General features: G+C 35.3%; 9 protein-coding genes across 10 annotated transcripts; 5 read left to right on the top strand and 4 right to left on the bottom strand.

Annotated features, from left to right (window-relative positions):
* Positions 1–39075: 39075 nt before the first annotated feature.
* On the top strand, positions 39076–58970 carry LOC123665991 (regulator of G-protein signaling 7). The gene is made up of 16 exons (XM_045600208.1): positions 39076–39193; positions 45829–45976; positions 46942–47028; positions 49079–49239; positions 49973–50031; positions 50448–50590; positions 51689–51769; positions 52244–52357; positions 53264–53360; positions 53923–54064; positions 55087–55200; positions 55719–55847; positions 56277–56405; positions 56968–57031; positions 57672–57764; positions 58691–58970. The coding sequence occupies exons 1-16, from the start codon at positions 39135–39137 to the stop codon at positions 58754–58756; spliced, it is 1686 nt and encodes a 561-aa protein (XP_045456164.1). The 5' UTR covers positions 39076–39134; the 3' UTR covers positions 58757–58970.
* Positions 58971–75536: 16566 nt separating this feature from the next.
* LOC123666089 lies at positions 75537–89649 on the top strand. Its single transcript, XM_045600297.1, has 12 exons — positions 75537–75627; positions 76815–76862; positions 80787–80834; positions 81125–81220; positions 81932–82027; positions 83249–83344; positions 85421–85516; positions 86542–86685; positions 87261–87359; positions 88025–88072; positions 88893–89033; positions 89597–89649. The coding sequence occupies exons 1-12, from the start codon at positions 75537–75539 to the stop codon at positions 89647–89649; spliced, it is 1056 nt and encodes a 351-aa protein (XP_045456253.1).
* A 269-nt stretch (positions 89650–89918) lies between these two features.
* LOC123666088 (serine-rich adhesin for platelets-like) lies at positions 89919–98197 on the top strand. The gene is made up of 6 exons (XM_045600296.1): positions 89919–89949; positions 90873–90920; positions 91264–91311; positions 91925–91972; positions 92662–97014; positions 97968–98197. Exons 1-6 carry the CDS (start codon positions 89919–89921, stop codon positions 98123–98125), a joined length of 4686 nt encoding a protein of 1561 aa, XP_045456252.1. The 3' UTR covers positions 98126–98197.
* Positions 98198–103756: 5559 nt separating this feature from the next.
* On the bottom strand, positions 103757–157352 carry LOC123665895 (alpha-1,6-mannosyl-glycoprotein 2-beta-N-acetylglucosaminyltransferase-like). The gene is made up of 11 exons (XM_045600126.1): positions 157113–157352; positions 135228–135326; positions 134167–134306; positions 118797–118940; positions 117968–118065; positions 116366–116511; positions 115258–115418; positions 113043–113168; positions 105823–106040; positions 105104–105283; positions 103757–104463 (listed from the first exon to the last, which is right to left on the bottom strand). Exons 1-11 carry the CDS (start codon positions 157225–157227, stop codon positions 104394–104396), a joined length of 1497 nt encoding a protein of 498 aa, XP_045456082.1. The 5' UTR covers positions 157228–157352; the 3' UTR covers positions 103757–104393.
* A 21329-nt stretch (positions 157353–178681) lies between these two features.
* Positions 178682–187877, top strand: LOC123665988 (EEF1A lysine methyltransferase 2). 2 transcript variants are annotated; one of them, XM_045600205.1, is made up of 5 exons: positions 178682–178703; positions 179734–179934; positions 180870–181006; positions 187168–187324; positions 187691–187877. In XM_045600205.1, exons 2-5 carry the CDS (start codon positions 179742–179744, stop codon positions 187855–187857), a joined length of 654 nt encoding a protein of 217 aa, XP_045456161.1. In that variant the 5' UTR covers positions 178682–178703; positions 179734–179741; the 3' UTR covers positions 187858–187877. The 2 variants fall into 2 exon arrangements, with proteins under 2 accessions (XP_045456161.1, XP_045456162.1); XM_045600206.1 differs by lacking the exon at positions 178682–178703 and having other exon boundaries at positions 179374–179934.
* A 4726-nt stretch (positions 187878–192603) lies between these two features.
* LOC123666171 (motile sperm domain-containing protein 2-like) lies at positions 192604–194939 on the bottom strand. Its single transcript, XM_045600373.1, has one exon. The coding sequence runs from the start codon at positions 194821–194823 to the stop codon at positions 193462–193464; it is 1362 nt and encodes a 453-aa protein (XP_045456329.1). The 5' UTR covers positions 194824–194939; the 3' UTR covers positions 192604–193461.
* Positions 194940–199109: 4170 nt separating this feature from the next.
* On the bottom strand, positions 199110–200579 carry LOC123666175 (motile sperm domain-containing protein 2-like). Its single transcript, XM_045600376.1, has one exon. It carries the CDS (start codon positions 200496–200498, stop codon positions 199158–199160), a length of 1341 nt encoding a protein of 446 aa, XP_045456332.1. The 5' UTR covers positions 200499–200579; the 3' UTR covers positions 199110–199157.
* Positions 200580–202310: 1731 nt separating this feature from the next.
* On the bottom strand, positions 202311–213603 carry LOC123665980 (adenosine 5'-monophosphoramidase HINT3-like). Its single transcript, XM_045600197.1, has 3 exons — positions 213322–213603; positions 211094–211287; positions 202311–202811 (listed from the first exon to the last, which is right to left on the bottom strand). The coding sequence occupies exons 1-3, from the start codon at positions 213527–213529 to the stop codon at positions 202785–202787; spliced, it is 429 nt and encodes a 142-aa protein (XP_045456153.1). The 5' UTR covers positions 213530–213603; the 3' UTR covers positions 202311–202784.
* A 33409-nt stretch (positions 213604–247012) lies between these two features.
* On the top strand, positions 247013–250485 carry LOC123666288 (glycine-rich cell wall structural protein-like). Its single transcript, XM_045600451.1, has 3 exons — positions 247013–247090; positions 249331–249355; positions 250148–250485. Exons 1-3 carry the CDS (start codon positions 247055–247057, stop codon positions 250435–250437), a joined length of 351 nt encoding a protein of 116 aa, XP_045456407.1. The 5' UTR covers positions 247013–247054; the 3' UTR covers positions 250438–250485.
* Positions 250486–264253: the final 13768 nt, after the last annotated feature.

Genomic DNA, 264253 nt, shown 5'->3' with positions numbered 1-264253 from the left:
ACAAGTAAAAATAACAAGTGCAAAGTGCAATAAAAATTCCTTTTAAATTTTATCTTATCTCGTTCTTCATTAGTAATCGTGTTTATTCAATCACGCATACCTACATATTAATATTAACGTAGTGATATTTTTGTATATTTGTAAAATTTACTTTATCTATACTTATTTGAATATTTTAATAATAAATAATTCCTAATGGTTTTATTCATTTAAAAGGTCAAATTTCCGCCGCAAATATGTCATTTAAAAAAATCATAATGGCGACGATCTTAATTTATAATGCCTCATTTTTTTTTTTAATTAAAAATAAGTTAAATAGAATTGATTTAAATAAATTAAAATGTTAATAAAATTTAACATAAATGTGGTAATAAGTTGGTAATATAATTTCATTTAATGTTCAAATTTCGTCATGATAATATTTTGTAATGTGCCAATTTTTTTAACCGACTTCCAAAAAAGGAGGAGGTTCTCAATTCGACTGTATTTTTTTTTTTTTTTTTTTTTTATGTATGTTACATCAGAACTTTTGACCGGGTAGACCGATTTCGACAAATTTTGTTTTAATCGAAAGGTTGTGTGTGCCAATTGGTCCCATTTTAATTTATTTGAGATCTAACAACTACTTTTCGAGTTATATCTAATAATGCGTTTTTACTTGACGCTTTTTTCGTCGACCTACGTTGTATTATACCGCATAACTTTCTACTGGATGTACCGATTTTGATAATTCTTTTTTTGTTGCAAAGAAGATATCCCTAGTTTGGTACCGTGATAAGGAAACCAGGATCTGATGATGGAATCCCAGAGAAATCAAGGGAAACTCTCGAAAATCCGTAATAACTTTTTACTGGGTGTACCGATTTTGATAATTTTTAATTTAATCGAAAGCTGATGTTTATTATGTGGTCACATATAAATTTTATCGAGATCTGATAACTACTTTTTGAGTAATCTTTGATAACGCGTAGTTGCTTGACTATTTTTTCGTCGATCTACGTTGTATTACTTGTCGATGTAATTGAAGTCGGTTTTTTTTCGTTTGCGAGCAAACACAATTATTTTTACCTTTTATCACACAAGTAATGCTATAATAATTTTTTTAGCTTATTATTAGTTACTATCGCATCAATCGCTTATCGAAAGATTATTTAAAATAAAAATACAAATAAAAACTATTTCTTTATTGTATGTATTTTTTTTTTTATTGTTTGCTATAAAATTGAATTATTTTTATTTCTTAATTCATAGTTTATGCGTAGCACGACTCAGACATACTGTCTGCATATAAATAGTCACTGATAAGAGCAATGCATAAAACACCATTAAATTTAAATTTTACTTATAAGTAAAAAACAACAACCGCTCTGGTGTAGTAGATAGTCGCCTAAAACACCGACGGTTTGCCGGTTCGATTCCCGCTCGGGATGGATGTATGTATTTGTGCAAATATTTCTTTCATAAATACCTGATAGCGATCGTTACTTATAGGATTAAGTTCCAATCCTGTGTATAATGCTGCAGTGCCGGATTTATATTTTTTATGAGTGTAGGCCACTTTATTTCTGCCGCCCCATGTTTTTCATTTTTAGTAAAGGAGCCTCTTTTATTACAAATGGAAAATTATTATTTAAATAAACGAATTAAAGTTAAATAAACGAATCAATTAGTCATTAAGAAAGAGAGCGTAAAAAGAAACAAGATATACAATTTTTGCCGCCCCTAAGACGCTGCCGCCCCTAGGCCGCGGCCTATACGGCCTATTTATAAATCCAGGATTGCCCACATGGAGATAGAGGTCTATGCCCAACAGTAGAATGTTACAGGCTGAATCGTAGAAGGGAATTTTTTTTCTTTTAAAACTCAAAAAATTCTGAGGTTTTTGATTTTAAAACATTCGTATGACGCATAAACAGGCTGTATTAGATATTTTTGTTGTTTGAAATAATAATTTTGTGTATATACGAATTGATATAATGCAAATAGGAAATAGAAATAAAGATGTTTACACATGTCTGTCTATCTTTTATATAAATAAAAACGAATCAACAAAATATTTGTACATAACTTTCGAACGACTTCATCCAATTGAGTAATTATTTTTGAAGTTTTACTACTTTTGGCACGTTAGGGAAAAATTATGAGAGTAAATTTTTACGATGCGCGCGCACACCGTTATAAAAAACCGACACCCTGATGTTGGCTGGTCAACGAAGAAGTTAGCAACGTGAAGTTAGCTAGCCAATGAAGTATAACTTCTTGCGTGCCTACATAAATACACACACACACTTCTGGACAAGGTTTTTATAATAGAAAATTGAAATAAAATACATTTTCTAATGTTTACGCGAATTTTACTCATTTAATGAAACAACTTTTTTTCGGATTTTATCGCGGTTTATTATTAACTTTTGATTCCCGACGTTTCGGATACTTTACAGCAACCAGTCCTCCCGTGACCATGGACCGCGATAAAATCCGAAAAAAAGTTGTTTCATTAAATAAAATACATTTATCAAAAAATAAAATAAAAAAATATGTTGGTAAAAAGTTAACTGAGACAATTAGTAAGCTTCGAATTATTTTTGGTGAGTGGTTCTGAAAATGTTCTGTACCTAATAATGTCCTGGGATCCTTATCTAATATATAAAATTCTCGTGTCACGGTGTTTGTAGTTAAACTCCTCCGAAACGGCTTGGCCGATTCTCGTGAAATTTTGTGTGCATATTGGGTAGGTCTGAGAATCGAACAACATCTATTTTTCTTCCCCCTACATGTTAAGGGTAGTCTACCCCATTTTTTTTTAATTTTTAGATAAATTATTAATTTTTTATTTTATTATGATTTGGCGTTGAAAAATACATACAACTCTAAATTTTCACCCTTATAGCACCAACCCCTATTTTTAAATAGCGTTTAGCAGCAAAACAACGTTTGCCGAGCCAGCTAGTTACTATATAATAAATTAATAATCTATATACATATAATAAAATGATAGGAAAGTTAAAACTGTACATTGAATATTTTTTTCTAAAGATTACTTGGGGTGTGATCTACAATCGATACCGAAGCCAAAAATATAGTTTTTAGAATTTTTGTCTGTTTGTCTGTATGTATGTCCGGGATAAACTCAAAAAGTACCGCGTAGATTTACTTCAAATTTGGCACGAATATTATTAAGAAGTTGGGTCAACATATAGGCTACATATTATCCTGCTATCACCTACCGGGAACGAGCAGTGAGCCTTTACTTCCTCAACGCATTCTGTAACAACGTGTGATCTAACGACGCATATTTGAATGTTGTTATTATGTTAATAACCATGCTATAAGCTAGCTTCATACTATAAATAAAGACATACTGTAGTATAGTATATATAGTATCTATAGTATATATATATTTCGGGCGGGTCGCTAGTTAATATTATAAATTAATAGAATTTTGATTATTAAATTGGGTGCTTAGGGTATGAATATGTTCTGATTAGATTCCATTTTTAGGCGACTTCAAAAAAGGACGAGGTTCTTCTTTCGTACCTCATAGCTTTTTACTTGTTACATTCTTAATGCGTACGTCCAAAGAACGGAATTCTCTACTAGCGTCTGTGTTTCCGGAAAACTATAACCTCTTCTAACTATTCTCTCTCCTCAGGGATCTTTAAGTCGCAAGTGAATAAGTTACTTCTACGTAAACGTGCTCCATCTAAGACCGCATTTTCACTTATCATCAGGTGAAATAGTGGTCAAACGCAAGCCTATCATTGTATTTAAAAAAAAAGGGATTCTTTTTTTAAAAGAAATCTGGTGCTAGTCGTGTAATCCCATTCAATGCGATGTTGAATTCATGAATTCGATGCGTGTTGTGATGCTTGTCGATGAAAATTGGTGTCGGTTTTTTTTTCGTATGCGAGCAAACAATAATTTTTTCAACCACAATTTTTTTTAAATTTTATTAAGTATTCATTATTAGTGCGCATTATTTTTAATTTATATTTAAAAACATGTTGTTTGGGTAATGACGCCACTAGCGTTTTATCAGCGTATTTAAATTAACTCTAATTATTATTTACTATAAATTAAACCTTATCGAAACTTATACAGAGGATAAATTAGGTGAGGTAATTGTCAAAGCTAGTTGAATTCACCTCTCCACAATTCCACCTACAATAATATTTAAAAGTAATCTTGTCTGTCAAAGACTGTGTAATAAAATAGGGACATACTTGAAATTATGTTTAAGTAATTCATATTATATTGGACTTGGTTTGAAAGAAGTTTGGCTGAGGTAGGGCACTGTAAAAATTTCCTGCTCAAAATATGGAGCAGCCCGACTTGGGTCCTTAGCCTCGACCTTATCGAAGATCAAAACTAAAAATGCTGTTTTTCAGCAGTGTTGTGTTTCTGTTGGTGAGTAAGGTGACCAGAACTCCTTGAGGGAATGGGGGATAGGATCAGCAACGCGCTTGCGATGTTTCTAGTGTTGCAGACGTCTATAAGCTACGATAATCGCTTACAATCAGGTGAGCCGTACGCTAAAAAAAAGTTAAATTGGTTCCAATCTTCAGTAGAAGCATCCGGTGCTAATTTAAAAACATCATCAGAATCGTCTCAAAAATTTTGTCCAGTGATGACCCGTTTTGAAAATTTTGTCCCAAAATATAGTCTTTGAGAACAATGTAAATGTGTTCTAATGTTTACGCGAATTTTACTCATTATAATCAAACAACTTTTTAGGATTTTATCGCGATTTTTTAAGTTTTTAGTTAGCCGACGTTTCGGATACTTTGCAGCAACTATGATTACGGCAGGACTCCCGTAAAAAGTAAAAGCACCAATATAATATAAATGTGGTTAAGTCTTGATCTTCGGAATAAATAATTTTCGAAGCTTCTGTCCTAGAACGTCTATTCTTTCTAATATATGTATTCGTTTTTACATATATGTTTTAATGGCGCCAAAAGAGCTTTCTTTCTTTTTAAATTTGAATATTCTTTTGAATTTGGAATGTATATAATTTTTTATGTAAGCTTAAAAGCGATTTAACTTTGACAAACTATGCATATTTGTTTAAATGTTTGACAGCGTATGCTGACAAATTGTCTATTTGTTGTACAAATTCTATCCCAATTGGTTATATATGGTTATCGAGATTGGTTATTGTTTGCTAAAGTTTGTCAAATTTAATCGTTTATAAGATTTTAAGAAATAAGTCATCATTGCTAAAATATAAGTGATGTAAGATGAATTGTACTTAAGTGATATTGTATAAGATTTTTTTATAACGTTCCTTAAATAATAAATACTCTGTTTATCGAATTTGATTTTATTGTCCAACCACCCTTCCTTACTTCACACGACTTCTCTATATATAGGTATATACTAACCTTCAAACGAGGAAATTGATTTTATATTTGTTCATAATGGATGAACTTCAAAACGCTTTTTTTTAATGTCACTAGGTCGGCAAACAAGCGTACGGCTCACCTGATGGTAAGCGAATACCGTAGCTTATAGACGCCTGCAACACCAGAAGCACCCCCCAGGAGCTCTGGTCACCTTACTCACCAACAGGAACACAATACTGCTTGAAAACAGTATTATTTTGCTGTGATCTTCTGTAAGGTCGAGGTACTACCCCAGTCGGGCTGCTCCATATTTTGAGCAGGAAATTCCTGCTGTGCCCTACCTCAGTTGATTAAAATTGTTTTTAAAAGTTCTTTCATCATTGTTACTCAGCCGATTCAGCCTGCAATAACGTACTGCTGGGTATATTTCTCTGTCTCCGTGTAGGAGAAGGATTGGAGCCTGTAGGCTTACTCTTGACTTCAATCCCAATCTCACAAAAACACGAATTCAATACAGTTCCCGTTCCAATCTGTAATATTTTGGTACTCTTGACCAAATCGAGCTTTCAATTGAATTGAAATTGGAATCGAATTGACGATCGGTTTCCGGTGTAGCCATTATAATAAAAATACTAAGAATATAAAATATAACTCATGAAATTTTGTGTTTTTTAAATTATAACGTGTCTCCAATCATGAATTATCATCTATTATATTGTAATTCCTTAAATTTAACCTAAAACTGATTTTTCTAAGCATAAAAACGCAAGATATATTATACATTCTGGCATAATGGGTGTTGTTGTTAGAAAAAAGCTCACGACGGGCACAATTTTGAGACTTCTAAATTTCAAATTATCTCAATTACGTATTTTCTTAATTTATATTTATAATTAACTTATCTTCTTTCTTTATTTACTTCTGTAATTATTTTTTGCAATTTTACCAGTGTTAAGCTTAAATTAGTGAATAACAATACTGTGATTTTTATTTAAATATTAGAAACATAAATACTGTGATTTATATCTATTAATAAATTACTACCTTAGGTTAAAAGAGGATGAAAAACTAACTGTTAAGTATTTAGTTCTATTTTAATAAATACTGTGATTGTGATATTGTTGATAATATATAAAATAATTTTTAACAAAAAAAACCGACTTCAAAAAGGAAACTAAAAAGTGAAAAATAAATTTACTTAGTAGAAAGTAATTCGTATTTTGATTTAGTTAATCAGAAATAATTAAATAAATATTTTATAATTTTGAAGTCGGTGCCAAGTAAATACTACAACAACCTGGCTACAACAAACAACGCAACGAACAAACGCAATTATTTCTGTAATTATTACGTGAAGTTATCGATACTATCTTTGAAGTCATATATTTTTTTTAATTTTAATGTGATGTGAGTAAACAATGATAATTTTTATAAGATTAGATTATAATCTTTATTGATAAAATTATGAATAAGTACATTTTATAATGTAATTGATATCAGTCGCAAACAAATAACACTTATAATTCAATGCCTGCTATGAGTTCTTCTCCTTTTATTACAAATGTTCCAATGGATAGATCTGTCTGGAATCCAGATAGCCCAGATAAAAACCGATAAAAATTGTATTAAAATTTTGGCATCCCTGTTTCAAACACACAATAGCTTACAATAACTCCCCATACAAATCATAGTTTTTTATTTGGAATTTTCAGCAGTGTACGTTCCTGTAAATCATAATTTTCTGTAAAAAATCACAGCTCTTAAAATTTGAATTAGTTTTAATTGACATGCTACTTCGCATAAGGACGGCTGTAATTTACAATAAAAACATTCTACGAGAAAATTCGTATTCACGTGTGTTTCTTTGCTTGCATGTGTTAGTATTAATACTTATTTTACTTTATCGACGTTTTTTAGGGATAAGAAAAATAGTTTTGTGCTGTTATGCAGAAGTTAAGCCGTCGGTTCCGGTTGTTATCATGTGATATTACACGTGATAGCAATCGGTACTCATAGTAGGTAATATATCCGCCAACCCGCATTGGAACAGCGTGGTATAATAAGCTCTCCTCCTTCTCCTACGTGGGGAAAGATCGAGGCCTATGCCCAGCTGTGGGATATTACAGGCTGAAACGATGCAGAAGTACGTTGCCAGAATAGCTTGTATATTAAGATGAAGTATAATTTAAAAACGCTAGGATTTTTTTCACGCTAAACGTGATTTATTACACTAATAGAACACCCCCCCCCCATTTGAAAGAACGCAGAAGTCGTACACTTTGTTCATATAAAACGTGTTTTGCAAAGTGTGTCTTTCCTTTTAAGGGCATATAGAGGTATATGTAGACATACTTATGTTACATTACTTTATGTTTAGTTTTTTTTTTTGTTTTTATCATGGATTGTCAAGTGTTTGTTATAATTTTATTGTGGAAACTTGATTGATTTGTGTTATTTTTATATTGTTTTTATTGAATAGTGTTGTAATAATTGTTTGTTTCCCAAATAAAAATAAAATAAAATAAAATACCATGACCAAAATTGAAATTGAAAAAAAAAATGAAAAAGTAGGAAATTACAGCATTAACAAAGCGTAGGGGGTGGGGAGACGCCAGACGACGCAGTTGCGGCACGAGGACACGGAGACACAGGGACGACGACAGGTTGAAGATGCGACGACATGACGACACGACGAATGGTTAGGGCGGAGGCAGTAGAGAGGGACTTAGCGTAGGATAGCTAGCGGGGTGAGACTTTCTGAGAGCAACCGGTCAAAAGGTATAATAGAGTTAGAGACTAGTGTACCACCAGAAGTGCATTTTCTTATTTTGATAATTGGTAGCCAGAAAGGTGATTGATTGATTGGTTTAATGGGGCAGAAATATTATTCTCCGTACAACTTTGATAGCGTTATGTAACTGATGTCAGCGCCATCTAGTGATGAGTGCCTTACTGAACAATGTCAATCTTATTTTAATAAGGTTTGTTACACAGCTCATTACTGAATAACTTTAAAATCGACATATTTGAAAAAAAACGCTGTGAAGCCATACGTAAAGAGGATATGAATAACGACTTAACTGTGGAACAGATGACTTGGTCAGTAGTTGTTAGATCTCAAATAAATTTAAATGGGACCAAATGACACACACCACCTTTCTATTAAAAGAAAATTTGTCGAAATCGCTCCACCCAGTCAAAACAGTCGAATTGAGAACCTCCTCCTTTTTTGGAATTCGGTTAAAAATAAATGTTTTTTCAAGTGCATTATTAGTTATTTACATGATACTAAAACACTAACAAACGATTTCAAAATTTTTGTCTGTCTGTCTGTCTTTCTGATTGTCTGGACTAATCTTCGGAACGGTCGGATTCTAGTGAAACGTTTACTAGAAAAAATACAGTCGAATTGAGAACCTCCTCCTTTTTTGGAAGTCGGTTAAAAATAGAGGTGGCTGTGGAGCAACATATACACTACTTTTATCCCGAAATATCTGTGAAATCGGGATTAACGCGAGAAAAACTTTGTTTACCGCGCGCTAGTACCTACCGCCCAGATAGTTAACCAGATAGTTAGATAAGTTAAATAAAATAACCAAACGCTTTCAAAGCAAATCTTGATCTAGATTTATATCTATACTAATATTATAAATCTGAAAAGAATCTGAAAAGAGTATGCTGTGCGGCTACGGCAGTAAAGAATAAAGCCACCCCCTCTCTTCCCGTGGGTGTCGTAAGAGGCGACTAAGGGATAGCACGGGTCCACTACGACCTTGGAACTTAAAAAGGCGACCGATTGCGGGATAACCATCCCACTGCTGGCTTTGAAATACAAAGGCCGAATACGGGCAGCAGCGACTTCGGTGCGACAAAGCCAGCCCTGCGGTGAAAAGAATCTTTATCTGTCTAAACGCGCTAATCTCAGGAACTACTAGTTATAATGAAATTATTATTATATTAATTACTTTTTAATTTGATAGAAAAACGTCTACAATTATGGGATATTTTTTATCTGTTCAACATTTATATTTTTCCTTTAATTTTTTCTTTCACTATTTTTGAAGTTTTCTAAATTAAATCAGCTAAAAAGTGTAAAATTATTTAGTTATAAGCCGGATGGTTTCAACGCGAAATTATAGCGTGACGTATTAATTAATTACAGTAATAATTTTTTACACTATGTTTTATGGCATATTTTTTTAAACAAATTAGAAATAAGTGTTTTTCAACTTTAATATCCAATAATTTCTTTCGTCTTTTTGTAGTGTCAACTATTTACTTTGTTTAACTTCATACGATAAAATCATATTTATATTACGCTTACTCGAAATTAAATGCGGAAAATAAAAAAGATATCATAAACTTTTGTGTTTAGAGTATTTTGAAAATAAATTTAAAAACTCACTTAATTTATTAAGAAATTAACCTACTAACCGAACCTAAAAAATATTAAAAACTACGCAAAGGTACGCGTAGTTAAAAAAAAACTTTTTAACAAAAATATGAAAATATAATCTGTGATTAGTATTTCGGGTGCAAGATGGCGCGCTGACGTAATAAAAAATTGCAAAACATAATTTAGGCGGGATTCCAGTCTTACCGGTTTCTCAAGCGGTGCAGCCATTACAAAACTTATTACAACAGCTGAATAATACTTTCAAATAATGGTTGCCAATAATTTAGGTTTATTGTTCAAAAGTACATAATTTTAATCTACGTTTAAAACCCGGTTTTGTTTAATTCAGATTGATATTAAGCGGTACGCTGTAGTACCTTATTTCTTACCTAAAGAGAGAATATAAAATAATTGTGACACATGAAAAAATAAAATGGCGGTTTTAATAAATCTTAATCGGAGTTTGGTCTAGTGGGTGCCTACTAGTCAGCTGACCCGGATTTTATTGACTCTCTTTATACAGACCCTGTCTTGACATAATTGAAAATAATAATAATAATAAAGATAGATAATATTTTTAAATGTTAATCGTATTTTAAATGATTGTGTTACTTTACTACTTTAGGGAAAGCGTTAGCCCTAAAATAGCATTATGTTACTATTACGCTAGTAATAATAGTTAAATGTAAAATTACTATTTTAACGCTCATCAAATTTCTATTGAGTTTGTAATCTCGACTGCACTTATCAATGACTTCAGATCGACTTAAAAGATGAAATCCATGTTACCATGTTATGTGTTGTCGTCATTTTCTTTTTCTGTCAGAGTTTGACTTTTAAAATCGTGATAGATACATACCTACCTACGCTACGCTACGCCTCAGCCTGTAATATACCACTGTTGGGCATAGGTCTCTTTCCTCATGCAGGAGAAGGATCAAAGCTTAATCCACTACGCTGCTCCAATGCGGGTTGGCGAATATATTCCCTATTATGAGTAACGATCGCTATCAGGTGTACATGATAACAACCGGGACCGAGGGCTTAACGCGCTCTCCGAGGCACGGTGGGGAGACCCACTAGGACTGCACAAACACCCCGACCACGGCAAACATCTGTATAGCCAATACAAATGTTTGTTGTGTGCGGAGATCGAGCCCGCAACCACCAGCGCAACAGCCACAAACCAGTGCTGTGACCGTTGCGCCAAAGTACCTACCAACTTAATCTGATTATACCATTAGTATATTAAACAAGCAGGCTCGAATTAAGGCGTGTGAATCCGCGCGGAACAGCTAGTAAATTCATGAATTTATCTAATTCTATAATTCATTTCTACAAGGCTGCATTAGCGATATACCTACAAAAAAAAATATTACAGTTATGCTACAAAAAAATGTAAAAATTTTAAACAATACGCAATTAAAACAACAATTAAATCTGATAGATTATATTTTCAAACCTATTTCTATATATATTTATATGTTGACTAGTCTATTAGCGCAGTTTGTAGTGACTGCTCTCTATTGCGGGGTTTGTCCGACTTTAATTAAATTTTACGTCTTCGGTGCGACAAAGCCAGCCTGCGGTCACCAACCCGCCTGCCCAGCTTGGTGACTATGGGCAACACATAAGAGTTCACGCCATTTTTTGGCGCGAACTTTTAAAGGCCTTTCTAGCAGTGGACGATAGGCTGAAGTGATGATGATGAATTAAATTTTTCACAGAAATGTACCTACCTGTTTCCAACTTAAAATATACCAAGGCTATTATTTCGATATATATAATTATTGTATTCACAAAAAAATATGGCATTACGAACATTTATAAGCTAGCTGACCCAGCGAACTTCGTACCACCATTTTTTTGGAAATCTATTTTTTACGTGCGTACATGCAATTATGAGATTCCCTTTATTTATGTAGATTTGTGAGGTTAAACAAACAGACATACAGACTGCTTTTTAATATTAATTTATTATGACTAGGTATTGCATTATGAATACGAAATGTCATGCACCGATTTATTCAATAAAAGTATATATTTCGTTGCTAAATGTCAGTAAAATAAAATGGCTTCCTGGTTCTTTTTTCAATTGAAATATAATAGGTACTATCATTTAAATAATTTACTGTCTTTCTGTCTCACTGTGGTCGTGTTGTTTTTTTTTAAATCACCTATCTAAGACCACTCAGTTTATCGAGACGAATCTAGCGATATCTATACAAATGAATAAAATTGGAGTGTCTGTTTGTTATCTTAAAATAACCGCTTTTTACTATATCCATATGGATGTATACACGGTACATATACCAAAATAACATTTTTTACAATTTTTGTCTGTCTGTATGTCTGTCTGTTTATTCCGACTAATTTCTGAAACGGCTGGACTGATTTTGACGGGACTTCCACTGGCAGATAGCTGATATAATAAAGAGTAACTTAACTTACTTTTATTTCAGAAATTTATTTTATAACTCTGCAATATGAAGCAAAAAAGAATATTACATCCATAATAACAAGATACCTACGCACGAAAAACATAACCCTTTGTGTCTGTCATTTAAAAAGCGACCTAATACGTCACTTTACTTTTTTCATGCCACGGAGACAAGATTTTTTTTTAACAAACTGCTTGATAAAAAAAATCTTTAGTTTGCAAAGCCAAGAATCTAAAGCTAGTAGTCGATAAAAAGCGTGTGTACAATTACCGCACTTCAGAAGTTAAACTTCTGAAAAGTCGTATGAAGGTCGCGATTTGTTCTACGATGATCACTAACTCGTGAAAAAGGTCGTAAGCGCTATCCAAAATACGTCGCTTACGCGTTTGAGTAATAATAAAATGTACTTATTATATCTATATACTGCTGTGTGGTTTCGGTAGTAAAAAATATAGCCACCCCCTCTCTTCCCGTGGGTGTCGTAACAGGCGACTAAGGGATAACACAGTTCCACTACAACCTTGGAACTTATGAAGCCGACAGATGGAGGGAAAACCATTAAACTGCTGGTTTTCGAATAAACAGGCCGAAGACGGGTAGCAGTGTCTCCGGTGCGCAGAGCCAGACATGTGGTCACCAACCCGCCTCCTCAGCGTGGTGACTATGGGCAAAACACATGAGTTCATGCCGTTTTTGGCGTGAATTTGAAAAGGCCTATATCCAGCAGTGGACTGCGATAGGCGATAGGATTTATGTCTTTGTTTCTTTATCGTGACTCATTTTCGTTTCATCAAGGTTCAAATCTCAACGATCCTGAAGAAATTTCACTTCAATAATATATTTTAGTGAATGCAGTCTGCCAACACGCAGCCAACCTTTACAAAAGATCAAATACCAATCTTAGGCAATATAACCTTTTGATGTGACACACAGACACCGAAGAATAACCCTTGACATTTATACGTATATAATAAAAATTCCTAAGCACTAGTAAAGATAGGTATATAAAAATTTAAAAAAAAAATCAAGTCAATTTCTTCCATATAAAACTTAATATAGGTAGTTACTTAAATTCATTTAATTAATAATTAAAAAAAAAGTGTGTGTGTGTGGTTGTGTGTGTACTTATGTACGCAAAGTATAACGTCAATAAAACTATAGTAACATCAAATGTCATTCACTACAGTTTTAAGTTATTGATCAATAACTTTTTTTTTTATAATAATAATTATGTTTTATCAACAACAAAAAAAAGACAATCACAAAAGGCAAACTTTAAATCAGGAGCAAGAATCAAGTAACGACAATGCTTCGGATATGACTTCTAGAAGATAAGAGTTGATCTATAATATAATTAACAAAAAAAAAACCGACTTCAAACAGGAAACTAAAAAGTGAAAAATAAATTTACTTAGTACAAAGTAATTCGTATTTTGATTTAGTTAATCAGAAATGATTAAATAAATATTTTATAATTTTGAAGTCGGTGCCAAGTAAAACAATAACTACTCTAGTATCTACTCGTAAGTTGTATTCAGTTTTCTTTCATAATTTGTTTCATTGACTATTAGGTTGAATACTGTTATTATTCTGTTATTGTTTTGACATATCTAATAATATTTTTTTACTTGTTTCTTGTGTGTGTGTGTTGTTTGTATTTGTTATTGTAGCCAGGTTGTTGTAGTATTTACTTGGCACCAACTTCAAAATTATAAAATATTTATTTAATCATTTCTGATTAACTAAATCAAAATACGAATTACTTTGTACTAAGTAAATTTATTTTTCACTTTTTAGTTTCCTGTTTGAAGTCGGTTTTTTTTTTGTTAAAAATTATTTTATTTTACAATTTTTAGTGATGGGTAGACCTAACAAGGATGCTTTTTCTCTTATGTTGGGGGTTCGGAAACATACACAATACACAAGCACAAACACCCGATCATGACAAACATCTATATGGCCAATACAAATGTCTGTCGTGCGCGGGAATTGAACCCACTAACGCCAGCGCAACAGCCGGTGCTGTGACCGCTGCGCTAACGCGTCGACATACTATGAGTAAAGTTCGCTATCAGGTGTACGTAATAACAACCGGGACTGACAGCCTAGCGTGTTCTCCGAGGCTAGGTTGGGAGAACCACAAGGATTAACAACTAGACCAAAAATAAATATTTATATAAACATAAATATCCACTCCGAGCTAGAATAGAACCCGCGACCGTCGGTGTTTAGGCGCCGCCGACACGGCACATGCAACATTATATCAAAGCGGTCGTCAAACAGCAAAAGGTAACTGCTGTAAATTGTTGAGATATTCCCTCGAGTGTTGATAGGCTCCATCATCAAACCTGGTCCTGCGACACAGATGACCAGACAGCAGGTAATTGCTATATATCGTTGAAAAGTTCCCTCGACTATCTTTCGTCTCCATCATCAGACTGTAATGGCACTTGTAACTCATATAGATGCAAAGTTCTCATCAATAGAAACGAATTAAGTTCAAATAGCAGGTAATTGCTATAAGTCGTTGAAGAGTTCCCTCGACTATCTTTCGTCTTCATCATCAGATTGAAATGGTACTTATAACTCATATATATGCAAAGTTCTCATCAATAGAAACGAATTAAGTTCAAACAGCAGGTAATTGCTATAAATTGTTAAAGAGTTCCCTCGACTATCTTTCGTCTCCATCATCAGACTGAAATGGTACTTATAACTCATATATATGCAAAGTTCTCATCAATAGAAACGAATTAAGTTCAAACAGCAGGTAATTGCTATAAATTGTTAAAGAGTTCCCTCGACTATCTTTCGTCTCCATCATCAGACTGAAATGGTACTTATAACTCATATATATGCAAAGTTCTCATCAATAGAAAAGAATTAAGTTCAAACAGCAGGTAATTGCTATAAGTCGTTGAAGAGTTCCCTCGACTATCTTTCGACTCCATCATCAGACTGAAATGGTACTTATAACTCATATATATGCAAAGTTCTCATCAATAGAAACGAATTAAGTTCAAACAGCAGGTAATTGATATAAATCGTTAAAGAGTTCCCTCGACTGTCTTTTGTCTCCATCATCAGACTGTAATGGCACTTATAACTCATACAGGTGGAAAGTTCTCATCAATACAAACGAATTAAGTTCAAAAAGCAGGTAATTGCTATAAATTGTTGAAGATTTCCCTCGACTATCTTTCTTCTCCATCATCAGATCGACTCCAGACCTTTATTAAATAGTAGTGCTTTATAGTACTTAATGAAAACATGATTAAATTTACTAGTCACCCTTACGATTTTTGAAAGTTTCCCTCGATTTCTCTGGGATCCCATCATCAGATCCTGGTTTCCTTATCATGGTACCAAACTATGAATATCTCCTTTCCAACAAAAAAAGAATTATCAAAATCGGTTCATAAACGAAGAAGTTATCTCCGAACATACATAAAAAAAATATATATATATATACGGTCGAATTGAGTAACCTCCTCCTTTTTTTGAAGTCGGTTAAAAATGAGTCGCTGAATGTGTTGCTAAGCGCAAAAGTCGAGAACGGTTGGACCGATTTCGCTAATTCTTTTTTTAAAATATTCCTTGAAGTACGAGGATGGTTCTTACGGAGAGAAAAATTCTAAAAAAAAAAATAATAACATTAAAGAATCGACTGTTAGGCGATACGAAGTTCGCCGGGTCAACTAGTAATAAATAAAAATGATATTATAAAATAAAATAATATTTTATTACATTTAATGGAGCTAAATAATTAAGAATATAAGTTTTTAAACTATAAAACATCGCCACGTAAACAATAATTGTGTTTGGTTGCAAACGAAACAAAGCGAATTCAATCACATCGACAAGTACCTACTACAACGTAGGTAGTCGGTAGAGAAGTTAATTAAATACGCATTATTAGAGATAGATCAAAAAGTACTTGTCAGATTTCGCTCAAATTTAAATGGGACCACAGGACCATCAATCAAGCAAGATGCCAACCTACAACCCTGGGGCAACAAGTCGTAACAAATATAAAGGAATTTTATTAAGAATTAACTATAACCTCTTTGGTACAAGTGGTTAAAAAGATCTTTGCTCCAAAAAAAGAAATTCGTTTTTGATACTGCACGTGTTATGTTTTTTAATTATATGAATTTAGTTAGAGGTTGTTAAACTTAACGGTAAAACTATTATTGGTTGTAAATCTATATTTATAATATGTATAAATGAACAAAAATATATAGGTAATTATCGTTGGCAGTTAATTTTTATTATTTCTTTTTTTTTTCTGCGAGTTTATTATCTGCGATAGATTAAGAAATTATATATCATAATTCATAAATTCAAATTGAAAGAAAATTAAAACTAATGAAATCACATTTAACAAAATAGGTATTCTAGGTGCACAAAAATGATTTTATATTGTAGCGGCCATTAACATTTTAAAAACTATAAAGGTAACATATAATTCATCTTAAATTTTTTTTTTATTAATATACTAGCGACCTCTGTGCGTCCATATTTTTTACACGATAAGTAATCACCAACTTATACCAAAACCTTCTCCGAAACACGCTCCATCTTATGGTGTAAGTATTATTCCGATCGGTTCAGTAGTTTTCGCAGTATAATCGAACAAAAAAACTGGTTCTTCATTTATTAGTATAGATAATTATATGAATACAGCTTAAAAAATCGTAAAATACTAACGTAAGCCAAAATCGTTGGACAATCTGATGCCTTCTAAATCGCAATGCACTCAAAACTGTAGATTTCTAGATTTCTAAGAAATTAACATAATATTCTAAAAATAGAACGTGAAAATAGTAGTTCTTTTTATTTATTTCGTTTTTATATTTTTATTTATTTTATAACATGAACATTACATTCTTGTTATTAATATATATATATAAGTATATAAATATCTTAAATATCTATCTTTAAATATCATAGCGAAGATATAGAATAGAATATCTAAAGATAAACTGTCAGAAGAAGCTTATTATTTAAAATATTATGAGACACACCGTAAATAAAAAAATAAAAAAAAAAACAATAAAATATTTTACCGCCGTATCGAATTTCGCGCGTTTTTCTCAAATGTCAAAATATCTGTCACAAATGTCAAGGTCGTCTGACAGTCTTTACGATAAAGGAATTCGTAAGCGTTAAAGTATGCGAATATATACAGCGACGTGTGTTGTACATAATACAGCCAACTTTTGGTATTAAATGCTATTTCACATTAATATAACTATTAAGATAAGCTATTAATTATAATTTTATAAAGAAAAAAGACTATATTTTTTGTTTGTTAATCGACTTCTGAAATTCTTATTTCGAGTTTTTGAAGTAAAACTTCTTTACGCCTGACTTGAGGAGTAAGTTGGTGACTGCGTGACGAGAACGTTACGAAACGTGTGATCGAGTGAGGCGAATGGAAGTTGAATAGGAGAAGTATATAAGCTAATGAATATAGAAAGAGAGAGAGAGTTACGTTTCGTATATTACTGTAGGAGCTAAAGAAATTTTTACTTCAGTCGTGTTGTCTAAAGCAAATTTGTTTTTATTTTGTGTTCCCTCATAGTTTTTTAGATGTTTTTCAGATTTTGATGATTCTTTCTTTTTTTCGAAAGTTATTTCTCGTGTGGTCAAATTTAAATTTGTACGAGATCTAACAAGAGTAGCTTAGTTGTCCTCAATAATGGGTATTCATTTCAATATTTTTTCGGGCTAGACTTTAGATTAAGAACCGTCATTTGGAAGTTAGATAAGTTAGAGTTATTTTTTTGTAACGAAATTATGCCGATAAACGGTCAAATTTTGAGCTTAGATAATTCGACGATTCTTAATTTAAAGTCTTACCTTTTTTTCGTTTACCTACATTGTATTACTTAACAATATAAACAGCTGAATACTACTTTGTTGAGTGACATAGGCTATAGTTGAAAAACAGACAAAATGGAGTAATCCACTTGGCTGAAACCGCGAGCGGAAAATTAGTAGCCTATAAACTAATTTAGTACAAAAATACCTACTATAATTATATTGTTTAAAAAATCGTTTATAGGTACTCTTGTCTAGTGAATAGTATTAAAAAGATGAGAGGTAAGTATATGAAAGTAGTAACAGTTTTCTTAAATATGAATTAATTATTTGATTTAAATTAGGTATTAATTTTACTAACACTTTTTTACTTATCTTTTTATCGAAATCAGACAAACAAATTAATATCTATTTAATATAGATAACAATAGATAAAGACAGATAATTTTGTAAATAATATGCTTAATAGTAAAAAGTTAAAAACGATTGCAAAGTTGTTTTTTATAACTGCCATATCAGGATACAGACGGCCAGTCAAGGACACGGTGACCGATACTATATTACGTTTTTAGCTATTTATAACACGACTAGCTGACCTGGCGAACTTCGTATCACCTTATTCTTTTCTAAATAATAACATAATATATCAAAATAAAATATAGCCTATCTTTTAAGTTGAATCAAACTGCACACGGTGTTCAAATTTGATTAAAATCGGTTAAGTAGTTTAGGAGTCCATTGAGGACAAACATTGTGACACGAGATTTATATATATTAAGATATATATTTACGATACAAAACTTTCAAAAATTTAAAATCTAGCTGTGCCCCGCGGTTTCAATCACGTTAGTTTGAGGAAAAAACAGATTAAAATATAATATAGCCTACAGCCTTTCTCGGTAAATGGACTATTCAACATGAAAATAATTGTTATATTCGAACGAGTAGTTCCTTAGATTAAGCGTTCATAAAAAAACAAATTCTCCAGGTTCATAATATTAATATAGATAATCTATAAAGTCTCAAAACCAGTCAAATCTACTATTCACATTTCATAAACAACATTGAAATTTGAAAGTAAACTCTTTTGTAATAGACTAATTTTTTTTTTAATAGGGACAAACTTTAAACTATATTTTAGTACTTTAAATTATATTAATTTGTTTTGAAAGGAATTTAATTAGCACTAACACTTCTTAACACTTCAGTAGATGCTTCTGAAATATTTTGTTATAAAAGTAAAATTTCTAAATCACTCATCATCATCATCATAACTTCAGCCTATCGCAGTCCACTGCTGCACATAGGCCTCCACAAGTTCGCGACAAAAATGGCGTGAGCCATTTCACCACGCTGGGCAGGCGGGTTAGTGACCGCAGGGCTAGCTTTGTCGCAACGAAGACGCTGCTGCCCGTCTTCGGCCTGTGTATTTCGAAGCCAGCAGTTGGATGGTTATCCCGCCATCGATCGGCTTTTTAAGTTCCAAGGTGGTAGTGGAACCGTGTTATCCCTTAGTCGCCTTTTAAGACACCCACGGGAAGAAACGGGGTGGCTTAACTCTTTACTGCCGTAATAACACAGCAGAATATTTATAAATATATACATAAATATTTATAAAATTTATAAATATCTTTTGATAATTATCTCCTAAAGCCTGTGGCCTACACTTGAGACATTACTTTATGTCATTTATTGTAATATTTAATAATAACTGGGTAATGTACCCAGTGTTATAAGCGACCTTAACCTAGTAAGAAAATAGTGAAAATTAAGTAACTCAAAATTGAAAATTTCTCGGTAGATATTACCTTCCTATTATATCTTCGGCTTTATTAAATATTGTAAGTTTGTAATGTACCTAATGGTAAGATGTAGGTAATTTTTTATGTTATTGCTTATATTTTGCAATCTTAACTTTTTGTTATTATGGTTGTTTTTTTTTTAATAATATTATTCTGACTTTCGTTAAGTATGTGTATCCAAATGGTGAAATAAATGTTTTATTTCATTTGATTTTGAAATGTGTTATTAATTTAAGGTCGGTAGCCCGCTTGTGATTGTCCAGTATCAGGCCGTCGTAACTCAACCGTACTGAAGGTCACAGACAAATAACAGTGGTCTCGAGTAGTGTTGTGCTCCTATATGAATGTGATAGTCAGAGATTCTGAGGTGTCGAGGGGTATCGGCAATGAGCTTGGAATGCTTCTGCTGTTGCAGGCATCTTATCCTTCAAGCGGATCATACGCTTGCTGGAAGATATCAACTAGGAGTAATTTTAAAATGGTTTTACATTTCCCCGTTGATTCACAATCACGGACAAAGAATAAAGTAACTCATCTATCATGAGTGATGTCATCATGTCAATTATTTTCGAATTTAACTGAGGTAGGGCACAGCAGGAATTTCCTGCTCAAAATATGGAGCAGCCCGACTGGGGTAGTACCTCGACCTTACAGAAGATCACAGCAAAATAATACTGTTTTCAAGCAGTATTGTGTTCTTGTTGGTGAGTAAGGTGACCAGAGCTCCTGGGGGGATTCGGGATTGGGTCGGCAACACGCTTGCGATGCTTCTGGTGTTGCAGGTGTCTATAAGCTACGGTAATCGCTTACCATCAGGTGAGCCGTGCGCTTGTTTGCCGACCTAGTGGAATAAAAAAAAAGAAATCACATGAACGAATGTTTTCTTTTTTTTCTGAAGTTATACTTCTTTTGGCGCGCTAGAGAAATATTATGAGAGTAAATTTTTACAATGCGCGCGAACACCGTCACGAAAAAAGCGACACCCTGAAGTTAGCTAGTCAACAAAGAAGAACTTAGCAACGTGAAGTTAGCTAGCCAATGAAGTGTAACTTCTTACTAGCGTACATAAGTACACGCTTTTTTATATTTTATTTATTTTTTAAAACAAGTATAATTTTAATCATAAAATTTCAATTCAAAAGAGCTATGGAATCCTGCTGGAATGACGTAAATTATAGATTTTTCATTTTGACAACATTCTAACTTCAAACCCTTATACGATGCCAAGAATCTTCAAAAAAAATTTTTAAAAATATTGCTGGGCCACTAAGATAATAATGCCTAATGACATTTTATTGTAACAATCACATAACATCACGAAGTCAATGGACACTTAAAAATTGACAAGGAGGTCGAACTAAAGTGGCTATTGCAACAACGTTATCTTGCAGATAGCAAAAAAAAATCTAAATATAATTATCTATAATAATTGATAAAATAACAATTCAATATCATAAGTAATTTATATGGAGGTCGATACATGAAACATATAAGCTGTACCCGCGGCTTGGATTGTAGTTAAATATAATTTCAGCATGTAACATCCCACTGCTGGATAGGAGAAGGATCAGAGCTTTATCCCCCACGTTGGTCCAATGCGGGTTGGTGGATATATTCCCTACTATGAGAAACGATCGCTATCAGGTGTACATGATAACAACCGGGACCGACGGCTTAACGTGCTCTCCGAGGCACGGTGGGGAGACCCACAAGGACTAACGACCAGACCGGAAATAAATATTTGTATAAACACAAATATCCACTCCCGCGACCGTCATCATTACACCAGAGCGGTCGATTAACTAATTATTAACAGTTTGATTCCTTCTCCCAAGGGAATAGTACGAAATTTTATAATAAAAACTGCCGACTCTCGCTCGTATCTTGGTATGGAATGGAGTATACAATAAAGAGTAATTTATTATGACTAGGTATTGCATTATGAATACGAAATGTCATGCACCGATTTATTCAATAAAAGTATATATTTCGTTGCTAAATGTCAGTAAAATAAAATGGCTTCCTGGTTCTTTTTTCAATTGAAATATAATAGGTACTATTATTTAAATAATTTACTGTCTTTCTGTCTCACTGTGGTCGTGTTGTTTTTTTTTAAATCACCTATCTAAGACCACTCAGTTTATCGAGACGAATCTAGCGATATCTATACAAATGAATAAAATTGGAGTGTCTGTTTGTTATCTTAAAATAACCGCTTTTTACTATATCCATATGGATGTATACACGGTACATATACCAAAATAACATTTTTTACAATTTTTGTCTGTCTGTATGTCTGTCTGTTTATTCCGACTAATTTCTGAAACGGCTGGACTGATTTTGACGGGACTTCCACTGGCAGATAGCTGATATAATAAAGAGTAACTTAAGTTACTTTTATTTCAGAAATTTATTTTATAACTCTGCAATATGAAGCAAAAAAGAATATTACATCCATAATAACAAGATACCTACGCACGAAAAACATAACCCTTTGTGTCTGTCATTTAAAAAGCGACCTAATACGTCACTTTACTTTTTTCATGCCACGGAGACAAGATTTTTTTTTTAACAAACTGCTTGATAAAAAAAAATCTTTAGTTTGCAAAGCCAAGAATCTAAAGCTAGTCGATAAAAAGCGTGTGTACAATTACCGCACTTCAGAAGTTAAACTTCTGAAAAGTCGTATGAAGGTCGCGATTTGTTCTACGATGATCACTAACTCGTGAAAAAGGTCGTAAGCGCTATCCAAAATACGTCGCTTACGCGTTTGAGTAATAATAAAATGTACTTATTATATCTATATACTGCTGTGTGGTTTCGGTAGTAAAAAATATAGCCACCCCCTCTCTTCCCGTGGGTGTCGTAACAGGCGACTAAGGGATAACACAGTTCCACTACAACCTTGGAACTTATGAAGCCGACAGATGGAGGGAAAACCATTAAACTGCTGGTTTTCGAATAAACAGGCCGAAGACGGGTAGCAGTGTCTCCGGTGCGCAGAGCCAGACATGTGGTCACCAACCCGCCTCCTCAGCGTGGTGACTATGGGCAAAACACATGAGTTCATGCCGTTTTTGGCGTGAATTTGAAAAGGCCTATATCCAGCAGTGGACTGCGATAGGCGATAGGATTTATGTCTTTGTTTCTTTATCGTGACTCATTTTCGTTTCATCAAGGTTCAACGATCCTGAAGAAATTTCACTTCAATAATACTTATATTTTAGTCAATGCAGTCTGCCAACACGCAGCCAACCTTTACAAAAGATCAAATACCAATCTTAGGCAATATAACCTTTTGATGTGACACACAGACACCGAAGAATAACCTTTGACATTTATACGTATATAATAAAAATTCCTAAGCACTAGTAAAGATAGGTATATAAAAATTTAAAAAAAAATTCAAGTCAATTTCTTCCATATAAAACTTAATATAGGTAGTTACTTAAATTCATTTAATTAATAATTTAAAAAAAAGTGTGTGTGTGTGTGTGTGTGTGTACTTATGTACGCAAAGTATAACGTCAATAAAACTATAGTAACATCAAATTTCATTCACTACAGTTTTAAGATATTGATCAATAACTTTTTTTTTATAATAATAATTATATTTTATTAACAACTACATGAAAGAAACCACAATCAGAAAAGGCGCACTTTGAATCAGGAGCAAGAATCGACTAACGACGATGATTCGGGTAAGACTTCTAGAAGAGAAGAGTTGATAATAAATAAAAATGATATTATAAAATAAAATAATATTTTATTACATTTAATGGAGCTAAATAATTAAGAATATAAGTTTTTAAACTATAAAACATCGACACGTAGCCAATAATTGTGTTTGGTCGCAAACGAAACAAAGCGAATTCAATCACATCGACAAGTACTACAACGTAGGTAGTCGGTAGAGAAGTCAATTAAATACGCATTATTAGAGATAGCTCGATAAGTACTTGTCAGATTTCGATCAAATTTAATGGGGACCACAGGACCATCAATCAAGCAAGATGCCAACCTACAACCCTGGGGCAACAAGTCGTAACAAATATAAATGAATTTTATTAAGAATTAACTATAACCTCTTTGGTACAAGTAGTTAAAAAGATCTTTGCTCCAAAAAAAGAAATTCGTTTCTGATACTGGACGTGTTATGTTTTTTAATTATATGAATTTACTTAGAGGTTGTTAAACTTAACGGTAAAACTATTATTGGTTGTAAATCTATATTTATAATATGTATAAATTAGCAAAAATATATTGGTAATTATAGTTGGCAGTTAATTTTTATTATTTCTTTTTTTTCTGTGAGTTTATTATCTGCGATAGATTAAGAAATAATATATCATAATTCATAAATTCAAATTGAAAGAAAATTAAAACTAATGAAATCACATTTAAAAAATAGTTATTCTAGGTGCACAAAGAAAGATTATAAATCATAGCGGCCATTAACATTAAACATTTAACATTAAATATAATTCATCTATACATATAATAAAATGGTAGGAAAGTCAAAACTGTACATTGAATATTTTTTTTTATTTTTTTTTTTTTTATTCGAAACAAACAGCACAAAGAATATAATTCGTTCATGAGACATAAAAGAAAAAATAATCAAGCCAACAAAGTTTCCACTTAAAACTTAAAACATTTTTAAATTTTTTTTAAAGAATACTTGGGCGTGTGATCTACAATCGATACCGAAGCCAAAAATATGGTTTTTGGAATTTTTGAAATTTTTGTCTGTCTGTCTGTTCGTCTGTATGTATGTCCGGGATAAACTCAAAAAGTACTGTATGGATTTACTTCAAATTTGGCACGAATATTATTTAAAAGTCGGGTCAACATATAGGCTACAAATTATCACGCTATCACCTACGGGGAACGAGCAATGAACCTTTATTTCTTCAACGCATTCTGTAACGACGTGTAATCTAACGACGCATATTTGAATGTTATTATTATGTTAATAACCATGCTAGCTTCATACTATAAATAAAGACATTCTGTAGTATATTTAGTATCAGCATTGCACCCCTGCGAAGCCGGGGCGGGTCGCTTGTCTTAAATAATTTTACATTACGTCTTAATTGATTTATTAATATACTAGCGACCTCTGTGCGTCCATATTTTTTACACGATAAGTAATCACTAACATATACCAAAACCTTCTCCGAAACACGCTCCATCTTATGGTATAAGTATTATTCCGATCGGTTCAGTAGTTTTTGCAGTATAACCGAACAAAAATCCTGGCTCTCCCTTTATTACTATAGATAATTATATGAATACAGCTAAAAAAATCGTAAAATACTAACGTAAGCCAAAATCGTTGGACAATCTGATGCCTTCTAAATCGCAATGCACTCAAAACTGTAGATTACTAGATTTCTAAGAAATTAACATAAAATTCTAAAAATAGAACGTCAAAATAGTAGTTCATTTTATTTATTTAGTTTTTATATTTTTATTTATTTTATAACATGAACATTACATTCTTGTTATTAATAAATATATATACTTATAAGTATATAAATATCTTTAATATCTATCTATAAATATCATAGCGATGATATAGAATAGAATATCTAAAGATCAACTGTCAGGAAAAGCTTATTATTTAAAATATTATGAGAGACACTGTGAATAAAAAATAAAAAATAAAAAAACAATAAAATACTTAACCGCCGTATCGACTTTCGCGCGTTTTTCTCAAATGTCAAAATATCTGTCACAAATGTCAAGGTCGTCTGACAGTCTTTACGATAAAGGAATTCGTAAGCGTTAAAGTATGCGAATATATACAGCGACGTGTGTTGTACATAATACAGCCAACTTTTGGTATTAAATGCTATTTCACATTAATATAACTATTAAGATAAGCTATTAATTATAATTTTATAAAGAAAAAAGACTATATTTTTTGTTTGTTAATCGACTTCTGAAATTCTTATTTCGAGTTTTTGAAGTAAAACTTCTTTACGCCTGACTTGAGGAGTAAGTTGGTGACTGCGTGACGAGAACGTTACGAAACGTGTGATCGAGTGAGGCGAATGGCAGTTGAATAGGAGAATTATTTAAGTTAATGAATATAGAAAGAGAGAGAGAGTTACGTATCGTATAGTACTGTAGGAGCTAAAGAAAATTTTACTTCAGTCATGTGGTCTAAAGCAAATTTGTTTTTATTTTGTGTTCCCTCATAGTTTTTTAGATATTTTTCAGATTTTGATGATTCTTTCTTTTTTTCGAAAGCTGTTATTTCTCGTGTGGTCAAATTTAAATTTGTACGAGATCTAACAAGAGTAGCTTAGTTGTCTCAATAATGGGTATTTATTTCAATATTTTTTCGGGCTAGACTTTAGATTAAGAACCGTTATTTGGAATTTAGATAAGTTAGGGCTATTTTTTTGCAACGAAATTATGCCGATAAACGGTCAAATTTCGTGCTTAGATAATTTGACAGTTCCTTACCTTTTTTTCGTTTACCTACATTGTATTACTTAACAATATAAACAGCTGAATGCTACTTTGTTGAGTGACATAGGTTATAGTTTAGAGGACAGACAAAATAGAGTAATCCGCTTGGCCGAAACCGCGAGCGGAAAATAAGTAGCCTATAAACTAATTTAGTAAAAAAAATACCTACTATAATTATATTGTTTAAAAAATCGTTTGTAGGTACTTTTGTCTAGTGCATAAAATTAAAAAGATGAGAGGTGTATATAAAAAAAATAACAGTTTTCTTAAATATGAATTAATTATTTGATTTAAATTAGGTATTAATTTTAGTTTTTATATGAGAGAAATTAGAGTAAGAAATTATAATTTTATTTTTGTATCACTTTTTTACTTATCTTTTTATCGAAATCAGACAAACAAATTAATATCTATTTAATATAGATAACAATAGATAAAGACAGATAATTTTGTAAATAATATGCTTAATAGTAAAAAGTTAAAAACGATTGCAAAGTTGTTTTTTATAACTGCCATATCAGGATACAGACGGCCAGTCAAGGACACGGTGACCGATACTATATTACGTTTTTAGCTATTTATAACACGATATATATTTACGATACAAAACTTTAAAAAATGAAAAATCTAGCTGTGCCCCGCGGCTTCAATCACATTAGTTTAAGGGAAAAACAGATTAAAATATAATATAGCCTATAGCCTTTCTCGGTAAATGGACTATCCAACATGAAAATAATTGTTATATTCGAACGAGTAGTTCCTTAGATTAAGCGTTCATAAAAAACAAATTCTCCAGGTTCATAATATTAATATAGATAATCTATAAAGTCTCAAAACCAGTCAAATTTACTATTCACATTTCATAAACAACATTGAAATTTGAAAGTAAACTCTTTTGTAATAGACTATTTTTTTTTTATAGGGACAAACTTTAAACTATATTTTAGTAATTTAAATTATATTAGTTTGTTTTGAAAGGAATTTAATTAGCTACACACTTCAAGTAGATGCTTTTGAAATATTTTGTTCAAAACGTATAAATTTCTAAATCACTCATCATCATTATCATCATTACTTCAGCCTATCACAGTCCACTGCTGCACATAGGCCTCCACAAGCTCGCGACAAAAATGGCGTGAACCATTTCACCACGCTGAGCAGGCTTTGTCGCACCGAAGACGCTACTGCCCGTCTTCGGCCTGTGTATTTCTAAGCAAGCAGTTGGATGGTTATCCCGCCATCGATCGGCTTTTTAAGTTCCAAGGTAGTAGTGGAACCGTGTTATCCCTTAGTCGCCTCTTACGACACTCACGGGAAGAGACGGGGTGGCTATATTCTTTATTGCCGTAACAAGACAGCAGAATATTTATAAATATATACATAAATATTTATAAAATTTAAAAATATCTTTTGAAAATTATCTCCTGAACCCTGTGGCCCGGCCCACACTAGAGACATTACTTTATGTCATTTAATGTAATATTAATAAAGCCGAAGATATAATAGGAAGGTAAAGTCTACCGAGTAATTTTTTATTTTATTGCTTTATATTTTGCAATCTTAACTTTTTTTTATTATTGTTGAGTTTTTTTTTTTAATGATATTATTTTGACTTTCGTTAAGTGTGTGTATCCACCGTATGGCGAAATAAATCTTTTGATTTCATTTAATTTTGAAATGTGTTATAAATTTAAGGTCGGTAGCCCGCTTGTGATTGTCCAGTATCAGGCCGTCTTACCTCAACCGTGCTGAAGGTCACAGACAAATAACACTGGTTTCAAGTAGTGTTGTGCTCCTATGTGAGTGTGACAGTCATATACAGTGATAGTCAGAGATTCTGAGGAGTCGAGGGGTGTCGGCAACGCGCTTGCAATGCTTCTGGTGTTGCAGGCATCTGTAGGCAGGCATAGGCTACGGTATCCTTCAAACGGATCATACGCTTACTGGAAGATATCAACTAGAAGTAATTTTGAAATGGTTTTACATTTCCCCGTCGATTCACAATCACGGACAAAGAATAAAGTAACTCATCTATCATGAGAGATGTCATCATGTCAATTATTTTCGAATTTAACTGAGGTAGGGCACAGCAGGAATTTCCTGCTCAAAATATGGAGCAGCCCGACTGGGGTGCAGTATTGTGTTCCTGCTGGTGAGTAAGGTGACCAGAGCTCCTGGATTGGGGATTGGGTCGGCAACGCGCTTGCGATGCTTCTGGTGTTGCAGGCGTCTATAAGATACGGTCATCGCTTACCATCAGGTGAGCCGTACGCTTGTTTGCCGACCTAGTGACATAAAAAAAAAGGAAAACATATGAACGAATGTTTTCTTTTTTTTCTGAAGTTATACTTCTTTTGGCGCGTTAGGGAAAAATTATGAGAGTAAATTTTTAGAATGTGCGTGCACACCGTCACGAAAAAACTGACACCTTGAAGTTAAGTAGTCAACAAAGAAGTTAGCTAGCCAATGAAGTGTAACTTTTTACTGGCGTACATAAGTAGGTACACACTTTTTAACCGACTTCCAAAAAAGGAGGAGGTTCTCAATTCGACTGTATTTTTTTTTTATTTTTATGTATGTTACATCAGAACTTTTGACTGGGTGGAGCGATTTCGACAAATTTTCTTTTAATCGAAAGGTGGTGTGTGCCAATTGATCTCATTTAAATTTATTTGAGATCTAACAACTACTTTTCGAGCTATATCTAATAATGCGTTTTTACTTGACGCTTTTTTCGTCGACCTACGTTGTATTATACCGCATAACTTTCTACTGGATGTACCGATTTTGATAATTCTTTTTTTGTTGGAAAGGAGATATCCCTAGTTTGGTATCATGATAAGGAAACCAGGATCTGATGATGGAATCCCAGAGAAATTGATGAAAATTCTTGACAATCCGCAATAACTTTTTACTGGGTGTACCGATTTTGATAATTTTTAATTTAATCGAAAGCTGATGTTTGTCATGTGGTCACGTATAATTTTCATTGAGATCTGATAACTACTTTTTGAGTAATCTTTGATAATGCGCAGTTACTTGAGTATTTTTTCGTCGATCTACGTTGTATTACTCGTCGATGTAATTGAAGTCGGTTTTTTTTCGTTTGCGAGCAAACACAATTATTTTTTATATTTTATTTATTTTTCAAAACAAGTATAATTTTAATCATAAAATTTCAATTCAAAAGAGCTATGGAATCCTGCTGGAATGACGTAAATTATAGATTTTTCATTTTGACAACATTCTAACTTCAAACCCTTATACGATGCCAAGAATCTTCAAAAAAAAAAATATTGCTGGGCCACTAAGATAATAATGCCTAATGAGATTTCATTGTAACAATCACATAACATTACGAAGTCAATGGACACTTAAAAATTGACAAGGAGGTCGAACTAAAGTGGCTATTGCAACAACGTTATCTTGCAGATGGCAAAAAAAAATCTAAATATAATTATCTATAATAATTGATAAAATAACAATTGAATATCATAAGTAATTTATATGGAGGTCGATATATGAAACATATAAGCTGTACCCGCGGCTTGGATTGTAGTTAAATATAGTTTCAGCCTGTAACATGCCACTGCTGGATAGGAGAAGGATCAGAGGCTCTGAGCTTAATCCACCACGCTGCTCCAATGCGAGTTGGTGGATATATGACTACTATGAGTTACGATCGATCGCTATCAGGTGTACATGATAACAACGGGGACCGTCGGCTTAACATGCTTTCCGAGGCACGGTGGGGAGACCCACAAGGACTAACGACCAGATTGGAAATAAATATTTGTATAAACACAAATATCCACTCCCGCGACCGTCATCATTACATCAGAGCGGTCGATTAACTAATTATTAACAGTTTGATTCCTTCTCCCAAGGGAATAGTACGAAATTTTATAATAAAACTGCCAAGTATTCTCGCTCGTATCTTGGTATAGATTTAAATCAACCCTACGGTTAAGGTAAGACCCGTTCCACCGGTTACCGTTAACGCTATTCGACAGATGATGGTATAAAACAGATAAAAGTTTTTGGTATATTTTTTTTAAAAATCCACAACCCTAAGTGTTATTGGTACTTCGGTATGCAGTATCTATCACGTGAGACGGAAAAAATGTCTATTTTAGACATAAATTATTATTTTAGTTCCTAATTCTGTCATAAAGAAGTTCATTTTTACTTTTTTTAAACGACATCCAAAAAAGGAGGATGTTCTCAATTCAATTGTATTTTTTATTTATGTTACTCAGAACTTTTAACTGGGAAGATCGATTTTGATGACTCTTTTTTTAATCGAAAGGTGGTGCATGTAGTTATCATGTAGTTCCATATAAATTTAATCGAGATTCTACGGGTACTTTTTGAGTTATCACTAAAACTGCGTATTTGTTTGACTATTAATTCGTCAACCTGCGTTGTATTATACCTCATAAATTCTTACTGGGTGTACCGATTTCAATGATTCTTTTTTTATTCAAAAGGTAGTGCTTATTTCATGATTTTATTTAAATTTGATTGAGATCTAACGATTACTTTTTCAGCTATCTCCAATAACACGTATTTACTTGACTATTTTCGTCTACCTACGGTGTATTATATCCCATAACCTATCACTGAGTGTACCGATAGTGATGATTTTCAAAATCAAAATCAAAAATAGCTTTATTCAAATAGGCTCCAAGAGCACTTTCGAATCGTCATTTTACAAATTAAAACTTTAAAAATAAATTATTATTTTTGTAAAAGTGAAGGTACCACCGATTCGGAATGTAGATTCTGCAGAGAAGAATCGGCAAGAAACTCCGCAGTCTTATTCTTATTCTATTCCGAAACTGGTGCTTGTGTTATGGTCCTATTTAAATAAGATCGAAATATGATGAATACTCTCTGAGTAATCTTCGATAACGCGTATTTACTTCACTATTTTGTCGTCTACTTACGTTGTATTACTTATCGATATAATTGAAGTCGGTCTTTTTCATTTGCCAGCAAACAAATATTATTTAATAAATATCTATCATGTACAGACATCGGCAGGTTAAAATATGATTTTATGTATATATGATAACGAACCGTACTTGTTCATTAAGTGGAAATATTAAGATTAAAATAATTCCAATAAATGATAACACTAAGAAATGATACACCTGTTGGGTTTAACGCTTCCACTTGTTTTGATAACATTGTTTGTTTTAACACAAAAAAACTATGTACTTATGTACGCACGCAAGAAGTTATACTTCATTGTCTAGCTAACTTCACATTCCTAACTTCTTCGTTGACTAGCTCAGGGTATCGGTTTTTCGTGACGGTCTGCGCGCGAATCGTAAAAATGTACTCTCATCATTTCGCCCTAACACGCCAAAAGAAATATAACTTCAAAAAAAAAATCTACTTCAATTTATATACTAATTGCAATAAAAAATTACACGTGAAGTTGATGGCAAAGGTGGAGTTATCCCTAGAAGAGATCTCTTCCAGTCAACCAACGGTCATGAGCATAGCGGGGGACACAGTGCAAGAAATAACAACATAAAGAAAATAGCTTAATAACTGTAATATATCACATATATGTATATATATAATACATAACATAATATCATAGGTAATTATATACTTACATATGCGCTAAGGAGATGATTGTAAATTGACTTGAGCAATAAAATTTATATCAAGAGCAAATACAAAATAGTAGAAAAAATAATCAATTAAATACGTATCATTAAAGCTCAAAAAAAAAACTCAACACTTCTTGTTTAAATTTAACTGGGATCACACGACAAGCACCACTTCTCAATTAAAAAACAAATCACCTAAATCAGTATAAAAAGTTGTGAGGAAACACTGAATAAATAAATAAATCTTTATTTCAGGTAACCATAAAATCAATTCGTCATACAATTTTATTAATAATAATAATATTGTGTTTGCTAGCAAACAAAAAAAATCGACTTCAATTACATCGAGTAATACAACGTAAGTAGACGAAAAAAAAAATTAACAAACGCATTAGTCGTCACTACGATTTTCGAAGGTTCCCCTCGATTTCTCTTCCTTGGGATATCTACTTTCAAACAAAAAAAAAATCCGCAAAATCGGTTCATCAACGATGAAGTTATCTGCGAACACATAAAAAATAAATAAAAAATATACAATCGAATTGAGAAACCTCCGACTTTTTTGAAATCGTTTAAAAAAAAATACAAATAAAAAATTAAATGTCAATTTTAAACAATTTTACAGTTACAATAATAAAAAAGTAAAAAAGCCGACGAATTCAGAACCTTCTCTAAACTATGAGACAGCTAACAATTATCATATACTGCGAGTTACAAAGACAAAGCCATGTAACTATTTACATATCTATATACTGTATTGTACAATATACATAAAAGGCAGGAGGCAGGTTACTGTTACCAGAAAGCGTTAGTAAAATAATACTATAGTATGTTCTAATCAATAGTGTTTTCGATCCAAGGCCTAGGTAATACAATATGTATACAGTTAGGTTTAGATAAATGAAATTCCAGAATAATGATGTATTTGCAAAGAATAAATTTGCAGATGTGCTAACAAGAAACTTTTTTAATAACCTACCTATTTTCAAAAACCGCTCTGGTGTAGTGGTCCGTGCATCGCCGGTTGTGGGTTCGATTCCCGTTAGGGATGGATATTTGTATTCGCACAAATATTTGTTTCCAGTTTTGGATGTCTGGAATATAGATGTTATCTATGTTATATTCGAGTATATTCTACTGCATTCTAATCTGTTCTGTTCTATTCTATTAATCCTTTAAAAAAAACTTAATTTGTGTTGGTGCATCAGATTTTATCGATTTTTAAATATAAAAACTCTTTGTCTTAGTGTATATACAATATTGTTTTGTGAATTGTACAATTTACATCTCAACAACAATATTCGTATACTTCCTAACCGCATGCATATAAAAGTCCGAAGGTGTCTGGAAGAAATTGCTCTTTAGTTCAATAAAGAATATTTTGGTAATATCATTACATTTTATAAATCGGTGACTTTCGAGTAAATAAGATATATATCTATTATTATGAAAGATATCTCTCTTTTCTTCAAAGTAATTCAATCTACGCGTGATTATTACGAAACAATGTTGTAAATTAAAGATAAACTATAGTTATTAAAAATATATATATATATATATATATATATATATATATATATATATATATATATATATATATATATATATATATATTACTAGCTTTTAAGAGTTTTTTATTTAACTAGATAAAGGCAAACAAACGTACAGTCCAGCTGATGGTAAGCGATTACCGTAGTCAATAGACGCCTGCAACATCAGAAGCATCACAAGCTTGATTGATCTTGATCTTTTATAGCTGTGAACTTAAACTCAAAACCTGCATGGTCTAAGATCGTCCGTTATATTTTTAATCTTTGTCGAGTGCATTGACAAGGAAAAGGTTCCAAACGGCCTCGTGTTTTGAAAGTAAATGACCCTCAGAGCACACGGAATCGACTTTAGTGCGACAATCACTTTGTTATTAAAAAATTAATTACGTCAAAATCTATATTAGTATTAAAAAAAAAGTGAAATGTATGTTTGATTGTGAAAAATTAAGTGACGTTTAATTTAACGTTTACTTTTATTTATAAAGGCCATATTTTGTAAATCTAATAATTGTGTTTGCTCGCAAACGAAAAAAAAACCGACTTCAATTACATCGACAAGTAATACAACGTAGATCGACGAAAAAATAGTCAAGCAATTACGCGTTATCAAAGATTACTCAAAAAGTAGTTATCAGATCTCGATAAAATTTATATGTGACCACATGATAAACATCAGCTTTCGATTAAATTAAAAATTATCAAAATCGGTGCACCCAGTAAAAAGTTATTGCGGATTTTCGAGAGTTTCCCTCGATTTCTCTGGGATCCCATCATCAGATCCTGGTTTCCTTATCATGGTACTAAATTAGGGATATCCCCTTTCCAATAAAAAAAAGAATTATCAAAATCGGTACATCCTGTAGAAAGTTATGCGGTATAATACAAGTCGGTCGACGATAAAGGCGTCAAGTAAAAACGCATTATTAGATATAACTCGAAAAGTAGTTGTTAGATCTCAAATAAATTTAAATGGGACCAATTGGCACACACCACCTTTCGATTAAAACAAAATTTGTCGAAATCGGTCTACCCGGTCAAAAAATCTGATGTAACATACATAAAAAAAAAAAAAAAAATACAGTCGAATTGAGAACCTCCTCCTTTTTTGGAAGTCGGTTAAAAAACTATTTACAGGCAAGATTAGCGAATCATATTTTTTTTTAATTTAAAATGAACATCCAAAGGCTCTAAACCCATGCCTTTTTATTAAACATAATGCGTTATAAATATTATAATTATGCTTATCGTACAGGTGATTTATATTTAAGACTACAGATCGACAGTCCTGTGAGTGTCTAGAAAAGCTAGGACGTGATCCGACGCTGACGGTATTTTTCTGTTACAATATCTTGATATTTGTTATCTGTACATCTTTCTATTTGTTTGCGTAGAGTCTATTTACTATGGGCGTCATCATCACTTCAGCCTATCGCAGTCCACTGCTGGACATAGGGCTCCACAAATTCGCGCCAAAAATGGCGTGAACACATGTGTGTTGCCATAGTCACCATGTTGGGCAGGCGGGTTGGTGACTGCAGGGCTGGCTTTGTCGCACACGCCTGCGTAATTCAAAGCCAGCAGTTGGATTGTTATCCCACCTTTGGTCGGCTCTATAAGTTCCTAGGTGGTAGTGGAACTGTGTTATCACTTAGTAGATTCTTGCGACACCCAAGGGAAAAGAAAGGGTGGCTATATTCTTTACTACCGTAACCATACAGCAGATTATGAGCGTATAGTATTTTAATTATTATTTACAATTTCAAAAAGCATGACTATTGAGTTTCTTGTCTGTTCTTCTCAAAAGAATCTAAATGCTAAATCAAATGGTAGCTTTAATTACATAAAGCATTTTCGACCTCACCTTATAAAAATAAGAGCGGCACTGCTCCGTGTTATCTAATAAAGTAATGAATATAGCTGTAACGTGTGCTACACACATAAGTACATTCATATACGCTTCTCACTCAACAAAACTCAATAGGATGTGAATACTTTGTCAACGGTCAGGAAATAACCCCCACACTAAAACAAATATGTATGTCCTATATTAACGATCGAATCCGTGGCCGCAAGCGTAACAGCCAGTGCTGTGACCGCTGCACCAAAGCGCAATTTAAAATGAAATAGTGTTAATGTACCAAAACCAGACTATTACAGTTCACTGTTGGACGTAAGCTCACACAGTGTACACCACAATAATCTCCCGTTTTAGCCATCCAGTTACTACTATCTACCCTCTTCAAGTCGTTAAACCAATATATGCCTCACTCAATCACTTCAGTCTATCGCAGTCCACTGCTGGACAAAAAATCCCGATTTTCCACAATCCTAATCCAGCAACTGGCAATTTTACGTAGATCTTCGGTCCGACTAATATACCTATGTATTGTAGTAAATATGTAAAGGGATCTTCCATTGCATCTGAGTCATGTGTTTACCTCGATCCAAAATATTGTATTTCACGTTTGGTGGCTTTTTCAAGGACGTTGTGACTGCTTACTGCGTTATTTTTAAACTAGTTCTGTGCGCGACTTCGTCCGCGTGGAACAGAGGCGCGCGCAATACTTGATCATTATTTTGCTGCGATGTTATTTTAAAACTGCGATATCTCCTGAGATACTCATTGAAATCGAATTATGTAAAAGAATATTTACATTTTAAATTAAATACTTGTGATGAATAACGTATTTACTTAGATAACGATTAATATCATGTTTATAAAAACATCTTCGTAAATAATGCATTATTTTAGAACAAACTTGGTTAGCATAAAAAGGTTAGGTAGGTTATAGTGAGCGAACCTCAAAAGATAGGTATATGCTGTCACGGACTTTTTTTTAGAACTTTTAAAGAGGATATATTCTGTGATACACGATTTTTGCGAAACTTTAACTGTTTTAACAGCGCACGCAGCGGAAGCTCTCAAAAGGAAAAAATAACCCTCGATTTTGAAACATTCTTCATTGATGCTCCGCTCCTTTTGGTCTTAGCGTGATGATATATAGCCTATAACCTTCCTCAATAAATGGGCTATCTAACACAAAAAGAATTTTTCAAATCGGACCAGTAGTTTCTGAGATTAGCGCGTTCAAACAAACAAACAAATAAACAAACTCTTCAGCTTTATATTATTAGAATAGAAGAGCAATTTTGGAGTTGACTTTGTTAATTTGAGTTTGAACTTTGAAGCAAAACTTTGTTAGGTTCAATTTCACAACTTGCTGATTGAGTTTCAGACAGCTATCTGACATATAACGGTATTCAATAGATGAAATATTATAATTTGTTTTTTTTTTTAGAATCGACGTTACCATGTAACCCTAAGTTTTTTTTTGTTTTTTTTTTTATTATTATTTAAAGTTTAACTTACACATAAGGAACGAAAAGGCTATCAAATACTTTATCAACAAGAGATAATCAAGCCATTCTCATTTAAAATATATAAAGATTAAATATAAACCAGTATTGGTGACTCATGATTAATTATTCATATTTAAAATAAAATAAAAACTGCGACATACAACAATTACGACGAAAATCCGGTTTGACTGACTCGTCGTGACACAATTTTTAAGGTTCAGTACCTTAAACCCTAGTATAGGACCCAGTATTTTATAACACGGATCTTGCATCGTTTCATAAGGAGTCATGAGATTTTATTTTTCAATAGTTTTATACGTGATATATCCCTGTGTATAGACTGTGTATAAGGGCCTGCATCACCGGTTGTGGATATATCGTTTTTAACCGACTTCCAAAAAGGAGGATATTCTCAATTCGACTGTATTTTTTTATATATATGTTGCATCAGAACTTTTGACCGTGTGGACCGATTTCGACAAAATTTTTTTTTAATCGAAAGGTAGTGTGTGTCAATTGGTCCCATTTAAATTTATTTAAGATCTAACAACTACTTTTCGAGTTATATCTAATAATACGTTTTTACTTGACGCTTTTTTCGTCGACCTACGTTGTATTATACCGCATAACTTTCTACTGGATGTACCGATTTTTATAATTCTTTTTTTGTTGGAAAGTAGATATTCCTAGTTTGGTACCATGATAAGGAAACTAGGATCTGATGATGGAATCCCAGAGAAATAGAGGGAAACTCTCGAAAATCCGCAATAACTTTTTACTGGGTGTACCGATTTTGATAATTTTTAATTTAATCGAAAGTTGATGTTTATCATGTGGTCACATATAATTTTTACCGAGATCTGATAAATACTTTTTGAGTAATCCTTGATAACGCGTAGTTACTTGACTATTTTTTCGTCGATCTACGTTGTATTACTCGTCGATGTGATTGAAGTCGGTTTTTTTTCGTTTGCGAGCAAACACAATTGTTAATAAACTGTGTTGTAATATTAGTATTATAAGTTAACAACAAAATTTGAAATGAGCAGGTAAAAAAAAATAAATTTGTTGTTATACCTAATATATCTCTCAAATTATTATAATTCACTTCTGCTCGAGCTAAGACTCGATAAACTAGTTGTATAAAGATGCGAAATAGGGAACCGAAATAAGCAGCTTATAATAATAAAAAATAATAATAATAATGCATAAATACTTCTTGGTTGACGAGTTAAATAGTTCCTTTCCTTTATTAAACATTGCATTATAGAACAAAATCGTATATCGAGAATGTCAAGGTTGAAAGTGAATGTGTAAAGTTTAATAAATTATAATGTCGTCAATCTTATTCAAATTAACTTCTTAAATAAAATCTAGTAAATGTGCTGCCATCTATTGCCGAACTTTGGAACTACACACTTCTCTGCAAGAAATAATATTTTGTTATAATACTATTTACGTTTGTTTAATCAACAACTAATAAATTGTAATAACGAATCGTCATTTTAAAGCGTATAATTAAATAATTCTCCGATCTAAAAATAGCGCTAAAGGCGCTCAATAAACTCGTAAACACATGCGCTATCGGTCTCCTTGCTTATATTGACAAAATTAAGTTGGTACCTTATTCTTTCATATTCTATGATATTTGGTGCCTATTCTATTTAGTCGGATTAAATAAGAGTTAAATACCCATCTCTTTCTATCACTTAGAAATAATTAGTTCTAACTCTTTTCAATAAGTGCACACAAAAAAATACAACTGCTTAATGGCTGTCCTGTCGTACTTTGACATTTCGACGTATTTCAGAAAATGTTTGAATTAGTTGTGGGTGTATGTTCAGTTTTCATGAATTAAACGTAATAGTAAAATGTAATCGACGTAGAACACCATATTTTACGAGATATTTGTATGAATATACTCTTGAAAACCAAAGATAAAATATCTCTAATAATTCCTAGTCAAGTGAATAAAATTTTCATTTAAGATTTTTGTTTTTCTAATGAATTTGTGTTAAGTGTTGTATTATATTAATATAGTGACTACCTGTATTTTTCTACTCATGACTGTATCATAATATTAAATACGTGACTATAATTTATAATCTAATTCCTTCGATGCTTTAAAGTCAATCTATTGACAAAAAAAAAAACCAATATAGGTATTTGTGCTTGAAAAAAGTAAAAAAAATATATTCTAGTAATTTAAATGTGTTAGTGATTTAAATAAGTAAACGATATTATTTAAAAAGTGAATATGGAACATTAATTTATTTGTTTAGAATAGAAGGAAAGTATTTTAAAATGGTTACAATGAATTCTTCGGAAAAGGCGCAGAAAGCCTGTCAGCAAGGCCCTTCCAGGTATTTTTTTATTTACACCTTTGCCTTTAAGAATTAAAAACAAAACTACATTTTTCTGTTGTCCTGCCTGTTGCATCTCATATAGCATTTATGTCTGTGTATGCCTATCTATATAATTTGTTTTTGTATTGATTCTTATCATGTAATAATTAAATAACTGTATGTATACATACACAATACAAATTAAATTAAATAATTTGTATTGTGTATGTATGATTACAGTTATAATATAGTGTATATTAAGCTGGTTTAAGTTTTTTATTACTAGTTTTACATTTAAAGCATGTGAAGACACAATTTCGATAGAAACAATTGAAAATAAATCATATTTTTATTATCACCCAGTGTTTCATCAATTGCTGATAAATTTTATCGTGGACATTAGTTACTGAGTAATAATTAATAAGAGGTTAAAGAATCCTTATGTGTTTCACCTCAATAAACCACAAATTTAAGATTCATCGGTAAAAATCTCTACATTGAAATTTATATTTACCAAATTAACTTCTAAGACTGAATTTTTTTTTTAAAATGTGTGAAAATCAAATTCAAATCAAAATAATTTTATTCAAATAAGGTTCAAGTTCAGTGTATCGTTATTTTACAAATTAAAATTTTAATCATCATTAAATGTGATCCTACCACCTATTTGAAATATAGATTCTGAAAATAAAATCGGCATGAAACTCTGCAGTTACTCTGTAAAGAAAAAAAAATCAACACAGTTCTGGAGTAGAGATGTGAGTAGTTACCAAGTTAAATCAAGGCTCGATTCCTGCTCAGGGCAGATATATGTATTCGGGTCTAACGGACGGACCCTTCTCTCACCCTCTCGTACATATAGAGATAAAGGTTTATGTACATTGAGGCAGTGGGATGTTGCAGGCTAAATCAATCAAAAATTAAAATTTGTGTACTCTGACATCTTCTGAGCAACTGCAACCAATTTCGTAAAACTTTTTCTTTGTGATCATTATTGTAAGGGTTTTTATGTAAGTAAATTAAAAAAAAAAAGTGTGTGTATTTATGTACGCACGTAAGAAGTTATACTTCATTAGCAAGCTAACTTCACGTTGCTAACTTCTTCTTCGTTGACTAGCTAACATCAAGGTATCGGTTTCTTTTGTGATGGTGTGCGATCGCATCGTAATAATTTACTCTCATCATTTTTCCCTAACGCACCAAAAGAAGTATAACTTCAAAAATAGTAAATTAATGAAGAATAAAGAGACCGTATATGTATAAGATTATGTGGCGTCGTGGGACCCCAGGTAGGAATGAAGTTCCTTCGGATAATATAGAAGCAACACGATTTGAAAAAAAATGTTGAATTTTATCTATCTATAATCTATATCTATAATCTATAATATCTATAATATATATAAACGCGAAAGGTCATTCATCACGAAATCTCCGAAACTATAACACCTACAAACTTGAAATTTGGCAGGTAGGCTCTTTATAAGACGTAGGCATCCGCTAAGAACGGATTTTACGAAACTCGACCCCTAAGGGGGTGAAATGGGGGTTGCAAGTTTGTATGAACGTGCTATGATTTTAAAGTAAGAGACTTGAAATTTAAAATGTATGCTCTATAGATGATGAGAAGGTGTTCAAATAATATATCTTTAGAAATCAACTCCCTTTTGGGGTTGAATCGGGGGATGGTAGGTTGACTCACTCATCACGAAATCTCCGAAACTATAACACCTACAAACTTGAAATTTGGCAGGAAGGCTCCTTATAGAGTGTAAACATCCGCTAAGAATGGATTTTACGAAATTCAACCCCTAAGGGGATAAAATGGGGGTTGGAAGTTTGTATGAAAGTCCCATGATTTTGAAGTAAGAGACTTGAAATTTAAAATGTATGCCTTATAGATAATGAGAAGGTGTCCAAATAATCTATCTTTAGAAATCAACTCCCTTTTGGGGTTAAAACGGGGGATGGTAGGTTTACTCACTCACCACGAAATCTCCGAAACTATAACACCTAAAAACTTGAAATTTGGCAGATAGACTCCTTATAGGGCGTAAACATTCGTTAAGAACGGGTTTTACGAAATTCGACCTCTAGAGGGGTAAAACGGGGGTTGGAAGTTTGTATGAAAGTCCTATGTTTTTGAAGTAAACGACTTGAAATTTAAAATGTATGCTCCATAGATGGTGAGGAGGTCTCTAAACAATGTACCTTTAGAAATCAACTCCCTTTCGGGGTTAAAACGGGGGATGGTACATTGACTCATTTATCACGAAATCTCCGAAACTATAACAGCTACAAATTTGACGTTTGATAGGTAGGTTCTTTATAGAGCGTAAACATCCGCTAAGAACAAATTTTATGAAACTCGACCCCTAAGGGGATAAAACGGGGGTTGGAAGTTTGTACGAAAGTCCTATGTTTTTGAAGTAAGAGACTTGAAATTTAAAGTGTATGCTCTATAGATGGTGAGGAGGTGTCCAAACAATGTATATTTAGAAATCAACTCCTTTTTGGGGTTAAAACGGGGGTTCGTAGGTTGACTCACTGATCACGAAATCTCCAAAACTATAACACTTACAAACTTGAAATTTAGCAGGTAGGCTCCTTATAGATCGTAGACATCCGCTAAGAACGAATTTTACGAAACTCGACCCCTAAGGGAGTAAAACGGGGGTTGGAAGTTTGTATGAAAGTCCTATCTTTTTGAAGTAAGAGACTTGAAATTTAAAATGTATGCTCTATAGATGATGAGAAAGTATACAAATAATGTATCTTTAAAAATAACCTCCCTTTTGGGGTTGAAACGGGGGATGGTAGATTGACTCACTCATCACGAAATCTCCGAAACTATAACAGCTACAAATTTGACATTTGGCAGGTTGGTTTCTTATAGGGCGTAGACACCCGCTAAGAACGGATTTTACGAAACTCGACCCCTAAGGGGATAAAACGGGGGAAGGAATTTTGTATGAAAGTCCTATGTTTTTGAAGTAAACGACTTGAAGTTTTAAATGTATGCTCTATAGATGGTGAGGAGGTGTCCAAACAATGTATCTTTAGAAATCAACTCCTTTTTGGGGTTAACACGGGGGATGGTAGATTGACTCATTCATCACGAAATCTCCGAAACTATAACAGCTACAAATTTGGCATTTGATAGGTAGGTTTCTTATAGGGCTTAAACATCCGCTAAGAACAAATTTTACGAAACTCGACCCCTAAGGGGGTGAAATGGGGGTTGCAAGTTTGTATGAACGTACTATGATTTTGAAGTAAGAGACTCGAAATTTAAAATGTATGCTCCATAGATGGTGAGGAGGTCTCTAAACAATGTATCTTTAGAAATCAACTCCCTTTCGGGGTTAAAACGGGGGATGGTACATCGACTCATTCATCACGAAATCCCCGAAACTATAACAGCTACAAATTTGATATTTGATAGGTAGGTTCCTTATAGAGCGTAAACATCCGCTAAGAACAAATTTTACGAAAGTCGACCCCTAAGGAGATAAAACGGGGGTTGGAAATTTGTATGAACGTCCTATGTTTTTGAAGTAAGAGACTTGAAATTTAAAATGTGTTATCTCTATAGATGGTAAGAAGATGTCCAAATAATGCGTCGAAATATATATATAAAAGAGAAAGGTCAATGACTCACTCATCACGAAAATTCAAAAACCGTTGGATGTGGTCCATCCATCCAGAATGGACAAAGATGAAATTTAGCAGGGAGGTAGATTATACTATAGTTAGTAGACGTCCGCTAAGAACGGATTTTGCGATATTCCACCGCTAAGAGGGTTTAATTGGGGTTGATAGTTTGTATGAAACATATACAGCAGCTATAAGTTCGCCTGATAGGTTATTTATACTGCAGCCTGAAAATAAATCTAAAAATGTGATGTATAGAGAGGTTTTATAAAAATAACTATTAAATTATACTAAATTGTGCCTTTTAAAAAGTTACTCAGTGTAATAAGCATTTCAAGTGACTGAAATAAAGATAATAATTTGTGTTAAACATCTTGAATGCATATCTTCATAGCCACGCGGACGTAGTCGCGGGCAACAGTTAGCGTATTAAAAAACAAAGTCCCCAAAAGTGTATGTGATCGATTCTCTCAAAATCTACTGAACGGATTTTCATGCGGTTTCACCAATGGAGAGATGATAATAGCTTCAAGAGGAAGGTTTACGGAACGGCTAAGCCGATTTTGATGAAAGTTTGCCGGAAAAACTTTGTGACACACTGATTTCAACGCGGGCGAAGCCGCGGGCACAGCTAGTATATATATATATATATATATATATATATATATATATATATATATATATATATATATATATATATATATATATATATATATATATATATATATATATATATATATATTCTAGTTCTTGATTTTGTTTTTGTTAATTGGTTTTTATCAAGTACATAAAAGTATTTAGGAAATTTAGTATTTTAGAAAATAACAAATACCGTCAAATAAAATAAATCAAACAAAATAATAATAATAATAATTCAAACTATTAAGTGAATTAAAAAAAACGTCTATTTATTTTTGTCGACAGTATAAAATTACATAAATAGTTTAAAAAAAAGTTTCCTAGTAATATTTTAGTTTTACAAACTTCATTTATACAGTCGTGTGACTGATATTACGTCACTTCCGTTATATATTTTTCTTACGGTTTTAGTATCACATTTTTCTCAGTTCGGTCGCCCAGCCAAATGTCAAAACTGCCGTAAGGAACTTCGTTCCAAAAATATACAAAAATACAATGTTTGCTGGTTCACCTAGTTTATTACGAAATGTCGAATAACATTGAATGAATCAATAGTTTATCTTCACCCTCCCACATGTATTGTCTAAATATGGGTCAAATTAGAAACAATTAGAAGCTTGTAATGAAGAATGAAATTGTAATAACATATATTTTTCCTATAACCTTTCCTATAACTTGGGTATCTTTATGTCAAGAGTGAATAGGCATCTTCTAGGCAAGTACATCACCTTAGGCTGCATCTTCACTTACCATCAGGTGAGATCGCAGTCAAGCGCTAGTCTATATATTTAAAAGAAAAATATATTTTTCCTTTAAATTATTAATAATGGTATACTAGCTGTGCCTTTTGGTTTCGCCTAGGTAATTGCTGGATTTTTTTCTGATCATCATCTATCTAGCCCAGTGGTCGGCAACACGCGGCTCGTGAATGTTTTTTCAGTGGTTATTTTTCTAGCTATAAAGTATGTTTTAACAATTTTAATACCATTTTCATTTTTTCTATGGGATATGACCAATACGTAGGTAATTCCCGCCTTTAGTTTATTTTGCCACCTTGTGGCTCTCGCTTGCCAAAAGGTTGCCGACCGCTGATCTAGCCCAATAGGTTTAGTTATCTAGACTAATAAGCTTATCTTTAATGTATAAAAGTTATCTAGTATAACTAGGATACAGCAAAAATAAGAGATATATAGATTAATATCTTGCTCAAAATCCGTAGCAGCCCGACTGGAAAGTGGTGGGGCGGGTGGGGGTAGTTCGTCCTCACAGAAGAAGATCACAGACAAGTATTACTGCTTTCATGTAGTTTTGTGATCCTCTGGAGAATTAAGTAACTACACTATGTGATGTATTTTGGTGACAACGGGGACACAGTTTACATCACGTTTGTGATGTTCCCATTGTTACTAGTGTCTAGAGATTACAGTTATTGTTTAACGTTATCTATTATTAGAATCGCTTATTAACTTTTTTTTGTGTAAGTTTTGGGATAAATAGCTTTGTACTTTAATATTGTAGACTGTACCGAGACAGACGTCAGACTGTACCTAGACAGACGTCAGACTGTACCGAGACAGACGTCAGACTGTACCAAGACAGTCGCTAGATTGTATTGAGACAGATGTCTGACAGTACCGAGACAGTCGCCAGGTTACACCGAGACAGTCGCCAGACTGTACTGCGACAGACTTCAGGCACACCAACCCACCCACCACTGGCACACCATCACCGATGCCAGTCTATACTTTATATTTTACTGTTTAAATTTTATCTTACACATTAGTTAATGAAAGGATTTATCAGAGGAAGTATACCAGATCTTTAGAGCTTGTAACACTCCAAAATTATAAATAATTGTGTTTGCTAGCAAACGAAAAAAAACTACTTCAGTTACATCGATAAGTATACAACGTAAGTAGGCGAAAAAACTTAGAATAGAATAGAATGAATTCGATACGATTTTCGAGGGTTCCCCTCGATTTCTCTGGGATTCTATCATAACATCCTGGTTTCCTGATAATGGTAACACCCTTGGGATATTTCCTTTCCAACAATAAAAAGAATTATCAAATCCAGCTTATAAACGACGAAGTTATTCCCGAACGTACATAATATATATATATATATATATATGGTCGAATTAAGTAACCTCCTCCTTTTTTGAAGGCGATTAAAAAACAACTTTTGGTTTCGCAGTTGGCGTATAAAAAAATATACAACAAACTTATTTATATGTCGGATTCCTCTATACGACAGTTTACTTAATCAGTAACTGGTGAATTAGGCTAGAGCTTGGTGGATAAGATTTTTAAGGAAGGTTATCAAATATTACAAGTATATTCATGTGGCTATTTTCTTTTCAGGGACACCACTAAAAGCACCAAAGATGACAAAGAGAAAGATAAAAAAGATAAAGATAACATGATAGCCAACTTGCCGCCGAGCGTCCAGGCTCTCATGTCGACAATACCGTCGCCGGAGGAGTCGCCAAACTACCTTGTTTATAAGAAGGTCAGCTGAAGAGCATGGGATTCTTTTTTTTTTATACAACTAGGTCGGCAAACGTACGGCTCGCCTGATGGTAAGCAATTACCTTCAATTATCAGCTTATAGACATCGCAAGCGCGTTGCCGACTCTATCCCTTATTCCACCCTGGAGCTTTGGTCACCTTACCAACAGGAACACAACACTGCTTGAAAGCAGTATTATTTAGCTGTGATCTTCTGTAAGTTCGAGGTACTACCCCAGTCGGGCTGCTCCATATTTTGAGCAGGAAATTTCCTGCTGTACCCTACCACAGCATCAACACATACCATACATGGTGTAAGATCTTTGATCCAACTGTATTTTTTGTGTGTATGTTTTGTAATGCTCTGAAGTTGTATTGTGTTTTTGTGGTGAGTAACAGAGACAGAGAGTTGACAGCGGGGGTAGGACTTGTTTCAACTGTCTCTATGTTGCGGTAACCGCTTACCATCAGTCGAACCATTAGCTTGACATGAGAGTGGTAAAAAATGTGAATCGATCTTTATTATATTTTCGAAGTGAAACTTTACAATGAAACATATAAATGTGTAGGGGGAAACGAGATAGCATACATTACTGCTAAAAACGCGTAATCGACGCATTGTGCTTACGACCTTTTTGACTTTTTAGAGTTAACTCCTTAAGAATCGATTTTCATATAAGCCACCCGGTATGAAAAAATATGATTATTAAAATCTACCGATTGAATGACCTCGTTACGTTTCTCGTAACGCCATCTATCGTTATTCGATTCATTTATTTACCATTTGATATGGTATTAATTTTTTTTTTTAGACTAGTAAGCCTTTTTTGTGCCTATTTAGACAGTCGATCTGAAGGAGTAAACTCCAGTCGTGTGTCGGAGCTGACGCACACACTTTTTTATGGTGTGTTATTTGTCGCAATAATAGTCAAGTTTGTTTACTGATTTCTCTGTTATATTTTAAAGATGGAAGCAATAATCGAGAAGATGCAAGATGAAACGACGGGGGTTCCCGTGCGTACCGTCAAGAGCTTCATGACTAAGATACCGTCGGTAAGTGCTTTTAAGTGTTACTAACTGCACCACGTGATTTCATCCGCGTAATTTCCGATCCCGTGGGATTGTCGGGATAAAAGTAGACCGTGTGTCATGCTAGATCTCCAGCTTTCTACGTACCATCACTTCAGCCTATCGCAGTCCACTGCTGGACATAGGCCTCCACAAGTTTGCGCCAATAATGTGTGTTGCCATAGTCACCTTTTGTCGCACTTTGTCTCACCGAAGACGCTGCTGCCCATCTTCGGCTTGTGTAGTTTAAAGCCAAACAGTTGGATGGTTATCTCGCCATCGGTCGGCATTTTAAGTTCCAAGGTGGTAGTACTATTACGACACCTACGCGAAGAGAGGGGGTGGCTATACTCTTTACTGCCGTAACCACACAGCAGACCAACGTACCAAAATACATTAAAATCGATCCAAAAGTTTTTGTTTGAAAGAATAACATACATACATCCGTTCATGACAAACTTTGACGTTTATAATATTAGTAGTATTAGTTTTACGTTTACTATCATGCGTTGACGTAACGGTCACAGGCTGTTGCGCTGGCGGTCGTGGGTTCGCTCCCGGCACACGACAAACATTTGTACTGGCCATACAGATGTTTGTGCAGTCCTTGTGGGTCTGCCCATCGAGAGCACGTTAAGCCGTCGGTTCCAGTTGTTATCAAGTACACTTGATAGCTATCGTTACTCATTATAGGGTATATATCCGCCAACCCGCATTGGAGTAGCGTGGTGGATTAACCTCTGATCCTTCTATTACATGGCGAGAGAGGCCTGTGCCCAGCATTGGGATATTACAGGCTGAAGCGTTGACACAAAACATCAGTTAAATACAAGCAGTAGTTTAAATTCAACTGTAAACCTATCTCGAATATTCATTGGTTAACGGGTTTCTAGTCAGTTGATAACCATCTTCATATTAACTAATGATCATACCGGATATATATTTATATTCCAATCAAGTCCACAGTAGTCATACTGTGCTTTTATGCCTTGGAATGTTACATTTGTACAGACGTTTAAAATACATACGTCATTGCTAAACAAAACTATTTTTAACGGACCTTAAAAAAAGGAGGAGGTTCTCAATTCGATTTGTTTTTTATGTTCGTTAATCGTAAGAACTGCTCAAACATCCAGACCATGGCAAACATCTGTATGGCCAATACAAATGTTTGTTATGTGCGGGATGTTTTGTGTATATCTTATAAATGGTATGTAGTGTATGTGGTTAAATTGAATGCCTTTCGCTTGTATACGAGTATATACTCACATAGTAGGTACATATCCCAAAAATATTTATATATGTAACGCTGTGCTCGCGGCTTCGCCCGCGTTGAAATCAGTGTGTCACAAAGTTTTCCCGACAAAATTCCAGCGAAACTCTCATCGAAATCGGCTTAGCCGTTCCTTAAACCTTCTACTAACTATAATCTGCCTCCCTGCCAAATTTCATCTTTGTCCAACCTGGATGGATTGGACCATCCACCGGTTTTTGAGTTCTCGTGATGAGTGAGTCAGTGACCTTTCTCTTATATATATATATATATATATAGATTACGATGCATTATTTGGACATCTCCTCACCATCTAGAGAGCATACATTTTAAATCTCTTACTTCAAAAACATAGGAGTTTCATACAAACTTCCAATCCCCGTTTTACGAAATTCGACCCCTAAGGGGTTAGGGGTCAAGTTTCGTGAAATCGGTTCTTAGCGGATATCTACGTCCTATAAGGAGCTTACCTAACAAATTTCAAGTTTGTAGGTGTTATAGTTTCGGAGATTTCTTGATGAGTGAGTGACCTTTCGCTTTTATATATATATAAAGATTACCAGCTGATCCCGAAAACGAACGAATGAACAATGTTCTGTCATATGTGGGTAAGGCCTATCTACTACCTAGCTGGGGTATACAAATACAATTTCATAAAAATCTGTCAAGGCACCCAGGAAGACTGCGGCAACCTTTGTTACTAGTACTGTGAAACGATATTTTAATAAATTAGATACAAAAAAAATCTGATTTCCTTCCCAGGTTTTCACAGGTTCAGATCTGGTCTCCTGGCTCCAGAAACACCTAGCTCTCGATGATAACTCGGAAGCCCTGCATTTGGCTCACCTCCTAGCCGCTCACGGTTACCTGTTCCCTATTGATGACCACTGCCTCACTGTCAGGAACGATAACACTTACTATCGGTAAGTTAAATAATTTACTAGCTGACCTGGCGAACTTCGTATCACCTAATTTTTTCTGAAATATAATAATAACATAATATATCAAAATAAAATATAGCCTATCTTTTAAGTTGGATCAAACTGCACACGGTGTGCAAATTTGACTAAAATCGGTTAAGTAGTTTAGGAGTCCATTGAGGACAAACATTGTGACACGAGATTTATATATATTAAGATTTCTCTTAGAATTAAAACAGTGAGTACTTTTTTTATATAACTAGGTCGGCAAACAAGCGTACGGCTCATCTGCTGGTAAGCGATTACCGTAGCTTAAAGACGTATGCAATACCAGAAGTATCGCAAGCGCGTTGCTGACCCTATCCCCAATTCCCCCAGGAACTCTGCTCACCTTACTCACCAACAGGAACACAGCACTGCTTGGAAGCAGTATTATTTAGCTGTGATCTTCTGTAAGGTCGAGGTATTATCCCCGTCGGGCTGGTCCATATTTGTTTTTCACTTTATACTTTAAATTTATTTTAGTACTTGAGAAAGGTTTGCCGATTCTTCTCTGCTACTACAGTACACACGTAGTTGATAGAATAATCAATGTATGTAATTGATAGCACGTTGTATTACTTGATTGATGTAAAATAAAATCGGTTTTGTACGTTTGTGAGCAAACACAGTTGTAATAATAGATTTAAGTGTAGTTTTATTGTATGATTTCAAATGAAAAATAATTTTCTTCCAGTTTTCAAACACCATACTTCTGGCCGTCGAATCAATGGGAGCCTGAGAACACCGACTATGGTAAGTAAAAACGTGAATAAACACAATTACGACAAACTTATAACAGTTATAACATATGACAATCGATCTGGTATAGTGGTGCGAGTAGTCGCCTAAATCGCCGACGGTTTGCGGGTTCGATCCTGCTCGGGGTGGGTGTTTGCGTTTGTACAAATATTTCTTTCCGGCTTGGATGTCTGCTCTTGTGGGTCTACCCACTGTGTACCAAAGAATATGTAAAGCCATCGGTCCCGGTTGTTATCATGTACACCTGATAGCGATCGTTACTCATAGTAGGGAATATATCCGCCAACCCGGATTGGAGCAGCGTGGTGGATTAAACTCCAATTCTTCTCCTACGTAGAGAAAGAGGTTCATGCCCAGCCGTGGGATGTTACAGGCTGGATATATTTAGTTAAATGTGGATACATTTCCAGCGGTGTACCTCTGCAAGAGAACAATGCAAAACAAGGCTCGCCTGGAGTTAGCAGACTATGAGGCGGAGTCCTTGGCTCGTCTCCAGAAAATGTTCAGCAGGAAATGGGAGTTTATCTTCATGCAGGCAGAGGCTCAGAGTAAGGTAAATAAATGTTTTTTTTTTACTATTCCGAAAATGAGAAAATTGTTGAAAGACTGTTCTCAATTAAAAACAAAACGAGCGTGCTTTAGACCACACGACCGAAGTAAAACTTCTTTAACTCCATCTAACTTATATCTCCCTCTCAACTTCCGTTCGCCTCGTTCGATTACACTTTTCGTAATGCTCTCTTTACGCATAGACCAGCTTATTCCCGAAGTCAAGCGTACGTAAAGAAGTTTTACTTCAAAAACAACATTTGCTGATTGAGATCATAGTGGCTGACTTTGTCCATGTGTCGTAACTGAGGTAGGGCACAGCAGGAATTTCCTGCTCAAAATATGGAGCAGCCCGACTGGGATAGTACCTCGACCTTACAGAAGATCACAGCTAAATAATACTGTTTTCAAGCAGTATTGTGTTCCTGTTGGTGGGTAAGGTGACCAGAGCTCCTGGGGGGATTGGGAATTGGGTCGGCAACGCGCTTGCGATGCTTCTGGTGTTGCAGGTGTCTATAAGCTACGGTAATCGCTTACCATCAGGTGAGCCGTACGCTTGTTTGCCGACCTAGTGACATAAAAAAAAAAAAAATTCAATGAAGGAAGGACACAGATAATAATTTACAAGTCTGCTAAGAGATTGCGCTAGTAGTAGCATTTGAATTTATATTTTGATGTTGACAACACTCACAGTAACTGTAGTGTTTCTTGCCGATTCTTATCAGCAGAAGTGTGCAATTTTTTTTAATTACTTTAATAGTGTAGCTCAAGGATGAGCAAAACGAGGCCCGTTAAACATTTTTATGCGGCAAAACAGCGCCAAATTTCACATTAAAAATTTCAAGTAAATTAGTTTTTCTGTTCTTTTCTTGTTTGTTTTTATCTTGCATGAAAACCTGTAAAGACAACACTTTGCTGAAGATTGTGATATGATCAAATGCATAGTTTACGATTCTAGGAACATCATTCAGAGAACATCATTCATACAGAGAAACATTCATTAATATACAAATCTTCTATATATATCTTAATTAGTTAAATAGCGATTCAAAAGTACTTTTAAAGCTTACAGGAATAAAGTAAACTTTGATTATGATTGCAGGTGGATAAAAAGCGAGATAAACTGGAACGAAAAGTTCTGGATAGTCAAGAAAGAGCCTTCTGGGATGTACATCGGCCGATGGTAAAGTATCAGGCCTTATTAAATACGAGTATATTATTTAATTTCATATCAGAAAAAATTACTTGAGAGTAATATAACATTATATAGGTTATATTATATTGCGTGAAGTTTCCGATTCCGATCATTTGATTATTTGTTCGCAATTATTAGTCAATGTGACTAACATTGCTTACAAACGTTTAAAAGAAAAACTTAAGAATTATATATTAATTAAATTAACCTTACACTAATTACCCTCTAGCCCTTCATTTATTACTTACGGTCGCTTTTCCAACAACAACTTGGCATTTGAAACAGTTTTCGAGGTGATACTTCTTTAGAATAGTTATGATTTGAAACTCGATGAAACGAAAATGCGTCACGATAAACAAACACAGAAATGTGTAGGAGAGAATGAGATAGAATACATTCCACGTTATTTTATATTCTCTTTTAGAATTAAATTAATAACAATTTTTTCTATATATATTTCAGCCGGGATGTGTGAATACGACGGAATTGGATCCGAAGAAGCTTTCAAGGATCAACGCTATGAAGGCGAAGAGACTCAGGCAATGTCAGGAATTATTATTGCAGCATAATTTAAAGGTAAATATAATAACTCTTGGCTGTGTGGCTACGGCACTATAGAATTTAGCCACCCCCTTTTTCATCTCATGGGTGTCGTAAGATGCAACTAAGGGATAGCAAAGTTCCAATACCACCATGGAACTAGCGAAGCCAACCGATGGCGGGATCATCATCCAACTGCTGACTTTGAAACACACAGGCCGAAGACGGGCAGCAGCGTCTTCGGTGCGACAAAGCCAGCCCTGCGGTCACCAACCCGCCTGCCCAGCGTGGTGACTATGGGCAACACACATGAGTTCACGCCATTTTAGGCACGAACTTGTGGAGACCTATGTCCAGCTGTGGACTGCTATAAGCTGAAGTGAGTGATAATACTCTACCGCAAACTCGCAGTGGAGCTGCGTGGTGGGTTAAGCTCTGATCCTTCTCCTACATGAAGAAAAAGACTATGGAAATAATTTCACATTACATGATTGGCGTTCCGTTTTACCCCTCGGGGTACGGAACTTTCGAAATGTGAAAAAGATTGTTTTCTAGGTAGCAACGTGTGAGGTAAGGTGTGTGTTAGCTGCTAGACAGGGTCGGGGGTAGTCAGAAACGCGCTTGCGATGCTTCTGGTGTCGCTGCGGTAATCGCTTACCATCCGGTTGATCGTACTGTTGTTTGCTACCGTTGGATTACAAAAAATGAAATGGAAGGCAGTGTGACTGATCTCTAATCATTCTCCCAATCTCTAACTTCTTAAGAAAATTCGGACCCTCGACCCCTAACTACGTTCCTCCTACAAATGGGTATTCTGTTGGTGTTCTAGATCACGTTCCGTGTGTAACAAAAATTTCTAGCCCGTTTTTAAATATGTCTTATCAGTACTTCCACCACTCACAAAACAAATAATGCTATATATTTATATTAATTTTTTTCCAGAACAATCCTATAGTAACGATAACAAACGCCCAGGAAAGCGAAGAGGCGATACAGAAGAATTCCGAAAAGACAGAAGACAGTAGTGTGAAGGAAAACGGTAATTAATGTTTACTTTCACAGAACAATAAGATGTAAAAATTCCGGTTTTACCGCTTGCTCTTTTTTTTTTTTTGGTCGTTATGGTATATTTAGTGCCCTTTACGCTAACATTAGTGAATGAATTTGAATAAAACTTGATATGATATACCTAGGTCCATATGACGAGTATGTACTAGTACTCTGGATAACTTTTATACCGATATTTAGTACAAATTGTACTTCTGTACAGGCAAAGTGACGCCACGTTGACGCAACGGTGACAACACTGGTTTATGGCTGTTGCTCTGGCGGTTGCGGTTTCGACCCCCGCACATGACAAACATTTGTATTGGCCAAACAGGTGTTTGCCGTGGTCTGTGTGTTTGTGCAGTCCTTGTGGGTCCCCACCGTGCCTCGGAGAGCACGTCAAGCCGTCGGTCCCGGTTGTTATCATGTACACCTGATAGCGATCGTTAGTAGAGCAACGTGGCGGATTAAGCTCTGATCCTTCTCTTACATGGGGAAAGAGGCATATGCCCAGCAGTGGGATATTACAGGCTGGAGCGTAATTATGTTTCCAGGTGAGACATCCCAAATTAAACCACAAGTCGTGGAGCCTGAAAAGTCCATCGAGCAACAGATCGAGGCAGCGAGACGACAGCTAACCGTGCTGAAAGCCCGCTTGGAGAGGAGGAACGTGAGAGTCAGTAAAGTGGCCGAAATGTGAGTGATAGTGTAACTGTATCTATAGCCGAACTGTAACTGTATCTTCTTGATAAGTGATTGTGTGACTGTATCTATAGCCGTTATAAATTTATGGCGAAATGTGGGGATCGTACGCGCGAACGCCAGCGCCATTGTAGTAGGGGAGGAAGAGGGGGTTTAATGGCTTTCAGTTGTGCCAGTAAAGCACGCTTGATTTCGCTAATGTCGCGTTAAGTGGAGAATACACAAAGGAGATTGATACGTACGGCGTTGAGATAAATTTTTGGAGTTGCTTCAGTTCGTCAGTGTGAGATAATAGGGGTGGCCTTGTGAAGTACTCCAACAGTACTCACCCTTTTTTTAGTCTAAAGGAGCCGATCAGATTAGTAAAAAAAATGTTTGTTAGAAAAAATCGAGCGCGTCAGATTATTATGCTATACAGACGCTTCGTCTTGATGTTCTAATCGTTCTGACCCAAAATATGACAATTAAGTAGAGGAAATTCCTAAACATTTTTGAATATCATATCAAAAATTGACCGCTCCAGCGGGATTCGAACCCGCGTCTCCCACTGACCGTGTCGGCGCTCTAGCCAATTAAGCTATGGAACGATATACCCGCGGTGGTTCGCTTAAACCGAATATAAAAATCATCATATCAAAAATTTCGATTCAGCGGGTATATTAGAATCCCGCTGGAGCGGTCAATTTTTGATATGATATTCAAAAATGTTTAGAATTCCTAATGTGAGGGTAACACAAAAATAAAATCGTAGAGGCAATTCCTGTTTAAAAACGAATGCTGGGACTTTTACACGTTCTCCCCACAAGTGACAGGGCATACATCATATATAACCTGTTTTGTCTTTTTAGCATATAACCTTCATAATCTAATAGGTCCCAACGATGCTCTAGTAAATCCCGATTTAGCTTTTTGGCCTCCACTACTATAAGTCGCTTCCATCCATCCATGTCCATCTACTGTGACCATTGCGCTTACGCGTTATCAGTTAATGATTGATTATATTGTGTGTGTTACAGGTTCATATCCTACTGTGAGCAGTATATGGAGTATGATGCGTTCCTCACACCGCCCGAGTGGCCGAACCCATGGATCAGCGATACTACAGAGCTATGGGACCAAGAGAAACAATGGTAAGAAATTGTTGTACTTTTAAGGGTTTCGTAAAGCTAAAGACGTTTATGATGAGCTTTCTGTTTGCAAAAAAAAAAAACTTTAAATGAGGTAGGGCACAGGAGGAAATTTCCCATTCAAAATATGGAGCAGCCCGACTGGGGTAGTACCTCGACCTTACAGAAGTCCGCAGCTAACTAATACTATTTTCAAACATTTTGTTCCGGTTGGTGAGTAAGGTGACCAGAGCTTCTGGGGGGGAATTGGGGATAGGTACGACAACGCGCTTGCAATGTTTGGTGTTGCAGACCTCTATAAGGTACGGTGATCGCTTACCATAAGGTGTGTCGTACGTTGTTTGCCGATTTAGTTATACATATGGCTTAGCAAATAGCACGGATGGCCACTGAAGGGGGGATTTGTAAAATTATTTGTATCTTAGTATGTGTTCCCTCCCTAAGCCTCCCATCTCCCTCGTAGCGAACCTCCGCTCTGCCCAGTTGTGGCACGTCAGTTCACCAGCCATGCCTGCCCGCAGCAAGGAACCGCTGCCACTGCGGCGGGTGCGGCGCTGGTCCTTCGGCCTCAGGGAGCTGCTGAGGGACCCGCCCGGCCGGGAGCACTTTGCCAAGTTCCTCAGCAAGGAGTTCAGCGGAGAGAACCTCAAGTAAGGAAGCATCCATACTTGAAAACTTATTTGGCTTTATTTTCCTATGACCTTTTGACCTTTCATTTTGTATAAGATTTTAAGTAGTAAAACTAGCTGCCCGGACAGACTTTGTTCTGTCAATAGTTAACAGTAAAACAAAATTGTTTTAGTATTAAAACTTTCCGTGGTACTTAAAGAACATACAAAAAAATAAATTAGCCAAATCGGTCGAACCATTCTCGAGTTATACGCTTAGCAACATTCATTTTTATTTATATATAAGATTATTTAAAAACGGGATATTTACCATGCTTTCTTATTTTCATTTTTCGGAGCTCGATATTTCGACATTATCTACGAATGTCTTGTTAACGAGACTCCATGGATTATTTAAATAATTATACCCTCATTTAGTTCGTAGTCGGTTAATAATCCTATACATTTCAGATTCTGGCTAGCCGTGCAAGAGTTGAAGGCACTTCCGATAAGACGAGTGTCTTCCAGAGCGAAGGAAATTTGGAAGGAGTTCTTTGCCTCTGACGCTCCATCTCCAGTCAACATCGACGCCGCTAGCAGGTAGGTATTGTATTGTATTGAATTGTATTGTTGTGGGCTCGGTTTTCCGCATTTAGACTCAAAGGTGGTCCGTTATGCATGAAAAAGAGGGCTGGCTAATTAAGCCAACTCAACTCCTTCCAGAAGCTCAGAAGCCTCCTGGGGCGTTCACAGGCCTCTCGGAGCGTCCTTATTTCCTTAAGGTAGCAGGAAGGTATTGGGGTAGCTCACAGCAGCAACTATCTTGATCAAAATCTGGAACAGCCAAGCAAATGAAGTACCAGTAGAAGATCACAGCTAAATAATACTGTTTTCAAGCAGTATTGTGTTCCTGTTGGTGAGTAAGGTGACCAGATCTCCTGGGGGGATTGGGGATAGGGTCGGCATCACGCTTGCGATGTTTCTGGTGTTGCAAGTATACCTCGCTTGGCGACCTAGTTATATTTAAAAAAAAGTGATAAATTTATTTTATTTTTCAATTAACTGCGTTTTAATACTATATTGATAATATCTTGAAAGAAATACTAAAAAAAAAGAATTCTTTAAATTATTGTAATCATTTTTTTCTTTTATTATTTTCCAGAGAGTTAACAAGAGCGAAAGTGGAGTCTGGTACAGCGGATAGATACTGCTTCGATCAGGCACAGGTATAACGATATTTTTTTATCAAAAAAAAAGTCTTGAATTTACATCGACAAGACTAAAAAAGTACCACACAATTAACACCAGCTTTTGAATAAAACGAAAAAGGAATCATCATTATCGGTGAATCCAGATAAAAGTTATTTATTTATTTCTCCATACATACAAGTTTACAGAGCTTTGCTTCAGACACAAGTAAATCAATCGGAAAAAAAAGTAAAAACATAAATATGTCAAATGGAGACAATAATGATAAATATAGAAATATAAATAAACAATCTAATCGAAATACGATAATAAAAATTTACAATTTCAATAAAAATACATTAATTTCGTTTCGAGTGAATTTCATAAAAACTGACATGAGGCCAAGGAACGTATACGAATATATATGGAGAAAAAACTATGGGTAAAACCCTAGATTGTAAATAATAATACTCTTACATTGTTTTTGACGACATATTGGCGCAACGGTCACAGTACTGGTTTGTGGCTGTAGCGCTGGCGGTTGCGGGTTTGATCCCCGCACATGGCAATTTGTATTTGCCATACGGCTGTTCGCCGTTATCTGAGCGTTTGTGCTTGTGTATTGTGAGTGTGGAGTTGAGTAAGAGACGTTTAATTTTTTATTATTGATTGTTCCAGGCTCACGTGTATCATCTCATGAAGTCAGACAGTTACTCGAGGTACCTCAGATCTGAGATGTACAAAGATTATTTGAATGGATCCAAGAAGAAGGTGTGTCCATAGTATAATTTATAAAATACCTAGCAGCACCCTGCGCGGGTTCCTACGCTTTTTTATTTTATTGTTTGGCCGTACCAACTCGGAAACCTTTGTGGGGCTCATGCACAACACTTTGCTGACGATCATGATCAAATGCATAGTTTACGATTCTATAAAGGACATACAGACAAACATTCATTTATATATATATAGATGATTTGATTGATTAATGAATTATGCTGAAGAGTTTGTTTGTCTGAACGCGCTAATCAAGGACTTTTTGTGTTAGATAATCCATTTACCGAGGCACGTCCCACTGCTGGGCGTATCCTTCTTTCCCCATGTAAGAGAAGGATCGGCTCGTAATCCACCACGGTGTTTACTTGGAGGTTGGGTTATATATTGTCTACTATAAGTAACAATCGCTATCAGGTGCATGATAACAACCGAGACCGACGGCTTAACGTACTCTTCGAGGCACAGTGTGGCATATAGAGGTTTGTACATGTAGACATACCATTGCCGAAATTATAAGTGAAAAAAGATGAAGAAGTAGGAAATTACAGCTCATTACCAAGTAAGATAAAGTAAAAAGTCGAAATATTTGAAAAACAAAACGCTGCTTAGATATAGGTAAAGAGGGTATGAACAACCGCCTTAACCGTGAAAACGAGTGTGTCACACGACTGAAGTAAAACTTCTGCACAATAGCCCTGCACTGTGTGTCTTAGATACACGAAACGTAACTGGCTATGAGAGAACCTCTCTCTCTCTTGTTCCGTTCGCCTTCCTTTTCACACTTCTCGTAACGCTCTCGTCACGCATTCACCAGCTTACACTCCAAGTCAAACGTGCGTTAAGAAGTTTTACTGTTATTCATATTTTCTTATCTATGTAGATATGTTTCTGCAGATTGTGATTCGAATTTTCTTTTTCAGACATCCGTGAAAGGGATACGGTCAATAGTGTCTTTCACGGGAAGGAAAGAGACCTCGGCCAACTGAACATCCTTATACAATGTATGGAATATTATCAAAATTTATATAGTATTAATTTTTTTGCTTATATGCAATACTTTATAAGTTTTTATTTTTTAATTGACTATTGTGTATTATTTCGATTGTTTTTGAATTCAATTGTTAGTTAATTGACAGATGTAATGCAACAAATTGATTTGATAATCATTATGTAAAAAAGGGATTACATTCTCGAAATATACATTATACATGATGACAAGCGACCGACATTACATTAAAACACACACACACACCCACACACTCACACACACACACTACATACCATTTACAAGATATATACAAGACATCAGTCACATAAAGGCGGGAGTTTAGTCACAAGACACGTTTACAACTGAACTTAGGCTACTAGTCCGAGAGCTGGCACCAATTTTTTGGTAGGTATTTGAGGTAAGGTCAATTCGACTTGCTTTGACATGTGAACGCTGTGTCACCTACAAAGGTGCACACATCAGAATTAATTTGAATTTTCTATTACAAATTTTTTATCAAACGTGTACTGCTGGTGTCCTGTTTAGGTAAATAAGTAAATAAGTTAGCTGGAAACTTGTAACATACCTCTCCTATTATACCCCAACCTGCGGACCTGGCTGGTGAGTAGCGGGGCTAAATCCACCCAAAAAATTGTTGCCAGTTCTCCTACACATATATTAATTATTAGCATTTAATTTATAAAATTTATTACATATAATAAAAATGTAACGGATCGCTGTCATAGAAGATTTATGAGAGAAAAAATTATTGATAACTCTATCAACGCAAATAGCACCCAAAACAATGAATGTTAGAATTCTTGCCTGTGCGTTTGTGCACGCTAATCTCAGAAACGGCTTATTCGATTTAGATGTCGTTTACACTAGTATATTTTGGTAAGCTTACACTTCACTTAGTGTTTAGTGTTTGTTTCATGTCAATCGGTTCATAAATAAAAAAGTTATGCCACGACGACGGTGTTTATAATACAAAATAAACAAAAAGATATATCCAAAAAATTGCTGTCCAAAGTCACTATTCCACGCGGACGAAGGCGCGGGCACAGCTATTATTATAATACATATTTTTGTTTAACAAACATATCCGAACGATAGCGGTAGTATACGGAGGATTTGACATTAGCTGTTTCGTGCGATTTTTATATTGACATCTAATTTGTCATTATAAAGGAATGATCCAGAAGGACTTTACCGCGCATGACCGAGAATTTTGACAAGATGGGCAGACGTAATTTTATGATACAAGAGATTTCATTGTTAATAGCGAAATTATTGTTTAATTACTAAAGTATGTAATTATGTATCTTATAAATGGTGTGTAGTGGGTATAACGGTATGTGTGATTTAATTTATTGCCTTTCGCTTGAATGTATACTGTATATTTTTTTATTTTTTTTTATCACAAAAAAAAATTCAAAGTTAGTAAGATTAAACAACCAAAAAGTTTTTTTTAATAATTCTTTTTTATTAATAATTCATGACGTAATTTATATATTATTTCAATTTTACGTGTTTAGGTGTTAATAATAGATATAAAATGTTTAAGTGATTTGGATAATAATCTTTCATTTATTATTAATAAATAAAATAAATCATAATTAATATTAATTTATGTAAGAAATTATAGTAACGTCTCGATTTAATTTTAATTTGTACAGACTATTTATAAGTGCGAAAGTTATGAGCTGAACGGATTTTGATGGAATTTAACGGTCTGGACAATGATTTTATTACGCCAAGAATATGTATGATTCCCAGGTGGATTTTTTTTACTTCGTCGAACTCATATTTTAATGTACTATTAAAATTACATTAAAAAAAAATAAGAATTTGAACGAACAAAAGCACAAAATCGACCTTACGACCCCCGTCAAATTTAGTGAAACAGAACAATAAACTCCTCACATTCAACAGCCTCCACTAGAATTAATTCTTGTGTCGGGGGTCCGAAAACACACAATACACAAGCACAAACGCCCAGACCACGACAGACATTTGTATGGCCAATACAAATGTGCCATGTACATCGAACCCGCAACCGCCAGCGCAACAACCGCAATTCGGCGAAGTGACTATTACTTTAACGCGTCAATCTCTAAATATATTTATCGTTTCCGTAAACTTTTTGTCAATATTCTGTATAAATTAAAATTAAAAATATATAAATTTATGAACATCAAAAACATTGGCTATTAGAAGTTATATTGAAGGCTCAAATAATTGTAAATTATAAAATTAAAAAAATAATAAAATGTGACATATTCCTTATTAATGCTTAGTTTTTAAGAAGCTTATAACCAAAGTTTTATTTTTTACGATTCTATGGAGACTGTAAAAAAGTGCGTGCGTGCAAGTACACATGTCAGAAGTGAAACTTCTTTGGCAATCTTATGTTTAAGTTTCGTTTATATTTATACAAATCAAAAGCTTTAGATTTCCGTTCCAGCGCCATCTAGTTAGTTCGCAATGTAATACTATCGATATTAATGTAACAACCTTTGTAGTTTCTATAGTACACGCTAGGTGGCTCTGTTGTTCGACAAAAACGTTGCACATTTTCGTGACGCTAATATTATTATTGTTGCGTTTCATCCGTAAAAACGTTATTCTCGTGCGTCTAAAGATGTTTCACTGCAAAAATGTCAAGTTTTATTTAGTTGAGATAACGTTTGGTATATATATCTCGTAAATGGTATGTAGTGTATGTGTTTTAATATAATGCCTCTCGTTTGTATCCACCTGTATATTTATGCTGCAATTTCATATGCGGTCTCGGTAATGAGAATTTAACACAGGCTTAATGCTCTCTCTACATATATATCTATATAAAACCCAGCCCTTTGAATGTCTGATTAAGTATAAAAATGTAGGATAAACTAAATAAACGCCTCACACTCCACTGTTCCCAGAATGATCCGACTAATGTGTCGAGATTCAAGAAACAAAGCACAAACACACACACAAACAAAGCACATGCACATTTTTTTCCGTGACCAGAAAAATAAAGAAATACTCTTTAAAAAAAACTTTAAAATAATTAATAATTAAAATTTTTTATTATTATAATTTTTATAAATATATAACTACTAAATAAATAACAATACTAGTCGTTAAGTATCTTCCATTATTAATTGTAATTTGAATCTTTGTATTAAAATTTCCTTTCCGTACCGGATCATAACTAAAGCCAAATATTCTAAGACTGTTTTTTTTTTAACTTTATAATAAGAAATTCGAATATAAAACATCTCAAAAATAAGTCCTATTTTACTTGATTTTTAATTTATTCATTCTGTTTTGGATCATGAGCCAATTGAGATGCCTTTGTCTCAATGTATTTTTAAATATTCTTGAAGTGATCCACTCATCAGAATATTTCTCATTAGAATAATTACATTATTTTACTCAATTTATAATTAAGATAATTAAATTAAAGTCGAGTAAGTTTCAAATATTTCGTAACAATGGGACAGCGTATTTTTTAATCGTAATAATTATTAATTATATCAAAACATATAATATACAATAAATTAAAATAATACCACAAAAAATGCATTTATTTTTCGAGAATGGAATTGATTCGTAATATTTAATCGAATATTATATTTTAATTTAGTATAATTTAGCTCAAAATCTCATATTAATAATTACTATAAAAATAATAATTTTATTTCTTTATTCAAAATATCGTTAATGTAAGTATAGATATAAGTGAATCCAAATTGGATTTAGCAATCTTTATATTGTATTTTAAAAGTAATATTATTAATGTCTGATATTGGTCTTGCAAAGAATTTTGTAATATTCCATATTTTATTTAAAAAGAAAAAAAAATTGGGAGACTCGGCAAATGCCGAACAGCCATACTTTTCTCGTGCATATATCGATTTTTTAAATTGTTTTATACTTTGCTTTCTGGTAATAATGAAACTCGAAAATAATATTGTACGACTTAGTTCAGACGGTGGTACGTTATGCGTTATGTCGGCAATTTATTCTTTGCAAGACAACAATTATGTGCATTTATCATCAAAATTTAATGATTAAAAATAAACTCCACGTTTACATAGATTGTAATAATAATATTAATTATAAAAATCTATTATTGCACTTGCTCATTATATGTATGATATTAATTAATCAAAAAATAAACATAACATATTAAATTTTCGAGAAATCATTAGATGATCCATTTCAAGAAAATTATGAGCCAGTTCATTAAAAAAATAAAACTTAATTGATAAAAAATCTTTATAAGAAATAGTTCTTGTAAATATTTATTATTTTATCAATAATATAGAAATATATGGGTATTGAAAATACATTAAATTTATAGCATAATTTACTTGTGTATATTTCTGGTTTCTTTTGATAATATCGACGGGTCCCAAGAAGATAAGCTTATAAAATCACAGCTAACATAATACTGTTCACAAGTATTGTTGTGTTCCTGTGTGACTATGATAAATAACTCATGGGGAGGGTCGGGAGTAGTATCCCGGTGTTGCAAGTGTTGCACATACCAAATATACAATAAAAAAGTGTGTGTGTCAGCTCCGACGCACGACTGGAGTTTACGCCTACAGATCGACTGTCTAAATAGGCACAAAAGAGGCTTACTAGTCTAAGAAAAAGATCAATACAATATCAAATGGTAAATAAACGAATCAAATAACGCCATCTATCAGAACCCAATTGAGTTCCAATAGATGGCGTTACAAAAACGTAACGGGGTCATTCGGCCCATTTGAAGGAACGGGGTTAGGAGTCGAACACTCACTCTGTGAACAGTAAAAATAACTTCATGTTGTATTGTAGCATTCACTAGATATACCACTAATGAGCAAACGCTTCTTTACTGACGTTGATAAAAGAAGAGTAATGTAACCAAAAATACACTAGAAATTGACAAAAATTGTTTTAAATATTGTATTAGTGGGTCTTTTACAAGTTACTGATAAAACTATCTGACAGATATAAGTTTATTATTATATTCCCTTTTTTACAATCAAACTTCACTGCATCTGTTTGATAGTTCTATTCAAAACCTGTATATCCAAAAGTAGTTTATTAGCTTAGTTCCCTAAAGGCTTGTTTTACCGTCTCATATAGCCTATCAGTGAATTAATTCGTGTCAAAAAGAAAATCAGACATATCTGTAAAAAATTATTATTTTATTCGAAATTATTTTTAGGTCCATTTTCACTAGTCGTGGGTAACGCTATTTGACGGATGACGATAAACAACAGATAAGTTTTTGATGTATTATTCTTTTTCACCGTCGAATTCCCCTATATTTATGAGATATTTTTTTTAATTAATCCAAAAACCGTATTTTATTCGAGGTGAAGCAGGTCGTGATGGCCTATTTCTACGTGCTGTTAACGTCTAATCGTGACTTATTTGCAGGATAAACTTTATCCGTCAAAATAAAATTCCTTAAATTAAATTCAACATTATTCTTTGTCAAACAAACTTTGTACTCCTAAATTTTGTCTGTATGTAAGCAATAACTATATGCTACAAAGTTATCTTATGCCATTTACTAGAATCTTGTGATTTTTGACGCCAAATTGCCACACAATTCTAGTGAAAAGTTTGACAAAGGCATTATAGTTTATACGCATTAAGAAAATAGTAACTCATCGCTGTCACATAGCTTATTAACGTCCGTTTACCTGTTTTGCTGTGTTCCAATTGACCAGACAAAGACTTTTTAATATAAAACTATTTAATTGGCCACAGGCCATGGCTGAGTGACAGCGACGAGTCACTATTTTCTTAACGTAAGTAGACTAGATATTTGTTTAAAATGTAGTTAAATTAGTAATTGTATGGTAGATGTGAGAAATCTTATTTAAAGCGTTGGATGTTTTATTTACATCTATATAATTAAGACGTGTACTTATATCGCGTTCCAGTTGATTGTTCAAGCGATAATTATGCAATAATTACTGTCGAATTGCAATTAAAAAATTGCTATCTCTTGTGAGTAATACGTTAGGTTAACTAAACTGTTTATATTTATTTAACTATCTATTTATAGGTACTGAATTTGAAAATGATAAATTTAACAATTTTCAAGCGATAAGCGAGCAATCAATTGCTATATCCTGCTTAGAAGAAGTGTCGGAACGCGCTGTATGTACGTGTCTTTTAAATGCTGCTTCATAGCAGAAGTTTTTAAGGAATTTGTCTGCGATCTTCTCGGAATTGCTTGACTGTGTTTTGTCGAAGCAATCGTTGATTTACCTTTACAAGTATGTCAATAATCATAAGATTATAAATGTATAGAATATAGATGTACCAAAGTGTTATAAACAATAAATTATTTTAAAAATTTCGTGTTGTTGTTATTTTAACCGACCTTTAAAAGAGGTAACCTACACTCACTGCAGCCTATCGAAGTCCACTGTTACACATAGGTCTCCACAAGTTCGCGCCAAAAATGGTGTGAACTCTGTGTGTTACCCATAGTCACCACGCTGGGCAGGCGGATTGGTGACCGCAGGGCTGGCTTTGTCGCACCGAAGACGCTGCTGCCCGTCTTCGGCCTGTGTATTTCAAAGCCAGCAGTTGGATGGTTATCCCGCCGTCGATCGGCTTTTTAAGTTCCAAGGTGGTAGTGGAACTGTGTTATCCCTTAGTCGCCTCTTACGACACCCACGGGATGAGAGGGGGTGGCTATATTCTTTAGTACCGTAGCCACACAGCGATTGTATAATACATGAATAATATAGTAGAGGAGCACTGATAGTTTTTGCAACCGTGCAAAGCCGGGGCTCTAGTAAATAATAAAAAAGACGTAACGTACATATTTTTTATCTATACTAATATTGTAAAGCTGAAGAATTTGTTTGTTTGTTTGATCGTTTGAACGCGCTAATCTCAGAAACTACTGGTCCGATTTGAAATTTTTTTTTACTGTTAGATAGCCCATTTATCGAGGAAGGTTATAGGCTATATTTCATCACGATAAGACCAAAAGGAACGAAGCACCAGTGAAGAATGCTTCAAAATCGGGGGTTCCGCAGCGTGCGCTGTGAAAACAGTTTCGCAAAATCATGTATGACAGAATTGATCCTCTTTAACAGTTCTAAAAAAAAGTCCGCGACAGCATATATCTATTTTTTAAGGTTGGCTCACTATAACCTTTTTTTTGCTAACCAAGTTTGTTCTAAAATAATGCATTATTTGCGAAGATGTTTTTATAAAGATGATATTAATCCTCATCTAAATAAATACGTTATTTATCACAAGTATTTAATTTAAAACAAAATAGCCTTTTACATAATTCGATTTCAATGAGTATCTCAGGAGATATTGCAGTTTTAAAATAACATCGCAGCAAAATAATGATCAAGTATTGCGCGCGCCTCTGTTCCACGCGGACGAAGTCGCGCGCAGAAGCTAAGTAATACATATGAGTGACTAACAAATATCTATATTGATACACAGTTACACTTAACTAAGGTAATGTGGCCTTAATAAGTGAAAAAAAACGAGGGGTTGTTAAGTTTATTTTATAATAATAAATATATTATGGGTTGTATTGTATAATTTTGTTTAAATTTATGATTAAATTAACTAGGATTAAGTAGATTAAGGATACTTTAATAAGGCAAGAAGTGTGCCTCGCCTCTTAAATGTTTGTATTGTCTGAACGTCAAAGCCAAGAGTTCCAAAGCCGAACAGCTTCTACGGAGAAGGGCTTTCAATAAAAGGAAGTTTTGTGACATGGAATTTTTAGGACAAGACTTTGTAGATCTCAAAAGATGCGTTCATAAATCACTGAATTAGTATTGGTTCAAAAACTAACTGATGGGCGTATGGAAATACAAAAGTTTGTTTTTCAAACAGATATTAAGATTCGATTACTTAATAAAATATATGAGATTGTAGGAACAGAGGCTTCACTTGTTCGATATTTTAAATTCTTGTCTCAAGGATTTGGCGCCCTCGTGAAAGTGCTGCCCGGGGCAAGCTAGATCCGGGACTGTTATATCTACAACTAATTTTTGCATTGCTTTCAAGCAGTGTAGTGTTCCTGTAGTAAGTAAGGTGACCAGAACTCCTTGGGAGGATTGGGATAAGTTGGGAACACGCTCACGATGCTTCTGGTGTTGCAGGTGTCTATAAGTAATCACACGGGTGAGTCATAGCCTTATTTGCCGACCTAGTTGTATATAAAAAAAAAACTAAAACATCGTATTTCTTGAAAACAATTACATCGGTTTCCATAGAGACAGTGAAACAAAGGCATTCTAGAATCACCCAGAAGGTTATAGCTAAGTAAATAATGCTAAAAGCGCTGTGAAGTGTCACTGTAAAGCTATGTTCCACACGCTCACTCCCGTACTTCACATTTACTTCACAGTCGCGCCTTACTCACCACCGAAACACAGCACTACTTAGTGTGTGTTTGTGTGGTGAGTGTGTAGAATGATTGGAGTGTCAGAAATGCGTATGTGATGCTCCCAGTGCTGTAAGCGTCATCGTTTTCGACGTTAACATTTAAATAAAAAATTAAACAAAACCTCGCAAATTAAACGTCACTGATTAATCATTGGATGACGATTGGAACAACCGATTCTCAATTTTAGTGTATTACTCGAAAACTCAAGTCTAACACTAATACTAAAGCTATTATTATAGTATTGTGTTCTTGTGGTGGGTTAGGTAACCAGAGTCCGAGGAGGGTTAGCGGCAAGGTTAGCAACGCGCTTGCGATGCTTATGGTGTTGCAGGTATCATCATTACAGCCTATAAAGTCCACTGCTTGACATAGGCCTCCACAAGTTCACGCCAAAAATAGCGCGAACTCATGTGTTTTGCCCATAGTCACCACGCTGGGCAGGCGGGTTGGTGACCGCAGAGCTGGCTTTGTCGCACCGAAGACGCTGCTGCCCGTCTTCGGCCTGTGTATTTCAAAGCCAGCAGTTGGATGGTTATCCCGCCACCGGTCGGCTTTTTAAGTTCCAAGGTGGTAGTGGAACTGTGTTATCCCTTAGTCGCCTCTTGTTGCAGGTATACATAGACAGGTATATATAGGTATACATATAATCTCTGCTCACCATTAGGCGAACCGTACGCTTTATAAGATATATTTTTATACTAAAAAAAAGTATACATGTCAGAAGTGAAACTTCTTTGGCAAACTCATTTTTAAGTCTCGTTTATATTTATACAAATCTAAAGCTTTAGATTTCCGTTCCAGCGCCATCGATAAAAACGTTGCCATTTCATCCGTAAAAATTTTAACCTAATACGCCTAATGAAATTTATCTTCAAAAATATATCTTAAAATATCCACTAGGCCGTAAATGTATAAATTTATTTGCAAAATGAATTGTTTTTGTGGATATTGTCCAATTATTTGAACAGATGTTCACAGTTCTACGAATATTTTTGAACGTATGTCTTTTATTCACATATACTTACGAATAAATTTATTAATGATTGTATTTTAGCCCGAACTGTTCTACTGTTGAGAAAGGACCCAATATATTAATATAACTGGAATTAAAATGATGGAACAACCACTTACTCAACCGCACATTTATCTACTTGCTAAGGGTGATTAATTGACATTCAGTTCAGCCTGTCGCAGTCCACTGCTGGATAAGGACCTACCCAACAAAGTTCGGACCAGACATCCCGGTTTTCCGTAATCCTCACCCAGCCTACACCGGCAATCTTACGTAGATCAGTCCAGTGGGCCGGAGAACGTCCCACACTGCGTTTGAATTAAATAACATTATACAACGTTAAATGATGCCCTACCTACACGTTCTTATAAAACATACAGGAATTCACATTCAATTACACGCGCATTCACTTCCACACACACACACACACACACACAATACACAATATACATAGATAATTACAGATAAACATAGATATATTTTTTAATTTCTAATTTCAGTCTACCTATAATCTAAGCCTAACGTAAGGGAAGTAGCGAGTTATTATCAGCGCAAGGGTGTAGGTATGGCAATTTACTGGGAAGAATCTACAACAAAACTATACTAATAAATAAAATTCGAGTGGCTGTTTGTAATATTAAAATAACCGGTTTTTAATAAATTCATATGGAATACACGGTACATATACCAAAATAACATTTTTAACAACTTTTGTCTGTCTCTCTGTCTGTTCGTTCCGGCTAATCTCTGAAACGGCTGGACTGATTTAGACGAGGCTTTAGCTGGCAGATAGCTGATGTAATAAGGAGTAACTTAGGCTACTTTTATTTTAGATTTTTTTTTATAACTGCGAACTGAACAATAACTATTTTGTTAAATACCACACGAACAAAGTCGCGGGCACAGCTAGTTCTAACTAAGAGTATAGAAGTAAATTCTTTTGTTTATTGCACGCCTTCACGGAGGTTGTGCTTTACTCTCACAAAATGAAAAACACGAAAAGCGCTTACTCCTAAACCTCCACATTTTCATAATACCCATCAAACTATAAATTAAATATCATTTGAAGTCCTTTTTAACCGACTTCTAAAAAAGGAGGAGGTTATCAATTCGACTGTATTTTTTTTTTTTAATGTATGTTACATCAGAACTTTTGATCGTGTGGACCGATTTCGACAAATTTTATTTTAATCGAAAGATGGTGTGTGCCAATTGGTCCCATTTAAATTTATTTGAGATCTAACAACTACTTTTCGAGTTATATCTAATAATGCGTTTTTACTTGACGCTTTTTTCGTCGACCTACGTTGTATTATACCGCATAACTTTCTACTGGATGTACCGATTTTGATAATTCTTTTTTTGTTGGAAAGGAGATGTCCCAAATTTAGTACCATGATAAGGAAACCAGGATTTGATGATGAGATTCCAGAGAAATCGAGGGAAACTCTTGAAAATCCGCAATAACTTTTTACTGGGTGTACCGATTTTGATAATTCTTTTTTTGTTGGAAAGAAGATATCCCTAGTTTAGTACCATGATAAGGAAACCAGGATCTGATGATGGGATCCTAGAGAAATCGAGGGAACTTCTTGAAAATCCGCAATAACTTTTTACTGGGTGTACCGATTTTGATAATTTTTAATTTAATCGATAGCTGATGTTTGTCATGTGGTCACATATAAATTTTATTGAGATCTGATAACTACTTTTTGAGTAATCTTTGATAACGCGTAGTTACTTAACTATTTTTGCGTCGATCTACGTTGTATTACTCGTCGATGTAATTGAAGTCGGTTTTTTTTTCGTTTGCGAGCAAACACAATTATTGAATACTGTTATAGTAGAAGGAGTTCATTGAATAAATATTATGTTGGACGTCAACATTTTGAATGCAGGGATGATAACAAAATAATGTGAGAACTACTTGACGAAAAAAGCTTTTTTTTTTATTATGCCAGGAAACTATTAACCTAGGAAGCCAATTGAATATGAAATCTGAAAAATTCTTTGATTTTTTTTTAAATAAATATTTTTTTGTTTCTACTGTGATTATCAAATAAAGTAATTGTATTTTTAATCGTTGTGTAGTCGATCATTAGTTTGTAAATAAGCTACTAGAGGGCGCTGTTAAGTATAAGCTGCACGAATAGTTTTAAAGCAGTGCGTTAAGACGCATCGTTTTGGATTTTCCAAATGTTATTTTTTATTATTATTCTACTTTATTTTCCCTAAATGCAGACCTCACTAAGTCGTAATATTTTTTTCTTGTTTATAAGTATTGTGTTCTTGTGGTGAGTAAGGTAACCAGAGTCCTGAGGAAGGTTAGCAGTAAGGTTTGCAACGCGTTTGCGATGCTTCTGGTGTTGCAGCTATTCATAGACTATAGTATCTGTTCACCATCAGGCAAACCGTACTGAATTTTTTTTTAAAATATATTTTACTAGCGACCCTCCCCGGCTTCGCACGGGTGCAATGCTGATACTAAATATACTACAGAATGTCTTTATTTATGAAGCTAGCTTATAGCATGGTTATTAACATAATAACAACAACATTCAAATATGCCTCGTTAGATTACACGTTGTTACAGAATGCGTTGAAGAAATAAAGGTTCACTGCTCGTTCTCCGTAGGCGATAGCGTGATAATATGTAGCCTATATGTTGACCCGACTTCGTAATAATATTCGCGCCAAATTTGAAATAAATCCATGCAGTACTTTTTGAGTTTATCCCGGACATACATACAGACAAACAGACAAAAACTCTAAAAACCATATTTTTGGCTTCGGTATCGATTGTAGATCACACCTCAAGTATTCTTTTAAAAAAATATTCAATGTACAGTTTTGATTTTCCTACCATTTCATTATATGTATATAGATAAAGCGTAGCATAGCGTCTTTGGTGCGACAAAGCCATCAACCCGCTTGCCCAGCGTGGTGACTATGAGCAAAACACATAAGTTTGCACCATTTGACGGCTATGTCCAGCAGTGGACTGCGATAGGCTAAAGTTTAATAAGTATATTTTTTTAAAAGACAACCTCTGGTTTTACTTCAACTCCTAACTCTTAGAAGGGGTGGAAAGTCTGCTGTTTACTTGTATAATAAAATTAGGTGACCATGTACATTTAAAAATTGCGGAATGACTTTAGACATTGCAGACGAAAACTTTGCTCCAAACTTAGGACATTTTTAAATGAGGAACGTTTCCTTACTACAGAAGGTAACTATAAACTCTGTTAGGCTTTGACCATATAGGTTTCCGTGAAAAAAGATTCTATATTTTAGCCAACACGGCTTTTTGGATTCAAATTAACAAAACCACTAATAGAGTTTGGAAACTTGGAAAATCATGACAAATAACTTGGTTGAGGTTGATGATCTTGCTGCTGCTGAAGAGAAAGTCGACGGGCGTGGAACTTATTCAGGAAGAATTTGCAGAGTAGATAATTTTGTGTTTTGAGATGACTGGATTGAAAACAAAATATTTTTATTTGACTTGATGCGGTAGGTATTTGTTTTTAATTCAGTAAATTTTGCTATCAATGCGTCGTTGCAGCATGTTCAGCATTTCTGATATCAGTTCTACAATCTTCTGAAGAAAATATGTAGAAAAAGTCTGCTCTAGTGGCCATCGGTCTATCGACACTTTTGGGCTGGTTACAGCTTACTCTAGGTTTAAATTTATGATACTAGGGCTATGATCTCATTTATGATCATATATTTGGGAGAAACTTCAAACCAGCTCTTCCATAGCAAGTTGACTTAATAGTTTCTCAATTAGTGTCCACATATTCAAGACAGGAATGACGCGATACTCGAAAACCTTCAATTTAAAGCTTTACGGAAATTTCAAAGGAAATCCTGCCAAATACCACCCAGTCCAACTTACAACAATTGACAATAAATATTTAAGCAATATTCAATCTTTTTAATATTTTAATTTCATAATTTATCATGGGATGAGCTTTTTCTTGATACCATGACAAAATGCGCAACGCTTAGCAGGAAACTTTATGATTAAATGTTTTTGTTGGTCACTTTGAGTTACCGATATTCAGCGATATTGCAATTGCTTCGGTCAATATTGTGCTCGAGTTTTAAATATAATTTTTAGATATAATATTTAAAATGTTTATTATATAACATCTTCCGTTAATTGATGTCATCAAAGAACAAATAGACATTTAATATGTACAGAAATATACCTAAATACACACTTAAAACAAATGAAAGAATTTATTGATCAAAATTCTAATCTCCGTGACAATTAAACAACGGTAAAGCCGTGTCAAATTAATTCAAATTCCATACAAGAACTGACACTATTAAGGCAATCAATAAGTTTACACAGATGAGTAAATAGTTAAAAAATAATATATAACGTATTACAATTATTAAGTGGATCAAAATTTCAGTCTTGCTACCAGAAGCGACAGAGATGGATACGCGAATTTGCGTCTTTCTGACGCTTCTATACGTAAGTACATCTATATTTATCTATCTAACTACCTATTTAGATAAAAATGAATCACCGATATGTCTGTAAACGCATAACTTCCAAATTACTGCACCATGTTGGATAATTCTTTTTGGGTGTTCGTTATTTTTGTATTATTAAATAATTGGCGGTTAAAAGTTTGCCAGGTCCATTAGTATTACGACATATTTAGAATACGCACTGGGCACAGTAATAGTCTTAATTCTTTTACACGACAAATATTATTACAGGTCATACAGATCATTGTTGTGTCTGGGCGTTTGTGCTTGTGTATTGTGTTTCCTTATTCCCGGCACAAGGTTCCCGACACGGTACTAGGAGCTGTAGTCAGTGAGCCTGGAACTCCTATCTCGGCTATAAAGACACGAAACAGGATATTAGGTTGTTAGTTAATAACTCTTCTCCACACTAAGTACTTTTTACCTTGTAACTTGTGATAGTGCTGAAATGTCGGGAATTTCATTGAGGTAGGTAGCAGTAGGAAACATTGTGACTATAATCTATAATAGACTGGGAATGTACCTCGACGTTATAGAAGATTACAGTTATATGAAGCTGCTCTAACGCAATGTTGTGTCCGCGGTTAATAAAGTGGCGGTGGCGTGGGTTTGACGGTCGGGACAACAACAGGCGTGGGATGCTTCTGGTGCTACAGGCGTCTATAGGCTACGGTAAGCGGTTACCACCAGAAGGACCATAATATCGATTGCCGCCCTAGTTGTCTAAAAAAAATTAATAATAATTCTATTTCTAAGATACACATATATCTTATGAATAGTACGAAGTGTATACGCTTTAATATAAAATTAAAGCGTATACACTACGTACTTGTATCCGCTTTGTTTGTATCTTATTTTATTCTTTTCCTGACTATAATTCTCTGTTACGTCGTCTGTTTTGTTGATCTGATAACATCTTTCAAGACATTTTACTGGAACCTGGAACGGGTATAGGATATTTTAAGAAGAGTCAGAGCTCAATATGCTTTAAAGTTCATGGATAAGAGATTAACAGAAGACGAGTAAAAGTAGTTTTAATTATTTTTTAAATTCATTTATTCGATTTTTCAGGTCTGTCATGCTGCAGCGAAGCCTGAACGTCGTAAGTATAAAACTATAACTAATATTATTAATTGATTCATTATTAAAAATTATTTAGTACATATATTCATAATGATCTTAGAGATATGAATTTCGTCCTATGACGGCAGATGATGACATTTTTTTTTTAATATCTGTACCTCCGACATGGGGGTCAGAGTCTGTGCTTAAACATACCAGTTCTCGCATTTATTCTTCTCGCACTTTCATTCTGCATGCTAATTTCTTTCTTTCATAATTTCGACATTTACACACTGGGTGGGTTCCCATCTAACCTACTATTATACTTCTATTGCTTATTTTATGAACACCTGGGAAAATGAGTGGGCTTTGGGCATGATGTTTTTCTTTTTCTTTTTTCTTTTTTATATACACTATAGTAATAATAATATTACATAACTTACATCTGTTCTACTTTCTATCTCTACTTCTATAATATAGGGTCATACACTAACAACTTCTTAGTTTACTATTAGGTACTTTATTTTCTAAACTACTTAACCTATGGAGGTAGCACTTACTTTAGCTGATTTTCATTTTATAATTTTAACTTAATATTCATTTATTTATATTTCTAAGTAGATTCACAAATTTACACAAAGAAAATATACCAACTACTAATTATGTTCCTACTTATGTAAATACTAATTTTTTATGTTATACTAGAATATAACCATTATATTAAGACAACATAACATAATTACTAATTTTTATTTCTCTTATTAACATTTATGACTATTTTTCTACAGTACTGTAGGAACACTTCTCTGTTATGATGATGATGACAGTATTAAAACTGGCTAGCTTTTTATGTTGACTGGGGACTTGATCTCAACCTTACAGAAGATCACAGCTAAATAAAACTGCCCTTAAGTAGAGTTGTGTTCCTGTGGTAATTTAGTCAGAACTCTGGGCTAGGGTCAGGGATAGAGTTGGAATCAGACAGACTGCACATTTGTTTGCCATCTTCATATTATAAATGTTATACATAAAAAAAACGTATAATAGAGACCTTTTTTATATATTTATTATTTTCTAGGCCCTCATGGTGTAGTGGTTGTGCAACAAAGAAGAAGCGAAATAGGTTAGAACATCCATATTTTTTATGTAACTAGGTAGGCAGAGACGAATACAGTCAACTTGATTGTAAGCGATTACCGTAGGCTATAGATGCGTGCAACACCAGAAGCATCGCAAGCACGTTGCCAACCATACACCTAACCATCCTCAAGAGCTTTAGCCACCTTATTCACCACAGGAAACCAATACCGCATGGTGTTGCTGGCGTTCATAGATTTATACGTTTATTATCAGGAGGACCCTGCGCTTCCTCTTGAGGTTAATCAAATCACTTAAATTGAAATAACTAATTCTTTGCTTTACACTTCAGCCTGTAATATCCCACTAATGGGCATAGGCCTCTTTCCCCATCTTGGGGAAGGATCAGAGCTTAAGCCACCACGCTGCTCCAATGCGGGTTGGCGGATATATTCCCTACTATGAGTAACGATCGTTATCAGGTGTACATGATAACAACCGGGACCGACGGCTTAACGTGCTCTCCGAAGCACGGTGGGGAGACCCTTACAATAGCCAATACAAATGTTTGTCATGTGCGGGGATAGAACCCGCAAGCGCCACAACAGGCACAATCCATGACTGTAACCGTTGCGCCAACGCGGCTTCTTATTCTTTGCTTAAATCATACTAATATACACTACAATGCCAGATCAACAACAACGTGAAGAAAACCACAATCAGAACAGGCACACTTTGGACCAGGAGCAAGAATCAAGTAACGACAATGGTTCGGGTAAGATTTCTAGAAGAGAGGAGTTGACCTAATAAGAAAAAAGTCAGTCATTAAACTTTTAAATTCAGAATAGCGTTTGCTCGCAAACGATAAAAAAGCGACTTCAATTACATCGGCAAGTAATACAAGAGAGCTAGACGAAAAATTAGTCAAATACGCATTATTTGGGATCATTCAAAAAGTTCTCGTTAAATCTCAATCAATTTTAATCATCATAAGACAGGAATAATTAAAAATATAGTTGAAATGCGAACCTCCTCCTTCTTTGAAGTCGCTTAAAGATTCTAAATTCAAAACGATAGACTAGAACTATATTAGAGATGCACAAAAAGCATTTTTCGTGTCTCGATCAAAATTTAATTTGGATCACACACCAAGTACTTGTCTGGACGTACTGGGAACTTCGTAAAATGCATTAGGGATTTATATTATGAATATTCGCGACCGTTAGCTGTGATACCGTGGATGGGGCAGTGGCAGTCTCCCACGCATGGAGAAAAAAAAGGCTTTTAGTAATTTCCTCCCGCTTTAAATTTTGTTCGATTATAGTTTAATATCTTAAAGAAAAATAAAGTCAGCTGAATATAAAATGGTGGATTATACGTCAGCTGGCTGCTTGAACATGAAAAATAAATTACATTTTCAATGATTTTTTCTCAACTAAAAATTTATGTAGTGATAGTTTACATACTACTATGAATGAAAATTAGCTGCTGGCTGCATCTCGGTGGAAAGTTTGTCAGCTGATACCCTTGAAAAACTTTATTACGTATGTATTTTGTGTGTCTCATACATACATTTGTATTATTGAAACTTTTTTGAATTAATCTTTATGTATTCTTTTTGATCATTGTTTGCGCGCCCTATTTGTATTATTTTTAAGGGCTCGCCTTCTCACGAGATAAGCAGAACTTTGAGAGTTTGGTGGTCGTCCAACTCTAATGTATCGATGTTTCTTTTTGTTTTCAGATGATAACAGCCAACAAATATCGACCGTTCTGGCTAACGTACTTGGTCAGACAGGTGAAAATAAATAAACATTTTTGCTTGTAACATAATTTCTTTTTTCGACCTCGCCTTTTTATGGCCAGTCAGGGTCTTCAATGAGGTTGTATTTTAATGTCATAAAGACTTTTTAGTCTTAGAAAATATTTGGTAAATTTTCATTGATTTTTTTTTAATTCTAGATCAACAAGAGATGAGGAACACGTTGAACAAGCTAACTGGCTTCACAGGTGAGGTTTTAAATCAAATCACTCAATATTTACTAAAAAAAAATCCATAGATAATCATTGATTCAATAAAGTGTATTCACTCTCTCTTTTTTTTATCCTTCAATACCAATTATTACCCTACTAATTACGTATTAAGCTGAGAAATCGAGTATAGGTATCGGATTGGGATCTATGTGTATCTCAAAGTCTCTCATAACTCGGTATAACATTTATCTGAATCTCTCCATTTTTTATGAGGTTCATTGAAATTTTTTCCATAGCCCGCGTTTGTTTTTTTAATATGCCACCGATTTTCAAGTTTTTGTATTTAAAAAAAGTGTGGTGTCGTGGGATACCAGATAGGAACGAAGTTCCTTATTAATTTCGAGTTCTATTCGAGGTATAAAGAAAATAATTATTTGGGTATACATTTTTTTTTGTGATTTGTTTTTATCGAAAAAAAAAACTATTTTACAAAATTATCTTAACACCTTTATTTTATTTACAATGATTTATAAAAATACTAGCTGACCCCGCAAACGTTGTTTTGCCATGTATGTTATTAACCCCCCTTAATCCCCCTTACCTCCCTTATAATTTAGCTGTGTGATAAATAAATGTTGGCAGATTCTCAGACCGATATGCACACAAAATTAAAAATCAGTCCAGCCGTTTCGATGAAATAGCCTATGTCACTCCTGAATAGTGTAGCTTTCTGTTAATGAAAGTATTTTCGTGTTTGGATCAATATATGCGAAGATTACCACCTAAAAAACAAAGTTAGAAACTATACCTCCTATACTATACCTACAACTGAGGTAGAGCACAGCAGGAATTTCCTGCTCAAAATATGTAGCAGCCCGACTGGGGTAGTACCTCGACCTTACAGAAAATCACAGCAAAATAATACTGTTTTCAAGCAGTATTGTGTTCCTGTTGGTGAGTAAGGTGACCAGAGCTCCTGGGGGGATTGGGGATTGGGTCGGTAACGCGCTTGCGATGCTTCTGGTGTTGCAGGCGTCTATAAGCTACGGTAATCGCTTACCATCAGGTGAGCCGTACGCTTGTTTGCCGACCTAGTGATATAAGAAAAAAAAACCTCTTTACAATATTAGTATAATTATATATAAGTCATCTCTTAGACTATACACTAGACTATATCCATCATACATAGGCTATACATAAAAATCATACTTTTTTTTAACGTTCCGAAAATAGGTCAAAACGTACAAGTTCAACTTACGTATTGTATTAAAACCTTTTCTTCATTTTTACTTCGCATATAAAATCTAAAAAATTTTTTGGTAACTACGTATCATATAACATTATTACTTAATTATACCGTGACAATACTTAAATATATGTACAATTGTACTAATATTAATTTTGCGTGACGTCATGTTATGCTAATTATTATGTTTTTAAGACACAATGTAGATTTCAAATAAATAAATATAATATATTATATTTTTGACTTTCACATACATTTGTATTTGTTCGATACGTTAGTAGTTACGTATAATAATGAAGCTGTCAGCAATTATTGCACAATTAGTTCTTAAATGTTAAGCGGTGTCGTACTTAGACGTAGATTACTATAATATATATAATAGCCAAGACTAAGCAAGAATTATGCTGTTATCATTTCAAAACCATCTGCTATCGCTTTTCAATCGCATTCTGAGCGACCAAAAGTGCTCTATTAACAGAGCGCAGTTCATCAGTCGCCATATCCTTTATTGCTATTTCGAGAGCAATAAAGTATATGGCAACTGTTGACTTACGAGACACAACATATTAAAATTCCCTAACAAGAGAACTGTGCTGAGTGGCTACGGCATCAAAGAATATAGCCACCCCCTCTCTTCCCGTGGGTGTCGTAAAAGGTGACTAAGGGATAACAAGGTTCCACTACCACCTTGGAACTTAAGAAGCCGACCGATGGCGGGATAACCATCTAACCGCTGGCTTTGAAACACACAGGCCGAAGACTGGCAGGAGCGTCTTAGGTGCGACAAAGCCAGCCCTACGGTCACCAACCCGCCTGCCCAGCGTGGTGACTATCGGCAACACACATGTGTTCACGCATTTTTGGCGCGAACTTGTGGGGGCCTATGTCCAGCAGTGGACTGCGATAGGCTGAAATGATAATAAGAGAAGAAGATATAAGAATTAAAGAAAAAAGTTTTTAACAAAGAGTACAAGTTTTACTACAAAATTTTAAACGATTTTTTTTTACAGATGAAACTATGGCTTTAGAGGAAATAAAAAAAGTCACAGGGCTTACCAGTAAGTATCCACATTCCAATTATTTTTAATTATTTATTTTCAAAAGAATAACTTTTAGCGGAGTTTCTTGCCGATTCTTCTCTGCAGAATCTACATTCCGAATCGGTGGTAGCTTCACTTTTACAAATAAAAATCACTTGTACATAAAATGACGATTCGAAAGTGCTTTTGAAGCCTATTTGATCAAAATTATATTTTGAATTTGAGCATGTAATAAAATTGCAACTGCAATGCAACTTTATTATCTTTTTCTTTTCACCGTGCCTTGGAGAAATTAAGCTCGGATCCTACTTCCTACATGGAGAAAGATGCAGTGGAATGTTACAGGCCAAATCAATAAATAATTTCTTTTTTTTTCAGTTAATAGGCAAGTCTTCGGATTTCTTAGGCTGTGTAGAGCGACCAGAGGCATAAATTTCTTCGTTTATTTCTTTGAAAACTTCCATGGAAACGCAAGTAAGTGTAACTTTTTTTATTTTATTAAGTAACTAGATGTACGTTCGTAACTTCTTCCCTATATATTATTCGGTTTTATCTGTTAGGTTTTCTGTCAAATGTATCCCATGCCACTCAGAACCGTAGCAATCTACTGGTGGATGAATTTCTAAAATCGGTCCAGTAGTTATTGAGATTATCAGTTACAAAAAATTAAAAACGAAAACTTTGTCTTATACTAATGTATAACAGAGGCCGAAATTCGACCATAATTAATTTTAATTATAAGTGTTAACATTATTAAGGTTCTGTTGTCAAAGACTATACTTCTATAATACAATACAATACAATACAATACAAATATTCTTTATTGTACACTATCAGAGAAAAAAAAATTTACACCGAAAAAGAAAATATAGTCATGTACAAAAGGCGGTCTTATCGCTAAAAGAGCGATCTCTTCCAGACAACCTCAAGCATGAAAAGGACATGACAAAAGAATTAGACGGCATGGTACATACATAATATATACATAATAATAAACAAAAGAGTATAATATGCGTGTGTGTGTCAAATACGTGGGAATGTGAGATGTTTTTTTTTTATCGAGTTAATGTATTTTTTCTGCATTATTAAAAAGAAGTATTAGAATTTTGCACTCCTTCTCTATATAATAAACTATAAGTGTGCGAAATTTCATGGTCCTCCGTCCGCGTAATTTTCGTAAAAATGGGTACAAAGTTTTTGCTTCACGTATTAATATATAAATAATATTATTATTTATAATAAAATCATTCTCTATTTTTTATAATTTAGACAGTAAATTTTACTAATTTGGGGCCATCCATAAATAGCGTCAAGAGAATTTCTCGTTTTTTCCTCCCCGTTCTCGTCACAGATGATCACATTTATGAGACCCCCGCCCCATACCTAGTGTGATTTCACACATTTTGAAATTTTTCACCTATAAATTCTTATTTATTAAATTAGAGCATAAATTTCGACATTTTTCATTTCATTTTAACTAAAAATTAAATATATTATATTTTGAAATGCAATGTCACAAGATTTTGGACCCTTTCTCGTCCCTTGTCACACAATGTCACACTTTGACTACCCTCTTACAATGCCAGCCCTAACGTGTGACGTAGTTTATAGATGGAATCTTTTCATAGTTTTTAGAGTTGACATAAAATACAACGAACATTTTTACATTTTCAGATTTAAGAGTGTTTGTTCGTCTCCTAAGAATACTGACTGGGGAAACAAGTAAGTGCTGAACTATTTAATTACTCAAAATGTTATAACATTTTAGTTTGTATCTAAATTTCGTTTATTTATTTATACTTTATTGCAAACTTACAAATAAAAAAAAAAAAAAAAAACAAAAAAAACTGTCTGATACTGGAATCAATAAGTTGTATTTTATTTGTGAAACAAGCCTTAAAAGCCTATTTTACCTTCTGATAAATTCTATCAGTAACTTATGTACAAGACGCAATTTCTCAGAAATCGGTCAAAAATTCCAAGTTTTAAAGTGGTCTTATATTTTTTTCTAGATGTTTACGAAGCGTTTAAAATCATCAAACACTTAACTGGACATAGCGATTTTGATGGTGTTTTCGAGATGTTGCAACGCATATCAGGAAGAAAGGGTGAGTATCAGCTTTGTATTCTGTTACAATCGAGTCACAACGATGGATGAGTGGTTGTTCAGTGATTTCATAGTGATTATCATTACATAGTATAAAACAAAGTCGCTTCCCACTGTCTGTATGCTTCTATCTTTAAAACCACGCAAAGGATTTTGATGCGGTTTTCTTTAGTAAATAGAGTGATTCCAGAGGAAGGTTTATATGTATAATACATGCGTAATATAGTAGAGGAACACTGATAGTTTACGCGACCGTGTGAAGCTGAGGCAGGTCGCTAGTTTTTCTAATATGAATAGTACGCACAGTATACACGTAAATTGCTAACGTGCGTGGACGCCATTTTGGTGACGTCAACTCGTAATAACAGTTTCACTTAATTTCTACCATACCTACCAAATATCATTTGCCTAAAAGGCTTATTACTATTTTCAATTACTTTTTTTTATAATATATAGGTACTATCAATATCGGTTTAGAAAACACCGGAAAAATGTCATTTATTTTTTATTTTTAGGTACACAAGAAGTAATAAGTTACTACGAGCACGGAATGGATCACGAAAAAGGTTCTTTACTTTAGCTTTTTTTTTTTAATCTTTTCATTTAATTTATAATGTTCTATTTATTAATTTGTAAATGCGATTCTAGTCTTCTATGAATTAAGACGACATTTATTTTAGTGTACAATTATTACTATATTTTAAATTCGTAGGTGTTGAAGGAGTAAATCGACAAGTTCACAAACTGACGGCAGGAGCCGGTCCTTCGGAGTTTCCAAACGTTTATGAAGCTTTAAGCTCTGAAATCGGTAAGAAATGTACTTTTTGGAATGGAAACCTTAAATTAGTTTTCAAATGATCATCGTTAGAGCTAATAATGGCTTGTTATGCTAGAGATGAAAAATTTTAATTTAGGAACTGATGACAGCGAAAAGAGTGCATTGACATTTCATTCACTGTACGAAATGCAGCTACTGCAGTTCTTTCTGGATGATTTTTTGTGTTTAAGTGACACTATTCCAGTCAATCGACAAGTGTAGTACGTATACCTAAAGTACATGATAATATATTCAAATTCATATACATAAAAATTTACACCAATAAAAACGCACTAATAACGTACGTACAGATTAATTGTTGATAAGCCGTCTTGAAAAAATTATACCAAAGTAAAAAATATAGTGTGTGCTTAAACCGCACGGCAGAAGTGAAAACTTTATTGGAAATCGCAATTAAGCAATAACGCAATAAGTCCCGAGTTCACCCGATCGAGCCTTTCGCCGTTCAGCAGCGAAGAGCAGCTGTCAGTATCTTTCTCGCTCGGGTACACTCGGCGGTCCCGAGCTCACCCGATCGAGCCTTTCACCTCAGAGCGTGACGGTTCAGCCTAACTTACCTACGAAAGAATGTGTGTACGGTGCGCCAAAAGTTTACACTTCAAAAATGTAATATTTAGTTTAATAGTTATCTGAATCAGATAAATTATATATCTGGAAACGGGTATACCACCTCTAGCTACTCTACTAACTCCACGTGTGACACAATCATTAAAATTCATGGCATGTAAATAACTGCTAATTCTGTTTTGTTGTAGATTGGAACGCTACATTCAACGTTCTCATTTCAGTCATGAGAAGCAACAGTGAGTATCAAACATTATTTAATTTGTAATATTATTCTTTTAAATATAAACAATTTATCAATAACTAGCTGACCCGGCGAACTTCGTATCGCCTAACACAAACTTTATCGTATGGTATTAAAGTTCAAATTGACTTTTAAGTATTATCACAAATCTTTTGTATGGGAGTATAGAAAAGTGTTGTTTTTAGACTGTTTCAGGAAATTTTAATTTTTTTTTTTAGAATTTTTCTCTCCGTAAGAACCATCCTCGTACTTCAAGGAATATTTTAAAAAAAGAATTAGCGAAATCGGTCCAACCGTTCTCGAGTTTTGCGCTTAGCAACACATTCAGCGACTCATTTTTATATTATAGATTTTTTATAAAAAATATTGAAATAATTGTCTAGGTATCGGCGAAGCCATAGTTGAATTCCGAGATTTGGTCGGAAAGAAGACATTCTCAGAAGCAATACTATTTATAAAGCAGTTCACAGGATTTTCAAGTAAGTTATTCCTTTTATTGAACCCTTTTTTTACCAATGATTAAAATTTAAACAAATTAATAACAACGCGATCTTAAGTCTTAATAAAAATAAGTGGCATGTGTTAATAACAAAACCAGAAGACGGTAATTTTTTCCCGTGTGTTTTAAATCAATGTTGGAGAATATAATAAATAGTATTTTGGCAACACCAGAATCTATTTCGGCAAAGAAATTATATAAATTGGTCGATGAAGTTTTATCAATAAAAAAATAGATTTTTTTTTTAATTTCACTCATTTTAATGAAACACTTTTTTCGGATTTTATCGCGGTTTATAAGTTTTTCAGATGCCCGACGATTCGGATACTTTACAGCAACCATGGTCACGGTAGGACTGATGACCATGGTTGCTGTAAAGTCAAAAAAATAACTAGATGTACGTTCGCAGCTTTGTCCCCATGGATTACTCGGTTTTGTCTGTTCTGTTTTCTCTCGTTAAAATATAGCCTATGCCCAGTGGGTCAGAGGGAGGAGAGTCGTCGGGCATCTGAAAAACAATAAACCGCGATAATATCCGAAAACGTTGTTTCATATAACATCTTTTCATTTTTTTGTATTCAATATTTAATAAATAAATAAATAAATATCTACACAATACACACACAATTAATGCTTGTGTTATAGGTAACAGCCGACTGGTATAGCTACATATTTTTTTTCGATAAACATACTTATAAATAATACATATATAAATATATAAATAAATATTTATATTACACCAAGACTCGGGGTGGGAATCGAACCCACAACCCTCGGAGCAGAAAGCAGGGTCACTACAAACTGCGCCAACGGGCTAGTCAATATTAGACAATAATATTATGGACATAGTCTATTTTTTCACTAATATATCACATAAATCATTATCATACCATTTATGATGATCTGATATATCATACCATATCTGTCAACTTTTATTATATTACTAGCCGACCTGGCGAACTTCGTACCGCCTTATTTTTTTTTACTTGAGTATATATCGAAATAAAATATAGCCTATCTTTCAAGTTAGATCAAACTGCATACGGTGTGCAAATTTGATTAAAATCGGTTAATTAGTTTAGGAGTCCATTGAGGACAAACATTGTGACACGATATTTATATATATTAAGATTAATACAAAATATAATATTATATAAATTCTGTCTATCTGTTATAAAGTCTGATATTTTGTTTACTATAAAATTAATAATAATTTATATGTTTATTAAGATTTGAAATACGCGTTAGAAGAACTCCTCCAAGAGACTGCTAGAGTTAGTAAGTATTTGTTTTTATTATTTCATTTTACTCTATTTGTTTCAAATAACTATTTTTTGTTGATTCACGATAGATTAATAAAAAAATCAAATGAATTAGGAAAAAAAAATTGCGATAGTAGGATAGGTAGGATAATAGGTAACTTTTTATATATTTCTGAATGAACCGCCCGACTAAACAAGTCTCGTGACTGTTAGCGCTGGTTGCTTGAGAAATGGTCTCCTGGGGCTTTTAGAACATACTCGTAAATGTGTTCTGTGTGTCTTTTATCACTTTACATAAACTGGCCCAGAACTCTTTTGCTTTGTATACCTATTACCGAAGAAAATTGGTATTGGGTCTCTTAACTTTGTGCCACGAAGTGACCCAGCTAAATACACACATTATACTAAAAAATTATGTGCGTTAAATGCGTTCTAAGGCAACTGTACTTAGCTTTTTATTATTTTACACAAACTGCCCCAGAACTTTTATTTTGTAAGAAAAATGTCGTGGATCTTTAAAAGTGTTTCACAACTGACCTAGTTGAATGCGCACATTATACTGTAAAGTTATACAAAGTATTGCAAATTCGTTATAAGACAACTGTTAGTACCGTGTTTTCTATTACTTTACCAAAACCGAATAGAACGTGGATATTTTCAAAAGTAACTTTCATGACTCTCTAATTGTGTTTCACAAACTGTCCCAACTAAACATTTACTTTGTACTGTAAAGTATCAGAATGTAAAAGAAATTTTTAATAAGTGTGGATTGTAATAATTTGTGTGTATTTAAGGTTTAAGGGTAATAGTTGATAAACTATACCAACTTTTCGGTAAGACGGATTTGGAGCACGTACATACGGAAATACAACGAATATTCCACGAAGAAAGTAAGTACATATTAATTTTTGTATGTATTACTTATATCAAATTACTTTTGTGTCTGTTTCTAAGTTCTGTATTATTTATCATTTCTATCTTTTGCATTTTTTTTCTATCGTATATATTCTTTGTAAAAAAATTTACATAATTTTCTATATAAAATCATAATAAGTCAATAGCCTGTATTACTCATCTTTATGTGTTGTCTAATAATAGTATGGGTTATCCAAATTGATCACGATTAATTTCCGCAAACCGTACAGAAGTTTGCCGTGGTCTGGGTGTTTGTGCAGTCCTTCTGGGTCTGCCCATCGAGCCTCGGAGAGTACGTTAAGCCGTTGGTCACGGTTGTTATCATGTACACCTGATAGCGATCGTTACTCGTAGAGAATATATCCGCTAACTAGCATTGGAGCAGCGTGGTGGATTAAGCTCTGATCTTTCTCCTACATGGGGAAAGAGGCATGCCCGGCAGTCGAATGTTACAGGCTGAATCAACCAAGCAACTAGTAGTCGTATTTAGTCTATGATAAGATAGCCAGAGCTTCTTGGAATGTGCCAAGTCGGCATCGGGAATAGGTTTCATGTATGTATCTAACTGAGGTAGGGCACAGCAGAAATTTCCTGCTCAAAATATGGAGCAGCCCGACTGGGGTAGTACCTCGACCTTACTGTGATATTATGTTTTCAAGCAGTATTGTGTTCCTGTTGGTGAGTAAGGTGACCAGAGCTCCTGCGGGGATTGGGGATTGGGTCGGCAACGCGCTTGCGATGCTTCTGGTGTTGCAGGTGTCTATAAGCTACGGTAATCGCTTACCATCAGGTGAGCCGTACGCTTCTTTGCCGACCTAGTGACATAAAAAAAATGTATGTAATGTCCGTAATAGAAAGATACTTTGTGAAAATAATATGTTAAAAAGCTAAATATCTCAAAACTTTTTACGTTCATAAAAAGATAGGAGGTAGCACAGACTATTTTGTGGCTTTTGCATAGTGGAATTGGCAGTCACGTCATCTATTTAATTTCTTTCAGATATAATCACGCTACTAAGAAACGTAAACAGAATAACAAAGAGGCGAGACCCACTCATCGTATTCTCCGGTCTGCTGGGCGTCACTCAGACGTACAACTTGAGCGATTGCAGCGCTGTCATTACTGGACTAACTTTCAAACACTGTGAATATTTCTTGTTACTTATTTTTTTTTGGTTACTAAATTAATTTCACACTCACAATGTTCATTATGTTCATTATCCAACTTTAAAAAAATTAGGAGGTTCTTGATTTTATTGTTTTTTATGCGTGTTACATTGGGGAAGCGATTTGGAATTTTTTCTTTCAATCTTGTGCCGCCTGGGACCAAGTGGCCCGTGCGAAGCCTTTTTAGATGTATTAAAGATTTTTTTAACGTTTTTAATTTTTATTAAACATCATACATATTTACAATTCACAACTTAAGAATTAAATATCTACAGATAGTTTTGGTACAAATCACGTTCGCGTGGAATTGTGCCAAGAATGCTGGCAGCATTTCCCCGTTGAATCGCTACGCCGATTCTCTGGGCAAAAACTTAATTAATTTATTAAAGAGATTAGTATTTTTGTAGTGCACCGTAATAACGCATAACTTACCATAACGATAGCGTAAGAATAAAACTGGCTTGTTTTACAAATACAAATTCCTTTCGCCTTATTGTATCAATATAATTCAATGAAATTAGTATATTTTTAAATATTAATTATCTTTTGCAGTGACGCCACTGGAAGTAATAGAGCAAATCCAGACAGAAACCGAAAATTCGGATATATTGGATTTCTTCAACAAACTCGTGAGTTTAACGGGAACCAAATGTAAGTGAATTTATAATTTGTTTTTAATATAAATTGAATTATGGATAATGAGACATATGCGTTTTTCGATATTACATGGCAATGGAGCTTTCTTGGGGGCTGATATTTTAGATTAGAAGTCGCTGATTGTTTTTTTAACACCGTTTTTATTATTTTGAACCTAAATATGTGTAGGTTTTAGTTTTAAAAAGCTATATTTCGTAACATCGGGGATATTATATAGGTGTCCCGTAAGATTTAACTGAGGTAGGGCACAGCAGGAAATCTCCTGCTCAAAATATGGAGCAGTCTGACTGGGGCAGTACCTCGACCTTACAGAAGATCACAGCTAAATAATACTGTTTTCAAGCAGTATTGTGTTCCTGTTGGTGAGTAAGGTGCCCAGAGCTCCTGGGGGTAACTCGGGATGGGGTCGGCAACGCGCTTGCGATACTTCTGCTGTTGCAGGCGTCTATAAGCTACGGTAATCGCTTACCATCAGGTGAGCCGTACGCTTGTTTGCTGATATAGTTACATAAAAAATTTCATGGAAGCAATTTTTTCTTTTTGTGAGATTTATGCTCTATTGATTATTAGACTTTTAAACAATAATACTAGGTCTACAGAGGGGCATCACCTGATGGCAAGCATTTTTTAACCAATTATTTGTAATTGTTTTTTTGCAGCACTTCGTCTCGCTTGGAACAACGTCGTAGACATAACAGGGAAAAACGGTAAGTTATTATCACTTTTATGCTTTTTATGCACATTGTAATACTCCTTTGAGGCTTATAATTTATAATTACTATATCAGGATTTATTGCAAAATAAAAACTAACGCGCGAAATTAAATCCAAAAAAATTAATACAGCGAATACCGACTCATCATTACAGCTTATCACAGTCCACTGCTGGACATAGGCCTCCACAAGTTTACGCCAAAAATAGCGTGAACTCATGTGTATTGCCCATAGTCACCACGCTGGGCAGGCGGGTTGGTGACCGCAGGGCTGGCTTTGTAGCACCGAAGACGCTGCTGCCCGTCTTCGGCCTGTGTATTTCAAAGCCAGCAGTTGGATGGTTATCCCGCCATCGGTCGGCTTTTTAAGTTCCAAGGTGGTAGCGGAACTGTGTTATCCCTTAGTCGCCTCTTACGACACCCACGGGAAGAGAGGGGGTGGCTAAATTCTTTAGTACCGTAGCCACACAGTACATATATTTGTTTCTAATGTTTACGCGATTTTCACTCATTATAATTAAACAACTTTTTCGGATTTTATCGCGGTTTATTCTGCTTTTTAGATGCCCGACGTTTCGGATAGTTTATAGGTTTATAGCAAGCATGGTCACGGAAGGATGATCCTCCTGTGTATTATAATGCTGTCAGTTCCTTTTTTTTTCTTTTTGACCAAAATGTTGAATGCGAGTGAACGTCACTAGACATTAAGACCGGTTTGCGTTCCTACAACTCCTTTTTTTTGTAAATTTTTGATCAAAGAAAGTCTAAATAAATTATCATAATACTGATTACTAATAAAGATTTGTCCTTTTCAGATATATTCGTCCTCGTGACTACAATCAAATCGTACACATCAGCGGACATCATACACTTCTTCCAGACATTACGAAAAATTACAAATACTACAACTATAAACCTTGCTGTTGTGAAAATAAGAGAACTATTGAGGGTCAAGGGTATGACGAATATTATGGGTTGAAAATAAGGCAGTTAATGAGGGTTAAAAGCGAGATCATTATTGTGGGTTAACGGTAATACAAGTAGAGGGATTAAGAGTATAAAAATATTAAACACTAGCTGCCCGGACAGACTTCGTTCTGTCAAAAGTTGATAGTATTTTTTTTTTAATAAAAAAAATAAAGTAGCCGAATTGGTCGAGTTATGCGCTTAGCAAAATTATATTTTATTTATATAGATTCATTGTAAAGGAAAGTTACGAGCCATTCCCCAAGAAGACTCGACCACAGAGTATTGTAAAAGATTTAGAAATTTTTTTTTTTTTTTTATTGGACAATTATTGAGGTTAAGAATGATTTATTGTGGTTAGCGCTCAGAAAAGTATTAAGGATTAAAAGTAAGAGTAATGTTTGTGGTTAAGGATTAGATAGCTATTTAGGATTGAATATGAAAGAACCATCAAAGGCAAAGGCTGTAAAATAGAGGGTTCAAAGGGAAAGAATTTTTGAGACCAAAAAATTAAATATAAATTTTCTTTAATTCTTTTTGTCTTAATTTCCAGGATTCTTCGAATGGATCGACAATATTTATAAAATCGTCCAAATCGGTATGTAACGTATAAAATTACGTTTAATATTAGCGATTTTTTATAGTTAAATCAATAAATAAATTTTTCACACCCAACGGTTCTTAGTAGAATTTTTCCTGTATCGGAGGTCCAGAAACACACACAATACGCAAGCACAAACGTCCCAGACTACGACAGACATCTATATGACCAATACAAATATCTGTCGTGAGCGGGGATCAAACCCGTGACCGCCAGCGCAGAAGCCAGTGCTGTGACTGCTGCGCTGTAAAATAGTTTGGGTTATCTGGAAGAAATGGTTACAATTGGTCATAAGTCCATCGATTGTACCTATTACATTATCTGTAACTGTCTTAAAAAGGTTTAAAATATAAAAAAAATTTGTTTAACAAATACAGTTATGTACAGTTTTCAATAAACTATTTGTCAACAGTGAGCGAACATGCATGCACATGTGCTGTGTGGCTACAGCACTAAAGAATTTAGCCACCTCCTCTCTTCCCGTGGGTGTCGTAAGAGGCGACTAAGGGATAACAAGGTTCCACAACCACCTTGGATCTTAAGAAGCCGACCGATGGCGGGATAGCCATCCAACTGCTGGCTTTGAAATATACAGGCCGAAGACGGGCAGCAGCGTCTTCGGTGCGACAAGCCAGTACTGCGGTCACCAACCCGCCTGCCCAGCGTGGTGACTATGGGCAAAACACATGAGTTCACGTTATTTTTGGCGTAAACTTGTGGAGGCCTATGTCCAGCAGTGGACTGTATAGGCTGTAATGATGAGCGAACATGCATCTAGGAATACAACGACGACGCGTTTGTGTAACGGTTACAGAACTGTTTTTGGGCTGTGAAAGTGGGAAATATTTAAAATAGTCAATGATTTATTAGTGATATCATTGAAATTTGTAATATGTATAATGTTTTACTTAATCTTCAATTCTATGTCTATGTTATGACAGGTCAATAAAATGTAATACAGCCGAGTAATACTTACAAAAAATTTTGACAACGCGTTAGCACAATGGTCACGTACCGGCAAACACTTGTTGACCACACAGATTTTTGTGCCAACTGGGCGTTTGTGCTTGTGTATTGCGGCCGGAGCTCCGACACAGGAATAAATCCTAGTGGGGGCATTGAGTATATGACGTTTACTTATTGATTAACAGGACAGCCAAAATAATATTACCATAAAAACATTTGACGAATACATTGTACTATAATTGTTTTTTTTTTTTTTTCACAGATTTCGTAAAATTCTTGGAGGCATTTACGACATTGAGTCCTAAGTTCTGTAAGTAAATTATAGTTTGTATATGTATATATTTAACTATCCTAGATCTTACGTTATTATTTAATAAATAATAAGATTAAATTAGTCGCCATTATTTTAATATTTATTCTCTTTAAAATATAAAAACTCTTTTGTCCGTTTCGAAATTTTTTTTTTCTTACGATCGACGAAAGAAAGACAATAGGGTAAATTCTAACGAAAAGCTAGAAAAAAGAAGGTAATAATTGTATGATGTGCAACATTAAAAAAATACCAACAGATACTTTTTTGTATTACTTTTATTTTACAAATCTTTCAAAAGATGTATTTAAAACCATTTTTGAATTTGTTTTTTTTTTTACAGTGCTCGTAGACTCTATTGTTGTTACTCAACAGTACACACAAGAGGATGGTGAGTTTATTTTAATGCAAAAGATTTTTAAAATGTTTAAAAGTATTCACATTAATATCATTATCATATTATTTTAGAGCCATATTTCTTAGTTTCCAGGCATTTTTCCAGTTAAATAAAGAGATCTTTATGTAATACTTGTTTCCACTCGCAGCTTTGCCTGCGTGGATTACATTATCTAGCAGTTCAGTTTACTCACATTAAAGTATCACTACATAATATAAAACGAAGTCGCTTCCCGTTGTCTGTATGTTTAGATCTTTAAAACTACGCAACGGATTTTGATGCGGTTTTCTTTAGTAAATAGAGCGATTCCAAAGGAAGGTTTATAGTATGACACATGTATAATATAGTAAAGGAACACTGATAGTTTTAGAGGTTTCTAATGTGATGTCGTAAATAAACACTTTTTTGCGCTTACAATGCAAGTATTTATTTTTTATTTAGTATTAGCATTGCACCCGTACGAAGCCGGGGCGGGTCGCTAGTAGCCTATATGTATATCAATCAGTGATAACATAGTGTTCCCCCAATACAAATAAACAAATTATTAAATGTTACCTTTTTAATAAATATTGGTATAGATACGAGATGTTGTATTTTTCTTTTTCAGAACCTATGATCGCTATAAGTCAAATAAGAACTGCTACTGGAGAAAATGGTAAATATATGATTAATCAGTATCACAGTCATTATAAACATTTTTTTATTATACGGAACTTACAACAGTTTTTATTTTGCGACTCCTGAAATTTCGATTTTCGACATGTCGTAACAAATTTAGGGAAGATCACGGCTAAATATTACTGCTCTCAAAGCAGTGATGTCTTCTAACTTTAAGTGATTACCGTCCATTACAATTACTGCTTTAACCAGTTACGGTAGACCAGAGACACGAAGAGAGTAACCGATGTTAAGAATAGGTACATAGAGATATTCGAATTCCATTTTTGGACCGAAATACTTGTAGTTTAATATAAATTTCACATTCATTTTAAATAAATTGTGTGTCCAGTTCAGCTTATCCAAAATTGAGACTGCTAATGCCACCAAAAATCAATGCTACTAATTTAGGAGTACATTAATAAATAGTTCCTGTAAATAAATCAAAAATAGTTTTCGAAACACCCATTTTTGACGCGAACTTGTGGAGGCCTACGTCCAGCAGTGGACTGCGATAGGCTGAAGTGAGTTTTCGAAGATTCATTTATTTAAAAGTAAATATGCAGATAATAAATAGCTAAGGGATTCAGTCGTGAATCCTGCTGTACAATGGATCACTTGCTATGATGAATTTCTGTCCCTTCAGAAGATGTTCAAAAATATAATGCTACTAATTTTTTTTTGCAGATATCCTCACAGCCATTGAAAGCATAAAAACAAAGAAGCCAAAACCTCAATCAACAACATCTTCACCTCCAACACAACAAACTAATGATCAAACTACTATTACTGCTGGTCGCGAACAATCTAGTGATCAAACTACCTCGTCGTCTAGTAATCAAACAACAACTGTTCTTAGTAGCGAACAATCTAGTGATCAAACTGCCACATCATCTAATGATCAAACTACTACTGTTTCTGGTGGCGAACAATCTACTGATCAAACTAGTACTGCTGTTGGTGGTAAACAATCTAGTGATCAAACTACCACATCGTCTAGTAATCAAACAACAACTGTTCTTAGTAGCGAACAATCTAGTGATCAAACTGCCACATCATCTAATGATCAAACTACTACTGTTTCTGGTGGCGAACAATCTACTGATCAAACTAGTACTGCTGTTGGTGGTAAACAATCTAGTGATCAAACTACCACATCGTCTAGTAATCAAACAACAACTGTTCTTAGTAGCGAACAATCTAGTGATCAAACTGCCACATCATCTAATGATCAAACTACTACTGTTTCTGGTGGCGAACAATCTAGTGATCAAAGTATTACTGCTGTTGGTGGTAAACAATCTAGTGATCAAACTGCCACATCATCTAATGATCAAACTACTACTGTTTCTGATGGCGAACAATCTAGTGATCAAACAACTACTGCTTTTAGTGGTAAACAATCTAGTGTTCAAACTACCACATCGTCTAGTAATCAAACAACAACTGTTCTTAGTAGCGAACAATCTAGTGATCAAACTGCCACATCATCTAATGATCAAACTACTACTGTTTCTAGTGGCGAACAATCTAGTGATCAAACTATTACTGCTGTTGGTGGTAAACAATCTAGTGATCAAACTGCCACATCATCTAATGATCAAACTACTACTGTTTCTGATGGCGAACAACCTAGTGATCAAACTACTACTGCTGTTAGTGGTAAACAATCTAGTGTTCAAACTACCACATCGTCTAGTAATCAAACAACAACTGTTCTCAGTGGCGAACAATCTAGTGATAAAACCGGCACATCATCTGATGATCGTACTACCATAGCTCCTGGTGGCGAACAATCTAGTGACCAAACCACTACTGCCACATCGTCTAGTGATCAAACTACCTCCTCGTCTAGTAATCAAACAACAACTATTCTTAGTAGCGAACAATCTAGTGATCAAACTGCCACATCATCTAATGATCAAACTACTACTCTTTCTGGTGGCGAACAATCTAGTGATCAAACTATTACTGCTGTTGGTGGTAAACAATCTAGTGATCAAACTGCCACATCATCTAATGATCAAACTACTACTGTTTCTGATGGCGAACAATCTAGTGATCAAACTACTACTGTTTTTAGTGGTAAACAATCTAGTGTTCAAACTACCACATCGTCTAGTAATCAAACAACAACTGTTCTCAGTGGCGAACAATCTAGTGATAAAACCGGCACATCATCTGATGATCAAACTACTACTGTTTCTGGTGGCGAACAATCTAGTGATCAAACTATTACTGCTGTTGGTGGTAAACAATCTAGTGATCAAACTGCCACATCATCTAATGATCAAACTACTACTGTTTCTGATGGCGAACAATCTAGTGATCAAACTACTACTGCTGTTAGTGGTAAACAATCTAGTGTTCAAACTACCACATCGTCTAGTAATCAAACAAACACTGTTCTCAGTGGCGAACAATCTAGTGATAAAACCGGCACATCATCTAATGATCAAACTACTACTGTTTCTGGTGGCGAACAATCTAGTGATCAAACTATTACTGCTGTTGGTGGTAAACAATCTAGTGATCAAACTGCCACATCATCTAATGATCAAACTACTACTGTTTCTGATGGCGAACAACCTAGTGATCAAACTACTACTGCTGTTAGTGGTAAACAATCTAGTGTTCAAACTACCACATCGTCTAGTAATCAAACAACAACTGTTCTCAGTGGCGAACAATCTAGTGATAAAACCGGCACATCATCTGATGATCGTACTACCATAGCTCCTGGTGGCGAACAATCTAGTGACCAAACAACTACTGCCACATCATCTAGTGTTCAAACTACCTCGTCGTCTAGTAATCAAACAACAACTGTTCTTAGTAGCGAACAATCTAGTGATCAAACTGCCACATCATCTAATGATCAAACTACTACTCTTTCTGGTGGCGAACAATCTAGTGATCAAACTATTACTGCTGTTGGTGGTAAACAATCTAGTGATCAAACTGCCACATCATCTAATGATCAAACTACTACTGTTTCTGATGGCGAACAATCTAGTGATCAAACTACCACATCGTCTAGTAATCAAACAACAACTGTTCTCAGTGGCGAACAATCTAGTGATAAAACCGGCACATCATCTGATGATCAAACTACTACTGTTTCTGGTGGCGAACAATCTAGTGATCAAACTATTACTGCTGTTGGTGGTAAACAATCTAGTGATCAAACTGCCACATCATCTAATGATCAAACTACTACTGTTTCTGATGGCGAACAATCTAGTGATCAAACTACTACTGCTGTTAGTGGTAAACAATCTAGTGTTCAAACTACCACATCGTCTAGTAATCAAACAAACACTGTTCTCAGTGGCGAACAATCTAGTGATAAAACCGGCACATCATCTAATGATCAAACTACTACTGTTTCTGGTGGCGAACAATCTAGTGATCAAACTATTACTGCTGTTGGTGGTAAACAATCTAGTGATCAAACTGCCACATCATCTAATGATCAAACTACTACTGTTTCTGATGGCGAACAACCTAGTGATCAAACTACTACTGCTGTTAGTGGTAAACAATCTAGTGTTCAAACTACCACATCGTCTAGTAATCAAACAACAACTGTTCTCAGTGGCGAACAATCTAGTGATAAAACCGGCACATCATCTGATGATCGTACTACCATAGCTCCTGGTGGCGAACAATCTAGTGACCAAACCACTACTGCCACATCATCTAGTGATCAAACTACCTCGTCGTCTAGTAATCAAACAACAACTGTTCTTAGTAGCGAACAATCTAGTGATCAAACTGCCACATCATCTAATGATCAAACTACTACTGTTTCTGGTGGCGAACAATCTAGTGATCAAACTATTACTGCTGTTGGTGGTAAACAATCTAGTGATCAAACTGCCACATCATCTAATGATCAAACTACTACTGTTTCTGATGGCGAACAATCTAGTGATCAAACAACTACTGCTTTTAGTGGTAAACAATCTAGTGTTCAAACTACCTCGTCGTCTAGTAATCAAACAACAACTATTCTTAGTAGCGAACAATCTAGTGATCAAACTGCCACATCATCTAATGATCAAACTACTACTGTTTCTGGTGGCGAACAATCTAGTGATCAAACTATTACTGCTGTTGGTGGTAAACAATCTAGTGATCAAACTGCCACATCATCTAATGATCAAACTACTACTGTTTCTGATGGCGAACAATCTAGTGATCAAACTACTACTGCTGCTAGTGGTAAACAATCTAGTGTTCAAACTACCACATCGTCTAGTAATCAAACAACAACTGTTCTCAGTGGCGAACAATCTAGTGATAAAACCGGCACATCATCTGATGATCGTACTACCATAGCACCTGGTGGCGAACAATCTAGTGACCAAACCACTACTGCCACATCATCTAGTGATCAAACTACCTCGTCGTCTAGTAATCAAACAACAACTGTTCTTAGTAGCGAACAATCTAGTGATCAAACTGCCACATCATCTAATGATCAAACTACTACTGTTTCTGGTGGCGAACAATCTCGTGATCAAACTATTACTGCTGTTGGTGGTAAACAATCTAGTGTTCAAACTGCCACATCGTCTAGTAATCAAACAACAACTGTTGTTAGTGGCAAACAATCTAGTGATCAAACTGGCACATCATCTGATGATCGTACTACCATTGCTCCTGGTGGCGAACAATCTAGTGACCAAACCACTACTGCCACATTATCGAGTGATCAACCAAATACTATCCCCGAAGGTGAACATTTTAGTGATCAAACTACTCCTTCTCCTGGTGGCGAGCCATCTGTTAATCAAAACACTCCTGCTCCTGGTAGCGAGCTATCTAGCGATCAAACAAATACTTCTCCTGGATCCTCTTCTGAAAACGAAACTACTCCTACCCGTGGCGAAGAACAACCTTCAACAAATCCTGAAATTCAGCCTCTCAACTCGAATACTACATCACCCGAAGAACAATCTCAATCTGATCGAACAGCATCTGGACCGCAGCCAACAGCACCTGGCTCTGATACAAACGTAACTTTAAAAGAAGGTAAGTTACTTTACAGGCTATACGCGTTTAAAAAATAGTGACTCATAACTGTCACTTAGCTTACCTACGGCCCTTGACAAAATCATAGTAGTAGGCCTGCTTGGCTCAATTTTAATGGCTTACTTCAATTACTCTTTTAACTGAGGAGGCACAGTAGGAAACTTTCTGCTCAAATATGGAGCAGCCCGACTGGGGTAGTACCTCGACCTTACAGAAGATCACAGCTAATACTGCTTTCAAGCAGTGTTGTGTTCCTGCTGGTGAGTAAGGTGACCAGAGCTCCTGCGAGGAACCGGGGATACGGTCTCTGGTGTTGCAGACGTCTATAAGCTACGGTAATAACTAACCATCAGGTGAGACGTATGCTTGTTTGTCGACCCAGTTATATGATAAAAAAACACAATTTCTCTTATAGCGAATAGACTATAATTTCTAAATATTTTATGTGACAATTTATACGATAATGAGTAAAAATTAATAAACAACTTAAGTAACTTTTAGAAATAAAAAAAAAAACGTCCGTTTCTAAATTTGTTGAGTTATCACTAATGTTGTATTGTTTATACTTGGATATGTTAAAAACAACTTACTTATTAAGAACTGAGTAAGAAATTTTTTTGTCTAAAATAATAGTGCAATATTAATTTTTCATTCTTATAATAATTCAAAACATCTTTAGACTACAAAAAATTGGCTGTCTGTAAAGTCGGTTTACGGACGATAGTTTTACGTGATAACGTTAGAAAAGAAACATCGATGAAAATTTTTATACTTTTGTGAATTTAATTGAATTATTATCACTTCAATTATTTCGAACTGTTAGCTCTGACGTCACGCGAGAAGAGAGAGGGATAAATGTGTCACAACTCACAAGCCCACGCTTGGGCCGATGTTGCCTCTCTATCGCTACACGATATATTTTTGACAAGGCTTAAATTTTTATATTTTTGCAGAAAAAGCGCGAGCCCTTCAAGTGGATATGAATCTAAAGTTACTCATTCTTCCTCAAGGACCGAAGAATAGTAAAAATTGTTATTGTGCTTGTGACAGCCAAGACCCGCCAAAATTGATACCTATGAAGGAATTGCCAGCAGGAATAAGAGGTGCATAAATTTGAAAAATATTGATTTTGTATTTTTTGTGGTCATTTATGTATTTTATTGAATATATCATTTCATTATTATTTATGGAATTTTATTCATAGATGATTTTTTTTATTGTTGATAAACTCGCAGATGAAATTGAAAATTGAATTTTAATTATTCATTAATTTAAATAAAATATACTTTTATAGATTTAACAAATAACTACTTTGCTGCTGTTAAGTCTACACTACATATCAAATAAATGATTCACTACTTGAAATTAATATAGTAACTTTTCCCTCTAATTGAATGTGTACTTTGTAATAAAAAAAAGTGATTACGACATAACATAGTATGCATGGGTTTTGTGGGCAATAGTCAATCATATTTTTTTCGAAGATATATATCTTCCATGTACAGACAGCGATCCGTTACATTTTTATTATATATATATTTTGTTTTATTTATATTGATGATAAAAATAAAACAAAATCACTAAAATTATTAATATCTTTATTTTTGACACAAATTCCATTTCTCAATATTAATGTTTTTTTCATTTGAGTTCTCTTATAACATATACATGCGTAATACAGTAATGCCAGATTTCTTTAATTCATAAAATGAGATGTTTTACTAACGGACAGTAATATTTCGAAGGCCTGTTACACCGAGAGTGGATAACGATTATCCTGCACATAAGATACGATTAAAATTTAACAGCAGAGGTAGAATAGGGACCGGTATGTCAATATTACATAAATTGAAAGTTTTTCATAAAAATTTCGACTCGACTCATAAATTTCTTTACTAAACTATAAATAAATCATTGTTAACTTTGCGTTACTTCGATTCAAAATATATAACTTAAATTATTAAGAGCCTGTTTTTTTTAGTTACCTACTGATGTAGCTATCTGATGTATAACTTTCAATAAAAAAAAAAAAATATTTATTTATATTATTTTATACATTATTGTACACCAAATATATATTACAAAACATAAATATAGTTACAGACAGCGAAGTACAATGAGCGGACTTATGGCTAATTAGCCATTGCTTCCAGACAGCCTAATGAAATGTGAAAAATGTAAAATGTATATTTTATTCGATATTTGTCTTAAATTATGTACGAACTCCAATGTACGCAGAGTTTAAATCTGTACAATTGTATACACTGCTCGTACGAAGTTCCTTTGTACGTAAACGTATATGCAACGGAAAGACCAGAGAATTTGCAATATATTTTAATCAATTGTATGGAAGTGTCATAATATTACATGGTATGGTAATTTTAGAGGTTATGGACCTGAATCCAAAACTTGTGTTAAATCTGTAAATAAATGTCAAGTAAATAGTAACAGTAGCTTATGTGCTAGATAAGTTATATCATAAACAGGTGAATTGTGTCCTTAGTGAATTGTTAGTACATTACATGGTTAATTATACCTATAATAAAAATACAAATAACACAAAAAAATAAATTCATATTATTTCAATTTTTTATTTATTTCTTACATTTTTAACAACAAATAAATACTAAAAATTCGATGTATATACACCTGTTTACATTATATATATACATACATACATATAATTTACATATATTAGGTTTTTTAATAATTGTACATATTTTAATATCAATTGATATTATTATATATAGTTAATATTGTCATATTGTAGGAGATAGGAAGGTAGTAAAAAAATTATATTTAAAACTTCTGCCTACGAGGAAGAGTCAAGGCATAAGCATATTTATTTTACACTAGCGACTCTGTCCATCCATATTTTTTTACACGATAAGTTATCACTAACATATCATATACTAGAACCTTCTCCGAAACACGCTACATCGGTTTAGTAGTTTTCGCACTATAACCATTTATTAGTATAGATAGAAGATAGATATTCGTAGATAGATAGATAAATAAAAACAAATCGCTGAAATGTGTGTACGCGCATAACTCCAAACGACTAAACGAATTCAAAATAAGAATTTTTGGCGGGTAAACTAGTTTTTAATAAAAAATTTAACCAGCCAATGTCTGTATATGAGATAAATTATAACTGGCCAATGTGAAAGATATTAAGGAAAAAGTAAATGTATAACTCCTTATGTGAGTAATAGAAATCAAATAATTTTCATTAAAATTTTTAAATCTCTTTGTCGCCATTACGTAAAATGTGCATTATGAAATTGGATGCGGTTTTTTTTTCAGCTGTGATCCTAGAGGTCTAACTTAAAATCTGATGTAGATGTCATCTGGATACATCATCTAGAATTATAGTTATTAGTCTAAAAACAATTCTAATTTAGTTGTAACGAAGTCGTGTTGTACATACGAGGAAAAGAAAGGAAAGAAAAAATAAGCATTAAGCACTTTTTAATTTTATTACCAACTCTTCTTAAGAGGGTAAAATTAAAAAAAAGTAGACTGTAGATGCTTTTTAAGAGAGCATAGATAATGCAAAAAATTGTCATAGCAATTTTGACATCTAAACGTTACCTTTTTTACGTTTACTTTATTGACGGCAAGGTCTTGTGCAATACAACTAACAAAGAAATCAATCTCAATTGTTTATAAGAAAATAAAATATTTATAATAACAATAAAATAACTTTATTACGTAAATTTAATTCAGCGGTTACTTTTGTAATAAGTACTTTATAATAACTATTTTAATACATAATACTCATAGATATAGTAAAAAAAAGTAGATAATGCGCGGCCTTTGTTGTTAGTGAAGCCACAAAACTCGGCTCCTTCAAGTAAATACACGCGCTCACGCACACATATGCATCAAACTACGCTCATTTTCGTTAGTATGTCACGAGGCTTCATACAGTAACTTTGCTTATAAAATGCCGTCTTGTGTGATTAAATGGTGCAAAAACAATACCAAAGTAAACAAAAAATCTGAAGGAATATCGTTTCACACGTAAGTACATATAAAACTTTAAATTTATTGTTATTCCAAAATAATATTGAGGTTATTCGGAACTTATAATTTCAATGTCACGAAATGACGTACCACGGGAGTGCTGCCAGTAGTTCTTTGTTTCAATACCCCCAAAATGTGGGTAAGTAAATTGTACGTAACCAGAAAAATAATTAAGTAAAAAGTAGACATAGTTATTGTTTTTTTTCTCGTGTCATTTTATGTTACATAAATTGAAAATAAAAAAATCAAAATATATTTATGAATTATTAACTCGTTTGTTTTATGTTTTAACTTTTTACAATTTTTGAGTAAACTAGGTACCCATATTTTACTATCAAATTTCATGGTTTTAGGTTTCCAACGAATATTTTAATAAGAGGTGAATGGGTAGCGGCTGTAAGACTGAGAAAATGACCACGATTATGCTGGCCATGCGCATAAAGTCAATTTAATACGATTAGTGATTGAAAAATATTTGAACATAAGACTACATCATATTAGTAAAATGCAAACAATGACGATGACTCTGAGTTCTAAGCGACAAAAATTTAAAAAACTTATCCAACATAAAGGATTCTAGGTTTAAGAAAAATAGTTAAAAAAACCGACTGCAAACTGAAAAGAGATAAACAGAGGGGATAGGAAGTGTCCATTCATACGATTATCTTACGAATATATTTTTTTATTATTCTACCGATTTTTTGTTTTATTTTTAGTAAATTTATTTAAAACTATAAACAGGTTTTTATTTTCACATACCCATTTTACCTATATTAAATTAATTGTTTAATAAAAATTTTAGGGACTTTTTTTAAAAGGTGTCAACACTTCACTCACTCACACATCTTTAAAAAAGTGGCTTCACTTTTCTGTTCTAGGTGCGTTATCTACCTTTTTTTACTTGATCTATGATAATACTAAACAATACGAAAACAATGTTTTTCTTAGTGGGCAACACTTTTATTTACATGGGTTTTCATAAAAACCTTTTTTTATAACTAAGCGTACATTTTGATAATCTACAATTAATATATATTACATAATAAGACTAAAGCCTCGGCCACACCATCGTCAATCTACAGAATTTTTTCTTCATTTATATCTGTATATTTGTGACAAATAAAACAAAATATCAGTCACTTGTGACTGATGTTTTGTATATATCTTACTAGCTGAACTGGCGAACTTCGTACTGTCTTATTTTTTTTTCTTAAATATAATAATTACATATATCAAAATAGAATATAGCCTATCTTTCAAATTTGATCAAACTGCATACAGTGTGCAAATTTGATTAAAATTGGTTAGGTAGTTTAGGTGTCCATCGCAGATAAACTATATTCTGATCTGAAAATGACGTCACAAGAATGATTCATTCAATTTTTTCATTATTCGATATCATCATATCACAGTATGTGTCATTTAAATCCTAATAATACATAAAATAATGTATATTACAATAAGTAATACAAGACAATAGTTCCTTCCTACTTAGATCAATCTCCCAAGAGTATTCGAACTGATCGACTCCTAACTTTAACTGAGGTAGAGCACAGCAGGCATTTCCTGCTCAAAATATGGAGCAGCCCGATTGGGGTAGTACCTCGACCTTACAGAAGATCACAGCAAAATAATACTGTTTTCAAGCAGTATTGTGTTCCTGTTGGTGAGTAAGGTGACCAGAGCTCCTGGGGGGATTGGGGATTGGGTCGGTAAGGCGCTTGCGATGCTTCTGGTGTCGCAGGCGTCTATAAGCTACGGTAATCGCTTACCATCAGGTGAGCCGTACGCTTGTTTGCCGACCTAGTGACATAAAAAAAAAACTGCGTTTTTTCAAATAGAGGGTTCTGTAGGTGTAATAGATCATGTTCCACGTTTGAATTGAAAAACAATGTTGTATTAATTCACGTTAGTTTTATTGTGACACGCGACACGTCAAAGTAACGTGTCACACAAACTGTTGCGAAGGTGTGACCGAGTTCTAACATTATGACACTTTTCATTTTGTTCAAATTATTAAACTAATATATATATACATATAGAAGTGCATAGTTGAATAATATAATAAAGTTCCTTTTTACCCGACTACGGTAAAGCCAAAAGGCGGGTTATAATTTAAACAGTCTAAGTATGACAAACGAGGTAGCATTAGAGCGTCTTAATTATCCGCTAGTTATAGGCTATATGGTGTCACGTTGTATTGAATGTGGCGTACCTAAACGACACGAAGTGACGTACTAATTTTTTTTTATCGAAGTCGGGTTTAGGTTTTAATTTTCTATATCTTTTATTGCTGAAACCACACACACTACATACCATTTATAAGATATATACAGAACATCAGTCACAAAGAAGGAGGAGTTTAGTCACAAGATAGGTTACAGCTGAACTTAAATATCTTATAAACGGCATGTAGTGTATGGAATTTAATTTAATGCCTAATAATTAAAAAAAAAACCTACAATCACTCAATGCATTTTTAAAATTAAAAGTACATGCGACAAAAGATTTAAATTCATAAAAGGAACATTTATTATTATTTTCATTTTAAAATAGAACTTGTACGTATATATTTGTCTCTTTCTCGCAACATGAGTCAAAAAGGGACAGGTATATTATGAGTGTAATTATATATATATTAGAACAATTATTTTCAATTACGCAAAACAATTAGAAACTTCGAAGCACCTTATGGTTTGTAAAGAAAACAATGTTTTATGTATAAAAAACATTATTATTATTAATAATAATAAAATTATATCAACGCTTGAAATGGAAAACTGGTAAACAATTAGAGTGTATCGTTTTCTTTTTCAAGCATCGATTTATTAACATAATGTTTTGACAGCTTAATTTTTTTCGTTACAGATAATAGTTGATAATAATAGAAGAACTTTTTTTTTTTAATTTCGTAACCGATAAATTGAGTTCCTAGTTTAGTTTAAGTACAGAACAATTTTTTTCTCCCTATTGAATGAAAGCCAGATTTTGAGGAAGTGGATACGATAACTTTTCTGAAAACTGAAATAAAACCAACTAAAATAACTTTATGAGCAGCAAAGACATTACAAAAAATTAAAATGCTCAATCAAAGTCTATTAAAAGCATACTTTTACTAGCTCTGGAAAATTATTAGCATAAAAACAGATAACATTTAAAGTCTAAGAATCATTTGACAGTTATAAATAACAGATAGTAAAAGAAAAAAGAAAGGTAGAATTTAAAAGAAGAAAGAAGAAAAAAATGGCGGACGGCTCACAAGTTCAAGCTGTCAAAACATTAGAATACTAACAAAAATATACTTTTTTTTTTAATTTAATATTTGGTAAAGCAGATCGTCTCCGTAACAACTACGCGTAATAAATATACTTTTTTAATTGTCGTCCTATTTTTGTCATGTTCGTGCACAGCTCTTGATCTCTGTAAGAGAAAAAAAAGTTAATTTATTAATTTATTTCTTTATTTACTTTTACTTACACAAGTGCTTAAAAAAGGCGAGCAAAATGCAGACTAAAAAGGGGGAGACGGGAAACTGACTGGGCGTACTGATTTTGATAATTCTTTTTTTAATCGAAAGCTATTCCTTGTCGTGGTCTCGTTTGAATTTGATACAGATCTGACGAGTACTTTTTGTAAAGTTATCTCTAAATAGCGACCCGCCCCGGCTTCGCACGGGTACAATGCTGATACTAAATATAAAATCAACAATTACAAAAAACAAATTAAAAAACTTCTAAAACTATCAGTATTCCCCTGCTAGCATGTATTATACATATAAACTTTTCTCTGGAATCACTTTATTTACTAACGGTTGCGTAGTTTTAAAGATCTAAGCATACAAACTGTGGGAAGCGACTTTGTTTTATACTATGTAGTGATAACGCGTATCTACTTGACTATTTCTTCGTCTGGTTATTTATTTATTTTATTTTTTTCGTTTCGAGAAAACACAATTATACTCAAAAAACCGTAGTTAGTCTGTGTTGAAACGTACATATTTACAAATGGTCCCACATCTCTGAAAGGTCAAAAACCCCGTAATCAGACAACTCGAACTCACCTCAAATCACCCCAACCCCCATTTCCTTTGGTTAACTTCTTGTTATGTTTCGCGCCCCCAGCGGTTATCGTCGCCGTCACCCTGGGGGGGAAGAGGTAGGACTTTGCGTCCTTGAGGAGCTTCTGTACTTTACTGATGACAGTTGAAGCGTTGCAATTGGACTTCTTGTGATGGAAACCACTGAAATGTATTGAAAATTATTGTTGAGTTTTTTTTTTTCCCGTTTATTTTACACCACCCACAAACAAATAGTTACTGCTTTCAAGTAGTATTGTGTTCCTGAGCTTTTGGATAGAATCGGGGGGTAAAGTGGGCAACGCGCTTGGTCACGGTAGCTTTAGGGATCCCGTGGCCACCCACAACGACGGTGAGGGCATCGCTGGTTTTTAGTGGGTAGTTCGGCGCGTTCTGTCTGCGCCAGGAGCCCAACACTCCCGTCACCTACGAGTGGCGGGGTCAGTGCTTAAATGCGTCTCCCAGCGATATAAAAAAAATGGTTCGGCAACGCGCTTGCAATTCTCCTGGTTTTGCAGGCGTCTATAGACTACAGTACCCGTTTATTATTTGGTGGACCGTATGCTTGTTTGCCATTCAACTTGTAGACGAATAGCCCCTGCTGTTCCAGTTGTCCATAAGCTACAAAACCGCCTACCATCAAGCCTTCGCTTGTTTGCCATAATAGTTATATATATAAAAAAGGTAATATTTATATCACTTACCATTCTCCGATATGAAACACCCGCGGACCTTTACACAAAATAACCTTAAACTTCTCCCTCCCAGGCCTATTTTGTGACAGATGAAGCAATGAGTAATCCCAGTTGTAATCATCGTACGCGCAGAACTGATCCTGGAGCTCCATAATATTCTCCCATACCGTTCTATTGAACGCCATTCCCATGTTATGCATACTTGAATGCCATGGGGTTATTTCAACCTATAATTTTTTTTTTGTAAATTAATTTTATATTATAAGAAATATACAGGTGAACAAGAGAGGGGCACTAAATTTAACCACATACAGTACGTACCATTTGTAGGATATAAAAAAAAATCTCTCAAAAATGTATGTTTTTTAAATTATAATTATATTTGAAAACAGCTGTATTAACATCAAGTGTCATCCGCTACAAGTTTGAAATGTATTTGAACTTGAGAGGACGAATAAAAAATATTTTACAAACAATTGATAATTTGAACAGGATAATTACACACAGAAGTGTGAAATAAAAGTAGGAATTAAATAAAACTGTCAAAAAACGTCAAAATGCAGCAGTTTAAGTCAGTTGTAGAAATATCTCATGACTAAACTTCTACTTTAGTTGACTGATGTTGTGATGTATAATATATCTTAGGACCTGGGTGACCGAGCTTAGCTCGGTATTTTTAGTAAATCGTGTTTTTTGAAAATCATATTTAAATACGAATTACATATTGATAAAATATGAATAATATTTTTCGATTTTATTTTTTTTAGAAAAAAAAAAAGAAAAAAAACGATAATCGATCTGGAATACGTGAGGATTCGAACCATGATCTTTTCGGCCGAGCGCAATCGGCCGATTTCCCCTGAGCTATTACAACTTTATTGACAGATGCGAAATTTACCTTCTTATTCTAACGATATTGTAGCCATTTTTTCATTGCCTAAAAACAGGGATAAAACGACATTTTCTAAAAATGAATCCTAGCTAGATTTATTTATCTCCCTCGTAATCCCCTGTATACTAAATTTCATGAAAATCGTTGGAGCCGTTTCCGAGATTCAGATTATATATATATATACAAGAATTGCTCGTTTAATAGTATAAGATAAATGGTATGTAATGTGTGTGGTTTAAATTAAGGTCTCTCGCTTGTATCAGGAGATGATCCATACTGTTACTAATTCAAAGAATAAAAAAACCTATCAGAAAAGTTTTTTTAATAACTTTTAAATTTACTTTTTTAATTTATTATTTTATATTATCTATAGCGAGTGAAATATAAAGCATTCATCTTATGAAAAATGTATATTAAAATGTACATGCAAAAGTTTTAAGGCCTGTTACACCAGTTTTGATATTTCTATTTGCGTATATTAATCTTAAAGTTATAGTTTAATAATTGAAGAGAAACAGGTCCTAATGACCCTTTCTACCTCTCGCTGTCAAAGTCTATTTGTATCACGGTCTTATATAAAGGTCATGCAACGGAGCAAAATTTCAATGGTGAGAGATTAGTACGATAGTGTCATAACTTTTCGTTCGACTCAACGCCGCTGTAAGTCACTGCTATCGATATGTGCGGTCACGTGCAGTGCGCACTGTGCGCGCCGGTTGAGTGATGCTTCATTGTGATTGGTTATATTTTAAAACATAAATGCGTTACGTGTGATAGAGAAAGAGACAGAATGCTATTCTGTCTTCGTCACACAGCACACCCATCATCATGCCTCTGGCGGCCATAAATTGAAAAGAAAAGCGCAACCATTAAGCCGACGACCCCCACTACTGTTGTTGCAAGACCTGTGTAGAAGACCGTGATTTATATTGTCATACGTCAAATAGCGTATCCGCGGCTGGTGAAATGGGCCCTTGGCCTTATAATGTAAAGAATAATTTAAAAAAAAAAACAAGCTAATCGTCAAAATCGTACCTCAATGTAAGTAAACCTTGAGAAATGTTGTATTTAGACACATATATTTTAAGAACAATATTTACGTCATATTTTACAAAATAGACATAAAAAATAATAAATCAATAATTTTTTTCTTACATTGTAAGGCTTTTATAACTATAATTTATGTACATGTTTAAAAAAAGCTAAAATAAGACCACAATGTATTTATTACGTTCAGGACATGTCTCACCGGTTACTGATAAAGTCATCTTTTACTTAAGTCACTGATACGCTTTATAATCAGGACATAAAACAGGACCTTGGCGTCTGTTTCACTTCAACTAATAAAAAAATTGAAGTGACAAATTCGAAAAAAAAATGATAATGTCGATTTTGATGATGAAAAATAAAAAGCGCGTCTATCAGCTCCAATAACTGGAGTTTACTCCTCAGGAACGATTACCGTGACATTTAAAAGTATCATCATCTCTTTCTCGCAAGAGACGATGTACGGTAAAACGTTACTCTCAGGGCAAGTTTTTTGCTAATACAACTAGGACGGCAAACAAGCGTACAGCTCACCTGATGGTAAGCGATTACCGCAGCTTATAGACGTCTGCAACTCCAGAAGCATCGCAAGCGCGTTGCCGACCCTATCTCCAATTTCCCCCAGGAGCTCTGATCACCTTAGGGGGCGTTCATAAAATACGTGAGTTGTTTAAGGGGGGGAGGGGGTCGAGTAAAATCTCATCTAATCTTACGTTGGAGAGAGGGGGCGCTTCGGCAAATATCACGCAATTTTTTTTTTCTGGTTGAAAAGTATTATTTAAGTATTCTCTTGTTAATTTTTTATTACACTTATATTTAAACTCTCAGCAATATTGATTACTAGTCTTAACTAGTCGTAAATAAAAGCACGAAGCATTTTTTTTTTCTTTTTACAATAACAATCCAACGCGTTTACGTAAGAAACCCACATTTTGAAAAATCGCACGTGAGATTGGGGAATGGAGAAGGGAGTTGAATAAAATCTCACGACATCTCACCAGGGGGGGAGGGAGAGACAGAAAATTTAAAAAAACACCTCACGTAATTTATGGACGCCCCCTTAATCACCAACAGGAACACAATACTGCTTGAAAACAGTATTATTTAGCTGTGATCTTCTGTAAGGTCGAGGTACTAACCCAGTCGGGCTGCTCCATATTTTGAGCAGGAAATTTCCTGCTGTGCCCTACCTCAGTTATAAGCTACCACAGCATACCACAGGTTCTATATCGTTTTTTAAAGAGTAAACTTCATAAATATATCACTTTTATATGTTGGATACTGTTATCATATAGTTTTATCAGTAGCCGGTGAAAGAGGCTGATATAATTTAGGCGGTCAAAGCTTAAAAGCATACTAAGCGCAAACTTTTACCGAAAAAAAGCTTACATTCTGTCATCAAGCATAACAATTTTAATAGAAAAAAGAAAATCTATATATTGATAAAAATTTGTCGCTAAACGTGCAGAGCAAAACTCACGAGCTACTAGAATAAATCTAGCAGTTTTTTGAAAAGTAAAAGCATTTTTTGGCAGCGTTGGACACGTTCAAGAGTTCGCGTCACCGACATGCTTATAGCAGTATACTGGTAGCTACACAGGTGACGTATTGTGCAACACCATACACATAATTTTAATTCAAACATTATATAATTTCAAAATTTTAATACTAAAAGTTCTAAGTTTTCACTTCTTCAGTCTCAATATCTGCCATTTTTATTTTATTTAGTAATACCTTATAGGTTAATAGTAATACCTTATAGGTTTTACCTTATAGGTTTATAGTAATACCTTATAGGTTTTACCTTATACGTTTTTGTTCTGAAATAAATAGTAATAATCGCATTGTAAACACGAGAAGGAATAACAAAATTGTAACTCCAAGTTTCCGACTGCGCAAAGTAAACGTTTCCTTTCTGGGTCATGGTATTCACATGTATAATAAAATACCACAAACGATTTTGGAATTGTCTCAACATAAATATAAAGTTTTTATTTTAAAAAAATTAATAAATAAAGCTTATTACTCGGTGCAGGATTACATAGTTGATAAAGATGTGTGGACTTAGTGACGCTGTATTTCATACAATATGTTTCTAATTTTGTAGTAAAGCACAGTTTATATATTATTTTCAAAAGAGTAACTGCGGAGTTTCTTGCCGATTCTTCTCTGCAGAATCTACATTCCGAATCGGTGGTAGCTTCACTTTTACAAAGACAATAATTTATTTTTAAAGTTTTAATTTGTAAAATGACGATTCGAAAGTGCTCTTGGAGCCTATTTGAATAAAGCTATTTTTGATTTTGATTTTTGATTTTGGTTTTTATTAAATAAAAAAATTAAGAAAAATGCGTAACAATTGGAAAATTTATTAGTTCATGCTTTTTATGATCGTAAGACAAAATAAAGTTTGTAGGGCAACCATTTTATCAATAAAATAATACGAGTAAGGATGAAATATTCAGTGACGAAGAATTTTTTTGAAATATCAAATATTTTAGACAAATTTGTTATATCAGGAACTACTAATAACCTTTAAAAATATACAAATAAATATTATAAAGAATTATAAATATTAACTACTATACTATTATTTTTTATTAATATTAACAACTAATAACTTTAAAAAAATATAGATAGAAATATTATTTATTATTATTATTTTTTAACCACTTTATGTTCATTTTATCCAATATATAATTGGATAAAATGTATTTCACAAGTATAATCGATTATTTGTGTAGTTTAATGTCATATTTTCATAACAGTTTATAATATCATTCTAATATTTTTATTTTAGAAACACAGTGCACTGTTAAACTGCTAATTGTTTTTACTGCACTGTTTATCACATCAATTGTATTTTTTTTTTGTCAATAAATAAATAAATACTATCAAGTACTAAGTATCAGTAATAGCTTCTTTTCGATTTTTTTTTTATTTTTTTTTCATTCCATATTGTACAATACAAAACTATTTACAGATTAAAACTGATAAGCATATACAGTTAAAGTAAAAAAGTTTAAACTCGAATAAAAAATACGACTTTTTAATACAAACCAGCACAATTAGAAAGGTCTAAACTGCATAAAATGTAAAGAAATTACTAGAGGCATATTAGTTGTATTTAATTTATTCGGGTTATATACAAAAGTGCGTGCCAAGCTTAAAAAGCGTAAAAATGCGCACATGCGTAAAAATAGAAAAAATAATGAAAAATATATATCTATACATAACAATTAAAAAAATTCATTTCAAATCCAAAAACATAACACTAGCAACATTTCATTTTGGGAATTAAAAAAAAAACTTTACAGTATTTTTTTTCATAAAAATATGGCCGCTAACATATAACGTACATTCACATATAGGCAGTTTCCAAAACTAGTAAAGTCCACTTTCCCATAATTCCACGTATGACCCACATTTGATATTAATTCGTGTGGTGTAGTAGTTTATTAAAATAGGAACAAAGTTAAAATTACTTTTTAATCCAAAAAAAGGAAGAAAGGCGACTAAGGGATAGCAACGTTCCAATAGCACCATGGAACTAGCGAAGCCGACCGATGGCGGGATAGCCATCCTCTACCGCTGGCTTCTTAAATGCACAGACCGAGGACGGGCAGCAGCGTCTTCGGTTCGACAAAATCAGCCCTGCGATCACCAAACGGCAAAAACGCCCATGAGTTCACGCCTAAAGTTTCGGCCCTTAGTTGTCTGGCGCGAACTTGGGGAGGCCTATGTCCAGCGGTGGACTGTAATAGACTGAAGTGATTTATTATGTGTGTTGCCACATTACTTTTTACTGAGTGTACTGATTTTGATGATTTTATTTTTAAATGAAAGCTGGTGCTTATCGCGTGATCTCATTTTAATTTGATCGAGATCTGCGTATTTAACTGACTTTGACTGCGTATTTTTTTACGTTGTATTACTTACAACATGAAGTCGATTTTTTTCGCTTGCGAGCAAACACAATTATTTTTCAATTTTTACATTATATTAGACTTAGTTAAAAAGTAATTAAGTTTGTTCCAATCCTGAGTAAAAGCTTCTGATAATTTTTTTTTCAAAAAATTTGGCGATGACCAATTTTGGAAATTACCTCTTGATATTCATATTGCCATATAGAAAAATCTCTAATAAGAAACTCTCAAAACTATAACGTATATAATTTTATCTATTATAAACACCTAATAATAAAAAATATGCAGAGGTGGATACAAGCGAGAGGGGTTAAAGGAAACCACATACACTACATACAATTTATAGGATATATACAAGACATCAGTCACATAGAAGACATTTTAACTGAATAGTTAGTTCTATAACTGAACTTAAGCTAAGAGACAGCTGGAGAACTTTCTCGAGTTTTATAAATGGTATGTAGTGTGTGGTTTAATTAAATGCCTCTCGCTGATATTCACTTTCATACTGAAAGGGGAAGACCTATATCATATTTTAAAAGTTGCCAACAATAAAAATAATTTTTCGTATTTTTTTTTTGCACATTTATTAAAAAAAATATAAAAAAATACTGCTTTAACATACGATTTACTCTTAATATTACTTATGGCAACTTCTAAACTATATTTAACACTAGCAATTTCAGATATACCTTGAAAAAATTAACCCACACCAGTATATATAAAACGGTCCTGCGTACATTGCTAATTCGCGGTTAGAAAAGCCTACGCTCATACGCAGACAATAAAATACTATCGATATAATTAGGCACACCGTGGCATATTATGTGATCTTCTTCTAATAATGAAATTTTACTTTATTATGTTTAGCCCATAAGTGAAACACGGAGTACGGTTCACCTAATGGAAAACAGTTACCGTAGACTACACACGTCTGCAAAACCAGGAGCATCGCAAGCGTGTTGCCGACCCTACCCCCAAACACTGTCCAGCAGCTTTCATTACTCATACAGGTACACAACCCCATTCGAGAGTAGTGTTATTTAGCTGTGATCTTCTGTAAGGTTGAGGTACTGCCCTAGTTGAAATCTGCAGGTTTTTAATAAGATATTACCTGCTGTGCCCTAACCTCAATCATGCAATAACTTGTAACTGCAATTGCCAAATACTTGCAGTTTTGCTTAACTAGAGTCTAGATTCTATATTATATTACTGTTCTATTTGTATGTAGCGTATGTGCTTTTTAATGTTTTGCTTGTTTGCATCGTTTTTTTTTTTTTTTTTTTTAAATTAAAGATAGTGTTCGTCATGCCATCAATGTACGTAGGACCGAAAAGGTTATAAAGAAAAAGTTTTCATTTAACCTTCTGAGTGCTCGAGTAGAGATTTGGATAAACTTGGTAGTTCCACTGTGTCTGCTGGCGTTTCCTTCTCTCTTCACTGATGGCCCTCACTTGCTGAATGTAGTTGAGTGTTAGGTGCTTCTTTCTCTATTAACGGTGTATTAAGGTTCAAATTTGCTTGATTTTCAAGTGTTACGTTGGCGAAAGAGATTATTATTAACAACACCAATTTTTCAAGTTTTAAGCCAGCGTGACAAACCAGACATGTTTTTTGTATGAATAAAAAATGTCTTTAAAAATTTCTTAGTTATGCTGAACACAGCAAATGTGTGACGCTGACTTAATTTTTGTACATGCTGTAATCGCTTTAGTTTAACACAATATCTTAGACATTAATAAATAGACGTTCAGTCCTACAATTTTTTTTATTTTTTTATTTAGTATTATTCAGTTTTGTTTTTCTTCTTTACTCTATAATTTTAATACATATATACTATTTAACGTTTATAAATATTTATATTTTAATAAAACAAAAAAAAAAACGTCAATTTGGAATAATTTGATACAAAAACCAATTACATTAAAATTTAAAAAAATATATAATAATTAAAAATAAAATTATCGCAAATTATTTCCTACTAATAAACCTGCTCTTACGATATGAATACAAATTTAAAATATATATAATTTAAAAATATAAGCATATTTTCCATATAAATATAAATATTTATAATAATAATTACTTTGACAAGCTAAAATTTACCAAAAAAAAAAACCGCGCCAAAAGTGACAGTAATAAAAAAATAATACTGTCACTTATCACAGACTAAAAATGAATACAGATAAGAAACAAAACACATCGATTAGGCTGTGCGTTACTATTGACAATTATTTAGTGTTCATATACCGAGGCGGTGTATTATTTTGTTTTAAGCGAGTGAATGGTTACGAATGACTTTGGATGATGGAATGAAATGATAATAATATTGTTCTTTTAATTTTAATTATTTTATATTGCCGAACTAAAAGTCATTGGACTCCTCCGTTGGAGCAGTTTGTAGCGTACCTTAATTTTTTTTCTTGCCAGAAAAAAAATTAAGTTGAACCTCCTTTGCCAACTAATACGAACATAAGATAAAAATAGTAACATACATTGACATTATTAGCTTATTGACTTACAACTGTTTAATAGCCACAAATTGTTAACCAAATGGCTATTTTAGCTAACCGAATACTTTTCATACATACATAAATATCATCACTCTTTCCCGTAGTGGTACAGAGACCACTTCTTTCCACTTGCTACGATCCTTACATACTTGTTTCGCTTCGACCACTTTCATTATTACCTTCATACATACTCTTCGGTTTAAGGTACTCTTGACCTTCTACACACTACTACAGTTTTTTTTTCTGCAGTAAGTTTACTAATAAATGAGTGGAAGATGAATATAAAGTTAGTTAATAATTGTTTTAATGTAATTAATTTACTTTTAATTATATATTCATTAAAATAGGAATCTATCCACGATAAAGATTAATTGATTATTAAATATATTTAGAATATCTTTAAAAATTTTCTATTTGAAAAAATTATTATATTTATTTGACATATTTATTTTTCACCCTGTTTGGTTCTCAAATCGACGGTTTATATATATATATATATATATATTATCTCATAATTTTTTAACAAAAAAAACTATATCTTCTATATATTAATACATGAAGCAAAAACTTTGTATCCCTTTTTACGAAAACTGCGCGGACGGGGGAGTATGAAATTTCGTACACTTATAGTTTACATTCAGGAGTACAGAATACTTTTTTTTTAATTATGCATAAAAATACATTATGTTAATAAAAAAAACATCACACACACTACCATGTATTATCACACACACTACCATGTATTTGACACATACACGCATATATACTCTTTTGTTTATTGTTATCTGTGGTTAATATCGACCACTGGGCGACCACTTGTTTAAATAAATTTATGTATACCTTAGTAATTTAATTTTGTTTACGTTGTAATTATTTGATAATAAAATAAAATAAATAAAATCGTTTATTTGTTATTTTTCATATGTTATTTATATATATGTATTATATATCGAAAAAAAAATATCAATAAATAAAAATAAGCTATATCAGTCTGTCGCAACCAATATCACAGGCATTAAATTGCCTGCATTTGAAACAGACGACGGTTTCTTTAATCTACACATACCTTATCGCTAGTGCTGTGGTACTGATAGGTCTTGAGATAAGTCCCGAGACCGAGTATCTCGCACTGCGGACACGTCTTGTCCGCAGTGTTCCGCAGCAAATTTAACATATGAATAAAATCCTCCGCTACATAGTGGTCTTCTTCTAGAAATAATACTGGACCTGAAAAAAAAGAAACGATAATTTGGGAGTTCTCCTTTCAAACAAAAAAAAGTTATCCCCGAACAAACATAACCCGAAAAAATACGGTCGGATTGAGTAACATCCTCCTTCTTTGAAGTCGGTTAAAAACGTTAAAATTTTACCCTCATGCGCCTAAAAAAGTGTCACTTCAAAAACCTTCCCAATTTTAGTCTAAGAGTGCGACCGTTCGGCACAAAACGACTGTTTCCGTACAAGCGATTCCAATTTCCTTGATATATTTTATACGATTTGGTGTAATGTATGTCGTGTAGGCGTCTAAACACCGCGAGTCGCGGGTTCGATTCCCACTCGAATTAGATACAGTGTCACGCGTGTACGTCTGTACAAATATCACCAGTTTGGGTGTCTGAGCTTGTGGGTCCCACCGTGTCTCGGAGAATACGTTATACTGTCGCCGTTTTTTTATTATAAATACCTGATAGCGATCGCTACTCATACGCTTCAGCCTGTAATATCCCACAATGGGCATAGGCCTCTTTCCCCATGTAGGAGAAAGATCAGAGCTTAATCCACCACGCTGCTCCAATGCGGGTTGGCGGATATATTCCCTACTATGAGTAACGATTGCTATCAGGTGTACACGATAACAACCGTGACCGACGGCTTAACGTGCTGTCGAGGCACGGTGGGGAGACTCACAAGGACTGCACCAACACCCAGACCACCACACCTGTATGGCCAATACAAATATTTGTCATGTGCGCGGATCGAACTTGCAACCGCCAGCGCAACAGGTACGGATGGCTGTAACCGTTGCGCCAACGCGTCTTTACTCATAGTGGGGAATATATCCCGCCACCAGTGTGTGTGGTGGATTATGCTCCGATGCGTCTCCTACTTAGAGATAGAGGTTCATGCCCAGCATTGGGATGTTACAAGCTGAATCAATATATGTGTGTTCATACCTGTATGAGTAGAGGTACACTGTAGCTGGTTAAAGATCCTATTTGCCTTCCACCACCAGTGGTGTTTGGTCTGTGCGTACTTCGCTTCCCTGTAATGTCCGTGCAGGTCCGGGTGTAGAGCGTTGTTGCATTTAATTTTTAATGCTCTGAAAGTATATTTTTTGATATTATTTAGATTTTTAGGTATTTAGGTTGATAGGGGTATAGCAGCACATATCACTATATCTTGAGATTTCGAGCAGTCCAACTGGGGCAGTGCCTCAGCCCTACTAGAAGATTAGTTAAATGAAAAAATAAAATTAAAAATTAACTTTATTCAAATAGGCTTCAGTGCTGTGTGGCTACGGCACCAAAGAATATAGCCACCCCCTCTCTTCCCGTGGGTGTCGTAAGAGGCGACTAAGGGATAACAAGGTTCCTCTACCATCTTGGAACTTAAGAAGCCGACCGATGGCTGGATAACCATCTAACAGCTGGCTTTGAAACACACAGGCCGAAGACGGGCAGCAGCGTCTTCGGTGCGACAAAACCCTGCGGTCACCAACCCGCCTGCCCAGCGTGGTGACTATGGGAAACACACATGAGTTCACGCATTTTTGGCGCGAACTTGTGGAGGCCTATGTCCGGCAGTGGACTGCAATAGGCTGAAATGATGATGATGAATGAATTACGCTTCAAATGCAAATTCGAATCGTCATTTTACAGATTAAATTTTAAAAGTAATTATTATTTTTAAAAGTAAAGCTGCCACCGATTCGGATTGCACATTCTCCGGAGAAGAATCGGCAAGAAACTCCGCAGTTACTCTTTTGAAAATGAATATATAAACTGTGTTTTAGTATAAAATTGGTAATATCTTAATGAATGAATAAAACGCTTTATCTACTTTTTTTAAATAAAAACTTTACATTTATGTTGATAAAGATGTGTGGACTTAGTGACGCTGTATTTCATGCAACATGTTTCTAATTTTGTACTAAAACACAGTTTATATATTATTTTCAAAAGAGTAACTGCGGAGTTTCTTGCCGATTCTTTTCTGCAGAATCTACATTCCGAATCGGTGGTAGCTTCACTTTTACAAAAATAATAATTTATTTTTAAAGTTTTGATTTGTAAAATGACGGTTCGAAAGTGCTCTTAGAGCCTATTTGAATAAAGCTATTTTTGATTTGATTTGATTTGATAGACAATTCCAAAATTGTTTGTGAGATTTTATTATACATGCGAATATCATAACCCAGAAAGGAGACGTTTACTATGCGCAGTCGGAAACGGAGTTATTTTTCACACTATAAGTAATCACCAACATATCATATACTAGAACCTTCTCCGAAACACGCTACATCTTATGGTATAAGTATTATTCCTATGGATTCAGTACTTTTCGCTGTATAGCCGAACCAAGAAACCAGCTATCCATTTATTTATACATTTATATATTTATTTGATTGATTACGCCTTAACTGAACTGTTATGGACTGTGAATTGGACCCAAGATAGTCAAAGATATAGACTTATTAAATAAATAAATAAATAAATAAATACCTACAGGACACACAATGCATACTGCAATAACGCACATAGGATACGATACTCAACTTTTCCAACTTGATATCCCGGGGACAGTCATTTGGATCCATTCCGGGGAACTCCTGCGGATGTGTCTGAATCGAATAGGGGTAGAAAATCTGCATCACCTGGAATAGGAGGGACAAATGATTAGGTTTCATTTTTGATTGATTCGGCCTCGAATATTCCACTGCTGGGCACAGGGCACTTTCTCCATGTAGGAGAATGGTCAGAGTTTGATTCGTCGTGTTGCTCCTCTGCTTGTTGACGAATATATTTCCATTTAAGAGTAACGATCGATATTAGGTGTATATTATAACAACTGGGATCGACAGCTTAACGCACTCAATAGACTAGCTCACAGGGACACTTAAACCGTAAACAAACTTTCTTAGAAACACAAATATCTTCCCCGAGCGTTAAAGACACCAGAACATATCAGTTTCCCAGGAAATATTTAATCAAGTATCAGCAATCATTTGATTTATTGATTATTAATCAATGTTAAGCCATACTGAGGTAGAGCACAGCAGGAAATTTCCTGCTCAAAATATGGAGCAGCCCAACTGGGGAAGTACCTCGACCTTACAAAAGATCACAGCTAAATAATACTGTTTTCAGTATTGTGTTCCTGTGGGTGAGTAAGGTGACCAGAGCTACTGGGAGAATTTGGGATAGGGTCGACAACGCGTTTGATGATGTAGTCGTCTGTAAGCTACGGTAATCGCTTACCATCAGGTGAGCCGTACGCTTCTTTGTCGACCAACTTAAACATAAAAAAAAAAATAGCAAACCCAAAAAAAAAAAAAACTTTTTCAAAGTTCGAATACATTGATCGACCACAATGAATTCTACGTACCTTAGTAAAATCGATACTCCTAACTAAGTTATTTATTTCCTCATCGTAATAATCGTGTGAGAATATCAGCAGCGTCCTGTCGATGTCTCTCGCTTGAGCCAAGGAGACGATCAGATGACGTAGGTATGTCAGACGGGTGTGAACCTGCGGGCAGAAACAAAACACATTTATATGTATGGTAAAACCGGGAGAGATGCCGCAGTGGGATAGATGCCTCATGTTCTAAAAACCTAACATCCCGAACTCACAAATAAAAATTAATCGCATAAGTAGGAGTCGAAGTCACCCCGTACCTCAGATATCCACAGATATTCGTGTGGCAAGGACGCGTTTGGATCGTGTGTGTAATTTTCTCCGTGGCGAAATTTACAAACACGTCAAAGTTTTAAAGGTTAGTATTTAAGGTTGTATAATTTTATAAATAGTAATAAATTCCGTTATATTTTTTATCACGTCTATATACTGGGTCATTGAGTCTGCATATAGTTGTAAATAGATGCTATTTTGTTTATAATTTATTTAAAAAATACGTGGGCATCTATCCCAATCACAAAGGATAGTTGCCCTGATTTTTTGAGGTATAGGTGCCCTTAGGGGCCTATCTATCCCTTCATTCACCATATACAGAGTAAGTTTATATGTATAATTTTTTTTGTGTCTGTTATATTTTTTTATGTATTTACGTATATTTATGTTTGGATGTTTTACTGATTCTAGCAGAACTATGCCACGAAAATATAAAAGAAAGGAAGAAATGCGAGCTCGAGTATGTTCTTGGACTATAGAAAACCTACAGTCAGCTTTCGATGAGAAAGTATGATTGTGCAATGTGCATGTTGACACTTGATATGAATATTTTAGACCAACAATTAAGAATTTATACTTTTGTTGAATAAATGCTTGTAAAATTTAATTAAATATATATATATTAAATAAGAATTCATCTAATAATAAAATATGAATAAAATCAGAACTAATCTAATATCAATAAAAAAATAAGAATTTATACTTTAGTTACACAAAAGCTCTAAAAATTTAATTAGGTACAGTAATCTGTGTGATATAAAAATTATATTCTAATTATAACAATTAAAATATATAAAAAAACACAAAAAATTTTCATTGCTATGGCCCATGTTTCTTGGAGACAATCGATGTTTTAGGAGTAGAACTAACCTAACCTAACATTTAGTTTGGGTTTTTCGTTTACACGGTTTAAAGGGCATCTATCCTACTCACTATTTTCATGGTGGGGCAACTATCCATACAGGTAGGCATCTATCCTCAAAACAAAGGGTTCACGAAAAGCTAATTTCTGCTTAATCTGCATTGGCTAGGTTGAAAAAAAATTGTCATAATTCAACATAAAGGATTGAGCTAGTTACATTAATAAAAATTATTCGTATAAAAATCATGTTTTTAAAATTAGGTGGCTATTTCAAAAAGTGAGGCATCTATCCCGGTTTTACCCTATAGTTCGCGTCATGTAAAAAGAACGCTGGCCTTGAAGCTGCGCAGAAGCGATTTATCGGTCTATTTGGTGGACGGGAGTGTTTATCACGTGTCGCATGCTTGCCGGTGTGCTATTGGTTGGACAGTTCGACGTCGACTCAAAATATTATCACGATTATCGCGCACAAAAGTTTTAAATTACAAAATTCTCCATTTACTATTTATTTCACTAAAAAACAAATATCAATTTATCATTTTAAACACATAAAAACTATTAAGATACGAATATCGAGAGTACAGATAATTAATATTTTTGAATACGACATTTCAATAACTAAAAAATTTGTTATTGCTTTTGTTTAAAAAAAAATTGTGATTTTGTAAAGTGATAATTATTATACTTATTTAGTCCGAATTATTCGCACTTGTATTTCTAGTATTTTTTAATGTACCTACCAATAACCATTATAAAAAGAAACCGCGAGTGAAAGCCTAATTAAAAAATAAAACAGTAGTACTTGTGCGCGAATATACCCATGCGCAAACGCACCCCCTCCAGTTTCTTTCAGCTTTCTTTTTACATGACGCGAACTATACTCATATGTAAATGTATTACGTGGTAATTTAAATAGCGGGCATCTGAAAAAACGAGTGTGCTTTAGATCACACGACTGAAGTAAAACTTACGAAACGTAACTCTCTCTCTCTTTCTTTCCGTTCGCCTCGCCTAATCGCAAATTTCGTAACGTTCACGTTCACGCATTCACCAGCTTACTTCCAAAGTCAAGCGTGCGTAAAAAAGTTGAATTAAAAAAAAATTAACTAAATTTTTCATACACTTACTGGGTCGATTGTTTTGACATGTAACATCCCACTGCTGGGTATAAACTTCCTTCTACATGTAGAAGAAGGGTCAGAGCTTAATCCCACCACGCTGTTTCATTGCGATCGGGCCGATGTATTTGAGCCGATATATGCCAACGATAACAACCGGGAGCGACAGCTTAACGTGCTCTCCGAGTCATGGCGAGCTATTTTTTTTTTGTCACTAGGTCGGCAAACAAGCGTACGGCTCACCTGATCGTAAGCGATTACCGTAGCTTATAGACGCCTGCAATACCAGAAGCATCGCAAGCGCGTTTCCGACCCAATCCCCAATCCCCCCAGGAGCTCTGGTCACCTTACTCACCAACAGGAACACAATACTGCTTGAAAACAGTATTATTTTGCTGTGATCTTCTGTAAGGTCGAGGTACTACCCCACGTCGGGCTGCTCCATATTTTGAGCAGGAAATTCCTGCTGTGCCCTATCTCAGTTAACTGTATATCTACAGGCTTATGGGTATAAGGGACAGACACTCAGACCGGAAATAAATATTCGCACAAATATAAATATAGCTGGTGTAGTACAAGTGTAGCTGCTATGTCTTCTTGATATTATAATTTAATTTATATTAAAATTATATTGATTTAATTTTTTTTTTCAACGATGTTTTGTCGATTTAGGTTATCATGTACAATATAGGTAGATTTTTTTTATCGGAGGTTAAATTTTGTTAAACCCCGCTGTAACCTTTAAGGTTAGAGTAACGCTTGACTCCGGCTTAAAAAAAAAACACTCTAAGGGTAGGGCAGACCAAGACCACGTGGACAGTGGGGTGCTCCGATTCGGTTTTGGGTATTTTTCGAATTTTTAAACCTATATTCTAGCACGCAATGTTACTAATTTTATTAGAATTTATTAGAATATTATGTCTGACACGTTATTTTGTTTAAAAGTGTCGATTTGTCAGTCGTTAAAGGTCAGTTCGTATCGTATTTTGATCTTGCAGTAAAGATCGTTTTTACGTAAGTTTGTTCGAAAATAACGCGTGATAGTTGCAGTACGGAGCATGAGTATACTTACCGCAACGCTGGAATTAAGGTAAAGTCAGAAATAACAAAAATTTAACCTCCGATAAAAAAATCTACCTATATTGTACATAATAGTCAAAAGTAAATGTAGAAGATGCACGAACTATTTTTAAAATGTTACACAGTTTAAAATATAATGTGTAAACTGCACAGAGATTTTAGTGAATTACATATTAAAAAAAAACATACATTTGAAAATGATAATGTAAACCTAGCCTAATATAAACTGGCATAAAAACGCCTGTCAAAATTGATTAACATTGTCAAACTGTACTATTGATATTTTTTATACAAATATAACTTCAAATTTTAATTATGTCCAAAGAAAACATAACTGGGGTAAGAAATAAGCCACATTAGGAATGCGTAGTTTAAAAAATGCGTTTGTTCTAAAAACAAAAAAAGAAAAATAAAACGAACTCAACTTAGATCGACCATTCCAGTCCACTATCAAACGTAATCGAAAACTTAGTCCATTCAATACGCTTTATTAGCGATAACTGAACAACAGTCACATGTCGCTCAAATTAGAATAGACCACACGATAAGCGAACGAAGATTCCTCAAAATCAGTAAACCCAGTAAAAAGTTATGTAGTACATTTAAAAAGAAAAAGATACATAAAATATGGTAAGGGTAGATTAGGAACTGACGAATTATCTAAGCTCAAAATTTGACCGTCTATCGACATAATTTCGTTACAAAAAAAAACCCTACCCTATCTAACTTCAAAATGACGATTCTTAATCTAAAGCCTAACCTAAAATATAAAAAAATCGGTAAAAAAGAAAAATTCTGCAATTCTATAAATGCGAAAATTGGATTGTTTTACTATTTCACGCAAAGACTAAAATGAACTGTTTGTATTGTAACTCGGCACGTATATAGCTTAAGTCGTCTTTTTATACCGATAGTGTGACTCTAATCATCAGTGAATACACGGGTCAGAAATTAGATCTTTAAAACTACGTAACGGATTTTGATGCGGTTTTCTTTAGTAAATAGTGATTGCGGAAGGTTTATATGTATAACACATGCATAATAATAGAGTAGAGGGACACTGATAGTTTCAGAGGTTTCTAAGGTTATGTCGTAAATAAACACATTTTTTTGCGCATATTTCATATACTATATTTATTTTATATTATATATTTAGTATCAGTATTGGTCGATGGTATACAATAAAGTTTAAAATGTTGTTATAAAATATCAGATAGATATTTTTATCAGCAAGTAAAACAGGCCTAATAAAATTATTGATTCACAGATGAAGTCGAAATCAGAAGTGAAATCGCGTCGTCCGAATAAAATTATCATACCCAGACGTATCCCATCCGAGGATCCCCCCAAAAGGATACCTGTCTATCCCAGTCCGGATAAAACAACGTGCCTTGAATGCCCGTGTTATCCTAAAGAAGATCCGTATCATAAGAGCAAGTATGTACAACATTAATTTAATGACAAACATGTGTTGGGTTTAGTGATTATGTGTTTCATACAAAATATATAGCTTTAACAGTTTTTTTTTAAGAAAGTTAAGCGGAGGTAGTTACCGATTCATCTCTGAAAAATCTACATTCCAAATCGGTGACAGCATCACTTCAAATATAAATAATTTATTGAAAAAGAATATAAATTAATTTTAAAAATAATATATAGTTGAATTGGAGTTATTTTTCATCTTGATTTTGTATTTTTTATATACACTTATAGCAAACTAGAATATGTTTAACGTTATGGAAAGCAGTTATCGTAGCCTATGGACCCTTCCGCCACCAGAACCTTCCCCCCCGGAAGCTCTGGCTACCTTACTCGCCACAACACTAAACTCACTTAGAGATGTATTATTTCGATGTAATCGTCTGTAAGTGCGAGGTACTTCCCCGTCCAACATCTTTAGATTTAGAACGAGACATTTCCCGCTGTAAAGGGGCCGGATGATGATGATGTGACGAGATATGCGTTAATATTTTGAGTGTGTTATTTATTTAATAATATTTTTGATTTAGTTAATGGGCCTATTTCACTATTTGCTAATCAAGTTCATCTCGAACTTCAATTAATGATACATTCTATCAGCAGGGGGTCAGTCCCTTGGGGGATGTTACAAACAGCATCAAAATTTTGTACGCTTTGTTTATTTTGTAAAGTTTTGGACGCTTCCATAGGATACATTATATACATTTTTTATAATTATTTTAGAAAACTCAACCCCTGTCAAAAAACACCGTTAACGTTGTACGAACTGGCGGCAAAAGTCGTTGACCGTTTGACATTACCGAAAGCTTTCGATTGGTCGGAAATGGATGTCGCAAGATGGCTGACTGATGTCGTAGGATTGGGACAATATACGGTAATTTATTGGTTAGATTGTATATTTTTTTAATCACAGAACCACACTATTATTTAAACAGAACTAAAAATAAAGATGCTATATAGTACCACTGTTTTATACCACGAAAGTGGCAATCAATCATACAATCCAGATATATGCGGATAACGCAATGAATGCATCATCAAGAGCATCTTAAGTGACCTTACTCTCGCTGCCACACTTACTCACCACAGGAACTTAACATTATTTGAGAGCAGTATTATTTGTCTGTGATCATCTGCAAGTTTGAGATACCGAGATAGGACACAAAAAATTTACTGCTCAAAACATAGAGCAGCCCGACTGGGGCAGTATCTCGACCTTACAGAAGTTCACAGCAATAATACTGTTTCCAAGCAGTGGTTTGTTTTTGTTGGTCAGTAAGGTGACCAGAGCTTTTGGGTAAATTTAGGATAGGGTCGGTAACGCGCTTGCGATGATTCTGGTATTGCAGACGTCTTTAAGCTACGGTAATCGCTTGCCCTATGTGAGCCTTACGCTTGTTTGCTGACCCAATTATATAAAAAAAAATCCCGAGTCCAACTGCTTGAAATTTTGAGCTAGATATTTCGTGCTGTGCTCTAATTTAATGTTTATTTATTTATTAACTTTACTTATTGCTTCGAAGATACATTAATGGACTGTTTCACTTTTATATAATTTTTTGTCCACAGGAGTGTATACTTAACAACCACATAAATGGTAGACGTCTCCTACTACTGGAAGATCCATCAAATTTAGCACAAATCAATATAAAAGACTACACCCATATACTGGTATAAATTCTAACATTATTGCAGATTTTTTTTTTCTGACAATTTTAGTCAAAATTTGGATAATTATCGTTAAAATATTCTAAATACCGGTTATTCAAATTTGAGCTAGAACTACTGTAGAAACTATTTTAATTTTTTTTTATCGTTTTATATAAAGTATTATCTTTACAATCTTATCGATTCTATAACGTCTTCTACGTCCATCCCTAGCATTTTTAAAAAATGAATTACTGCGTGATAAAGGAAAGTTTTTTTTAATGAGATGCAAAGTATATCTATCAAATAAATAAAATTGGAGTGTCACTTTGTAATATTAAAATAACCGCGTATTACTAAATGCATATGGCTGTATACACGGTACCTTTACCAAAATGACATTTTTTTTTACAATTTTTGTCTGACGGTCTGTTTGTTCCGGCTAATCTCTGAAACGGCTGGACAGATTTTGACGGGACTTTCACTGGCAGATAGCTAATGTAGTAAGGAGTTACTACTTTTAGAACTTTCGACTTTTTTAGGCTTATTTTAGAAATGTATTTATTTTACCTCGAACTTAACCACTTTTTTATTAAATTCTGCGCGGGCTATGTCGCGGGCGAAGTCGCGGGCAAAGCTAGTACACAAATAAATATAAACACTACTTATTTTTTTACAGACAAAACAGAATATACTTTGTTTAGGATAGTACAAAATACAAAAATGTGGGGGGGGGGGGGGGAGTAAACAATGAATTAATGTATTAGATTTTGGAACTTTTTGTACACTATGTTTACATGCGTTAGGATGTTCGAAAATGAGTCTCACTCTACACGTTACTCTAACTAAATCCGTTACCTATATCCTATGAGTTGTAAATTTAAAAGGTAACTTCAAGTTGGAAAAATCTAGTTAATATTAAAAACAATTTCCAGAAAATAACTTCGAAAATTCGCGAACTCTACAGTACAGAATTAATAAGATTCGCCAGAAGCATCGGCTTACCACCTCGGAAGCCTTTAACGCACTGCACGATCTTCAAGTCAAGAACTGGACCCAGCTGGGGTATTAGAAGAAATTGGACTAGGTTTAAAATTCATATTTATATATTCCACTGAGGTAGAGAACAGCAGACAAAATTACGTTCAATCTGTAGCAGCCATAATGAGGAAGTACCTCACCTTACAGAAAATTACAGTTCTATGACAAAACCACCTTTTTTAATAATTCCTCTCTTTTTTAATAATTATGTAAGTTGTTTTTGTCTATTTATAATTTATTTTTCCTCCTTAATTTGTGCACATCTTAACCGCTGCTACTGTATCGTGTCCAGTACCCAAAGGTTATCTGGAAGAAATCGCTATTTAGCGATAAGATCGCCTTTGTACATCTTCTATTGTATCTTTCTTTATTTGTGTCTGTATTTTGGTGTACATTAAGAATAAATAAATAAATAAACACATTTAAGAATGGGAATAAGAATGTTCCATAACAGGCCAAATTGAAAAAATGAATCACGTGAAACGTAATCTACAGCCAGTGGGGCGTTAGGGCGACGGCCTGGGACGCAAAATTTCAGGGGGCAATCGGTGGGATCGATTTTGGTTTCCTTAAGTGGGCTCCATAATATTCTTACCCGGGGTGTCAATAGTCGTAACGCCGACACTGTCTACACCAACAGAACCCAAAATCTGAAGGAACATAGTTAGGGATCGAACACCTGTATAGTTTCTTTAGGACTTAATTCCAAAAAAAAAATGTACGCGTCGAAACATTTTCTGACAGATGCGATATTTTGCGTTGGATGAAGGTACTGATGCCGGAGCCGGAACATTTGGATCACTGGGATCTCGTATGGTAAATATATTATGTTTTTGTAACAGGTCCAATTGTCTACATTGGCATATATCGGTATAAATAATAATCGCTAAATATGTGTAACGATTTAGTTCTCCTACACGTGGAAAGAGCCCTATAACAGTGGAATATTACAGGCTTAAGCGTAGCGTAGCGAAATATGTGCAACAATTTAGTTAATTTTAAACTTTACGTTACGCCGCGTTCCGTGGACGCCGCGGTGGCGCAACGGTTATAGCCATGGATTGTACCTATTGCGTTGGCGGTTGCGAGTTCGATCCCCACTCATGACAAACATTTGTATTGGCCATACAGGTGTTTGTCGTGGTCTGGGTGTTTGTGCAGTCCTTGTGGGTCTCCCCACCGTGCCTCGGAGAGCACGTTAAGCCGTCAGTCCCGGTTGTTATCACGTACACCTGATAGCGATCGTTACTCATAGTAGGGAATATATCCGCCAACCCGCATTGGAGCAGCGTGGTGGATTAAGCTCTGATCCTTCTCCTACATGGGGAAAGAGGCCTATGCCGCTATATATGCGCTATATTAAAGAGTGAAACTTTACGTTACGTATCTTATTTTTACTTGATCGCTCAAAATCTCGAGCAGCCTGACTAGGGAATTAGTTAGACCTTTCGGAAGATCACAGCTAAATAAAACTGCTTTCAAGCAGTGTTGTGTTCCTCTGGTGAGTAAGGTGATCAAAGCTCCTGGAGCAACTGGGGATGGGGTCGGCAAAGCGCTTGTAATGCTTGTAATGTTGTACACATCTATAGGCTACGGTAATCGCTTACCATCAGGTGAGCCGTATGCTCGTTTGCCGCCCTATTTGTTATAAAAAAAAATTGAGTTTACATCTTAAAAAAAAAATTGATGTAAGTTACAGGTTTTAGTAGTATACCAGTATCTACTGCACCGATACGAATAGCGAGCATGAATGTATGTTTTAATTTTAGAGTTTTAATATTAAAACTTATTGCTATAGCTTGACTCATTTAATAAGTAGCAACCTACATTCACGTGTCGGAGCTGATACACACATCTTTTAAACTACACTAAATTTAATAATATTTAGTAGGAGGTTCTTATAAAATTAACTAAAAATAAGGAAATTGCGCAGAAAATAAGAAAACGCAATATTACTCATTTGACAGAAGTAAGGTGATATATGAGAAATAAAAAATTTCAGGTACCAAAAACCAGATTTTCCGAAGATTAAATTCGGTCGAGTCAAAAAGTCTGGAATAACGTATAACTACATCCCACATTACAAGCCTCAGCCGGATATTTGCAGGGAATATTTGGTATGAAGATTTATAACTTTTTCAGAACTCTGTATCCAAATAAATTGTTTGTAAAGTTACTAGTAGTTTAGGCACAAGATAGATTTACAACGGAACTTTGGGCCTGTTTCGTCGGTTCTTGATAAAAGTTTATCCTGCACATAAGTTACGAATAGACGAGAACTCCAGGAGGTAGAAGAGGCAATTAGGACCTGTTTTACCTAAATTAAGAAACGATAAGTTTTTACAGCCGGTAGAGCAAGCAATTATGTATAAAATGATATATAATTTATGTGCAGTAATGGTGAGGTTATTTTTTTCTAAAAAGGGAGGCAAACATCTTAACCTTAGCGTATTAATATATATGATGTGTATTCTATATAAGTGTGTTTTTTTTTTATAGCGGCTTTAAACTACTAAAGTTGTCAAACCCAATTGTACGATTGTTATCAGATGTCTATACACCTGATACTCGACCATTACTTGTAGTAGGAAATTATCACAATGAAGCAGCTTAGTGGATTAAGCTCTGAATCTTCTCCTACATGGAGAATGAGGCTTTTGCCCAGCAGTGGGATGTAACATGCTTATTTAGAGGAGCTTCTCAATTCAAAGAGTAATTACCGATTTTGATTTTACAGTTTTTGCCATGTGGTCTTATTTAAATTTGTTCGAGATCTGAACAATAATTTTTAAGTAACCTCCAATAATGCTTATTTAATTGAAAACTTATTCAACTACCTACATTGTATATCGGTCGGCTTTTTTAGTTTCAAGGTGGTAGGGGAACTGTGTTATCCCTTAGGAGCCTCTTACGACACCCACGGGAAGAGAGGGGGTGGCTATATTCTTAATGCCGTAACCACACAGCATATCTTTTCAGACTCCTAGAAAATTTAGAATACAAAAAGATATACCAGAAGATCAGCAATATATTTGGATGGAGAAGCTACCAGAACCAGTTCAAGAGGAAAAGAAAATTGTGATACCTACGAAGCCTAGGAAGTCTAGATTGGTACCAGAGAGAATTAGCTTAAACGGTCTTAGAGGAAAGGATTTGATATTAGCTAGACGGAAGATGGCTAGACCAAAATTTTTACCATAATTTTCATATGTAACTAGCTGTACGCTGCGCGCGTTGCTACGCTTTTTATTTTTGGTTGTACCAACTCCGAAACCTTTGTGTGCTCATGCACAATACTGTTGAAGATCATGACATGATCAAATGCCATAGTTTACGATTCTATAACGGACATACAGACAAAAATTCATTTATATATATAGATTAGTTGTACTGGCGAACTTTTTACCGCCATTTTTTTTTGTGAATATAGCGTTTTTTTTTCTTCGATTCTTTCTTCTTTTACCTTGTCTTGATAATAATAAACAGAAAAAAAATCAGCTATTTATTTTTCTTGTTTTTAATTTTTCTTTCCAAAATATTAGTATAAAATAGAGATTTCTTTTCATCGCCATCATCATCATTTCAGCCTAATACAGTCCACTGCTGGACATAGGTATCCACAAGTTGGCGCCAAAAATGGTGTGAGCTCATGTGAAGTCAGTTCAGATTTCTTAAAAAAATTGTTTTATTCTGTATTATATGAAGTAAGGGATAAAGAATAGATACTAATTTTAAACAAAATTATATTCACAGTTTACACTTTCTTATGAACTCTTCTCAGTAAAACATATATGTATTTCAAAATTGTTATAGGGCTTCTAAAATCTTCATTTAAATTTTTGGATCAAAACTATTTAATTTTAATTTTTCAAACAATCGATTCAAAAGTATTTAAATTTTTTCACTGTAATAATGTAAATAAAGAAAGTGAAAATGGATCGAAAAGGTTAATGCACTTTATATATGATAAGACCTACAAATATTCACTGAAAGGAAGTCATCAATTGATTTGGCATATAAGTGAAAACTGCTGTGTGGTTACGGCATTAAGAATACAGCCACCCCCTCTCTTCCCGTGGGTGTTGTAAGAGGCGACTCAGCGATAACACAGTTCCTTAACCATTTAAGTCGATCTGAAATCATTGATAGGTACGGTCGAGATTAAAACTCAATAGAAATTTGATGACCGTTAAAATAGTACCTATTTTACATTTAATTATTATTACTAGCATAACTCATAGTAACTCATAATATAATAAGTAGACTAAGGGATACCATAGTTCCACTACCACCTTGGAACTAAAAAAGCCGACCGATGGCGGGATAACCATCCTACCACTGGTTTTGAAATGCACAGGCCGAAGACGGGCAGCAGCGTCTTTGGTGCTACAAAGCCAGCCCTGCGGTCAACAACCCGCCTGCCCAGGTGACAATGGGCAAAACACATGAATTCACGCCATTTTTGGCGTGAACTTTTGGAGGTCTATGTCCAGTAGTGGACTGTGAAAGGCTGCTGTGATGACGATGATGATGATAAGTGAAAAGCTAAAAAAAATATTAAATTAAATGAATTTTAAATATTCTAATTCGCAAACCAATTATTTGTTTATTTCCTAAATGCAGTTTCTGTTTCGCGTCCTATACCCAAAGGTTGTCTGGAAGAGATCTCTCTTTCAGCGATAAGAGCGCCTTTGTACCTCTTTCATTTTATATTATTATTTTGTTGTTTCTTTTAATGGTGTACAATAAAGAGTATCATTATAATCTCGAACACAGAACTGTAATATATAGTTATCTAGATGTGATCTTCTGTGAGGTCGAGATACTTTCCCAGTCGGGCTTCTCCCGATTTCAGCAGAATATTTCCTGATGTGCCCTCCCTCAGTTATTATCATCATCATTTCAGCCTATTGCAGTCCAGTACTGGATATAGGGCTCCACAAGTTCGCACCAAAAATGTCGTGAACTGTGAACTCATGTGTTGCCTTAGTCACCACGCTAGGCAGGCGGGTTGGTGACCGCAGGGCTGGCTTTGTCGCACTGAAGACGCTGCTACCCGTCTTCGGCCTGTGCATTTCAAAGCCAGCAGTTGGTTGGTTATCCCGCCATCGGTCGACTTTATGAGTTCCAAGGTGGTAGTGGAACTGTGTTATCCCTTAGTCGCCTCGTACGGCACTCACGGGAAGAGAGAGGGTGGCTATATTCTTTAATGCTGTAGCCACACAGCAAATTATACAACTATACAGTTTATTCGTAGGCCGAAAACAAAAGATATTTTTGAAAGATAGACCTTGTTAAATCTTGTTTAATATTAATATTTTTGATGTAGGAGACTAATTAATCGAGAGACTATGAGAGCAGTTGTAATTTTTTTTATATGTAAATAGATCGGCAAACAAGTGTGCTCGCCTGCTGGTAAGCGATTACCGTAGCTTATAGACGTCTGCAACACCAGAAGCATCGCAAGCGCGTTGCCGACCCTATCCCCAATTCCCCCCAGGAGCTCTAGTCACCTAACATCTCTATATATATAAAAGCGAAAGGTCACTCACTCATCACGAAATCTCCGAAACTATAACACCTACAAACTTGAAATTTGGCAGGTAGACTCCTTATAGGACGTAGACATCCGCTAAGAACGGATTTTACGAAACTCAACCCCTAAGGGGGTAAAACGGGGGTTGGAAGTTTGTATGAAAGTCCTATGTTTTTGAAGTAAAAGACTTGAAATTTAAAATGTATGCTCTATAGATGATGAAAAGATGTCAAAATAATGTATCTTTAGAAATCAATTCCCTATTGGGGTTAAAACGGGGGATGGTAGGTTGACTCACTCATCACAAAATATCCGAAACTATAATACCTATAAACTTGAAATTTGGCAGGAAGGCTCCTTATAGAGCGTAGACATTCGTTAAAAACGGATTTTATGAAATTCGACCCTTAAGGGGGTAAAACGGGGGTTGAAACTTTGTGCGAAAGTCCCATGTTTTTGAAGTAAGAGACTTGAAATTTAAAATGTATGCCTTATAGATGATGAGAAGGTGTTCAAATAATGTATCTTTAGAAATCAACTCCTTTTTGGGGTTAAAACGGGAGATGGTAGGTTTACTCACTCATCACGAAATCTCCGAAATTAAAACACCTACAAACTTGAAATTTGGCAGATAGGCTCCTTATAGGGCGTAAACATTCGCTAAGAATGGATTTTACGTAATTCGACCGCTAAGGGGGTAAAACGAGGGTTGGAAATTTGTATGAAAGTCCTATGTTTTTGAAGTAAGAGACTTGAAATTTAAAATGTATGCTCTTTAGATGGTGAAAAGGTGTTCAAATAATGTATCTTTAGAAATCAACTCTCTTTTGGAGTTGAAACGGGGGATGGTAGGTTGACTCACTCATCACGAAACCTCCGAAACTATAACAGCCATAAAGTTGAAATTTGGCAGGTAGGTTCCTTATAGGGCGTAGACATCCGCTAAGAACTGATTTTACGAAACTCGACCCCTAAGTGGATAAAACGGGGTTTGGAACTTTGTATGAAAGTCCTATGTTTTTAAAGTAAGAGACTTGAAATTTAAAATTTATTCTCTATAGATAGGGAAAAGGTGTCCAATGTATCTTTAGAAAACAACTCCCTTTTGGGGTTAAAACAGGGGGTGGTAGGTTGACTCACTCATCACGAAATCTCCGAAACTATAACAGACACAAACTTGAAATTTGGCAGGTAGGTTCCTTATAAGGCGTAAACATCTGTTAAGAACGAATTTTACGAAACTCGATCTTTAAAGGGGTAAAACGGGGGTTGGAAGTTTGTATGAAAGTCCCATGTTTTTGAAGTAAGAGACTTGAAATTTAAAATGTATGCTCTATAGATAGGGAAAAAGTGTCCAAATAATGTACCTTTAGAAATAAACTCTCTTTTGGGGTTAAAATGGGGGATGGTAGGTTGACTCATTCATCACGAAACCTCCGAAACTATAACAGCCATAAAGTTGGAATTTGTCAGGTAGGTTCCTTATTGGACGTAGACATCTGCTAAGAACTGATTATACGAAACTCGACCCCTAAGGGGATAAAACGGAAGTTGGAACTTTGTATGAAAGTCTTATGTTTTTGAAGTAAGAGGCTTGAAATTTAAAATGTATGCTCTATAGATGGTGAGGAGGTGTCCAAATAATGCATTGTAATCTATATATATAAAAGAGAAAGGTCACTGACTCACTCATCACGTGAACTCAAAAACCGCTGGATGGTCCATCCATCCAGGATGGACAAAGGTGAAATTTGGCAGGGAGGTAGATTATAGTTAGCAGATATCCGCTAAGAACGGAATTTACGATATTCCACCGCTAAGGGGGTTTAATTGGGGTTGATAGTTTGTATGAAATATATACAGCCTGAAAATAAAACTAAAAATGTGGTGTATAGAGAGGTTTTATATTATACTAAATTGTGCCTTTTAAAAAGTTACTCAGTTTGACAAGCATTTCAAGTGACTGAAATAAAAAAAAAATGCGTTAAACATCTTAATAGTAATGCATATCTTCATAACACGCGGACGTAGCCGCGGGCAACAGTTAGTGTATTACAAAACACAGTCTCCAAAAGTGTATGTGATCGATTCGCTCAAAATCTACTGAACGGATTTTTATGCGGTTTCACCATTCGAGAGAGGGCTCCACCATTGGCAACAGGAAGGTTTACGGAACGGCTAAGTCGATTTTGATGAGAGTTTCACTGGAAGTTTGCCGGAAAAACTTTGTGACACACTAATTTCAACGCGGGCGAAGCCGCGGGCACTGCTAGTTTAAAATAAAATAACACTAATGCTAACCTGTATAGCGATGATGATAGTGTCGTTCTGTACTGGACCAAATACATCCTCATTGTAGATCGTCTGCGCGTCGTTTACACGCTGAATAGCTCGGAGTATATCAGAAATGTTCTTCGGAGCGTACCGCTCTGTTGCGTTTGCTGAAATTTAAATAAATTTGTTTATTTGCTGACTGATGATAGATGTGAAGGAGTCTAAGAATTCTGGAAGATTCTAGAAAATTTATAGGAAGCCTGTTCGAAAGGAGGAAGAAAGGAGAGGTTCTCCTCTGCAGAATTTGCATTCCGAACCGGTAGTAGCTTCACTTTTAAAAACAAATGGATTTTTAATTTGTAAAATGACTATTCGTAGGTTCTTTTGAAGCCAATTTGAATAAAGCAATTTTGATGGGTAATTTTTTAATGCATCTTACAGGCTATATCCCACTTTAGCCTTTCACAGTCCACTGCTGGACTTAGGCCTCCACAAGTTCGCGCCCGACATTATGGCGCGAATTCGTGTTTTGACCATAGTCACCACGCTGAGCAAGCGGGTTGGTGACCGCAGGGCCGGCTTTGTCGCATCGAAGACGCTGCTGCCCGTCTTCGGCCTTATAAATCATTGTAAATAAAATAAAGGTGTTAATAGATGTTAATAGATAATTTATAAAGTAATTTTTATTCATTTTATCGATAAAAAAATCATAATAAAAAATGTATACCCGAATTATTATTTTCTTAATACCTCGAATAACTTGAAATTAATATGTTATAATAAGGAACTTCGTTCTCTGGTGTTTTAACATAAAACCAGTCATAAGATTTGGCTTGCCTAGTGGTAAGTACGTCACGAAATATCACAATTGAGATATAGGCACCCCGACCCCGCCCCCAATTCAAAAACCATATGGCACCCCTTTGTGAGTAGTGCGCGGGGCATAATACCCCCTCGCTACGCCACTATCATGTGTATTTATTTTTCGTGGAATTTGAATTTCTAAACCTTTTTGGTTTGGTAAAAAATACCACCAATGTGGGGTTGGACGATCGGATAGTAGTTGGATATTGATGGTGTGTACATACCGCTATTGTTCTTCGGGTGAACGGTCAAATATTTGTGCAACTCCGGTGGTACCAATGCCAGGACCTGTTCTGACGTCTCGTTCGAATTCATCAACTCCTCTGCGAATAAAGAAATGTATTTTTTTTTTTAATATTTGTAAATCACGTCCAAAATAACGGACTGCAATAATCTACCTAAATAATTTTCTATTATTATTATTTTTTAATTTTGTATTCGCCTATTATTATATTCTATTCGATAAAAAAATAAAATAAAGAATATAACATATTATTTAATAATATAATATTTCAAAATTTTGTCCACAATAATAATGGACTCTAATAATACACCTTTGAGTCATTTTTTCCCAAGCCTCCGATGGGCACATTTTTATATTTCTAAAAAAGATAATCTAAATGAGTTTAAAGTTATTGGAATAACACACAATACGTATGTATACATAGAATAAATACAAATAAATTACATTTTAGTTTTTTTTTAATTAAAAAAAGTTTTTATATAAAATCCTGGCCTCTTTTGATGGGTTACTCATAATCACGCACACAGTTAAACAAAACACAAACATTAAAAAACATTATTATCATACTTCTCCCCACAGATACTTAAAAGTCAACTAATGCAGGCCAAATTTTCATAGATCTCATAGCCTCACAGACGGTATGAGAATTTGGTCTGCATTTATCCACGTTTTTATGAGATTAATAAGATATTTTTTCCACAGGGAACTCACAAAATGATAAATGATATAACCTTAAAGAAAGTTCTCGTAAAAATATGGACAATTACAGATCAAATTCTCATACTGAGTTATGAGTGCTATACACTATATATATATTATATTTTTTGAGATTTTTTCCAAAGACACGAAACATATGAACAGAAATACAATTATCACAGACTAGCATTCCGCCCCGGCTTCGCACGGGTATTAACCAAAAATTTCAAAACAATTTTTTTCCACAAATTAAAAAAAAATATAGCCTATGTCACCCGCGGACAGTGTTGCTTTCCAACAGTCAAAGAATTTTTCAAATCCGTTCAGTAGTTTCGGAACCTATTCAATGCAAACAAACAATCAAATATTTCCTTTTTACACATACATAATAATACACACAAAACATACACAATACACACAAAACCTTAACTATGCCATCAATTTTATCAGTGAAAACTTTTTAAACCATAAGTATCAACTCCTTGAAACTTCAAGACTGTTTTAGATTATTTCATTTTTAATAATTGTGTTTGCTCGCAAACGAAAAAAAAAACCGACTTCAATTACATCGACGAGTAATACAACGTAGGTCGACGAAAAAAGCGTCAAGTAAAAAACGCATTATTAGATATAACTCGAAAAGTAGTTGTTAGATCTCAAATAAATTTAAATGGGACCAATTGACACACACCACCTTTCGATTAAAAATTTTTTTGTCGAAATCGGTCCACACGGTCAATAGTTCTGATGTAACATAATTACATTAAAAAAAAGTCGAATTGAGAACCTCCTCCTTTTTTGGAAGTCGGTTAAAAACAAATCTGAAACACTGAAAACAATCTATGTTTATTACTAAGATTTAACAACCGCTGTGGTGGAGTAGTGCGCGTAGTCGCCTAAAACACTCACGGTTCGAGGGTTCGAGTCCCGCAAGGGATGATGACATGAATTTTAGAAATATTTCTTACAGGTCTTCCCACCGTGGCTCGGAGAGAACGTTAAGCCGCCACTCCCGGTCGTTATCATAAATACCTAATAGCAATCGTTACTCATCGTACGGAACATAACCGCCGACTCGCAGTGGAGCAGCGTGGTGGACTAAGCTCCGATTCTTCCCCTAAAAGGAGCAATACGCCCATGCCCAGGAGTGGGATATTACAGGCTGAATGCATTTGCATTGAAATTTATTTTTCCTTATTAATTTTTTTTTTTTTTTTTTTTTGAAAAGGTGAAATACTTAATACTCAGTACTCGAGGTAAAGATTATGCGCATAACTGCACTACAGTCCTAGGAAGACAGTACATATTCAGTTCTCAAGATCATTTCTCGCGCAGATAATATTACGAATACAAGATGGTCGTATCGTAACGGAAGCACTACACCGAATCACCTGAGATAGAATTGCTTACCACTTTCATTTTGAAAATGTTTTTGACCGTTATTTACTTAAACATTAGAACGATTTGACGTGACAACGTCAAATAAATCGATGAACGCCGACTGCATGCCCGAAAAAGGATGACTCACTGTCTCGTTGCGTTAATTGTCCCGTCTCGCTCATTGTTCGCTAGCGCCGCATCTCTTCCACCCGATTGGCCTATGCGTTCGAGATGTTTTGTTATGATGTTGTCACGTTAAACTATCGTCCGTGACCCAAATTTACGGACAACAATTTTCGCTTCTATTTTAATGATATTTTTATTACATCTCCTGGTGTTAAATAAGCGCACAGATGAGGATGAGCGGTTAGTCTACGGACGCCTGCAACACTAGACCCTATTCCTACTGTCTACATAGAGCTTCTCAGGACCTCTCTACCCTACTCACAAAAGCACACAATACGTAACATAAATAAGATATTTCCCCTCCCGCTGTACCTACCCTCAGTTACTTCAATAAATTGTATTAGATATAAGTAATTAAGTTTGTTCGTAAACGAAAAAAAAAAAAAACGACTTCAATTACATCGACAGCGACAACGTGGTGGACGAATATATAGTCAAGTAGATACGAGTTATCAAAGATTACTCAAAAACAAGTCATTAGATCTCGATCAAATTTTAATGGGATCATATGGCAAGCTTTGATCAGCATGAAAAATTATAGGGTATTGTATTGTATTGTTGTGGGCTCGGTTTTCCGCATTTAGACACAGAGGTGGTCCGTTATGCGTGAAAAGAGGGCTGACTAATTCAGCCAGCCCAGCTCCTTCCAGCTCAGAAGCCTCCTGGGGCGTTCACAGGCTTCTCGGAGCTTATTTCCTTAAGGATGGTAGCCCGGTGTGCGGCCACTCCCTCGCATTCCAGGATTACGTGGGCGGCTGTTTTTTCAGCAGCCAGACAGCCCCTGCAAAGAGGGCTGTCTGTTGCATTCATGATGAATAGTTGGTGATTAAGTGCCATGTGGCCGGTAATCGTGCCAACAACTATTCTGATGTCCAAAAAGACTGAGCAGTCGGCACGCTAGGTGCGGTGATACTTCCGTGAATATCAATTTATACAGTCTACAGCCGGTTTGGTTTGCCTAAAGGGCATTGTGATTTGCACGTGTACGTTGCCTTACCCACGAGCGCGTCCAAAAGGTAGCGGCATTAGGATAGTTAGGCCGGCAACCTAACAAAATTATAGGTATATAATATATAATACAACGCAGGTCGAGTAAAAAATAGTTAAGTAAATACGCATTATTAGATATAGCACGAAAAGCTTGTCAGATCTTAAGTAAATTTAAATGAGACCGCATGACACGTACCACATTTCGATTGAAAAAAAAATCATCGAGATCCCAGTCAAAAGTTCTGAAGTAACTAACACACATAAAAATAAAATCGAATTTAGAACCTCCTCCGTTTTTTGAAATCGATTAATGAATCACTTATACAATGAGTTCTATCCAGCTTCCGAGAGTTATCGAGATCGAACGTGATTTAAACACTCATTGAATAAAACGTTGACTATCACGTACTGGCGTATTAAATACAATGTAATTATTTTACGTGATTTATTTGAATACAAGATAAAGTAGATAAAATAAATGAATCGACGACGAATGACAACACTGATATTCCGAGAGCTAACACCAATTTTTGGGTAGGTATTTGAGGAAGCTGACTTGTCACATAAAACTTGTCACATAGCTCTCCTATTGTACCCCAACACGGAACTGCCCCCTAAATTATCTAAAATACAAAAAATCCTAATTAACCAAAATGATCTTTACTTATTAAGTAGTTTGCAAATTAGGAAATTGACAATTCGTCTTAGATTGACATAAGCCTAAATGCAGAGTCAGTAGGAATACCTCGTCTAGATATAGAAAAACAGATGTATTTGGTTTTTATTACATTTAGTGAGAGAGAGTTATACATTAACCAATCTGCAACCAATCAGTGAGCATACCGGAAATCATCTTCCCATGTAGTAGCATGGAATAGCAGAGAAGTGTCATCCGCAAGAACTATAAATCTTCCATAAACCAATTTTGTCACTAACAGGTCACTCATGTAGATGAGCAATAATGTGGGACCAAGGACACTGCCCTGTGGGACACCGACGCGACGGTTACAAGCTAAAAAACCTGATTGATGACTGAAAGGAATAAACAGTCAACCAAAAAATGAAATTACAGTTTAGGTTACTAACCTAAATATGCCACGAAAAAAGACACGTGTAACACAAATAGCTCCCATTTGACACAAGAAAGCAGAGACAAAACATAAATTAAAAAATAAAAATAAAGTAAAGATAAACCGCCTCTTTTCGTTTTCTCTCTGGTAGTCGGGTTAGTCTTAGCTAACTACTTGGTTAGTATCTGAAAACATGAAACGAAAAACTAATTAAAAAAGAATTTAAAAAAAAGTTATCAAACAAAAACACCATTTCAATTACAATCACAATTTACAGTATATACATATTGGACTTTTCACTAAATTCATTCAATTTCACTTATAAGATATACACAGCACAATACATCAGCTGAATAGCTACGGATATACTGCTATAAGCATGTCGGTGATGCGAACGCACCAGATTTCACCCATACAATAAAACGTCTAACGCACACAGCACACAGCCGCTGCGCGTTAGTCATATATAATTTCATGTCAATGTCAATATGTAATGTCATGTCAATGTCAATATAATGTCAATGTCAATGTAATGTCTTCGGTGCGACAAAGCCAGTACTGCGGTCACCAACCCGCCTGCCCAGCGTGGTGACTATGGGCAAAACACATGAGTTCACGTTGTTTTTGGCGTAAACTTGTGGAGGCCTATGTCCAGCAGTGGACTGTATAGGCTGTAATGATGTAATGATGATATAATGTCAATGTCAATATAATGTCAATGTCAATATCATAAGCATGTCGGTGACACGGACCCCATGAGATTTTCCCCTACCAAAAAGAACCCAACGCGGCTAAAGAATCATTTAAAAAAAACGAGTGTGCTTTAGACCACACGACCGAACTAAAACTTCTTTAGTTCCATCTAACTTATATATCCATCTCAACTTCCATTCGCCTTGCCCGATCACACTTTTCGCAACGTTCTCGTCAGCTTACTGTCACGCATTGACCAGCTTACTCCCCAAGTCAAGCGTGAGTTAAGGTTGACACTCCCTGCCAAATATCCTTTGTTAGCACTCCCACTACCAAGGCAACGTTGCTGGACAACAAGCTGGACTAAACATTAATAATTATTATAAATACTTGTAAATTAGTTAATAATTAATTATAAATATTATAGTTATTAATTAGTTTTAATAAATAATTATATTTTTTAATCTCCGTGTTTTCAATAACTTAATTCGCGCGTAAAGAGGTTTTGCTTCAATAATTGTGTTTGCTCGCAAACGAAAAAAACCGACTTCAATTACATCGACGAGTAATACAACGTAGATCGACAAAAAATTAGTCAAGTAACTACGCGTTATCAAAGATTACTCAAAAAGTAGTGATCACATCTCAATAAAATTTATATGTGACCACATGACAAACATCAGTTTTTGATTAAATTAAAAATTATCAAAATCGGTACACCCAGTAAAAAGTTATTGCGGATTTTCAAGAGTTTCCCTCGCTTTCTCTGGGATCCCATCATCAGATCCTGGTTTCCTTATCATGGTACTAAACTAGGGATATCTTCTTTCCAACAAACAAAGAATTATCAAAATCGGTATACCCAGTAAAAAGTTATTGCGGATTTTCAGAGTTTCCCTCGATTTCTCTAGGATCCCATCATCAGATCCTGGTTTTCTTATCATGGTAAAAAGTTCTGATGTAACATACATAAAAAAAAATACAGTCGAATTGAGAACCTCCTCCTTTTTTGGAAGTCATTTTATAGCAATTCATCAATTTATAGCAATTACCTGCTTTTTGAACTTAATTCATTTCTATTGATGAGAACTTTACACCTGTATGAGTTATAAGTGCCATTACAGTCTGATGATGGAGAAAGATAGTCGAGGGAACTCTTTAACGATTTATAGCAATTACCAGCTGTTTGAACTTAATTCGTTTCTATTGATGAGAACTTTGCATATGTATGAGTTATAAGTGCCATTTCAGTCTGATGATGGAGACGAAAGATAGTCGAGGGAACTCTTCAACGACTTATAGCAATTACCTGCTGTTTGAACTTAATTCGTTTCTATGGATAAGAACTTTGCACCTATATGAGTTACAAGTGCCATTACAGTCTGATGATGGAGACGAAAGATAGTCGAGGGAACTTTTCAACGATTTATAGCAATTACCTGCTGTGTGATCATCTGTGTCGCAGGACCAGGTTTGATGATGGAGCCCATAAACACTCGAGGGAATTTCTCAACAATTTACAGCAGTTACCTTTTGCTGTTTGACGACCGCTTTGATATAATGGTGCATGTGCCGTGTCGGCGCGCCTAAACACCGACGGTCGCGGGTTCTATTCCCGCTCGGAGTGGATATTTATGTTTATACAAATATTTATTTTCGGTCTAGTTGTTAATTCTTGTGGTTCTCCCAACCTAGCCTCAGAGAACACGCTAGGCTGTCAGTCCCGGTTGTTATTATGTACACCTGATAGCGAACTTTACTCATAGTATGTCGACGCGTTAGCGCAGCGGTCACAGCACCGGCTGTTGCGCTGGCGTTAGTAGGTTCAATCTCCGCGCACGACAGACATTTGTATTGGCCATATAGATGTTTGTCATTGTCTGGGTGTTTGTGCTTGTGTATTGTGTATGTTTCCGGACCCCCGACACAAGAGAAAAGGCATCCTTGTTAGGTCTACCCATCACTAAAAATTGTAAAATAAAATAATTTTTAACAAAAAAAAACCGAGTTGTTGTTGTTGTAGTTGTTGTAGGTGCCAAGTAAATACCATAACAACCTGGCTACAATAACAAATACAAACAACACACACACAACAAACAATAACAGAATAATAACAGTATTCAACCCAATAGTCAATGAAACAAATTATGAAAGAAAACTGAATAAACTTACGAGTAGATTTTATTTTGTTTTATTAGGCAATCCAACAGCGTTATAATACAATAGTATGTTACAATATAATGCATAAAAATGGCCAAAATAGGATAGATACTAGAGTTGTTATTCTTCAAAATTATAAAATACTAGCTGCCCGGACAGACTTCGTTCTGTGAATAGTAAATTTTTTTTGTATTAACACCTTCCGTGGGCCTTAAGGAACATACAAAAAAATAAATTAGCCGAGCCATTCTCGAGTTATGCGCTTAACAACATTCATTTTTATTTATATAGATAGCTTCCGCCCGCAGCTTCGCCCGTGTGGATTTCGGACTTCAAAAATGGAGGAGGTTCTCAATTCGTAGGGATGTTTTTTAATATATGGTGCGTATGCAGGTGGTCCCATTGTCCAGTTAGGATCTGATGATGGGATCCTGGTGAAATCGCAGGAACTTCTTAAATATTATAGGCAAACCTATGACGATTTTGGTATTTTTATGTGTAACTTGTTTGTCTGTTTTTAAAAATACGATGATTAGGTATATCATATCATCGTCGAAACTCCCCAATAATGACTATGTTTCCCTATTACTTCGAGGCCAGTGTATCGACTTGGATAATTCTTATTATGTTTGAAAGAGTAAACATTGCAGCTGGTCCTATAGTAACCAGGTCAGGATGTGGTGATGGGAGCCTAGAGTAATTGAAATAACTCCTCGCATATTATAGACACATCCAGTGTTTTAGGTATAGATAAAGAAGTATATGTGATGACAAAGATATCTACACATTGTTGATGATGATGCTGTAAGGTAGGCACCGGATATTTAAAAGTGAATACTTTTTACTTGAAACGTTGTGTATAAGGAATATTTCTATTGAAATATTTCCTTATACACAACGTTCATTACTTCTGACGGATTGTTAGTAAACACAAACAGATTATTTTTACATGTCACCCTTGAAAGGGCAACATATAACTGGCCGTGAGAAAAACATTGATCAGTTAAATCTATTCCTGCAACTTTTAAAGTTTGGCCTTGTGCCTTATTAATAGTAATACCAAAGGCTAATTTGATTGGAAATTGCAGTCTTTTGAATTGGAAGGGTAATTCGGAGGGAATCATCGGTATTCTGGGAATTAAAACAGTATCACCAGTACCACAGCCAGTTAAAATAGTGCATTCGATTAGAAAGTTTTTTAATTTAACTATTTTGAGTCTCGTGCCATTACACAATTTTGGGGCATTTAAATTTCTAAGTAATATCACTGGTGAACCCACTTTTAATATTAACTTGTGTGGAGGAATTCCGGGAGGAACTAAAGAATTCAAAAATTCAGTTGGATAATGTACTGCCTCTGCGGTATCCAAAACTGTATCAACTGAATAGTATATCTGTGATGGTGCTTCAAACTTGGAAATAATTAAATGATTAATTTTATCAACCTGTTCATTAGTAGGTGCCAATATAGCCCTTTCCTTAAACCAACATAAAGTCTTTGTAGTTATATTAGTAATATCGGGATATACGGTCTCAACCAATTCTTCCACATTTTGAACCAAAGCACATAGGTTACTAAGATTGATTTTAACATTTCCGGATTGAAATGCACCATTACCTATTTGAAGTAAGTTATTTGAAAATTGTTTATTGTCTTCACTGGAGGACAAAATTCTCATATTTGTATTAAGTTCACATTTTGTAATATGTGGCCAAAGATAAGATCTTTTGAGTGATGCATTGACTTCGTCAGCTCTAGTCCCCCTTGCTATGACTGGCAAAATTTGACGAAAGTCTCCAGAAAACAAAACGGTGCAGCCACCCATTGGGCAATTTCTGTTGCGTAAATCGCGCATTGTCCTGTCTAATGCCTCAACTGATGCTTTATGGGACATGGAAGCTTCGTCCCAAATAATCAAGCTACAATCCTGCATTAATTTACCTGTTTTACTCTGTTTTGAGATGTTACAAACGCTAGAGACGTCGTCACTGCAAATTTTTAAAGGTAGTTTGAAAGTGGAATGTGCAGTTCGCCCGCCTTTCAAAAGTGTGGCTGCAATACCGGACGACGCCACGGCAAGAGCAATTTTTCTGTCAGACCTTACTTTTGCTAATAATAAATTAATTATAAATGTTTTACCCGTGCCCCCGGGTGCATCTAGAAAGAACATTTTCCCTTCATTACTATTAACTGATGACAATATTTGGTCGTAAACAATTTTTTGTTCTGGATTTAAGCGATGTTCATCTTGAATTGTCTGTAAGAGTTGGGTGTAATCATAGTCAGTCTCTCGTAAATCCTCGATGTTGTTCATTGCATAAAGATTTGAATTTAACAGCAAGTTAAAACCAAAATCTTTTATACTTTTACCTGATAGAGATTCGACCTCTTTATTTAATTCATTTAAAGCTTCATCAAGAATATTTTGGTCGTACTCTAAATCATCTGATGACAGTTCTTGTCGTCTGCGTTGCAGTATATCTTCGGACATACTTTCCTGATAGTTTTGCCAAAGAAGATGCGGGTCCGTGATTTGGCAGAACGATATCATAATGACAAAAAGGCACCTAAGTGATTTTGGTGAACAGCATATGGCTGCTTCAGAGAGCGTACTCTCCCAGTGACTGTCATCTTCGAGGAGGCCCATAGCTTTGCAAGCCCCTTGGAATGTGTCGTAAGTTACACCTTCAAAAGTGCGGAGACTTCTAAACGAAGTAGGGCCTTTTATAACGTGGAGTAACAACCGCAAATGAAAACATTCTGCATTATTAGGGTGTACCACGTACACCCTTCCAAGAACATCTGTTTTTCTCACGCCAGGGTACCCGAGAACTACCGCCCCCTGCTTTCGTCGTTGGAATTTTTTCGTATTTTGATTCCAGGTATAATAGGCAGGCACCTTGTCGTAGGTCAGAGTTTTTGCGAAGTCGTCCTCTGCACATAGTTTGAAAAACGCTGTTAAAGTAGTATCTCTTGGATTATTCACAATGTCATTTACATTATTTTCAGTGAAATACACCCGCTGTCCGTTTTCTAAATGAACAGCGAGGTGTGTGACAGTTGGTGCTCTTTCATGAATATTGAAGGACATAATCCGCCATAGTGCTTCAGAACTACAAATGTAGCGGCCAGATTGAAATTGTTCTACTTCATTTGTAGAATGTAAACTAAACGTAGCCTGGTCACTTCCTTTATTGATGTATTTAGTGACATATTTTATTGATTTCACGGAACTGCAAAGTTCTACATTAACATGCGCCTCGAAAATTTTTAATAATAGTTTATTGTAAGGCACTACCCATCTGTTATCAATTTCGTAATTACGAATAGCAGCCTTGCGTCCTCCTTCCTCTGGTGATAATCTTCTATACTTTGGATAGCCATCATCACCAGTTGAAGTTTGACTCTGATATGGTTTTGGGAATTTTTTTGAACATTTTCCCTCATGCATGCATGGCGAGTTAGGGTTTAAAGCTCCACAGGGTCCGTGAATCATGTTCCTTACCACGATGTCATACAATGTTGGGTCTTCGTCTTGGTCTGGTAATTCTGCCGTTATAACTGTGTCAATTTGGTCGGGCCTGATTTTATTTGTCAGCCACAAAAGCAAATGTATATGTGGCAGCCCACGTTTTTGCCACTCCACCGTATACATGTGACAGCGTGTCGGACCAAATACGTTTACCTTATTTATTAAGTGTAATAGTTTTTGTACTTTTAAATGAAACACACGATTTAAAATGTCATATCGGTCTTGAGGTGTTGCGGTGGAATGCAGATTATCTTTTATTTCTTTCCAATTAGGATTACAGGTCATAGTAATGAAGAGGTCAGGTTTCCCGTAATTCCTGACATAGATCATGGCATCTTGAGTTTTTTCGTGTAAGTATCTTGGTCCGCCAGTAAAAGATGACGGTAATATTACCAGCTGCCCAATATTGTTTGTCGTGTGTTCATTAGAATGTAAAGCATCCTGTAAGTGTATATAATTTTCTGCGCGTAATTGTGTTTGGTTATTTCGTATAAAAGCTAAACGTTCTGATTCTAGTTTAGCATACTGATCTACAACATATTGATTCAGTAACATTCCGTACCTTAGTAAAACATTATAATGATTATGGCGTTCCATTAAACGATAGCAATAATAATTCATACATGAAACTTTCTTCTGTACTCTGTCTCCTGTAGAAGGATTAACTTGGGGAATATCAATTGTGTATCCGTCTTCACCTCGACAAAACATCAATGGATATTGAAGACTGTCATATGAACGATGTAGTTCGGAAATTTTGTGGAGATTTTCGTCGCGGCTTCGAAGAACGATATCCCTTTTGTCAAATTGTTGTCCAGCAATGACAACTGCTACTTCACTGGTAGAAGGAGCATTATACCGTCCACGGTGTTCACCGTCAGGTACCCTGCTGGCATGAATTACTACATTGTAATCTGGGACATCGAGAGAGATACTTTCCATTGCAGTTTTAAAAGATTGTACGTATCTATTATGCAAATGCAACATGTTTTGCAATGACCTGGCTATAGAGTTATCAAGTGGTGTTCTTGAATTACTATTACTAATATTACATCGAGTCGTTGCTTGAACTTCAGGATCGGAAATAAAATATATCTGCAAAAACTTATGGTCGTCAGGAACTTGTGGAAGAAGACTACCTGCAAGGTGGTAAACCTGGCCCTGGACTTTAAATGTTGGCATGAAGCCGTTTTCAACTACTCGTTGACTTTTGAATGAAGTCATCTGGAACGCATTATTATACCGCCGAATATGACGCATAAATTCTGTATGCTTTGGATGACTTTCATCAAGTAGAGAATTTAAAGGTTCAGGTGGAGCACCTATTTCATCTAATTTTACCTTACCATTTGAACAACATAAACCTTTTGACTCATCTTTCCATCTCAGTGCCGAACAGTATTGACAAACAATGGAAGGAGAACCTATACAAACGATACGATAATTTTGATAATCAATTGTTGTACTGTAATTCATTGCCGAGTACTCTTTATTGGACCATCTATTATTATTTTGTGTTCCATTAGTTGGCATATTATTCCTAAAATTTATGTGCCGAATACGATCGTTTTGTAGTCGGAGTTGTCTTCTCTCAGATGTTTCAGTTTCCATTAAAGCATTGTGTCTATCACGATCTAAAGATAAACGTAGGTTACGTTCAGCAGAGGATTCGCGTAGCCTCTGAGAAACATGTCTTTCGCGATCCAACGACAAACGTAAATCACGTTCCGCCGAGGATTCGCGCAGTCTTTGCGAAACATACCTTTCACGGTCCAACGACAAACGTACGTTACGTTCAGCAGAGGATTCGCGCAGTCTTTGTGAAACATGTCTTTCACGGTCCAACGACAAACGTACGTTACGTTCAGCAGAGGATTCACGCAGTCTTTGTGAAACATGTCTTTCACGATCTAACGACAAACGTACATCACGTTCCGCCGAGGATTCGCGCAGTCTTTGCGAAACATACCTTTCACGATCCAACGACAAACGTACGTTACGTTCAGCAGAGGATTCGCGCAGTCTTTGTAAAACATGTCTTTCACGGTCCAACGACAAACGTACGTTACGTTCAGCAGAGGATTCACGCAGTTTTTGTGAAACATGTCTTTCACGATCCAACGACAAACGTAAATCACGTTCTGCCGAGGATTCGCGCAGTCTTTGTGAAACATGTCTTTCACGATCCAACGACAAACGTGCGTTACGTTCCGCAGAAGACTCTCGCAGTCTTTGCGAAATATGTCTTTCACGGTCCAATGATAAACGCAGTTCTCTCTCTTCATTATTTTCACTATTCCGATTCAAACGAAGTCTTTTAGCAGCAGACGTACTGCGTCCTATATTTGGCCTTCTTCTCGGCATGATTATCTACCTAAGTTTAATAAGAAATTGAATAAAGAGGTACTTAATAGAAACAGTTTAATGAATCTAAATAATATTTATTTACAACAACTTCCCTACAACACCCAAGTAACAAAAAAGTAATATACATGAACTTAAATAGACTCACGAAAATTATTTACAAAAATCTATTTATAACAACTAAGTACGGAAAAGTAAAGTACTTGGTTATTTAAAAAGTAACGAAAGAACCAAACGAAAAGAAGAAAGTAAACTGAAAGGTTTCTTACACCACCTACTAAGTATGAAAATAATTAATTAAGGAAAATACATGAACTTAAATAGACTCACGAAAATTATTTACAAAAATCTATTTATAGCAACCAAGTACGGAAAAGTAAGGTACTTGGTTATTTAAAAAGTAACGAAATAACCAAACGAAAAGAAGAAAGTAAACTGAAAGGTTTCTTACACCACCTACTAAGTATGAAAGTAATTAATTAAAACTAACAATAGCATAATAATAGGAACCAATAGCAAGATTTAATGCCGAACAGCAATACCCGTAGTAAGCCGATGACAGTCGATATACGCAATGCGTTCAGTTGCTACCAAAGTCTGTTTACTATGGCGGATCGCGCGCTACATCGCCCGGTTTATATAGCTTGAGCAGGCGGTCGAGCGATGCGGGGCAGAGGGGATGGACTCGCCGTAGGCATCTCAATGCTCGCCAAGCATTAAAAATGTTTCGCTACTAATTACTTCTAACAACGATATCTCAAAAACTATTCATCTGATTGATTTAGTGTAAAGAGCAATTTTAATCTGCATTAAATGACTAAGCTAACTAACATATTCATTTGGATAAGGATTAATACCGAACTAAAGAAAATAGCTTTGAAAATAACGTAATGTTTTTAATTAAAAATGTTAACATAAAAGTGGTTATTGTAAGTCAACCGTAAGAGATAGAGATATGCTATCGCGGACTTTTTTGTAGCATTTTTATAGATTTTGAATTCTCTAGTACATTACTTAACTGTATCTTTGCTAGTTTACGCGGCGTTCGCGTGGAAAGTTCCCATTTGGCGAGATTTTTTGCGACCTCTTCAACATTTGTCGCCGTATTTCAGCTAATTTATATAAAAGCATAATAAATTATATACCTAAACCTTCCTCAAGAATTACTCTTTCTATTGTTGAAAACCGTATAAAAATCCGTTCAGTAGTTTTCGAGTTTATCGCGTTCAGACAGACAGGAGGACAGACAGGAGGACAGAAAGACGCGGCCGGGGGACTTATTTTTATAATAAGTATAGATTTATTTAATCATTTCTGATTAACTAAATCAAAATACGAATTACTTTGTACTAAGTAAATTTATTTTTCACTTTTTAGTTTCCTGTTTGAAGTCGGTTTTTTTTTTGTTATGTTAAATGCCACGCGGACGAAGTCGCGGGAACAGCTTAGTTTTCAAATATAAATAAACTTTTGAATCTCATCATTCTTGTCTTTAATAGAATTTAGAAATAGTTTTCGTACTGTTGTCAACAAAAAAAGCCGATTAAAATTCACACTCTGTTCCGCTAAGAACAGCCTAACGGTAATATTACGTAACAGGTATTTGTTATAACGTCTAAGAATTTGACTGTTTGATATAATCTCTACTGGTTCAATATACACAAACACAGCCTATTGCAGTCCACTGCTGAACGTAGGCCTCCACAAGATCGCGCCAAATATTTCGGCCCCACTGGTAATCAAAATAGCCGGGAACTAAGGGCCGAAATTCTTGGCGGGTACTCATGAGTTATGCCCGTAGTCACCACGCTGGGCAGGCGGATTGGTGACCACGGGTTTAATGTACCTATGTATTTTAAAAAATTGGATGCATAAAGGAAAAAAATATTATGGTATGTGTCACATAAAAAAAACTAAGTCCTGACGTACGGCTCACCTGATGATATGCCGTTACCGTAGCTTATAGACGCCTGCAACACCAGAAGCATCCCAAGCGCGTTGCCGACCCTACACTCGACTCTGCCCAGACGCTCAGGTCACCTTACTCACCACAGGAACACAACACTATCTGATACAAAACTGCTTGAAATATTATTTTGCTGTGATCTTCTGTTTTGACACCGAGTTGGTGCAACGGTTACAGCCATGGATTGTACCTGTTGCGCTGGCGGTTGCGGGTTCGATCCCCGCACATGACAAACATTTGTATTGGCCGTGGTCTGAGTGTTGTTGCAGTCCTTGTGGGGTCTCCCCACCGTGCCTCGGAGAGCACGTTAAGCCGTCGGTCCCGGTTGTTATCATGTACACCTGATAGCGATCGTTACTCATAGTAGGGAATATATCCGCCAACCCGCATTGGAGCAGCGTGGTGGATTAAGCTCTGATCCTTCTCCTACATGGGGTAAGAGGCCTATGCCCAGTAGTGGGATATTACAGGCTGAAGCGTGATCTTCTGCAAGGCTGAGATACTTTCCCTAGTCCACTAATATATAAATGCCTCTTAAACACGCATTAGTTTTATGTTAAATAAGTTAGTATTGTGTAGTTAGCCAGTTTTTAACTGAAGTAGGGCACAGCAGGAATTTCCTGCTCAAAATATGGAGCAGCCCGACTGGGGTAGTACCTCGACCTTACAGAAGATCACAGTAAAATAATACTGTTTTCAAGCAGTATTGTGTTCCTGTTGGTGAGTAAGGTGACCAGAGCTCCTGGGGGGATTGGGGATTGGGTCGGCAACGCGCTTGCGATGCTTCTGGTGTTGCAGGTGTCTATAAGCTACGGTAATCGCTTACCATCAGGTGAGCCGTACGCTTGTTTGCCGACCTAGTGACATAAAAAAAAAAGTTAGCCATTGTACTTAATTTTTTTTTTAATTATTACATACATCCTAAGGAATACAATAATTCGATTGTTAGCACCTAATAAAAATAAAAATAAAAGAAAATTAAATATCACAATATGTGTATCTACACACATATTAACACTATGACTAAAAAGAATAAACAGTCAACCAAAGCATGAAATTAAAGTCTAAGTTACTTACATACATATGTCATGAAAATAAAAACAAGTTTAACACAAATAGCTCCCATTCGATACAAAAAAGCAGACAATACACACAAAAAAAAAAATGGACAGAAATAAAAAAATAAAATAAAAATAAAATAAAATAAACCTTCTTTCGTTTTCTCTGTGTTAGTCTGGTTAGACTTATAGCTAACTACTTGGTTAGTATCTGAAAACATGAAAAAAAAATTGATTAAAAAAGATTTAAAAAAAAATAATAATCAAACAAGAAAAACACTATTTCAACAATGCTCATTGAACTTTTCACTAGGTCTACTGCTATAAGCATGTTGGTGACGATGCCCGAGGTTTCACAGCAAAAGGCGTCTAACGCGCACAGCACACCGCCGCTGCCCATGAGTTATGATCATGTCGGAGACGCGAACCCCATAAGATTTTTCCCCTACTAAAACCTGCCCAATACGGCCCAAGAAGTTTTCACTTTAAAAAAAACGAGTGTGCTTTAAATCAAACGATCGATTCTGCCCAGCTTTGTAAACGATATGCATTTCTTCATTGACTGTTTACATCTAATCAAATTATACTGTTTGATGAGCGATCAGTGGAGAAGGGCATATGCAAGCAGGGATGAATGCAAGCTGAGTAGGATTACGTTAACCACAGCATTTAGACTCCGTTCCGGTCACATTCCACTTAATAAGTTTGCTTACCTGATGAAAAAAGGTACCATCTCCGTTGTGCACCGAATGCGGCATCATTGAAGATGCAGTTCACATTATGGTGAAATGTGTCCGAAATGAAGATATTCGAAATGATATGCTGCAAATAACTCAAAATTTTAAAGAGCTTGAAGGTTGTAATTCAATTTCGGCGTATCCTCTCTCAGAACCGGCTAAACTATTGTACAAGATTGTAAACATTGGTATGCGACGACGACCTCATTAATTTCTTGTATTAAATGTGTGATGTTCCTATGGAGTGGCGGAGTCCTTATGGACTAAAACTCCTTAAATAAAGAAAAAGAAAAAACCTTATTCACACAAGAACACAAACACGGTCTTATATAGAGGTCATGCAACTAAGCCCAGTTTTAATGGTAAGATTAGTACGATAAGGTCATAACCTTTCGTTCGCGTCAGCGCCGCTGTACGTCACTGCTATCGATGCGTGCGGTCACGTGGTTGAGTGACACTTCATTGTGATTAATTATATTTTAACACATAAATGCGTTGCGTGTGATAGAAAAAGAGAAAAAGGCTATTCTGTCTTCGTTGCACAGCACACCCATCGATCGTTATGCATCTGGCGGCCGTAAGCCCCAGTACCGCCGCTACTGTAGTTGCACGACCCGTGTATAAGACCGTGAAAACAACACTAGTTGACACAACACTGTTTGAAAGCAGTGGTGATCTTCTGTAATGCTGAGATACTTTCCCCAGACCGGTGGTTACAGATTTTGAGCAGGATATTTCCTACTGTGCCCTGCCTCAATTATACTAATAAATATAGAGCCTCTTAACACAAGTTACTTTAATGTTAAATAAGTTAGTAATATATAGTTAGCCATTGTACTTAAAAATATGTGCGCAAGACCCTTCGACGTCACAAGCCGGTTTCTGCGATTTGCTTCTACTCCATTATTGTACTGACGCCGCGTTCCATTCATGTACAAACACGTCTATACGAGTCGATACCGGTTTAAATGTTACGTCAGCGAAGTCACGCTGGGACGGCGGGTTAGTGACCACAGGGCTGGCTTTGTCACACCGAGGACGCTGCTTTCCATCTTCGGTCTGTGTATTTGAAAGCCAGCAGTTGGATGGTTATCCCGTCATCGGTCGGCTTTTTAAGTTCCAAAGTGGTATTGGAACTGTGTTATCCCTTAGGCGCCTCTTGCGACACCCACGTGAAGAGAGGGGGGTGGCTATATTCTTTACCTACTGCCGTAACCACTCAGCATACAGTATTTACATCAATCATTATAAATTCAGTCATATATACGAGAAGAGCAATCGCAACTGAACCCACGCATTTATTGTCAACAAAAAATTACAATGAAAACGTTATCGAACCGCAATTGTCGCTAAAGATATAATTAAAATGCGATAAATGTATTATTGCAAATAAATGCGAAAATGAAAAAAATATTATTCCAGTAACAAAGAGTTATTACACATTTTTTTTTTATATAATATGTAACTAGGTCGAGCGTACGGCTCACCTGATAGTAAGCGATTACTGTAACTTGTAGACGTCTGCAACACCAGAAGGATCGCAAGCACGTTTCCGAATCTACCCACAATTAGGGTTGCCAGATGGCCGGGAAATCCGGGATTGTCCCGGAATTACGTATCTTGGTCCCGTGTCTAGGATTATAATTGATTATCAATTTTCGTATATTTTTCAACCGAACGAATTCGTAATCCTCGAATTGTCCGGGAAATGACATGCTTGAATCTGGCAACCCTACCCACAACCTTTTCTAGCTCTCTACCTTACTCACACGAGCACAATACAACTTCAGAGTAGAATTATTTGACTGTAAACTTCTGTAAGAATATGGTACTTTGCCACCTACTTGAAGAATTTTCGACCATATATTCTTTTGTCATATCTCAAAGGGTTTGTAAAACGTTTTCGATGAACGCTCCCAGACCGCCTGATTTATTCCGACCTTTTTAACGATTACCGTTATTTCAACAAATTTACACAAAAACCTTCCTCACGAATCAGTCTGTCTATCAGTAGAAACTACATGAAAACCCACTTAGTATTTTACGCATTTACTGCACCTTATGATTTCATCCGCTCAATTTCCAATCCCGCGAGACGGGAAAACCGGATCAGCTATTATAAATTTACAAAGAAACTTCACATTTATAATATTAATAGGACAGACAGACGCGGCGGGAGACAATTATTTAATATGCAGTGATAAATTATTAAGATTCACAGACTAATTGACATAACAGAACGCTTAAATTAACACCATTGAAGCCTTGAAAGTATTTAAGCCTCGTCTGTTACTGATAAGGTATCACTCATATATATATATTTGTTTGTCTCGCTAAAACGCGAGAATGGCTGGACCGATTTGACATATTTTGATCTTGAAATATTAGTGGAAGTTCAGGGAAAGTTTAAACGGTGTGAAACATAAATAATAAGAAATGGGAAATACTAAAAACAAAAAATTAATTTTCCAATACAAGATTTTCCTAGCTATGAAACAGTTGATGACGTTTTTATAAATAAAAAATTGTAACTTGGTTGTCAAATATTTATAGGTGCGTTCAGAAAGTATTTTAACAAATAAGTATATGTAGGTGCTACAATGTTTATTGAGTCATCACTTATTAAATATTTGTAATGTATGTGTCATACAAATATTTACACAAGACATTCCCACTGGTTTCACACACATAACATTTGAAATAAACTGGCTTTTCGTCTGCGTTTCACTCGCCCAGCTTACAAAATTTTGTTTACTTCATTTTCTGCAGTTAAAAACGGCTTATGTCACTCATTTGTGTTATTTTAAGAGAATTCCAAAAAGGAGGTTTTCTATTCAATTATATTTTTTGAAGTCAAACTTTTTAAGCAAATGAGGGTATTTTTTTACGGATGAAACGCAATAATAATAATATTCGCGTCACGAAGATGTGCAACGCTTTTGTCGAACAACAGAGTTACCTAGCGTGTATTATAGAAACTACAAAGTTTGTTACATTAATATCGATAATATGACACTGCAAACTAACTAGATGGCGCTGGAACGGAAATCTAAAGCTTTAGATTTGTATAAATATAAACGAGACTTAACAATTAGTTTGCCAAAGAAGTTTAACTTCTGACATGTGTACTTTGTACGCACGCATTATTATTATTATTATTTTTTTTTTTTTTTTTTGATAGAAAGATGGTGCGTGTGATTTCGTCCCGTTTAAATTTAATTGAGATCTGACTAGTACTTTTCGAAGTATGTGTAATAATGAGTATATAGGTGATTATTTTTTCGTTGACCTATGTTATATTTTACCGCATTACTTTTCACTGGGTGAACAAATTTTGATAATTCATGTTTTAATTGAAAGCTGATGCTTGTCTTGAGGTCCATTTGAATTTGATCGATATTTGGTGACTTATTTTTGACTAATCTTTGATAACGCCTATTTTCTAGACTATTTTTTCGTCTACCTACTTTGTATTACTTGTCGATGTTGTAGCGACATCTATCTCGCGACATACAGAAACTAGCGAAAACTGACGTATCCTAAATCGCGCTATCAAAGTTATCCGAGTGATTGAATACATATATACAAGATACCGACAATAACCGTTGGGGACGGTAGTCCGCCAGACTCAATACCACTTAACCGAAGAGCGACGGGAAAAGTTAACCCTAAAGACGACGTTTTACAAAAATATATACTTGTTGGAAGTCATTAAACCAAAAGAAGTATCGCTAAGCAGTACAATCTCTTTTTCCTTCTCCTTCTGGATAATTGTATTTGCTCGGAAACATAAAAAACCGACTTCAATCACATTGACAAGTAATACAACGTAAGTAGACGAAACAAATTAACAAACGCACTAGTCGCCACTACGATTTTCGAAGGTTCCACTCGATTTCTTTGGGATCTTCTGATGGCATCATTATATCCTGGTCTCCTTATCACAGTACCATCCCCGAGATATCTCCTTTCCAACAAAAAAAGAATCAGCAAAATTGATTCATAAGCGACTAAATATATATACGGTCGAATTGAGAAACCTCTTCCTTTTTGAAGTGAAATGGACAAATCTGCTACAATTGCAAGTCATCGCACAGTCGTTTGCTTGTGCGTTTGCCCCCAGTCATATTACGTAAAACAATAGAATAGCAGTAATGCATGCATATGTATTGCGACTTTGTTTTGTTTACTGATTGTGACTTTTAAAATCATGATATGATAGTGACGTAGCTACCGCAGTGTCAATTGTATTAACTAAACAAATCCCCATATTTTAAGGGCCTTTGAGCTACATTATGTTTAAATTTCAGATTAAGGTTTTCTCACATTTTCTATTCAGTTGCTAGAGCTCTAACACTAACACGGAACAAAATTATAAATATATTAAAAAGTTAAATTTCACCACAAACCAAGGAATTCGATTTATCCTCTAGGCTGCGCTACCTGTAAATAAGGGGGCGCCAAATGGTCCACAAAACAAAAAATTGCTTGACATTATATGGTTTTAGAATGGGGGGGGGGCTACGAAGGCATTGCGCCCCGGGAGCGAGTTAAGCTCGCTACGTCACTGTCACTCTCATACCTAAAACAAACGCGTGCGTCTTGGGACGTCCGACAGAAGTGACAACTAAAACTAATCTAAGTTCAACGATTTAACATTGAAATTGTTTAACTTGAGAAAAGACGGCTGGCGCTGTGGGTTAGAATGAGAGAGGAGGTGCCCGCCTACCGCTTCCGTATGCTTGAGACAAAGGGAAGCCAGACAGATTGGCGCCGTAACGCATTACGTAACGAAGCGGTTTACCCTCCCATGAAAAGAAATCACTTCAAAACATTCCGAAAAAGTACCCTCTTCTAATGGCTGACCGTTTCCATTACAAAAAAAGAGCGTGTAAACTCCGATACACAACTATAGTTCACTCCTCATACCGATTATCGTAATATTTAAAAACACATCTCTTTCTCGCAAAAGACATTGCTTTTAAAACGCCATTCTCGGAGCGGGTAATTTCTCTCCCAAATTCAAACTCACCTCCATCCTTATCCAACCCCCCAGTCGTCGCCGACAGCATTATCTGTACCCAGATACAAAATAGCCCCAATATGAGTAGTACTCGTAAAATTGAAGCATATTTTAAGCGTGGCATCGCGTCTATGTTTGCCGTGTAAAGTTCATTCTCGTCGCTAGATGGCGTTACGCGTATCGAATAAAATGGCGGCGCATCGCTCTTGAAGTTCTTTATATCTGTAAAAAAAGAAAAAAAAATTGAAAATGTAGGTATTGAAAATTAAAATAAAAAATTATTATGCTATACTATTGTTACAATTATGATAGAAACCTTAAAGTCCTTAAGAACCTTTCAACAGACTTTAAAAAAAAGATATTCGCAAATCGACAGTATTTTTTTTTTATACATTTTACTGCTTGTACAAATTTTGACAATTCATTTTGGAGTTTACTCCTTAACAATCGATTTTCATATAAGGCCCATCGTATGAAAAAAATATGATGAGTAAAATCTACTGAACGAATGACCTCGTTACGTTTTTGTCAACGCCATCTACCTCCATCCATACCACCCATCCACGCCAATAGTGTATGTAATTTACATTTGATATGGTATTTATTCTAGTATGGTCGAAAGTTTCCCGGCCATTCTGCGCAAAGAAGCTAGCTCACTTTTAAGGCGAGTGCGCGGCAGCCGCAACAATGTCTTAAGGGTCATCGCCGATAGCAGGGACTGTCCACTACTCAGGCATTTGTGTGATATTACAAGGTCACTTTTAGTTATTAAGTACTAACGTTAGTTATTAAGCTTTCATCATTTATTTTTACTAACAATTATGGACCTCTTTGTTGTCTGAGTAATAGACATTTTATTTTTTTATTTTATCATTTTCTTAGACTAGTAAGCCATTTATGTGCCTATTTAGACAGTCGATCTGAAGGGGGAAACTCCAGTCGTGCGTCAGAACTGACACCCAATGGTACTTCACGTGTGGCTCCAATAAAATTTAATCGAGATTTAACGAGTACTTTTTGAGTCTTCCCTAATAATGCGAACTTAATCGATATTTTTTGTAACTATAATAACTACGTTGTATTTCTTGTCAATGTAAATTGAAGTAGGTTTTTTTTCTTTTGCGAGCAAATACAATTATGACGTTGTGTTTAAAGGTCAAGTCAGTGTCTTCTTCATTTAATCGCATAATACTAAAGTATTTTCCTTATTCGGATAAAAAATACTAAACTTATTTAATTTATTACGGTAAATACACATTATTCACAAGGTTATGGCAAGACCATACGAGACAAAGTTTGTTTTTATCAATAGTTGCGCCCCGCGGTTTTGATCGCGTTAATTTGAATAGAAAACGTATTTTTTTTATACAACTAGGTTGGCAAACTTGCGTACGGCTCACCTGATGGTAAGCGATTACCGTAGCTTATAGACGTCTGCAACAACCAGAAGCATCGCAAGCGCGTTGCCGACCCTATCCCCAATTCCCTCCAGGAGCTCTGGTCACCTTACTCACCAACAGGAACACGACACTGCTTGAAAACAGTATTATTTAGGTGTGAACTTCTGTAAAGTTGAGGTACTACCCCAGTCGGGCTGCTCCATATTTTAAGCAGAAAATTTCCTACCCTACCTCAGTTAAATTAAAAATAAATTGAAATATTTTTAAGTGTGCATCACAAAACCATACCGTTTGATTTTATTAGACCGTACTCTTGTTTGCCACGTTCTTCGAATAAAAAAAAAAAACATACTTTGAAAGATATGAATCGAAATGCCTTTAACACCTACTTGAATACAGAATTTATAGTTTTTAATTTTTTTTTTTTATAACAATATTGTTTATTCGTGCCATTCAACGCTTAACTATTGACATAGCTGACGACTGACGTAAATGTGAATTTTATAATTCGTAACAATGTTGTTCAAATAACGAGTTACGCGTGAATGCGGTGTTTGCATTTTTGCATTTCAAGTACTTATATTATCTACTTTATAACCGACTTCCAATAAAGGAGGAGGTTCTCAATTCGACTGTATTTTTTTATGTATGTGACTTCAGAACTTTTGATTGGGTGGACCGATTTCGACAAAAAAATTTTAATCGAAAGGTGGTGTGCGTCATTTTGTCCCATTTAAATTTATTTGAGATCTAACAACCACTTTTCGAGTCATATCTAATAATGCGTTTTTACTTGACTATTTTTCCGTCGATCTACGTTGTTGTATTTGTCGATGTAATTGATGTCGGTTTTTTTTCGTTTGCGAGCAAATATACTATTTATTATTAACAGGTTCTGCCAAAAGAAAAAAATTGCTGTCAAAAACAATGCTGAGGCAGTAATCTAGTTAGTCTTTTCTATTCTAATGCTGTTTATGTGTTCCTACTCCCTTTTTTTCGTTTTATTAAGATACTAGCTGCTCGGACAGACTTCGTTCTGTCAAAAATTCATAGTATAAATTAATTATTTTATCAAACTTTTAAATTTTTTTTTTATTAGTTTTAAAACCCTGCCGTGGGCTTTAAGGAACATACAAAAAATTTAATTAGCCGATTTGGTTGAGCCCGCTACGTTGTTTTGCTGTATATGTTTTTAACCCCATTTATCCCCCCTCCCCCCCATAACTTAGGATATAAAAAATAGATGTTGTTCGATTCTCAAATCTACCCAATATGCACACAAAATTTCATGAGAATCGGTCAAGCCGTTTCGGAGGAGTTTAACAACAAACACCGCGACACGAGAATTTTATATTAGATTATTATAAAGTTATAAATAAGATAAGATTATAGATTATGAATGGCCAATAAGAAAATTTTCTTTCTTTCTACTACCCGACTAGAAAACAAGTCAGGTTCAACCAGATCATGTATCTGGGCCGGGTCAGCATAGAATGAGGCATGCCAGATCCGCTCAAGTCGCGCAAGCCCTATCAGGACCAGGTCTGGTCCAGATAAGGATAGCCTGATGTAAAATATAATCAAGTATGGTAAGGCATAACTGCAACAGGACCAGGTCTGGTCCAAATAAGGATAGCCTAATGTAAAATCCGCCCGGGGAGCCAGCGGCGGTGGGTGCCTAAAAAAATAATAATAAAATAATACCTAACGCATCGAAGGCCCCGCTTCGCCCACAACACCGACTTTGTCCTAAGCCGAGGTTCGATCTCGCTAGGAGACACGCTTGGAAAGTCAGATTTTAATTAAATTTAAATGGGACCACATGACAGGCAAAATCTTTCAGTTATTATTATATTCGCTGTCGATTATATTATTTGTAGTAGATTACATTAGTTGTTGATTATATTAGTTGTTTTGCGGGTTGGCGGAGATATTCCCTACTAAGAGTAACGATCGCTATCAGGTGTACACGATAACAACCGGAACCGACGGCTAACTTCGAGATACGGTGGGGTGCCCCACAAGGACTGCACAAACACCCAGACTACGGCAAAAATCTTTATGGCCGATAAAAATGTTTGTCATGTGCGGGATCGAACCTGCAACACTCACAAACCAGTGCTGTGAAAGTTGCGCCAACGCGTCGTCTGGCGTAGCATTCATAAAAAATCGAGTTGAGAACCTCCTCCTTTTTTTGAAAGTCGGTTAAATTGGTAAGTAATTGTTCTGTAAATTTTTCACTTCTTGGAATCTTTTTTTCATTCATGCTCAATAGCATCACATTGCTAAAGCTTATAAAAATCATGTATTTTGTTTATAATAATTTTTTTTCTTCGACTTTTTTGTGTGCTAGCTCATAACTTATTACTGGAAGTACCAATGTTTTTTTTTTAAAGCGCCAGCTTGTCATGTGGTCCGGTTAACATTTGAACGAGACCTGACGAGTACTTTTTGAGTTATCAGTAATCGAGATCGGGCTATTTCGATTTGAAAACAATCACAGTAATTTACAGTAAATTGTGTACATAACTACATTACTATCGCCGAGTTGCACGAAAAGAATTTAAAATTTAAGTAGTGATTAAACTAATTTAAACGCAAGAATTGTATGAAATTCTTGTGATTCAATTAGTTTAATCTCTACTAAAATTTTAATTTTGTTTCGCGCAACTCGGCGTAAGTAAAACAAAGTTGCTTCCCGCTGTCTGTGTGCTTAGATCTTTAAAACTACGATATGGATTTTGATGCGGTTGTCTTTAGTAAATAGAGTGATTCCAAAGGAAGGTTTATATGGTATAAAACATGCATAATATAGTAGAGGCACACTGATAGTTTTTTCAAACCGTGCGAAACCGGGGCGGGTCGCTAGTATAGAATAATTTCAAATTTTCTTTTATGTAAAACTTGTCTTAACAATAACGTACAGAAATTTTGTGAAGGTGTGCGCTTTTATTGGCTAGCTAACTTCACGTTACTAACTTCTTCGTTGACTAGCTAACTTCAGGGTGTCCGTTTATTGTGACGGTGTGCGCTTTCATTGGCTAGCTAACTTCACGTTACTAACTTCTTCGTTGACTAGCTAACTTCAGGGTGTCCGTTTATTGTGACGGTGTGCGCTTTCATTGGCTAGCTAACTTCACGTTACTAACTTCTTCGTTGACTAGCTAACTTCAGGGTGTCCGTTTATTGTGACGGTGTGCGCTTTCATTGGCTAGCTAACTTCACGTTACTAACTTCTTCGTTGACTAGCTAACTTCAGGGTGTCCGTTTATTGTGACGGTGTGCGCTTTCATTGGCTAGCTAACTTCACGTTACTAACTTCTTCGTTGACTAGCTAACTTCAGGGTGTCCGTTTATTGTGACGGTGTGCGCTTTCATTGGCTAGCTAACTTCACGTTACTAACTTCTTCGTTGACTAGCTAACTTCAGGGTGTCCGTTTATTGTGACGGTGTGCGCTTTCATTGGCTAGCTAACTTCACGTTACTAACTTCTTCGTTGACTAGCTAACTTCAGGGTGTCCGTTTATTGTGACGGTGTGCGCTTTCATTGGCTAGCTAACTTCACGTTACTAACTTCTTCGTTGACTAGCTAACTTCAGGGTGTCCGTTTATTGTGACGGTGTGCGCTTTCATTGGCTAGCTAACTTCACGTTACTAACTTCTTCGTTGACTAGCTAACTTCAGGGTGTCCGTTTATTGTGACGGTGTGCGCTTTCATTGGCTAGCTAACTTCACGTTACTAACTTCTTCGTTGACTAGCTAACTTCAGGGTGTCCGTTTATTGTGACGGTGTGCGCTTTCATTGGCTAGCTAACTTCACGTTACTAACTTCTTCGTTGACTAGCTAACTTCAGGGTGTCCGTTTATTGTGACGGTGTGCGGTTTCATTGGCTAGCTAACTTCACGTTACTAACTTCTTCGTTGACTAGCTAACTTCAGGGTGTCCGTTTATTGTGACGGTGTGCGCTTTCATTGGCTAGCTAACTTCACGTTACTAACTTCTTCGTTGACTAGCTAACTTCAGGGTGTCCGTTTATTGTGACGGTGTGCGCTTTCATTGGCTAGCTAACTTCACGTTACTAACTTCTTCGTTGACTAGCTAACTTCAGGGTGTCCGTTTATTGTGACGGTGTGCGCTTTCATTGGCTAGCTAACTTCACGTTGCTAACTTCTTCGTTGACTAGCTAACTTCAGGGTGTCGGTTTATTGTGACGGTGTGCGCTTTCATTGGCTAGCTAACTTCACGTTGCTAACTTTTTCGTTGACTAGCTAACTTCAGAGTGTCGGTTTATTGTGACGGTGTGCGCGCGCATCGTAAAAATTTACCCTCATTACTTTTCCCTAACGCGCCAAAAGAATTGTTACTTCCAAAATGGATTATAATAAATAATATTAATAATCATTTTATTTCAAAAATAAATCCATATTCAAAATTAAATTAAATTATGTGTAACAATGAACTTAAGATAAAATTAAACAAAAAGAGGATATGTAACAATTACATTATATAAATAAAATAAAATTAATATTAATATTTGTGGCTTCCGGTGATACTCCCGCGCTAAAAATAGTTGATAGCCGAAATAACATTAAATGCAGTCGTTTTATTTATACAGAGTTATAATATTTATTGATTGGAAATGTTTAAATTAAAAAAAAAAAAAAAAAAAAAAAAAAAAACAGTAATAAACGCTACAGAGCACCGACTGTCCTCAAATTTTTTATAACTCCAATTAAAAATACAGTACAATGGCTGACCTCGTTTTTTTAAACTAATTTTTTAAGGATAGTTAAATCAATATTTTTAAATCGTTAAATATGTCCATTTTCATAATCTTTACTATCTCTGCCTATCTTAATATATATAAATCTCGTGTCACAATGTTTGTCCTCAATGGACTCCTAAACTACTTAACCGATTTTAGTCAAATTTGCACACCGTGTGCAGTTTGATCCAACTTAAAAGATAGGCTATATTTTATTTTGATATATTATGTTATTATTATATTTCAGAAAAAAATAAGGTGATACGAAGTTCGCCAGGTCAGCTAGTATTATAAATAGAAAGATTTTTGCTTGTTTATTTCGAATGAAAATACACAAAAGCTACTGGACCTATTCTAAAAATACTTTCATTATCACAGAGGGACATCCCTACTATTTTAATATCATAAATGTGAATATATGTTTATTTGTTACGCTTTCGCGAAAACTAATGAACCGATCATCATGAAGCTTTGTACACATATTCTTGGAGGTATAAGAAGAAACATAGGATACTTTTTATTTAAAAAAAAAAAAAAAACAATGAGAGCCAAGCCTTGGGTAAATGTTAGTAGAATATATTTTAAAGGGATAAATCGTAACAGTCAAAGCCATGTACCTAACACACGCAGATTAAGCCGCAAGCGAAAAGCTATATATATATATATATATATATATCTGCGACCATAATATATATATATATATATATATATATATTGTGGTCGCAGAATGATAATATTAGAAGAGAGCAGGCGTTTGGGTAGGTATTATTTATTTATTGAATTATCGATGACCAAACAACTCAATCGAGAACAAAATGCAAAATATGAAGAAAATCGAATATCGCGCGGTAATAAAATTCCTTACCAAGCAAGGAAAATGTTCAAACCATACTAAATGAGATGTCATTAGTTTACGATGATTCTTATTTAGGAAAAACAATGGTTTACAAGTGGCATAATTGGTTTAAGCAAGCCAGCGAGTCACTTGAAGACGATCCAAGGCGGAGTCGGTCCGATGAGGTCACCACGCCAGAAGTTATTGTAAAAGTAGAAAAAATAGTATGGGAAAATGATCGACTAAAAATAATTTCCAGAAATGGTTAAAGTATGAATAACCACAATTTTCAAAATTCAACACAAGAACTGGCAAACAACTCCTAAGTTACCATTAAAAAAAACTGCATTTTAATATACATAATTGTGTTTGCAGGTAAACGAAGAAAAATCAACTTCAATTATATCGACAAGTAATACAATGTAGGTAGACGAAAAAATAGTTAAGTAAATACGCGTTATCAAAGATTACTCCAAAAGTTGTAATCAGATCTCGATGAAATTTAAATGTGACTACATGATAAACATCGGCTTTCGATTAAATTAAAAATCATCAAATCGGTACACCCAGTAAAAAGTTATGCGGATTTTCGAGTTTCCCTCGATTTCTCTGAGATCCCATCATCAGATCCTGGTTTCCTTATCATGGTACTAAACTAGGGATATCCCCTTTCCAACAAAAAAAGAATTATCAAAATCGGTTCATAAACGACGGAGTTATCCCCGAACATACATAAAAAAATATATACGGTCGAATTGAGTAACCTCCTTCTTTTTTTGAAGTCGGTTAAAAATTAGTAATATCTCCTATGAAATACGGCTACATTAAATCTATACATCTTTATAACTTACGCAATCCTGCACCGAATAATAAGCTTCAGCTGTTCATTTCTTTTATAATAATTTCAATAAGCCACGTAGCATTAAAAGTAACTACATATTTCATATTATAGAAAATTTTCTTTATATTAATACGTGAAGCAAAAAGTGACTGATACGTGAGTACAAAGGTACTCTTTTTACAAAAAATTGCGCGGACCGACTTCCAAAAAAGGGGGAAGTTCTCAATTCGGTTGTATTTTTTTTTAATGTATGTTACTTCAGAACTTTTGACTAGGTGGACCGAATTCGATAAAAAAAAATAATAATCGAAAAGTGGTGCGTGTCACTTGGTCCCATTTTAATTTTTGTTTAAGACCTAACAACTACTTTTAGTTATATCTAATAATACGTTTTTACTTGACTATTTTTTCGTCGACCTATACGTTGTATTATACTGAATAACTTTTGAATTTGATGATTTTAATTTAATTGAAAGCTGATGTTTACCACGTGATCGCATTTAAATTTCTATAGTCGCATATAATAATTTTTTGAGTAATCTTTGATAACGCGTATTTACTTGAATACTTTTTCGTCTACCTACGTTGTATTACTTGTCGATGTAGCAACACAATTACAGTTTATATAAAAAAGGAGTGCAGAATGCTTATATTTTTTTAATATACATAAAAACACATTAAATCAATAAAATAAAATAAAAACTACACACACTACCATGTATTTGACACACACGTGCATTTATTACTCTTTTGTTTAATGTTCACACTTATAATTTAAATTATGATCGAACGTCAAGTTGTCAACCGCTGGTCGACCACTGGATAATAATAAAAATTTCTTTAGTACGATCGTAATTCAATCCGCCGACCTTGAATTAAACAATTTTACTAATATTACATGAAAATTGAGCAGTAATCGTTATGTAACGACCGAGCTAAGTGCTAGCGGATGTTACACATTTACAACGTTACTCGAATTCCATTCTACATACAAACAAATACATATATCAATGTTTGTTGATTATGTTTATTCGTAACTTCATTTGCGAGATAAAATTTACTCACAAGCGATGAAATACTATTTCTATTACGGCCTGTCTCCTGTGTCCTGTAGATAAGTTTTTTTTTTAATGTTACTAGGTCGGCAAACAAGTGTACGGCTCACCTGATGGATGGTAAGCGATTACCGTAGCTTATAGACGCCTGTAACACCAGAAGGATCGCAAGCGCGTTGCCGACCATATCTCCAATTTCCCCCAGGACCTCTGGTCACCTTACTCACCAACAGGAATACAATACTGCTTGAAAACAGCGTTATTTAGCTATGATCTTCTGTAAGGTCGATGTACTATTACCCGTTGGGCAGCTCCATATTTTGAGCAGGAAATTTCCTTCTGTGCCCTGCATCAGAAAGTTACGAATAAAAGTTAACAGCAGCAGGAGGTAGATATGTTAGAATAATAATATGTAGTCAGTTATTCTATGTAACTAGTTTTTTAGTCTATGTTATTACTCTATGACTATCTTACTCTGTACTAAAAGTATATAGAAACAAGATGTCGGATTTTTGAGTTTCACGTGTTGGTTTTGAATTATATTATAAGAAGAGAAATGTGTTTTAATTGAGATGCGTGGGGGCCTAACAGCCTAAATATGTCGAACTACTAGGTATATTATATAAATTCTCACAAGATAAAGCTATTAGGACCTGCTTCACCTCAATTCATAAATTACAATTTTTTTAATTCACATTTGCGAATAGATATCTATACTAATATTATAAAGCTGAAGAGTTTGTTTGTTTGTTTGTTTGTTTGAACGCGCTAATCTCAGGACTACTGCTTCGAATTGAAAAATTCTTTTTGCGTTGAATAACCCATTTATCGATAAAGGCTATTTTTTTTTCTCAAATTAATACGTGTGAAATCGCGGGGTACAGCTAATTTATAATATTAGTGGTAAATTAGTCTATTTAGAGAGTTAAAGTTTAAGCTAACTGACGTACGACGGTATCCAACGGATGAAAGTTTTTGTGTATATTATTCTTTTCATCATCGAAAGTTACTATATTTACTAGCTGACCCCGCAAACGTTGTTTTGCCATATATCTTATTACCCCCTTAATCCCCCACCCCCCTACAACTTAGGGGTATGAAAAGTAGATGTTTTTCGATCTCAGACCTACCCGATATGCACACAAAATTTCATGAGAATCGGTCAAGCCGTTTCGGAGGAGTTTAACTACAAACACCCCGACACGAGAATTTTATATATTAGATGAGATACTAGATGTGCTCCGCGGTTTCACACGTAAAACAAGAATCATCAAAATCGGTACACCCAGTAAAAATTCTTATTATTTATTTTTTTGTTACCCACACATTAGGGAATTCCAAACATTTTTTTTACATATCATATTTAAAATCCGCTCCAGCGGGGATCGAACCTGCATCTCCGACTGACCGTGTCGGTGCTCTAGCCGATTAAGCTATGGAACGATGTACGCGCTAAGTCGAAATTTACTAGCCGATTAAGCTATGGAACGATGTACCCGCTGAGTTAAAATTTACTAGCCGAGTATAAGCTATGGAACGATGTACCCGCTAAGTCGAAATTTACTAGCCAATTAAGCTATGGAACGATGTACCCGCTAAGTTGAAATTTACTAGCCGATTAAGCTATGGAACGATGTACCCGCTAAGTCGAAATTCACTAGCCGATTAAGCTATGGAACGATGTACACATTAAGTCGAAATTTACAAGCCGATTAAGCTATGGAACGATGTACCCTCTAAGTCGAAATTTACTAGCCGATTAAGCTATGGAACGATGTACCCATTAAGTCGAAATTTTTGATATGATGATTTTTATATTCCATTCGACTCACTATACTCGTCACAGTACTCATAACTATTCAAAGGTAAGGCAGATGTAGGATCGATTCCCGCTGGAACGGATTTTTGATATGATAATAAAAATAAATATTCAATAAAAATCTTATATAGTCCTATCTACGCAGAATGTGCTAATTGAGTCTTTAATCTGTGGTGAATCTGTGGTAGTTTCGAATAACTTTGTAATGTTGGGACGTCTGACACCTCAGTCCTCCCGTGACCATGGTTGCTGTAAAGTATCCGAAACGTCGGGAATCAAAAGTTAATAATAAACCGCGATAAAATCCGAAAAAAAGTTGTTTCATTAAATGAGTAAAATTCGCGTAAACATTAGAAAACAATATATTCAATAAAAAGTTATGAGGTGTAATAAAACGCAGGTCGACGAAATAATAAACAAGCAAATACGCATCATTAGATCATCATCATAATCACCATCATCATCATCATCATCATCATCATCATCATCATCATCATCATCATCATCATCATCACAATTTCAGCCTATCACAGTTCACTGCTGGACACAGGCCTCCACAAGTTCACGCCAAAAATAGCGCGAACTCATGTGTTTTGCCCATAGTCACCACGCTGGGCAGGCGGGTTGGTGACCGCAGTGCTGGCTTCGTCGCACCGAAGAGGAGTAGATATAGCTCGAAAATACTTGTTAGATCTCAATTAAATTTAAATAGGACAACATGAAACGCGCACCACTACTTTTTTTATTTTTTATTTTTATTTTTTTTATTCAAGGCTCATCAACGCAAGGTACACAGCAAACTATCTAGCGTACGTACATTATGTTAAAATGTTCGTGTACCCGCAATTACAGATGGGCACAGCATTTACAATAATGACGCTCGAATAATCAATCAAATAGTAATACATATTTTTACAATCAGTCACATTTGATTATGATTGTACAATAAACGTTACTTTAAAAAAAGTAATTATCGAAATCGGTCCACCCAGTACAAAGTTCTGAGGTAACTTACATAAAAATTACAGTCGAATTGAGAACCTTCTTTTTTTAAAGTCAGTTAATAAAGAGATCGCACAAACTCATTACGCTACTGATAACACATCAAGGTGAAACCTCGTGATAATTCCAATTACACACATACTTAGCACACAAGTCAATATCTATGTAAATAATAATTTTATTGTGTTTGTTGTTAACTTCAATATAACACGTTGAACGCCGTGGGGGACATCGGTTGGGCCACACTTGTGTAATCGAAGGAGCCAGCTGAAAAGCGCTTATTTTACACAATTTTAATGATAAATATTTATCGCACTACCATATCCAGTCTTAAAGAAATTACTTATTTTTCCTTACACTACGAGGGTGCGTTTTTAAGTTCGCGCAATGAGAGGGTTGGAGAGGGGTGATTAGGCTCATTAGGATCGTAACGTGTTTAGTGACTCATAATTAGTATAAATACGAGATTTCATTGTTATCAGACTATTAGTCTTTGAGCTATCGCCAACCAAGCAACATAATCAGGAGTGAAAAGTGAAATATGAAAAAAATCGAATATCGTGACGTTATAAAGTTCCTTACCAAGCAAGGAAAATAGTCGCGACCATAATGGATGAGATGTCATCGGTTTACGGTGACTCTTGTCCAGGAAAAACCATGGTGTACAAGTGGCACAGTTGTGTCCGTCTTGCAGGTGAATATATTGAAAAGGAAAAATAATTTGGTTTTTTTTTTATTTCAACCCCTTACCATTCATTCCGCGAACATAAAAACGCTCCCTCGTATGTGACATATTTTTCTAAGTCATATTTTTAAGTTGACTTTGGCTCGCGGTCATGTGATGTCCCCCATGACCCAAACCGAAAAACTAAATAATCAAGGAGGCGTTTAACGTGTTAATTAATTAGATAAACAAATATCTTCTAAAATATACACGCGGTCGTCTGTTCCAACGGTAAGCCGGTTGATATAGCTATTTTTTTTTTTATAAATATACATACAAATAATATTTATAAATACATACAAATCGGCACCAGCAATTTATACTAAGCTAACTCTTAAAAGTGAACTTCACAATAGAGGCTTATAAAAGGGAAAAACGTGATACCTTTTATATTAATTAAGAAACTTATTTGAAATTTGGTATCTTTAATAGTTAATTTTTAAAAGGAGTTTAGTATCTGCCTTCGCAACCAATTTTAACTTTTGAAAGACCTGGAAGACGAGGACATGGACGAAGCTTGGGAGCGTATGCGTACTGCCTTCACTAAAGCCGGCGAAAAAGCCCTAGGCTATAAACACTCCAAACAAGAACCTTGGATGTCCCAGGAGCTGTGGTCTGCAATAGAGAAAAGGCAGAGTATAAAGCTAGACCTGCTGGCCGCTAATAACTTTACCACCAAAAAGACCCTCGATGAAGAATACGCAGCCATACGTCTCCAAATTCGTAAATTGGCTAGACGCGCCGCCGACGAGCTAGCCGACCGGGCCAACGCAGCAGCCAAGGTATCAAACATGAGGGAGTTGTACGACGTCACTAAGCGTTTGTGCAACAAGTCACGTCCCTCCAAAAAGCCGCTGAAGGACGCCACGGGACAGCTGCTTTGTACTACAGAGGAGCAACTTAAACGATGGACCGAGCACTTCTCCAACCTATTAACCCAATGCCAAACTCAACCGACGACTGTTCCGAACAGCCCAGGACCACTCCTGAATCTGCCAACGACTCCACCTACATACGCAGAAGTAGTCGCTGCCATCAAACAGCTAAAGGTAGGAAAGGCGCCAGGAGTGGACAACATCAACGTGGAGCTCTTTAAGGCGGACCCGGCTAGGTCAGCCGAGATACTCTGTCCCCTCTTGCAGCGCGTTTGGGAGACGGAGCGTGTCCCCTGTGAATGGAAGCAAGGTTTGCTCGTGAAGGTACCGAAGAAAGGTGACTTGTCAGTCAGCGATAACTGGAGAGGCATAACGCTCTTACCAACTGCTACTAAAGTACTGGAAAAAATACTTCTCAACCGTATGGCCCCAGAGATTATGAAAACACTTCGGGAGGAGCAGGCCGGGTTCCGTTCTGGGCGTTCATGCACTGACCACACGAACACCTTGCGCGTACTCATCGAATCGTGCGTGGAGTGGCGAGCCGAACTTTTCCTGGCTTTCGTCGACTTCGAAAAAGCCTTCGACTCCGTGAAGTGGAGCGCACTGTGGTCCAGCCTCAGGCGAAGAGGAATACCGAGCAAGTATATAGGTATAATCCAGTCCCTATATAATGACAGTACTTGCAGAGTAGTGCACGACCAAGCCCTAGGGGAACCAATTTCGATGACTGCAGGAGTCAAACAGGGCTGCCTCCTGTCGCCGCTGCTCTTCGTCATCCTGCTCGACGACGTCATGCGGAAGGTAACCGAGACACCTAGAGGCATCGCATGGAGCGATGGCTCGCACCTGGAGGACCTCGAATACGCGGACGACATAGTGTTGATCTCGTCTTCACTGCCCGATCTACAAATGAAGCTGAACTCATTACGAGAGGTAGCTCAAGATAAGGGGCTACGAATCAATACTAGGAAGACCGTCGAAATGCGTGTTCAGTCATGCGACAATCGCTCCATCACACTCAACGGTGCACCACTGGAAACTGTCACGAAATTTGTATATCTCGGCAGCACCGTGACCAACAGCGGGGGCTCTGATGACGACGTCGACGCGCGAATCAAAAAAGCGAAAGCCACCTTTGCCCAATTAAAACCGGTCTGGGATTCGAACGTGCTCACCCGGCGGATCAAGATTTCCCTTTTCGATTCCTTAGTGAAGTCTGTCTTGCTCTTCGGCTGCGAGACATGGAAAGAGACAAAGGGTCTGACGCACAAGCTACAAGTGTTCGTCAACAAATGCCTTAGGTTCATCCTGCGCAAATTCTGGCCGAACACTATCAGCAACGAGGATCTCTGGAATCGATGCCACCAAATCCCGATTAAGCAAGAAATTGCTCAGCGGAAGTGGAAGTGGATAGGACACACCCTCCGAAGACCAGAGGACAGCGCCGCCAGGGTCGCGTTCACGTGGAGGCCGCGCGGGAGTAGGAGACGGGGCCGGCCGGCGCACACATGGCAGCGGACTATCGACGCCGAGCTGCGAGCGGCCGGGCTTAGTTGGAGGGACGTGGAGCGAGAGGCACAGGACAGGAGCGGATGGAGACGTCTCACGAGGGCCCTTTGTACCACTGGGGTACCTTAGGACAGCAACAACAACAACAACAATAGTTAATTTATTCATTGCAATTTCACAATTTTCTTATTGCATATAATAACACATTTTATCAAGTTCGCATTAAAAAAACAAACTTATCGAAAAGTCGAATTGGCGTAGTATAAATTGTTGGTGTCGAAATATTACACCCAGACGGGCGGAATCGAACCCACAAATCATAGAGCAGAAAGCAGGGCCACTATAAACTGCGCCAACGGACTACTCATATGTAACATTACATCGACAAGTAATATAACGTAGGCAGTTATTACTGTTATTAATACAAAGAAGTGCTCAGATTTCAGATAAAAAAAAATTATAATCAAAATCAGCATACCCAGTAAAAAGTAAGGTTAGTAGGTAACGCAAATAAAAAATACAGTTGAATTGAGAACCTCTTACTTTTTTGAAGTCGGTTAAAGAGTGAAGCTACCACCTATTCAGAATGTATATATATACAAAGATTCTGGATAGAAGAATCGGCAAGAAACTGAAGAACGCAAATGAAAAAAATGGACCGTCACGTGACGGCTGGCAGATGTGAAACATTTAATAAACATTTATTTTCTTTATATATACAAAAAAAAAAAAAAAATTAATTAAAATTTCTTAAAATCGCGACAACTCAATTATTATATAGTATAGTACATATATTCCATCATATAGCATGACGATGCGTCGCCAAGGCGTGTATAACCACGCCAACAATCAGGTTTACCCTCGCCTATAGATGTTCACATCAAAAAGTCGGTTAAAAAGTGTATAACATAAAAATTTCAATACAAACAAGGCCACAGCCGACAGCTAGTATATATGACAGACAGGTATGTAGGCGATATGGCCGCATTTATAAACATAAATTACATAAGACATACATAACAAACTAGTGAAAGTTTTATGAAGCTCATAGTACGATGGTTCTCAAAGGTCAGATGTAGGGACTTGTGCCCATTACACTGTTTTAGTACCAAACGAAAATATAAGCGTTTAGGGCCAGTTTCACCGGCTGTGGTTAAATTTTATCCTGCAAATAAGTTATGAAATAGACTTATAGCAGAATTTAAAAACGAAACAGATCCTAATGGTCCGAGAGCCAGGTAGAAATTTGGTCAATTATTTCCTACCAATCGAAACTTCGTAAAATGCATTACGGATTAATATTACGAATATCCTAAGAAAAAACTTTTTTTTTCTCCATACGTAGGAGGCAGCCATAGCCCACACCACCCACGGAGTCGCAGCTGACGGTCGCAAATATTCATAATATATCTAATACATCTTACGAAGTTTCGATTGGGTGGAAATTGGTCATGAAAATCTGTCACTGGCTCCCGGACCATTAGGATCTGTTTCGTGTCAATTAATAAATTACAACTTTTTAATTCTTTTTATTTTCCATATTTTTATTCTGAGTTTAAAGCTTGTTGTCTTGTTTAATTCTATTGGTAAGAAGTTATTTGTGTTTTTTAATTAAGAGGGTAAAAATGGCTGGTTTGTTTTTATACTTTGTTTTTAGAGTCTGTTTCATCTCAATTAATAAACAACAACTTTGAAAGTCACAATTGCGTAATAGAAATATTTCATAATTCGATGGAAAAAAGAAAAAACGGGTGTGCTTTAGACCACACACACACGACTGACGTAAAACTTCTTTACGCTTCAGCCTGTAACATCCCACTGTTGGGCATAGGCCTCTTTCCCCATGTAGAAGGATCAGAGCTCAACCCACCACGCTGCTCCAATGCGGGTTGGCGGATATATTCCCTACTATGAGTAACGATCGCTATCAGGTGTACATAATAACAACCGGGACCGACGGCTTACCGTGCTCTCCGATGCACGGTGGGGAGACCCACAAGGGCTGCACAAACACTCAGACCACGGCAAACATCTGTATGGCCAATACAAATGTTTGTCATGTGCGGGCATCGAACCCGCACCGGCCAGCGCAACAGGTTACAATCCAAAATTTCTTTAGCTCAATTTAACTTATATCTTATATCTCCCTCTCAACTTTTACGTGTCACGACCGATCACACTTTTCATAACGCTCTCGTCACGCAGTCACCAGCTTAAATCCCAAGTCAAGCGTTCGTAAAGAAAGTTTACTTTAATAATATATTAAAAACTATTGACGGATCTTTAAAACTACAGTAAAGGCACAGTGAAACAGGCCCTTGGCCTTCGGCTATATCTAACATCATTTAGAATATACATATATTGTAGATAAGACTAGGATTACCGCTCGGTTTTTCGTATATTGGCGATATTATTATACAAAAAAAAAAGAAAACAAGTAGGTAACTTGACTACATAATTTCTCAAAAAAAAAAATTAGTTAGGTAATTTACACCTAAAAAGTTATAAAGTTATATGTACACATAAAACAGTCATTAAAAATACAGTCGATTTGAGAAACCTCTTTTTTCAATTCGGCTAGTCGGCTGAAGTGGCCCTCAGTATCATCGAAACAGCGTTAATAAAAACGCAGGTGAGGCCACATGGAATGCATAGTCGTTTACGTAATGAACAAGTTCTAAATCGATTCAACTGTTTTTACCCCCATACTATTATTAGGGTTCCATAACGCTATTCCGCATGTAACGCTTTGCTACAACAATTAAACTTTTTATCAACGCATTGTAATACGAGTAAATTACAAATTCTACAGAACCACAGCATACTTAAAACCGACTTGGACTTATCAAAGTTTTTATTATTAATTACTATTTCACAACTGCTAACTGTACGGAATTCTCATTGTTATCTGAAGGTCATGGTGAATTAAATATCCATGGCAACAAGCATTTCGTGCCCATAACTAAATAATGGAAATTAGTTGTTATAACATTAACAGTGGCGTCAAAAAAAAAAAACAAAAGCCTTTTTTAAAAACTTTTTCATTACATTTTTTTTAATTATTTAAAAAAAAATCCTCGACTGATTGAAAACATACATTTACGAATCAATTACTTACGAATTGTTAAATTCCAAACAGATGTTCAAACAGAAATGATATTGAAAATTTGAAACTAACTTTTTCTTTGAATTTGATTCAAAAATTCACATAGTTTTTTCTCTGTATAATATTGCTTAGTATAGATATCGAAAACCAAAAAAATTTGTATTTTTTTTTTTAATTTAGGGACGGGGTTGACGTGTAGTTGAAAGTGGGTGGATTATATATATACAATGTTACCTACTTAATAGCAGTAAAACATTATCCACCTGCTTCTAACTTGTCAGCTTTGTTTTTTTTTTCTTTTAAATTAACATTAATAAAACAAGTTTTAGTCATTTCTTGTTTGCAATAGTTTATTTTACATAATCGTTTGCTTGCAAACGAAAAAAAAAAAAACTGACTACAGTGTACATCGACAAGTAATACATGTAATTCTGTTGGTGGTTCTTACTAAATAAATACAATGAAGGTAGATGGAAAAATAGTCAAATAAATACGCATTATTTAAGATAACTCAGCTAGTACTCATTAAAATTTAAATGGCATGGCATGTGGTCACATGACAAACTGGTGCTTTAAAAAAAAAAAGAATTATTAAAATCGGTACACCCAGTTAAATTATATAGGAAAACACACTCAAAAAAAAAAAAAAATACAGCCCAGTTGAGACCTTCTTTTTATGAAGTCTGTTAAAAATACAAATCTTTCCTCTATATAATATTTCTAGATCATCATTACAGCCTTTACAGTCCACTACTGGACATAGGCCTCCACAAGTTTACGCCAAAAATAGCGTGAACTCATGTGTGTTGCCCATAGTCACCACGCTGGGCAGGCGGGTTGGTGACCGCAGTACTGGCTTTGTCGCACCGAAGACGCTGCTGCCCGTCTTCGGCCTGTGTATTTCAAAGCCAGCAGTTGGATGGTTATCCCGCCATCGGTCGGCTTTTCAAGTTCCAAGGTGGTAGCGGAACTATGTTATCCCTTAGTCGCCTCTTACGACACCCACGGGAAGAGAGGGGGTGGCTATATTCTTTAGTACCGTAGCCACACAGTACAGTAGTATATTTCTAGATAGTATGGATTATTTCTTATCTAGGACATACTATCAGTTCAGCTTTCTCAGTCCACTGCTAGACATAAGCCTCCCCAATTTCGCGCTGAATATTCCGGTCCTCCACAGTCCCCACCCAGCCCCACTGGCAATCAATAGTGGGACTGTCGGGAACTCAGGGCCAAAGTGCCTATATCTGAATAATTGGGTATATTGCCCATAGTCACCACACTGGGCAAGCGGGGTGTGAACATACCAGGTTTCATAAAAAATTTTGAGATACTCAAGCTTAAAGTTTTTTAATTGAATTTTGCCTACAATTTAAGAAAATCGTGCATTTTTTTTATTATATAGGTACAAGTCAGCCAAATATAATATATGTTATTGAACGTATTTTTATAAAATTTTTTAGTCATAGTAGGGAATATATCTGGCAAAAATTATTGGAGCAGAGTAGTGGATTAACTCCAATCCTCCATGCTACATGGAGATAGATGCATATGTCCAAAAGTGAGATGTTACAGTCTACATCAAACAATCAATTTTTTTTTTTAAACAAACATTTAAATATTGGAAGGATTTCAGAGATTAAATTAAACTACACAATGAGTTGTTTTATTTCAATATAATAAATATGTTTTTATTTCCAATTAGAATTAGATTTTTTTTTTTTTATATATATAGAGGTTTTATATCATAATGTTTTTTTTTTTAAATCTAATCATGTATTGTCAATAAAATGAAAATTATCATTAAAATGTTTAATCATTTTATTAATAGCTATTTTAAAAAGTAATTATGATTTTATTGGCAACATTTTTTTATAGTTTGATGCATAATAAAAAAAAAAAAAATTGTTTAGTGTTCAGAGGTATGTTAATATAAAATAACAAATTTTTTGTCCACTTATAAATTTAGAATAAGTATTTCTTACAGCCTAATAAATAAATTAAAAAATAACTAAATAAATATAAATTTTTTTAAATTTCGATTAAATAAAAGACAAAAATTTAATTGAATAATTAAAATTTTTAATTCAAAAAAATCAAATGTACCTATATAAATTACGAAAATACTGTAAACGTTAAAAGAATTATTTTTTTATAATATCGGTAGGCACCGATAATTTTTTTTTACGTATTCCCACTTACCAGTGCAGAAAAAAATCTTATTCCGAAAAATCTTCGAACGTTATGTAAATACTTCACTAACAGAATATTAATTAGTTTATATACACAAGCACGTTCACAATAAACACTAATGCATATCATAAAAACTATTGATTAATTTTTTAATTTCGCCTCAGGCAGAGATATTTAATTTTATAATTAAAATAACTACTTTTTTCAACACAAACACTCAGTCACATGATTTTTATAACATATAACTGTTGAATTATTCCCGCCGAGATAACGGTGAGTGCATTATTCGGTAAACGCAATGATTCTAAATTATTATATTTTTTATGATCACCGTAAAATAAATAGACAGTTAATGTTTCAGTGTTGCTAGTTTGAAATATAATTGAAGTTAGTATTTTTTCTTAGTAGATAAAATTATATAATTCATAATTACATATGATTTGTATTAAAATTATATATAACAGTGAAATTAAAAGTATTTCCTTCGTTACAATTTCATTTCATATTTATATATTGCTGGTTACATTTTAAGTAATTCAATTTAAGCTATGGAATTTATTTGACAACCTAAAAAATTTATATGTACATATAATTATGATTATATATTTTTTCGCTGTGTGGCTAGGGTGGTAAAGAAAATAGCCAACCCCTCTCTTCCCGTGGGTGTCGTAAGAGGCGACTAAGCTGAAGACGGGCGGCAGCGTCTTCAGTGTGACAAAACCAGCCCTGCGGTCACCAACCTGCCTGCCCAGCGTGGTGACTATGGCCAAAACACATGATTTCACGCCATTTTTGGCGCGAACTTGTGGAGGCCTATGTCCAGCAGTGGACTGTGATAGGCTGAAATGATGATGATGATGTGATTATATGTATACCAGCTGACCCAATAAACGTTGTCTTGCCACTAAGCTTTATTAAAAAATAGAGTTTGGTGACCGCAGGAACCTCTGGTCACCTTACTCACCAACAGGAACACAATACTGCTTGAAAACAGAATTATTTAGCTGTACCTCACTCGAGCTGCTCCATATTTTGAGCAATATATTCCTGCTGTGCCCTACATCAGTTAAAAAGGTTTGTATTATTTTAAATAATTGTTCCATTCTTAAAATAGGCAGTCTGCTGTAAGAATAATCTTAAAATAAAATTTATTAATTTATTTAATACTTTCATGTTATAACAACAAGTTAGAATTAACTTTATTAATAAAGGCAAAGACGATCTTGTCAAAAATTGTTGAACAAATTTTAAATTTTAGTATAAAAGCAATTTTTTTATATAACAACATTATTTAGTTAGTGTCAAATTGCAAATAAAAACATCACAAATCTTCCAACTATTCTTGAAAAATTGTTCTAAGCGTTAAAAAAATATATTACGAATGTAGAATATTAAAATTTTATATGAAACTTTATTTAATACTGTGATTAAGTAATTTAATAAAAATAGAATTTTGAAGAAAATATTGTGAGGTGCGTGAAAAAAAAATTAAATGGTTAAAAATCTGAAATGAAATAAATTTTTCGGATTTTATCGCGCTTTATTAAGTTTTTTAGATGCCCGACGTTTCGGATACTTTACAGCAACCACGGTTACGGAGGATGTTCTCCCCCAAAATCCGATAAAGTTGTTTTTTCATTATACTTGTTAAGAATCACTAATTCATGACGGTACATGCTTATTGCTGTGTAAAAAGATTCTCAATTTAACCTTAATATTCATGTTTCTTTATGAACTTTTATAACTAAGTTTTAATTTAAGAAAAGAAATTGAATTTAATTTTTTAGGTTATATCTTCAAATCGCAATATCGAGAAAATTCAGACCACAAATTTAAAAAAATTGAGCCAAGTACAAGAATAGAGAATATAGCCACCCCCTCTCTTCCCGTGGGTGTCGTAAGAGGCGACTAAGGGATAACAAGGTTCCACTACCACCTTGGAACTTAAGTAGCCGACCGATGGCGGGATAACCATCTAACCGCTGGCTTTGAAAAACACAGGCCGAAGACGGGCAGCAGCGTCTTCGGTGCGACAAAGCCAGCCCTGCGGTCACAAACCCGCCTGCCCAGCGTGGTGACTATGGGCAAAACACATGAGTTCACGTTATTTTTGGCGTAATTTTGTGGAGGCCTATGTCCAGCAGTGGACTGTATAGGCTGTAATGAATGAACAATGATAATTGCTTCTTTATTTTAAAAAAAAAGTCATCATATCTTAGTAATCAATCAAGCTAAAAATTAAAAAAAAATTGATCCAAAAACAAATGATTTATACGTTTTGAAGGGAAACCAGAGAAAAAAAATTCTCACAACAATAATAAAAATAAAAAATGTCAGCCTGGAAATTAAAAAAAAAAACATATTCAATGATTCTCAAACTACTTCTTAATTTAAAAAAGAAATCTTACCTGTATCATGCAACTGGCCAAAAATAAAAAATAAAAACTAAACCAAATTCACTTATCTCTACTTCTAAAATAATAATAGAAAATCTTTTCACAGAAAAAAAAATGGACGAAGAACTTGATTCATCAGAACTGGGTACACAGAAATACTGGCAAGAAACTTACATAAAGGAAATACATAATTATGAGGACCATGGTGATCCCGGCGACGTCTGGTTCGGTGAAGACAGCGCAATAAGAGTTATCAACTGGATATGTGATTTGGGCATTGATAAAAATACAGCAATCGTTGATCTGGGTAGGTGTAAAGATTTTGAAAGATTTGTTACCTTACTCACACCGGAACACAACACTACTTTAGAGTGTATTTAGCTGTAATCTTCTGAAAGTTAAAGTTCTTCTCTAGACGGGCTGCTCCAGATTTCGAGCAGGATATATTGTGCAGTGCCTTACCTCATTAAAAGTTATAATATTTATCAGCTTAGACAGTATTTTTTGACTCATAATATGATACTGAATTCTAACACCAATACACATACACACAGACATAACACACTAAAAAAAAAATACAATCAAATTAAGACCTCCTTTTTTTTGAAGTCCGTTTAAAAAAGTATGTGTCAGACCCAACATGCAACTGCGGATTACTCCATAAGAATGATTAGTTTCAAAATTGAAATAATATTTTCTCTTTCTCGCTTCTCACATTTTAAATTACATAAGAAAAATAGCAATACACTAACTTACAAAAAAAAAAAATGGCAGTTATAGATTGCCAATAGAAGTGAAAATTCATGCACGTTGGTGACGCGAACGCACGAGATTTCACCCATCCCAAACACGTCTAACGCGCACACCACACGCCCGTTGCGCGCGAACCACGAAAAAGAAGTTTTCACTGCAAAAAAATGGATTTTTTTTATATCACTAGGTTGGCAAACAAGCGTACGGCTCACCTGATGGTAAGAGATTACCGTTGCTTATAGACGCCTGCAACACCAAAAGCATCGCAAGCGCGTTGCCGACCCAATCTCCAATCTCCCCCCCCAGGAGCTCTGGTTACCTTACTCACCAACAGGAACACAATACTGCTTGAAAACAGTATTTTTTAGCTGTGATCTTCTGTAAGATCAAGGTACTACCCCAGTCGGGCTGCTCCATATTTTGAGTAGGATATTCCTGCTGTGCCCCCCACCTCAGTTAAAGATTCAATGGTAAATTCTAATTTTTCAGGTTGCGGTAATGGTTACACACTATCAGAGCTAGCGAGAAATGGTTTCACAAATTTATTAGGAATCGATTACTGTGAGGAAGCTGTGACATTAGCTGAAAAAGTTAACAAAAATGAATTTCCCATAATAAAGTTCAAGGTATGACTCACTCACTCATTTCAGCCTATCTCAGTCCACTGCTGGACAGTAAGCGCCAAAAATGGCGTGAACTCTTGTGTATTGCCCATAGTCATCACGCTGGTGGGTTGGTGACCGCAGGGCTGGTTTCGTCGCACAGAAGATGCTACTGCCCGTCTTCCGCCTGTGTATTTGGTAGTCAGCAGATAGTTACCCCGCCATCGGTCGGCTTTTTAAGTTCTAAGGTGGTAGTGGAACTCTGTTATCCCTGAGTCGCCTCTTACGACATCCATGGGAAAATAGGGGGAGGCTATATTCTTTATTGCCGTAACCACACAGCAGGTAAGATATGACTAACTTAATCAAATGAAGCTAAACGATATCTTTATATATATATCTTCAGTGCAGTGGCGTAGCGTAGTGGTAGGGGCGGCCCGCCCCGGGCGGCACTTTTTTAGGGGTGGCAAAATTTAACAATACTTACATAATAAAAATATTCTGTAAAGATTTTAACCATGTTTTGTTGCATTATTTTTATCGAAACTACAAATTCAATTCAATTCAAAAGGAGCACGGAATTTTTAATTACTTATTTTATGGCGAAGTTGGGGAATCCCTTTTCTTTCAATGATATTTTGTAGCAACTGGCAACGTTTTTACTTGTATAATCAGCGAGAATGACTTCTATTACATACAAGAAGACAGCTATCCTTTAATTGAAACCATTAATTTGGACCATTATTCTGAGTATCAGACAACGTGAATTTTTTATCGCAAAACCATAGAGATAAAGAATTAAAGATCTGGAGGTTTTTCATACCTCTCCGGTGAGTGAAAAATCGCACTTATTCATCTAAAATCGTATTCTGTGGTTAATAACTATTTCTATTGCTCTTATTCTAGCCACACAAATATCGTTGTTGAATTTGGAACCACGTAAAAAAGCGAAGAGCCAATAATAAACCTACCAAAAAAATTAAGAAATTTCAAAATTTTCTGACAAGAAATTTCACTACTTCTTAACTCAGAATAGTGTTATGAGTATACTGGCTAAGTAAAAAGATAGCTGCCCCTTACATCCTGTATATAAAGTTGAATATAGTTTATTTCACGTACGGGGAAGTCCCTTTAAGGTACGGGGATGTACGCGATTCTTTGAAAAAGTTTGACAATTCGAAGAAAATTTTATTGATGGATGGAGTTGTCCATTTCACATATCTTAATTATGTTACACTTTCCAAATTGTGATTTTTGTGCAAATAAATAGGTGTAGTGGTTGTGAAATAATTCAACAACTTTGTGAAAAATTGAATTTTTCAACTCTGTGAGTATTAAATATTATATTTATGTAATTTTATCTTGGAATGTTTGATGTGTTGTTCAAACTTTGATTTATTAAAATAAAAAAACCGCCAATATGCGAGTTTTACACTCGCGTACGAAGGGTTTCGTACAAATAGTCTAGTCAACAAGTTCAAAAACGTGTTCAATAGAAATAAAGCTCCTAAAAATATGTGTGATAGCTCATTATATTCGGAATGCCGTCTAAAAAAATGTTTTTTAAGGGTTTACTAGCACATAAAAAAATTGCGATTGTTATTTATTTACAAAATAAGATAAAGAAGGTATTTAGTTTTTCATTAATAAAATCTAAAATAATGATATTCGAGGAATTTTAAAAAAGATCCTGAAAGAGGAGAAAATTTCGAATAAAAAAATTTCGCCTCCCGGAACTCTAACTCTATTATTTATATAATTTTTTTTACTCTGAAAATAATGCTCCGCGAGGTCGTGTGACAATTTTAACAGGTTGAATGCCGGAATTTAGCTTCATATAAAAAAAAAGTATCCGCGATGCCGGTTACTGTTTTTTTTAAAAATATGCACCTATACATATAAAAAAAGTAAAAACATTGTTACAAAGCATATAGTATATATATAAGTTATATATATATACAAGTACCCACGCGGAGTCGTCGGCATAGCGCAAACATTTTTCTAGATACGACGCCGTGAAACTCCACGCGGAGTCGACTCCCCGTGGAGTCACTCGGCACTAAACAATACTGTTTAAGATCAGTTTTGAAATAAAACACATGACACATTATTACAGAATGCTTTTATTTTGAAATAAAAGATTTTCATGAACATATACTATTCTTAGCAATTATATTAAAATTGAGAAAATCAATAATTAGTAACAAAACGTCAATTTAAGTGTCCAATTAGTATCATTTTTAGAAAAAATAAAATCAGAAAATTGAAATAAGTAATAAAATTACAAAACTTATCATAATTTAAAAAAAAATTAAAAAATAAAACTTCAAAATTTAATTCGTCGTAAATCGACCAGCATGATATGCATCGAAGCACTGCTGATCACATAGCCCAGGCTGCTCTAAGCACAAAACACAGTGGTAGCGTGTCTGCTTGCGAATTTTTCTTACAGCGGTACATTGCCGACAAACTTTTCGTTTTACTCTATTAATTTTTCGAACGTGTCCAGGTGCATCTTTTTTAGTTTCTTCAGTTTTATTTTCTATTTTAGTTAATTTGTGAACACGTTCCGAACGAGTGGGAACCAGTGAGCTTGTTGAAACTGAACACTCTTTTGGAGGTAATAACTCATTTATGAGGGACATCCTGAAGTCGTACATATTCAAGTGTTTCCCAGAAAATCTGTTGTATAAAATGTAGGCATTCAAAATTTGTATTTGAAATACATGTATGAGGAACTTTTTATACCACCGCAGCGTTTTCCTTTCACACGGGTAGTACGACAACATTTGATCTTGCCTGTCAATGCCAGACATAAACCGATTATAAAAAGCTAAAGCTTTTGGTTTCTCTTTTGAGATTCCCCTTTTATTGGTCACCGTAACCATTTCATCATCATGTTCTGTTGATATGTAGGGAATGTATCGTTTATCCCTGTAGCATCCAATGTGAATGCCATTATGAAATACAGATTTATTATCTCCCTTTTTCATTTTACTATTCACAATCTCAGGATTGAATTCACGTTTTTTTCTCAGAGTTCCAGTACAGTAAGTCTTGTGAGTAAGCAACTTCGCGGCTAAATTATAGCTATTGTAAAAATTGTCCATATAAACTGAATGGCCTTTCCCTAGGAAATCTTTCAATAGATGTAGCACCACCTTTTCTGTGTGGCCTTTTCCACTTGTTATATCGGCCGAGCCTCCATACAGATGCAGTCTTAGAACAAGGCCATCGGGTTCTGTAAGCATGTACAGCTTCATTCCATATTTGTGTTTTTTGTTTTTTATAAATTGTCTAAAAAATAAACGACCTCTGTAGAGAATCATGCTTTCGTCAAGTGATAATTCTTTCTGAGCGCATATTAGATAATTCATCTTGTCATTAAATCGTTCGATCAATTTCTCGACTTTGCTCAATCCCCCAGCTGATGAGCTGGAAAAATGCAAGCATCTGAACAGCAACAAAAACCTGTTCCGCGACATATACTGTCTGAAAATTGGAATGTTGAATAATCGATCCGTTTTCCAGTAGTCCGTCAAACGATTAAGACGAATAATGCCCATATGTAAAATTATGCCAAAAAATACTTTTATCTCAGCGACATTTGTGTCTTTCCAGTCCGTTATTCTTGATTTTAGCGTAACTCCTGGCTTCGTCAAAACATCAATAGCATGCTTATTAGTTTCTCGAACAATATATGTCAGAAATTCATCATCCAGAAATAAACTTAAAAAATCTATAGCTTTTGACTCATTAGAAACCAGCACTTTCAAACCAACGTTTTCCGTTTCCAGGAAATCAAAAGTCTTCATACCTTCATTTATTGTTGACCAAGGTACAGATGGTCTTTCTAGCGCTCTTTGCCCTTGAGACGGTCCAGGAACATTTATTTTTGATGCCAAATACTGCTCAACTTGGAGAGACGCTGACGATTGAGGCTGTTCGTCTGGGGCAGAGCACTCGGCTTGACTATCTTCAAAGTCTGTATTTTCAGAGTCTGAAGACGACGAATCAGTTGAATGTGGTTGATAGTTATCCAAAGACGAGTCACTAAAGTCAGAGTCAATTTGTTCAAGAATCTCTGTAATCTCAGAATCTGGAATTGCTGTATTTTCCTTTCCTAATTTACGAGTACGTGGTAAGGTAGTAGTCGCAGATTCTTCATTTTTCGATATTTCAGTTCCTAATGTATACTTAGTACGTACCAAGGTCGTTGCAGGCTCTTCATTTTCTGATGTTTCGGGTGATGAAACAAACACAAGACGGCGTTTACGTCGCTGTTTGCCAAATGATGAACGCGGAGTTTCAGCGTCCATGGCTCTCATAAAAAATAAGCAAATAAAAAACCAAAATTATTTTACGACGTACGCTAGGCTATAGGCTCACGCCAACCGCGAAACAACCGCCCACCTACGATGCCGGCGGCAAACTGAGGTTTAGAAACGTAACGGCTAGGCACCCCCGCGCGGAGTCGGCGGCACTGTAACGGATTTCATGCCAACTCCGCGCGGGGATTCCGGCATTCAACCTGTTAACTCATTTTAGCGTTACGCTCATTGTACGCCTACGCCGCATCTTATCTCTCTTTCACTCGATTGGCCTATGCGTTCGAGGAGAATTTTTTTATTTAAAACTAGGTGTGCCCGCGATTTCATTTCCGCGTGGAATTAAAAAAAAAAGTTTTTGTTCAGTTTACAGTTATAAAATTAAATAAATGTCTAAAATAAAAGTAGCCTGAGTTACTCCTTATTACATCAGCTCTACCAGTGAAAGTCCGTCAAAATCGGTCCAGCCGTTTCAGAGATTAGCCGGAACAAACAGACAGACAAACAAAATTTGTAAAAAATATTATTTTGGTATGTGTACCGTGTATTGTATCCGTCCATATGCATTTAGTAAAAAGCGGTTATTTGAATATTACAAACAGACACACCAATTTTTTTTATTTGTTTAGATGCATAGATATAACCTGTACAATGCAAAATAATGATAACTGTTTTTACCGAAGAGTTCTCTATAACTGAGGTAGGGCACAGCAGGAATTTCCTGCTCAAAATATGGAGCCGCCCGACTGGGGTAGTACCTCGACCTTACAGAAGATCACAGCTAAATAATACTGTTTTCAAGCAGTATTGTGTTCCTGTTGGTGAGTAAGGTGACCAGAGCTCCTGGGAGGATTGGGGATTGGGTCGGCAACGCGCTTGCGATGCTTCTGGTGTCGCAGTTGTCTATAAGCTACGGTAACCGCTTACCATCAGGTGAGCCGTACGCTTGTTTGCCGACCTAGTGACATAAAAAAAATGTATGTAATGCATACATTAAACTGAAATATCTGACTGATTGTAGCACGCATAAATATTTTAATATATTTCTTTTCTTGTTGTAAGTTTTAAAATATAGAACTTCGAAATATGCCAAGACAAACAAAATAAGGGTTTAATGGCATTGTTACTGTTGAAATAAATAAACTACCAAAAAAAAAAAATCTAAATAAGAGGGCCGCAAAATTTTCTGCCGCCCCGGGCGGCCGACAACCGCGCTACGCCACTGCTTCAGTGCCTTTGTTACTGAACTCCTAAACGGCTGAACCGATTTGGTTAAAATTTTAAACGTATATTTGTATGGGTTCATGGATGGTTTGAAAACACAATTGGACCCGGTAGGTGGCGCTGCTATTGGTATGTCAGCAACCAAATTCGGTAGCTGTCTTCCGGGCCGGACAACGACTGCCGGGTGTCCCCTAGTGTGAATATATATTAAGAATAGTCTAATACTCTAAGGGCCTCACCAGTTGCGGATAAAGATAATCCTACACATAGGTTCTAAAAGTTAATAGCTGGATGCATAAAAGGCCTACTATCTACTTCCTACTACTATCTACTACTTTAACTTACCTTTATTTATTTATTTATTATTAATATTGGTGAAAATAATCTCTCATAAAAAAAGTGTGCTTTAAACTACACGACTGAAGTGAAACTTCTGCACAACAGGCCTGCTCTGTGTCTTAGATATACGAAACGTTACTGGCTATGAGAGAAAGAAAATTTGAAAATCTCTAGCTCCGCTCGCCTCGCCCGATCACATATTTCGTTATCACTCTTGTCACGCATTCACCAGCTTACCCCCAAGTCCAACGTGCATAAAGAAGTTTTACTTCAAAATTATTATTTTGTTTTCAGGTGTTTGATATAATAAACAATGACGTGGTTACATTAGGAAAATTTGGTTTGGTCCACGATAAAGGAACGTATGACGCGATATCGCTAAACCCGGACAACCCTAGGGAACACAGACAGAAGTACATCGAACAAGTGGTTGAAATGTTGCAGGATAATGGTAATTATGTTATAACACAGTTACACTTCGACTTACGCTACCCCGATGTGTACCTTTACTTACGCTACTCTGACTTACGCTACTTTTGACTTACGCCACTCTGACTTACGCTACTTTGGCCAGGCTACCCTTTCTCGATAAATGACCAATTAAATTCTAAGAATTTTCCAATTTGAACCAGTAATTTATAAGATTAACACGTTCAGGCAAGCTCTTCAGTTTTATATATATATATATATATATATATATATATATATATATATATATATATATATATACTTATACTAATCTCAATTGTTTTTTACGTGAGTGCCTTAATGAAATAAAATTAGTTGCATTAAATAATAATATTATTTTTTGTTACAGGTATATTTGTAATAACGTCATGTAATTGGACAGAAAGTGAATTATTAAAACATTTTCAAGAAAAATTGAAATTAAAATGCGTGATACCGACGCCACAGTTCAAATTTGGCGGGAAAGTCGGCAGCGTTGTATCGTCTATGGTGTTTGAGAAAAATGTTTTTGAATAAAATTAAAAAATATATATTTATATTTGTTATTTTTTTCGTGTTTTAAAAATAAGTCATTTAGCTATTTGCATTGTATTAATCAGGATACAAGCAAAGGCATTAAATTAAACCACATACATTACATACCATTAACAGACGGAGAACACGTTAGGCTGTCGGTCCCGGTTGTTACCATATAGGTACTCCTGATAGCGGTCGTTACACATAAGGAATATACCCCGCCGCCAACCCGCAGTAAAGCAGCGTGGTGGATTAAACTCAGACCCTTCTCCTATATTGTGAAAGAGGCTTAATTATGACAATGTCACAGGCTGGATCATTCCCTCTGTACCACCGAATTGGAATGTAATTTGTACAGAGAAGTGTCGACAAGAAGCTACTCTGTTTAAAGGCTAAACTCTACACCAATTAAATAAATATATGCATTAAGTAACAGTAAACAATAATAAAAAGTATTTCATGAGAATTGACAACAATTAACAAACGAATTCCAAGTAAAAACGAAAACAATAGCGTGTCAAGGTCGGTTCATTGAACTCGGTCAATGACAACCACCGAAACTAATTCTCGTTAACGTCTACAATAAATATCATTTTGATTGATTGATTGGTTTAATAGCGACATATTATTTTTTTGCTCGCAAACGAAAAAAGGGGACTTCAATAACGTCGACCAGCAACGTAAGTAGACGTAAAAATAGTAAAGTAAATACGCATTATTACAGATACATTAAAAAAGTTCTCATCAGGTCTCGATCTTTAAACGAGATCACATCACAAGCACCTTTCGTTTAAAAAAAGAACCGTCAAAATCGGTCCGACCAGTACCTAATAATTGTGTTTACAGGCAAACGAAGAAAATCCGACTTCAATTATATCGACAAGTAATACAACGTAGGTATACGAAAAAATAGTCAAGTAAATACGCATTATCAAAGATTACTCCAAAAGTTGTAATCAGATCTCGATGAAATTTAACAACCACATGATAAACATCGGCTTTCGATTAAGTTAAAAATCATCAAAATCGGTACATCCAGTAAAAAGTTATGCGGATTTTCGAGAGTTTCCCTCGATTTCCCTAGGATCCCATCATCAGATCCTGGTTCCCTTATCATGGTACCAAACTAGGGATATCTCCTTTCCAACAAAAAAAGAATTATCAAAATCGGTTCATAAACGACGAAGTTATTCCCGAACATACATAAAAAAATTATATACAGTCGAATTGAGTAACCTCCTCTTTATTTTGAAGTCGGTTAAAAATTTATGAGGTAACATACGTAAAAAATACAGTCAAATTAAGAATTTCTTCCTTTGTTGAAGTCGGGGGACATCTATTAATTACGTGAGCTCAGAACGGGTGGGGAGAGGTCCAATGAAATCTCACCAAATCTCATTTCAACCGAGGGGCTAATCGATAATCTCACATCAACTTCAAAAAATATAAAATATTATAATATATATATATATATATTTTAACTCTTCATTTTGCCTGTTAAATTAAATCTCATGACTATTAAATAAAATATGCATGTATCTGCAACAGTCAAATAAAATTAATTCATATCTGCCTTAAACTACATTTTAAAAAAAATCCTTAAAAACTCAAATTATTCCTAATAAATACAAATAAAACAAAATATATCATGTTCAATTATTTTATTAAACATTTCTTCTTACAATTTTAATAAATTATTATAAATATTTTGCATTACATACTTCTATCACCGTATTTTTTATCCTACAACTTAAAATCATTTTCACGCTTACAGCATAATTTCGTTTAACATCAAAATTTTCTACGTAAAAATTCTTTAAATAAAAGTAATATGTGCGCCAGTACAAATACCTCATCATAGATTTTTTATTTTATAAAAGTACGAGCATATTTCTAATTTGGGGTTATCCATAAAATACGTTTGTAAATAAGGGAGATAGGTCTGTCAAAGGGAAGATTTTTTGGTATATCTCAAAATAAAAAAAACGAGTGTTCTTTAGACCACACGACTGAAGTCCCTCTCAACTTCCGTTCGCCTCACCCGATCACACTTTACGTAACGCGCTCGTCACACATTCACTAGCTAACCTACTTCCCAAGTCGAACGTGCGTAAGGAAGTTTTACATCAAAAATATATTCAACTTAAGCTATTATAATCAGTAAATCATTAATGTAGGGGAGGGCCTAGCTTTTGTAACGTAATATTTGTTAGTGTAATTTAAAGTTTGACTTAGTGGGGGGTGGATGAAGGCGGGGGAGGTGTAATTGTCGTGGCATATTTTATGGATGGCCCTTACATATAAATATGTTACAACAACTAAAATACATATAAAATTTATGTACACTACATCGCGGTTCTACAGTTTAAAAATAAAAAAATTAAACCTCTCCTCGTGACTAAACTAATGCTTCTATTAGCCTGATGTTTTGTCTGTATCTTATAAATGGTAATTAATTAGGGATTGCAATCCGATTAACCAAATCTGAAAACCGAATCCGGCTTCATTATACACTTATATCGGATCTTGTGTCTAAAGTCTAAACTAATGCTGCAGAAAATGGATACAAATCCATTTTGTACAGTTCCAACATCTCAATAAATTATACTCTTCTATTTAATCTACATAATATATTTCCCATTAAAGAAAATAATTTTACACTTTTCAAGATCCATTTTCACCGATATCAACGTCTATGGTAACTGATCATGTATTAATCGTAACATAACGTTACAATATAGCCTGTAACCTTCTGCGATTCACGTTTTTCTTGAATATTAAAATATTTTAAAATGCACGTTTAAATTTTAAGAACTCATTTTTTTTTAATCGCGCTTTCAGGTTCAGAAATTTAGGGCAAAAATTCAGTTTTGAGAGAGAGAATGTAATGGTACGAGGGGGTGTTCAAATTATCCCTCCCTTAATTCGCGAAAAAAATGATAAGCCATTCCTTGTAGAAGCTATGCATATACATTGACATTTATAATATTAAGTTTTAGAGAGTAGTTTATCAGAAGGGTTTATTTTAATGATAGTTACTATGAAATTACACAAAAACTAAATAAAGTAAATGGCATCGATTAAATATTGATATCAAACTTCCATTAAAAATGATAGTTAAGACCTGTAGACGATTTTATTATAAACGTAATTGGGAAATTTACTAATTCATAAAATTAACTTTTATATTATTTATATATATTTTTTCAAGATATTTATAAACAAAAATTCAAGATATTTAAAAAAAAATCTAATGTAGACTAATGTAGAATGTGTAATATATTTCTGCTAAATATATGCTATAAGAAGGATAAATTTATTACATAATCTTGGAGAGATTATACAATTTTTTTAATGATTCTAAAAAAAATTCTTCCTTTAGATGAAAAATTCATAGAAGTCAAACAAAATTATCCTAAAAAAAAAAACACGAACAAATAAAACAGACTAATCTCATCTTCTTTCCTAAGATGGAAACTTCTACTATTCCTATGGAAGGTTCCAGGCTATTAAACTTACCACTATGATAAGTAGCTAGCAATGCAGTAGCCATAACGTTCACGTTGGTATAACATTAAGGTACCTTTTACACATTTACATAAATAATTACAACATTTGTCATGTGTATGAGTATTACATTAACTGAGATAGGCCACTTACTATCTGGTGAGCTATTTGTCGACTTAGTTGTATAAAAAAATAGTAAATACCTTCCTACAAATCAATAAGAAAAACATTTTTAATAATATTATCCAATAACACAAAAATTATAAATACATTCTTTTTTTACCCTCTTATTCCAAAAACAATTTGTGAAGTTAACTCCCTAAGAAACAATATAAGGTCCGCAGTATGAAAAAAAAAAAAAAAACTCTTTAGTGATCAGCGAGGCTGAGAATGACGTTGTACAGCGCTTTTTAGCAGTTTACGTGAGATATACATATAATACATTACAAACATTTACTGCACCGATAGGAAAAGCAAGAGTCAATCGATGATTTTAGACTTTATTTTAAATTATTGTCATTTTATTAATTTAATTTATAAACGGTATGCTTCCTTAAGGAGTAAACTGCATTCGTGTCGAGCTGACACACAATTAAAAAAAAGTAACAATTTAAAGCTTTAAATTCGGAACAAAAACATTAAAAATTTAAAGATTACATATAAATAGTATGAAATAATGATAAAAAAGTAATATCGAATAAAAATGTGGTGTTTTATCGAAAAGTAAATGATAATAATAAATAATCTGATAATACTTCAATATTTTGTGGGTATTAACATATTTTTAATCTTATGTACGCTCTGCGATTTAATTTTTATCCAATAAGCAGATGGGCGACGATCACGTCTAGTCCGTATCTTAGACTATTACGTTTTCTGAAAGTTTTCAATTGTCTTAATTTTTATTCTGTAAGAACCGACATTAAAATTGGTCAGTTAAAGTTAGCCACTATGACAGGCATTTTAATTTAATACATATTAATTTATTGATAAAAAGACGTTGCTAAGTGATAGCGATGAGAAACTATTTACTTAAAGCGAATAGACTATATTCCAATCCCTAACAGGTTAATATTAATATATTTTTTCATACACATAAAATCGAAGTATTCATGTTAAAGGTGACAAAATTGGCCTATGATTAATCTATGTATAATTTAACATTAAAAAATAGTAAATTTAGATTTATGTAATCTGTGTTCCATACTAAATGCACATTTTAACAGAAATATTACAGTATTGTTTTTATTATAAACTGTCTTTATTTTATAACTTCATATAAATAGATAATAAAAAATTTAACAATCAAAAAGTCCCTGCCAAAATTTAATACCACAAAACTCTAGTTGATATGCATATGCCATAAATATAATACCCTATTTCACTCTCTTACCATATTCTTTAAAACATTTAGGAGTAGACCATGTTAAAAAAACCATACTTATTTACATTTAAAAACAGTACTCTCCTCTCCTTTCCTTTGTTAAAACGACGAGTTCATGGCAATTTGCGACAATCGTGCAATTTTCGCACAATTGATTGCTCTTAACCATACCACACAAAACCAATAGTTCATCAGTAGTTGAATACACCTTGCATTATTGGTGCTATTTTAGAACCAGAAACAGTTTAGTAGCAATAGCTTTATATATTTAGCAAGCATTGCAATTGCTTCTAAATTGCAATAGTATAGCAATGATTGTTAAATTATTGCAATCTCTCATCTCATTTATACAACAGCCGCGTAACACTAGATAAACATCATAATTATACATCTATTTTACCATGCCTTACAACTTTTTTAAATTGCAATATGAGAGCAATAATTGTTATATAAAATCGTTCAGCTGTTTGTTTACATGACAGCCAAACAGATTGCAAATCTAAAATTAAATATCATGACACTTTTATTAATTATAAAAATATTTTCTAATGGTAACTAAAAACTTTTTACTCCATATGCAATCTTTCGATTATATGCATCAAAATACAATACCTAACATACATGAATGTGTTTAATAACAATAAGAATATCACCAAGCTACAAAAGATGACATCAATATCGACAGTGGTGTAAACAACCACTATGTTTAAAGGCTAGATGCGGTCACAGTATTTATCTTCGTTCGTATTTTGGTAAATCATATAGCCCAAAATAACTGTAAACGCTGTAAGAATCATTGTTAGCAATTGATACATCTTAAGTTTATCGACTTGACCGTGTAGTATTTCGTAATTGATTTGAAGATTGTTCAGTGCGTTTACAATTGAATCAGGTTTATCTTGATGCTTTGATTCAGCTAAGCTGCCGTTCTTGGGTAAGTCTTTAACGGGGAACTGGCATTTCAATCTGTACTCGTCGACTTTACTGCCTGAGGAGTTCTGCCAGATCTCGCTTATTTCTTTCTGAGTTAGATCTGTCTTTGGTATTTGTACCGACATGACTAAGAACATGTCTTTCATGACGTTACGTAGCTGGAAGCCTGGTTGGACGACAATGACTACAGTTTGCGTTGCTCCAGAAGCTAATATACCCGAGCTGGGTCTCACACGAAACTTCTCAGGAGATGTCGTCCGGATTTTGAATGAAACAGCGCTCTCATCCATGTTTGTTATCAGAAACTGGCCGGTCACTTCTTCGTTTTCAGTTTTAAATATAATCAAGTTGTTTGGATTGAGTCGTAGCATTTCACCAGGAGAGTGGCTGTCACCTTGTTCAGCAAATGTTACTTTCTTTGGTGTGTGTTCAGCACTACGGCTTTCGGAAATAAATTCAAATTCATAGCTATCAGTGCCGCCCCAACACTCCAATGCATTTTCAGGGGTTACTAAGCTATTTAAAGAATCTTTATTGACAAATTTCATTTTCTCCACAGCTCTGGCTGGTAATAATGATTTAATAATCTTAAAAGCCGCTGACATAACCCAGGGCATTTGAAAAATGATTATGTAGTTCAAAAAACTAGGATAGAAGCTTTTGAATAGCGATATCAAATAGTTGGTCAAGTCCATGTCGACGTTGCTGAGGCCACATCCATCGAGGTCAAAGAACAATGTAACTTTATTACCATTTTCCTCTCTTTCAATTCGATCGAACCAATAAATAATTATTTTTTTGAGTTCCTCAAAATCTTTAACGCCTTTTACATGTTTTTTCGACTTTATTATCAGTAACAAACACCCGTCGATGTCCCTTCCATGGGGAAAGAATATCCCTTCATTTACGTATTCCATACAAATCGTACCTTCATTAATTTCGTTTGCCCCAACCGATTTCCGCCAAGTAAATATATCCCATAACATATCACAAGCTTGTTTAAGATCATTTTCAGTGTGTTTCAGAACTCTTTTTAAATATTTATCATCTTTTACCCGTTCTAAGTCTAAAGGATGAAAATCGTGATCGGGTTTTTCTTTTAATTTCGCTTGAAACAACGTCCGTAGGTCAGAGGTTGTCATTTTTGTAGTTTTAAGAGTCCACTTGTCTGTAGGAAATACTAAATCAATGAAACGGCACTGAAAACAATATTAATTCTACCTTGAGTCTTGACGTCTGTTGTAACATTAGATGACAGTAAATTAAAGCAATTGCGTTACCTTTCACGTTAATATTAATAACTTCAGTAGCGAATTATATATTTATTTTGATATTATTTTAAAGAAACAATCAATTTTTTGTTATTTCAATAGTTTATTGAGAAAAGATGATGTTTAGTCACATAGTGACCACGTTACCTTCATGGCACTCCATCGGTTCGTGCTAAGTATTCCACGTCTATTCAAATACGTTACAATTAATTTTTAAAAATTTCTGGCCTCATCAGAAGTCAGTGAGGTCAGGAATTCAGGATACTATTCAAATTACCTCCACACTATTCAAATTACCCCCACACAAAGAGCAACACCCCCACTATTCAAATTAAAAGGCCTTCTACACGGTCGGGATCGACCACACAATCCCGACAACCAATTTTTGTATTCATTCTACACGGTCGGTGGTTGACTCAACTTGTCAGTTCTTCTTTGATGAGATGCGTTTTTTTTTTTTTTTTTTATGTCATTAGGTCGGCAAACAAGCGTACGGCTCACCTAATGGTAAGCGATTACCGTAGCTTATAGACGCCTGCAACACCAGAAGCATCGCAAGCGCGTTACCGACCCAATCCCCAATCCCCCCAGGAACTCTGGTCACCTTACTCACCAACAGGAACACAATACTGCTTGAAGAACACAATACTGCTTGAACCAAGGCCGTTGACATCAAGCAAATATTGGTCGACTCAACCGTTTTCCACACTGTCCATTTTTTAACCGACTTCCAAAAAAGGAGGAGGTTCTCAATTAGACTGTATTTTTTTTTTTATGTATGTTACATCAGAACTTTTGACTGGGTAGACCGATTTCGACAAATTTTGTTTTAATCGAAAGGTGGTGTGTGCCAATTGGTCCCATTTAAATTTATTTGAGATCTAACAACTACTTTTCGAGTTATATCTAATAATGCGTTTTTACTTGACGCTTTTTTCGTTGACCTACGTTGTATTATACCGCATAACTTTCTACTGGATGTACCGATTTTGATAATTCTTTTTTTGTTGGAAAGAGGATATCCCTAATTTGGTACCGTGATAAGGAAACCGGGATTTGATGATGGGATCCCAGAGAAATCGAGGGAAACTCTCGAAAATCCGTAATAACTTTTTACTGGGTGTACCGATTTTGATAATTTTTAATTTAATCGAAAGCTGATGTTTATTATGTGGTGACATATAAATTTTATCGAGATCTGATAACTATTTTTTGAGTAATCTTTGATAACGCGTAGTTGCTTGACTATTTTTTCGTCGATCTACATTGTATTACTTGTCGATGTAATTGAAGTCGGTTTTTTTTTCGTTTGCGAGCAAACACAATTATATATCAACCCGACCAAGGACACGATGGTCGGCGGTTGATCCCGACCGTGTAGAAGGCCTTTTATTCTCCGGGTGTTTACATTCATATCATTTCATACATTCAACCAAAACATAGTGAGAATAGTGTGAGTGTGCACAATGGTAAATCAATCCTCTTCATCAGGAAGCAAATGCTGTTTAATGGAATGTATCTAGATCGAAGCCTATGTGCTGTGAATCACGGCACACACAGCATGTGATCATGTTTCGCCTACACAAACCAGGGACCTCACGACAAAGCAGGCTGGATGGACTTGTAGTCTTGTACTATATTGCTATTATTCATATTATATGTATTTCGTTTATATGTAGGTATAGTATTTTTATGCGTATGTATATATATGTGTATGTATGTCTGTGTATATATATATGTTTGTATGTATGTATGTATGTATGTATTGTGCTGTATATGTATGTGTATTTGTACTCGATAGTTGATATTGTTCTAGGTGACACTAATTGTCACTTCTCTGTATACACTTCCCTTCCGATTTTTCACTACGCTGTGTCCTATATGCCCAAAGGTTGTCTGGAAGAGATCGCTACTCTAGCGATAAGACCGCCTTTGTACACTGTTTTATTTTTATTTTTTTATTTGTAATATGTTATTGTGTTGATTGTTGTTGTGTACAATAAAGAGTATCTATCTATCTATCTATCTATCTATATTCCTTCATTGAAATGTTCTTTTCATTCTTTCACCATTCTTTGTATCAACGCGTTGGCGCAGCGAATTTAAAAATTGTTATGTTATAATACATTTGTAAACAACTAATAAAGAAATAAATAAATTGAAATGGTAAGGAAAACGAAGTCAAATAAAAAAGGTTTTTTTTTAATAAATTTAATTCTATAAAAATTTACTATAAACATTTTAAAAATTACAACAACATTTTTTAAGTATATATTTAATATTTAGATACCATTCATAAAATACGTTTTAAAAAACTTTACTTTTTTATCTCTGCTGTCACAATATTTTCGAAAAAATTAAAAATAAAAATCATTTCCCTACAATCCCACCGACATTTGAAAGTAAACTTTTTTGTTATAGCACTTTAATAAAATTACATTTTATTTCAGAATCGGCAAAACCCCCTTTGGTCAAATATTGTTACATCACTTATAATTATCCCCCTACCCATTTGTAAGCAAAAATATTTTATAAATGGTTAAATATATACCATTCATAATTAATATTATACATATGATTTTCCTTAATACAATAAATAGTTAAAACTCATAACAAGTCTTTTTTATTCATTTAACTAATCCATTATTACTATCTTTTCACAAGAAAATACCAACTCATCAGTTACTCAGCCAAGCCCCTTGACTAATTAAATTCTAGTAAACCAGAATCGTTGTTAATGAGATAGCTCGACAAACAAGTGTACAGTCTACCCGGTTGTGAGCAGTCACAGTAGCCTACAGACACCTGTAACACCAGACATGATTGCTAGAGCATTACTGACCCTACCCCTCGACCCTCCCCAGGAGCTCTCTACCTTACTCAAACAGAAACCCAAAAATAATTGAGACCAGTAATTATTTAGCTGTGATTTCGTTTTTACCTATCTGAAGGCTTAAGTGAGCCTTTACTTCAAATGGTAAATATGAACACGGTGTTCCCATTTACTTTGATTTAATTAGTCAAAGATGGCTAAGGCTTGGCTAAACTGAGTGATAATGATGAGGCACTGTTTTGTTTAAACTAATATACTTAAAGGAACAGTACAATATGATTATAAATTAAGTATATAAACATGTTCTAAACTCTATACACCCATTAATACATTAAATAAATCTCTTTAAAAGCATAATACTAAGTAAAATAATAAATAATATAATTTAAGTAGCTATACTGCCCTGATTAGGTTAATGGCGGTGCCTTTTTTTACTGATTTTATAAAATTTTGACAATACTATATTTGCTTTATTATTGTAAAATATATCATTGAACATATATTATTATTACAATATCATTTATTTTATTGATTGATTAATTCAGCCTATAATTATCAGCCTATAAGATCCCACCTCCATCCCTGGGCATAGGCCTCTTTCTTTATATATGCGAACAATCAGGGCATAAACAGTGTGGTAACACTGCTCAACTGACGGTTGACAGATATATTCCCAACTATAAGTAATTAGCATCAGATGTCTATAATAACAACCACTTAGATAGTAACAAATGCAAAACTTTGAACACAATTTTCTCAATTTAAATTTTTATTCTTCACTGCCTTGTACTTAAGCAGGGCAGTATATGGAATGACTTGAAGTAGGCAAAATGTATTTGCAAAAAACAGTCATAAGTTTACATGACAAAACAATGTAAGTGTTCTGGTGTCACCCATAATTTGGTCTATGAAATTTCAATGCGTTTTTCACAGTTGTGATTTTAAGTTTCTTCTTGATAAACTATCTTGAAGTTTGGTCATTACTGTGTAAGAAATTGCAGTGAAATATTAAATCAATAATCAAGTAAAATCCCAGGTAAAAGTTAGTTTCTAATATAACAATAATAATATAGAATGCTATATTGTGATGAAAAAATTATATAAATATTAGTATTTGTATTAATTTTTTTTTTTCGAGTGGCAGTCTTTTGCTTAGTAAACTTCTGTGATATTTGATAAAATAACCAAAAAAACGGCAAGCATAAATTTTTTTTTACTTTTAATACAGACCAGAGCGTTTTTTAACTCTTTATTTCTTTTCCCTCACATCTCTGATAATTCTCTTGATATTTTATATATTGGAGGGTGGAATTTTTTTTTAGTGTTTTTGTATCTCTTTTATTTTCATTAGTAATAAAAAAATTATTCTATATTAACAATGATTTATATTCCTAAAGGCAAGGTATCCTAAGAAAATTATAACAAAAATTAAAAAAACTGTCATGAATTGGTACATTTTCAATTTATCCAATTTCTGCACAAGCATGTTATGACTTTCCTGTAGGCTACTCAATTTAGAAACTACCGACTCCGGATCCTTACTCACCTCTGGTTTTTTATTTTCTGTGGTATCTATACAGGAACATTTTAGTTTATACTCATCGGCTTTAGTACCAGCTTCTTTCCAGAGTTTACTCAAATCTTTCTTTGATAAATTCGTATTCGGAACTTGCATTGATGAAACTAGAAATCTATCGTTAACCACAGAACTTATATGAAAACCAGAACTGACAATTATGTGTATTGTCTGTGACATCTTACTGGCCAGGATACCAGAGCTAGGTTTGACTGTATACTTTTCCGGAGCGGTCGTTTTAATTTTAAACGAAATTGCACTCTCGTCCATATTCATGATAGTCAATTGTGCTGATATTCTATCACTTTCAGATTTAAATATTAGTATTTTACCAGGATTTAGACTGAGCATTTCTCCGGGAGAGTGTTTACTGTCGTTATCTGCAAACGTTACATTTTTGGCACTCTTATCCATGTTTACTCGATTTTCCGGTATGAATTTAAACACATAATCATTTTTCCCACCCCAACATATCAATGCTTGTTCGGGTGCGACTAAATCTTTTAAATTATTTTTATTAACCATTCTGAGCCTCTCTATTGCTGCAGCGGGAAGCAGACCTTTTATAATTTTAAAACCGGCCGACAACATCCAGGGTAGTTGGAAAACTATAATATAATTAACTAATAAAGGATAGTAGCTCTTCAGTAAGGTAATCATATACATAATAACTTCAACATCCATATTATTCAAACCGCAGCCATCCATATCAAAGAATAATGTCATCCTCTTACCGTCTTCCTCCCGTTCTATTCGTTCTAACCAATAAATAACAATCTTTTTTATATCATCGATATTTTTCTGACCTTTTATATAAAGTTTCGATTTTAAAATAAACAATAAGCAGCTATCAATATCTCTGCCGTGCGTGAAGAATATACCTTCTTTTAAGTAATCAGTATTCACTGTGTCTTCAGTAATATCATTGACTTTTAAGATTTTTCTCCAAACCATGATGTCGAATAACATTTGGGCAGCCAGCTGCACATTATTCTGGCAGTGTTCAAGTACACGATACAAATATTTATCACTTTTCACACGTTCTAAATCTCGCGGATCGAACTCCCCGGGCGGGTCGGGGATGCCTTCTTTAACTTTTGCTTCGAACAGTGATCTTATTTCTGCAATTTTCGCCATTTTTAACACGTATTACTGCATAATTCTAAAATAAAACTACAAGTAACACAAATTTATATAAAAGTTTTAAAGTTCAAAACTTAAAACTGTCACACTGCAACTTCGCGTGATTTTGACAATGTATCACAGATGTTCATTAATATGCAATATGCATCTAGATAAAATTGTCGTATTAATTTAATCCTAGAGAGCAGAATTATGAATTAATTTTCTAACAAATTGCTTTCAGAATTAACAACGGAATTTGGAAACTGACTTGAATAACTAGGCTATCTCTAATATTATCAATTTATCAGTTGTGCTCATGACTCAATGTTGTGACTAAGCTATACTAATCTTGTTTATCTTGTTATTATCAGTAAAGTACGTTGGGGTATCACCGGATAGTTTTTCGAATAGTTGCAAGTTGTTGCAAAATCTAACTTTTTCTCTTAATTTGATTAAAATTTTATTCATGATCATTAGTGCAAATGGATGATATAGTTACTCAATATGTTTTGCTTTGTATCAATGGTGTAGCGTGAGTTTTTGCTGCCCAGACCCCAGCGAAAATTTGCCACGGCTACCAATCCATTTAAGAAAAAATTACCAAATTAATTTAACCCACTCATTGCAAGCACAATAATTTTCTTTATGTTTTTTAACCAACTGCAATAAAGTAACTGTATTTTTATGTGTTACATTAGGGAAATTTATTTTCGCGGATTAAATTTTTTTTTATAAATTGAGAAAAATCATGGTGATTTTGCCATGCTTTTCGTATGCCGCCCGGGGCCATTGTCCCCTGACACCCCACACGCTACGACACAGTTTTGCGTGCCTGTAAAAATTATGATATTTTTATGAGTTTCATGACAATGTGGCCAACAAGCCCCCCCCGCAATATTTTAGATTGTAAGAAAAAGACGGTTGGTTGTTATTATACAGCCAAAAATAAGTTGAATATTTGATCATTACGATTTTATCCAAGCGTCGATGTTACCCCAACGCACATTAATATTAAAAATTGTGTAATAAATAATAAGTACAATTGAAATGTAGAATAAATGATTAACACAAATACTAATTTTGATAAAATCGTTAATGACGTGGATAGTTGAATAAAAAGGAATAATTAATGTATGTTGCATATGGATTATACTTTAATCTTATCTTATTAATATTGAAATCGTTCTTTTTTCTCAACTTTGCGTAATTGATGCCTACTTAATCTTATATTCTGAAAGTAGAATGGACGATTTAAGAGAAATAAAAATTATAATAATCGAAGCATAAAAATAAAAACCCAATCTTTTTTTAACAGCATTTATTTCTTTTCATACACAATAAAATTTACAAAACAATCAACCCTTCTTTCTAAATTCTTTTGTGTCATAATTATATTTGTGTATCAAAAAAAAAAAAGAAAAACATTTACGTTAATTTTTGTATTTTTTTTTAAATTTTTTATATAAATAAGTCGGCAAACAAGCTTACGGTTTAACGATGATAGTAAGTGATTACCGTAGCCTATAGCCACCTGCAACACCAGAAGCATCGCGCAAGCACGTTGTCGACCCTACCCTCCAATTCCCCTCAGGAGCTCTGGTCACCTTACTCACCAACAGGAACACAACGCTGCTTGAAAGCAGTATAATTTAGCTGTGATCTTCTGTAAGGTCGAGACTACCCCAGTTGGGCTGCTCCATTTTTCGAACAGGAAATTTCCTGCTGTCCCCTACCGCAGTAAATCTTTATGTATACAATTTTTATGCAACTGATTCTTAAAATCATGTTTTCATAGTATCTTAATTTAAATAAACAATAAACACATCACATTGACTTTGTTTTATTTTTTTCTCAGGAAGCAGAAGTTGTTTCATATAAGTCCCAATCATAAAACTAATCCTTTTATACATTAAAACGATTCTACAAAAGTACTAACGGAATAATATATTCAATACAGACTGATACTTGAAGACAGCTCAGTCTAACAGCTAAAATCTTCAACTTAATTACAATAATATAAGAAATATTATTTTATAAGCTTTCACAGTCCATCATCGTATATTTAACTCACCGCGATTGACATTTTGTCGACCGTGACTACGTCTGCAATTTCAACAAAATATCGGATGTTCAGAATGACAATAGCAGTAAATCCCACATAAGCAAAAATTTAAATAATATAATTAATACCGACAGCAGCGCCATAAGTGACATAAAAAGGAACTACAAACCAATATTTTTACAGAATTTTTTTAAGCCTGGTATATCTGTAAAATTAGTTGAGAGAAGTTTTCAGTTTCATAGTCTTGAAGCAACATAATCCGGCTGAAAAAAAAAGAAAGTTATAGTATATATATATATATATATATATATATATATATATATATAATAAAGATAGTTATTTTTGGAATATTTCCATTTCTCTAAAGATTTGGTATCATTAGGATGGTGGTAAAAGTATTAGCACGGATATTGAGCACTAGGCGACAGAGTGAGGATCGCTTTGCGCATATTGATCAATCAGATAATAATTTTGTTCAGAATAAAAATATATAAAATATATAAGTTTTTAGTAGTCATTCAAAATCAAAAATTACTCTAAGTAGGATTCAAAAGCATTGTTGAGTCGATATTTCGCAAATTAAAATTATATTTGTTTAATTAACTAATTACAGTTAAATGTCAAGCTATCATGATTCAAAATATAGATACTGCAGGGAAAGTTCAGCGAGGACATCCACAGTTATTCTTTTAAAAGAAAATTGTGTTATATTATCCAATTGTAACAAAATACTACATATTTCCCTATAATGTTGAACATAAATGTCAATAATAATAAAAAAGTTTACTTCTGAAGACATAATTTCAACCAGTATTTCCTATAAATAGCGCTTTCAAACAAACAAACACTCTTTAGCTTTAGCAGTGTGTGGATGAAACTACAATTCTTCTCCTACATGAGATGTTACAGATTGTTCCGTTTTTAACGTGCAAATGTTTATAATTTTTAACTTTCCGCGCGCTCGTTTACTTAACCAATGAAATGTCTTAATTTCATTTTAAACGGTACACGCTTGTTATTTGACCAATGAGAGCGCCCGGATCACCGGCGCGCATGCGCAAGCCAACCTCCCAAAGAAAGCAGCGCCCGCGGCGGCCAAGAACAAGAACAGCTGTCATCTAACCGTACGCATCGCTATTGCTTCCGTTGAAATCAAAAAAGCTTCACTGTTCCGAATACTGCATCTTGCGAAAGTTTGTGTGTGGCATGATTTGTGGACGATTAATGCAGAAAACCGTAGCTGGCCAGCATAGATCCTTTTAGTCGCAACAAAGCCAACGAGAACCACTCCGTCTTCCGTTCCTGCTGCGCAAGGTGAGTTGTGCTTGTGCATATCTCTTGGTCTATATTCTAAGCGTGTACCGTTAATTACCGGCGAGTATATATTCATACTTGATCCAGATTGTACGCATAGATATTTCATCATCATTTAAGCGAACCAGATTCATTTGCGTACATCTTTTTTGGTGCCGAAACCCGGGACTTTTGGATATATTCGGTCAGCCAAAATACCAGTTTAAGTTCGTGATTGTAACGAAAATAACATTTTTCTATCGTTTACTGTACTTACATAAATCATAAACATACCATAACGTAAAAATATTTAACAATTGCGAAACAATTCTTTGTTCCATTCTGTCCGCTAACGCACACATATATCTACCGTCAAAAATTTAATTTTTTCTTACCGCTTACTTACCGTTCTAACCGATCGCGATCTCCTAGCTCGCGATACCTAGAACATCGAGTCGTTTATTATCAATTGACACAAAATTATTTACCGTTTTTACCATTTGCAATAACAATATTGCAAATTATATCGTACCTTAATTTCTGTGTTAAGTTGAATACTACACGACTAGTTACGTCGATCGCCCAACATACCGTAATAAATAAATTTTATAAATAACTTCATTTTAACTTTAACACTATAAGTAAAATATCTTGTTGCATTGTATTGATATTAACGTTAACTACATATATAAAGTAAAAATAAAACTTATACTTATTATCAGTTTATAAAAAATAATTTTATTCCTAAATATATATAGCAAACCGTTCTGAGTTGTAATAAGGTTCATTTTAGTTAATAACCTTGTGTAAGGTGTTTAATATTATAGTTGTCGCTTTAACTACGACCATCGATGATTGTTGCTTACCTACGACCACGGATAGCGTGATTGTTGTTATTTGAATAATCTATATAAATAAATAAAATTGGAAATCTCTTAAACGGCTGGACCGATTTTAATGGGATTTTCACTGGTATATAACTAATGTAATAAGGAATAACTTAGGCTATTTTTACTTTAGAAATTTATTTATTTATTTGGTAATTTTGCAAACTAAAATATTATTATTATTTTTTTTCTCCACCTTAACGAAGTTGCAGGCTCAGCTAATATAGTATAATATTCTCAATAACCGTTTAGTTTTAATAAAGGGCGTTTTGAATTCAGTGAAAATTGTTTATTGTTTAATCATTAACGATGTCTTACGTGGCACGACGTAAATCTAAACCTGGATTCAAACGGTGTACCGAGACGAATTATACTGTTAGTAATTTGCCTAGTTTGCGACGTAAACGAACGATCGCGTATAATCGTATTACGAAGGCTCTCGACGTGGGGAAGTTAATCGAAACCGATGCATCACAGACCGAGTTATTTCTCTCATATTGTCAGGAAATAAAAAACATCGCGGATAGTTTTCAAGAGGCACACTTCATCATTTTGGACCTTTTAAACGAGGAAGCCGATGATGTAGATACCGAGATCCAGGAGAATTTCGATGAAATGTACTTTCGGGTCGTTGCAATTCAACGTAAATATCAACAGGGTTCGTCGCAAGAATTAAATAATGCGAGGCGTGATTCGTTCATGGGTGCGCAGAGCAATATGCGTTTACCGAAAATTTCACTTCCGGTATTTTCTGGTGCTATCAAGGAATGGCCTGAATTTATCGCGACTTATGATGCGTTGATTCATCAATCAACAATTCTGAGTGATATCGAGAAATTTCATTATTTGGTGTCGGTGTTGCGGGGTGATGCGTTATCGTTAATTAGAACGTTTCCGGTCGCTGGTGAACATTATATAAGTGCATATGATGCTCTCAAGTCCCGCTATGAGGATAAACGTGAATTGGCATTTGCGTGCTGGCGCGATATTTTGGAAGTAAATTTCAAAACTTCACAAGCTCAAGATTTCCGACATGCGTTAAATACAATAGATGAAAACTTGACTATTTTGAAAAAGTTGAAGTTACCTACCGAGCACTGGGACTTCGTGCTTTGTTACAATATTTTGTCAAAACTAGATACTAAACTGAGACGCGAGTTTGAGGAAAGGCACATCGACATCGAGCTGCCACAATATCAACATATAAGGGCGTTTTTACACTCTAAGAGTGAAGCGCTGATACGCGACACGCACTTCTCCGCCGTTACTACTAAAACTTCACAAGTTAGCAAGGAAGCATCAGGTGCCTTTCAAAAATCGAAGCGACCTACCGTCACGCATTCGCTTGTCGCCCCCACCGTTGAGCATTCGCTTGTCGCCCCCACCGTCGACATGTCTAAGAAGAAGGTTGGTGTCAAACAAGAGGGCAAACCAACTCGTGTTGCGACAACCTCCAAACTTATTCGTAAGTGTTCATACTGCAGTGCAGAACACCACATAACGGCTTGTAAAGATTTCTTGTCTAAATCCGGGGACGAGCGCATGGCTGTAGCTGGCGAACGGAAATGGTGCTACAATTGTCTCAACTCGTCTCACTCTGTGCGAGAGTGCACATCGATATTTTCGTGTCGAAAATGTCATCGTAAACATCACACTCTACTACATCGAGACCAAGTGTGGAACGACCCTAACACCGCGCGCGATCACTCACAATCGGTAGCCCTAGTTGCTAAGAAATCTTTTACCTCATCTTACCCGTCCGCGAACACGACCGTGTTACTGGCCACAGCCATGGTTCAACTTCGTGACACATGTGGTGAATTTCATACGTTCCGAGCGTTGTTTGACACGGGTAGTCAAAATAATTTTCTGACAGCACACGCCGCTAAGCGACTTGGGCTCAAGCCTAGAGCCGTCTGCGCCGAGGTACATGGCTTGGGGGGTGCTCCTGCCTCAGTCAATGGCGTCGTGACGTGCGACCTCGGCACTAATGACAACGTTAAATTTCATCTCGAGATGCTCGTCATACCGAACATCTGCGGAGATCAACCCATCGCAAGACTCAATACGGATGGATGGAATGATGTCAAGACATTACCGTTAGCAGATCCTGGTTTTGACATCCCTGGTCCAATCGACGTCTTGTTAAATGCCGACGTTTTCGCTGAATCGTTGCTCGAGCAGCGTTTGAAGGGTAATGGGTCTCGACCGCAAGCACTGAATTCAGTTTTCGGATGGCTTCTCCTAGGGAAGTCGCGACTCGCATCCTCTCCTTCATGTTTGATGGGATTAGCACCTCCTAGCATGGACGAGAGCTTAAATAAAATAGTTCAGCGTTTCTGGGAAATCGATAACGTTCCACAATCTTCTCGATTAACCCCAGATGAGCAAGTTTGTGAAAATATTTTCACTCATGACCACTACCGTGACGAGACCGGAAGGTATCACGTCGTTCTTCCTTTCAAGAACAACTCGGAGCCTCTTTTTGAAGGCTCTCGAGCGATAGCCTTACGGCGCTTCCATGCCATCGAGAAGCGGTTGTCTCGTGATCAATTGTTAAAACAACAGTACACCGATTTCATGACTGACTACATCGAAAGTGGTCACATGACTCTGGTACCTGCTAAGCACATGGGCTTAGGCAAGTACTACATACCGCACCACTGCGTCTTGCGTCCCGACAGCTCCACGACGAAACTCCGCGTGGTGTTCGATGCCTCTGCTAAGGACGCGAATTCAAAATCGCTTAACGATTCGCAACTTGTAGGTCCAAAGTTGCAATCCAACATTGTGGAGATTCTTCTCCATTACCGGGAACACAAAGTCGTCTTTATGGCGGATGTGCGCCAAATGTACCGCCAAATTAACGTAGCTCCTCATCACCGTGAGTACCAGCGCATTTTCTGGCGGGCTCACCCAGATGAGCCTCTCCAAGAATACATTTTAAATACCGTCACCTACGGAGTATCTTCTTCCCCGTTTCTGGCATGTCGCACCATCCAGCAGCTGGCCAATGACGAGGGTCATCATTACCCTAAGGCTAAAGCCGTTTTAACTTCCGATATTTATATCGATGACATCGTAACCGGAAGTTCAACGCTGGAAGATGCCTGCGATATCAAATCGCAAGTCATCGCTCTTCTCGCTCGCGGGCGCTTTGAGCTACGCAAATGGGTGAGCAATCGACCTGAGCTTCTAAGTGACCTTCCCTCAGAAGCGTGTCTTTCGGAAGCTATTACTTTTAACCAAGCCGAAGACACAACCGTGAAAGTTCTTGGGCTGAAATGGGAGCCTGGCTCAGACTCATTTGTTTTTAACGTCCAACCGTCAAATCAACCTTGTACCAAGCGAACGATTCTGAGTGAGGTAGCCAGGGTCTTCGATCCTTTGGGATTTCTGTCGCCTCTAATAATTCAAGCCAAGTGCTTAATCCAAAAACTTTGGATCCTCGGCGTTTCATGGGATGATACTCCCCCACCGGAAATTGTTGCACAATGGACGAACTTTTCTCAACAACTTCCACAAATCAGAGAACTTAAGGTTCCTCGCGGGTTCGTTATCGAAGGCGCTCGATCGTATCAACTGCATGGGTTCTGTGACAGCTCTGAACTTGCGTACGGCGCCGTCATTTATCTACGTGTTACCGAATCTGACGGTTCCATTCGCCTCTTCCTTGTTTGTGCACGAGCTCGCGTTGCGCCTTTGAAGAGGCAGTCGTTGCCACGGTTGGAGCTGTGTGCTGCGGTTCTACTAGCCGACCTTATGAAATTCGTCAAGGAGACATTGCGGATTCCCATCCACAACACTTATCTGTGGAGCAATTCCACCGTAGCCTTAGCTTGGCTGCGGTCCCCTTCTTCGCGATGGGTAACTTTTGTCGCAAATCGTGTCAGTCACATCCAGGACACAGTTCCTACCGAATGTTGGAGGCATGTGCCCTCTGCGACCAATCCAGCTGACATTTGCTCTCGAGGACAGCTGCCAACGGAACTATTAACCAACACGCTATGGTGGGCGGGCCCCGAGTGGCTCTCTCAACCGCAGTCTGAATGGCCAACAGACATATCTAAATGTCAGACGCAGGAGGACGTTGTAATTCCCGAACAACGTAGTACAGTTCTCATCGCTAATGAAACCGAGACCACTTCGAAAACGTCCATAATTGATCACCTGTTCGAGAAGTATTCATCCCTGGATAAAATTTGTCGGATCTTAGCGTATATCCGTAGATTTCGCGTTAACTCGTGCGTTGATGGTCCACGACCTGAGAGTCTTGTCGTGACGGACGTTGAATGTCATCGTGCTCTCCTGATGATCGTCAAACATTTCCAGAACCGTTTTTTCTTTGACGTTATATCAAATCTGAGGTTGCAAAAACAATTGCCTCGCAACTTCCGTAAGCTAAATCCTTTCCTGGATGATCAAGGTATTCTCAGGGTGGGCGGACGGCTGGCTCGCTCTGGTCTTGAATTCGAACACAAGCACCCGGCATTGCTGCCCAGGAAATGTGTGCTTACCACAGCAGTAATCGAATCCATTCATCGGAAGAATCTTCATCCCGGTCTGAACACCACGCACTACCTGATCTTACAGCAGTTCTGGATTCTGGCGGCTAAGCGTGCCGTGCGTCAACACCTCTCGAAGTGTATACGATGCTTTCGTCTCCGTCCTCAACCATTGCAACCGCTTATGAGCGACCTTCCCGCCTTCCGCGTCAACCAGGCAAAAGCGTTCTCTCAAGTTGGGGTGGATTTTGCGGGTCCCTTCCGGATCAAACTGGGTATCCATCGCGGTGCTAAAATCGATAAGGCTTACTTATGTTTATTCGTCTGTCTGAGCACCAAAGCTGTTCACCTTGAAGTAGTGTCCACTTTATCGACTGACGGTTTCATCGCTGCGTTGCGTCGTTTTGTCTCCCGTCGGGGCCGTTGTAACGTCATACATTCAGATTGCGGCACAAACTTCGTCGGTGCAGCCTCGCAACTCGCATCATGCATGGAGCAAGCAACGAACTCAGAACGGATTGCATTTAAACGTAACCCCCCATCTTCTCCACACTTCGGTGGAGTATGGGAAATTCAAGTGAAAGCCGCGAAAAGTCATTTATATCGGATTGTTGGTGATCAAACTCTAACCTTCGAGGAGCTTACCACGCTCTTCACTCAAATCGAATCGATTTTAAACTCCAGACCCTTGTATCCATTAAGCTCTGACCCTAACGATTTGAACGTTCTTACACCTGGTCATTTCTTGACGCTGGAACCTCTTACGGCGGTTCCCGATCCAGATTACTCTAATGTTAATCTTAATCGTCTAAGCCGATGGCAACTGATTCAATCGTTCCAACAGCAATTTTGGAAACGTTGGAGACACGAATATCTACACGCGTTAACTCAGCGGGCAAAATGGACTAAGGACTCAAAACAATTAACCGTAAATTCGATCGTGCTTATTAAGGATGATAATCGACCTCCACTCCAATGGGCATTAGGACGAGTAGTCTCCTTACACCCTGGGCCTGATGGAGTGATTCGAGTAGCTACTTTAAAAACTAGAGATCACATAATTAAGAGACCTTTAGTTAAATTGTGCCCTCTGCCAACCGAATAACAATATTTCTTAACAAACGTAGTTTAGTTTCTTAATTTTAAGATTAGTATCGTAAGTCAAACGTAGTTTAATTTATTACCTTTTTTCAATCAAATTTCGGGAAAATCCCATTGGTATTTTGGTGGGCGGAATGTTCCGTTTTTAACGTGCAAATGTTTATAATTTTTAACTTTCCGCGCGCTCGTTTACTTAACCAATGAAATGTCTTAATTTCATTTTAAACGGTACACGCTTGTTATTTGACCAATGAGAGCGCCCGGATCACCGGCGCGCATGCGCAAGCCAACCTCCCAAAGAAAGCAGCGCCCGCGGCGGCCAAGAACAAGAACAGCTGTCATCTAACCGTACGCATCGCTATTGCTTCCGTTGAAATCAAAAAAGCTTCACTGTTCCGAATACTGCATCTTGCGAAAGTTTGTGTGTGGCATGATTTGTGGACGATTAATGCAGAAAACCGTGGCTGGCCAGCATAGATCCTTTTAGTCGCAACAAAGCCAACGAGAACCACTCCGTCTTCCGTTCCTGCTGCGCAAGGTGAGTTGTGCTTGTGCATATCTCTTGGTCTATATTCTAAGCGTGTACCGTTAATTACCGGCGAGTATATATTCATACTTGATCCAGATTGTACGCATAGATATTTCATCATCATTTAAGCGAACCAGATTCATTTGCGTACACAGATTAAATGATCGACGAGCATGATCGTGATAGATTAAAAATTTAAACAAGACATATAGTACAAACATCTCACTTACCGAAACGAACCAATATGAATCTTTCTTAAATATTATTCTTCCTATTAAGCCCATTTTTGATTCTGGCGCTATTGTATGCAAGTGTAGATGTTTGACGCTCCTGAACGGAGGCCAGTGGTAACCGAACCTAGCGTCTTCGAGAGACAGGTTGTTCTTCTGTAACATTTCCTTTGCTATGGCTAGCATTTTTTCCACTGTAAACATTTAAAAAGTATATTAAAAGACGCAGTATATATTATTGAGTCTGGGAATAGCCGGATCTATCCTGCTTAAAATGTGGAGCAGCATGACTGGGTAAGCACTAAAACCTTAAAGGACATCAGAGCTAAATAATACTGCACTCGAGTATTATTGTGATAATAATAGCCTATTGGGTATATCTTAAAATTTTTTTAAGCTAGTAAAACTATTTACTAAAGTTTTTTAAATATATATATAACTTGCGTCATGTAAAAAGAACGTTGAAAGAACTGGAGGGGTGTGTTTACGCATGGGTATATACTCGCGCACGAAAGTAGTGCTGTTTTATTTTTTAATTAGACTCACTCGCGGCTTCGTATAATGGTTATTGGTAGATACATTAAAAAATACTAGAAATACCTGTGCGAATAATTCGCATTAAATAAGTATAATAATTATTACTTTACAAAATTAAATTTTTTTTTTTTAACAAAAGCAATAACAAAGTTTTTGTTATTGAAATGTCATATTCAAATATATTAATTATCTTTACTCTCGAAATTCGTATTGTAATAGTTTTTATATGCTTAAAATGATAAATTGATATTAGTTTTTAGTGAAATAAGTAGTCAATGGAGTTTTACAAATGTCCGTAAGCTATTTGTGTTGTGAAAGTGAGTGATGAATGTGGAAAAAATGTGAATTACAATTGACAGGGGTTTGTTTACCAAATAAGACTGTTCCAAAAAAATTGTTCATAGGGAAAAGTTCTTTCAAGAGTTGGCAAGTGGCAACACTGTAAATCGCCTTCGCGCATCTTGACAGCCTGGGTTCTTTTTACTTAAATAATTTTTCTCACTACTCTAAATTTTTCTCACTACTCTATGTAAAACTATTTCGTAATTTAAAACTTTTGTTCACGATAGTATTTTGAGTCGACGTCGAACTATCCAACCAATAGCACACCGGCAAGCATGCGGTGCATGATACACACGCCCTGCCCCCTACCTCATACCACCAGACTGCAAGAGTGCTTGCGCAGCTTGAAGGCCAGCGTTCTTTTTACATGACGCGAACTATACCATCATATTACAATAGGCGGAACAATCATAAACACAGATGAGCAAGCGTGGGTAGGGAAAATAAATAAATATAGATTAGATAAAATGGAATAAGAAAATAAAATATATGTCGGCACTAGCGCTGTTGTAGGCAATTAGAAAGGAACTTATAAATAACAAATGCAATGATCACGCCACCTAGCACATCGTTCGATATTCATCTATCCTCATTCATTATATTACTCGAGTTATTCTGACGTGTATAAAACGAACAGTGCAACCGCCGTTTAGGCAGTCTTGGCTCTGGCTTGGCACGATACACTTGTTGTATCTTGCTAGTAGCTTAAAGTAGACTCTTAATAAATAATTTGTGCAAACAAATTGATTTGCCTGGCGTAGCGTATAAAAAATATGTATCTAACGTTAAAAATATTATGTCAATTTTTTTTACAATTAAACAAAACTGTGTCTTATTCACAAGTGTGAATCTAAGGGCCTGTTTCACCAGGTGTGAATAAAGCTACTTGACGGATGACAATATCCGACAGTTAAATTTTTTGATTCATTATTCTTCTTTACCAATGAAATTTACATTTACCATTGAATTTTACATTTTTTAAAGTTGCAGTTTATTAGTTGAGGAGAAACAGGCCTATTCGACCTCTCTCTGTCAAAGCCTATTTGTAGGTTATCCGAAAAAAGCGTTATCTACACAGGCCCTAACAATTGTTATTTATTATTCGAGGGAAGGCTCAGACTATTACTCTGCCTCTTGCATGAGCAAGATTACTGGGATTTATTTATTGTTTATTAGTTTTTTTGCACATTTAGAACTACACTAAAGTAGATAACAATATTTTACCTTAACTAAGTACAAAGGCGGTGTTTCTATTGAGATAAACTTAAGGTAAAATCCAAATTATAATTTCACTCATATACAAACATACTCCTATTAGAAATAAGATATACAATTAATAAAAAACATACCAAGTTCTTTATCTGCCGCTTGCAAGTTTTTCGCATCTTCTATGTGTCGTTTAGGTACAGTCAATATGTGGTAATCGCTCGCTGGCTTAATATCCCGAAACACACAAACATCGTCATCGTCGTACAAGATTTCTGTGTTTTCTAATTTATTAACTATGTTACAGAAGATACAAGAAGATTTTTCGCCGTTAGAATTTCTTGAAGTCATAATTTTTATTGAATAAAGTTTTGTATGTAAAACTGACAATGAGATTTGGGTAACTTTGACATTTATTAGTTTCATAGCGAATGTTGGTAGACATACAGCCATGTCAGTGTTTTACTATTGGCATCATTGGCATGGTCAAAGTTCGGTTTTTTAATATATTTCTTATGTTTAAAAATTAGCTGAATTTTATTAGAAAGCTGATACCCAAATTATTGAAATAATTAATTTCAAGTGAACAATAACGAATTTAGGTAAAATTTTAAACAAAGTGAGATTAAAGAATGATCTACTTATACTTCTGTGGTGTATAGACAATCAGGCATTAAATTATTTCTGCTAAAGATATCTTTAGATAATTATAATAGTTTAAGTCCGAGTTCAACAATCATTTATTGTTATTATTCGTACTTTAGTAACTTTATTTCGCCAGTTCGCTGATACTAATTACTATCTACAAAAAAAATAATAATAAAGAAATCAATTTTATTTTAAATTCATCTATGTTGCTTAGTTAAGTTAGGTTAAACTATTTGTCATTGAATTGTTAGGCTTGGAGCGGTCCCCCAACGTGATGTATTTTTTTTTTTTTGAATTATTAATACTCCTACATACTTAAGTACTTTAAGATTGAGTTTCTTTAATTATTTTTTATTTTTTAAAGGCAACTCAGGTTATTATGTCGGTTTTTTTTTTAATTTTTAATTTAATTTTTATTTTATACTTTTTAGACGCACACTTATTATAATGTAGATTTTGTATCTTTAGCAGAATTACAAAGACTGAGATGTAGTAATTGATACTTTCACTTGACAATTGTATTTCCATGTCCCAATTTTCTGACACCATAACCATAACTTTAAAACAGCTTTTCACCAATTTTCTCATCAAAACTTTTAACTGAGTGGACCGATTTCGATTAGTTTTCTTTAATCGAAAGGTGGTGCGTGTCATGTGATCCTATTTAAATTTGTTCGAGATCTGTAATCTGACAAGTACTTTTTGAGCTATATCTAATAATGCGTCGAGCACAGCTAGTCTAAGTATATATTAATGCGAGAAGCATTTTTTTTTTTTTTATACAATGATAGGCTTGCGTTTGACCACTATTTCACCTGATGATAAGTGAAAATGCGGTCTAAGATGGAGCACGCTTAACTAGAAGTAACCTATTCACTCGCGACTTAAAGATCCCCAGGTTATAATTTTCTGGAAACACAGACGCTGGTAGAGAGTTCCATTCTTTGGCTGTACGGATCAAGAATGTACTAGCGAATCGCTTAGTGCGTATAAGGGGAATGTCAACCATATAAGGGTGGCGTAACGCAGAGCGTCTGGTTGTACGATGATGGAAGGGGGAAGGGGGAATCAAGTTATGGAGTTCCTGCGCACACTCTCCGAAGTGTATCCGATAAAAAACCGATAGACCGGCCACCCTTCGTCGATGATGCAAGCTTTGCAGCTTTGCAGCGACCAGTGCATCATCACCGATGAGCCTCCTGGCTCGTCTCTCAATCGACTCGAGAAGCTCCAGCTGGTACTTGGCTGAGCCATCCCAAAGATGAGAGCAGTACTCCATGCATGATCAAACTTGCGCTTGATATAAATTTAGAAGCTGTTCCGGAGTGAAGTACCGTCTCACCTTCGAGAGGACGCCCAGTTTTCTGGCAGCTGTTTGAGCCTTTGTCTCTATGTATGAGCCGAAATTGAGGGTGGATGACAAAGTAACGCCAAGAAGCTCGAGGCGGCCGGTTATGGGCACGGGCACACCTCGGAAAGAGGGAGTCAGATGGAAAGGACTCCGCTTTGCCGAAAAAAGACACGCCTGGGTCTTAGAGGCGTTGAACTTGACCAGGTTTGCGTCACCCCAATCGGAGACAGCTTTAAGGGACAAGTTCAGACGCTGAATCATAGCTTCCCTCAGCGATTGGATCTCAGACCCACTCGCTCGTGCGTTGGACACGTAACGCTCGACAACGGTGCTGTCATCTGCATACCCAAAAGTTCCGGGTTTGAGCAGGTCGTTGATGTGCAGCAAGAATAGCGTTGCCGAGAGTACAGACCCCTGAGGAACCCCGGCATTGATGGCCAAACGATCGGAATCGCAACCGTCTATGACTACGCGGATCGATCGATCCCTCAGGAAGTCAGATATCCAAACACAGAGAGAAGCGGGTAGGCCGTATGAAGGAAGTTTGCTAATAAGGCCGTCATGCCAGACCCTGTCAAATGCCTTCGAAATATCGAGCGAGACCGCAATGGCTTCCCCGTGTTTCTCGATAGCCTCACTCCAAATGTGAGTGGCATACGCCAGAAGATCACCCGTGGACCGATTACGGCGAAAACCAAACTGTCGGTCGCTAAGGAGATCGTTCTTCTCAAGGTGTGCCAGGAGCCGGTTATTCAGTATACGTTCCATACTCTTACAGAGTATGGACGTTATGGAAATAGGTCTGTAATTGACAGGGTCAGCTCGACTGCCCTTTTTGGGCACAGGCTGCACGTTAGCTTGCTTCCAGGCTTTCGGCACTTGTCCTGTCGCTAGAGAGAGACGAAACAGACGTGTCAGGATTGGAGACAACTCAGGCGCACAAGTTTTGAGTACTATGGCAGGTATTCCGTCAGGACCACTAGCTTTATTTACGTCCAGATTGCGCAAGGTTTTAAGGACCTCTTTTTGACGGATTCGGACTTCAGACATAGACGTCTCGCATCGAATCGAAGAAGTTGGAGGTGTGGTGCTGCCTACATCAAGACGCGAGGATTCCGCAAAGAGATTTGCAAACAAGTTTGCCTTCTCCTCAGCGGTGTGGGCTAGTGATCCATCGGGTTTTATCAGTGGAGGTAGTGAGGGGCGACAGAAGTTCGATTCGGCCGCTTTAGCCAGGGACCAAAAGGCTTTACTACCAGATGGGTATGACGCAAGTCTAGTCCCAATTCTGCCAATGCGGTCAAATCGAGCCTTCCGCAGAGCCTTCTTTTTATTTTTATTTTTTTATTTATTTATTCTTTTTATTATTTCTTCTTGCAGTACTTAGTGGCTTTTTATTATTTCTTCTTGCAGTACTTAGTGGCTCTGTTATAGGCTTTCTTCCTCTGACCCACGTCTGTTGTCTTGTGGTTACGAGCGTCGACCCAGGCCAAGTAAGCAGTGTTCTTTTCTGCTTCAGCACGAGAACAGTCAGAATCAAACCAGGGTCGAGCTGCCACGGATGCTGATGCGTCAGTGAATGGTATTTAATACTCCATTCCCTGACGCAGAACATCAGCCACAGCATTCGCACAAGATGAGGGATCATCGGAGGAGAAGCAAATCTGTCGCCATGGGTACGATGCAAAGAAAGAACGCATCTCATCCCCGTTTTCTGACTTGTATCGCCATATTCTACGGGTGCCTTTGGGGCAGGGTAAGGGCGGTGAATGGACGGATATGGACTTCACCAGACAGTGGTCGGAGCTGCCTAAAGGCGATGAGACCGAAACCGAATAGCGGTCAGGATCTGTTGTCAGGAAAAGGTCCTAACAGTTGGCAGTATGCGAGTCAACATCGGGTACCCTTGTTGCTTCCTTGACCAGCTGGGTGAGATTGAGCGCTAAAGCGAGATTGCGAATCTCTCTACCAGCGTGGTCAGTGTGCTGGTATGGGAATAGCCACTCTTGGTGGTGGGCGTTAAAGTCCCCCAGCATTACCAATTGAGCAGTAGGATACCGGTGCTGAGCTGCATCAGCCGCCTCACTAAGGTGTTGAATAAGCCTGGTTGTCTCCAGATCTCCGCTGTGCGAACGGTAAACACAGACATAAAGAATTTTCTCCACTCCTGTGTCCACCAAGACCCATAAGTTAGAGAAGCTGGGATCTTCAAGATTACGAAGACGCCGGCAGCATATGTCGTCGCGGGCATATAAGCAAACACCCGCGTGTGGTTTAAAATTATGCTCCAAGGTATAACCCGGGTAACACAAGTATGCTGTGTCAGACGGGCTGCCGATCTGCGTCTCCGAGAGGAACAGTAGGGCCGGTTTCTCAGTCTCAAGATGGTGGTGGACTGCAACGAGATTGGAGTGCAAACCTCGAATGTTAGAGAGGTGCACTGAGAGTGAGAGGGAGTGCAACCGCTGTGCTGTCTTGTTAATACTGTTACTCTTTTTCATAAAGGCGAGTGAAGGAAGGTGAGAAGAAGGCAGTGAAACGAGGCTCCACACTACTAACCCTCAGACTTTCACCGAATCACTACGATGGAAAAGGGGATTGGACTGGAGACTGCGGGGACGTCCGAGCCCCCCCGGAGATGTCCACCGGGCCCTCTCATTCGGTCGCCAACCGGTACGATGGCGCATCCCGGGATTTTTCGACAGTTGGCGGAGCAGCCTTTCGTGTGTGGCTGGCACATTAATTGGGCCCCCAACTACCTGCGGTCGGCCAGCGGTGCACCGTGCCTCGGATCCCGCTACCCTCCAGAACCAATCACCACAGCGCAGCGGCACCAGTGCTAGTCAGACTGGCCAATTCGCGCGGAACAACTTTTTCGACCCAAATTCTCAGTCGGCTACACCGATCAACGTACCGAAACACGAAACCGCTTGACGGTACGACTTTGTTCGGTGGGTGGTCGCGAGCCGTCGGCCAGAGCCTACCACCAGTATGTCACCTGATTAGCACCACCCAAGGACCACGTGTAGGGTTTCACAACGGGGTATACACCTACGGACGAGGGCGACTCAGTCCCCGAAAGCATTTTTTTTAAGAAGGCATTTAACTCACCTGGTGGTAAGTGAAAAAAAAACCACAGACACCCGCAACATCAGAGGATTAGCAGGTGCGTTGCTGGCCTTTCAGATAGGAATATGCTCTTTTTTTGAAGGTACCTATGGTTCCATAATGTGGTCGTGCGTGGCAGGAAATGGCGCAAAAATCGAGCTACATGGTGAGGCATAATCTTTGTACTCCTTTTTACCAAAATTGCGCGGATGGAGGAGTATGAAATTTCGCACATTTATAGTTAGTAAATATAGGAGTGCAGAAGGCTAATATATATTTAAATTAAGCGTATAAAAAACATTAAATCGATAAAAAAACATTACACACACTACCATGTATTTGACACACACAAGCATATATACTCTTTTGTTTATTGTTAACGCGCATAACTTGCGAACGACTGCAGAGACTGGGATATTTCTTTTTTTTAATTTGTTGTTATAAGAATAAAGTTTGCATAACAAAAAAATAAAAAATAAAAAAGTCGATACATTTACGAAAGAAAAAAAATATCGGTTCGAAGTTCGCTGGGTCAGCTAACAAACTGAAATCATTTTAAGTTACCACCGAATTAAATTTCAAACTAAATTAATAAATTTAAAAATAATTAATAAAAATAAAAAATTATTAAACATTTTTGAATATCATATCAAAAATTGACCGCTCCAGCGGGGTTCGAACCCGTGTCTCCGACTGACCGTGTCGGCGCTCTAGCCAATTAAGCTATGGAACGATGTACCCGCTAGATCGAAATTTTTGATATGATAATTTTTATATTCGTTCAACGACTTCAATTTCATCGACAAGTAATACAACGTAGGTAGACGAAAAAATAATCAAGTAAATACGCGTTATCAAAGATTACTCAAAAAGTTGTCATCAAATCTCGATGAAATTTAAATATTACCACATGATAAACATCGGCTTTCGATTGAATTAAATGCATAGACAAATTGGAAAAAAAAACGAAATAAAAGTCAAAATAAGTAAATGGAAATGTTTATTAATAAACCAGAGATTTAATTAAACAGTTAACCAGAGCCACTGCCAGCGCCTGCTCCAGTACCATTGCCTCCAGGACCCCCAGAACCACTACCAGCCCGGGGACCATTTACCACCGCCAACACCACCGCCTCCATTATTTTTAGCACCATCATTGCCGTGCCCATATTTTTCATATTCACTCTTAGCCACACCTACGCCCAGACCTACGCCAAGGCCCTTGGATTTCTCAGATTCGTAATCTGTAAGCAAAATTTGTTATTAATAAATACACAAAATAGTTAAAAATAAAATCTGAGAGATGATTTATAGAATGCATAATAACAAAGACTTGATCAAGATCTTTAACTGTAAAGTAATGCATAATATTGCTGTGTGGTTCCGGCAGTGAAGAATATAGCCACCCCCTCTCTTCCCGTGGGTGTCGTAAGAGGTGACTAAGGGATAACACAGTTCCACTACCACCCTGGAACTTAAAAACAACACAACACACATGAGTTTACGCCATTTTTGGCGCGTACTTGTGGATGCCTATCTCCAACAGTCGACTGCGATAGGCTAGAGTGATGAAATGCAATTTAAAAAGGGTATTTTTTTATATCAAACAAGCGTACGGTCCACCCCATAATAAGCGATGACTGTAGCTTATAGACGCGTGCACACCAGAAGCATCGCAAGCGCGTTGCCTACCTTACACCTGGTATTTCCAGGAGCTCTGGCTACCTTACTCACCATAGCAACACAATACTACTTAAGAGAAGTGGTATTGGGCTGCGATATTCTCTAAGGTTAAGCTACTCTCCTCTACAGCTCATTCTGATAAAACAATCTAACTTCAAATTAAAACCATAAAACATTCTATAGTATTTTAAGTTATATGGTACAAATTAAAGATAACTTACCCGTGGAGTCAACAGCCATCACGACCTGTGAAAAAAAAATGAATAAATGAAAACTTTAGATTGGTTTCTGAATTCTACAATTTCTCTTCCAACTTGTCCTTGTTTGTGTGATACCAATAATCTACTACTTAAATACACTTTATTAGACCAATTATACATGTAAAGTGTCAACTACAGATTTATTATAATATCATACCCGTGCTATACCCGTGCGAATAAGTTGCACTAAATAAGTATAATAATTAGCACTTTAAAAAATTAAAAAAAAGTATAAATACGTGAGTTGATTTGAAATGGAGCAAATATTTACCGACCGTCAATCATGTTGACGTTGTTTCCAAATTAAAGCTGTTGTATAAATAATTTTAGTATTTAATTAATTTACAATAATTGTATTTGCTCGCAAACGAAAAAAAACCGACTTCAATTACATCGACAAGTAATACAACTTAGATGGACGAAAAAATAGTCAAGTAACTACGCGTTATCAAAGATTACTCAAAAAGTAGTTATCAGGTCTCGATAAAATTTAAATGTGACCACATGATAAACATCAGCTTTCGGTACACCTAGTAAAAAGTTATTGCGGATTTTCGAGAGTTTCCCTCGATTTCTCTGGGATCCCATCATCAGATCCTGGTTTCTTTATCACGGTACCAAAGTAGGGATATCTCCTTTTCAACAAAAAAAGAATAATCAAAATCGGTACATCCAGTAAAAAATTATGTGGTATATTACAACGTAGGTCGACGAAAAAAGCGTGAAGTAAAACGTGTTATTAGATATAACTCGACAAGTAGTAGTTAGATGTCAAATAAATTTAAAGGGGACCAAATGACACACATCACCTATCGATTAAAAAAAATTGTCGAAATCGGTCCACCCAGTCAAAAGTTCTGAAGTCACATACATAAAAAAACAGTCAAATTGAGAACCTCCTCCTTTTTTGGAAATCGGTTTAAAACAAAAGCAAGAATAATTTTTTTAGGTGTTGTTGCCGATTGAGCAAGCAGTCATCTATAAAACGATATATAATTCATGTGGAGTAAATGTGAGGCTTTTTCTAAAAAGCCGGCAAACATAGCGTATTAATATTATTATGGTGATACATTGTTTAAAGTCAGGTTTAAAGTCAGGCTAGGTTTTCTACGCATTGTTTCTCCTTGCTAGAAAGACAACTAGGAGAAGTTAAAAACTTTGACATTAATAAATATATAAGACGTACAGTTCGTCAACAAACATGTACTTAGTTCAACTGTCTGGATTTAATTTTATACTACTAAGCAAACAATTGTACTGTTCGCCTAATGGTTAGCGGTTATAGTAGTTATCGACCGCCACAACACAAACAGCATATGAATGCGTGTTGCTGACCCTACATCCAGCCGTTGGTCGACACTTCACAGTAGCCGTTAGAGGACGAATCTCACGTAACCGAGAAGCGAAAAATAAAGATGGCGCTATGCCAACAGCTACAAGTTTATCCACAGATCCCAAAAGAAATAGAGACAATCAATGACAATAAATGATTATATAGCGGACACAGCACATTCCCAGGAGCTCTTGTTACCTTTTTCACTAAAGGACCACGATACTAATTGAGAGAAGTATTATTTAGATGTGATATTTGGAAAGGTTGAAGTACTCTACCAGTCAAGCTGCTCCAGATTTTAAGCAATATTTATATCTGCTGCGAGTTTTCTCATAAAACAACTCCCTCGCGGTGTAGACTGAACATTTTTGATTGCTTATCTACAACTGATAACTTGATCAGACTACTTTTCAACAACATGTCCTGTCGACTCCCAGAAACAGCACAGTACCCTTGCTTAAAAATTGACAGCTGGAGAAGTACCTTAACTTGTCAGAAGATCACAGCCAAACGATACTGTTACCAAGTAATTTTATGTCCCCTTGGTTGCGCTTACCACCAAGCGAATCATTGTTAAATCTTCCTAGTGGTATAAAAAAAATTTTTTATAGAAGGGGGCCAAACGGACACTTGGGTCACCAGGTGGTAAGTGAAAACAACTACATCAGAGGATTAGGGGGCGTGTTGCCAGACTTACGAATAAGAGTATGCTCTTTTTTGACGATCCCTATGTCGTATCGGCTCGCAAATACTACCGTAGGTAGCGGCTGGTTCCATATAGTGGTCGTGCGAGGCAGGAAATGGCGTAAACATAAAAAAAGAATATATAAAAAGTTCTTACCAATAGAGTCAACGATGCAATCATAAAGAACTTCATGGTGGTTTTTTTTGGATCGCTTCCTTGCGTTGTTCCTCTGCGAATGAAATTGAATCCCCAAAAACTGTTTATATATCTGAAACAAACAAATACATCGCGAAAGCTGCACAAACAATAACACGTTCAGTATTTACACATCTTTTATTTTACCTTTTTTATATTTTATTAAGCTTTTGATTGAATAACAAATCTTATTTATAAGAAAAAGTCGTTATAGTCTTTCATATTAGAGTTTAAAATGCTTTAATTATTTTCGAGTTACTGTATTTGGCATTGTGACCTTGAAGCGAAGCAGCAAAGCGCAGGAAACGTTTTTATTTATTCTGTGGCTTCTGTGACAAGTGACTCAAGTCGAAAATCATTATTTTACAGGAGACAAGATTTCAATAAATTCTTGTTCGTGAACTAAGGTTTTTTTGTCGACAAACAAATGAACCGCTCATCCGATGGTAAGCGATTACCGTAGCTTATAGACTGGAACACCAAAAGCATCGCAAACGCTCTGGTCAACTTACTCACCAACAGGAACACAACTCTGCTTGAAAACAGTATCATTTAGCTGTGGTCTTCTGTAAGGTCGAGGTACTACCCCAGTCGGGCTGCTCCGTATTTTGAGCAGGAAATTTCCTGCTGTGCCCTACCTCATTACTACCCGAGTAGAATTTTTTTGTTATATCACTTTGAATACAAAGTGATATAACAAAAAATCTGTAAGCTTAGTAGATATCATATCGTAAATTGGTAAAAAATATTTGTTATTTTTTTCTGTTAAAACCCTTGTTAAAACCACCAAACGGTTCTATGTATTACTAGCTGTGCCCGCGACTTCGTCCGCGTGGAATTAAAAATCGTTCAACTCGCAGAGTTACAAAATAAAAATATTTCTAAAATAAAAGTAGCCTAAGTTACTCCTTATTACACCAGCTATCTGCCAGTGAAAGTCCCGTAAAAATCAGTGTAGCCATTTCAGAGATTAGCCGGAACAAACAGACAGACAGACAGACAGACAGACAGACGAAAATTGTAAAAAAAGTCATTCCGGTGTATGTACCGTGTATACATCCCTATGCATTTAGTAGAAAACGGCTATTTTACGTTACCGTCCCTGTAAATAGGTTTATGATAATGCACGTATGGTAGTTTATAGGTCTGTGTGCTTAGCACTTCCTGTACGTACCATTTAAAAATTAATATACGTACTTAATCAAAATCAAAGTCAAAAAATTTAAAAACAAGGCTTAGACTAAAATTATGTGGTGTCACGGGACACCAGGTAGAAACGAAGTTCCTTCAGATAGTATATAGAAGCAACACAATTTGAAAAAAATTGAATGTTGAATTTTATATATATTTTCTAGTTATTGATTTTTTTTTTTTATAATTTTGTTGATTGGTTTTTAATTAAGTACATAAAAGTATTTAGGAAATTTAGTATTTTAGAAAGTAAAAAATACCGTAAAATAAAATAAATCAAACAAAATAATAATAACAATAAAGCCGAGACTGAGAAAAAACGTAAATATCTGGATCTGGCGCACGAGATTGTCGACATGTAGGGTGTGGGGTCTGCTGAAATAATCACTATCGTAATATCTGCCAACGATTTGATCCCAGTTAGCCTCGCTCACCATCTGAGGCAACTGGGGATTCGGGACGGTTCACTCGCAGCCAGGATGCAGAAGGCGGTGCTACTTGACTCTGCTAGGATTGTCCGCCGGTTTCTCAGCCTATAGCCCTAACACCCGGCCGTTTGATCTCCCTGTCGGGGTGTAATCCTCTACCCGCTTATTTTAATGTATAATTATATGTAAGTATAAGTAAATTTACTGTATTATTTATATAAGTATTTATTATAATAAATGTACCTATTATATATTAAGAGGGTGGAGTGACATCCAGTCACATAATAATAATTCAAACTATTAAGTGAAATAAAAAAACATGTCTTTATTTATTTTTGTCGACAGTATAAAATTACATAAATAATTTTAAAAAAGTTTACTAGTAATATTTTAGTTTTACAAACGTCATATTATAATACAGTCGTGTGACTGATATTACGTCACTTCTGTTATATATTTTTCTTACGGTTTTAGTATCGCATTTTTTGCTCAGAGAATCGGCATAGCGATTCAACAGGGAAATGCTGCCAGCATTCTTGGTACCATTCCACGCGGATATGATTTGTAGCGTAACTATCTGTAAATATTTAGTTCTTAAGTTGTGTATTGTAAATATTTTAAAATAAAATAATTAAAAAATTTCGTCCGCTAAATCAAAAATATCTTTATTCGAATAGACTTCAAAAGCACATTCGACATAAAAAAATACAGTCGAATTGAGAACTTCTTTTTTTCAGTCGGTTAAGAAAAAATACTCCATTTAATAATTTTCAAAAATATTTACCTAAATATAAAGAAAAGATGTAAACATTACGCTAAGATCATGAAGAAAGCTAACGAACTTTTTATTTTACTACCTTGATTTTCCAAGGTTGCCAGATCGACTTCATATGAGCTGAATTTTATTTGTTCAATTGTTAGTACATTTCCACTGACAGATGTTTGACTTTGTGCAAATAGTTTCAATGGTTGTTTATACCTCCTTATAACCTTGAACACGTGAAAAATAAAAATTCTCTTAATATTATTACAAACTAGCTGTGCCCGTGACTTCGTCCGCGTGAAATTAAAAAAAAATTATTGTTCAGTTCACAGAGTTATAAAATATATATTGTTAGCATAATCTCGATTATTTTAATACGTTTCGTGACGTAACGTGCAACAGTGTTAATAAAAATAGTTCCCTACCCGCTAATACGTTTTGTAACGTCATGCAACAACGTTAATAAAAGCAGTCCCTACCCGTTCAGAGGGCTCTTTTGCTTCTCAGCTTTCGGAACAATAGGTCGTTGTTTCATGACGAGTGCGTTGATCATTTTTATATTCAAAGTAACGGTTGTTTGCTTGGTTAATTTAAATTGTAATTCTCGGTCATTATTTTCGATTAAGTTAGTGGTTAAGGTTAATTTTTGTGATAATTATTATATTTGTAAAAATGAGTAATAAATATCTAGAAGTTAAGTGTTCGGTTTTCTGTCTTTTTTTTTAAATAAATAAGTTTGTTTCTCCTAAAAATATATATTTCTAAAATAAAAGTAGCCCAAGTTACTCCTTATTACACCAGCTATCTGCCAGCGAAAGTCCCGCCAAAATCGGTTCAGCTGTTTCAGAGATTAGCCGGAACAAACATATAGACAGACAAAAAATTATAAAAATGTTCTTTTGGCATATCTATCGTATATACATCTATATGCATTTAGTAAAAAGGGGTTATTTTAATATTACAAACAGACACTCCAATTTTATTTATTTGTATAGATGTATTTTGTACAAGTATGAGTAGTAGTAATAATTTATTATATAACAGCACTACCTACCCTCATCACTTCAGCCTATGTCAATCCACTGCTGGACATAGGTCTCCCCAAGTTCGCGCCAGACATCCCGGTTTTCCGCAATCCTCATCTAGCCTACACCGGCAATCTTACGTAGATCGTTGGTCCAACAGGCCGGAGGACGTCCCACACTGCGTTTGCCAAGACGCGGTCTCCACTCCAGGACTCCTCTACTCCAACGACCATCGGTTCTTTGATACAGATGACCAGCCCACTGCCACTTCAACTTGCTAATTCTGTGGGCTATGTCAGTTACTTTCGTTCTCTCACGGATAGTCTTGTGGCGACATCTATCGCGCGAAATACGAATGACACAAACTACGTAATTAGAAAAAAACTGACGTATGCTACATCGCGCTATCAGAGTTTTCAAAGTGAATAAGTATATATACAAGATCCCGACAACAACCGTCGGGGCGGTAGACCGCCAGACACAACAACCGTCTGGTCGGAGGATCCTCCCTTTGTGAGGGTGGATGAAGATCTTCACAAACCGCATCACCAAAAGTCTCATTCCTAACCCTATCTATGAGAGAAACCCCAAGCATAGCCCGTTCCATTGCACGTTGCTCGACTTTCAATTTGTGGACCAGTCCCTTCGGCAGTGTCCACGTCGCGGCTCCGTATGTTAACACAGATAGGACGCAATGCTCGAAGACTTTTGTCTTCAAGCATTGCGGAATCTTCGAAGTGAAGACTCGACGAATCCTGCCAAACGCCGCACAGCCTTACCGAATCCTCCTGTCGGCCTCCTCCTCGAAGTTGTTGCGGTCTAGTTGGATAGTATGGCCTAGGTAAATATAATCCTGAACAACTTCGAGAAGTGTACCATCGACCGATACCGGTCTCGGTATGACTTGATTGTTGGACATAACTTTGGTGTAACTACCTACCCTGTTCCGAGCTAATAATAAATTTATCCTTCCTTAACTTAGGTTGTCTAGAAGAATTGGCTAAATTGCCATAAATCTGCCTATTGCACTTCACAGTATAGATAAATAAATAAAAATAAATAAATATTACCACACTCTATAGTTTGTAATGAAATTTGGTACGCCGTACGTAGATAGCTGGTGATCAGGAAACAACACTTGTCCTCCCGACCAAATTAATTAGGTACATTAAGTGGTGCGGTGTACTCGCCCTAATGAAAGTAGCAGATACGACCTTTTGAAGTAAACATTCTTTACGCACGCTTGGACTTGGGAAGTAAGCTGGTGAATGAGTAACGAGAGCGTTACGAAAATTGTGATCGAGCGAAGCGAACGGAACAAGAGACAGAGGCGCGAGTACACATTTTCTTCCTCTCTTTCTCTCATACCTAGCTACGTTTCGCATATCTAAGACATAGTGCAGGCGTACTGTGCAGAAGTTTTACTTTAATCGTGTGGTCTAAAGCACACTCGTTTTTTCTTTTTTTTCTTTTAACTTGCTTAGTTCCCAGTCAGCTAGACTTTTTTTGTTGATTTAGCCTAAAATATTTCGCTGTTGGGTATAGGCCTCTTTCTCCATGTTGAACTAACTGAGGTAGGGACAGTAAACATCCTGCTCAAAATCTGGAGCAGCCCGGTTGGGGAAGTACCTCGACCATACAAAAGGTCACAGCTAAATAATACTGCTCTCAATGAGTGTTGTGTTCCTGTGTGAGTAAGGTGACCAGGGCTTCTGGTGGGGATTGGGCTAGGGTCAGTTAGGCATCTATAGGCAACGATATTCGCTAAACGTTTGTTGTCACAAAGGTTTCTGAGGTGGTACGACCAAAAAAATGCGTAGCAACGCGCGCAGGGTACAGCTAGTTTGATACAAAAATTAGCTAACCCCGCAAACATTGTTTTGCCATATTATAATTTATTATATCCCCCCCCCCCCTTGTAACTTAGGCGTATGAAAAATAAATGTAAGCCCATTCTCAGACCTACCCAATATGCACACAAAATGTCATAAAATTCGGTTCATCCGTTTCGAAGTAGTATTGTTACTAATATTTTGACATAAGAATTTTATAGATAAGCTAAGACAAGCTGACCCAACCAACCTACCACCAAGTTGTGTAGATATTTATTTATTTATTACTAGAGACCCGCTCCGGCTTCGCACGGGCATAAAATATAATTATAGCCTATGTCATTCACTGAAAAAATGATTAAAATCGATCCAGTAGTTTTGATTTATTGATTTATTGCCCGTGGCCCGCACGCGTTAACGTTAGAGTAAAAGCCGGCTGGAACCGCCGCAAACGCTACGTACCGCAATTTTTAAATCTGTAATATCTTCGAAAATATTCATTTAAATCATATGCTGTAAAGGGCCATATAGATCTATATTAAATCAACAATGTATTTAAGATATTTAATAAGATAAAAATTAATGCTGTATTGGTTAAAATCACTTTGAAAATTAGCCATTATTTGTCGTAAAAAGTAAATGACAAAAAAATGTTATTGTGAGATAATCATAAGAGATAGACATATCCCACCAAAAACATTTTCATGTAAAATGTTGCCAAGACGAGATTATATGGCTCGTACTGTCAAAAAGTTATCAGATCTCATGTAGAGCCAAGCTTCTAACTCTACACGCCCTAACTCTACAAGCCCTAACTTCACAAACTCTTACACCTTAGTCAAAATATGTGGCTTGGCCGTTTCGCTACCGTCACGTGGGCGTAAAGTGAAAAAAAGGTGAAAAATTTTTTCACTGTTTTTTACTTTTCTGTCATACAATAGTTCTATTAAAGAAAAAATAAAAAGAAGAAGAATAATTGATATACATATAATACAAATAAAAATAAAAAGAGAAAATATATTTATATAAATGAGACAGGAAAGTCGTCATCTACAACATCGGCAGCCGGTAGTAACGAAACGGCCAAGCCACATATTTTGACTAAGGTGTAGAGTTTGTGAAGTTAGGGCTTGTAGAGTTAGAAGCTTGGCTCTACATGAGATCTGATAACTTTTTGACAGTGCGAGCCATATGATCTCGTCTTGGCAACATTTTACATGAAAATGTTTTTGGTGGGATTTCACTTCTTTTTGTAAGTTGCTTATGACAATATTATAGTTGCATTTTACCTCCGACACATTTTATACCATAAATATAATCCAATCTTCACCATATTCGGTTTAAGCACGCTGTTTTTGATTTTATGTTGAACTGATATGCAAACGGTGATCTCCGCCAAAACTTAAATACCAAAATTACAAAATGTAAATTTTCGACATAAACTAATAACCGATTTTTATTTTTTATGTATTTTATTATTATTATTAATAACAAGGAGTCCCTATATCAATTTTCAGACCTCTAGCATCAAAATTTGCGGAAGTCTCATACAAACTTCCATCCCCTAGTTTAAGGGGTTGGGGGGTAAAACTTCCAAGTTTTAGAATTTTTTTGTTGTTTTTGTACTAATACTAGCTTACATACCAAATTTCAGCTTTCTGGGACTTCAGGAAGTACTCTAAGAATTTTGATGATCATCAGTGAGTGACGAAATCGGGGTTTTTTAGATATCAATAAAATCTAAAGCATAAGAGCTATGCAATTGAAACTGTATATGTTTAATAAGTCTACTATTGACATCATATCCCCAGAATTTTGTTTATCTGGTATAATCCAAACCCAAGTTATGAGGTTTCAAAAAAACGACGAAGCACTTCGAGAAAAGATAGGTAGTGCTTATCGTTTTTTTTTTTTTTTTTTGTTCGTCTTGGCGGGGGCACTACCGTGCCCCCAGATACCATAGCGGAGTTTTCTGTAGACCTTTTCAATGTGTACAATACTTAGTACATTATTTTGATAAATCTCGTAGGGTTCAGGCTGCGTTTGCAATGTATGCGGAAAAAATGTAATTATTTACGACATCACATTAGAAACATCAAAACTAACAGTATTTCTCGACTATTTAATAAATATGATTGTTTTATACTATGTAGTGGTTATTTATTTATTTTCCTACAGTCCACGGCGGAATGGTGTGTTGACGTGGTGAGGCCTGGAGCAGGACCTCCCCTCGTCGTCAAGGCGAGGGGCCATGGGTATGTGGCAGCGGTTCGGGTAGGGGTGGCTTTCGCCGGAGTCTATTTCTCCCCGAACCGCGACCTCGCGGCCATGGAACGGTTTCTCGACGTTCTGGGGCTGATCTTGGGGTAGCTAGCTCCCCTTCATGTGTTCGTAGCCGGCGACCTCAACGCCAAGTCCACGGCTTGGGAGAACCCGGTTACAAACCCAAACGCGAGGAAGGTGGAGGAGTGGGCGCTTGCTGCCAGACTGTCCCTACTCAATTTGGGGGCAGTCCAGACGTGCGTGCGTTGGTCGGGGGGTTCCGTGGTTGACGTCACGTTCGCCACGCCTGTCATCGCACGCAGAATGGAGGGGTGGAAGGTAGAGACGGAGGTGGAGACTCTCTCGGACTATCGATACATAAGGTTCGAGGTGTCTCCAGCTCCCGTCCGCCCGGCGTCGTCGTCGTCGTCAACGTCGTCTAGGGGGCGTAGCAAGTTTCCGCGCTGGGCATTCTCCAAGCTATCCGAGAACTGGCAGAGGAGGCCGCAATCGTTAACCACTGGAGTCTCCCGTCGCTGTTGGATTTTGGGGTGAATGAGGCGGCTAACCGACTCTACGACGCATTCACTGCTGTCTGCAGAGGGGCCATGCCGCTAACGAAGCGTCCACCCCTGCGGCGGGCGCTATACTGGTGGTCGGCCGAGACAGCCGGTCAACGGGGCTAGGAGGCAATATACTCGGAGCAGGCGGAGACGCTTCCAGGACGTGGACAGAGACGATAGGCTGCGCAGGATCTACGTTGGAAAAAGGAAGATCTTGCAGTAGGCCATATGCCGAGCCAAGGAGATAGCCGCAGGGGTTTGGTCGGTATTGCACCTCCAAGTGGAAAAAGGAGCAGCAATATTACTTCACGCTTACAGAAGATCACAGTTAAATAACAACTTATTCATTAATCATTCATTAAATTAACTGCTTTCAAGTAGTGTCATGTTCCTGTGCAAGGTAGAGAGCTCGTGGACAGAGCCGAGGACAGGGTAGGCAACGCACGAGTCTTGCAGGCTTCCATAAGCTGCAGTATCCATTTACCACGCAGGTTGTTACAAAAGATAAATTTGATTAAGCAGACGTAGCTTAATAGCACTTACTACGGAATCCTAAAAATTTAAAGTTTGCATAACATTCATATTTACATTGTTTTAAATTTTTGATATAAAAACGAACGAAGTAATGAATTTTTCCTCAAACAGTCAGTCAGTTTCTATCAAAACAGTTTACGAAGAGGTTATTCAAAGATGAGGTTCTCAGTACTTCTATTACTGGCTGTAAGTACAAGGTACATTTCTTTTTTTATTTAATGTAAGCAAATAAATAACGAAGATAATAAATTTGCCAATATTTCCAAAATTTTCAGATTGTTTTACATTTTTTTATATAAATTTTAGTAAAAATATTTTATTTTTATTAATTATTTTTAAATTTATTAATTTAGTTTGAAATTTAATCCGGCGGTAACTTAAAATGACTTCAGTATGTTAGCTGACCCAGCGAACTTCGTACCGATATTTTTTTTCTTTCGAAAATGTATTGACGTTTTATTTTTTATTTTTTTGCTATGCAAACCTTATTCTTATAACAACAAATTAAAAAAAAGAAATATCCCAGTCTCTGCAGTCGTTCGTAAGTTATGCGCGTACACACATTTAGAGGATTTATTTTTACTAGTGGTCGCTCAGTGGCCGAAATTTCAACCATAATTTAACCATAGATTTTAACAATAAACAAAAGAGTATATATGCTTGTGTATGTCACATTCATGGTAGTATGTGTAATGTTTTTTTATCGATTTAATGTATTTTATACGCATAATTTAAATATTAGCCTTCCGCACTCCTATATTTTATTAACTATAAACGTGCGAAATTTAATGCTCCTCCATCCGCGCAATTTTGGTAAAAAGGAGTCCAAAGATTATGCCTTACTATGTTATTACCCAATCACCTCGATGTCCGGAGGTCTACGACAGCTCGATTTTTGCGCCATTTCCTGCCACGCACGACCACTTTATGGAACCATAGGGAAAGTCCCTATGGTTATACCCCCTATGGTATATACTTAGACTAGCTGTGCTCGACGCATTATTAGATAGATATAGCTCAAAAAGTACTTATCAGATCTCGAACAAATTTAAATACGATCACATGACACGCACCACCTTTCGATTAAAAAAAAAACTAATCGAAATCGGTCCACCCAGTTAAAAGTTTTGACGTAACATACATTAAAAAAATACAGTCGAATTGAGAACCTCCTCCTTTTTCCAAGTCGGTTAAAAATGAGTAAATAACTTTAATAAATATGTATGTTTCAGGGTGTTGTCGTGATGTCCTCACTAGCTCACGCAAGTAAGTATATTTTTTTAAGAAGGTCAAATAATCGTAGTTGATCCTGTACTTAGTTGATTGAAATTAACAAAGGACCACATGAACTACTTATTGCATTCGCGTGTATTCGCTTTTCAATCGCTCTGCAACCTTTATGTTTATTTGAACGTTTTTATTAGGATTAATATTTTTTAATTTAATTCTGAAAAACATCGTGAAGTTTTAAATACAGTTCATACCAACCAATACACGTGATTTTTGGGTATAACAGAGAGGGGTAGTCTAACCTTAGTAGATATCGCGCATATCCCCAGCGAAGGGTAGGGATTCAAAGTTGTTGAATATCAACAAATATAAAGATTAAAAATAATTTTTACCAAAAAAAAATCGACTTCAAAAAGGAAGCTAAAAAGTGAAAAATATATTTACTTAGTACAAAGTAATTCGTATTTTGATTTGGTTAATCAGAAATGATTAAATAAATATTTTATAATTTTGAAGTCGGTGCCAAGTAAAACAATAACTACTCTAGTATCTACTCGTAAGTTGTATTCAGTTTTTTTTCATAATTTGTTTCATTGACTATTAGGTTGAATACTGTTATTATTCTGTTATTGTTTTGACATATCTAGTAATATTTTTTGTACTTGTTTGTTGTGTGTGTGTGTTGTTTGTATTTGTTATTGTAGCCAGGTTGTTGTAGTATTTACTTGGCACCAACTTCAAAATTATAAAATATTTATTTAATCATTTCTGATTAACCAAATCAAAATACGAATTACTTTGTACTAAGTAAATTTATTTTTCACTTTTTAGTTTCCTTTTTGAAGTCGGTTTTTTTTGTTAAAAATTATTTTATTTTACAATTTTTAGTGATGCGCAACAGCCAGTGCTGTGACCGCTGCGCTAACGCGTCGACATACTATGAGTAAAGTTCGCTATCAGGTGTACGTAATAACAACCGGGACTGACAGCCTAGCGTGTTCTCCGAGGCTAGGTTAGGAGAACCACAAGGATTAACAACTAGACCGAAAATAAATATTTGTATAAACATAAATATCCACTCCGAGCGGGAATAGAACCCGCGACCGTCGATGTTTAGGCGCTGCCGACACGGCACATGCAACATTATATCAAAGCGGTCGTGAAACAGCAAAAGGTAACTGCTGTAAATTGTTGAGAAATTCCCTCGAGTGTTTATGAGCTCCATCATCAAACCTGGTCCTGCGACACAGATGATCACACAGCAGGTAATTGCTATAAATCGTTGAAAAGTTCCCTCGACTATCTTTCGTCTCCATCATCAGACTGTAATGGCACTTGTAACTCATATAGGTGCAAAGTTCTCATCAATAGAAACGAATTAAGTTCAAACAGCAGGTAATTGCTATAAGTCGTTGAAGAGTTCCCTCGACTATCTTTCTTCTCCATCATCAGATCGACTCCAGACCTTTATTAAATAGTAGTGCTTTATAGTACTTAATGAAAACATGATTAAATTTACTAGTCACCCTTACGGTTTTTGAAAGTTTCCCTCGATTTCTCTGGAATCCCATCATCAGATCTTGGTTTCCTTATCATGGTACCAAACTATGGATATCTCCTTTCCAACAAAAAAAGAATTATCAAAATCGGTTCATAAACGAAGAAGTTATCTCCGAACATACATAAAAAATATATATATATATACGGTCGAATTGAGTACCTCCTACTTTTTTTTGAAGTCGGTTAATAAAAAAAAAATCATACTTTGCAAAATAATCTCACAATAAAAATTTTAATTCTGTTGCAGACCCAACTTTCTTTAAAAAGAATTTGAAAAAAGACGATTGTGGCACAAAACCTGTGAACCCTAAGCCCGAGGATTGCAAACTTGAACACCACAAACCTAAACACCCCAATCCTGACAATTGTAAGCCTGGGCACCAGCCTACACCAGACAAGCTAAAAGACGTCAAGCCAGAAAAATGTGACGACAAAAAACCCGTTGTCAAAAAATCTGATGACTGCAAACTGGACAAAAAGTAACCTCACTAAATAAGTTATTGCTATTTCGATGTTTAGCTGCTGTACCATCAAAATCTATTCAATAACAAACAAAATTCGAGTTCTGCACGAAATTATCTTACAATAGTGATAGTGATACACATAACATTGCCCTTGTAAAATAACTTGCAAAAGATTTATGGTGCCATTACATAACAAACATGGAAACTAAATATAAATTCTTATTTCAAATTTATAAGTAATTATCTTAATATCCATTATTTATTGCTTTGTTACGAAACGCTCTACGCCAGCTTTGTATTAAGTAAATTATAGATGTTTTGGTATTTATTTAAATAAATTTATTTTGTTAAATGTATTTTTTTTATTCAAAAATGTTCTTTTTAATTAACCCCCGACGCAAAAAGGGGGGTGTTATAAGTTTGACGTGTCTGTATGTTCGTCTGTCTGTCTGTCTGTGGCTCCGTAGCTCGCGAACGGATGAAGCGATTTCAATTTAGTTTTTTTGTATGTTAGGTGAGTTACGGGCGAGATATATATAATAATAATAGCGAATATAATATATAATAGCGATAAATCAGTTGAGTCGTTTAAAAGTTGTGGGGGCTGAAAGTGGGGAAGAATAACCGAATGTTTGCAAATATAATCTAGTGGGGTCTCAAATGAAAGCGCATCACGTGCACATTACAAAATAATGTGTCCAATGTAAATCGGTTGAGCCCCGAAAAAACTCTGGGGTTAAAAGTAGGGAAAATACCCAATATACTGCAGTATTCACCTCCATTATCACACCGTAGTTTTTCAATTTTTTGATTAAAATGTCTTTCAGCCCAACGAGTAAAGTGTAAAATGCAACCTATTGTTTCTGATTTATTTCGTAATAGATAGACCCTTGCGGAGTGAGTAAAATCATCGAGAAACGTAACGAAATATTTCCTACTATCCCATGTCTGACAGTCAATTGGAGCACAAATATCAGTATGAATGATTTCTAGTGGTCTATTAGCTAAATGCCGTACAGTTTTGAAAGGAAGCCTACATAATTTAGCTTGATGACAAACTTCGCAGGACTTTGATACGAAGTCGGAGCTAGACAGGTTTACGGCCATTCTCCGATTAGCAAATTTTTCGTGTCCGGGCTTGTTTAAACCGTAATATCATCATATTCAATCATGCACTTTTTTATATATTAAAGATAGCATCCGTATCTAGCTGTAAAAAAAAATATTGGCTTCTGTTTTAAGTAATTAAGACTAAATTAATTTAACTTATGTTCAAAAAACCTCTGTTCTCTAATTACCGTGGCGTGTCCGCACACCAACTTAATCTTAAAACTTGCTTGTAATTTTTATAGCGTATAGATTTACTTTGATTCATTAAACGTTTTAAACGATATTAAGCAGCGTCTATCGCATAACAAAATATCAACTCAATAGAACCAGTCTACAAATAATTATTATGAAGTAATCGTATGTCCAATGGAAACTTCTAATTACCGTAACATCTGCTGTTCTCGAGTGCACATCCCTAAATAAAAGTATTTGGCACATCACTACCGTACGCATCGCGTCTCTCGTATGTACCGAGGTCCATCAGCAGTTGTATGACTCTCATGTTAGTGTACCGCCAATGAAGCACGTAAGTATATAATTACCGTAGCCTTGGTTAAAAACTTTTCTAATTACCGTTGTTCTTATTTTAATACTAGATTTTTAAGATAGACCCAAGTTGATCTTGTAAATGAAGACAGTACTTTGGCCTCCGTACGTTATAATAAGCTAGAATTTGTATACTGTGTCGGTTTTAAAATTTTTTATGAAAATTTATCGTTTTCTAATTACCGTATACTAATTACCATATGTTTATAATTACCGTTGTATGAAAAAGTAATACTTGTTTACCGCGGTTTTCGTAGATTATTATTATTATTGTCCGTAAATATGTCTATATTATATGCTGACCATTCATCAAATTATTTAATTTATAAGATAAACCTAAAAAGACCAAAGAGGAAGTTAAAGAAAATAGAAGACTTGCCGCGCGACAATGCCGAGAACGAATTAAAAATGCCCCTTTTTGTATTAGCAATCAAAAAAAATAAAGGAAAGGGTACAATAAAAAAAAATACTGCCTATCTGCGAAATGCCACCAAAAGCCGGAAGAAAACTCAAAAAAGAAGTAGAGAAAATTTCAGAGCTTACTATAAAAGACAAAAGGAAAAGGGAAAATTGAAAACAATCGAGGAAGAAGTGACCTTAGATATAGAGGTGCTTGATAACAATATAACAGATCCTCTTGAAACTTTGTCACACCACATCTCAATGATTTATCATACTCGCTGCTCTAAAAAGTACACTAAAAGAGTACAAAATTGTCCCGAAAATCCCAAATCAAAAAAAGAAGATAATCAGCAAGACCAAATTTTTCTACAGTCGACTTCTTTTGAAAAAGAATTAGTTCCCTTGAAAAAGGCACCAAATTTTAAACCTTCTTTAACCACATCAACGCCGCGTCCATCTAGTGCTCTGTCATCATCTTCTACTGAAAGTATGTTATTTTATTATTAATCAATAATGAGCATTTGACCCAAAATAAAGATACAAGTGTGAATATTACGGAACGAGCGTCTTCCTTGTGTTCAACACCAACTTCACCAACTTCACCATCTTCAAAGATAACTGTCGAGAAACCGATACGTAAAAAAATCTCACTCTTATTGTTATTTAGAAGGCATGTATAGAAAACACATAAAGAAATGTCATATTTGAGACCAAACAGTAGAGCTAAGAAGAGCAAAAGAAAAGTACAGGAAGCAAGCATTAAGACTGAAATATAAAACACGCCACATCCAAAACCAAAACAAAGTCATGATAAAGAAATAGAACCAAAGTATTTACATAGTAATAATATAGGGACTACTGTAGAGAAAACCAAACAAGACGTCCAAATTTTTGTTGAGCAAGATGAGATCAGTCGCATTTGTCCTGGCAAGAGAGAATATATTTCAAGAAAAACGTGGCGTGAACTCATGTGTCTTGTCTTGTCTTGCCCATAGTCACCACGCTGGGCAGGCGGGTTGGAGACCGCAGGGCTGGCTTTGTTGCACCTAAGACGCTGCTGCCCGTCTTCGGCCTGTATATTTCAAAACCAGTAGTTGGATGATTATCCCACCATCGGTCGGCACTTTCAAGTTCCAGGGTGGTAGTGGAACTGTGTAATCCCTTAGTCGCCTCTTACGATACTCACGGGAAGAGAAGGAGTGGCTATATTCTTACTGCCGTAACCACACAGCATATTTTCTAATTACCGTTACATTAAATATAAAAGTTTTCTAATTACCATACCCATAAATTTTTTAAGTCTCATTATCTAGAAAACCACAATTAACTGTTACATGCCAAAATAATTATTGAATTCGTATTTTTGATTTGTTTCATATTTTAATGTGTTTAAGTCAAATCAGTGAAAAATAAAAAACGTCACGGTAATTAGGCAAAGAACGCCGAATTGGAGAATGACCGTTTAAATCTACAACGTGCTTTGCTGTTTCTCTAACATTGCTCAAACGAGCTAACCGTCTATGCCAAATACTTTCACTTTCAACCAGCAACGCCGAGACAGTTGGAAAAATTGCATTTAGTTTTGTAATATAGAGGCCGTTATTGTTCCTATTCGCTACTAGTACTTTTTACTCTTTTTTCTTTACTACTGCTACATTTGTATAGAAAATTATTTTTAAATCTCTGTCTGTTAAGCTGCGAACCGAAATAATATTTTTAGCAATCTCAGGCACATGCAACACTCCTCCTAAAGGTCTTCAGCTGTCAGTAATACAACTACCAATTGCTTCTGCATTAATCATCATATTATCAAATTGTATAAAAGTGAACTATCTTTCAACATATGTGATGTAGCACCAGAATCTAAAACAGCGTCTATACTCACATTATTTGATTTATGATTATTACTGCTTCTATTATTTCTTCTAAAACATCTATCTGCAGTATGGCCAGGTCTCTTACAGAAAGAGCAGAAAAAATTTAAAGTTTTATTTTTATTGCAGTTATAAGTGCAATTATATTGCCGTGTGAAATTATTTTTAGGACAGAACTTGGCAATGTGCTCCTTAGATTTACATATGAAGCACTCCCTCTCATTTGCTTTAAACACAGTAGGAGCTGTATTTGCTTTTTCTAACCTCTCTTCTTTGTAAAGCCTAGAGACAAGGTTCTCCACAGTTCTATTGTCAGATGGAGTTGCGTCCCACGCTAATCTAAAAGCTTTGTATTCAGCTAGTAATATTGAAATAATTTTCGTTGTTATGTCTACATTCGATAATTTGTGACCTAATGAATTCAGTTTATTTATTAGAAGCTCAATACGCCCTATAGCCGTCAGCATATCCTCCGAATTAAACGTAAAAGATTAAAACTCATTAAGAAGTTCACAGATTTGTAGATCTCTGTTTGCTAGACAAATTTCATCTAGTTTCTTCAACATAGAAAATGTCGTATCTATTGTAATCACGTAATTCTCTAGGTCTGGATCTATTGAGCTTAAAATTAATGACATACTCCATGCCTCCATTTTATTTATGGATAAAAATTCCTCACTTGACGTCGTGGTCGCAGTCTGCTCATTATTTTTTAAAATATTTTCAAAACCTGCAGCAATTATTTTCAAAGTAATCTTTTGTTTCCAGCTATGGTAATTAAAATCTTCTGACAACAATGGTTTGGGCTTGTCCATCTTTGAAAATTAATTCGCAGCTGTCACTTTTGCTCAAAAAATTGGAAAAACACCTAAGAATATAAATATTTATAGGCCAATAACCTCTTGAATGGTAGATGTGGCTAATGGGATCACTTTGAAATCAAAAGGACACATAAATACTGATTAGTAAACTATTTATTTTAACTTAAACATTTTGAATTTTTTTATTTTTTGATTAAACATAACCATTATAAAATTTATATAAAAATACAAAAGACAGTTAACTAAACATGTTACTTCTTAAAGCGATTTTCACAGAATTATTAAATATTACACAGTTCAATCTAAACAAATAAAAATAACATTCCAAATTTAAAGTAATTCATACATAATACATTTAAAACCAAACAGATCAGAGTTGACATCAAAAGAGTATGTATAATCTGAGATTACCAATCAATAACTGAAGACGAATTAATCGACGAAGCTGTAGATAATATCCTCAACTGCTTTGCTGAAGATCATTCAGAGTCTGCTATCGACCCAGCTTCCACTTCAGGTTGCCGTATATTTTATAACTAGACAAAGGGAGGTGTCGAAAAATTCGACCAAATATGTTCGACAATGTCATGTTCCAGAAAGACGAACAGGTGGCCAAAGGCTGTACTTTATGGCATTTGCAATATTTGTAAATTTCTATTTAATTTATTGTTCGAACACTGTAAAAAAATATGAAAAAACTAAGCACAGATCTCACGTCACCATGGATGGAAAAAAGGAGACGCTAACTTTGAAAAAGTTGCCAAATGCGAATGCGAACAGTGGTCTGATTCAGCAAGAAGAGCTGCCTGAAAAAAAAGGGATATTGTTCCTACTGTCCATCAAAACTCCGCAGAATGTCAAAATTATCATGCGCAAAGAGCGAAAAACCCGTGTGTGGAGAACATAAAAATGACGTGTACCGTGAGTGTGTTTTATAAAAAAATTAAAAACTTATTTTTGTAATAGGTATTTTGTAAGTTAGTGTAAGCGAAAAAGTGCCAAAGATGCGAACATAAAGACTGAAAGAGATTTTAAATGTTCCTTTAGAAATTAAGCAAATTTTTTGTTGATTTGTAAAGAAGTTTGCGATTTTTGTTTGTAATTTTTCAAATAAACTTTACTTTTCCTACATTATCGTTTCATTTCATTCATTATTATATAAACAATCATTTAAACCAATAACGCATGATAAAAATTACATAGGATTAATAAAACACCGTAACTGACTAACATACGTCTGACAGACGTATGATTATCTTTTACGATAATTATAATATGATTATCTTTCTTAGGTTAAAAAGAAAAACCACTAACCACATTACACTGTTTTTTATTTTTTCGTTTCTGCGTCATTCACTATTTTTTTTTCACATACAAATGTAAACGCAAACAAGATAGCATTCTAAAAATAACAATTTAAATTTTTGTAAAAAAAAACAATTAAAGTATAAGATGACGAAAAATCTATACTAATATTATAAAGCTGAAGAGTTTGTTTCTTTGTTTGTTTGTTTGTTTGAATGCGCTAATCTCAGAAACTACTGGTCCGATTTGAAAAATTCTTTTAGTGTTAGATAGCCCGTTTATCGAGGAAGGTTATAAGTGTATATATTATAATTATATCATCACGCTAAGACCAAAAGGAGCGGAGCACCAATGGAGAATGTTTCAAAATTAGGGGTTCTTTTTTCCTTTTGAGAGCTTCCGCTGCGTGCGCTGTGAAAACAGTTAAAGTTTCGCAAAAATCATGTACCTATGACAGAATTGATCCTCTTTAAAAGTTCTAAAAAAAGTCCCCGACAGCATATATCTATCTTTTAAGGTTGGCTCACTATAACCTTTTTTATGCTAACCAAGTTCGTTCTAAAATAATGCATTATTTGCGAAGATGTTTTTATAAACATGATATTAATCCTTATCTAAATAAATACGTTATTCATCACAAGTATTTAATTTATAACAAAATAGATTTTTCCATAATTCGATTTCAATGAGTATCTCAGGAGATATCACAGTTTTGAAATAACATCGCAGCAAAATAATGATCGAGTATTGCGCGCGCCTCTGTTCCACGCGGACGAAGTAGCGCGCAGAAGGTAGTATACCTAATATATACTTATGTCGGAACCAAGATTTGTATGTAGTTTTAAAATTTATACATAATTATGTAATTCTATAAGGAGAAAATAAAATTGTCGAAATTTAAATACCGTCTTCACATCTTTAATTTTAATCACAAACCAATAAAATCACTGAATCATTATCATTTTACCATTATATTGTAATATTTTTGTAACGCCTGCTAATTTATTGCAGCAACAAATAATATCCCTACAGAATTGCTCACACGATTTTTGTTTTTATTTAAAATAGAAAATAAATGTTCCGCTCTGTTGTGATGGTGCGTGTGCTGCATCTGCGGCACCTAAACACTGGCAGTACGATTTTTGTGTTTAAAGTATAAACAAGCGCCTCGGACAGCACGTTAAGCTGGCGGTACCGGTGTTATCATATACACCTATATATTGAAAACCGTGTGGAGTATTTTGAAGAGATATTTATATATTTACACAGAAATAGCTACCGGCAACTATATTGTATTACTTTTAACCTATTAACAGCTATTGAGGAGTTCTGTCGAATATCCTCACCTTATCATCAGATAATTACCATGAATCTACACTGCCGTACAGATTAGGTAAGGTACTAGGTAAAGCAGTAACCGTTTTACTACTTTTGTAACATTTTGAGGTCATTAGATACATTTCTTTTATGAATACGTTTATAAAATATATCATTAAACCTATTTTATTAAACCTATATTATTGTTATAATTTCATATTATTTATATATTTCATATTATTCATATATTTAGTTCAAACAAATCCAAAACTTTGAAGTCTATTTTCTAAGATTTTGATATTTATATTTTAGCTAAGCACGGCACCATGGTATTTCTGTGTTCTTCAGTATTAGACAAAGAACATATTAAACAACTAGTTGTACCCGCGACTTCATCCGCATCTAATTTAACAAAAAAGTTATTGTTCAGTTCGCAGAGTTATAAAATAAATAAAATTCAAATATAAAAGTAGCCAAAGTTACTCCTGACTATATAAGATATGTGCCAGAGAAAGTCCTGTCAAAATCGGTCCAGCCGTTTCAGAGATTAGTCGGAACAAACAGACAGAAAGACAGACAGACAAAAATTGTAAACAATGCTATTTTGTTATCGGTGTCGTGTATATATCGATATGCATTTAGTAAAAAGCGGTTATTTAAATATTACAAACAGACACTCCAATTTTATTTATTTGTATAGATTTCACAATTTCTCTATAATTTGTCATGTTCATATCCTAATTCGGTGGAAATAGAACCACTCCTGGAATTCCCTTCGCTAGGTGTTCGTAAATTCAGATTGCTTGTATTGTATGCGCTTTCAAGATCAATCGGTATTAAAACTATTAACGTTCACTTTTGCTTTGAAAAAAAAAAGACGACTCGTATGATAAAGATTTCGTGTATTGTCTGACCAAACAACAACGAATAATGAATGAAGAAATGATGAACGGTACAATTTTAAATTTTTGAACAAAGGATAAAATCGTATGAAGTTAGTTTCAAAACTAAAACTGGTAAAAAATTACCTAAGGACTTCGATGGAACAGGAACAGCTACAGCAGACTACACTCACTATTGTCTATTCTAGGAAGAAGTAATAACTTATAATCAATAATTATTTATTTTAATTTAATGCAAGCATTTTTCTTGTGAGAAACGTTTACCCTTCATTTGCCCCCCCCCCCCCCCCACTAATTTTGATACAGGGTATGTTACGCCACTGGTGCCAGTTGAGTTTTTTACGCAATTCAGAAATATGATTCTATTTGTGAAGTCCAAATACGAATCGCATAGGTACATAGATTCGGTCAAGTTCCATAATCTGCTCCTCAGTAATGTCAAGATAACAACTAAGCAATTTTTTACCGATGAAAAAAAACAGAGGAGGTTCTAAAGTCGCGACGTAGGTACCTATATTTTTTTATGTTTGACCATGCATTACTTCTTTCAGAGTATTCCGAAATTGATAAAAAAATATATATTGGAAAGAGTAAACCCCGAAGTTGATTTTCGCCTAGGAGGCGAGGAAGAAGCGCAGCTCGCAGCTTGCTTGGCATAGGTATGGGAAAGAGCAGAGTTCTAATTTTTTAAACTTTCTTATTGTATTTTTTTATTAGTATTACGGTAATAATAATCATAATATCCTTTTTTTAAATCCTTGTATTGAGCCCTTTAATTTGATACCAAAAACAAACAACATAATTATTTACCATATTTATCATTGTTCTTTTTTAGCTAAACCTTTCGTTAGCCCAGGTTTGCACAGTGTTACAATGAAAACCGCATATACAAATACGGTTTTATTGTAGTTATGAAAAGAGAAATTATTTAAATTTGTTAATACGAATTTTAGAAAATATCGATTAAAAATTACATCACTAGTGTATCGATATAATTATCGACTATGAGGAATCACTTCGCTGGCCTATATGTATTGCTTTGACCCTTTCCTCCCCCAGACCTATCCCACAAAAAGCAAGAAAGGGACAACTGCAGCTCAGACCGTTTTAGGTAGATAATATTTGACCAAAACAGTAATTCGCAGTCGACTATTTTCTCCTCAAAACGAGGCAATTTTTTTCTAATTTTTTTTACAAATAAAAGAAGGCTTCAGCTATGCCCCTCTATGTTTTTTTGGAAATATGCATATATATTTTTTTATGAGTGTCTGAAAATGTACAAAAAATTAGACTATATTTCTAGTTTTTGAAGTCTCCTACTTCCTATAATAATAAGAATATGAAAAAAATCAAGACATAGGGGCATGTTCATGGCAGTAAAGGTTTTATGTTAAAAAAAATTTTGATCTATTGTCATTATCCAGGGAGAAAACAGTCGTACGTTAGTATGGAGAAAGAGCCGGTATCCTTTCCTCTTAAGGCTAGTACATCTGTACAATGTACCTAATTAATTTGGTCGGGATGACAAGTGCTGTTTCCTGATCACCAGCTATCTACGTACGGCGTACCAAGTTTCATTACAAACTATAGAGTGTAGTAATATTTATTTGTTTTTATTTATTTATCTATACTGTGAAGTACAATGGGCAGATTTATGGCAATTTAGCCAATGCTTCTAGACAACCTAAGTAAAGGAAGGATAACTTTATTATTAGCTCGGGACAGGGTAGGTAGCGCTGTTATATAATAAATTATTACTACTACTCATACTTATACAAAATACATCAATACAAATAAATAAAATTGAAGTGTCTGTTTGTAATATTAAAATAACCCCTTTTTACTAAATGCATATCATGTATACACGATAGATATGCCAAAATAACATTTTTATAATGTTTTGTCTGTCTGCCTGTTTGTTCCGGCTAATCTCTGAAACAGCCGAACCGATTTTGACGGCACTTTCACTGGCAGATAGCTGATTTGATAAGGAGTAACTGAGGCTACTTTTATTTTAGAAATTTATATATTTGATAACTCTGTGAACTGAACAATAATTTTTTTTTAAATTTCACGCGGACGATGTCACGGGCACAGCTAGTTTGTAATAATATTAGGGGTGTTTTTATTTTTACGTAGGCATTGAAACTATTTGCACAAAGTCTAACATCTTTCAGTGGAAATGTACCAACAATTGAACAAATAAAAGTCAGGTCATATGAAGTCGTCTGGCAACCTTGTAAAATACAAGGTAGTTAAATAAAAAATTCGTTAGCTTTCTTCATGGTAAGACCAAGGCGTAATGTTACATCTTTTCTTTGTATTTAGGTAAATATTTGTGAAAATTATTAAATGGAGTATTTTTTCTTAACCGACTGAAAAAAAGAAGTTCTCAATTCGACTGTATTTTTTATGTTGAATGTGCTTTTGAAGTCTATTCGAATAAAGATATTTTTGATTTAGTGGACGAAATTTTTTAATTATTTTATTTTAAAATATTTACAATACACAACTTAAGAACTAAATATTTACAGATAGTTACGCTACAAATCATATCCGCGTGGAATGGTACCAAGAATGCTGGCAGCATTTCCCCGTTGAATCGCTATGCCAATCCTCTGGGCAAAAAATGGGGTGGAAGATTTGAGTTTTGGAACGAAGTTCCTTACAGCAGGCTTGACATTTGGCTGGGCGACCAAACTGAAAAAATGTGATACTAAAACCGTAAGAAAAATATATAACGGAAGTGACGTAATATCAGTCACTCGACTGTTATGACGTTTGTAAAACTAAAATGTTACTAGTAAACTTTTTTTAAAATTATTTGTGTAATTTTATACTGTCGACAAAAATAAATAAAGACATGTTTTTTATTTCACTTAATAGTTTGAATTATAATAATATATTATTATTTTGTTTGATTTATTTTATTTTACGGTATTTGTTATTTTCTAAAATACTAAATTTCCTAAATACTTTTATGTACTTAATTAAAAACCAATCAATAAAATTAAAAAAAAATCAAGAACTAGAAAATATATATAAAATTCAACATTCAATTTTTTTCAAATTGTGTTGCTTCTATACTATCCGAAGGAACTTCGTTCCTACCTGGTGTCCCGTGACACCACATAATTTCAGTCTAAGCTTTGTTTTTTAATTTTTTGACTTTGATTTTGATTAGGTACGTATATTAATTTTTAAATGGTACGTACAGGAAGTTCTAAGCACACAGACCTATAAACTACCTACGTGCATTATCATAAACCTATTTACAGGGACGGTAACGATGAAAAAAGTCGTATATATATATATATATATATATATATATATATATATACTTAGCTAGTAAAATAAAATGCTCTGTGCCTCCTGTGATGAAATGATGTATAAGTCGATACAAAAATTAGAGTGTCTATTATAACCGTTTTTTACTAAATGCATAGGGATGTATACACGGTACATATACCGAAATGACATTTTTTACAATTTTCGTCTGTCTGTCTGTTTGTTCCTGCTAATCTCTGAAATGGCTGCACTGATTTTTACGGGACTTTCCCTGGCAGATAGCTGGTGTAATAAGGAGTAACTCAGGCTACTTTTATTTTAGAAATATTTTTATTTTGTAACTCTGCGAGTTGAACGATATTTTTTTTTAATTCCACGCGGACGAAGTCGCGGGCACAGCTAGTAATACATATAACCGTTTGGTGGTTTTAACAAGGGTTTTAACAGAAAAAAATAACAAATATTTTTTTCCAATTTACGATATGATATCTACTAAGCTTACAGATTTTTTTTAACAAAGTGATATAACAAAAAAATTCTACTCGGGTAGTAATGAGGTAGGGCACAGCAGGAAATTTCCTGCTCAAAATACGGAGCAGCCCGACTGGGATAGTACCTCGACCTTACAGAAGATCACAGCTAAATGATACTGTTTTCAAGCAGTGTTGTGTTCCTATTGGCGAGTAAGTTGACCAGAGCGTTTGCGATGCTTTTGGTGTTCCAGTCTATAAGCTACGGTAATCGCTTACCATCGGATGAGCGGTTCATTTGTTTTACACACACTCAAATTGTTACAGACACTCAAATTTATTGAAATCTTGTCTCCTGTAAAAGGATGATTTTCGACTTGTGTCACTTGTCACAGAAGCCAAAGAATAAATAAAAACGTTTCCGGCGTTTTGCTGCTTCGCTTCAAGGTCACAATGCCATACAGTAACTCGAAAATAATTAAAGCATTTTAAACTCTAATATGAAAGACTATAACGACTTTTTCTTATAAATAAGATTTGTTATTCAATCAAAAGCTTAATAAAATATAAAAAAGGTAAAATAAAAGATGTGTAAATACTGAACGTGTCATTGTTTGTGCAGCTTTCGCGATGTATTTGTTTGTTTCAGATATATAAACAGTAATTAGGAATTCAATTTCATTTGCAGAGGAACAACGCGAGGAAGCGATCCAAAAAAAACCCACCATGAAGTTCTTTATGATTGCATCGTTGACTCTATTGGTAAGAAGTTTTTATATTTTCTTTTTTTTATGTTTATGCCATTTCCTGCCTCGTATGACCACTATATGGAACCAGCCGCTATCTACGGTGGTATTTGCGAACCGATACGACTTAGGGACCGTCAAAAAAAGAGCATACTCTTATTCGTAAGGCTGGCAACGCGCCCGCTAATCCTCTGATGTAGCGGGTACCTATGGATGTTGGATGGATTGATGGTACGGACTTACCTTATAAAAAAAATCCTTTTTTATACCACTAGGAAGGCGAACAATGATTCGCTTGGTGGTAAGCGCAACCACAGGGACATAAAATTACTTGGTAGCAGTATCGTTTGCTGTGATCTTCTGACAAGTTAAGGTACTTCTACAGCTGTCAATTTTTAAGCAAAGTACTTCCTACTGTGCTGTTTCTGGGAGTCGACAGGACATAACTGCACATATTGGTGAAAATAGTCTGATCAAGTTATCAGTTGTAGACAAGCAATCAAAAATATTTATTCTACACCGCGAGGGAGTTGTTTTATGAGAAAAGTCGCAGCAGATATAAATATTGCTTAAAATCTGGAAGAGCTTGACTGGTAGAGTACTTCAACCTTTCCAAATATCACATCTAAATAATACTTCTCTCAATTAGTATCGTGTTCCTTTAGTGAATAAGGTAACAAGTGCTCCTGGGAATGTGCTGTGTCCGCTATATAATCATTTATTGTCATTGATTGTCTCTATTTATTTTGGGATCTGTGGATAAACTTGTGGCTGCTGCCATAGCGCCATCTTTCTTTTTCGCTCCTCGGTTACGTGAGACTCGTCCTCTAACGTACTGTGAAGTGTCGACGGCTGGATGTAGGGTCAGCAACGCGCATTCATATACTTTTGGTGTTGCGGCGGTCGATAACTACTATAACCGCTAACCATCAGGCGAACAGTACAATTGTTTGCTTAGTAGTATAAAATTAAATCCAGACAGTTGAACTAAATAGGTACATATTTGTTGACGAACTGTACGTCTTATATATTTATTAATGTCAAAGTTTTTAACTTCTTTTAGTTGTCTTTCTAGCAAGGAGAAACAATGCGTAGATAACCTAGCCTGACTTTAAGCCTGACTTTAAACAATGTATCACCATAATAATATTAATACGCTATGTTTGCCGGCTTTTTAGAAAAAACCTCCCATTTACTCCACATGAATTATATATCGTTTTATAGATGACTGCTTGCTCAATCGGCAACAACACCTAAAAATTTATTCTTGCTTTTGTTTTTAACCGATTTCCAAAAAAGGAGGAGGTTCTCAATTCGACTGTTTTTTTTATGTATATGACTTCAGAACTTTTGACTGGGTGGGCCGATTTCGACAATTTTTTTTAATCGATAGGTGGTGTGTGTCATTTGGTTCGCTTTAAATTTATTTGACATCTAACAACTACTTTTCGAGTTATATCTAATAATGCGTTTTACTTGACGCTTTTTTCGTCGACCTACGTTGTATTATACCACATAACTTTTTACTGGATGTACCGATTTTGATAATTCTTTTTTGTTGAAAAGGAGATATCCCTAGTTTGGTACCATGATGAAGAAATCGGGATTTGATGATGGAATCCTAGAGAAATCGAGGAAAACTCTCAAAAATCTGCAATAACTTTTTACTGGGTGTACCGATTTTGATAACTTTTAATTTAATCGAAAGGTGATATTTATCATGTGGTCACACTTTAATTTTATCGAGATCTGATAACTACTTTTTGAGTAATCTTTAATAACGCGCAGTTTACTTGACTATTTTTTCGTCCATCTACGTTGTATTACTTGTCGATGTAATTGAAGTCGGTTTTTTTTCGTTTGCAAGAAAATACCATTATTGTTAATTAATTAATTACTAAAATTATTTATACAACGGCTTTAATTTGGAAACAACGTCAACATGATTTGCGGTCGGTAAATATTTGCTCAATTTCAAATCAACTCACGTATTAATACTTTTTTTTTAATTTTTTAAAGTGCTAATTATTATACTTATATAGTGCAAATTATTCGCACGGGTATAGCGAATGTATGATATTATAATAAATCTGTAGTTCACATATTACATTTATAATTGGTCTAATAAAGTGTATTCAAGTAGTATATTATTGGTATCACCATCAACATTATAAACAAGGACAAGTTGGAAGAGAAATTGTAGAATTCAGAAACGAATCCCAAGTTTTCATTTATTCATTTTTATTATTTTCGCAGGTCGTAATGGCTGTTGACTCCACGGGTAAGTTATCTTTAATTTGTACCATATAACTTAAAATACTATAGAATGTTTTATGGTTTTAATTTGAAGTTAGATTGTTTTATCAGAATGAGCTGTAGCTAGAGAAGGGTAACTTAACCTTAGAGAATATCGCAGCCCAATACCACTTCTCTTAAGTGGTTCTCTTAAGTTGTATTGCTATGGTGAGTAAGGTAGCCAGAGCTTCTGGAAATACCAGGTGTAAGGTAGGCAACGCGCTTACGATGCTTCTGGTGTGCACGCGTCTATAAGCTACGGTAATCACTTATTATGGGGTGGACCGTACGCTTGTTTGATATAAAAATACCCTTTTTTAATTGCATTTCATCACTTCAGCCTATCACAGTCCACTGTTGGACATAGAAATTCACAAGTTCGCGCCAAAAATGGCGTAAACTCATGTGTGTTGCCCATAGTTACCACGCTGGGCAGGCGGGTTGGTGACCGCAGGGCTGGCTTTGTCGCACCGAAGCCGCTGCTGCCTGTCTTTGGCCTGTGTGTTTCAAAACCAGCATGTACATGGTTATCCCGCCATCTTAAGGCTTTTTAAGTTCCAAGGTGGTAGTAGAACTGTGTTACCCTTAGTCACCTCTTACGACACCCACGGGAAGAGAGGGGGTGGCTATATTCTTCACTGCCGGAACCACACAGCAATATTATGCATTACTTTACAGTAAAAGATCAAATCTTTGTTATTATGCATTCTATGAATCATCTCTCAGATTTTATTTTTAACTATTTTGTGTATTAATTAATAACAAATTTTGCTTACAGATTACGAATCTGAAGAATCCAAGGGACTTGGCGGAGGTCTGGGCTTATCTGTGGCTGAGAGTGATTCTGAAACATTTGGGCATAGTCGTGCTAAAAAAACTGGAGGCGGTGGTTCTGGCGCCGGGGCTGGTAGTGGCTCTGGGGGTGCTGGAGGCGGTGGTGCTGGCGCGGGGGCTGGCAGTGGTTCTGGAGGTGCTGGAGGCGGTGGTGCTGGAGCAGGTGCTGGCAGTGGTTCTGGGGGTGCTGGAGGCGGTGGTGCTGGAGCAGGCGCTGGCAGTGGCTCTGGTTAACTGTTTAATTAAATCTTTGATTTATTAATAAACATTTCCATTTATTTATCTTGACTTTTTTTTCGTTTTATCCAATTTTTCTATGCATTTAAACAACAAAAAAAGTAAATAAATTTGCGTATTATCTATGCATTCAAAAACGTTCTTTTTATGCCATTCTTCTTCTTAATATGTATGATTTTATTTTTGTGTTACCCTCACATTAGGAATTCTAAACATTTTTGAATATCATATCAAAAATTGACCGCTCCAGCGGGGTTCGAACCCGCGTCTCCGACTGACCGTGTCGGCGCTCTAGCCAATTAAGCTATGGAACGATGTACCCGCTAGAGCGAAATTTTTGATATGATGATTTTTATTTTCGGTTTAAGCGAACCGTGGCTCCGTCTATAGTGAGTTCTTTACAGAGACCCGTAACTATTCAAAGTTTCATATTACAATGAAAATCTTTGACAGGAGACGACACCATGCTATTTTTTATATGTATGTAAATAAAAATCATCATATCCAAAATTTCGCTCTAGCGGGTACATCGTTCCATAGCTTAATTGGCTAGAGCGCCGACACGGTCAGTCGGAGACGCGGGTTCGAATCCCGCTGGAGCGGTCAATTTTTGATATTATATTCAAAAATGTTTAGAATTCTTCTTCTTTTCCTCGTTCCCTCAATGATGAGGATCGCGACCACGAATCATATGTCTCCACTGAAGGCGATCGTATGCAGTACGTGTTGCACGGTTTTATGGCATAGTCAGGAACAATGTAGCTTTCTTTTAGTAGGTGGAAACCCACTAAAATTTCTGGAAGGTAATTTCCAAGTCAGACTGCCCTAGATTTTAAACAATATTCTTACCGCTGTGCCCTACGATTGCTTTTAGATAAGGATGTTAAATGTTTTAAGTATCTGTATTTTTTGTACGTTCGCTGCATTTTCATCAATTGGCTAAACTCCAAAGACAGTCTAGCTAAGGGAATTCCAGGAGTGGTTCTATTTCCACCGAACAGTACTTATATAACCATGACAAATTATAGAGAAATTTTGAAATCTAAAATAATCGCTTTTTACTAAATGCATATCGATGTATACACGATACCTATAACAAAATAGCATTGTTTACAATTTTTGTTTGTCTGTCTTTCTGTCTGTTTGTTCCGACTAATCTTTGAAACGGCTGGACCGATTTTGAAAGGACTTCCTCTGACACATATCTGATATAGTAAGGAGTACCTTAGGCTACTTTTATTTTTGAATTTTTTTTTATTTTATAATTTTGCGAACTGAACAATAACTTATTTGTTAAATTACATGCGACCGAAGTCGCGGGCACAACTATGAAATATCATGGTGTCGTGCTTAGCTAAAATATAAATATCAAAATCTTAGAAAATAGACTTCAAAGTTTTGAATTTGTTTGAACTAAATATATGAAATTATAACAATAATATAGGTTTAATAAAATAGGTTTAATGATATATTTTATAAACGTATTCATAAAAGAAATGTATCTAATGACCTCAAAATGTTACAAAAGTAGTAAAACGGTTACTGCTTTACCTAGTAGCCAACCTAATCTGCACGGCAGTGTAGATTCATGGTAATTCATCTGATGATAAGGTGAGGATATTCGGCAGAACTCCTCAATAGCTGTTAATAGGTCAAAAGTAATACAATATAGTTGCCGGTAGCTATTCCTGTGTAAATATATAAATATCTCTTCAAAATACTCCACACGGTTTTCAATATATAGGTGTATATGATAACACCGGTACCGCCAGCTTAACGTGCTGTCCGAGGCGCTTGTTTATACTTTAAACACAAAAATCGTACTGCCAGTGTTTAGGTGCCGCAGATGCAGCACACGCACCATCACAACAGAGCGGAACATTTATTTTCTATTTTAAATAAAAACAAAAATCGTGTGAGCAATTCTGTAGGGACATTATTTGTTGCTGCAATAAATTAGCAGGCGTTACAAAAATATTACAATGTAATGGTAAAATGATAATGATTCAGTGATTTTATTGGTTTGTGATTAAAATTAAAGATGTGAAGACGGTATTTAAATTTCAACAATTTTATTTTCTCTTTATAGAATTACATAATTATGTATAAATTTTAAAACTACATACAAATCTTGGTTCCGACATAAGTATATAGTACCTGGGTGACCGAGCTTAGCTCGGTATTTTTAGTTATCGTGTTTTTTGGAAATCATTTTTAAATACGAATTACATATTTATAAAATATGAATAATATTTTTTCCGACAATGATATAAAATATAAATAAATATAAAAATTGAAAAATAAAAAAAAAAATTGAAAAATAATAATGATAATTACAAAAAAAAAATTAATAATCGATCGAGGATTTGAACCGTGGTTTTTCTCCGTCGATCGAGACCGGCCGATTTCCCACCTGAGCTATTACAACTTTACTGACATTTTCGAAATTTACCTTCGTATTCTAACGATATTTTTTTCACTCCCTAAAAACAGGGATAAAAAGACATTTTCTGAAAATGAATCCTAGCTAGATAGATTTCTCTCCCCCAAAACCCCCTACATACTAAATTTTATGAAAATCGTTGGAGCCGTTTCCGAGATCCAGATTCTTTATATATATATATACAAGAATTGCTCGTTTAATAGTATAAGATTATACTACAGAACAGAGGCGCGCGCAATACTTGATCATTATTTTGCTGCGATGTTATTTTAAAACTGCGATATCTCCTGAGATACTCATTGAAATCAAATTATGGAATTTTTTTTTTTTATGTATGTTACATCAGAACTTTTGACCGGGTAGACCTGTTTCGACAAATTTTGTTTTAATCGAAAGGTGGTGTGTGCCAATTGGTCCCATTTAAATTTATTTGAGATCTAACAACTACTTTTCGAGCTATATCTAATAATGCGTTTTTACTTGAAGCTTTTTTCGTCGACCTACGTTGTATTATACCGCATAACTTTCTACTGGATGAAAATAGAAAAAAAGTTCCGACATAAGTATATATTATACTAGCTTCTGCGCGCTACTTCGTCCGCGTGGAACAGAGGCGCGCGCAATACTTGATCATTATTTTGCTGCGATGTTATTTAATAATTGTGTTTGCTCGCAAACGAAAAAAAACCAACTTCAATTACATCAACGAGTAATATAACGTAGATCGACGAAGAAATTGTCAAGTAACTACGCGTTATCAAAGATTACTCAAATAGTAGTTATCAGATCTCAATAAAATTTATATGTGACCACATGACAAACATCAGCTTTCGAATAAATTAAAAATCATTAAAATCGGTACACCCATCAAAAAGTTATTGCGGATTTTCAAGAAGTTCCCTCGATTTCTCCGATGTCCCAGCATCAGATCTTGGTTTTCTTTATCATGGTACTAAACTAGGGATATCTTCTTTCCAACAAAAAAAGAATTATCAAAATCGGTACACCCAGTAAAAAGTTATTGCGGATTTTCAAGAGTTTCCCTCGATTTCTCTGGGATACCATCACCAGATCCTGGTTTCCTTATCATGGTACTAAACTAGGGATATCTCCTTTCCAACAAAAAAAGAATTATCAAAATCGGTATATCCAGTAGAAAGTTATGCGGTATAATACAACGTATAATACAAACGCATTATTAGATATAACTCGAAAAGTAGTTGTTAGATCTCAAATAAATTTAAATGGGACCAATTGGCACACACCACCTTTCGATTAAAACAAAATTTGTCGAAATCGGTCTATCCGGTCAAAAGTTCTGATGTAACATACATAAAAAAAAAATACAGTCGAATTGAGAACCTCCTCCTTTTTTGGAAGTCGGTTAAAAACTGCGATATCTCCTGAGATACTCGTTGAAATCGAATTATGTAAAGAGCTATTTTGTTTTAAATTAAATACTTGTAATGAATAACGTATTTAGTTAGATAAGGATTAATATCATGTTTATAAAAACATCTTCGCAAATAATGCATTATTTTAGAACGTACTTGGTTAGCATATAAAAGGTTATAGTGAGCCAACCTTAAAAGATAGATATATGCTGTCGCGGACTTTTTTTTAGAACTTTTAAAGAGGATCAATTCTGTCATACATGATTTTTGCGAAACTTTAAGCCAACCAACAACCCAATTTTAAAACATTCTTCGTTGGTGCTCCGCTCCTTTTGGTCTTAGCGTGATGATATATAGCCTATAACCTTCCTCAACAAATGGGCTCTCTAACACTAAAAGAATTTTTCAAATCGCACCAGTGGTTTCTGAGATTAGCGCGTTCAAACAAACAAACAAACAAAGAAACAAACTCTACAGCTTATATTAGTATAGATTTTTCGTCATATTATATTTTAATTATTATTTTTTTTAATTTAATTGTTATTTTTAGAATACTATCTTGTTTGCGTATACATTTGTGTGATCATATTATGTGAATAAAAAATAGTGAATTACGCAGAAACGAAAAAATTAAAAACAGTGTAATGTGGTTAGCGTTTATTTAACCCTAGAAAGATAATCATATTATAACTATCGTAAAAGATAATCAGACGTATATCGTTGTATCGTTTCGACGTGTATCGTTACGGTGTTTTATTAATCCTATGTAATTTTTATCATGTGTTATTGTTTTAATGATTGTTTATATAATAATGAATGAAATGAAACGATAATGTAGGAAAATTAAAGTTTAATTGAAAAATTACAAACAAAAATCGCAAACTTTACAAATCAACAAAAAATTTGCTTAATTTCTAAAGGAAAATTTAAAATCTCTTTCAGTCTTTATGTTCGCATCTTTGGCACTTTTTCGCTTACACTAACTTACAAAATACCTATCACGAAAATAAGTTTTTAAATTTTTTATAAAACACATTCACGGTACACGTCATTTTTATGTTCTCCACACACGGGTTTTTCGCACTTTGCTCATGATAATTTTGACATTCTGCGGAGTTTTGATTGACAGTAGGAGCAATATCTCTTTTTTTGCAGGCAGCTCTTCTTGCTAAATCAGACCACTGTTCGCATTAGCATTTGGCAACTTTTTAAAAGTTAGCGTCTCCTTTTTTCCATCCATGGTGACGTGAGATCTGTGCTTAGTTTTTTCATATTTTTTTACAGTGTTAGAACAATAAATCAAATAGGAATTTACAAATATTGCAAATGCCATAAAGTACAGCCTTTGGCCACCTGTTCGTCTTTCTGGAGCATGACATTATCGAACACATTTTTATAATATACTAGCTGTGCCCGCGGCTTCGCCCGCGTTGAAATTAGTGTATCACAAAGTTTTCCCGGCAAACTTCCAGTGAAACTCTCATCAAAATCGGCTTAGCCGTTCCGTAAACCTTCCTCTTGCCAATGGTGGAGCCCTTACTTGAATGGTGAAACCGCGTGATAATCCGTTAGTAGATTTTGAGCGAATCGATCACATACACTTTTGGGGACTTGTTTTATAATACACTAACTGTTGCCCGCGACTGTTATAAAGATATGCATTACTATTAAAATATTTAACGCAAATTATTTTTTTATTTCAGTCACTTGAAACGCTTATCACTCTGAGTAACTTTTTAAAAGGCACAATTTAGTATAATTTAATGTTTATTTTTATAAAACCTCTATACACCACATTTTTAGTTTTATTTTCAGGCTGTTTAAGTTTCATACAAACTATCAACCCCAATTAAACCTCCTTAGCGGTGGAATATCGTAAAATCCGTTCTTAGCGGACGTCTGCTGACTATACTGTTTTTTTTTTTTTTTCTTGTTCTTAGTAAATCTTCTTGCACTGTTTGCCTCGCTATATTAAACACTTACTCATGACCATGGGTTGACTGGAAGAAATCTCTTTCAGAGATAAGTCCACCTTTGCCATAAATATTATTCCTATGTTGTTTTTACATGTATTTTTTGAGTGCAATAAAGTATATAATACCTCCCTGCCAAATTTTATCTTTGTCCAACCTGGATGGACAGACCATCCAGCGGTTTTTCAGTTCTCGTGATGAGTTAGTGACCTTTCTCTTTTATATATATATAGATTACGATGCATTTTTTGGACACCTCCTCACCATCTAAAGAGCATATATTGTACATTTCAAGTCTCTTACTTCAAAAACATCAGACTTTCATACAAACTTCCAACCCCCGTTTTATCCCCTTAGGGGTCGAGTTTCGTGAAATTAGTTCTTAGCAGATGTCTACGCCTTATAAGAAACATACCTGCCAAATTTCAAGTTTTTAGGTGTTATGTTTCGGAGATTTCGTGATGAGTGAGTCAATCTACCATCCCCCGTTATAGCCCCAAAAGGGAGTTGTTTTCTAAAGATACATTATTTGGTCACCTTTTTACCATCTATAGAGCATAAATTTTAAATTTCAAGTCTCTTACTTCAAAAACATAGGACTTTCATTCAAACTTCCAACCCCCGTTTTACCCCCTTAGGGGTCGAGTTTTGTAAAATCCGTTCTTAACAGATGTCTACACTCTATAAGGAAATTATCTATCAAATTTCAAGTTTTTAGCTGTTATATTACCGGAGATTTCGTGATGAGCGAGTCAACCTATCATCCCCCGTTTTAACCCCATAAGGGAGTTGATTTCTAAAGATACATTATTTGGACACCTGCTCGCCATCTATAGAGCATATATTTTAAATTTCAAGTCTCTCACTCCAAAAACATATGACTTTCATACAAACTTCCAACCCCCGTTTTATCCCCTTAGGGGTCGAGTTTCGTAAAATTAGTTCTTAGCAGATGTCTACGCCTTATAAGAAACATACCTGCCAAATTTCAAGTTTTTAGGTGTTATGTTTCGGAGATTTCGTGATGAGTGAGTCAACCTACCATCTCCCGTTTTAATCCCAAAAGGGAGTTGATTTCTAAAGATACATTATTTGGACACCTTCTCAATATCTATAGAGCATACATTTTAAATTTCAAGTCTCTTCCTTTAAAAACATAGGACTTTCATACAAACTTCCAACCCCCGTTTTATCCCCTTAGGGATTGAGTTTCATAAAATCCGTTCTTAGCGGATGTTAACGCCTTATAAGAAACATACCTGCCAAATTTCAAGTTTGAAGCTGTTATAGTTTCGGAGATTTCGTGATGAGTGAGTCAACCTACCACCCCCCCCGTTTTACCCCCAAAAGCAAGTTGATTTCTAAAGATACATTATTTGGACACCTTCTCAATATCTATAGAGCATACATTTTAAATTTCAAGTCTCTTCCTTTAAAAACATAGGACTTTCATACAAACTTCCAACCCCCGTTTTATCCCCTTAGGGATTGAGTTTCATAAAATCCGTTCTTAGCGGATGTTAACGCCTTATAAGAAACATACCTGCCAAATTTCAAGGTTGAAGCTATTATAGTTTCGGAGATTTCGTGATGAGTGAGTCAACCTACCACCCCCCCCGTTTTACCCCCAAAAGCAAGTTGATTTCTAAAGATACATTATTTGGACACCTACTCGCCATCTATAGAGCATACATTTTAAATTTCAAGCCTCTTACTTCAAAAACATGGGACTTCCACACAAAGTTCCAACCCCCGTTTTACCCCCTTAGGGGTCGAATTTCGTAAAAATCCGTTCTTAGCGAATGTCTACGCTCTATAAGGAGCCTTCCTGCCAAATTTCAAGTTTGTAGGTGTTATAGTTTCGGAGATTTCGTGATGAGTGAGTCAACCTAGCATCCCCCGTTTTAACCCCAAAAGGGAGTTGATTTCTAAAGATACATTATTTGGACACCCTCTCACTATCTATTGAGCATACATTTTAAATTTCAAGTCTCTTACTTCAAAAACATAGGACTTTCATACAAACTTGCAACCCCCGTTTTACCCCCTTAGGGGTCGAGTTTCGTAAAATCCGTTCTTAGCGGATGCCTACGTCTTATAAGGAGCCTACTTGCCAAATTTCAAGTTTGTAGGTGTTATAGGTTCGGAGATTTCGTGATGAGTGAGTGACCTTTCGCTTTTATATATATTATAGATTATAGATTAATAGCTCCGACTTCGTATCAAAGTCCTGCGAAGTTTGTCATCAAGCTAAATTATGTAGGCTTCCTTTCAAAATTGTGCGGCGTTTAGCTAATAGACCACTAGAAATCATTCATACTGATATTTGTGGTCCAAGTGACTGTCAGAAATGGGATGGTAGGAAATATTTCGTTACGTTTCTCGATGATTTTACTCGCTCCGCAAGGGTCTATCAATTACGAAATAAATCAGAAACAATAGGTTGCATTTTACACTTTACTCGTTGGGCTGAAAGACATTTTAATCAAAAAATTGAAAAACTACGGTGTGATAATGGAGGTGAATACTGCAGTATATTGGGTATTTTCCCTACTTTTAACCCCAGAGTTTTTTCGGGGCTCAACCGATTTTCATTGGACACATTATTTTGTAATGTGCACGTGATGCGCTTTCATTTGAGACCCCACTAGATTATATTTGCAGACATTCGGTTATTCTTCCCCACTTTCAGCCCCCACAACTTTTAAACGACTCAACTGATTTATCGCTATTATATATTATAATCGCTATTATTATTATATATTATATATATCTCGTCCGTAACTCACCTAACATACAAAAAAAAACTAAATTGAAATCGCTTCATCCGTTCGCGAGCTACGGAGCCACAGACAGACATACAGGCACGCTAAACTTATAACACCCCCCTTTTTGCGTCGGGGGTTAATTAAAAAGAACATTTTTGAATAAAAAAAATACATTTAACAAAACAAATTTATTTAAATAAATACCAAAACATCTATAATTTACTTAATACGAAGCTGGCGTAGAGCGTTTCGTAACAAAGCAATAAATAATGGATATTGAGCAAGTTAATGAAAGGACAAAATTAATAAAAAATAGTTTCTTTTTTATACTTATAAATTTGAAACAAGAATTTATATTTAGTTTCCATGTTTGTTACGTAATGGCACCATAAATCTTTTGCAAGTTAAACATCTTAATAAGTCTTTCACAATCATTTCGCAAGGGCAATGTTATGTGTATCGCTATCACTATTGTAAGATAATTTCGTGCAGAACTCGAATTTAGTTTGTTATTGAATAGATTTTGATGGTACAGCAGCTAAACATCGAAATAGCAATAACTTATTTAGTGAGGTTACTTTTTGTCCAGTTTGCAGTCATCAGATTTTTTGACAACGGGTTTTTTGTCGTCACATTTTTCTGGCTTGACGTCTTTTAGCTTGTCTGGTGTAGGCTGGTGCTCAGGCTTACAATTGTCTGGATTGGGGTGTTTAGGTTTATGGTCTTCAAGTTTGCAATCCTCGGGCTTAGGGTTCACAGGTTTTGTGCCACAATCGTCTTTTTTCAAATTCTTTTTAAAGAAAGTTGGGTCTGCAACAGAATTGCAAATTTTTATTGTGAGATTAATTTTGCAAAGTATGATTTGTTTTTATTAACCGACTTCAAAAAAAGGAGGAGGTACTCAATTCGACCGTATATAGGGTAAGGTTGCTCAAGTCGTACCCCCTAAGGAAATAACGTTGTAGTATTTAATGCATTTCAAATAAAACAAAATCTTTTGCGTGAACATAATCTTCATTTAGTTACCTTTTAATCAACATTAATAGAAATTTAAAAGCCACTTATCAACATAGATATTTTAACGATTTTCAAAAATGTACCTTCGGTACGATTAAGGCACCTAGTCGCCTAATTCGTACCACTTATAGCCTAAGTCGTACTTAGAATAAGACTTTAGTGAAGACATTATAAACGATATAGAAAAATACTTAAGTAAGAATTTCTAACATCAACTTAAAATATCTTTCTTTGGTTAATAGTCACAAAATCAGTCATAGTGACCTACAAACTAAACTAAACATAGAAAACAAAATTATAACTTCTTAATCATACAAAGTTAAGCTTAGACAATAATTGGGGTTGAACACAGATATCACAAACATCTTTTTTTATTTTACTTTCGACGCAAGCACATAGGTCATGTACCCAACCTTTACATTTAAGACAACGAATCATATTTTCTTGACGATCTTCCTTACATAGTTGACATAGCGACGATTCTTCTCCTTTTATTTTTTTGTTCTTCTTAGATGTCCTGTCCGTCTTTCTTCTCTTTGTGGGTTTATTTTGTGTTTTGATTTTTTTAATATCCAATACAGGCATCTTTCTTTTATTTATGTTTTCTTGGTTTTTATTTCATTTTTGTGGGGACTGGAAGTTAATTCTGTTGCTGGTTTAGTAACTTTATTAATTTTTTAAATACATATTGTTATGCAAGGCACAGGAGATAATATGTTTCAGTGAGTTAGCCTGCTATTGGCTTCTCTGTGTTAAAGCGATGGGGTAATTAAAATTTTTCGGCAAGCTCGAAGGCAAGTTTTCTAAATTCAGTCGTAGTTAACCCGAAAAAACAAGACACTAAATTTATCAAATGCTGTGCCACAGTCTCCTCCATATCTGATGACATATCATTAGGTTTTCCAAATTTTGTTGTCTTATTCAATCCTTTCAAATGTCTCCGTAATGTAGGTGTTCGTGTATTCTATCTTCTACAAGCTTCATTAAATCCAATTTCACCATTCCGATGTTTCTCTAAAGCTTCGTTCATATCTTTCAGCTTCCAACTTACTTTCTCTTTTTCATATTTATTGCCTGATAAAAAATTAATTCTAATTCTTTATTTAATTACTTTTCCGTTTGGCGCACACACTTGTATTTGTAGAAATATTTGGTTCTGGTCTAAATGTATTATTTCCCCTCCATGCCTTAAAGAGTCATGTGAAATCGTCGGGGTCTGTTGTTATTACAGACCACTGATAGTAACTGTTACTACGGAAATTATACGCCACCTCGCTATAGAACTAAGCGAGAACTTATGATGATGAGTGATGAAAAAAATGAAGTAAATTAGGCACACAATTTTCTGAATACCTAAGTCGTACCGGTACGAGTAAAGAATTCCGCACAGGTACGACTTAAGCAGCAAGGTATTCTAAGTTTCAAAATAAAATTATTGTTATAACCTAAAAAAAATCTACTGTTTGAGTGTGCCTAAACGACTACCAGATTATCATTAAAAATAGATGTGAACAAAAAAATAAGTTGAAAATTACATTCCTTTTATAAAAAACTTACGAATGAGCTGAAAATTTAATTGGAAACTGTTGCAAAAACTTACTTTTTGATAATTTTTGCGCCGCAACACGGCTGGCCGTCCGATTGTTTTCACGTGCTTGCCCGACTATTTAGTTCAGATCTACCTCACCATATGACACTTTTTATACGTAACAGCTGGGATATCATCGAGGTACGACTTAGGCGGTAGTACGACTTGAGAAACCTTACCCTATATATATATTTTTATGTATGTTCGGAGATAACTTCTTCGTTTATGAACCGATTTTGATAATTCTTTTTTTGTTGGAAAGGAGATATCCATAGTTTAGTACCATAATAAGGAAACCAGGATCTGATGATGGGATCCCAGAGAAATCGATGAAAACTTTCAAAAATCGTACGGGTGACTAGTAAATTTAATCATGTTTTCATTAAGTACTATAAAGCACTACTATTTAATAAAGGTCTGGAGTCGATCTGATGATGGAGAAGAAAGATAGCCGAGGGAACTCTTCAACAATTTATAGCAAATTACCTGGTTTTTGAACTTAATTCGTTTCTGTTAATGAGAACTTTGCACTTGTATGAGTTATAAGTGCCATTACAGCCTGATGATGGAGACAAAAGATAGTCGAGGGAACTCTTTAACGCTTTATAGCAATTAGCTGCTGTTTGAACTTAATTCGTTTCTATTGATGAGAACTTTGCATATATATGAGTTATAAGTGCCATTTCAGTCTGATGATGGAGACGAAAGATAGTCGAGGGAACTCTTCAACGACTTATAGCAATTACCTGCTGTTTGAACTTAATTCGTTTCTATTGATGAGAACTTTGCACCTATATGAGTTACAAGTGCCATTACAGTCTGATGATGGAGACGAAAGATAGTCGAGGGAGCTTTTCAACATCATACAGCCTATACAGTCCACTGCTGGACATAGGCCTCCACAAGTTTACGCCAAAAATAACGTGAACTCATGTGTTTTGCCCATAGTCACCACGCTGGGCAGGCGGGTTGGTGACCGCAGTACTGGCTTTGTCGCACCGAAGACGCTGCTGCCCGTCTTCGGCCTGTGTATTTCAAAGCCAGCAGATGGATGGTTATCCCGCCATCGCTCGGCTTCTTAATTCCAAGGTGGTTGTGGAACCTTGTTATCCCTTAGTCGCCTCTTACGACAACCACGGGAAGAGAGGGGGTGGCTAAATTCTTTAGTGCCGTAACCACACAGCACTTTTCAACGATTTATAGCAATTACCTGCTGTGTGATCATCTGTGTCGCAGGACCAGGTTTGATGATGGAGCCCATAAACACTCGAGGGAATATCTCAACAATTTACAGCAGTTACCTTTTGCTGTTTGACGACCGCTTTGATATAATGTTGCATGTGCCGTGTCGGCGGCGCCTAAACACCGACGGTCGCGGTTCTATTCCCGCTCGGAGTGGATTTTTTTTGGTAAAAATTATTTTTAATCTTTATATTTGTTGATTTTCAACCACTTTGAAACCCTACCCTTCGCTGGGGATATGCGCGATATCTACTAAGGTTAGACTACCCCTCTCTGTTATACCCAAAAATCACGTGTATTGGTTGGTATGAACTGTATTTAAAACTTCACGATGTTTTTCTAAATTAAATTAAATAAATAATAATCGTAATAAAAACGTTCAAATGAACATTAATATTGCAGAGCGATTGAAAAGCGAATACACGTGAATGCAATAAGTAATTCATGTGGTCCTTTGTTAATTTCAATCAACTAAGTACAGGATCAACTACGATTATTTGACCTTCTTAAAAAATTATACTTACTTGCGTGAGCTAGTGAGGACATCACGACAATACCCTGAAACATACGTATTTATTAAAGTTATTTACTCATTTTTAACCGACTTGGAAAAAAGGAGAAGGTTCTCAATTCGACCGTATTTTTTTAATGTATGTTACCTCAAAACTTTTAACTGGGTGGACCGATTTCGATTAGTTTTCTTTAATCGAAAGGTGGTGCGTGTCATGTGATCCTATTTAAATTTGTTCGAGATCTGTAATCTGACAAGTACTTTTGGGCTATATCTAATAATGCGTCGAGCACAGCTAGTCTAAGTATATATTAAAACGAGAAGCATTTTTTTTAAGAAGAGGGGCAAACGGACATTTGACTCACCTGGTAGTAAGTAAAAACAAAATCCACAGACACCCGCTACATCAGAGGATTAGCAGGTGCATTGCCGGCCTTTCAGGTAGGAATATGCTCTTTTTTTGAAGGTCCCTATGATTCCATATAGTGGTCGTGCGTAGCAGGAAATGGCGCAAAAATTGAGCTATCGTAGACCTCCAGACATCGAGGTGATGTGGGTAATAATACGGTGAGGCATAATCTTTGGACTCCTTTTTAGCAAAATTGCGCGGATGGAGGAGCATGAAATTTCGCACATTTATAGTTAATAAATATAGGAGTAAAGAAGGCTAATATTTAAATTATGCCTATAAAATACATTAATTCGATAAAAAAAACATTACACACACTACCATGAATTTGACACACGCAAGCATATATACTCTTTTGTTTATAGTTAAAGTCTGTGGTTAAATTATGGTCGAAATTTCGGCCACTGAGCTACCACTAGTAAAAATAAATCCTCCAAATATATGTACGCGCATAACTTGCGAAAGACT

Source organism: Melitaea cinxia, chromosome 25, assembly GCF_905220565.1.
Source record: "Melitaea cinxia chromosome 25, ilMelCinx1.1, whole genome shotgun sequence".
NCBI classification, from domain to species: Eukaryota; Metazoa; Arthropoda; class Insecta; order Lepidoptera; family Nymphalidae; genus Melitaea; species Melitaea cinxia.
The sequence above is the reverse complement of the archived record's forward strand: the minus strand, read 5'-3'. Positions and strand labels throughout refer to the sequence as shown.

Excerpts from the sequence above, each read along its gene's own strand:
- LOC123665991 (XM_045600208.1), top strand. The coding sequence starts at position 39,135 with ATGGTTACAATGAATTCTTCGGAAAAGGCGCAGAAAGCCTGTCAGCAA. Across the intron at positions 54,065-55,086 it reads GTCAGTAAAGTGGCCGAAAT|GTTCATATCCTACTGTGAGC; the intron begins GTGAGTGATAGT and ends TGTGTGTTACAG. Across the intron at positions 56,406-56,967 it reads AACATCGACGCCGCTAGCAG|AGAGTTAACAAGAGCGAAAG; the intron begins GTAGGTATTGTA and ends ATTATTTTCCAG.
- LOC123666089 (XM_045600297.1), top strand. The coding sequence starts at position 75,537 with ATGCCAGATCAACAACAACGTGAAGAAAACCACAATCAGAACAGGCAC. Across the intron at positions 81,221-81,931 it reads ACGCATATCAGGAAGAAAGG|GTGTTGAAGGAGTAAATCGA; the intron begins GTGAGTATCAGC and ends TTAAATTCGTAG. Across the intron at positions 88,073-88,892 it reads AGACATAACAGGGAAAAACG|ATATATTCGTCCTCGTGACT; the intron begins GTAAGTTATTAT and ends TGTCCTTTTCAG.
- LOC123666088 (XM_045600296.1), top strand. The coding sequence starts at position 89,919 with ATGGTTACAATTGGTCATAAGTCCATCGATT. Across the intron at positions 89,950-90,872 it reads TGGTCATAAGTCCATCGATT|ATTTCGTAAAATTCTTGGAG; the intron begins GTACCTATTACA and ends TTTTTTTCACAG. Across the intron at positions 90,921-91,263 it reads GACATTGAGTCCTAAGTTCT|TGCTCGTAGACTCTATTGTT; the intron begins GTAAGTAAATTA and ends TTTTTTTTACAG.
- LOC123665895 (XM_045600126.1), bottom strand. The coding sequence starts at position 157,227 with ATGCCACGCTTAAAATATGCTTCAATTTTACGAGTACTACTCATATTG. Across the intron at positions 105,284-105,822 it reads GTGTTTCATATCGGAGAATG|TGGTTTCCATCACAAGAAGT; the intron begins GTAAGTGATATA and ends AATACATTTCAG. Across the intron at positions 104,464-105,103 it reads GGGGGTTGGGGTGATTTGAG|AGATCAAGAGCTGTGCACGA; the intron begins GTGAGTTCGAGT and ends TTTCTCTTACAG.
- LOC123665988 (XM_045600205.1), top strand. The coding sequence starts at position 179,742 with ATGGACGAAGAACTTGATTCATCAGAACTGGGTACACAGAAATACTGG. Across the intron at positions 179,935-180,869 it reads TACAGCAATCGTTGATCTGG|GTTGCGGTAATGGTTACACA; the intron begins GTAGGTGTAAAG and ends CTAATTTTTCAG. Across the intron at positions 187,325-187,690 it reads TGAAATGTTGCAGGATAATG|GTATATTTGTAATAACGTCA; the intron begins GTAATTATGTTA and ends TTTTTGTTACAG.
- LOC123666171 (XM_045600373.1), bottom strand. The coding sequence starts at position 194,823 with ATGACAACCTCTGACCTACGGACGTTGTTTCAAGCGAAATTAAAAGAA.
- LOC123666175 (XM_045600376.1), bottom strand. The coding sequence starts at position 200,498 with ATGGCGAAAATTGCAGAAATAAGATCACTGTTCGAAGCAAAAGTTAAA.
- LOC123665980 (XM_045600197.1), bottom strand. The coding sequence starts at position 213,529 with ATGACTTCAAGAAATTCTAACGGCGAAAAATCTTCTTGTATCTTCTGT. Across the intron at positions 211,288-213,321 it reads AGCGGCAGATAAAGAACTTG|TGGAAAAAATGCTAGCCATA; the intron begins GTATGTTTTTTA and ends AAATGTTTACAG. Across the intron at positions 202,812-211,093 it reads ATTCATATTGGTTCGTTTCG|CCGGATTATGTTGCTTCAAG; the intron begins GTAAGTGAGATG and ends TTTTTTTTTCAG.
- LOC123666288 (XM_045600451.1), top strand. The coding sequence starts at position 247,055 with ATGAAGTTCTTTATGATTGCATCGTTGACTCTATTG. Across the intron at positions 247,091-249,330 it reads TTGCATCGTTGACTCTATTG|GTCGTAATGGCTGTTGACTC; the intron begins GTAAGAAGTTTT and ends TTATTTTCGCAG. Across the intron at positions 249,356-250,147 it reads AATGGCTGTTGACTCCACGG|ATTACGAATCTGAAGAATCC; the intron begins GTAAGTTATCTT and ends TTTTGCTTACAG.